General features: G+C 36.5%; 26 protein-coding genes and 4 non-coding genes across 37 annotated transcripts; 15 read left to right on the forward strand and 15 right to left on the reverse strand.

The window, feature by feature from the left end:
• Positions 1-5,638: 5,638 nt before the first annotated feature.
• On the forward strand, positions 5,639-12,286 carry LOC114463100 (C-reactive protein-like). The gene is made up of 5 exons (XM_028446362.1): positions 5,639-5,868; positions 8,219-8,389; positions 9,153-9,439; positions 9,853-9,977; positions 11,718-12,286. The coding sequence occupies exons 1-5, from the start codon at positions 5,742-5,744 to the stop codon at positions 11,911-11,913; spliced, it is 906 nt and encodes a 301-aa protein (XP_028302163.1). The 5' UTR covers positions 5,639-5,741; the 3' UTR covers positions 11,914-12,286.
• A 6,991-nt stretch (positions 12,287-19,277) lies between these two features.
• Positions 19,278-22,917, forward strand: LOC114463079 (zinc finger protein OZF-like). The gene is made up of 2 exons (XM_028446336.1): positions 19,278-19,647; positions 21,486-22,917. Exons 1-2 carry the CDS (start codon positions 19,521-19,523, stop codon positions 22,772-22,774), a joined length of 1,416 nt encoding a protein of 471 aa, XP_028302137.1. The 5' UTR covers positions 19,278-19,520; the 3' UTR covers positions 22,775-22,917.
• Positions 22,918-26,461: 3,544 nt separating this feature from the next.
• Positions 26,462-30,233, reverse strand: LOC114463074 (gastrula zinc finger protein XlCGF57.1-like). The gene is made up of 2 exons (XM_028446330.1): positions 30,073-30,233; positions 26,462-28,492 (listed from the first exon to the last, which is right to left on the reverse strand). Exons 1-2 carry the CDS (start codon positions 30,125-30,127, stop codon positions 27,096-27,098), a joined length of 1,452 nt encoding a protein of 483 aa, XP_028302131.1. The 5' UTR covers positions 30,128-30,233; the 3' UTR covers positions 26,462-27,095.
• Positions 30,234-31,129: 896 nt separating this feature from the next.
• On the reverse strand, positions 31,130-34,728 carry LOC114463080 (zinc finger and SCAN domain-containing protein 31-like). Its single transcript, XM_028446337.1, has 2 exons — positions 34,062-34,728; positions 31,130-33,369 (listed from the first exon to the last, which is right to left on the reverse strand). Exons 1-2 carry the CDS (start codon positions 34,486-34,488, stop codon positions 32,399-32,401), a joined length of 1,398 nt encoding a protein of 465 aa, XP_028302138.1. The 5' UTR covers positions 34,489-34,728; the 3' UTR covers positions 31,130-32,398.
• Positions 34,729-36,477: 1,749 nt separating this feature from the next.
• Positions 36,478-39,902, reverse strand: LOC114463069 (zinc finger protein OZF-like). Of its 2 annotated transcripts, none has more exons than XM_028446322.1 (2): positions 39,566-39,902; positions 36,478-38,185 (listed from the first exon to the last, which is right to left on the reverse strand). In XM_028446322.1, exons 1-2 carry the CDS (start codon positions 39,690-39,692, stop codon positions 36,693-36,695), a joined length of 1,620 nt encoding a protein of 539 aa, XP_028302123.1. In that variant the 5' UTR covers positions 39,693-39,902; the 3' UTR covers positions 36,478-36,692. The 2 variants fall into 2 exon arrangements, with proteins under 2 accessions (XP_028302123.1, XP_028302124.1); XM_028446323.1 differs by having other exon boundaries at positions 36,478-38,204; positions 39,566-39,697.
• Positions 39,903-41,441: 1,539 nt separating this feature from the next.
• Positions 41,442-45,555, reverse strand: LOC114463083 (zinc finger protein OZF-like). 2 transcript variants are annotated; one of them, XM_028446342.1, is made up of 3 exons: positions 45,446-45,555; positions 45,276-45,326; positions 41,442-43,425 (listed from the first exon to the last, which is right to left on the reverse strand). In XM_028446342.1, exons 2-3 carry the CDS (start codon positions 45,298-45,300, stop codon positions 42,089-42,091), a joined length of 1,362 nt encoding a protein of 453 aa, XP_028302143.1. In that variant the 5' UTR covers positions 45,301-45,326; positions 45,446-45,555; the 3' UTR covers positions 41,442-42,088. The 2 variants fall into 2 exon arrangements, with proteins under 2 accessions (XP_028302143.1, XP_028302142.1); XM_028446341.1 differs by having other exon boundaries at positions 45,414-45,543.
• A 1,979-nt stretch (positions 45,556-47,534) lies between these two features.
• LOC114463103 (uncharacterized) lies at positions 47,535-51,073 on the reverse strand. Its single transcript, XM_028446365.1, has 3 exons — positions 50,782-51,073; positions 49,050-49,148; positions 47,535-48,235 (listed from the first exon to the last, which is right to left on the reverse strand). The coding sequence occupies exons 1-3, from the start codon at positions 50,837-50,839 to the stop codon at positions 47,556-47,558; spliced, it is 837 nt and encodes a 278-aa protein (XP_028302166.1). The 5' UTR covers positions 50,840-51,073; the 3' UTR covers positions 47,535-47,555.
• A 696-nt stretch (positions 51,074-51,769) lies between these two features.
• Positions 51,770-55,478, reverse strand: LOC114463104 (uncharacterized). The gene is made up of 3 exons (XM_028446366.1): positions 55,187-55,478; positions 53,431-53,529; positions 51,770-52,650 (listed from the first exon to the last, which is right to left on the reverse strand). The coding sequence occupies exons 1-3, from the start codon at positions 55,242-55,244 to the stop codon at positions 51,989-51,991; spliced, it is 819 nt and encodes a 272-aa protein (XP_028302167.1). The 5' UTR covers positions 55,245-55,478; the 3' UTR covers positions 51,770-51,988.
• Positions 55,479-56,217: 739 nt separating this feature from the next.
• Positions 56,218-68,858, reverse strand: LOC114463086 (oocyte zinc finger protein XlCOF6.1-like). Of its 3 annotated transcripts, XM_028446345.1 has the most exons (5): positions 68,809-68,858; positions 64,697-67,265; positions 62,474-62,824; positions 57,893-57,991; positions 56,218-57,072 (listed from the first exon to the last, which is right to left on the reverse strand). In XM_028446345.1, exons 2-5 carry the CDS (start codon positions 64,866-64,868, stop codon positions 56,393-56,395), a joined length of 1,302 nt encoding a protein of 433 aa, XP_028302146.1. In that variant the 5' UTR covers positions 64,869-67,265; positions 68,809-68,858; the 3' UTR covers positions 56,218-56,392. The 3 variants fall into 3 exon arrangements, with proteins under 3 accessions (XP_028302146.1, XP_028302148.1, XP_028302147.1); XM_028446347.1 differs by lacking the exon at positions 62,474-62,824 and having other exon boundaries at positions 56,230-57,072; XM_028446346.1 differs by lacking the exons at positions 56,218-57,072; positions 57,893-57,991; positions 62,474-62,824; positions 68,809-68,858 and adding an exon at positions 68,512-68,763 and having other exon boundaries at positions 64,704-67,265.
• Positions 68,859-70,591: 1,733 nt separating this feature from the next.
• On the reverse strand, positions 70,592-78,398 carry LOC114463065 (gastrula zinc finger protein XlCGF57.1-like). The gene is made up of 3 exons (XM_028446317.1): positions 78,270-78,398; positions 73,710-73,900; positions 70,592-72,538 (listed from the first exon to the last, which is right to left on the reverse strand). Exons 2-3 carry the CDS (start codon positions 73,837-73,839, stop codon positions 70,953-70,955), a joined length of 1,716 nt encoding a protein of 571 aa, XP_028302118.1. The 5' UTR covers positions 73,840-73,900; positions 78,270-78,398; the 3' UTR covers positions 70,592-70,952.
• LOC114462910 (zinc finger protein 665-like) lies at positions 74,811-88,695 on the reverse strand. The gene is made up of 4 exons (XM_028446010.1): positions 88,499-88,695; positions 83,188-84,436; positions 78,270-78,499; positions 74,811-76,634 (listed from the first exon to the last, which is right to left on the reverse strand). Exons 1-4 carry the CDS (start codon positions 88,614-88,616, stop codon positions 75,208-75,210), a joined length of 3,024 nt encoding a protein of 1,007 aa, XP_028301811.1. The 5' UTR covers positions 88,617-88,695; the 3' UTR covers positions 74,811-75,207.
• A 3,042-nt stretch (positions 88,696-91,737) lies between these two features.
• On the reverse strand, positions 91,738-95,289 carry LOC114463082 (gastrula zinc finger protein XlCGF57.1-like). Its single transcript, XM_028446340.1, has 2 exons — positions 95,095-95,289; positions 91,738-93,156 (listed from the first exon to the last, which is right to left on the reverse strand). The coding sequence occupies exons 1-2, from the start codon at positions 95,210-95,212 to the stop codon at positions 91,895-91,897; spliced, it is 1,380 nt and encodes a 459-aa protein (XP_028302141.1). The 5' UTR covers positions 95,213-95,289; the 3' UTR covers positions 91,738-91,894.
• Positions 95,290-98,258: 2,969 nt separating this feature from the next.
• Positions 98,259-101,416, reverse strand: LOC114463084 (gastrula zinc finger protein XlCGF57.1-like). The gene is made up of 2 exons (XM_028446343.1): positions 101,199-101,416; positions 98,259-99,682 (listed from the first exon to the last, which is right to left on the reverse strand). Exons 1-2 carry the CDS (start codon positions 101,269-101,271, stop codon positions 98,436-98,438), a joined length of 1,320 nt encoding a protein of 439 aa, XP_028302144.1. The 5' UTR covers positions 101,272-101,416; the 3' UTR covers positions 98,259-98,435.
• Positions 101,417-102,780: 1,364 nt separating this feature from the next.
• Positions 102,781-119,729, reverse strand: LOC114462912 (uncharacterized). Its single transcript, XM_028446011.1, has 10 exons — positions 119,460-119,729; positions 116,520-117,935; positions 113,345-113,858; positions 112,798-113,128; positions 109,194-109,442; positions 108,031-108,247; positions 106,528-106,839; positions 106,311-106,396; positions 104,906-105,080; positions 102,781-103,830 (listed from the first exon to the last, which is right to left on the reverse strand). The coding sequence occupies exons 1-10, from the start codon at positions 119,596-119,598 to the stop codon at positions 102,824-102,826; spliced, it is 4,446 nt and encodes a 1,481-aa protein (XP_028301812.1). The 5' UTR covers positions 119,599-119,729; the 3' UTR covers positions 102,781-102,823.
• LOC114463101 (THAP domain-containing protein 3-like) lies at positions 106,081-109,591 on the reverse strand. The gene is made up of 3 exons (XM_028446363.1): positions 109,194-109,591; positions 108,031-108,247; positions 106,081-106,839 (listed from the first exon to the last, which is right to left on the reverse strand). The coding sequence occupies exons 1-3, from the start codon at positions 109,545-109,547 to the stop codon at positions 106,511-106,513; spliced, it is 900 nt and encodes a 299-aa protein (XP_028302164.1). The 5' UTR covers positions 109,548-109,591; the 3' UTR covers positions 106,081-106,510.
• Positions 110,966-114,162, forward strand: LOC114463072 (zinc finger protein 721-like). The gene is made up of 2 exons (XM_028446328.1): positions 110,966-111,216; positions 112,397-114,162. Exons 1-2 carry the CDS (start codon positions 111,138-111,140, stop codon positions 113,860-113,862), a joined length of 1,545 nt encoding a protein of 514 aa, XP_028302129.1. The 5' UTR covers positions 110,966-111,137; the 3' UTR covers positions 113,863-114,162.
• Positions 119,730-121,111: 1,382 nt separating the features above from the next.
• Positions 121,112-123,372, forward strand: LOC114462913 (zinc finger protein 664-like). Its single transcript, XM_028446012.1, has 2 exons — positions 121,112-121,343; positions 122,447-123,372. Exons 1-2 carry the CDS (start codon positions 121,187-121,189, stop codon positions 123,370-123,372), a joined length of 1,083 nt encoding a protein of 360 aa, XP_028301813.1. The 5' UTR covers positions 121,112-121,186.
• Positions 123,373-124,764: 1,392 nt separating this feature from the next.
• On the forward strand, positions 124,765-128,266 carry LOC114463064 (gastrula zinc finger protein XlCGF57.1-like). Its single transcript, XM_028446316.1, has 2 exons — positions 124,765-125,011; positions 125,882-128,266. Exons 1-2 carry the CDS (start codon positions 124,975-124,977, stop codon positions 127,567-127,569), a joined length of 1,725 nt encoding a protein of 574 aa, XP_028302117.1. The 5' UTR covers positions 124,765-124,974; the 3' UTR covers positions 127,570-128,266.
• A 1,058-nt stretch (positions 128,267-129,324) lies between these two features.
• On the forward strand, positions 129,325-132,972 carry LOC114463061 (gastrula zinc finger protein XlCGF57.1-like). The gene is made up of 2 exons (XM_028446312.1): positions 129,325-129,579; positions 130,901-132,972. Exons 1-2 carry the CDS (start codon positions 129,543-129,545, stop codon positions 132,733-132,735), a joined length of 1,872 nt encoding a protein of 623 aa, XP_028302113.1. The 5' UTR covers positions 129,325-129,542; the 3' UTR covers positions 132,736-132,972.
• Positions 132,973-134,946: 1,974 nt separating this feature from the next.
• On the forward strand, positions 134,947-138,526 carry LOC114463058 (gastrula zinc finger protein XlCGF57.1-like). Of its 2 annotated transcripts, none has more exons than XM_028446306.1 (2): positions 134,947-135,205; positions 136,155-138,526. In XM_028446306.1, exons 1-2 carry the CDS (start codon positions 135,169-135,171, stop codon positions 138,134-138,136), a joined length of 2,019 nt encoding a protein of 672 aa, XP_028302107.1. In that variant the 5' UTR covers positions 134,947-135,168; the 3' UTR covers positions 138,137-138,526. The 2 variants fall into 2 exon arrangements, with proteins under 2 accessions (XP_028302107.1, XP_028302108.1); XM_028446307.1 differs by having other exon boundaries at positions 136,167-138,526.
• A 1,323-nt stretch (positions 138,527-139,849) lies between these two features.
• pck1 (phosphoenolpyruvate carboxykinase 1 (soluble)) lies at positions 139,850-148,200 on the reverse strand. Of its 2 annotated transcripts, none has more exons than XM_028446309.1 (10): positions 148,048-148,200; positions 147,356-147,643; positions 145,315-145,499; positions 143,964-144,167; positions 143,683-143,870; positions 143,434-143,596; positions 143,128-143,352; positions 142,916-143,047; positions 142,746-142,841; positions 139,850-141,430 (listed from the first exon to the last, which is right to left on the reverse strand). In XM_028446309.1, the coding sequence occupies exons 2-10, from the start codon at positions 147,577-147,579 to the stop codon at positions 140,973-140,975; spliced, it is 1,875 nt and encodes a 624-aa protein (XP_028302110.1). In that variant the 5' UTR covers positions 147,580-147,643; positions 148,048-148,200; the 3' UTR covers positions 139,850-140,972. The 2 variants fall into 2 exon arrangements, with proteins under 2 accessions (XP_028302110.1, XP_028302112.1); XM_028446311.1 differs by having other exon boundaries at positions 147,356-147,592; positions 148,048-148,191.
• A 3,497-nt stretch (positions 148,201-151,697) lies between these two features.
• Positions 151,698-162,793, forward strand: LOC114463113 (uncharacterized protein C20orf85-like). 2 transcript variants are annotated; one of them, XM_028446384.1, is made up of 4 exons: positions 151,698-151,889; positions 160,801-160,882; positions 161,990-162,085; positions 162,551-162,793. In XM_028446384.1, exons 1-4 carry the CDS (start codon positions 151,879-151,881, stop codon positions 162,704-162,706), a joined length of 345 nt encoding a protein of 114 aa, XP_028302185.1. In that variant the 5' UTR covers positions 151,698-151,878; the 3' UTR covers positions 162,707-162,793. The 2 variants fall into 2 exon arrangements, with proteins under 2 accessions (XP_028302185.1, XP_028302184.1); XM_028446383.1 differs by lacking the exon at positions 151,698-151,889 and adding an exon at positions 159,706-159,828.
• A 1,021-nt stretch (positions 162,794-163,814) lies between these two features.
• Positions 163,815-172,355, forward strand: chmp4ba (charged multivesicular body protein 4Ba). Its single transcript, XM_028446375.1, has 5 exons — positions 163,815-164,201; positions 167,549-167,726; positions 170,289-170,403; positions 171,633-171,759; positions 171,844-172,355. Exons 1-5 carry the CDS (start codon positions 164,021-164,023, stop codon positions 171,906-171,908), a joined length of 666 nt encoding a protein of 221 aa, XP_028302176.1. The 5' UTR covers positions 163,815-164,020; the 3' UTR covers positions 171,909-172,355.
• Positions 172,356-174,909: 2,554 nt separating this feature from the next.
• Positions 174,910-187,770, forward strand: ahcy (adenosylhomocysteinase). Its single transcript, XM_028446344.1, has 11 exons — positions 174,910-175,063; positions 177,504-177,694; positions 179,950-180,025; positions 181,200-181,352; positions 182,273-182,385; positions 182,468-182,675; positions 183,257-183,344; positions 183,417-183,534; positions 184,195-184,317; positions 185,406-185,477; positions 186,985-187,770. Exons 1-11 carry the CDS (start codon positions 175,036-175,038, stop codon positions 187,114-187,116), a joined length of 1,302 nt encoding a protein of 433 aa, XP_028302145.1. The 5' UTR covers positions 174,910-175,035; the 3' UTR covers positions 187,117-187,770.
• LOC114464139 (small nucleolar RNA SNORA17) lies at positions 179,723-179,855 on the forward strand. The gene has a single exon (XR_003674164.1). It is a non-coding gene; the product is annotated as a small nucleolar RNA SNORA17 (small nucleolar RNA).
• On the forward strand, positions 181,456-181,588 carry LOC114464137 (small nucleolar RNA SNORA17). Its single transcript, XR_003674163.1, has one exon. It is a non-coding gene; the product is annotated as a small nucleolar RNA SNORA17 (small nucleolar RNA).
• LOC114464135 (small nucleolar RNA SNORA17) lies at positions 183,971-184,103 on the forward strand. Its single transcript, XR_003674161.1, has one exon. It is a non-coding gene; the product is annotated as a small nucleolar RNA SNORA17 (small nucleolar RNA).
• LOC114464136 (small nucleolar RNA SNORA17) lies at positions 184,797-184,929 on the forward strand. Its single transcript, XR_003674162.1, has one exon. It is a non-coding gene; the product is annotated as a small nucleolar RNA SNORA17 (small nucleolar RNA).
• Positions 187,771-205,454: 17,684 nt separating the features above from the next.
• On the forward strand, positions 205,455-213,902 carry asip1 (agouti signaling protein 1). Its single transcript, XM_028446385.1, has 4 exons — positions 205,455-205,609; positions 211,775-211,948; positions 212,191-212,240; positions 213,164-213,902. The coding sequence occupies exons 2-4, from the start codon at positions 211,786-211,788 to the stop codon at positions 213,326-213,328; spliced, it is 378 nt and encodes a 125-aa protein (XP_028302186.1). The 5' UTR covers positions 205,455-205,609; positions 211,775-211,785; the 3' UTR covers positions 213,329-213,902.
• Positions 213,903-223,275: 9,373 nt separating this feature from the next.
• raly (RALY heterogeneous nuclear ribonucleoprotein) lies at positions 223,276-239,574 on the reverse strand. The gene is made up of 8 exons (XM_028446364.1): positions 239,287-239,574; positions 236,627-236,699; positions 235,072-235,119; positions 231,364-231,527; positions 228,799-228,918; positions 227,743-227,915; positions 226,230-226,277; positions 223,276-223,886 (listed from the first exon to the last, which is right to left on the reverse strand). Exons 1-7 carry the CDS (start codon positions 239,531-239,533, stop codon positions 226,233-226,235), a joined length of 870 nt encoding a protein of 289 aa, XP_028302165.1. The 5' UTR covers positions 239,534-239,574; the 3' UTR covers positions 223,276-223,886; positions 226,230-226,232.
• Positions 239,575-269,498: the final 29,924 nt, after the last annotated feature.

The raw sequence follows: 269,498 nt of genomic DNA on the forward strand, positions 1-269,498 counted from the left end.
GACCACATTTGGGGTCGCCAGATGCCTATAAGAAACCATTGAATAATTCATTAACAATTTGAGCCCATTTTTTTATTTATTTATTTAATATATTAATTAACATTTATAGTATTTATTGTTTATGTTGAGTATCTCCAATAAAATATATAATGCAATTTCTTTGTGACAATCATGACTTCATTATGTTTAAGGTAATTTGAAGTATCATTAACATTAATTTTCTTTAATCATAAATTAATTCCCTGTAAAAGATTTTTGTGTGGTAAATCCTAAAGTATATAATGTTTAGTATAATTTTAATATAATCTTGTCACAACTGAATGGTTTCTTATAATAGTAAACTCTAATACTGTGAATCGTGTTCACGCGCTTTTTATCATAAAGCTCATATGAGTCTCAATATGTTTCTTACAGCTAAAACGTTTACTACATGAATCACAACTGAAGGATTTCTCTCCAGTGTGGATTCTCATGTGAGTGTTTAGATTTTTTTTCTGAGTAAAATTCTGACCACAAACGTCACAGCTCAATGGTTTCTCGTCTACGTGGACTTGCATATGTCTGTGCAGAATTGTCTCGCAACTACATTTTTTACTACAAACGCCACAAGCAAAAACATTTGTGCCTTCTTGGATGATCACGTGACTCTTTAGTGAAGTCTCGCAGCCAAAACTTTTACCACGGATGTCAGAGCAGCAGATTGGTTTCTCTCCTGCGTGGACTCTGACATGACACTTTAGATTGGACTTCTGAGCAAAACACTGTTTCTCCTCTGTGTGGATCCTCGTGTGGTCTTCCAAATGCATTTTGCAAGTAAAACATTTACTACAAACATCACAACCGAAAGGTTTTTTCCTCTGTGCTGTTTCTAGTTTTCGTCTTATTTCTTAAACACATATCAGATAAATAATTTATCTGATGGGAACTCGTTGAGCTGCACAGTTCTTCATCTTTAGAAACACTAATAGATACATTATCATCATCACATCCCTTATCGGGGTTTTTACTGGACCTCAAGGACATTTTCTGCTTCCAGTTATCTTCAATGTCTTTCATTTCAGCATCAAGGTCTTCAGGTTCCATCCAACTTTCATCCTCCTCCTCACCATCACTATCCTCATCTTCATCATCACTAACCTCAACCTTAATAAAGTATTTTTCCATCATTGACTGATAGTTCAACATTATGTGGCTCAGGTATTTTTTCACGGTAGTTTCCATAAACCTCAGCGTTAATCTGTTCTTCTGAAGCTTCTTCTTTGATGTTTTCCTCAGTCCATCTCCAGTTCAGCTGAGAAATCAAAGGTTTCTCCTCTTCATCTTCTACCTGCTGTCGGTCTCTCTCCTGGTTTTCCCATCGTTCCTTCTTTATCGGGAAATGCTTCGACTGCGAACTGGACGACCATTCTAACGACTGCTGGACATCAGCAGGCAACACTGGGAAAACAAAAACAACAATGTTATGGCAAAGATGAATATAATGATCACAAATATCATCACAGATGGTTAAATTAAGTTATGAGTTTTATTTCAGTGGTGTGGTCTATATAGCAGTGGTACTCAAACTTTTTTTTAACCCAAGTGCCCTATTTATCTTATTTTTAAGTCCAACTACAACATTTAGCTCAGAATACTATGAAAAAAAACAAATATAGAGCATCATGATGTAATGAATAAGTAAAGCATTTAAAACAATCTCATTTTGTAAATAAGTGGAATGAATCAGTGTTTAGTGCCTCCTAAATAAAATTATTTCTATAGTTTTTATCATTTCCAGTTATCTCCCGCCTGGTGTGGGATCAATACTGACCCTTGTATTTTCAGTTCATGTTCTAATCAAGATCATTTTCATCATTTTTATGATTATCAATTTTAACTAATAGTACACATTTTGAAATCTACATATTTTTCACACTTTTAAGCATCCCCTGTACTGTCATCACGTACCCCTAGAGGTACATGTACCCCCATTTGAGAAACACTGATCTATAGAATAAAAACTGTAGAAGTTGATTGTTGAATTTAGTTAATTTATTGTGAAAAGCCGTAGCCATAATCTCTTTAAAGCTCGGTGTTTATTGTCCTCTAGCAACAAAGACCAGCAGATGTGAAAGTAATGGATTACAAGTACTCACCTTACTGTAATTGAGTTGCTTTTATGGTTACTTGTACATTTTTGAGTACATTTCTAAATCAGTATTTCTACTTGTACTTAAGTATGTTTTAATAGGAAATATCTAAAGAGAATCCAAATCTAAAACTAAATATTAAATTGGTTGCCAAATGTAAAGCTAAACTATGCAAAGTGTTCATGGCCTGCACCTGTCAATCACAAGGCCCCGCCCACACCACTGACTGCAGCTCAGTGAGTGAGGAGAGGGGAGGAGCGAGACACAACTAGAAATACGAACTCGAAAGAGCGGTAACTATGTATGTATGTACATGGTGGGTGGGCGGGGCCTCGTGATCGACAGGCGCTGACCTGCCCACTTTGTATAATTTCAAAACATTTAGCTTTACACTTTGCGACCGATTTAACATTTAGATTTGGATTTAACTTTTACAATTAGATATAACATTAACATTTAGATTGATTTATTTATTTTTAATTTAATGTTGGCACTTTTTTAACAACGATATAGAAGACGCTGTTTTACATGAATTTGTTGAAATGTTGAAAATATGTTGTGTTTATCAGAGCCATGTGATGACTATAACGTTTACCGGAAACGAATGGAAAACAAACAAACAAACAGAGCTTCATACTACTCATACCTCATAATACTGCAGTATGTATTACACGTTATTTTATAAGCTATCAAACAATGTTCAACAATGCTTTAAACAGAACACAAAATGCAAACTACTTTTTACTTATAGGAACTGTAACAAGATGAAATGAAATACACAGAAATAATCAGTATCAATATAGAAATTTTTAAAGATGATACAAAAAAGTCAAGAACAAAATCAGCAAATCATTAATCGTAACGATCAGATTACATTTGATATTTGGACAGGGCGTTTGAAATAATCAACTATATTAGTAAATGTTTTAGCTTTCTTGCTTTTCGTGACTTTTACTGAATTTTAATTTCATAGAATATCTTTTTTATACCTTGTCTCTCTGTTTTCTTTTTGTTAAAGTTTTTTTTCACTTTTTTTTATAAAAGAAATATAAAGTCATTGTAATCACACAAAAATATAAATAAACCCTAAAACTGAACTTTCAGGCAATTTTGATATAACCAAGAACAAAGTAGGAAAATATAATGATTAAAACATAATTGATTAAGCAACCAAATCATGAATTATTCCTCTTCTCGCGGTAGTGTGTGTTTCCTGGGAGTATGAGGGTTCCGAGGGTGAAATACAATATAATTTACTTTTGTCCACTTGATGACGCAGTAGACCAAATGAGTCATTAAATAAAACAATATTAATAAACATTTACATGACTGTTATTATTCATCATCATTTAATATAATGTTCTTTTGCGCACATTTGTAATTTTCTTCCTCTGAATCACTATAATATGCCCCTTTTTGCTGGCATAAAGGGTTTAGCTGCTACAGTTCAGAACAGAAGTGGTTAAAAAAAAAAAAAAAAAACACTCCATCACACTTCCTTGTGTTGTCTGTACTAGTAATGAATAAATAAAAATAATATTAAAGTAAATATGAGGAGGAGCTTGGATAATAAACAGTCTCTGTTGGTTGTAATGATGTAAGTGACGAATGTGAACTTGGGCATTTGGAGGAGTGAGCCTAATTCTCACACTAAAAATTTATATTATTGCACAGCAAACGCATATGTAACGTAAAACACATTGGTTCTAAAACAGAGCCCTGTGGAACTCCATGCTTGAGTTTAGTTTGCACATGACCTTTATTCTCAAAATAAAATCTTTGAAAGTATTCAAAAAGAGCCAATGTACTCAACAAACTAGTATATACTGTAAATGTGACAATAAATGTAATGATTGTAATTAAACAAGGTGCACTATTTTCTAAATAAACAGTGGAGTTTGTAGAAGCCACTTTATTCACCAGTATACCCTCTCAACAGTTTGTGCTGAGTGTTGCATTCTGTGGCTCTTCACGTTTCCACATTTAAATCAGACGTTTAAATCATTGGCCACACATTACAACTGAATTTATGCACAAATTAAAATATTTTTTTATATAACTGAAAAGAACAAATGTACATTACAGTAGTTCTTGTAATTGAAAGTAAATATTTGATCAATTCATATTAAAACACAAGGTTACACATTTTCCAACGTAATGTAAGTTAAGTTGTTGTTTGGTTAATCAAATTATAATTTCTCCATCAACATTTGCTGCCAAATGTTTCTAAAATGTTTGTAAAAAAAGGTTATAGAGGACATTTAGAAATGATTGTTATAGTTTTGTTATTGTGTTCTTGGGTGTGTCGGTGAACTTTGAGCACTGACTGCTTGAATAGACCTTTTATGGTTTATGTCCAGAAACGAAACCTACGGACATGGTTTGTTGCCAGATTTGATACAGTCCCCCAAAAAGCCGTTCTCTCCCAGGTCTTTGTTTGAATCCTTCATTATTAGGGGGCCACGCCCGTGGGGCCAGGGAACCACGTATCTAAGCATACGCGGTTCCTAGGACCAGCGGTGCTAGGAACCCTATTGTAATCGTAAGGATTTTTATTATTATTATTTTTCCTTGGGTAAAAGTGGTGCTGCAGAATAAACCGTGCAAGGTAGGGCGGTGCCCTTTGGTGGTTGGGTCGAAAACCCCCAGGGGACCTTGGACGCAAAAATTCACATATGTCCGCCAGCAGGTGGCGCTATAACCAAGGTCAACGCATTTTGGCCAATATCTCCCACACCGTTTGTTGCAAATTTAAAACCTTCATATCCACAGATTCCTTGAATAGCACTGAATCACCTGGGCTAGGCCACGCCCATTTCCGCCTCAACTTTTCTCGGAGCAAAATTGCAAAAACTGAAAAACCTACTTTTTCAAAATCCTCCTTGTGGTTTTGTCCAATCAGCGTGAAACTTGGCACGTAGAGTCTTCATTTGAATGTGATATAAACTCATTGAGTTAACTAAATGAGTTAACTCATTTAGTTAACTCAATTTTCTGGGCTGTGAAATTTACATGTTAACTATAGAAGAGCACACAGATCACCCATACCAAAAAGTGCACCACTAGGAGGCGCTAAAATGGGTGTAAACGCATTTTAGCCTGTAACTTTTACACTTTAAATCACATCTTCCAAAACTTCATATCCACGTGTTCACAGCAAATGGCACGTTGGCCTGTGTCTTGACGCCCGCCACGAGCCCGTCATCCTTCGTGACGTACTTCCACGGGCTCTGCGAAACCTGGGGGCCGAGTCGCGCGGGAAGGCTTGGCCCCCTTTCATAAATGCTTGCAGTTCTAGTTATTTATTATTCCCACAATGAGAACAGTGGGACAGTGGGAAACCAGCGTGGGATTAAAGACAAAATAATGTGAAAAGGAAAAGTCGGATAGTATGAAAGAAAATATGATGGAAGAAGAAGAACAATGATCTATGAATATTACTTCCCCCCCACACTCACACATTCACAATTTGTAGGCGGGAAATCCCTGCGTGTATCTGGCAACCCCGCATTCAGAAGCCAGAAACGAAAGAGAAGTCGGTCACACACCCTCACACTGACACACACACCCACACACTGACACTGTTCGCTGCTTCAGCTGCTGAGAACCAACATGGACCTAAACATGGTTTTTCACATTTTAATGCTCATCGGGAGCGCGCTGCTCGGCCCCGGAGAAGCAACAACATCAAAAACAACAACAACGAGAAGAACTACAATAACGACCGTGACGTCACCAGGTAGGATTTTAGAGAACACGGATCCTTTGGATCCTTTCCAGCAGGAAGGAGGAGAACGAAAACCAAACCATACACAAAACTTCAAAATTCAAAAAACAACCACAAAATTATAGAAGAAAAAAAAAAAAAAAACACCCAGAAATTACACATAACATCCGCAAATGAACACCAAAGACATCACACAAAGCACCCGAAATATATATTAATCATCTTAAAATGTATACAGAATTACACAAAACCACAAAATTACAAATAACACCAACAAAATCACACAAAGCACCACAAAATGACATTACAGCCCTAAAGTTATAAAAAAAAAAACACCCACAAAAGTGCACGTGACGTAACATCCCCAAATTATACAAATCATAACCAAATTACATATAACCACAAAGTTACAAATAACACCCACAAATTATGCAAAAATACCCACAAAAACAACCCCTAAATTACATAACACATAAAAAAAAATTTTTAAAAAAAAATCACACAAAGCAGCACAAAATCCCATTAAACAATCTAAAAGTTATACACAAATCACAACCACTGTACACAAACAACCACAAAATTACAAAAAAAGACCACAAAATTACACAAACACCATGAAATTACACAAAATACACGGACACAACAGTACATAAAACATTACAAAATTTCATAGAGATGACATATTCTGTTGTCATCAAATTAAACAGAGACCAGTACAACAACAGTGATACTGGGTTGTAGTGGTTTGTTCCACTGTAAATCTGACAACCAATTATTTTATTCCAGTTTCATTACATTTGCATATAAGATGTTCCTATTTTACGAGCCACAAACAAACAACTTTTAACTAATCGTGAAACATGTCAAATTTAAAAAATTGTCATATTTTACAAAAATCTACCAAGTGTTTTTGAGAACATATATTATATACCACTGAGTGACCATACATCAAATCTCTGCAACAATTAAAAACATTTGTCCCAAAGTTTCAGTGAAAATAAACATTTAAAGATGGTTAATTTACTACAAAAACTTTATTATCAGTATTTAACTTTACTAAGTACATGTGTCATATTTATTTATCTTTGTGAGTTTGAATCCTGGAAAATAAATCACATTTTAGATGGAGCTCATTGGTGACGAGAGCTCCCGAGAGCCCCTCACATGATCCATGCGGGCTCCCCGAGGCCCGTGGACACCGTGTTGGTGACCCCAGATCTAATCTATCACTGTGCCCGCATTTGCTGAGTTTTAATGATTAGGATTTTAAAGCAATATTTCCTCTAAACACAAATCACAATCATCCAAAATCAATCAAACTTCTGTATTTTAAAGACACATCAGCGCTCTTACCAGCTGCGTGTTCCGTTTTTAGCACACATTTCTGCACTCGTCAGCTGATAGAATTAATCAGAACTGATCAGCTGCTCTGATTTTGCTCCGCGGCTCACCTGCAGAGTCCTGTGTTATTTGCTTGAAGCCAACCTCTGGTTTAGTTTGTGTTTTTATTCATCTAAAAGCCCAAATCATGATAAAAATAAATTTAAGTTCAAACTTTGATCCTACCAATTTTACTTAATTTGGTAATTTAACTTTTTAGGGTTTTTATTGTTTTTTTTGTTGTTATTTACCATTTGTATTATCATTATTAACACTGTCATTATCATTATTTGCTTTTTTAACTTTTTTTTTCCCTTGTCTGCACATACTGTCAAAGGTCAACACTACAAGAAGTGCAATCTTTTTAAGACAGCAATGCATGTTTTGTTATTGCAATTCAATAAATTAATTTATTATATTGCATAATTGTGACAATCACCAGCCCTCACTAAGGAAGGGGAAGAAAAACGTTATTACAGGGAGGATATATAAAAAAAGAGGGCAGTGTTACACCTAGGTGAGGGGGAAGGGAACAGGGAAGAGGGAGTCAGGGTGGGAAAATGGAAGGGGTGGGGAAGAGTTGACTGTTTTAAGTTGAGGGTGAAATGTGATGTTATAGTTGTGCGTATTGTGTTTATTGTGTTGTGTAAACCCAGCTTAAGTTTAATGATGGTGGGCGTGAACAGACGGGGAAAGGAGTGAGTGGTTATACCTAAAACTGGTATTTGGGATCAACATATATAAGGTTAAACCCAGTACGACCAATGTTTGTGCAAGAACAACTTCTGCGAACTCAGGCGCTTTTTTAACTTCACAAATTAAATCAAAACCGTTTCCAGAACTGATTTCATTTTTTTCTTTTTCTGCCAATGTAAAAATTCACATTCAAAGCTAAAGTTTGACTCGACAATGTGTATCATCGATTGATTATTAGGATTAATTCATGAGGAGTGATTAATTAATTTGTGTGTGTGTGTGTCAGCTCCCTCTGGGAAGGATCTCACAGGAAAGATGTTCACGTTGTCTCGGTCCAGTGGATCGGTTTCCTTCTATCCTCCAACGTACGCCTACTCATTGGACTCCGCCCCCATGTATTGGACTACTAGTAGGCCCACGTCTTCATGGACAACTGTGAAGCCTAGCCCCACCAGAGGTACACACACACACACACACACACATTGAATTGTAATTGAGTTCAGATACATGATTTAGTAATTGTGATTGTCTTGGAGATTCTATAAAAAACTTGAATTTAATTAAACACTAAACTGGGAACCATGTTACAGTTACATGGCATATCATGTTTTCCCACTACCTCTGTTCTCTTATACCATTTGAATGAAAAATAAAGAGAATAATTTAGGGGTATAATGACAGAAAAAAGGCTCAGACGCCCACATAAAAAAATATTAATACCAATATTTTCATTGATTATGAAGCCTAATAAGGTAACCAAGAGATTAAAAACAAATTAGAAGATGGATAATATTTTTAGTTAATTTTCAACTGATTTAAGACATGGGTTAAACTGACCCGTGATGCTAACAGGAAGCTAACTCAAGAGGAAGGTTACGTTTTATGGGCTTATTTATTTCAGACTCAGTAATTGTGATTAATTATAATTGAACTTTAGTAACTGTGAACGTACTTGTAATTGACTTTTAGGGGGAAAACCATTATTGTAATTGGAAAATAATGATGGTCAAAGTATTCATCATTGAACATGGATAATTAAAGACGTTATTGTAATTGACCCTCAACCCTGGTTTGTATTGTGTATTATTGTACTTTTTTTTAGTTTTCTGTAATTTATATATGTTATCTTTATGTCTTTTTGCAGTTGTTTTGTGTATTTCAGGAAGCACTTGTGCACATGTTGTCAGATCTTGTGGACACTGTGTGTCTGTGGTGTGCAGGTGTATCGGTGTGTGTGCGTTTTGTGGCCGACTTTAACTCTGGAGACGTGAACCTGTTCACCCTCAGTCCGTCCAGCACGCCGCTGAGCGTGGCCGTGTCCTCCACGTCTCGCTTCACGCTGACCTTCAACAACTACAACAACGCCTACTTCTCCGTAGACAAGCTCTTCGTCAGCCTCCCGCTCGACACCTGGAGCAGCGTGTGCCTCACCTTCAGCAGCGTCAGCAAAGTGGTCCAGGTCTTTAACGGTTCCCAAATGAGCATCAGGAGGGTCCTGTCAAACCAGGTAAGACACACACACAAAGGCAGGGGTGGACTGGGACAAAAATCTAGCCCTGGGATTTTGTGTCCATACCAGCCCACCTCATTATTAGCAGACATCATGAAACCTTTGTTAACTCATTAATGCTCAACATGTGGCTTTTTATGGCTACATTTTAATTATTTTTCTCTCAGAAAACTTTATTTTACAACTTCCTTTGTCCCATGTTTGCAATTTCTCAAAAGTTCTGACACTTTTTTCAGTCTTTAGCTACCTTTTGCCAATAAATACCCATTTTTCCCTATTTTTGGTCCATTTTTGCAAGTTCTTTTTGATACTTTAATCCAATTTTTGTAATTATTAACAATTTTGAATTTTTTTTGACACTTTTCATCCAAATAAGCTGTGTGTGTGTGTGTGTGTGTGTGTGTGCGTAGCAGTTTCAGTGGTCAGGTGAACCTGTTCTTAAATTCCCGGGCTTTGACGGACAGCTGTCGGATGTGCAGGTGTGGGATTATCCTCTCACTTTCTCAGAAGTTTACGATTACATGGCCTTCAGCAGGTGAGAACAAAAAACAAAGATTTAAATATGTAAAGAAACAAATGTATATTTTAAAAGGTAAACAAACACATGGTTAAATAAACAAACTATTTTAACAAAATTAAATATGCAAACAAACAAATAAATATATGGATATGTGAACAAATTAATAAATACTAAAATATGTAAACAAACCAAAGAATTAAGATGTAAACAAGCAAAATAATTAATAAAGTAAGCAAATAAATGATAAATAAACAAACAAATAAAAAATTACAATGCAAACAGACATACAAACACATGAGTAAATATTTAAACAAACACTAAGTAAATACTGTAATATGGAAACAAACAAACAAAATAATAAGTGTACACAAACAAATAAATATTTAAATAAGTAAACAAACAAATGATAAATAAACAAGCACATTCAAAATAAGACAAATGCAAACAAACAAATACATTAATATTTACATAATTAAACAAATAAATAAATAAACTAATTGAAAAATTAAATATGCAAACAAACATGGCATCTTCTGTTACTGAGCAGTGATTAAAAAAGAAGGACAAACATGTTTCAGATGTTTCTGTGGTTTCAACATTTAAAAGTAGTAAAAGTTTAAAGTTGGTGACCTGCCATCCAGTAAACGTGGGGCGATGTAAAAAAAAAAAAAACACGTATCCTTATATAGACATTACTGATGGTTTAAATACATGGAGACTGTGATCGTCTCACTGAAAAGTACGGGACCCAATACACACGTAAGAAGACGATGATTCTATTGTCATTTGTATGGATTTAGAATGATAATTAAGCATTTACCATGATATTCTGTTCAATTTCCTTTTAAAGTAGCGCATTAAAGCTGTAGATGGTGAGAAAATGTACAACAGAAGTCTGTTTGACTCCTTTTTCTATTTGGAGATCATTGTTTTTTAAGAACCACAAAATGACATCTTTAGTGAGCACGTCTGCAGTCTGCTGCTTAAACCTAGTCGGGAGCAGGTTTGACCACATACTGTGTTACTATGGCAACTAATGGCCGTTCCAGTTAGAACCTGGCTTAACTGAGCCGGATTATCAGGTTAAATAACCCTGTGCTGGCTTTGATGAAAAGCATCTTTCCCACCTTTTTCTACATAAATCTGATGGAATGCCGACCTTTCCGTGCTTTGTAAACAAACCAAGCGTTACTTCTGCTTTTGAGGCCATGTCTGTCACGAGACTTCTTTTGTCAAGAAATCCGTGGTTTATGATCATAACAATGTAACAGTAAAAATATATGTTTTGTACATTATTATTACATGATGCACTTTATGAAAAGTACAAGTTGTGTTGGTGGAAGCACGGGCACTTTATGAATATGTAAATAAGTAAATGATTAACTATGAATACTTATTATGTAAATAAACAAAGAAATATATACTTTATTCATCCCCAGAACGGGAAATTCAAGTGTCGAGTGCCCAGTAGCAGCATGTGCCATACCTTTCACACACATACTCGTACATAAATAAATAAACAAATGGTCAAAAAGTTACTAACAATACTAAATATGTAAATAGACAACAAATAAAACAAAACAAAAAATGAATGACAGACATGTACATCAACAAATGGATAAATATACAAACAAATATATGATTATGTAAATACACTTATGAATAAACATGTAAATAAACAAATGAATCAATGTATAAAAATGTAAATGAACAGAGCAATAAACATTTTGTGATTTAAACTGTGCGTGTGTGTAGATGGTCCCGGGGCTCCGTCCTGTCCTGGTCCTCCATCGCCTTCTACACCACTGGTAGCGCTCTGCTGGAGGACAGCTTTTACCCCAACCTGCAGAGGAAGCTGAATGCAGGTGCAGAGAGGAAGGACATGAAGAGGAAGAAGAACCGTCTGATCTTTAGGGTGGAGAAGTTCCTCCAGGACAACCAGGCTTTCTGAGGACAAGCCTGTGTGTGATTGTTTAAGTTTTATCTCCTCCTAGGGTAATTGTGCCTTAATTTGTTGTCATTTAGGATTATTCTGTGTGTTTAATGTCACTTTATGGAGGGTTTTTTCTTGTTATTTTGTTTGTTAGTTATTTCTTGTTGTATTTGTGTAGAGTCCAAGTTTATTCTTCAGTTTTTTTGTGGTTTTGTGTCATGTGTTATTTTGAGGATGTTTGTACCATTTATGTTCCTGATCAAATCAGTGTTTTTACTCACATTACTTTAATTTTTCTGCATTAATTAATCACTTATGTAATCAGTTACTAAATTTTAAAAGTAATTAAGATGATTATGAAGGTGAAATAAATAAAGCAAGCTGCAAATCAGAGGCTGGTGGCTTTTTATTCCTCTGTGACTGTTTTTACCTCAGCGAAGTGCAGAGCGGAAGGTTATGTTTTACCCTGCGTTTATCTGTTAGAAAGATAACTTGAAAAGTTATGAACGGATTTGGATGAAATTCACAGGAAATGCTGATAATGGGACAAAGAACAGGTGATTAAATGTTGGTCATGTTCTGGATAACCAAAAAGGAGAAAATACCAAAAAATCGGAAAATGGGAGCTGTACTTGAGCCTGTCCTTTAAGCACAGTGGCTTATGGGTAATGTAGTAGTGGTAGGGAAGTGGATTGTGTATATGTCCCATCCAGTACTTGTGCTGGACTTTGCGGAGGTCTGCTCTCTCCGAGTGCTCTAGTGTTTAATACTCTGTGTAGCATACCCCCCCCGAATGAAGGTTGAGACTTTACTGATGAAACAGGTTTATTGACAAGAAACCTCAAATTCACCGTAAGAGCTGAAATATATAAAAACAAAGTATAAGCTAAACGCTAAGCTCTTACATCTCTGCAAAAAAAATCCTACACGTGCATAAGTTCAAACAAACATCACAGAACCCAACAAAAGTACAACTCTGGACACACCGAACATTGATGCAACATTATCAAACATTTTAAACGTACCTTGTGCCTCTTCAAGGGGGTAACTAAACATAAAAACACTTTTAAAACCGCTCCGTGTGTTTCCATCACCATCAAGCTACCTCAAGCATAAAACGGCAAACAGGAAGTGATGATTTCAAAATAAAAGCATTACATTTTTAAACCGGAAGTTAACTAAAACTAACTGCAAAAAATGATGATAAGCACCAAAATAAAACACTTTAACCCTTGTTTATGAACAGAAATATACCTGTGGTTATTTACACTCTGCTTTTTAAATCTAAAGCTGACAGCTTTTAATATTAACGGCAATATTAAAGCAGGGGTTCTCAACCTTGGGGTCAGGACCCAATTTGCTCCATTACTCTTATTTCTGTTACTTCATTAAATTTAAATCCCTTTTCTGCACATTTTTTCCAGTCTCAAGACGTTTTCAGCACTTTTCTACCAATTTTACCACCTAATGTTTCATATGTTGTCTCATTATTGTCACTTTTAACCTCTTTTCACCATATTTCATGCATATTTTTGCCAATTTATACCACATTCACAATTTGTCATGCCCATTATTTGCCTGTTTAAACTAATTTTTTTTTAAATTTTTTTTTTATTTTGTTACACTTGTAAGTTATTTGTATGTTGTAAACTCCAAATCAAAATAAAGTTTTTTTTTTTTTTAAATAAACTAATTAGTCAACATTCAAAATGCTGACATGAATGCTGATAACGTGAACCCCAGCTCAGATTCATTCACATTTTGTGGCTCTATTGTGATAAAAGTTTCCCAGCCCTGGTTTATATCGTTTATATTGTTTCTTCTATTGATCCCAAACGATATTCTCCAGCTTTGTGCAGCGACTGGTTCATATTTCATATTATATACAAATGACAATAAAACTCAGTCCGAACCTGTGTAAGTGTTGTGATGATGTTTGTGGATGAAGGCATCATCATCATCATCTGCTGTTCTTCCATACTGATCAAACATGTCTTCATGCTGACTCAGAGTTTCCTCTGTGGACATTATGAAGCTGTTTTTTTCTGAAAAATCTTTTGATCTCTCACATTCTTCAGGAAAGGAAGACTCCGAAAAAAGCCAAGAATCAACCGGAAGGAAACAAACCCGGTGTAACGATTTATCTAGTGTCCTTGACAGCTGGTGATCAACTTCCTGCCTAGTATTTCAGACATTTGCTTCGAAGCTCATTTCCGCCAGTAAAAAACAAAACAAAACAAAACAAAAAAGTAAAATGATAATAAACAATTCTCAATTTATAATTATCACATACTATCTCATAATTATGAGATATAATTTGATAATTGACCTAGTATCTCATATTTATGAATGATGACATTATTTTACTTTTAATTTCAGTCATAAATATTAAATACTATTTCATAAATATGAGATACTAAGACATAATTATGAGATTTTACGAGTATTTTACTTTTCATTGTTTTGCTTTTAACTTCATTTAAAAAAAAAAAATGGACAATTAAAACAATAACAATAAAGACATTCTTAAGTCATAATTAATCAAAACTCATCAAATCTCATAATTATGACGGGATTTTTTTAATTATTTATTATTATTTTTGGTTTGTTTTGCAAATATGTATGTTTATCACAGACCAACCTGTTTTTTTTGTCATATTACTGGGATACTTTGTGACATTTTGATTCGTCATGATGATTCTATTGTGCTGAATTAAAAATAATAGATTATAATATGATATATTTACTAATTATTTTTTATGGTTAATCGGTCATTTGTGTACACACAGAGCTGGTTTATCATTAAAGGAGTTAGGGTTATAAAAATGTGATGAGGGTCACATGACCAACATTCATGTCAGCATTTACAATAATGACGAATCAGAGCATTAACACATTTTATTTAGTGTGTTTTTGAATCATTTTCGATGTGTTGAGCTGCCACAGGGGAAAACATACTTTGTATCACTATATTGTATGAACAATATAATTATATTGTACAACACGATATCATATTACACAAACAATATACTTATATTGTACAAACACGATAAAAATATATTTTCTGCACTATTTTAGTTATAAAATTTCAAAGTATTTCTATATTTATTTCCATCAAAATATTCATGCAAACCTTGCCTGATGATAATTTTATGAAATATCATGCAGTGAAAATCCTTATACGTCATTGATTCAATATAAAAACTAAAGTCTTGGTGAAAGTAAACTTTTACAAGTGCAACAAAATAGGCTGAAATACTGTTTGAAGTCAAATAAACACATTTATTAAATTAAAGAGAATTATTGCAGAAAATCAAACCAACTTTGTAAAAGCAACCATTTAACGCTGAGAAACCTTCACCACGAAAAAGCATCACAACCGAATGGTTTTCCTCTTGCGTGACCTTTCCTCTGAAACGATGCCTCTTGTCGTTGAAAACCCTCCAGAACCCAAACGTTCTCCGCCATCGTCCTCACCATCACTGCCGTCACTCTCAGAAGAGTCCGTTTCCATCTCATCTGTGCTGTTTGGTCTGTTTTCCGCTTCGGAATCTCCGCTGTTTTCACTTTCTCTTCTCGACGTGTCCTCAGAGCTGCCCGACGACGCTTCTTCTTTGTTGCTTTCGTCAGCTTCTCTTCGGTTTAGCCGAGAACAGCGACAGTCGTTGTCTTTCGTTTTATTGGCGACAGCGATGAGGTCTCCCTCCTGATTTTCCGAGTGTTCGTCCTTGATCCGAAATCGCTCCATGTCCTCCAGTTTAACACTGGATCCCCATTTATAAGAAATGCCATCGACTAGCAACGGTTTCATGTGATCTGCAGGCAACGCTGAGGAAAGTAAGAAAAACATTGTTTAAAAAGTGCTTCTTATACACCTAGAGCCAAAAGAACAGAAGAAAAAAAGTCTTATTCTCAGTACAAAATCAGGGTTTATCTTCTCGACCAGTGTTTCTCAAATGGGGGTTAGGCTTGGCGTGATATGACAAAAATGATACAAAAAAAAACTATACACCTTTTTGCGGTGACATCATCATCCGGGACATTTGCCTTAGCAATGCCCTCCGCCATTTTAAGAGGGATTTACATTTGCCTGACAACCGTTATTTACACTATTTACCACGGACAACACGAAGGTTTTACCCAATGTTATATGAATATTTCAGCACATTAGAGCCAAAGGCCAAGCACTGATATGAAGGGAAGTTACATCTGGTTGGTTTGGAATCATGTCCATACAAAACACCTCAAGGTTAATGGAAAAACGACCCGACAACATGGCCAGGTCTCCAATGGTCTGATATTTACGAGTAGCTCAATAACAGCCCTGGCGTCTGCACAATGGAGAAGATGAGGACTTACAAAAACTTGGATGCATATATTTTCTTTAAGGTATCCTTACGTATGTTTTTGTGTCTATATAGGCCTGGGTCATCATGATAATTGGCTCATTACGCGATGTGGCTATGCTAGGCTAATAATATAATAATAATAATAATAATAATAATAATAATACAGCCTTAATTAAAACATAATGGGTATATGAAGCACATTTGTTTATTTAATATACTTACAGTTCATGTACAAGTCAACACATTGCATATTTACTGTTAATTTCAAGTTGCTTGTCTTCAAGTTACACATACTAGCCATAAACATTTCAGTCATTACTGAATAAATTATAATTTAAATGTAGGCTAATTCATAATCAATGTCATAAAATCAGTCAGGAAGAAATTAGATCCCCAAAATACACAACCCACCATTAACGAAATGTCTACTGCAAACATACGACCATTTTAATTTTGGGTTCCATGTAGTTCCATCTAAGTTTGTTCACCTCAGTGCTTGGATCCATCATTTCCATTCTTTATTTTTGGTTATGACAGCCAAATACTACGCAGGATTTGGGCATTATACGATAAAAATCAACCAGACTGCAAAATCTCCACCATGATATCAGCAGTAAATAGTGGTTGTCAGGCAAATGTTTACCACTCTTAAAATGGTGGCGCGTGTTGCTAACTCAAGTGCTGATGTCACGCGAAAAGGTGTATAGAAATAAATATATTCAGGAGCTATTACATCAGGGTTTTTCAACATTGGGGTCGCCTGAATTTAAATGGGGTCGTCTAAAATTTCTAAAAAAAAAATTAAAATAGATTTGACATTCTTTAATTATTATTCTTTTTTTTTTTTTTTTTTAAATAATTAAGACACAATCTTACCCAACTGTATTTCTATACTTTCACTTTGTAAATCTAGTTCAACTAAAATACCTGAGCTCAAACATGATCAAAAACTTATTTTTATATCCCTTAAAATGGCAACAAAGAAATAAATAAATAAAACACGATAGAATAATTTACATTGACAGGAAAACTATAACCCCCTTACATCTGTTTTCTACAGTACAACCCCTTTAAAAAGCCCTTGTGTGTGTATTTTGCATTATATTTGTGTGTTTTGCATGTTTCTTGATTCTGTTCTTTTGTATAGAGTGAACTTGTGGTATTGCTTTTAATATGCTATCATTTATATTGTTCTATTGATCGTTGTATGACAATTAAGTGCCTTGTTATCTGTTTACACCGAGCACTTTAAAAAAAATCAATAAATATTAATAATTATTGACACGCAAACCGAAAGTATCCGATTGTGGAAAAGAAAAAAACCTAACAAAAAGTATCCGTTTGAGAAGCTGGATTATTTTTATATCTTTATTTAAAGGTAAACACCGCGCATTTGTTACGTGTGTAGATGTTTTGATCTCATTTAATCGAGATGCAAAACAGCTGTACGCATGCGCATTAACAGCAGCAACAGGAATATATTGTTAGAGTTAAGCGATCATATATCTGGGTATTCAAAGGATATAATTAATTGATTAATACAAACCTAATCTGTGCAAAACAACTTTTGGGTTGAGGGCAGCTTTAATGAGCTTCACGTAGTAACGATCCATCATCACACGATCCGCTGTGGCTCTAATTTGACGAAGAAAAGAGTCTTGATTCAAAGTGTTGCTTTTGAAGAGAAATAAACACACCGAGTTGGAGTTTCGGTCACTGTAAACGACGTTTAAGGGACTTCTTAGGTCAGAAGCTTAAGCTTGTTTTCCTTTTCTTTTTCTTCTTCTGCTGTCGCTTTTTCTTCTTCGTCTTCTTCGTGTGAAGCGTTTTGTCAGTAGCTACCGCCACCCACTGGACATGAGTGTGTACTGGCGTCAAAGAGGAGCCTCGTATTTCTACCTTGCTTCTAATAGTTTTTTTTTTATAACCTATGTGAGAAAAGTACGAAAGAGGATTAGGGCCTTGGAAAAAAAATCATAAATAAATAAAACACAAAACAAACTATGGAAGCCCGTTTACGCCACTAAAAAAAAAAAAAAAAATCACCAAGGAAAGTCATAATTATGGGAAACAAAGTCATAATTATGAGAAAGAAAGTCATAATTATGAGTTAGTAAAGTCATAATTATGAGATAGAAAGTCATAATTATGAGATAGAAAGTCATAATTATGAGAAAGAAAGTCATAATTATGAGTTAGTAAAGTCATAATTATGAGATAGAAAGTCATAATTATGAGAAAGAAAGTCATAATTATGAGTTAGTAAAGTCATAATTATGAGATAGAAAGTCATAATTATGGGAAAGAAAGTCATAATTATGAGTTAGTAAAGTCATAATTATGAGGATAAAAGTCATAATTATGAGACACTTAAACACATTTACAGCAGCTTGTTCATGTGGTGAGGAGCTGACACTGAGAGATGGCTGATAAGACTACCGTAGACTACTTTAGACGGGGCTTTACAAATGATGAAATACATTGTTTGCTTGCAAATTCACATAGAATTATGCTGAGTAAACGCACCCTTGAAAAGATACTAAGCAAAAAGAGGCTCTGGCGTCAAAAGGATAAAACTGATGTGGCTGAAGTAGCTCCGTTTTTTGAACAACACATGGAGATTTCTGGTCTGTGCCATGGGTGCAGATGGATGTACCAAAAATGTTTCTATCTCATAATTATGACTTTACTAACTCATAATTACGACTTCCTATCTCATAATTATGACTTTAAAAACTCACAATTATTACTTTCTCATAATTATGACTTTCTATCTCATAATTATGACTTTTTATCTCATAATTATCACTTTCTAACTCATAATTCTGACTTTCCTTGGTGATTTTTTATTTTTTTAGTGACGCAAACGGGCTTCCATAAACATATGATATGATATGATTATATTATATTATATTTAATTACACTTTATCTGCGACCAAGACGACACCTTCATACACTCCTGTACAATAGGTGGCGCTGGACTCTCCCTTGTTGCACGTATTTTGCCAATAATCAAAGAAGAAGAAAGATTCTGTTTCCGTTAATACATGCAGAGAAAGTCAAAGATACTAAATCAGTCGCTAATAGTTTATGTACATTTTTATCAGCTGTCGTTTGCGCAGCTCTTCGGTGTGATCGGTCTACAGGTAACACGGTCACCGGTTGAACCACAACACCAAGTCTGTTTCTATTCCGGAGCTTTCTTTTAGTGCATCTTTATTTTATTTTTTTTTAGCTGAGATCATCAGCTTTTAGTGATAAATAAATTACATCAACATGTCTACAGAGGAAACGCTGAGTCAGCATAAAGACATGTGTGGAAGAAAAACAGCAGATGATGATGATGAAGATGATGATGATGATATTTCTTTCAACCACAAACATCACATCAACACTTCAACAGGTTTGGACCTTTTTTTCCATCTCATTATTTCCTCTGATGAACTGCTGTTATTGACCTCAGTGCGAGGAATATGATTCTTCAACAAATCATTTCATAAAACAAACGTGTTAAATAATTTACCAATGAAGAAAATATGTGCACATTTAAAGTTTATTTCCTTGATTTTCTTCTTTATTTACGTCTTTGTAGTAGGGCTGGGCGATATGGCCCAAAACTCAAATCTCAATATATTTTCTCAAAATGGCGATACACAATATACTGTAAATCTTGTTAATTTTAATTTAAATAAAGTCAGACCAGAAAGACAATTATGGGTTAAATTTGCTTATGCAAAATACCACACAGGCACATTTATTACCAAACAGTTGCACAAAATGTGCCACTTGGGGCTTTTTCTCCTCAAAGGGACAGCATGTGTGAGTGAGTTCTGTAGTGTGGCTTGTCTAGGGGAAGGACACACAGAAATCCATCTAACTGTGCATTTTAATACTGTTCTGTGAAGTAGTGAAAGCAGCGACTCTTAAAACAAGTATTTTAAAAGAAAATAAGCTATATATATATATATATATATACAAACACAGTATCATTATAGGCGATATTGTAATTTTGTATATTGGCAAAATAGAAAACTCAATACATCTTGAATCTCAATATATCGCCCAGCCCTACTTTGTAGCAAAAGTGACAAGAAAGCAAATGATGTGTATTCTTTCTGTATTAAGCAAATGGTCAAAACAACATATTGTATAAAGAATAGATTTGTTTATGAAATATGTTACTTGCATTATCAAACATGTTACTTGTTCATTTTATACATGCATTGAATTTCCTTTTTGTTTTTCTTAAGCTTTTTAATAGGGATGTAACGATTAATCATAAGGCAGTTAAAAATCGATTCATAGGTATCACGGTTCATATCGATATCCTGAAAATTTAATCGCAGTAGTTTTTTTAAACAGCAGAGGGCGCTATCCAGAAGTGTTGGCGGCGGGCGGAATCTGCTACTACTTTCTTTCTGGCCGCCTTCTACTCTTTTACATGTTCATAAATGATTCCTTACCCCTTTAGCACCGAAAGAATATCTGTAATATTACGTGAATATCTGTAAAAGTCACGTTTTTCTATTAGCTCGGTCTTCTAGCGTAGCATCTCTTCTTCACTGCTCAATTAGCTGCATGCCAACTGACTACTGGGTTACCAGCACCCTCTGCTGGTCCAAACAAATATCTGACATACTGTAAATACAGTGAAATGACTGTTTTTTTTTTTAAAGTCCAATTGTTAAGGCACAAAATACATTTTCAGTTGCACTTTTAAAAAGAAAAAGAACTATTATGCAGTTTTGCATTGTTTAATATAGAACCAGAATTTAAATGAATAGGCTTCTTCTGTTTTTTTTCCCAAAAAAAATAAAGGAATATTTTTCAGTCATCATTTGTCTACAGTCTCATTTTGTAAAATAAACCATGAGAGAATTGTATCGTGAACCCAGTTTCATGAATTGAATCATATCAGGAGTTGAGTGAATCGTTACATCCCTACTTTTTAATCATAGATTGCAAACAGTGTTTTGTTCATTCCTATATTTTTGACGACTGCATCATGTTTTTTCATGCAGGTGATTAGTTTAATTTAGTTTTAGGTTTCTTGTAATCATTATGAAGTATGACTTGTTCCCTGTTTGTTCAAAATGAGTTATTTGTCAGAATTATTTGAGGTGCAATGGGCGTAGGTGGGGCTTGAAAATGAATCCTCGTTCAAAGTGGGGAACACTCAAAAGTTTGACAACCATTGATGTTAGTCATTCATTTCTAAGATTTGAATGTTTTCTCCTGCAGACAAACCAGGAGAGCAGGAACAAGACATGAAGCAGGAACAGGACGAACTGTGGGAAAGTCAGGAGTCGGAGTCGGATATCATCGTTGTGACTGTGATGAGTGAAAGTGAAGACGAGGAAACTTCAAAAGCTGAGCTGACGAGTGGAAACGGTGATGAAGACAAGAGAGAAGAAGCAGAAGCTGAAAAAAACTCTCATCTGAACATGACTGTATCTACAGATCCTGATGGAAAGATCTCAGACTCCTCTGAGTCTGAATTAAGTGATGAAGAGGAGGAGGATGATTGCAGCACACCTCGTACAAACTCTAAAGCTAGAACTGAAAATTTAGAGGAAAAAAGTGAAAGTGTTGATGTTAAATGTGAAGCTACTGAAAACTCCAGTCGTCTCACACCGTGTGTGAAACAGAGAAATCAACCTGCTGCACTAGCGAGAGCCCACAACGAAGAAAAGCACTTCACGTGTAACGTTTGCAGTAAAACTTTCACCCGCAAGTCGAGTCTGGAGCGACACGTGAAAGCACACACAGAAGAGAAACTCTTTGCTTGCAACGTTTGTGGTGAAAACTTCCCACAGAAATCCAGTCTTCGTGCCCACACAAAAACCCACGTGGAGAGGAAACATTTTGTTTGCGACGTGTGCGGAGGGAGTTTCACGCAGAAGTCGAGCCTCAACGAGCACATCCGGCTGCACACGGGAAAAAAACCTTTCGCTTGTGATATCTGCGGCCAGGACTTCACTCAGAAGTCCAGCCTGAAGGCGCACGTTACCGTCCACACAGGAGAGAAACCTTACGGCTGCGATGTTTGTGGGCAAAATTTCACACGGAAGTCGACGCAGACTAAACACATGAGGATCCACACGGGAGAGAAACCGTTTGGTTGTTACGTTTGTGGTCAGACTTTTACCCAGAAGTCCACGCTGAAGAAACACATCAAAGTGCACTCTGGAGAGAAACCCTTTGGTTGCAACGTGTGCGGCAAACAATACAAACACAAAGAACACCTGGCGGCGCACACGATCATCCACACGGGGGAGAAACCGTTCGGTTGTGATTTCTGTGGTCAGAAGTTCACACAGAGGTCGACTCTGAAGAAACATGTTAGCATCCACACACGAGAGAAACCAATCAGATGTGATATTTGCAGCAAACTGTTCAATTACAAAACAAATCTAAAGACGCACATGAGAGTCCACACAGGGGAGAAGCCATTTGGCTGTGGTGTGTGCGGTAAAATGTTCAGGTACTCAAACGATTTGAGGAAACACGAGAAAGGCCATGTCGATTAGAAACGAGAATCTTTAGGTAGATATGATTCAGTAAATGAGTTCCAAAGAAAAACTTGAAACACATTGAATAAAACTCTTCCTTCTTTGTGGAAATGTTGGATTGATTAATTTCAGATTATCACTCTTGCAAAATTACGACGGTGTATTAGGGCCACATTAAAATAAAATTAAAATATTGGCACTACAGGTTTAAAGTCGTAATATTTCAAGAATAAAGTTGTAATTTTATGAGAATAAAGTGGTATCTTCACATTTCAATTTTAGGAGATTAAAGTCATAATATTTCAAAATTAAAGTTGTATTATTTCAAGATTAAAGTTGTAATTTTTCAAGATTAGTCATAATATTTCAAGGTTAAAGTAATTTTATGAGAATAAAGTTGTATCTTAAAATCTTAATTTTAGGAGATTGGTCATAATATTTCAAAATCAAAGTCAAAATATTTCAAAAATAAAGTCATATTTCAAAATTAAAGTCATAATATTTCAAGATTAAAGTGATAATATTTCAAAATTAAAGTTGTAAGTTCATGACAATAAAGATAAAAATAATTTAAAATCTTTATTTTAGGAGGTTAAAGTCATAATATTTCAGGATTCAAGTTGTAATATTTCAAGATTAAAGTGATAATATTTTAAGGTTACAGATGTAATATTTCAAGATTAAAGTTGTAATTTTATGAGAATAAAGTTGTATCTTAAATTTAGGAGATTAAAGTAATTCGATATTTCATGATTAAAGTGATAATATTTCAAGATGAAAGTCGTAATATTTCGAGAATAAAGTTGTGATTTCATGAGTGAAATTTTAATACAAACAGGATGTTGTGTGCATTACGGTGAATGTAGAACATTTATTTAGTAAGATTATATTTATCTTTCGGTTTCACACATGGTGAAATACTGAGCGTTTTGGCCCATCATCACCACTGTTATCAGTTTAAGGATTTTAAAGACACTTTGTAGAAGTTTGGAGGAGGAACTGGAAGTGGTCGACTTCAGAGCTATTGGTGTTAATCTCGTTCACTTCAACAGCAAAGTCTGAGCGCTGCTTTATTCTTATAAATTTACGACTATTCTCAAAATATTACGACTTTAATTGTATTGAAATACCTGGACAAACGTTAAAAAAAAACTGTTGAAGAAATCCTTCTATGAATGAGAGATGATTCAGAAGCCGCTGATTCAATAAAAGGCTTGTTTGACATACTATGATGTTGTCATTACTCAGGAAGTACTTTCACACTGGGCTGATGAGGTTCATTAGATGGTTGCCATGGCAACATAGACTCATTTTCTGATAAGTGCAATATGGATTTCCTTTCACCATAATGTTCCTGGGCTTCTCAGTGTCAACAAAAATATACACAATTACTGCAAAAACACACAAGACGGCTATAAAAATGGCAATCACAAGCCACATCAGATCTGTACAAAAATTACTCCAAAAACACTCAGGCTCTTTGTTTCCTGTGTTAATGCTCTGATTGGTCGTTATTCTAAATGCTGACATAAATGTGACCCTCAGTTCAAATACAATAACATGTTTGTGTCCCAGCTGTGATAAAAGTTAACCATCTCTGTAATAAAATGTCAGATTTTAATGTTATTTCACCATAGACTCTCTATGGGAGTGGAAATGCAAAAAGTAATCCTGCCGTGACCACAACATGATGCAAGAATGCTGATTGGCTGAAATCTCCAAAAACCAATGTGATTGGGCACACTGCTTGTGCTGGTCGGGCCGAGTCCCCATAGCGATGGGCCTGACGCTCTTGCACACGCACACCAAAGCATACACCAACGCTCTCGTTGTCTTTTTTTTATATAAAAAAATTAAAAACCTGTGTCACAAGTGGATGGGCACAATGCTTGTGCTGGGCGGACTGAGTCCCCCATAGTACGCCAATATAGCGACGGGCCCGTTGAGGTGAAAGTTTGAAACTTGAGTGTCAAAGTGTCAATCCTGTGAAATTTCTAAAAGAGGAAGCGACACATCTCTGTTTATTTGCTCTCAATAAACACATTTTTCTTTCAATGACTTGACTTTTTGTTGAAAAGTAAAAAGCAAAAAGATTGCGGTAGAGGTAAAGTCAAGCTGAAGTCAAAATACAGATAATTTTGTAACAATTAAAGTTCTTTAACTTCAATTTTATCTTTGAACCCTGTATAGAAACAAAATATTTCGTGAAACTCAGAACGTCAAATATCAAGTCCAAACTTCACACAGATTTTGCCATTTTCTCATTTTAAATTTTACAACAGAAAAACAAGGCTTATCTGTTTCTTTTTATTTTATCTTTTTGTATTTCTCCTGTATTTTAGTTTTGGGAAAACCAAATATTCACAAAGTTTATTACGTTTTTTCAATTTGGTTTTAGAATGGGATTAACGGAAGAATGATTCTTACACAGAAGGATTGATCCATTATTGTATTTATTTAATTTTATATTTTAATCACACCTTGAAACAACAACAACAAACACAGCAGACAAACCTACAACAGTAAGTCTGAAAAATATTAAAGTTAAACAATTAGGAAAGTCTTCAATGCAGCATGGGGAAAAATATCAGAATCCAGGAGGGAAAAGCCACGGCTCCATCCACCTTCACCTATACATGTAAGTACACAAGATTATTTAGAGTAGTGTTTTTCAACCTTGGGATCATGGTCCCATGGGAGTCGCCTGAAATGTCTAGTAAATGGATCAAATTAATTACTGAATAAAAGTATATTTAATATTGAATTTAAAATAATTATTTTTCTTATTAAAACAACACACAATGTTAAACTGTATGCTGTACTTTCACTTTCAAGAAAAATAAATTAATAAACAAATAAAATACAGTATGAAAATATCTGAGCTGTATTTGTAACAGTATAAAAAACATGATAAAAAAACAAATTCTAAAAAAAAATTCCTTGGGGTCGCTAGAAATTTGTGATATAAAAATGGAGTTACGACCCCAAAAAAGGTTGTGAACCACTGATGTAAATATTCTGCTGCACAGATCTACTGTATGTCTGACAGCATCTTGCCAGTGTGGAACAAGTTCAGTATTATCTGATCTGAGTTAAAGACACAAATAAATTTCCTGTAAAATCGTTGACAAATTATTTAGAACTATTTCTTCACCTACTGTAATTCTTGTATTCCAGGTTCTTTTTGTCCTTTTTTTCTTTTTTTTAAATGTGTTATGGTTTCATTTATTCAGACAACTTATTTTCAGGAAATTTACATTGATTCCCTGACATGTTTTGGCTGCCAACTGTCCTGTCATGAGCCGTCGTGAGCAGCAGACGCCACTGAGGAAGACTGACAGTTGGCAGTCAAAACAAGTCAGGAGATTAAAGTAAAAAAAAAGCACTTTGTACGCATACAGTACATTAAATACTAAATATGTTAAACTACCCATATCCAAGCAATAAGTGAAAGATATCAGTCCCAACAGGATCTTCTCTTTAAATTCCCTGGATTTTGTGACCAATTTCTATTTCATTAAAGGTGATATTATACCATAATTTGAAGAAAATTGAAAGATTTTGTAAGAATTTTGAGTTTTTCAACAGTTTAACATTAAAAATGGCTATAATCATGCGATATAAGCACTAGGAAAACTGTGAGCCTCTGCAAATATTGTTGAGTTTCATTTACTCAATGATTCATGTTTTCTCTGTCATTTCTACTTCCTCCCGCGGGCCGAATTGGATGCTCCAAAGGGCCGGATTTGGCCCCCAGGCCATGAGTTTGACACATATGCATTAGACCATCCAAATCTGCCCACAGGAGTAAATAAAAAAGACAGATAAAACAATAATTATAGAGTAAATGACCAAATAATTCAGATGTAGATGTCCTGGGTCTTCTAAATACACAAATTTAATGAAAACTCCACAATATTTGGAGGATTGCAATTTTCCCAAGCATGACAACAGTCATTTTAAATATTTGTTCAAAGAACTCAATTTTCATGAAATTATTTCACATAATTACCTCCCAATTAAATAACACAAAATCAATAAAATTCATAAGAGAAAATCCTGCTGGGACTGAGGTTTGTCACTTTATCTGGATATTGTTGTTCCCTTACATACTCTATGTATCATTTGTACATTGAAGTACAAACTCGGGGACATTAATGCGTAAATTGCTCATTTTTCCACCAAAAATCTGCAGCTGATTTAGAATTAAACTACTCCATATTTGGCCCCTGAACTAAAATTAGTCTGACACCTCTGATTTGGAACTTCTTCTTCACCTGATTCCCGTGGAGTTTCACATTTCCCCTAATCTGCTGAGAATTTTGATATTTCCCTCTTCTTATCCATTATGCACTCTCATGTGCACTTTCAGGTATTCTTTACATTTGAAATTTTTACTACAAACTTCACAACTAAAGGGTTGGTCTCCCGTGTGGACCCTCATGTGTGTCTTCAGGTATTCTTTACGTTTGAAAGGTTTGGTACAGATGTCACAGGTGTATGGTGTCTCTCCTGTGTGTATGCTCATGTGAGCCCTCACCGCCGGCTTCTGTGTGAAAGTCTGACCGCACACGTCACAGGCAAACGGTTTCTCCCCCGTGTGGATCCTCATGTGCACCTTCAGCGCTGAGTTCTGAGTGAAGTTTTGACCGCATGTGTCACAGTTGAAGGGTTTCTCTCCAGTGTGGACTCGTACGTGCACCTTCAGAGCCGACTTTTGCGTGAAACTTTGTCCACAAATGTCACAACCGAAGCGTTTTTCTCCTGTGTGGATTCTGATGTGCGCCTTCAGATTAGCCTTACGGGTGAACGTTTTACCGCAAACGTCGCAACCAAAGTTTTTCTCGTTGGCGTGGGTTTCCATGTGGGACTTCAAAATGGAATTAAGGGTGAATTTTTGTCCACAAACTTCACAGCCAAAAGGTTTTTCCCCCGTGTGGACCCGAATGTGCGCTTTCAGAGCAGATTTGTGGGTAAAACTTCGCCGGCAAATGTCACACGTGTGAGGTTTTTCTCCAGTGTGGATGCTCATGTGGACTTTCAGGTTCATCTTACGATTGAAACTTTTACCGCAAATGTCACAGCTGAAGGGTTTCTCTCCTGTGTGCACCAGCATGTGGCTCTTCAGGACCGTCTTGCGACTAAAATGTTTCCCACAAACGTTGCAGTCGAACGGTTTTTCTCCCGTGTGGATCCTCACGTGTGCCTTTAAGTGTCCCGTCCGAGTGAAACTTTGACCACAGATGTCGCAGCTGAACACTTTTTCCACGGGTCGGACTCTCTTTGTTCCAGATTCCGAGGAATCACATCCATCGTGAGGATTTTCACTGGAAGTGGACGCCCTTCTCTTTTCTCCACATCCATTGTTTTCCTCAGAATCCGAGTCCGTCAGAGGTTCCCGCAAACGCACGTCACCGTCGTCGCTGAGGTCGGTCTCAGAGGAACTCGTTGACTTTAGATCTGTATCTGTTAAAGTGAAGCTCAACAGTTCCTCTGAGTCGTACCTTAAAGGTTCCTCTTTAAGGTTTTCCTCACTTTGGCTCAGGTGGGAAAACTCGGGCTCCTCCTCCTCGTCGTCTTCACTCTTCACAGTAACAGCAATAATGTCCGTCTCCTCCTGGCATTCCCACGGTTCCTCTGGTTCTTCCTTAATGTAGAAACGCTCCGAGTCCTGCGCTCTCACAGTAGATCCACATTCATGCAAATCACCTTCAGTCACAGACGACTGCTGGACATCTGCATTGAAATACACGATAAAAGTAAAATATAGTCACTTGAATCTGATGATACGATACAATTCACGGTTTGCATGTCACCATACAAAATATCCCAATACTAAACAATACGATATATCGCAATATCAAACACAAATTTCCTCTTTACGTACAAAATGGCATGAAATACAATTCATTTAATTTTTTTTTTAACTTGCGAGAACAAACACGATTTTTTTGGATCGATACAATAATTGTGCAATGAAATATCGCCGAATTGAGTCTTTCTTACACTCTTACTTGATATTGTAAAAATGATCAGTGACACATGATTATTTAGTAACACTTTACTTGAAGTTTTATACATAAACCCTACTGAACCATAATTGTAAATTTCACCTTTACAAGTACAAAATGTTATTAAATACAATTTATTTTATTTTTTAACTTGTATCACATATCACATATCAAAAACAAGTGGTATGTTTATCAAACCGTCAAATTACATTTTTCAAAAAATTTTAACTTTTGCTTCTACAACAGATTCTGTTAAGTTATTAAATTCATTTTTTTTTTTTTACATTGTGGTGTCCAGTATGTTTTATGAAAATTAAATGAACTCAACTTCCAGCTAAAATGCATTGAGGAGTGATGGAGTTTAACAAGGTTTGATGTGGTTCATTGACACCTACTGAACCAGGCGTTTACGTGCTATACATATGTTAACACAATTAAATGGTTTTATTTATTTATTTCTTTTTTTAATGATTTTTTTTTTTTCTTACACCCTCAGTTGATATTGTAAAAATTATCAGTTACACATGATTAGTTTAACTATTTGGGTCCGAGATGGGCAGCTTTTATTACAGTGGGGCCACCAAATTGTGACTGATCTGTGGGTCACATAATAATCATGTCAGCATTTAGAATGAAGACTAATCTAAACATTATTACAAGAAACACAGAGCTTGTGTTTTTTTTCTCCCCTTTCATTACTTTCTTTTTTTTTAAATTGACTTTTGTTATTTTGTATATTATTGGAATCGTTTTGTACATTGGTGTCACATTTCTTCTTCTTACTTTTTGTGTGTTTGTTGATGTTTTCTTTTTTCTTGTCATTTTGTGTTTTTGATTGTCATCTTTTATATTCATCATTTTTTTCTTGTGTAGATTTTTTCGTCATTTGGTGAACTTTTTGAAGTAATTTTGTCTGTTTAGGTTTACAAGTTTATTTTTCCCGGGAAATTATTACATTTCTTAATTAATTTTCAAATTAATGAAACAAAATCAAAAAATTTTAATATTAAAAATATTTTTCATATGGAGAAAAATCAAGTGCATGAAAGTCAAAAATATGAATGAAATCAAACCGATTTACATAGAAGAAGAAGAAAAGAATAGAAGCTAATCAATAAATCCGTATTGATCAGAGAAATATATAAACACAAAGGAGTAACACAAAAATAAATAAAATAAGAGGAAGAATCTCTACAAACTTGATTCTTTCAGAATAACTTTGGACTTTATATCCTTTTCTTCTTTATTTTATTTTTCTTTAATTTTTGTCTTTAGTTTTGGAATCGGATTATTCTTTCTTCTCACCTTCTGCTGCTGATCTTTGCTTAATTTTCTGTCTCGATGTTTCCACTGTTGACATGTTGACGCCAGCAGACGCTGATTGTCCACAAAAGCCTGTAAATAAACTCTTAATTCCTCCGTTTTCTGCAGAATTGTGTTAAATCTTCCATGGAGGCGTCGCACATATCGAGGCGCTTTTTGATGACGTAGGTGCTAAGCGTTAATGATCGCTTGACTTTTTTTTTTTTTTAAACCCATAAACGTGAATAAATGACCCGTTTCTGTGTTTCAATGTTTTTTGAAACATTTTCTGCTTCTTTTAGACAATATTCAAGAAATATATAGGAACGAAATGTTTGGTGTTGCAGTACAACTGGTACCTGTGTAATCTAGTGACAGGTAAGACGTTTGTGGAAACGAAATCAACAGCAAGTTACAGCATTATCCATAGCCTAAATATATCAACAACAACGAAATCACCAAATACAAAATATTGAGGAGTCAATATGTTTCGAATATATTATATTATAAATAATAAAATAAAAAAAATCAACAGATTAACAAAGTGGGAAATTTTTGAAATACGACACATAGCAGGCATGTGACAATAATAGAAACCTATTAGAAGATAAACAACACAAGAAGAAAACAGCATATACTCGATAGTATTATTATGAAAAGTAAGAAACAAAATTCACATTCCGCATATTGCACTAAAAAAAAAAAAAGTCTATAATTTGAAATTAGATGTTGTTATACTGTATGCTGTAGAAATCTGATATTCTGGGGTAATTGTTATCTTTTTTCCCTCTATATCTTTCTGTTTATGTATCGATTGTCTGTTTTTCCCCGTTAGATTTTCAAAATAAAAAAGTTATCAAATAAATCAAAAAATCTCAAATTTGGGGACAGAGAAGTTTTATTCACTTGGTGCACACAACTGCTGACCCCAAACCAAACACACACAGAATGACTCTCAAAATGCACAAAATGAGAAAAATACACAAAATGACTCAGAAAATACAAAAATAAAAACTGCTATTATCTGATTCAAGATATAAAGAAAGTTTTCCTTGGTAAATAAAAAAAAAAAAAAAAAAAAGAAACTTTTATGGATGAAGAATTTTCACCAGTTTAAAAACTAAATGTACAAATTAAAAGTTGCCTCTGATTAAAGGTTTTTTTTGAGAGCCTGCGCAGTAGCCATGTCATATTCCTTCCAAACACGTCAATCTTATAGAGCTTGTATCAAACTCAAGGCTCGGGGGCCAATTCCGGCCCTTTAGACCATCCAATTTCGCCCACTGAAGAAAGTTAAAAAAAAATATGAATGAATGAATTATCGTGTAAATTACCAAATAATTCAGTTGTAGATCCTCCAGCCCTTCTAAATATAAAAATACTGATATTTGTCCCTGATCTCATGGGCCCAGTTTTTCAAAAGGTTCAATCCGGAAAAAAAGTGATCCAGATTTGGTAATCCTTTTTTTGGATGAACACATAATCCATCTTACTTTTGAGCTGGTTTTTTAAAGTAACATCGGATTGGATCAATTTGATCCAGATACAAAAGAGCAAACAACAAAGGACACAATAGTCAAATACTATCTCTGATTTGGATTTAAAAAACAGTGATGTCATTGCCATTGCTTTATTATCCTGTTTTATCATTGCATGCATCACCAAAAATAATCCAAAAACAAAACAATAGTTTTTTTGATTGTGATGAAAATACATCAATTAGTGACATAATTAAATATATTATTTGTAGTCAGTATTGAGCTATTTAGGGGATTGTTTTATGAGGTCAAACTCTTTCTACTTTTGTGTAGGCCTATACTGTTATAGCCTACCTAACCACTGTAGTCTGACAAATGAACCAATCCAATTACAACCTTATGAATAAATTGGATATCTCGTAGGCTATACTGCATGATCCAAATATAGTAATATTTGGCACGCTTTTCAAGTTCAGTTTAATCCTACGAAAAAGTTCTGAAAAACCCAAACTAAAGGTTTAATCCAGATCAAAACCAAAATTGGATTTAAGTAATCTTGCAATACATTTATGGAATCCGTTTTTTTCTTTTGGAAAAAGCAATTTTCAAGATTTGATCCAATCCGTGATCCAGAATCCGAGTTTATAACTTTAGAAAAACCGAGCCCTGGATATCTTCGGCACCTTACATACTTTATATATCATTTATACGTGGAAGTGCAAACTTGGGGACCTTAATGTTGAAATTGCACGTTTTCCTGCCTATAATCTGCGGCCCACATAAAATCAAACCGCGTGGTATTTGATCCCTGAACTAAAATGAGTTTGACTTCCCTCTTATCAAGTCTTTTTTTAGGCATATGACGATGAAACGTGAATGTGTTTGCCTCCCTTTCTGAGCGAGGAACAATCCAAGGACAACTTCTCTCTTGCGTGGACTCTCCTGTGAACCGTCAGCGAGTGCCTGTGGGCAAAATTCTGTTCACAGATGTCACAGCTGAACGGTCTCTCCCCTGTGTGGACTCTTGTGTGCACCTTTAGGTATGTCATCTGTTTGAATCGTTTGCTGCAAATGTTGCAGGTGAACGGTTTCTCTCCCGTGTGGACGATGGTGTGGGTCTTCAGGTGCGTCTTGCGACTAAATCTCTTCTCGCAGATGTCACAACTGAAGGGTTTCTCTCCATTGTGGACAGTCATGTGTCTCTTCAGATCCGTATTGCGCCTGAAACACTTGGTGCAGAATTTACAATCGAAAGGTTTCTCGCCCGAGTGAATTTTGAAATGTGCTCTGAGGTTTGACTTTTGGATGAAATGTAGTCCACAAATGTTACAGGAGAACGGTTTCTCTCCCGTGTGAATGAACGTGTGTCTAATCAGATCACGTTTGGAGTTGAAACGTTTACTACAAACATCGCAACCATAACGTTTCTCGAAGGGAAGTTTCTCACTCTCAGCAGACGCTTTGAAGCAGAACTGTTCCACACTTTCGGAAAAACCAAAAGATTTTCTAACATTTGTGTTAAAATCGGATTGATTTTCAGACACCGGCGTCTCGTTACTCGTCCAATAATTCTCGGCATCGCTGTCTTCAGTCTCAGAGGAGTCTCTTTCTATTTTTATCACATCATCCTCTTCAGTTTGTAACTTGGAAAACTGAGGCTCCTCCTCATCTTCATCTTCACTTTTCACAATGACGGCAATGATGTCCGACTCCTGGTTCTCCCAGAGTTCCTCCTGTTCCTCTTTGATGTGGAAATGCTCTGAGCCCAAATCACAGGTAACACCATCAGGACTCGACGTCTCCTGAATGTCTGCAGGCAAAGCTGAGGACGTCAAGCACAGAAAGAAAAACACAAGTTTACAAAAATATTCCAATCTATTGTATGTAGGCCAGGGTTTAATCACCACAGCAAGTCATAATTATGAGAAAGAAAGTCATAATTATGAAATAGAAAGTCACAACTATGAGTTAGTTAGTTTTCCGGACCATTTTTCACTGTGTCAGGGGGCTGAGTGGTCTAAGGCGCCTGACTCAAGAAGTCTTCTTTCCGCTGCTGTGGGTTCGCATCCAGCTTTTATCATATATATTTTTTTCATTTTAACATATTTAACACAGAAAATTCTACCTTTAAAAATACATTTTAGGGTATTTCCTGGGTTAGGGTTAGAGCTAAAATAAAAGGGTTATCAGGGTAGCTAATAATAAATATAAGCTAAAATAAAACTGACGGAACTTGTGGCGCACCTATCACGTCACATCTACTGGCCAATGAGGGGCGCTGCGTATGAATAAAATGGCCGTGAAACGTATCAATAGCCACGGCCAAAAATAAATAGGCTACAATACAACAACATAGGGAATTAGGCACAGCGATATGAGGCAAGGAATGCTGCTCATGCCTTTAACTTAGCTGTGGCAAAAATATTGACAAACAGTTACAGTGATTGAAGAAGACAACGCACCACTCTACCATGAAGACATAACGTTAACGTTAAAGGAGATGGAACTTCTTACCCGCAGACGGCAGCGTCGCGTAATCATGGTCCAGGTTCACAGCTTTCTTTGCGCTTTCTTTTACCTCGACTCCTACCGATGTTAACGGCTGCTGTTTATGGCAGCGCTCATACACAGACAGACTCCTTCTTTTTCCTTTAGATGTGTAATCGTTCAAAAGAAAAAGGCTAGGGATAGAGTCTGGTTTCAAGCGGCGAACAGTGATCCCCAGGACGTAGTCTTCTGGTGTGAAGTGTCTGCTGCAGACATACGTACTCCCCGTTTTAATAGTAAACGTTGGTCCTTCCTCCCGCCGAATGGCCTGAACCCATTTTCGTCTAGTTTCACCGTTAACGGGGAAGGAGTGGAACGATAGATAAGGCTGCTTTTGGGCATTGCAAGAACAGCCCGGTACGCAACAAAAACTCTTGCTCTTCGCTTGCGCCATCTTTGTTGTTTACCCCTACAACAATTGCGTATTTCCGGTACAAAATACGGAAGTTGTGTGACAGGTCAAGTGTCACACAAAACTTCACCGATTCACCGAGAAAAGGCTGAAGGAACCTAACCGGGCGTTTGGGTTAAACTGGTGACTGTGTTACCTGAGACTTTGGCTCGTTGCCCATAGTAACGATAAGTGACAAGATTTAAAAAAGACTAAATTCAGCTCAGCTCTCCGTTATTTGCAATCTCTAAAGACGGAAGTACATTCTTCTTCTTTTAGTAATGAATGGGAATCTTGCGCCCTCTGTCGGATTAAAGCGGAAACTACAGAACAGATAGTTTTTTAGGAGATAACCTGAATGTTTCTATTTTAAATAATGAATGTAAAAATGAAGTAATTATTTCACCTCATTCTATTAAAATTGTAAAAAAAAAAAAAAAAAAAAATCAAATTAATTCATTATTAAATTAAAATTATAATTAAAAAATAACTGTTTACCACTAGCCCCAAAGGCCAAAGAAGTTAAGAAATCCCTTTTAAAGTGTTAAGTAACATCCACCCGTGTAATTTTTTTGTATCATACAATTCATTTTTATTTTTGATAAATCATTTTCTTTGGTATTCACTGTGAGTGAGACTGTGAGAATGTATTTATTTATTTTTTATATATATGTAAGCACACAACGACATTTGGGATTCAATTACAGTGCTGGATTTCTTAACAGGATTTTGGTTTTCCATCTCTTGACTGTTTGATTAAATTGTTTTTTGTTTTAATAATGAAGGATAAAAGTAAAGATTTTCTCCCAAATTACTGGAAATCTGTCTTTTGAGTGACCTCGGATTTATTTTATCTTTTTTGGAAACTTTCTGTCTAGTTTTTCATTGCCAACGTTACGTGTTGTTTTCATCAGTTTTTGTATATTTTGTTAATGTGGTTGTCATTTGTTAATTAATAGTTAACTTTTCTCTTTTTGTCAAAGAGGAAGTAGTGGTTATAAACCATCTAAAGCAGTGGTTCCCAACCAGGGGTACTTTAACACATTGTAGAGGGTACTTGGAAACATTGATGAATCTATTTCCAACATGCTGAGTCATTTTTAAGCCTATTTCAGACACTGTACATGTTCATCCAACAGCTTTTCCACCAGTTGACAATAAACTGCGTTAATAAAATAAACAATATTGTGGCCTTAATATCCTACTAAATTGTTACTAACATGTTCTGCACATTACTAAAAATTGAGGTAAATATTTTCCCTGCTATACAATAATTGTAATGCACAAAATTGATATTTAGTGTGCGTTAAACGTACAGGTGGACATTTTCAAGCGTTTGACAACATGTAAATAAAACAAGAAATGTTACTAAATTAGAGTGACAATGGGGTTCTCCTAATCAGAAGAGAGGCCATGGGGGTACATGAGACAAAAAAAGGTTGGGAAACACTGATCTAAAGGACAGACAATGTCTCACACCAATGTACTAAAACAAAATCTGGCAAATGTGCAGCAGAAAAATACAAGTTCAAATCAAAGAAAATGAACACAAATTATAAAAACAAGCTTGATACACACGTGGTCACGTGATCAACATTCATGTCAGCATTTAATAATGACCAATCTGAGTAATAATACAGGAAACAACAAAGACGTGTGTTTTGTATTTTGGTTCTTTTTTTTTTTTTGAGAATGTTTTATTTTGTGTTTCATGTTCCTCTAGTGACAGTGACAGTAAAAATATAAGTCACAGCTTTCTTGCTAAAATATTCTAAAATAAACAACTGCTTTGTGTCAAATTAACTTCTGGGAGGATTTATTTCTTTAGATTTTTTTTTATTCTTGTTTTTTTTTAAAAAAAAGAAAGTAAGCCACTTTTTTTTTTAAATCACTGAACATCTGCACAAACAAAAGCAGGTTCCACAACAAAAGAACAAAACATAACAAAAAGTATTTGTGCAGATCTATCCTGTGATTAAAACAACGAGAACAAACACCTATTTCATTGATGATCACTTCCTTCATAACAGAGAGTGGAATAGACAAAACATTGTTGGAACCAAACAGTTCACTAGATTCAGAGAAACTATAGTAGTTGTGTTTTTAACCAAATCATAACAGTATATTTTACTGAACATAATCCCTCTTTTTCTACATGCTAAAAAACTCTTTCCGGTTTGAGCTTTAGGGTCTAAAAAAGTCTCCCGTCAACCATCATCATTATCGAAAAGATTTCCCATGTGGACGCTGAGGTTTGTGTTTCGACTTGATGAACGTGTACATTTTTGAGAATCAGACGGTTTCTCTTCTGCATGTACACTTTTGTGTCTCTTCAGGCTCGTCTTCCTATTAAAGTGTTTGCCACACACGTCACAACCAAACGGTTTCTCACCTGTGTGTATCCTCATATGTTCCTTAAGATACGCCTTGTGAGCGAATCTTTGACCGCATACGTCACAACCGAAGGGTTTCTCTCCCGTGTGCACGCCCATGTGTCTCTTCAGACTGGATTTGATTCGAAAACATTTACCACAGACGTCACAACCGAACTGTCTCACTCCCGTGTGCACTTTCATGTGACTTTTAAGACTCGACTCGTGCCAAAACAAAGTGTTACAAAAGACACAGTTAAATATTTTCTCTCCGGAGTGGACGATGGCGTGTTTCTTCAGGAGCTCCTTACGGGTAAATTTTTGGGTACAAACATTACAACTGAACGGTTTCTCTCCTGTGTGGCCTTGTATGTGATTCTCCAGCGTTTTCTTGGCACCAAAACTTTTCCCGCAAATTTTACAAGTAAAGGGCTTCAGTCCCGTGTGTATTGTTAAGTGACGCAAAAGGTTGCTCTTCGTGCTAAAACATTTACTACAAACATCACAATGGAATGGTTTCTCCCTGGTGTGCACAACCAGGTGGTCCTTCAGGTGAGACTGGCGGTAAAACCTTTGACCGCAAACATCACAAGCGAAAGGTTTGTTGCTGGTGTGGATCGTCATGTGTTCCTTCAGATGCGCCTTATGGGAATATTTTTTACCGCAAGTGTCACAAAGAAAGGGTTTCTCTCCCGTGTGAACGCGCATGTGACGCTTCAGGAAGCTCAAGCGGTTAAAGCATTTACCGCAGACGTCACAGCTGAAAAGTCTCTCTCCTGTGTGGAATCTCGTGTAATCGTCAGCAGCTGAGGTGTCAGTCGAGACTTTTTCTGACCGACGTTTTCTGTTTTTTTTTAGGTTCCCGCGTGCGCTCAACCGTTTATCACATTTAGAGGAACTCTGTTTCCAATCGCCATCGCTGTATTTAGTCTGAGCTTCAGCAGCAGTCAGAGGTTCCTGCCAATCATCATCTTCTTCATCTTCATCACTGAGTTCTGTCTGAGTCTCTGTTGGTTCACAGCTGTTCCTTTCTTCTTCTTCTTCTTCGCTGTTTTCTTCTTCACTTTCTCTTTTAATCAGATCAGTTGAGCTGCAGCGTGAAGACTGTCCCCTGATGTCCTCCTGCGTTCGTCTCCGGTGCAGCAAAGGAAACAGAGGTTTATCCTCTTCCTCTTCACTCTTCACAGTAAAGGCGATGATGTCCGATGCCTGATTTTCCCAGAGTTCTTCCGACTCTTCCTTTATTTGGAGGCGTTCTTTGTTCTGGAACCTCGGAGTGGACGTCCACTCGCAGAAAACGCCATCAGACCCTGACAGCTGCTCAACATCTGCACACACACATACACACTGTAAAGTCACAAGAGATAATGTCATAGATGGGATTTAAATCCCAGATACAGATGTAGCAGTTCTTTTGACTGTTAGAAATGAGAAAGTTAAGTTAAGCCTGATTTAAACTCCTGTTTTGGTTTGTTTATCGGCTACAAATCTGAGGCTTAGCTGCTTTTATTCCCTACACTTACACTTTAAAGCCTAAGAAGAATGCTATGAAGACATAAAGCATGCTAATGCTCAGGGAAATCTAGGAAGATACTCTTAGAATATTTAGTCCAAAAAGCTCAAAACCAACCAAAGAGAACACTGATGAACTCCAGACAAGGCAATGTCAATTACAACATAATTCTTGTAATATTGTGACTGTATTTTGTAATATTGTGACTTTATTTTCAAATAGTGACTTTATTTTTTACTTTTTTTTCTAATATTATTACTTAATTGTGTAATATTATGACTTTTTGTAAATTGCAACTATTTTGCAATATTTCAACTTTATTTTGTAATATTACGACTTCATTTTGTAATACTACAATTTTATTTTGTATTATTACGACTTTATTCTCATAATATTAGAATACTTTTCCCCATAATGTTAGAATTTATTCTTGTACTATTACAACTTTATTCTCTACTATTGCTATTACATATTTAATCTCCAAGTCTAAAAAGCCCAAAATGTGGAACTAAGTTCGGACTCAAAGCCCAGTCATAAAGTTAGTCTTTGACTTAATCTGACAACAAGGCTGAACTATTATAACATCTTTCTTCTTCTTCGTTTAATCATCATCAGAGCCTATTAACATGCTTTTTTTTTTTTTTTTTTCCATATTATCATAATTATTATTATTTCATTGAAAATTTTCAAAATTACAAACACTCGATGAGGATAATATCTCAACTTGTTACAGCTTCAGAAGCAAGAACAGAATGAAAAACTTTAAAAGCAAAAGGGGGTACAATAAAGGAACGCAAAAGAGCATAAAACAAATAATCAGAGCACAGGCACAAATATAATTTGTTTGGGGGAAAAAAAGTGTAATAAGTTAAAAGTCCTAATAAAGAGATAAAAATGTGTTTTATTGGCTTCAGTGTGAAAGAAGCAGGTGATCAGAAATGCGCATAACATCATGGGAAACTGACCACACCCACTCTGCTGGTGTGAAACATATGGTGTAAAACTCTTCCATAATGAAGACGGACATCTATCTATCTATAGGTAAAAATATAAATATATCCAAAATAAGAACAAAACTAACAGAAAACAGAGATGAAAACGTTTTCTCTGCACTTCTCAATGCTTTTATTTAATAATCCGAGCAGCAGCTGTTTGATATTCTGTGGAAAAATTCTAAAAGGAAGAAAATTCAAACCTGGAGCGTTGAACGCAGCTTCAGATGGGTCCTCTTCATCATCATCATCATCATCATCATCTGCTGTTGTTATTCCATAAATGTCAAACATATCTTCGTCTGAAGAGTCTGTTTCCACTGTGGACATATTGCTGCTGATGGTTTCTGATAATCTTCAATGGGCTCGAATCAACCGGAAGTAAACAGTGTACCGGTTCAACTAGTGACCGAGCTATCAAGTGACAGACACTAGACGCGGGCTGTTGACGGTTGTTTGGACAGATTTTAAACTGTTAAAATTCTGTTTGATCCTTCAACATAAATTTCACTGAACATACGCCAGAATCCAGGTATAAGTGAAGCGTTTTTCCTTCTTCCTCTTCTTTGGAACTGTCAGTTCACTTTATGGTGAACTACCGCCATCTAAAGGAATGGATTGGGAAATAAATATTCATAGAATGCAACAGAAATTCTGCTCAGGAAAGATAATATAAAGAGTAAAAAAGATTTTTTTTTCATGTATATTATCATAGAGTTATATGATAAATACATATTAATGACACAAAGTTGTAAAAAAAATTCCGGTGTATACCCATTAAAAGTAAACAGAAATGACGAAAAAGCGTAAAAACATATATTTGTTTAATACATACGCTTTAAAGTAAAAAATAAAAAGTGTGAAATGGAGGCAAAAAACAAAAAACGCTAGAAGAAGAAGACGTGAAGTATGGTGTTCTGTTTCATCTGCTGACCGTGTTAGCTGGTGACTACTTCCGGTCTGGTTGCGCCCATCTGTAACAACCGATATACAGTCTAAGAACAAGCACCTGGTATTTGTACGTATATTATTTTGGTTGTTATACATGAAAAAAAATATTCTTCAGAACTGTTTTGTATAAATACGATAAAAACAAATCCTAATATATTAATATTAGAGTTTTAATTTTAAATCATCCTCTTTTTGTTCTTCCTGCTTCACGTTCTTAGGCACCAGTTGATGTGGATGAAAATTAATGTTGGATTTTTAAAATAAAATGTTTTTTTCATAAAAAAAACAAACAAACCACTTATTAATAAAACAAGTAATACTTGAAAGGGGATGCTGTAGACATCATGGAGAAAATGACAAATTACATTATTAAAACTGCTGAACCCAGTGAAATCAATATTTCTGTATTTGAGTTTTATACATATTTTCATTCTCTTATGTTAGTCTAATATTATTCAGCTGCTTTTCACATAAGTTAGGAGCTACTTACTTGTGTTTAACTGCCTGACACTGTTTGGAAATCCGGTAGTTTGGCTTTTTAAAAAAAATCTTGATACAGTATTGACTATTATCATTATTATTAGAAAGAGTGCAACACTAACAAACAGAAAAATGAATGAATTAAATTGAAACTTTGGAGAAAATCTGCCAAAAAATTAAATAATATATTTTCACTTAGGCCATATCAGAGGGTAAGACAAAATATTTCCTTCAGTAACTTCAACCAATGTATTTTATCACTAAGCTGCTGGGAACCCAGACAGCCTCAGCCTATCGTCCTAAAGGTGGCGCTACAGCACAACTCCAATATTCAAAATGTGTAAAAATCACAATATATCAACTAAATATGCTACAAATTAGCAACATTCACCAAAATGTGGCCCCAACACTTAAGACACTTTAGTACTTTAAAACATGTTGCAAATTATTAAGTCCATCACTTTGGGGTTTTTAAAAGAAAAGAAAAAACTATAAAACTTTTTTCAAAATTCAGCAAACCGTACAATTTTATTATGAAAATGTTTGAATGAAACTGCATAGTAAACAAATAAATACTAGCAAATTGTTGCGAAAGACATTTTTAATGTTCTAAAAGATTACAAAATTTTGGAGTCATAGTAGGTGCAGTTTTAAAAGTATCAGAATTTTCTCTTGAAAACAATATATATATATTTTTTTACAGCATTTACATTTAAATAAAGGCAATAATATCATTTTTAAACATCATGTTTTTTCTTTTCTTGTGCTAATTATCTCCGTAAAATAGAACAGGGGTTCTCATCTGGTCTCACCCTGGGACACACATTTTGCAACATCGTTTTAGAATTCAACCAACAAAATTTAGTTTTTCAAGTATAGCTGTTGAAAACACACATATAACCTTTAATAAAACATAAATCTATATTACTTACAGTGAAAACATGTGGGAAACATTAAGTATTCATTTATTTTTAACCAGCTGTCCATGACCCATCCAGTACAGGTCCGCGACCCACTATTGGGTCCTAACCCACCAGTTGAGAATCACTGATATAGAGGATCGTCTCTTGTGGCAAAAAACGTGAGTTCAAGTCTCAGCTGATGTAAAATCATCGCTGCGCAGCAGCTATAATTTTTTTGTAATGTGTCTTACGGTTATACTATGAAATAAAGTAAAGATAAACCTTCAAATATTCCAATGAAGAAATTTGAAAAGTTAAACATCAACGTTCGTCATTAGATCTCATCAATATAGAAACAAAAATAGATCTATATTTTATGAATCTGCAAAAGGTTTAATTTTTATGAATTTTTTTCTTGTGTCTCCTCAAATGAGTCGAATGTTTGAAACTTTTACTACAAACATCACAGTTAAATGGTTTCTCCCCTGTGTGAACCCTCATGTGACTCTTAAGAGTGGATTTGACCTTAAATCTCCGGCCACAAACATCACAACCGAAGGGTTTTTCTCCCGTGTGGATCCTCATGTGCATCTTCAGATTGGACTTCTGTATAAAACTCTGACCACAAACGTCACAAGTGAAAGGTTTGTCTCCAGTGTGAATGTTCATGTGAGCCTTTAGAGAAGACCTTTGGGTAAACTTTTGACAGCAGACGTCACAGCTGTACGGTTTCTCCCCTGTGTGTGTGGTCACATGGGTCTTTAGTGCTGACCGCTGAGCAAAATTTTGACCACAAATATCACAGCTGTACGGTTTCTCTCCTGTGTGCACTCTCATGTGCGACTGCAGAGCTGACGCCCGCATACAACTGTAACCACAAACGTCACAGACAAACGTTTTCCCTCCTGTGTGAATTTTCACGTGTCTCTGCAGACTGTTCTTGTCGTTATATTTATTCTGACAAACATCACAGCTAAAGAGTTTCCCTCCCGCGTGGATGTTCATGTGTGCCTTCAGACCCGACCTCTGGGTGAAACCTTTCCCACATATCCCACAGTCGTAGGGTTTCTCTCCGGTGTGTACCCTCTTGTGCCGGCTAACGTGCGAACTGCGGCTAAAGCATTTACCACAAACGTCACAGCTGAATGGTTTCTCACCCGTGTGGACCCTCATGTGAGCCTTCAGAGAACATGGGAAAGTGTAACTTCGACCACATTGGTCACAGCTGAACCGTTTTTCTTGAGAAACTGGATTTTCATGCAAACCAGAAGTGGAAAGTTCTTTGATTTTAGACTTTTTACAGGTTTCTGATGTTTTCCTCTTTTTACTAGTATTGTCTTGACTTTCAGCTTCAGAGTTTGACTGAGAACTCCCATCATCATCATCATCGTCATCGTCCTCCAACTCATCAGTGACTCCAGTTTCAGAGAAGTCTGTTTCCTTCCCATCAGTATCTACAAGTACAATAAAGTTTGGATCTTCACCGTTCTCTCCATCAGTTTCTCTTTTAATCAGATCAGCTGAGCTGCAATGTGACGGCTCTTCTTCTTTCTTCATGTTTTCCTCAGTTTGTCTCCAAAGTAGAAAAGCATGCTGAGGTTTCTCCTCTACAACTTCACTCTTCACACCGACGTTCGTCTCTCGGTCTGTTGAAAGCTGCTCTGCGTCCCGACTTACCCAGAGTTCCTCCTGTTCCTCCTTTATGTGGAGACGCTGTGGTTCCCGTCGTCCTACAGCGTAGCGACATTCACAAAATACACCGTCAGTGATTTGTGTAAAAACATGATAATTTTTTCTAAGGGTGTAAAAAAAAACGATTTGGCAATATATCACCATATTTCACCACACGATAATCGTATCGATCCAAAAAATGTCCAAATCAATTTTTGTAATCATGTTTTGTTCTAACAAAAAAATAAATTTAATTGTGCTAACATCAGCATAGCATGTAAACGCCTGGGGCCTCATGTACAAAAGATATGTACGCCCAAAAACGTGCGTACGTCAAAATCCAAGTCAAAATACTGATGTTCAGAAACTGCAATGAGCGTGGAAATGTGTGGTGTTTTAGACACATTAGACACACTACCAAAATAATACAATACATTCACACATGAACCTCTGAGCTGCTGTTGACATGTATCATTTACACATTTTTTGTGAGTTACAGTTTTTTTTGCTTCGTTTTTATCTGTCTAATCTGAGTCAGACACATATTGTTCACTAGCTGTCAGAACTCTGTGAGCTGGGATCTCCTACAGGTGGTCAGATGTCCTCGAAATAACAGACTCTTACGTCTGAGCACTTTAACACTTTCAGTTTAGCAATCATTAGGAGCCAAACGCACACACACCAACAGACACACAGATCACAGCGACTGATTGGTGTGTGTGTACAAAGAAAGCATGTCTTTGTTCATGAGGCCCCGGTCACTAGGTGTCAGTGAACCATATCAGACCTTGTTAAACTACCTCACTCCTCAGTGCATTTTAGCTGGAAGTTGATTGCACTTTATTTTCATAAAACATACTGGACTCATTTATAAATGTGGTTACTTTTTTTTCTTCTTTTTTTAAAAAAAAAAATATATGTAATTTAAGAACTTAACAGAATCAGAATCTATTGTAGAAGCAAAAGTTAAACTTTTTCGAAAAATGTAATTTGACAGTTTGATAAACATACCACTTGTTTTTCATATTAATACTTGAATTACAGTTAGTTACCATTTACTTGTAATCGCAAGTTTTTTTAAAAAAAAAATGTATTTCATACCATTTTGTAATTGTAAAGGTGAAATTTGCAATTATCGTTATCACATTATACTGCAATTTATATCAAATTGTTTAGAATCGTATCATGACATGAAAATCGTGAATCGATCGTCAGATTCATGGCAATGCACATCCCTAGTTTTTTCACAAAAAGAAAAACACATTTTGGCTTCACGCCACAAAGTTTCCACAATAAAAATCGAGGAAAAAAAACAGACAAAATCCCAGTGGACATAATCCCGACATTTATCATAACCCAGTTGCTCATCACAGGAATAGATGTAGACTTCAGTGATGAAGGCAAAAATATTGGGATAGAAAAAAAAAAAAAAAAAAAAAAAAAAAAAAAAAAAAAAAAAACTAGGACAACATTTAAATCTTTTAAATCCCAAAACTCAAAATTAAATAAGTAACATTTTCACTGTGTTTATGATTTGAAAATCATAAATATTTTTGTTTAAATTTGCACGGTGATAAATAAAGAAAAGTGTGAGTTTAAACAATTCAAACGGTTTGTAAGAAAATCTTAGCTAAGAATTACCTAAAAAAATTCTTACAATTTAAATAAAAGAACAACAATCTGCATTTTCGACAAAATATGTGCTCAAATTGAAAGGAGTTAAATGCATCATTGATTACAGTTTTTTGTTTAATAAGGATTCGAATCGAATGTATCCTTGCACCCCTATTGTTTATAATTATCCTTAGAAAAAGTAGAGGCGTTATTTTATCATCTTAGTTTAAAATTGATTAATAAAGTTTTTCTAAGCTACACTGGATGTTAATGAGTGTTATAAATGTTCACAAACCTGTCAAGGTTTCCGGTGTTGACATGTTGCTCTCAGACACCTTTAAAGCCGCTGCAGGGAGAAAAACAAACCGAAAAACTGATTAAACGAGACGCACCTGGTGTTACAGTTCAACTGGTGGCCGTGTAAATTGCAGACCTTAGCAGGGGTGTATAATGTGCTAAGCTAACCTCTCAAATGGTCGTTATAAAGCTTACAATAAACGATTTACTTTTCATAATAAACATTTAATTCCTGTAGATTATTGACGAGTCTCGTGTTGATGACGTAAATGGTGACGTAAAAACTACGCGCGAGGCAGCCTTTTGGCGCTTTAGCGCCACCGTTTGAGCGGGAGGTTTGAAAAACTTAATTTTATTGTTTTTGTTTTTGTTTCACTTTAACTTCCCATTCCTATTAACTATTCTAATAAATTTTTTGTTTGTATATAATAATCATACTAATGTCCACCTTTTCATATCTGTAAAGTACTGTAAAGTGTCTTGAGATACCATTGGTTATGATTTGGCGCTATACAAATAAAAGATTGATTGATATCATCACAATAATATAATGCAGTGTTTCTTTCATTACAAAATATATCTCTTTGAAAAGTACAGAAATGAGGAAGGATAATGTAAATCTCACAGATGTTGATGGCGCATGTAATTTTTCTTTCTTTCTGTTTGCTTGTTTTTGTTCTGTTTTTAATGTCCGTTTAAGTTATTTTAGTGAACGAGAAACCCACAAAGACAGAATTAAATCCATCAGTAAAATTCTTTGTGCTGTGACCACGACAATTAGTTTACTGATTCTAGAAAATATCAATTTTTAAAACATAAAAAAGCTAGAACAATGTAAAAAAAAAAAAAAAAGTAGTTAATACAGCAAAAATACATGTCAAAAACTAAATATATATATATAAAACAACGTGCACAAAAAATACTATAAAAGCAAATAAAACAAAAACAAAAAATAAATAAATTAAGAAAAAAAAAGGAGAAACATGCAATGACTTGAAAAAAAAAAATACAAAATATCAACAATTCCTATGTTAATGTTCAGATAGTGAAGACAAACCTAATCTGTTGTGATGTTTGTGGTTGAAGGCAACATCAGACGTTTTCTCTGTGGACATGTTAATAATCTCAGATTTTTCAGGTTTAGGGCAAAAAATCTTCACTCAGCTAATAAAGTCTAGCCCATTGTTGTGCATCAACCGGTGACCGTGTAACCTGGTGACTGGCTGCTTATCATGTAACTAGTTATCAGTGAAGAGGGAATAAACGTTTAAAACTCAAACAAACTGCCCTGTTCACCTATTATTGTCAGTTCATAGAATGAAGCTAAAAAACTTTGTTGCTTCTTTCTTCTTCTGTTGATTTTTTATTTTGTATTCTTCTTCTTCGTGGTTAGTTTATTGGAGGTTTTTACTCACTACTCGGTGCTTCAGTGCCCTCCACTGGAGAAGAAGAGTATAAACCGAAAGTCAGAGAGTACCTTAAGCTTTTATTTTTTGGTCCCCCAAAAGTACGTATAAGCACAAAATGAATATAAAAAAAATAAATACACAAAATACTTGAAAGACACACAACTACAGATAAATATACAAAATGACAACAAAAATATACAAAAGGTTAACAAAAATACACAATTTAACTGCAAAACTCTGTTAATGCTCAGATTGGCCATTATTCAAAAATCCTGGCAAAAAAATATAGATTAAAAAAAAAATATCAACAATATAGATTAAGATAAAATAGATACAATTTAATGAGGATTCACCAGACAAAAAAGATCAGTTGATTCTGAAATAGTGAATTTACAATAATTAGACCAACAGAGACCCAAACTAAACACAAAGAAGAAAAAAAAAGAGAGAAAATCACAAAACTGACCCATAGCAAACAAAATATTTAGAATTAAGAAACCTTTGGCAAAAAAAATAAATCCTTTTCTCACATCATGGGTGAAAATTTTCAAAAGTTCATACCTCGGTTCGTAATTCACTGATCTTTATGAAATTTGACTCGGTTATGTCGAGTTCGTTCCTCAATTATCTCGCCAAATTTAATCCATATTGAAACTGGTTTATACATTTTATCGTGATTTTTTGGGGAAAAACAACATTTGTATGGTTATTAATGTGTGAATTATCCACAACAACACGCCAAGCAGAGTTTTTTTCACAATTTAATTCAATATTTTAAAATAAAATATACAAAATATTTCCTTGTAATTATAAACAAAGAGGGAAACAACCTCAGGTACACTGTATAAAAAAGTGTGAACAATGATGACTCATAGTTTCTCTAGGAGTCGACCCATCAGGCTCTCGAACCCATGCTGGGCCGACTTCAGCTGAGTCAGCAGTTCTTCATGGCGCCGCTGTGCCTCCTCGTGGCGCCTCTGACTGGCCTCCTCGGACTCACGGAGGAACTGGAGGACGTCATCTTGTCCGCGCCGACGCTTGTGAGGCCGTGTCGGAGCCGTGTGGGTGCTGGAGGCGGGGCCAGCCTCTGTTAGGGACCCGCCAACAACCGAGGGCCAAAGAACCTCCGGTCTCACGTTTAGCCGCACTGATGAGCCAAACGCAGGAAAGACCACGTCGTGCTGCCCCGCTAGGAGCTCGTCCATCTCTGGAAAGAAACGGAAGCGGATGTTTCCTCTTCCCGTGTCTTTGTTGTTCTCCTTTATTTTTCTGTAGGCCTCGATCAGCGTGTTCCACTTCCTGGCCACTTTATCAGGACAGAAGGATTCGGAGAAGTGGCTGCTAAGCGTCTCTGCCGTCTCCTTCCACAGGCTCCTCAAGTTGGACCTGGCAGACTTCAGACGAGAGTTCAGCTCTTTCAGGGTCTTTGGGAGGCCGTCGGCTTCCGTCTCCAGGTGTTGCCGCATCAGGTCGATGAAGAACAGCGTTTGTTCTCGACTGAAGCCTTCGTTGGCAGGCAGGGCGTGGGACGCTGATGGGCTGAAGCTTTCTGCAATGAACACACCAGTGATGATAGGCAACTATTATCACAGCGGGGCAACAAAAATGTGTTTGTTTGATCGGAGGGCCACATGTTTAGCATTTATGTCAGCATTTAGAATCATAACCAATCAGAGGGTTAACGCAGGAAAGAAAAACACAACACAGACCGAGATCATACCTCCAACCTCTCAATCAAAGGACGACCCCTCTAGCACCTGAGCTAAGGTCAACCCATTTTCAATGTTTTTATCTCGTCTTTTACTGTATTTTCCTGCAATGTTGTAATTTTATGTTTTTTTTTTTAATGTATTCTTGCTTTTGTTTTGTATATTTTTCTATCGTTCTGTACGTTTACTTTGGGGACCACATAAAATCAGACAGAGGGCCACGATCCAGAGAGGTGATGAGGTCTAGACCAAATTAATGAAAATGTACCATAACTTCCTACATTCCAAGTTTCCCTTTCGTGGTTCCTTCGTTTTCAAGCCCCACTCTGACTCCACATCCCACAATGCAATGCACAAAACTTTTCCGTCAAACTGAGTCTGAACAGGGGCGATTAGAACAAGATTTAAATTGTAACATTTTTACATCTTTTTGTTGAGCAAAAGATCTTTGATTCATGAGTACACTACACTATGTCATTAATTATATTTTGTGGCTTTTTTATGTTTCATGTGTTATTGTTCATTGGACAAACATTTAATAGGCCGGGATGTTTTCTGTTTTTTCTCTGACCTGAGAGAATAAGTTAGAGCTATGACTGATTTTTCTCATTGTGTCCTAAACATCGCTTTAATGATTGATATTTGATCTCTAACCTGTTGTGGTGGGACTGTCCTCAGCCTTGATTCTTGCTTTGTGGATCAAAGACCCGTGTTGTGGATCCACATCCAGGACAGCGCTGTGGTCCATAAAGCCTGAAGAAAAGAAATAAATGTTTTACATCATAGACATTTCCCTCAGGAATTGTTTTTAACATGAAAACTATTTAATTGGAGCATAATATTTTTTTCATTAAATGATTAATGACTGTTAACTAATGAGTGAATAATATATATATTTAGAACATACACCGTTTCTTTCAAGGCTTTAATTGATGGTTGAAAGACACATTTTAGGATCAACAAATCCTCCAAATTATATTAAAAAAAAGGTTTTTGATGTTTTTCTGATTCAGGTTTGCACAGAAAATGTCACTAAAGCTGTTTTGATCCATTATCTTTATCATTTCTGTGAGTTTAGCAAAAGATTTACTTATTTCATTCTACACTTTTACTGTCCTTTATAAATGCATTTGGGTTGAAAGACAATTTTATGCTTAAGAAGCAGATTGAAACCAAACAAAGCAAGATATGAGATGTCAACAGGGACAACAACCTTATCAAACACCATAAAAACTGATACATTCGTGTGTTTTTTTCCAGCCAATTAAAATGAATTGATCACATAATGAGATTTTTACACGCGGTTTGATTTTAAAATGATCCAAGATATGTTTTTACCATGAAACAAGAGAAAATAAATCTGTCATCTGTAACCATGAATGCAATTCATGCTTCACTTTTTCAGTCGCCTTTATTCACTTATTACAAAGCTAGAGCAGCAAAAAGTCAATAAATGTTTCTGTAAAGCATGACAATGATGGACATTCCTCAATGCAGAGCTCGTAAATTAAACCTAAAACACAACATGACAAACACATCGTCAGTGTTTTGGGTTCCAGGTTAGTTTCAGCATCTTCTCTTATATTTTAGATCAGGGGTGTTAAACTCATTTTAATTAAAGGGCCAAATATGTACCAGTTTGATCTCAAGTGGGCCAAAATTTTTGGCTGGAAAACGAGCAATTTCATCATTATTGTGCCCTGACTTGCTCTCCAATGTAAAAAGACAATATCTAAGCAATAAATGACAAATGTCAGTACCTGTAGGAATTTCATGTTAAATTTCTGTGTTTTGTGACCATTTTTAAAATTAAATTTGGGGAAATTTAGTGAATTAATTTGAGGAAAGAGCATTTTTAAATGTACAATGTCAGATTAAAAATATAGGCAAACGAAATCAACGAGTTTCATTTGTTTTTAGAGGGACTGAAATATTCACAACTGAGTTATTTTGTTTAGTTATAATGATTCATGTTTTCTCCTCGACTTGGCCCTTTGGAGCCAAATCTGGCCCTTTAGAGCCAGATTTGGCTCGTGTGTTTTAGAAGGGGTGGATGTTCCACTACTCCAAAGCCCACTTCTCTGCGGCAAGTGTTCGTGTCCCGTTGTTACTAAACTGTACGTAATTAAAATATAAAGTTAAAGTGTTCCTGAAATGCTCATGCCGAAAAAAAAAAGTAGTTAATACAGCAAAAATACATGTCTAAAACTAAACAAAAACTAAATATATATAAAACAATTGTGCACAAAAAATACTATAAAAGCACATAAAACAAAAACAAAAAATAAATAAATTAAGAAAAAAAAGGAGAAACATGCATGACTTGAAAAAAAAAATACAAAATATCAACAATTCCTATGTTAATGTTCAGATAGTGAAGACAAACCTAATCTGTTGTGATGTTTGTGGTTGAAGGCAACATCAGACGTTTTCTCTGTGGACATGTTAATAATCTCAGATTCTTCAAGTTTAGGGCAAAAAATCCTCACTCAGCTAATAAAGTCTAACCCATTGTTGTGCATCAACCGGTGACCGTGTAACCTGGTGACTGGCTGCTTATAATGTAACTAGTTATCAGTGAAGAGGGAATAAACGTTTAAAACTCAAACAAACTGCCCTGTTCACCTATTATTGTCAGTTCATAGAATGAAGCTAAAAAACTTTGTTGCTTCTTTCTTCTTCTGTTGATTTTTTATTTTGTATTCTTCTTCTTCGTGGTTAGTTTATTGGAGGTTTTTACTCACTAATCGGTGCTTCAGTGCCCTCCACTGGAGAAGAAGAGTATAAACCGAAAGTCAGAGAGTACCTTAAGCTTTTATTTTTTGGTCCCCCAAAAGTACGTATAAGCACAAAATGAATATAAAAAAAATAAATACACAAAATACTTGAAAGACACACAACTACAGATAAATATACAAAATGACAACAAAAATATACAAAAGGTTAACAAAAATACACAATTTAACTGCAAAACTCTGTTAATGCTCAGATTGGTCATTATTTAAAATCCCTGCAAAAAAAAAAAATATCGACAATATAGATTAAGATAAAATAGATACAATTTAATGAGGATTCACCAGACAAAAAAGATCAGTTGATTCTGAAATAGTGAATTTACAATAATTAGACCAACAGAGACCCAAACTAAACACAAAGAAAAAGAAAAAAAAGAGAAAATCACAAAACTGACCCATAGCAAACAAAATATTTAGAATTAAGAAACCTTTGGCAAAAAAAATAAATCCTTTTCTCACATCATGGGTGAAAATTTTCAAAAGTTCATACCTTGGTTCGTAATTCACTGATCTTTATGAAATTTGACTCGGTTATGTCGAGTTCGTTCCTCAATTATCTCGCCAAATTTAATCCATATTGAAACTGGTTTATACATTTTATCGTGATTTTTTGGGGAAAAACAACATTTGTATGGTTATTAATGTGTGAATTATCCACAACAACACGCCAAGCAGAGTTTTTTTTACAATTTAATTCAATATTTTAAAATAAAATATACAAAATATTTCCTTGTAATTATAAACAAAGAGGAAAACAACCTCAGGTAAACTGTATAAAAAAGTGTGAACAATGATGACTCATAGTTTCTCTAGGAGTCGACCCATCAGGCTCTCGAACCCATGCTGGGCCGACTTCAGCTGAGTCAGCAGTTCTTCATGGCGCCGCTGTGCCTCCTCGTGGCGCCTTTGACTGGCCTCCTCGGACTCACGAACTTGTCCGCGCCGACGCTTGTGAGGCCGTGTCGGAGCCGTGTGGGTGCTGGAGGCGGGGCCAGCCTCTGTTAGGGACCCGCTGACAACCGAGGGCCAAAGAACCTCCGGTCTCACGTTTAACCGCACTGATGAGCCAAACACAGGGAAGACCACGTCGTGCTGCCCCGCTAGGAGCTCGTCCATCTCTGGAAAGAAACGGAAGCGGATGTTTCCTCTTCCCGTGTCTTTGTTGTTCTCCTTTATTTTTCTGTAGGCCTCGATCAGCGTGTTCCACTTCCTGGCCACTTTATCAGGACAGAAGGATTCGGAGAAGTGGCTGCTGAGCGTCTCTGCCGTCTCCTTCCACAGGCTCCTCAAGTTGGACCTGGCAGACTTCAGACGAGAGTTCAGCTCTTTCAGGGTCTTTGGGAGGCCGTCGGCTTCCGTCTCCAGGTGTTGCCGCATCAAGTCGATGAAGAACAGCGTTTGTTCTCGACTGAAGCCTTCGTTGGCAGGCAGGGCGTGGGACGCTGATGGGCTGAAGCTTTCTGCAATGAACACACCAGTGATGATAGGCAACTATTATCACAGCGGGGCAACAAAAATGTGTTTGTTTGATCGGAGGGCCACTTGTTTAGCATTTATGTTACGCAGGAAAGAAAAACACAACACAGACCGAGATCATACCTCCAACCTCTCAATCAAAGGACGACCCCTCTAGCACCTGAGCTAAGGTCACCCCATTTTCAATGTTTTTATCTCATCTTTTACTGTATTTTCCTGCAATGTTGTAATTTTATGTTTTTTTTTTTTATTGTATTCTTGCTTTTGTTTTGTGTATTTTTCTATCGTTCTGTACGTTTACTTTGGGGACCACATAAAATCAGACAGAGGGCCGCGATCCAGAGAGGTGATGAGGTCTAGACCAAATTAATGAAAATGTACCATAACTTCCTACATTCCAAGTTTCCCTTTCGTGGCTCCTTCGTTTTCAAGCCCCACTCTGACTCCACATCCCACAATGCAATGCACAAAACTTTTCCGTCAAACTGAGTCTGAACAGGGGCGATTAGAACAAGATTTAAATTGTAACATTTTTACATCTTTTTGTTGAGCAAAAGCTCTTTGATTCATGAGTACACTACACTATGTCATTATTTAATTATATTTTGTGGCTTTTTTATGTGTTATTGTTCATTGGACAAACATTTAATAGGCCGGGATGTTTTCTGTTTTTTCTCTGACCTGAGAGAATAAGTTAGAGCTATGACTGATTTTTCTCATTGTGTCCTAAACATCGCTTTAATGATTGATATTTGATCTCTAACCTGTTGTGGTGGGACTGTCCTCAGCCTTGATTCTTGCTTTGTGGATCAAAGACCCGTGTTGTGGATCCACATCCAGGACAGCGCTGTGGTCCATAAAGCCTGAAGAAAAGAAATAAATGTTTTACATCATAGACATTTCCCTCAGGAATTGTTTTTAACATGAAAACTATTTAATTGGACCATAATATTTTTTTCATTAAATGATTAATGACTTAACTAATGAGTGAATAATATATATATTTAGAACATACACCGTTTCTTTCAAGGCTTTAATTGATGGTTGAAAGACACATTTTAGGATCAACAAATCCTCCAAATTATATTAAAAAAAAGGTTTTTGATGTTTTTCTGATTCAGTTTTGCACAGAAAATGTCACTAAAGCTGTTTTGATCCATTATCTTTATCATTTCTGTGAGTTTAGCAAAAGATTTACTTATTTCATTCTACACTTTTACTGTCCTTTATAAATGCATTTGGGTTGAATGAAATATCAATAAAAATTATATTAAAGACAATTTTATGCTTAAGAAGCAGATTGAAACCAAACAAAGCAAGATATGAGATGTCAACAGGGACAACAACCTTATCAAACACCATAAAAACTGATACATTCGTGTGTTTTTTTCCAGCCAATTAAAATGAATTGATCACATAATGAGATTTTTACACGCGGTTTGATTTTAAAATGATCCAAGATATGTTTTTACCATGAAACAAGAGAAAATAAATCTGTCATCTGTAACCATGAATGCAATTCATGCTTCACTTTTTCAGTCGCCTTTATTCACTTATTACAAAGCTAGAGCAGCAAAAAGTCAATAAATGTTTCTGTAAAGCATGACAATGATGGACATTCCTCAATGCAGAGCTCGTAAATTAAACCTAAAACACAACATGACAAACACATCGTCAGTGTTTTGGGTTCCAGGTTAGTTTCAGCATCTTCTCTTATATTTTAGATCAGGGGTGTTAAACTCATTTTAATTAAAGGGCCAAATATGGACCAGTTTGATCTCAAGTGGGCCAAAATTTTTGGCTGGAAAACGAGCAATTTCATCATTATTGTGCCCTGACTTGCTCTCCAATGTAAAAAGACAATATCTAAGCAATAAATGACAAATGTCAGTACCTGTAGGAATTTCATGTTAAATTTCTGTGTTTTGTGACCATTTTTAAAATTAAATTTGGGGAAATTTAGTGAATTAATTTGAGGAAAGAGCATTTTTAAATGTACAATGTCAGATTAAAAATATAGGCAAACGAAATCAACGAGTTTCATTTGTTTTTAGAGGGACTGAAATATTCACAACTGAGTTATTTTGTTTAGTTATAATGATTCATGTTTTCTCCTCGACTTGGCCCTTTGGAGCCAAATCTGGCCCTTTAGAGCCAGATTTGGCTCGTGTGTTTTAGAAGGGGTGGATGTTCCACTACTCCAAAGCCCACTTCTCTGCGGCAAGTGTTCGTGTCCCGTTGTTACTAAACTGTACGTAATTAAAATATAAAGTTAAAGTGTTCCTGAAATGCTCATGCCGAAAAAAAAAAGTAGTTAATACAGCAAAAATACATGTCTAAAACTAAACAAAAACTAAATATATATAAAACAATTGTGCACAAAAAATACTATAAAAGCACATAAAACAAAAACAAAAAATAAATAAATTAAGAAAAAAAAGGAGAAACATGCATGACTTGAAAAAAAAAATACAAAATATCAACAATTCCTATGTTAATGTTCAGATAGTGAAGACAAACCTAATCTGTTGTGATGTTTGTGGTTGAAGGCAACATCAGACGTTTTCTCTGTGGACATGTTAATAATCTCAGATTCTTCAAGTTTAGGGCAAAAAATCCTCACTCAGCTAATAAAGTCTAACCCATTGTTGTGCATCAACCGGTGACCGTGTAACCTGGTGACTGGCTGCTTATAATGTAACTAGTTATCAGTGAAGAGGGAATAAACGTTTAAAACTCAAACAAACTGCCCTGTTCACCTATTATTGTCAGTTCATAGAATGAAGCTAAAAAACTTTGTTGCTTCTTTCTTCTTCTGTTGATTTTTTATTTTGTATTCTTCTTCTTCGTGGTTAGTTTATTGGCGGTTTGTACTCACTAATCGGTGCTTCAGTGCCCTCCACTGGAGAAGAAGAGTATAAACCGAAAGTCAGAGAGTACCTTAAGCTTTTATTTTTTGGTCCCCCAAAAGTACGTATAAGCACAAAATGAATATAAAAAAAATAAATACACAAAATACTTGAAAGACACACAACTACAGATAAATATACAAAATGACAACAAAAATATACAAAAGGTTAACAAAAATACACAATTTAACTGCAAAACTCTGTTAATGCTCAGATTGGTCATTATTTAAAATCCTTGCAAAAAAAAAAATATCGACAATATAGATTAAGATAAAATAGATACAATTTAATGAGGATTCACCAGACAAAAAAGATCAGTTGATTCTGAAATAGTGAATTTACAATAATTAGACCAACAGAGACCCAAACTAAACACAAAGAAAAAGAAAAAAAAGAGAAAATCACAAAACTGACCCATAGCAAACAAAATATTTAGAATTAAGAAACCTTTGGCAAAAAAAATAAATCCTTTTCTCACATCATGGGTGAAAATTTTCAAAAGTTCATACCTTGGTTCGTAATTCACTGATCTTTATGAAATTTGACTCGGTTATGTCGAGTTCGTTCCTCAATTATCTCGCCAAATTTAATCCATATTGAAACTGGTTTATACATTTTATCGTGATTTTTTGGGGAAAAACAACATTTGTATGGTTATTAATGTGTGAATTATCCACAACAACACGCCAAGCAGAGTTTTTTTTACAATTTAATTCAATATTTTAAAATAAAATATACAAAATATTTCCTTGTAATTATAAACAAAGAGGAAAACAACCTCAGGTAAACTGTATAAAAAAGTGTGAACAATGATGACTCATAGTTTCTCTAGGAGTCGACCCATCAGGCTCTCGAACCCATGCTGGGCCGACTTCAGCTGAGTCAGCAGTTCTTCATGGCGCCGCTGTGCCTCCTCGTGGCGCCTCTGACTGGCCTCCTCGGACTCACGGAGGAACTGGAGGACGTCATCTTGTCCGCGCCGACGCTTGTGAGGCCGTGTCGGAGCCGTGTGGGTGCTGGAGGCGGGGCCAGCCTCTGTTAGGGACCCGCCGACAACCGAGGGCCAAAGAACCTCCGGTCTCACGTTTAACCGCACTGATGAGCCAAACACAGGGAAGACCACGTCGTGCTGCCCCGCTAGGAGCTCGTCCATCTCTGGAAAGAAACGGAAGCGGATGTTTCCTCTTCCCGTGTCTTTGTTGTTCTCCTTTATTTTTCTGTAGGCCTCGATCAGCGTGTTCCACTTCCTAGCCACTTTATCAGGACAGAAGGATTCGGAGAAGTGGCTGCTGAGCGTCTCTGCCGTCTCCTTCCACAGGCTCCTCAAGTTGGACCTGGCAGACTTCAGACGAGAGTTCAGCTCTTTCAGGGTCTTTGGGAGGCCGTCGGCTTCCGTCTCCAGGTGTTGCCGCATCAAGTCGATGAAGAACAGCGTTTGTTCTCGACTGAAGCCTTCGTTGGCAGGCAGGGCGTGGGACGCTGATGGGCTGAAGCTTTCTGCAATGAACACACCAGTGATGATAGGCAACTATTATCACAGCGGGGCAACAAAAATGTGCTTGTTTGATCGGAGGGCCACTTGTTTAGCATTTATGTTAGCATTTAGAATCATAACCAATCAGAGGTTGAACGCAGGAAAGAAAAACACAACACAGACCGAGATCGTACCTCCAACCTCTCAATCAAAGGACGACCCCTCTAGCACCTGAGCTAAGGTCACCCCATTTTCAATGTTTTTATCTCGTCTTTTACTGTATTTTCCTGCAATGTTGTAATTTTATGTTTTTTTTTTTTTATTGTATTCTTGCTTTTGTTTTGTGTATTTTTCTATCGTTCTGTACGTTTACTTTGGGGACCACATAAAATCAGACAGAGGGCCGCGATCCAGAGAGGTGATGAGGTCTAGACCAAATTAATGAAAATGTACCATAACTTCCTACATTCCAAGTTTCCCTTTCGTGGCTCCTTCGTTTTCAAGCCCCACTCTGACTCCACATCCCACAATGCAATGCACAAAACTTTTCCGTCAAACTGAGTCTGAACAGGGGCGATTAGAACAAGATTTAAATTGTAACATTTTTACATCTTTTTGTTGAGCAAAAGATCTTTGATTCATGAGTACACTACACTATGTCATTATTTAATTATATTTTGTGGCTTTTTTATGTTTCATGTGTTATTGTTCATTGGACAAACATTTAATAGGCCGTGATGTTTTCTGTTTTTTCTCTGACCTGAGAGAATAAGTTAGAGCTATGAATGATTTTTCTCATTGTGTCCTAAACATCGCTTTAATGATTGATATTTGATCTCTAACCTGTTGTGGTGGGACTGTCCTCAGCCTTGATTCTTGCTTTGTGGATCAAAGACCCGTGTTGTGGATCCACATCCAGGACAGCGCTGTGGTCCATAAAGCCTGAAGAAAAGAAATAAATGTTTTACATCATAGACATTTCCCTCAGGAATTGTTTTTAACATGAAAACTATTTAATTGGACCATAATATTTTTTTCATTAAATGATTAATGACTGTTAACTAATGAGTGAATAATATATATATTTAGAACATACACCGTTTCTTTCAAGGCTTTAATTGATGGTTGAAAGACACATTTTAGGATCAACAAATCCTCCAAATTATATTAAAAAAAAGGTTTTTGATGTTTTTCTGATTCAGTTTTGCACAGAAAATGTCACTAAAGCTGTTTTGATCCATTATCTTTATCATTTCTGTGAGTTTAGCAAAAGATTTACTTATTTCATTCTACACTTTTACTGTCCTTTATAAATGCATTTGGGTTGAAAGACAATTTTATGCTTAAGAAGCAGATTGAAACCAAACAAAGCAAGATATGAGATGTCAACAGGGACAACAACCTTATCAAACACCATAAAAACTGATACATTTGTATGTTTTTTTCCAGCCAATTAAAATGAATTGATCACATAATGAGATTTTTACACGCGGTTTGATTTTAAAATGATCCAAGATATGTTTTTACCATGAAACAAGAGAAAATAAATCTGTCATCTGTAACCATGAATGCAATTCATGCTTCACTTTTTCAGTCGCCTTTATTCACTTATTACAAAGCTAGAGCAGCAAAAAGTCAATAAATGTTTCCGTAAAGCATGACAATGATGGACATTCCTCAATGCAGAGCTCGTAAATTAAACCTAAAACACAACATGACAAACACATCGTCAGTGTTTTGGGTTCCAGGTTAGTTTCAGCATCTTCTCTTATATTTTAGATCAGGGGTGTTAAACTCATTTTAATTAAAGGGCCAAATATGTACCAGTTTGATCTCAAGTGGGCCAAAATTTTTGGCTGGAAAACGAGCAATTTCATCATTATTGTGCCCTGACTTGCTCTCCAATGTAAAAAGACAATATCTAAGCAATAAATGACAAATATCAGTACCTGTAGGAATTTCATGTTAAATTTCTGTGTTTTGTGACCATTTTTAAAATTAAATTTGGGGAAATTTAGTGAATTAATTTGAGGAAAGAGCATTTTTAAATGTACAATGTCAGATTAAAAATATAGGCAAACAAAATCTGTATTGTGGAGTTTCATTTGTTTTTAGAGGGACTGAAATATTCACAACTGAGTTATTTTGTTTAGTTATAATGATTCATGTTTTCTCCTCGACTTGGCCCTTTGGAGCCAAATCTGGCCCTTTAGAGCCAGATTTGGCTCGTGTGTTTTAGAAGGGGTGGATGTTCCACTACTCCAAAGCCCACTTCTCTGCGGCAAGTGTTCGTGTCCCGTTGTTACTAAACTGTACGTAATTAAAATATAAAGTTAAAGTGTTCCTGAAATGCTCATGCCGTCTTTATCAAGTCCAGTAGTTATTTCTAAGGAAATTCATATGGTGATAAAATATTTTAGTCAGGTGCCATTTTTTGTTCATCTCTCCTGCAGCTGTTTGTGTATCAAAGAGACAATGCCTTCAAAAGGGAAGCCTCAAATGCCCCAGAAATGGGTGGACCAAAAACCAAGTTTCCAGTTTTATTTTATTTTTTCTAAGAAGTTTTTGTCCTTACATTGCAATTTTTTTGTAATTTTGGTAAATATTTTTAAAATCCACCCATGGTAGTTTTTTTTTCTTTTTTTTTCATTTTGATAGGCATGGCATAGTTTAAAATAAAACAACTCTAATTTGTCACGTATTACCATTTTTTGATTATAATTACTTCTTTATTGGGTCAGAGCAGCAGTATAAGTGATGGTGCCACGCTAAGAGCAGCAGTCCAGTCCTGGTTGCCTGCATCTACGTGCAACCGAAGCTCTTCTTCTTTTCTTCGTGCTGCCTACGAAACTGCAAAGTTGGAACTGTTGCCCCTGCAGTCGCAGATTATTTTGGCTCACAGATTTTGTTTATCAAATTTCCGTAAACAAAAGAGGTTTACACCGACTTTTTAAACTTTTACTGATTTTTAGAGCAACCCAAAGCAGCACAAGTTGTCAATTTGACTGAAAAAGCTGCTAAATGATCCTGAATACTTCACCTTCTATAGAACTCAATGGGCTGAAAGGGCGATTGGCGTCATCATCAATGACGTAATTTCAACATGGCGCCGCACAGGGTAAAGTAGTCCCATATTAAAAAGTTAATAAAACACATAAATAATGTGTTTCGCTAGGCATAGATGATCTTCTAATAAGGACATTTCAAAGGTTTTAGGCCACATTTGTAAAAACAGTGGAGGATCCCTTAAGGCACATTAAGAGGCAGTCGTTTCATTGGAAAGATGAAAAACGTTTCCTCCACGTCTTTCACGGATCTTTCCATGTGAGGGAGATTGAAGGAAACTTCCCAAAGATAAATACTTGCATTCCAAGCAGACGGTAACCATGTTGACTTTCTTCGTACTAGTGTCACATTTATGTTAGCTTAGCACAAAGTGGTGCTGGCTGAGCAGGGTCAAAGGGCAAAAGGGGCAAGGTTTTGTATCAGGTCCACTTATCTGGTTAAAATGTCACATTACATCAATAGATAATCGATAAAAAATATTGATTATTGGAAGTTATCCAAATGTGTGATGTTCCCTATGTCCGATACTTCGGGTTCGTCGGGTGCGTCACATGATGAAAACTCATCACAGGGGTTTGTCCTCAGCGCGTAGTCTTATATGTCTCCTTAGAGTTGAACTTTGCTTAAACTGTTGACCACCGATATCACAAAGGCCAGGTTTCTCTGCTGTGTGTATGAGACGGTGGACCTTCAGGTGCGCCTCATTAGCAAAACTCTTTCTTGTAGCAAGAAGTCAAATCACTGTCCATGGGGCACAGAGAAAGTAGACTTTACGCTGTATCAAACAGATCAATGTCCAAACAACAATCTCTACATTTTCTTTGGTATTATTCCTTTACAAATTGCTGACAACTTGGCGTTTCCTTTTTTCATTCAAGGTTCCAGGTAAAAAAAAAAAACATTTAGCTTCCCGGTGCTTGACCCTCCAACGTACCTGCCCCGTTGCACAAATCGCAGAGGAAGGATTTGTCCCCGGTGTGGATCCTCTTATGACTGTTCAAATTTGTTTTTTGTTTAAATTATTGACCACAAACATCACAACTAAATGGTTTCTTGTCTGTGTGGACTCTCATGATTTTCCAGATTGGACTTGCTGTGAAAACATTTATTACAATTGTTACAGCGGTACGGTTTGTTTTTGCTGTGGAACCATTTGAGAGTCTCCAGATCTAATTTGCTGCTAAAGCGTTTTTCACATACGTCACAGCCAAACAGTTTCTCGTCTGTGTGGACTCTTGTGTGATTCTTTGTGAAAACAAAAAGTGTTTGTCACAAATGTCACAACCGAAGGGTTTCTCTTGGGTACTCGGGTTGTGTGCTTCATGATTCGAAATACCTGTAAAAGTCACGACACAAGGTAATCCTTTTCCGTGTGGACTCTCATGTGTCTCTTCAGAGACGGCTTGAGTCGAAAACGTTTCCGACACACATCACAGCTGAAAGGTTTCTCTCCCGTGTGGATGCCCATGTGTACGGTTAGATACTGCTTGCGAATAAATCTTAGAGCACAAACCTCGCAGCTGAAACATTCGTCTCTGACGTGAACCTTCATGTGATTCTTTAGACCCGTGCTGAGCCTAAAACTCTTGGAGCAGATTTCACAGCTGAATGGTTTCTCTCCTGTGTGGATGCTCATGTGAGCCCTGTGACATCTCTTCTGTGCAAATCTGAGACCGCAAACACCACAACTGTACGGCCTCTCCCCCGAGTGTCTCCTCCTGTGTTTCTTCATGTTTGCGCTGGTGCTGAAACTTTTCCTGCAGATGTCGCACTCGAAGGGTTTCTCCATGCTGTGAACCGTCATGTGACGCTTCAGGTAATCTTTTTGCTGGAACCTTTTGCCACAAATATCGCAAGCGAAGAGTTTCTCTCCGGTGTGGAGCTTCATGTGGCCCCTGAGATTCGTCTTGGTGCTGAAACATTTGCTGCACACGTTGCACTCAAACGGTTTTTCTTCAACGTGAACCATCGCGTGATCCTGAAGATGTGATTTGCGACGGAAAGCTTTCCCGCAAAGCTCACAAACAAAGCGTTTATCTCCAGTGTGGGTTTTCATTGGTGAGGCTGAGCTTTCATCCAAAGAGGTCGTGGGATTCTTTGAGCTTCTGTTTTTCTGTCGAGGAGTTTTTGGGATGAAATCTTCATCAGTTTTAGGACGATTTAAAGATTTGTCAGCACCTCTACAACCTGTTACAGTGTTCCTAGCAGACCTCAGAGTCTTCTTATCCTTAAAACTATCACTGACTTCAGATTGAACTTTAGAATCTGACAGAGGTTCATGCCAGCTATCATCATCATCATCATCATCATCATCACTGAGTTCAGTCTCAGAAGATTCTGATTCATTTCCATCAATACCTGGAAGTTCAATCCTGTTCAGATCTGGTTTCTCTACTTCTTCTTCTTCTTGATCTTCATGTTTCACTGATTCACTTTTTATCAGTTCATCTGAGCTGCAGCTTGACGCTTCTTCTTTAACATTTGCAATTTTTTCCCACGGCGGCTGAGAAGAAGAAGAAGAATCTTCTTCATCCTCCTCAGTTTTAACGGTAACAGCAAAAATGTTCATCTCGCTCTCCTGATTTTCCCACATTTCTTCATCTTCTTCTTCCTTGACATGGATGCGTTCCGAGTCCTGCTGTCCATTCTCTGATCTCCATTCAAAGGAGACATCTGTTCCTGAGGGCTGCTGCACATCTGTGGGAACCGCTGAAAGAAAACATTGAGATCATGGAAAAACAAACTCGTATTTCTTATTCACATACATTTCATTTTTAAAACTAACTAAACAATAACTAATTTCACAGTTTTTGTAAATCCAAAAGGAGAAAAAGCTTTAAAACAACCATTAAAAAGTACTGTAAACCAAAGATCAAATACAATAGATCAAATAGACATAACACTTTATCATTCCCACAATGGAGAAATTGAAGTGTCACAGCACTGCAAAAATAAACATAAAAATGCTCTTTAATGAAAAAAAAGTTTAAAAATTGAGATTAAAAGAATAATTCTTTAAATCAATCAGGATAAAATAACAGATTATATCCATAGATTAGGATTAAAAGATGAAAGAGCTACTTCAGACCTTTCTCAGTCATAAAGGCCTCAGTCTAATTTTGACTGGCCCTTAAAACAAAGACCCAGGATGACTAGAAAAACACACATTTAGAGAGAAATATACACAAATTCACTCTATAAACACACAACATAACAAAAATGGACGAAACATAACAAAAACACACATTCCGAAAGAAATTCACACAATGTTACTCTAAAAATACATAGAACAACAAATAAATCAACTACAACACTCAAAATGACTGAAAAAACCACCACAAAACAAAACACAGAAAAAAATGACTCAAAAAAAAAAACATTCAGACAGAAATATTACACAACTCCAAAAATACATAGAACAAATAAAACAACTAAACGACTCAAAAAACACAGAACAAGAACGCACAAAACAGCAAAAATACATAAAACGACTCTCAAAAACACAAAAGCTCTTTGTTGTTTCCTGTGTTCTGATTGGTCAATATTCTGATGCTGAGATAAATGTTGATCATGTGACCTTTAAATCAGATATAAACATATGTTTGTGTCTGCTGTGATAAAAGTTGTTCATCTCTGGAATAAAGCAAATGAACTAAGAACAAATTAAAAAAATAAAAAGATACAATACATAATGTAAAAAAACTCAATAGATTTAATGTTATATTTAATTTGAGAATAAAGGATGAAATTATTATTATTACATATAGGAAGTAAGATAAAACAGGAGATGATTAATCCAATGTAACTGAGTATCTTAATATAAAGCAGCTAACACAGACTGGATCAGGATAAACTGATAAATCAACAGACAAAAAGCAAGATTGGATGAAAATGAAACTGTTGAGTTTAACACAGAGGTCCGTGAAATAATTTAAAATATATTATTTTTGTTATATCATTACAAAAGTGTATAAGTACATACAGTATGTGAGCCAATGCAGCAAGAAACCACACATACTTTACATGTACAGAATATGATAGTAAACATGGTCACTGTGACGTGTTTCTGTCATCGGAAAGAAAGTTGTGCTAAAAAGTACTTAAAATGCTAATATTCCAATAAATGTGAACATACTGAGTTTATTGGCAACACATTAAACATATTTTATGTTCTACATAAGACTAGGACAGGTAATCTTTTCATTTCTACTACAAAGACCTTAAATATTGTATTTGAAAAGTTCACCTGATGCTGGAAAAATAATAAAATACAGAGAATGTTGACGTTCGGACAATTTTATTGCTAAAATCATTCTTTTTAACAAAAAAAAACTGTGCCGTTTTAGTGACAATGTTGATGGATAGTATGATTCTCCATCGATTTGATTGAATTATTGCTTAAACAATCAGTATATGAATCGCTACACCCCTGTATAAACCATACCGATATTATATCGGGTCAATATCACTATCGCAACAGGACGCCCCGAATTTCAGACTCGATTAGTCGACCACTGCTTGTTGCAAATCTTAACTTCATACAAAACTATGGAATAATCATAACACAGTAACAGTCCAAACCTGTCGAAGTGTTGTGGTGATGTTTGTACTTGAAGGCATCATCAGAGGGTTCCTCCTCATCATCATCATCATCTTCATCATTATCAGCTACTGTTGTTCTTCCATAGAATTCAAACATGTCTTCATGCTGACTCAGCGTTTCCTCTGTGGACATGTTGGTGATGTTTGTCATTAAAAGCTTCTGCAAAACACTTCCGAGTCCGAGCAGAAGCTAAAAGCTAACAGCTAGCCTTCTGTTGTGCATCAACTGGTGACTGGCTGCGTATCACGTGGCTCGTTTTCAGCGAGAACAATAACGTTTAAACCTCAAAGAAACTGCTTCGTTTTCCTAATAACGTCAATTAACTGAGTGAAGCTACAAAGAAAAACAAGCTAAAACCCAACGGGGCTTCAATCTTCTTCTTCTTTTGTTTAGATTGTCCACGGACACATTTTGAACTCATTAGCGCCACCTGTCAGACTGGATTTCTCAGGATGCTGCTTAACACTAGAACAAAATAATTTAAAGAAAAAACGAAAAAAAAAATCAAATTACTAAATTAATTTTAATATACGTTTTTATTTTTTAACTGAGTCAGCTTTGCACAGAAAACACTAGTAAAGATTTGCCTAATCTATACGAGTACTTACGTGAGTTCTTTACTGTGGGTTTGTTAACAGATTTATTCATGTTTTTGTTTTTTACAGTTTTACCTTTTTAATATGTGATGGAAAAACATTGATATCTGTGAGAAAATAATTCAGAGGTCACTCAAAAAACAAAATCCCCAGTTTTTCCCCAACAATTTGGGAAATTGTAACTGCAGGTTTAGATTGGACACATTTTAAATATTTCCAACTTTCATCATTTACATTGTTTTCAATAGTAAAACATGATTTGTTTTTAAATATCTACATTTGAAGATGATTTTTTTTTACCTCCATTGAAATTCAGTTTTACAAAAAAAAAAATAATGTACATTTAGCTTTATTTTTCAAATTAAAATGGAAAACCAGAATATTGAGCAAAAATCCAATCCAGTAATGAAATCCCATTAAAAGCTCAACGGTTTCACTATGAATATCACATAAAGAACAGTTACTCAAATAAATATTAAACATATACAATTTGCTTGTATTTAAAAGGTGCAATCCGCAACCCTCAGATCCAAAGGGTAAAAGGGGCGGGGCTATTTTATTAGGTCTATGACTATCTTTAAATTGTCGAGCTCAAACGAATCAAAGAAATGATCTATTCTCTGATAACTTATTGGATGGATGATAATTATAGTGCCGACCTACAAATGACAATAGTTGTGTTTAGTAAAAATAAACTAACACAAAATGAATTCTGCATCTGACAATGTGACATAAATTGATTTGTCTATAGTGTGTTGCTTCATGTGTTTCTTCAAATCGACCTTGCGTCGGAAACACCTTCGACAGACGTCACAAACAAACGGTTTCTCTCCTGTGTGAATTATCATGTGGGCTTTAAGGCTTCCGGTGCGTAGAAAACATTTACCACAAAGGTCACAGGGGAACGGTTTATCTCCTCTGTGGACTACAGCGTGATTCCTCAAGTACGATTGCCAACGAAAACGTTTACCACAGATGTCACAATCAAAGGGTTTTTCCCCGGTGTGGATACCCATATGTTTCTTCAAATAGGACTCTTCTTTAAATTTTTTACCACAAAAATCACAAACAAAAGGTTTGTCTCCGGTGTGAACTCCCATGTGATCCTCTTGGTTAGTATTGCAATGAAAGGATTTTTCACTGACGTCACAGCCAAAGGGTTTCTCTCCATCGTGGACGCTCATGTGCACAGATAAGTAGTCCTTGCGGCGAAAATACAGACCGCAAAAGTCGCAACTGAAACGTTTGTATCCGATGTGAACTTTCATGTGTTTCTTCAGATGTGTCTTAAACCGAAAACTCTCACCGCAGGTATCACAGCCGAACAGTTTCTCTTCCAAGTGGATGCGCATGTGCAATTTCAGATGTCCCTTTTGAGCAAAGCTTTGAGCACACTCATTACAATCAAACGGTTTCTCTCCCGTGTGGATGATCAGGTGTCTCTTCAGATTTCTTTTTTGCTGATAAACTTTCCCACAGATCTCACAACCAAAGCCCTTTTCTCCCGTGTTGATTATCTTTGGATTTTTATTCTTGCTGCAACGACTGTTACTAACTCTAGAGTCTGACAAACGATCTTCCCAACTATCATCATCTTCATCACTGAGTTCAGTATCAGAAGACTCCGCCTCCTTTCCATCATCACCTGGAAGTTCAATCCTGTTTACATTTGGTTTACTTTCTTCTTCTTCATCTTCCTGTTTCACCGTTTCAGTTTTTATCGGTTCTTCTGAGCTGAAGCTTGAAGATTCTTCTTCCTTGATGTTGGTTTTTGTTTTGCCACCGTGTAACTGAGGCTCCTCCTCTTCATCTTGTTCTTCAGGCTTAACGTTCAGAGAGATAATATGTGTCCCCTCGTGTAAACACATCTCCTCTTTTTCTTCCTTTATGTGCAGATTCTCCGACTTCCATTGAAGGAAAAAAGCCTCCATTCCCACCGGCTGCTGGATATCTGTAAGAACATGGAACATTAAGATGAAAATACCTGAACTTCCTTATTTGAAACACATCAACGAGCCCTAAAAACAGACATTTCAAAATGAAGAAAATCTTCAATTTCCCAAAATTATCATTATATATAACTATTTTTATTTAACAATTTTATCTATTACACGTGTGTCAAACTCAAGGCCCGGGGGCCATATTCAGCCCTTTAGAGCATCTAATTCAGCCCGCAAGAGATAGTAACACTGACAAAAACATAAATAATTGTGAACTACAAAATAATTCAGCTGTAGATATCTCAGTCCCTCCAAATACACATCAAATACACATGGATACAAATGTATAAATTCCCTATGCTTATATCACATAATAGCAGTCATTTTTTAAATCTCAAATTGATGAAAAACTAATTTTTTATATTGATTTACTAAATTAAATAACGATTGTTCATATATATCTTTTAATCAATAAAAAAGTATTTTTCCCTTTTGATTTGAGGAGAATAACCAGATACTGCCCTCTACTGTTAAAGGTAGGAAAGGACAGCATTCTAGGAGAAATACTACACAAAAACCAATCAATCCCGTAAATTAAGATTTTTTATATCTGAAACACTTTAATAAGATTTGTTTTCAATGATAACTCACATGTGGCTTTATTTTTGTATTTGTGTTATTATTACTGTTGGTCAGACATCTGCAACTGGCGGCACGGGGGCGACATGTGGCCCTTGAGCTAATTTTGTGCGGCTCCCAAACTAAACACACGTAAACCCCAAAAACATAATTAAAAAAAAAAAAGTATACAAAATGGAAAACCAAAATACACATAATGACTCCAAAAACACACAAACTTTCCTGTGTTAATTTTTAGATTGGTCATTTTTCTAATGTTGATAAAGTCAGAGCCAATCGCATGTTTGTGGCCCTGTTTTGATAAAGGTTGGTCATCTCTGATCCAGGTCTGTTTGTCATGTTTGGGGGGTTATTGCATCTCAATAAATAGCAACAAAGTTTTAAAGTAAAATAAAAATAAGCTTAAGATGGTTTCATTACAGCTGTAGCACTAAACAAGGTTTGGTTAATACAAACTGCTACTAAAAATAATACAATTATAATTCCTGAGGTCAAATGAAATAAATCCCTTCAAACTTTGAGAAAATCAAGTTGATGAAGCACAAAATTAAAGCCAACAACAACACAGGGTGAGAATCATCGAAATGAAAGTAAAGTTAATAGTTGAAAAGGTCAAACCTGTAGAAGTGTTGTGTTGATATGTGGACATGTTGATGCTGTTCATCACTCAGATTTATTCCTTTTAAAAAAAAACTTCTAAAAAAACTCAAAGAAAGCAAAACACACACGGAGTCCGAGCAGATGCTAGCTGCGATGCTGGGCTAAAGGCAGGCCGGAAGTTGTATACCTACTACTTCCGTTAGCAACAAAGTACAATTTAAAGCTCGAAAAAGAAAACAAATCTCTCTCTCTATCTCTAAGAATTGTCAATTAACTGACATAGATAGGTTTATAAAGTTGAGTTCGTTTACTTACATCGGTTGACGGACCGACCTGCTCAGTCCAGCTGAAACACCGGAAGTAAATGACGCTATGGTGTTAGGGTGTAACTGGTGACCGTGTAACATTGTGATCAACTTCCGAGGCCATAATCGATCATCTTAATCCCGTCACTTTGTCATTCGGTGTCTTTTGAGTGTGTGTGTGTGTGTGTGTGTGCGTGTGTGTGTGTGTGTTAAAACCCAAGCGCACATTTTTTGTCAATCTTATTTACATTAAGCAGCGATACAAACGCTGCGAAGACAGACTTGGTGTTTCGTTTTAACTGGTGACCGTGTTACCTGGTGACTAACTAACGTAGAGCTTGTTAAAATTATTACATTAAACCAGGGACAAAACTGATTTAATTCCCTCTGTTGTTTTAGTTTATTAGCTGAATAGAAAATGCTAAGGATTAACCTTTAATATGCTTTCCTTCGTTTAGTTTCTTCCTTGTTGGTGACGCCTAATTTAATGTTATTTTAGGAGCATTACTGCCACCTACTGGAGGATGGAGAGGAACAATTTGGGACAGACGGATAAAAACGACATAGTTTTAGCCAAACTTGTGTCTTTATGGAAGTTCAAAACGGCATCATGTCTAATCTTTACTTTTTTCCATGAATGATTGACGACTTAAAGGATATGTGTTATTACTAACTTAGCTTCTCAAAGCTCCCTTTATTTCTTATCAATTTTACACTTCAGAAACACGTTTTAAATGTAGCAAAATTAACAACTTTAAAGTTTGATTAATTTCCATTTCCAGTTCCCTGTTGGCTTCTACTGTTTAGTCAGTTTATTAATATATAGGTCAGCAATAAGAAACTGGTGGCCTGGGGGCCACATGCAGCCTCTAGAGTAAACATAAATAAATTACAGAAAAAAAACCCCCAAAAGAATCCTGAGCAAAAATACACAAAATATGTGAAAACAAAAAAAAAAAAATCCGCAAAATTATGACAAAAATAGAGAAAAAAAAAAAGAAGGCACAAACTTGAATATAAAGTATGTACTCTTTGTTTTCACAAGATCTTTATATTTGAAAACCTTGTGGAAACCTATTTACACATATCCTGAGTGTCTTTTATGTTTCTTTCTTGGTTACTGGCATGTTGCAACTAACTTGAATAGGTGCATATTGCCACATACTGTGCTGGAGTGTGTAAACTCAACGTCAGCTATCCTGAATGAGATACTTAAATATGTTACTGTGCTCCCACTGATGTGCTAACCTGGAGAAGAATATCAAACATAGAATAAGGAACATATTGTGCAACCCAGTCCTGATTAGCAGCAGGTACAGCATAAAATCAGAAACAGTTCTGCCGCACACTGTCCATTGTTGCGCGAGAACACTTCCGGTGGATTTTTCTTCACTGGTGTTCAGGCGGTGGACTGGGTTTCAAAAATAGAAATCAAAATTTTAAAAATGTAAACAATTCCGGAAGAAACTGAAAGTTAGTCCCAGGACCAATCAATGCTTGATACACGATGCCCAACCCAAGCCCTGTTCAATACACTCCCTCCTGTGGGTGGTGAGCCTGTTAATGTGGAGTTACAGTTACTTCATGGAAAATGTAACATGAGATTTTTAGTCTCCTTCAACAGAGAATCAAAGTCTTGATATTTTCATAAAGCCCGAGAATGTTTAAATCATATTGGACCTACTCAGGTATTGTTAATATTCAACAAGCACATGACGCCTAGATCGCGCAGTTAAAAAAAGCAACATTTATTAAAGTATGCAGTCGTTCAAAAAATATTTGTAAAACAATCGGCTTCACTCACTTCAATCTGATTTCACTTCTTTGCAGTATTAGAAAGGATTCTCTGCATTTTACCAACAGTCACACTATAGTCCATAACAAATCACAGAAACAAAAATACAATGTGTAGTTTCATCAACCACTGACAGCATTAAAACAAGACAAAAAAAGACAGGTTTCCAAAACCTGCAGTCCAATGATAGGAGTTTGGGTTTCATGAGTTAAACTATTTTAGAAATTATTTAAAAAAAAAAAAAAAAAACTTTACTAATACAGTAAAAACAAAACAAAAAAGACACTGATTTAGCTTAATTCCGCACAATGCCTCAGTAGATAAAAATCAAATACAAAAAATTTCCGTTTCTTCCATTTCTAGACTTTGTGGACTCTTGTATGTCTGTTTAGATTATCAGCATATTTGTACTCTTTACCACACACGCGACATTTAAAGGGTCTCTCACCTGTGTGGACTCTCATATGAGCTGTCACACGGTCCTTTTTAGTAAATCTTTGGCCACAAACCTCACAACCAAACGGTTTCTCTCCACTGTGAACAATCATGTGCTGCTTCAAATGTGCTTTGCGGCTAAAAATCTTACTGCAAACTTCACAACAGAATGGTTTCCCATCAGCGTGGACAACCTTGTGCTCGCTCAGATGTGACGCCTGAGCAAAACGCAGACCGCAAACCGCACATGCAAAGGGTTTCTCCCCAGTATGGACTCTCATGTGTATCTTCAGACTTATTTTAACACTGAATCGTTTACCACAAATATCACAGCCAAAGGGTTTCTCTCCTGTGTGGACCATCAGGTGTGTTTTCAGATCCTCGTTGCGGTGAAATTTCTTATCACAAGCTTTACAACTAAAGGGTTTCTCTCCCGTGTGGACCATCATGTGTCTCTTCAGATGTGCTTTAATACTAAATTGTTTATCACAGGACTCACAACCATAGGGTTTCACTCCTGTGTGAATGATCATGTGCCGCTTCAAATGTGTTTTGCGGCTAAAACTCTTACTGCAAACATCACAACAGAATGGTTTCCCATCAGCATGGACGTGCAGATGATCCTTCAGATGGTTAGTCTGAGAAAAACGTTGACCACAAATCTCACATCCAAAGGGTTTCTCCCCTGTATGCACTCTCATGTGTATCTTCAGACACACTCTTACAGTGAATCGTTTACCACAAACGTCACAGCCAAAGGGTTTCTCTCCTGTGTGGACCATCATGTGAGTTTTCAGGTCCTCATTTCGTCGAAACCTCTTTTCACAAACATCACAACTAAATGGTTTCTCTCCAGTGTGGACCATCACGTGTCTCTTCAGATGTTCTCCAATCCTAAACTGTTTACCACAAGAACCACAACCGTAGGGTTTCTCTCCTGTGTGGAGCATCATGTGCCTTTTCAGACCTGCACTACGGTTAAATCTTTTATCACAAACATCACAACCAAAGGGTTTCTCTCCTGTGTGTGTGTCACTATTTTTCTTCTCACCGTCCAAACAGGTTGATGGTGTTTCTGTGTTTTTCTTTTTGTTAATGTTGATGTCAGTGTTTTTAATGGACACGGATGTTTTTAACTTTTTACAGTTAATGTCACTGTCTTTGCGCTCAGATTCAGACTCTGACACAGGTTCTCGCCAATCATCATCATCCTCCTCACTCTCTTCAGTGTCAGATGATTGTGTTTCCTCTCCATCAGTGTTTGCTGCTTCTGGTCCTTCACTGATGTCTCCGTCAGGTTCTACTTTCATGAGTTTAGCTGAGCTGCAGGTTGCTGGTTCTCCTTCGATGTTCTCCTCACTTAGTCTCCAGTGTAGCAGAGAACATTGAGCTTCCTCCTCTTCTTCATCTTCACTCTTTACAGTAACAGCCGTGATATCCGTCTCCTGCTTTTCTTCCAGTTCTTCCACTTCCTTCTTTATGTGGAGCTGCAGTCCATGAGCTGATTCTCCTTCACAGGAAACACCACGAGGAACATTAACATTAATAATGTAATACATGTAATATTAATTGTAAACTCATTTTCAGATTATATTTCTTATTCTGCCTTTCAGATCTTAGGGCCGTATTCTCCGGTATGGACTTATGTGCTTTTTAACCCGCCTGCAAATACGTGCCTATCTCCTGTGCATATTCTCCCATCCAGGTTCCTGGAGGCGGACTAGGCCATGGCTTCATTTTTTTGGGCTGTCTAAAAATCACGAAACATGAACTTTTCCTAATGCTTGCATATCAATGAAATCTGTGAAGACAATAAATCACACTCTTAATTTGGTACAGTAATGTACCTGTTACATTAATGTAACAGGTTTATTTGATAAGATTATCTTTATGAAATTTAACATAGGTCGAGGTGTTTCTTCAATTATCCCACAGAATTTCATCTGCGTAGGATCCTGAATGTGTATTCCATCGTGATTTTTTATTTTTTTCAAATGTGTGTCCACACATTGTGATGTACTGTATGGATATTAATGTGGGATAAATGTCTTCCAAGCCTTTAAAGTGTGAATGATCCTGGTAACTTGATCAGGATTGTTAATCCAGATAACTGACCATATCTGGAAAAGCAGAGATTTGGAACTTGGAGGAGGTTTAACTCTCTGAGTGATCTTGGTTTTTCATGTATTTTTGTCGTCATAAAGTGCGTTTGTGCCCATGTGGCCCCCGATCCGCCTGTTGCTTAGCTTGTTCTGTACGGTAAAAGGTAAATTAACTATAGTTATTCTATCTGCATACGAGTGTAGATGTTATAGTTGCTGCTTGAGTGTACAGATGGTTTTAAACGGGTAATAAACACACAAACATTCATAGAAACTAAGATTTGCCGTTTATAAAACTTTCCCATTTCCGTTTCAATGTTCACCATCTCTGCGTCAGATTCTATCTTTCCATTTAATTTCTGTTTCATTATCTTTGTCGTTAAAGGCTACTAAACTCCCTGAACTCGTGCTAAAGATGCTAACTGTGGTTAATGGAGTTACTATTGATTTTTTCTGTCTCACAGACTTGTTTAGACAGTTTTTAACAGCGACTGTTTCATATTCATGCTTTAAGATAGGGAAAAAAACAGCTTAATCTAGTAGTTAATAGTGGAATAATAGAGTAAAACCAGTGCAAACCTATAGAGGTGTTGTGGTGATGTTCGTGATTGAAGGCATCATCAGACTGTTCTTCTTCTTCTTCTTCATCATCATCTGCTGCTGCTGTTGTTGTTCCACACAGATCAAACATGTCTACATTTGTGGACATGTTGATGACGTTTGTCACTAAAAGCTTCTGATCTCTGGTGTTCTTCTACAGTAACAACGATCTGATGAAGATAATTACACAGGAAACACCGGAAGTAAATAAAGGCATGGTGTTGGTTCAAGTGGTGACCGTGTAACCTTGTGATCAACTTCCGTGTTTTAAACCGAGCCTCCTAATTCCGTTTCTGTGTCATTCGGCATCGTTTAAGAATTCTCTGTGTTTCAAAATATAAACACACACTTTGTGTTAATGTTTTTATATATTTTATATTAATTAGCGATACAAATCATGCGGAGACGGACTTGGTGTTTCGAATTAATGACACGAAGGCTTCATGCTTTTTTTACTAACTCAGCTTCTCAAAGGTTCATTTATTTCTCATCATTTTTAAACTCCAGAAACACGTTTTAATTGTAGCAATGTAAACCACTCTATTTTGTTTTGTTTTTTTTAAAAATTTGATTAACTTCCATTTCAGGTTTCCTGTTGGCTTCTACTGTTATCAGTCACAGTTTAATAATATTGAGGTCAAAAATAAGCAACTGGGGCCACTAAATTAAACGCAAAAAATACAGAAAAAAAAGACAAAAAGGATACACAAAATGAGGGGGGGGAATAATACCGATCACAAACATACAGAAAAAAGAATGAAAAACACAAAATGACTAAATGCTGACATGAATGTTGATCAGAGGACCTTCAAATCAGATACAACCACGTCTGTGGCCCCGTTGTGATAAAAGTTGTGGTGTAGGTGTCAAGTTGGCCTGCTATGGGCGGGTCTTGTGTGTGTTCAGATGTGGTTGGGGTGAGTTTTTATTAAAGAGAGAGATATAGAAACCAGCTTAGCTCAAATAACTGTCAGAATGGAATCATGCATACGACAGAAACAAACAGGTAATCATCTTCCGATAATTTTAATATCCTTTTTCACCATGGTTATCTTTCTGGGTGATCAGTTTTATGTGGTCACAGTTACTTACATTTTTACACACAATGCATCATAACAAAACAAAAAAGACAGGTTAACAAAACCTGCAGTCAAATGGAGTTTGGTTTTCTTGAGTTGGAGTATTTTTAAAAATATCAAAACATCCAAAATTTTAAATTCTTTACAATTTATGCAAAAAATAAAATAAAAAATAGCTTCATTTTCTTAACAAAGCCTCAGTAGATAAATCAAATACACATATTTTACAAAGAAATTTCAGTTTCTTCCATTTCTACACTTACATGACTTTTAAGGCTCTTAGTACATTTAAACTCTTTATTGCACACATGACATCTAAAGGGTCTCTCACCTGTGTGGAGTCTCATATGAGCTGTTATGTTTCTCTTCTCACAAACATCCCCTACAACTGGTTTCTCTCACGAGTGCTTGATCATGTGCCTTTTCAGATGTTCATTGCGACGATATATTTTGCCACAAACGTCACAACCAAAGGGTTTCTGTTCTGTGTGAACCATCATGTGACGCTTCAAATGTGTTTTGCCCCTAAAGCACTTATTGCAAACATCACAACAGAATGGTTTCATGTCAGCGTGGATGTTCTGATGCACCTTCAGATTTGACGCCTGAGAAAAATGCTTACCGCAAACCTCACACCCAAAGGGTTTCTCCCCTGTATGGACTGTCATATGCGTCTTCAGATTAACTCCAATACTGAACCGTTTACCACAAATATCACAGCCAAAGGGTTTCTCTCCTGTGTGGACCATCATGTGAGTCGTCAGACCTAATTTAACAGTATATCGTTTACCACAAACCTCACACCCAAAGGGTTTCTCCCCTGTATGCGCTCTCATGTGCATCTTTAGACTTAATCTAAGACTGAATCGTTCACCACAAATGTCACAGCAAAACGGTTTCTCTCCTGTATGGACTCGCATGTGTATCTTCAGACTTAATCTAGTCGTATATCGTTTATCACAAATCTCGCAACCAAATGGTTTCTCTCCTGTGTGGATTGTCATGTGAATTTTTAGATCCTCGTCTCGGCGAAATCTTTTCTCACAAACATCACATACAATGGGTTTCTCTCCTGAGTGGATGATCATGTGCTTTTTCAGATGTTCATTGCGGCGAAATCTCTTCTCACATACATCACATGCAACAGGTTTCACTCCCGAGTGGACCATCATGTGCCTTTTCAGGTCCTCATTCCGACGAAAATTTTTCTCACAAACATCACATACAACAGGTTTCTCTCCTGAGTGGATGATCATGTGCTTTTTCAAATGTGTCACTCGGCGAAAAGTTTTAGCACAAACGTCACAACCGTAGGGTTTCTCTCCTGTGTGGATGGTCAAGTGACTTTTTAAAGACTGGTTGCGGCTAAATCTCTTTCCACAAACATCACAACCAAATGGTTTCTCTCCTGTGTGAAAGTCACTATTTTTCTTCTCATCGTCCAAACAGATTGATGGTGTTTCTGTGTTTTCCTTTTTGTTAACATCCATGTTTTCACTCTGAGCTTCAGACAAAGGTTCCCTCCAATCATCACTGTCTTCAGTGTCAGATGATTGTGTTTCCTCTCCATCAGTGTTTGCTGCTTCTGGTCCTTCACTGATGTCTCCATCAGGTTCTACTTTCATGAGTTTAGCTGAGCTGCAGGTTGCAGGTTCTCCTTTGATGTTCTCCTCACTTATTCTCCAGTGTAGCAGAGAACACTGAGCTCCCTCCTCTTCTTCATCTTCACTCTTCACAGTAACAGCCGTGATATCCGTCTCCTGCTTTTCCCACAGTTCTTCCTCTTCCTTCTTTATGTGGAGCTGCAGTCCATGAGCTGATTCTCCTTCACAGGAAACACCATGAGGAATCATTATAATTATAATCATTATAAATTATATTTCCAATCCTGCTTTTAAGATCATCAAAAACATCTTCAGTTTCTAAAAATTTAAAACAAATTTGAACAAATTCTGTGACAAATGTCTCCTTAGGAGTGATAAAAACAATGCAGGACTTCATCAGTTGTTCATAGAAGCTTTAGAAACACTTCTGCTCTTCAACTTTGTTTATTTTTGTGTTGATTTTCAGGGCTGCAAAAAACAAGAGTGAGGACCACATGTGGCCCCTGGCCTGTCAGTTGCCTATGTCTGGTTTAGCTTGTTCTGTAAAGGTAAATAAACTATATTTAATCTTGCTGCATAAGACCGTAGATGTCAAAGTTGCCGACTGAATCAGACTGATGCAGATTTAAACGGGTAATAAACACACAGACATTCAAAGAAACTAAAACTTTCCATTTATAAAACTTAACCATTTCCGTTTCCGTGTTGACCATCTACGCGTCAGTGTACATGTTTCGGTTTCATTGTCTTTCCTTAATGTCGTTACCGGCTATTAAACTTCCTGAAATTGTGCTAAACATGCCAAATTCGGAAAGTTGGGCATCTGGGTAAGTAGTAATGTTTCTGTCTAGCAATGAACAGTTATTTATTTTTGTGCCGTTCATGTGAATGTTTACTGTAAGACCTGTGCACATGCCTCTGTGGAACCAAACAGTAGTTAAGTCCACTGTGCTTGTCTTCTTTCGATCTCCAAGAAATCTTCTTCTCATTCTTTTTCATTTCCGGTATTGGGCCGCCTCTCCAAACAGTCGAGAACGCGCACCAGCGTCATTTGACTTCACGTCCGCAGAACTGCGCGAGAACTTCACGCCCAGAACATCAGTCCAATATGTATCACAATCTTTTCAAGGCAATACGTAGAAATGTGTGTGGGCTCATTCTCTTTGGTTTAGAACACTTCATCACCCATTAGCATTGAAAGAATGGAATGTTTATTTTTTCTCAGACCCTGCCCTATGCTCCTTTAAGATCTGAATTGACAATTGAGGATTTTAGGGGCATCTCAGTGGCTTTAGTTTTCGTTCTAGATGGGAATATGTTGTATTTATATTCGTTGTAGCTCTGTTGTAAAGTACACCGTGATTAATGGCGTGTAAAGATTTTACCGCATGATATTTCATAAAATGGGCTTTATCATATTTTGATGGCTGAGACTCTGTGGCCACTATATGATATCATAATTCTATAATTTGATGCTTAGAAAAAAATACCCCTTGTGTAATATTCTTATTTTATTTCATCTCTTATATTTCACTTTTGTGTGCATTTTCTCATGTTGTTTTAGTTGTTGAATTGTATTTGGTGGTGTATTTAGTTCATGTTTGTAAATGCTGTGCACTTATGTATAACTGAGGAAGTTGTTGCATGTTTTCTTGTTTGATAATAACACTTAAAATCGTCATCTGTGACGTAATCCCGACTTCCCGAATAAGGTTATTGAAGTTAACTATTGTTTAGTTTGTCTCACAGACTTGTTTTAACAGTCTGTGCAGCGACAGTTTCATATTCATGCTATTAAAATAAATAAACAAAAAAACACGACAACTTAAGTCAGTAGTGGAAAAATAAAGTCAAACCTGTGGAGGTGTTGTGGTGATGTTCGTGATTGAAGGCATCATCAGCCTGTTCCCCATCATCATCATCTGCTGTTGTTGTTCCACACTGATCAAACATGTCTACATCTGTGGACATGTTGATGCTGTTTGTCACTAAAAGCTGCTGATCTCTAATGTTCTTCTGCAGTGACGACGAGCTGATGAAGAGATGAAGAAAACACCGGAACTGGTTCAACTGGTGACCGTGTAACCTTGTGATCAACTTCCGTGTTTTAAACCGAGCCTCCTTATTCCATTTCTGTGTCATTCGGCACCTTTCATGTGTTATGTGTGTGTTTTAAAATATTAATGCACATTTCGTGTCAATTTTGTTTTGTTTTTTACATTAATTAGCGATACAAACGCTGCGGAGACGAACATATTGTTTCGTTTATACTGGTGATCGTGTTACCTTGTGACTATGTAACGTAGAGCTTTAAAATGATGACATTTAAACTGGGATAAAACTGCTTTAATTCGCTCTGATTTTTTATTGTAGCTGAAGATAAAATGCTATGGATTAACTTTTAATATTTTTTCAATTTTTCAGTTTCTTTGTTGGTTGTGCTTAATTTGAGGTTACTTTAGGAGCATTACTGCCACCTACTGGAGACATTTAGGACAAATGGATAAAAACTACACAGTTTGAGTTGAACTTGTGTCTTTATAGAACTTTACTTTTTTATTCATTTATTTTTATTTATTTTTCTCTTTTGTCTGCACATGGTGCCAAAGGTCAACACTACAAGAAGAGCAATCTTTTTTAGACAGCATGGCATGTTTTGTTATTGCAGTTAAATAAAGAAATTTATTTTATTGCATAATTGTGACCATCGCCAGCCCTCCCTAAGGAAGGGTAAGAAACACTTTATTAAGGGGGGGGGGGGGGGGGGGGGGGGGTAGAAAAATGGCAAGGTGGGGAAGAGTTGATGATTGTAAAGTGAGAGTGAGATATGAAGTTGTAGGCGTGAGGCTTGGGTATAATGGTGGTGGCTGTGGACAGGGGGAAGGAGTGAGTGGTAATACCTAAAACAGGTGTTTGGGATCAACGTGTCTGAAGTTAAGCCAACTACGAGTTTCATCCCACAGTCCAAGGCATGCTAGTGCATCGTAGACCGATGTATGTGCAAGAAACCGCCACTGCAAACCCAAGCGCTGCCCCGGACCCGAAGATGCAGCCAGGCTAGCAGAAAGAGCGGGGGCTAGGGAGCCCAGGCAACCCCCCCACGGCCGAGCAGCCCTCCAGATGCCCCCAAGACACCAAGCTGAGAGGCAGCCACTGCCCCCCACATACACAACCGAGAAAGCACCAAGGACCCGAGGACCCAGCGCACCCCGCCACCGACGCCCCCACCAGCTTTTTTTCAGATTGATTAACTTCCATTTCATGTTCCCTGTTGGCTTCTACTGTTTACAGTGACAGTTTATTCATATTTAGGTCAAAAATAGGCAACTTGAGGCCTTGCATGGAGCCACATGCAGCCCCTCAAGTAAACAGACAAAACTCCAGAAAACACCCAAAAAAAGGGAGATACTAAAACTTGGAAAAATTCGAAAACATTTTGGAGACATAGGCTACCGGAGACAGAGTAAATCCTGCCCCGTACTGCATGTACAGACTGTATATCACCAAGTTTATCATTTTACCAGGAAAACACGTCTTACATCTGGAATCATTCTATGTCATCCGAGGCCTCAGGATGTCAAGTAACAAGCTGAATAAACATTCTCGTTCCCTAAAGGATGTACACATCCCGTTAGCGTCAACTTGGGTACCTCCAGAGCCTTAAGATTTATTACTCAAAGACAGACTTTGTGGATACAAAGTCTGAAGGCATGTTGTTCCAACCTTATCATAATACACCCAAATTCTTATGAAAATTCTCATGGTGTTATTGCTTAAATCAGGGCCTTTTGTTTAACCTATAGTATCACTTCTTCAATTCTTTATTCAAAAAGGACTATAAACCTTTAATATCACATGTTAAATGCTATAATACACTTCATAGTTCCTACTGCATATTTACAAGTTTATGAATACTATTTTGTTATTGTGCATTTTCTGTTATGAACATATAAATAGTCTACATCTCTATGAGGTAACCTTTAAGAAAATAATAATTAGAAAATAAATGAATAATAGAAATACAACTGGTTTCCATGTATTTTCGAGCAGTAGGAATTAGTCGCCGGTAAATAAAGGCCAATGAAACTCTGATGATAGAACAATGATGAGAAAAATACAGAAAAAGAGAGAAAAAAACACAAAATGACCAAATGCTGACATGAATTTTGATCACGGGACCCTCAGATCAGAAACAATCACACGTTTATGGCTACGCTGTGATAAAAGGTGTCCTTCTCTGGTCTAAAGCAGTGGTTCTCTTGCTGTATCGGCTTAATATCGAACAGTGACCCAAACAAGAGTCAACCATCTATCCTCTGTTGGTTGTCGTATTCGGGTCACGGGGACAGCATCCTAAGCAGGGAGACCCAGACTTCTCTCTCTACTGGGCCATTTCGTTCAGCTCTTCTCGGGGATCCCAGACATAGTCTCTCCAGCGTGTCCTGGGTCTTCGTCTGGGTCTCCTCCCTGCTGATAGGCCCTGAACACTTCATTAGAGAGGCAATGCGAAAGCATCCTAACCAGGTGCCCGTGCCACAAAAAAAGAGAAAAGTATAGTAACATTAATCATGATAATTTAAAAAGTAATAAATATAAATATGTACGAGGTAGAAAAGATAGAAAGGTCAGAAATAAAGTGTGCGTAGTGAAATATATCCAGTTCTTTGTGGCCATACCATCCCGTTAGATCTCGGAAGCTAAGCAGGTCTGGGCCTGGTTAGTAGGTGGATTGGAGACCACTGAGAATTCCAGGTGCCACAGTGGGGTGGCAGTCACCCCACTGGTATCTGTCATTATGTCCTTGGGCAAGGCACTTTACCCACATTGCCTTCACTCCACCCTCACAGAGGGTGGTCATGTTATATATTATTTAGGCTTGTTTAAATTCTTTCCTGTGTCTCATCCAACATTAACCTTGAATTTAAGCTTTTTTATTCATTTACTTCTGATTTTTTGTGCATTTTAGATTTTGAACTTCACCTTTTGGTGTATTTTAAAGAGTTGTGCCACAAATTATGATTGATGGATAAAAAAAAGTCCATGCACATGTAAAAAAAAATCTATAATGTTGAAAAATAAACTGAAATGTTTGTGTGTACCTCCTGAAGGGTGTTCAGCTATACCTAGGGAAGATGTCTGCAAACATTATTCTTAAAGGGGCCATTTCTCCTCCTCTCACCTGGATTAAAATCCTTCCGGAGCCGAAAAAATACCTTCTCAATGAAGACAATATAGTGTAGAAAATTGTAGTTACAATTATATCAAATACTATTAATAATAATTTTAAAAAAAATTGTTGAGGTATTTGTAGTGCTGTAACATGGCTCCCCAGGTTTGAGTTTGACTAAATTGTAATTCACAATTAGAATTACAAAGTCAATTACAACTCAATTATGGTTACAAGAGCAATAGTTTTATTTTAAATTATAATTACATCATAAATGTAATTAATTATCATTTACACAATTCTAATTATAATTTACCACAACTCTGGTTAATCTTCCACCAAGCACATCACATGTAGATTTATAGATTTTATTAAAGTGTAAGGTTTTTCTCTACCTTCAACCCCAATCTTTTAATTGAACAGCTAAGAATGACAGACGACAACAGCAGTATAATTTCAATGGTGTTTATTCTACAATCACAATGTGTACAGTACACGCACAGGTGGCTATAGAAAAAGCCGATTTTTCTGTTTAAAAGTAACAGTTATCTTCAGGGTTGGGGCCCCCCACCTTCGTATAGACTGAAGTCTGGTACAAACGTGATCCAGCCATTAATCACAGGGCAGTCTAGCTCCTCCTCCGTGACCTTGAGGTCATGTGAAAGTAGTGCACAACTTGTGTGAGTGTTTTAATTAAAGCAACAGAGTTTCAGGGTCTAAAAAAGAGACATTTAAAAATACAGAAATAAAAGAAATGTCTCTCAGTAGTATGTATTCATTCAAAAATATTTGTGAAACAATCCACTTTACTCACTTTAATCTGATTTCACTTCTTTGCAATATTAGAAAAGACGATCTGCACTTTACCAAGTGTCACACTAGAACTGGGCGATATATCGATATTCAAGAGATATTGATTTTTCCATTTTGGCGATAGAGAAAATACCAAGATCTCCTATATCAACATATATATTTTTTTATATCTTATTTTGTATTGAAACACTTGTTTTAGGAGTCGCTGCTTTCACTACTTCTCAGAGCAGCATGAAAAGCTCAGCCAAATGGATTTCTGAGTGCGTTCTAACTCAGACCTTCCCCAAAACAAGCCACACTACAGAACTCACTCACTCAAAGATTTTCAAGATTTGTATCGAATATATTGCCATTTTGAAAAAAAAAATATTGTGATGTGAGTTTTGATCTATAGTCACACTGAAAGCATTAAAACAAGACAGAAAAGACAGGTTAACAAAACCTGCAGTCAATGAGAGGACGTTGGTTTTCATGAGTTGAACTATTTTAGAAATATCAAAAAAACAAGATTTTAAATTCTTTACAATTGATGCAAAAAAAAAAATAAAAAAAATAAAAATAGCTTTATTTTCCTAACAAAGCCTCAGTAGATAAATCAAATAAACCTATTTTACAAAGAAATTACAATTTCTTCCATTTCTACACTTACATGACTTTTAAGGCTCTTAGTACATTTAAACTCTTTATTGCACACATGACATCTAAAGGGTCTCTCACCTGTGTGGAGTCTCATATGAGCTGTTATGTTTCTCTTCTCACAAACATCCCCTACAACAGGTTTCTCTCATGTGTGCTTGATCATGTGCCTTTTCAGATGTTCATTGCGGCGATATGTTTCGCCACAAACGTCACAACCAAAGGGTTTCTGTTCTGTGTGAACCATCATGTGACGCTTCAAAACTGTTTTGCCCCTAAAGCACTTATTGCAAACATCACAACAGAATGGTTTCATATCAGCGTGGATGTTCTGATGCACCTTCAGATTTGAGGCCTGAGAAAAACGTTTACCGCAAACCTCACACCCAAAGGGTTTCTCCCCTGTATGGACTGTCATATGCGTCTTCAGATTTATTCCAATACTGAACCGTTTACCACAAATATCACAGCCAAATGGTTTCTCTCCTGTGTGGACCATCATGTGAGTCGTCAGACTTAATCTAGTCGTATATCGTTTACCACAAATCTCGCAACCAAATAATTTCTCTCCTGTGTGGATTGTCATGTGAATTTTTAGATCCTCATCTCGGCGAAATCTTTTCTCACAAACATCACATACAATGGGTTTCTCTCCTGAGTGGATGATCATGTGCCTTTTCAGATGTTCATTGCGGCGAAATCTCTTCTCACATACATCACATGCAACGGGTTTCTCTCCCGAGTGGACCATCATGTGCCTTTTCAGGTCCTCATTTCGGCGAAATTTTTTCTCACAAACATCACATACAACGGGTTTCTCTCCTGAGTGGATGATCATGTGCTTTTTCAAATGTGTAACGCGACGAAAAGTTTTAGCACAAACGTCACAACCGTAAGGTTTCTCTCCTGTGTGGATGGTCAAGTGACTTTTTAAAGACTGGTTGCGGCTAAACCTCTTTCCACAAACATCACAACCAAATGGTTTCTCTCCTGTGTGAGAGTCACTATTTTTCTTCTCATCGTCCAAACAGGTTGATGGTGTTTCTGTGTTTTCCTTTTTGTTAACGTCCATGTTTTCACTCTGAGCTTCAGACAAAGGTTCCCTCCAATCATCACTGTCTTCAGTGTCAGATGATTGTGTTTCCTCTCCATCAGTGTTTGCTGCTTCTGGTCCTTCACTGATGTCTCCATCAGGTTCTACTTTCATGAGTTTAGCTGAGCTGCAGGTTGCAGGTTCTCCTTTGATGTTCTCCTCACTTATTCTCCAGTGTAGCAGAGAACACTGAGCTTCCTCCTCTTCTTCATCTTCACTCTTCACAGTAACAGCCGTGATATCCGTCTCCTGCTTTTCCCACAGTTCTTCCTCTTCCTTCTTTATGTGGATCAGCAGTCCATGAGCTGATTCTCCTTCACAACAAACACCACGAGGAACATTAACATGATTAATTCCATTCAGGTAATAATCATTATAAATTATATTTCCAATCCTGCCTTTAAGATTATCAAAATATCTTGATGAAAATTTCAAATCCGTTTCCAAAAAATTAAAACAAACTTGAACAAATTCTTCCTTGGCAATACGAATCAAAGGGTGTGTGAAATAGATTATTAATACACTGGTTTTGATGTATATTGATGAAGTGATCAATAATAACTTCTATGGCTTCTAATGTCATACGGTCATAGTGCAATAGTTACAATAGCATATTGTCATTGTAAAACATATAAAATGAAATTAAGATGCTCTCCAAAAATGTGGAATGACATGACACCAATAAATAAAATTTTGGAAAAATAAATATAAATAAATAATACTACTCAGCAGACTATATAATTACCATTACCCACAAAATAAAAATATAAAGTGACCTGTTGGTCAGATAAATAAATATGGCACAGATAGTGGTTTGCACTTGATGTGAATTAATACACATAGATAGGATTTGTGATTGCACATGAAGTTTGAGTCATGGGAGGAAGATAGTTATTTTTTGTTCAGGGTTCTCATGGTCCAGGGGTAAAAACTGTTTAATGACAAGTGTCTCCTTAGGAATGATAAAAACACTGCATTATACCGCATGTGGCCCCTGGGCTGTCAGCAGTGATGTGCCGTGACCACTAGGTTTGGGTAGGCACGTTGTAAATTGAGACCACCAATGACAATTTCATATGTTTATGCTGGAAAGTGTTAATCAAAGAAAATCAACATCGTAAACACCATTAAAGAAACATAAACAATTATTTAATATTTCCTCCATACTCTCCCAACAAGATATATCTCATGACGCGGCAGCGCATCCGTTGTTTGTGTTGGAAACACAGAATCACGGAGAAAATGACAACAACAACTCAGAACAGCCTCAGTGAGGCACATCCACAAAGCCAATCCTTCCTTTTGTACCATTCACAGTAGAAAATATGAACCACCTTTGCTGAAGGTCTGGTAGCTCAGGTGTTGGTTCATCTTTTAAAAACTGTTGTTTTTCCTCAAAAGAAAGTTTCTTTATCGTCTCTAGCACTGTCATCCTTCCTGTAGTGTTATCCCGCCCACTAGCTAGAGACAGTAGCTGCGGCCACGTTGAATCAATTTACTAATGCACTGTGAACTTACGTATAGCATTTAGCATAGCACGGTTAAGTCCAAAGGCAGCGTCGAGAGATGTCTTTTTGCGTAAATGGTTTTCATCTTGGGGAAGTGACAGCGCAAACACAAAAACACGCTATGGGGCCAGAGGCAGAGCTGCAATATGCATTTGGGAGAGGTTATGGCCTCCTCCTGCCTTACAGCAGAGTGAGACTGTACAGCTTCTCTGCCAAACCAGGAAATAGCGATGTTTAGTCATTTGGTCTATGAAACGCACAAAACGCTGACACTTTCAAACTTATGCTGCGTTCACACCGGATGCGTCACGAAATGTTCGTACGTCCAGAATACATACAAAGCCATTAGATAGATGCGTCCCAGATGCAAAATCTTTCCAGTGCGGCAGTGCGGTTAGATCCACACGTCAGCGAGGAGGTGGTAGTAGCAGGTAAAAGTTCTCTCTGTAGTTTTCATCTTTGAAAGTCGGCACTGAGCTAGGATAGCATTAGCCGCTAATCACACCGGCTTTTTTCACTGGTGGTTTATGTTTATGAAAGCAGAAAAAGGAGTGCAGCTCCTCGCTTCAGCAGGCAGTGAAACTCATCGAGTTGGATGTGCTGCTGGTGGGTGACGCTTCGCTTCAGACGTGCGTATGAAGCGAATGGGGACATTTTTTGATCGTATGGCAGATGCGTCCGGTGCCGCAGAAGACGCATTCGGTGTGAACGCAGTATTATAGGTACTGTAGGCAATTAAAAATTGAAAAATAAATTATCTTTGACTATATCATAATTAAAACAAATAATAAAAATATTAATTCACCCTTGGGTAGGCACTGCCTACCCTGACTGCACGTCACTGGCTGTCAGTTGCTTATGTCTGGTTTAGCTTGTTCTGTAAATGTAAATACACTATATTTAATCTCACTGCATAAGAGTGTAGATGTTGTTGTAGTTGCTGACTGAGTCAGACTGATGCAGTTTTAAACGGGTAATAAACACAGACATTCATAAAAACTAAAAAATTTTGTTGACCATCTACGCGTCAGTGTACATGTTTCCGTTTCATTAGCTTTCCTTAATGCTATTAAACTTCCTGAAATCATGCTAAACATGCCAAATTCGGGAAGTTGAGCATCCGGGTAAGGAGTGACATTTCTGTCGAGCAACGCCGGTCACCAGATTTGTTTCAGGAACAACATTGACGTGTTGGCTCCTGTTGTGAGAGAAGAGGTTTTACAATGCCAAAGAGCTGCTGTGTGTTTGGCTTTTCGTCCTATGGCAAAAATAATTTGGAAATAAAGTTTTTTATAATTCCAAAAGAGAAAAATTGCAGAAAACGCTGGCTTTCCATCATAGGGAAGTTGAAAATGCTGAAGTCTGGTAGGGAGGACAAAGGTAAAAACTGGTCCCCAAAAATGCCTCATGCCTACATGTGCTCTCTACATATCATAACGGGTACAATTAAAGGAGCATAGTGCAGGATCTAGAAATCAGACTTCATGGTGACACCACAGTGGTTAGTGTAACTGCAGCCATCATGGGAACGCGCACCAACTGTTTGGTTATCAGCGGAGCACAGGTGATTAGATACTGCGGCTAGAGAATGGACGCCCGACCAAACCCTGACGGGACGTGACTGCAGCCACAGCTGCTGTAGAACTGAAAATGCAACTTTATCTACAACAGTGAGAGCTAAGAATAGAGCAGAGGACATATAAAGGAATACACAGTTGAAACATTCCTTTTTCTGCACAATAACATGGATTATCCTTCTCTTTGATACATAGATTATGTAAATAGATCTGATGGTATCTTGCGTGCACTGCGCCCCTGTTTGTGTTTCACTTTCACTTGTTACCCGTGCACTGATCTGATTTTGTCATTAACGGTTGTTTGTTAATAAAATAGGTGATTACCACTAAAACAAATGTAAATGTGTCATTTCTTTAATAAAAAAATTAGGTTTTCACTGTTGGGTCGGACTCGGACATGTCTGTGACACGATTATTTACGTGCCGTTCATGTGACTGTTTACTGTAAGACCTGTGCACATGCCTCTGTGGAACCAAACAGTAGTTTAGTCCACTGTGCTTACCTTCTTTCAATCTCCAAGCAATCCTCTTCTCATTCTTTTTCATTTCCGGCAGTGGGCCGCCTCTCCAAACCGTCGAGAATGCGCACCAGCGTTCATTGAACTTCACGTGCGCAGGAAGTTCACACCCAGAACATCAGTACAATATGTATCACAATCTTTTCAAGGCAATACGTAGAAATGTGTGTGGGCTCATTCTCTTTGGTTTAGAACACTTCATCACCCATTAGCATTGAAAGAATGGAATGTTTATTTTTTCTCAGACCCTGCCCTATGCTCCTTTAAGATCTGACTTGACAATTGAGGATTTTAGGGGCATCTCAGTGGCTTTGGTTTTCATTCTAGATGGGAATATGTTGTATTTATATTCGTTGTAGCTCTGTTGTAAAGTATACCGTGATTAATGGCATGTAAAGATTTTACTGCATATTTCATTAATTGGGCTTTATCAGGCAAAGTTAGTACAAATATTTTGATGGCTGAGACTTTGTGGGCACTATATTATATCATATTTTATAATTATATAATTTGATGCTTAGAATATATTTATTAAAAAAAAAAAAATCTTTTTGTTGTTGCATGTTTTTTTGTTTGATAATAACACTTAAAATCGTCATCTGTGACGTAATCCCGACTTCCCGAATAAGGTTATTGAAGTTAACTATTGTTTAGTTTGTCTCACAGACTTGTTTTAACAGTCTGTGCAGCGACTGTTTCATATTCATGCTATTAAAATAAATAAACAAAAAAACACGACAACTTAAGTCAGTGGTGGAATAATAAAGTCAAACCTGTGGAGGTGTTGTGGTGATGTTCGTGATTGAAGGCATCATCAGCCTGTTCCTCATCATCATCATCATCTGCTGTTGTTGTTCCACACTGATCAAACATGTCTACATCTGTGGACATGTTGATGCTGTTTGTCACTAAAAGCTGCTGATCTCTAATGTTCTTCTGCAGTGACGACGAGCTGATGAAGAGATGAAGAAAACACCGGAACTGGTTCAACTGGTGACCGTGTAACCTTGTGATCAACTTCCGTGTTTTAAACCGAGCCTCCTAATTCCATTTCTGTGTCATTCAGCATCTTTCATGTGTTATGCGTGTGTTTTAAAATATTAATGCACATTTCGTGTGAATTTTGTTTTGTTTTTTTACATTAATTAGCGATACAAACGCTGCGGAGACGAACTTAGTGTTTCGTTTATACTGGTGATCGTGTTACCTTGTGACTATGTAACGTAGAGCTTTAAAATGATGACATTTAAACTGGGATAAAACTGCTTTAATTCGCTCTGATTTTTTATTGTAGCTGAAGAAAAAATGCTATGGATTAACTTTTAATATTTTTTCAATTTTTCAGTTTCTTCTTTGTTGGTTGTGCTTAATTTGATGTTACTTTAGGAGCATTACTGCCACCTACTGGAGACATTTAGGACAGACGTATAAAAACTACATAGTTTGAGTTGAACTTGAGTCTTTAAGAACTTTACGATATCGCTGCTTTTTTTCATATTGATTAACTTCCATTTCATGTTCCCTGTTGGCTTCTACTGTTTACTATGACAGTTTATTCATATTTAGGTCAAAAACAGGCAACTTGCGGCCTTGCATGGGGCCACATGCAGCCCCTAAAGTAAACCAAAAAACTACAGAAAACACACAAAAAATGGAGATACTAAAACCTGGAAACATTCTGAAACATTTTGTAGACAAATCCTGCCCCGTACTGCATGTACAGACTGTATATCACCAAGTTTATCATTTTACCAGTTGTTAGAGCTACTATTTTTTTTACCAGGGAGCAAATAGTTTAATAGTTATTCCTGGTTATTGTTTTATGTTTCTGTTATGAACATATAAATAGGCTACATCTCTATGAGGTAACCTTTTAAAAAATAATAATTCGAAAATAAATGAATAATAAAAATACAACTGGTTTTCGAGCAGTAGAAACTAGTCGCCAGTAAATAAAGCCCAATGAAACTCTGATGATAGAACAATGATGACAAAAATACAAAACAACCAAATGCTGACATGAATGTTGATCACAGGACCCTCAGATCAGAAACAATCACACGTTTGTGGCTACGCTGTGATAAAAGTTGTTCGTCTCTGGTCTAATGCAGTCGTTCTCTTGCTGTATTGGCTTAATATCGAACAGTGACCCAACCATCTATCCTCTGTTGGTTGTGGTATTCGGGTCGGGGACAGCATCCTAAGCAGGGAGACCCAGACTTTGCTGTCTCCCAGGCCATTTTGTCCAGCTCTTCCCTGGGAATACTGAGGCAAATTAAATGAGGCCACCTCATCTAATTTCCATACATTCATGAAAGTGTCTATTTGTACAGTTGCCGTACCGACTACCCCCGGTGCTAATGATACGTTTACCAAATTACACGTACGTAGCGTCTTAGGGTTAGGTTATAACACTATATCGCAACAATTTTTAGGGTTAGGTTTACTCTTAGTCATGTGACCTAAACTGGCCAATGACTGACCAATCACGTGACCTAAACTGTACAATGAGGGGCGCTGCGTATGGATAGAATGTCGGTATATTGATACGGCAACTGTACGGATAGCCACTGCCTAAATTTATTGGTATAATTAATATTAAATATTATTTTAATATATTATTGAATATTAAATATTATTAATAAATATTGCCACGGTTCCCTTACATACAGTAAACGTTTCATGTATAAACTTAAAAAGGAAAAGAACAAACCTTGCACAACTGGAACTTTATTTTCTACAAAGGCATCTGTAGTTAAAAAAGGTCTGGCATATGTACAATTCTTTTTTTTTATTATTATTATCAAATAACACCAATTAATTAAATATATATTTTTTTTTTTTATCAGGCTCTAAGTATAGATACATTTGTGAACTACAAAACTGAGAAAATAACCTCCATTCAATGCTGTTTTGGTGCCGTACATTACGTTTAATCTGATTGGTCGGCTATGATGTGAAGCATTTGATTGTTGTCTGGTCATTTAATTTTTTGTAGTTTTAAAATGTCTACTGATCATTGTAAAACAAAAAAATAATAGTGTACTCAGTAACGATTGGGTGTAGAAATGTAACAAGTGTATGTTGTACACACGAGTCAAATTCCTCGTGTGTACAACATACACTTGGCGAATAAAGATGATTCTGATTCTGATTGTGAAAATACTTCTTTTAAAACGTACTTAAGTACAAGTAAAATAACTGATTTAGAAATATACTCAAAAAGGCAGTGCACAACATGTGTGTGTTCAAATTAAAGCAAGAGAGTCTCAGGGTCTACAAGACCGACATTAAAAAATACAGAATCAAAGAAATATCTCTCAATAGTATGCATTCATTCAAAAAGAATTGTGAAACATTCCACTTTACTCATGATGTGTATTAAAGCATTTTACATGTGATATTAAAGGTTTATAGTCCTTTTTGAATAAAGAATTGACTCCAGTCAAGATGCATATGAGTAAACTATAGGTTAAACAAGAGGCTCTGAGTTAAGCAATAACCCCCTGACTATTCTCACAAGAATTTGGGGATATTATGGTAAGAAAGGAAATACATGCAGCTAGACTTTGTGTCTGCAAAGTTCCTCTTGAGTAATAAATCCTAAGGCTCTGGAGGTTCCATTTTGGCGATAAAGAAAATTACAATATATGCTATATTATTATATATATTTTTACATCTTATTTTGTATTAAAACACTTGTTTTAGGAGTCGCTGCTTTCACTACTTCTCAGAGCAGCATGAAAAGTTCAAGTGGATGGATTTGTGAGTGTGTTCGAACTCAGACCTTCCCCAAAACAAGCCACACTACAGAACTCACTCACACATGCTGTCCCTTTATCAGAGAAAAAAAAAACTAAAGTGGCACATAGTGTGCAGCTGTTTGTTAAGAAATGTGTCTGTGTGGCATTTTGCATCAGTAAAGACTTCATTGAAGAAAAATTATCAAGATTTGTATCGTATATCGCCATTTTGAAAAAAAAAAAAATATTACGATATGAGTTTTGGTCCATATTGCCCAGCCCTAAGTCACACTATAATCCATTAAAAAAAAACCTTAAAAACAGAAATACAATGTGTAGCTTCATCAATCACTGAAAGCATTAAACAAAACAGAAAATACAGGTTAAGCCTCAGTAGATAAAACGAATAAAAAATAATTCGCATTTCTACACTTTGTGGACTCTTCCATGACTTTTAAGGTTACGGGCTTGTTTATACTCTTTACCGCACACATGACATCTAAATGGTCTCTCATCTGTGTGGACTCTCATATGAGACTTTAGACCGTTTGTTTGAGAAAATCTTTTGCCACAAATGTCACAAACAAAGGGTTTCTCTCCTGTGTGAACAACCATGTGACGCTTCAAATATGTTTTGCGGTTAAAACTTTTACCGCAAACATCACAACAGAATGGTTTCCCATCAGCGTGGACGTTCTGGTGCTCCTTTAGAGTTGACGGCTGATTAAAACGTTGACCGCAGATGTCACAAACAAAGGGCTTCTCCCCTGTATGCGCTCTCATGTGCATCTTATGACTTAATCTAAGACCGAATCGCTTACCACAAATATCACAGCAAAACGGTTTCTCTCCTGTATGGACTCGCATATGTATCTTGAGACTTAATCTAACAGTATATCGTTTATCACAAATCTCGCAACCAAATGGTTTCTCTCCTGTGTGGACTGTCATGTGAGTTTTCAAATCCTCATTTCGGTGAAATCTTTTCTCACAAACATCACATACAATGGGTTTCTCTCCTGAGTGGATCATCATGTGCCTTTTCAGGTGTGTAGTGCGTCGAAATCTTTTAGCACAAACGTCACAATCGTAGGGTTTTTCTCCTGAGTGGATGATCATGTGCTTTTTCAAATGTATAACGCAGCGAAAAGTTTTAGCACAAACGTCACAACCGTAGGGTTTCTCTCCTGTGTGGATGGTCAAGTGATTTTTTAAAGACTGGTTGCGGTTAAATCTCTTTCCACAAACATCACAACCAAATGGTTTCTCTCCTGTGCGAGAGTCACTATTTTTCTTCTCATCGTCCAAACAGGTTGATGGTGTTTCTGTGTTTTCCTTTTTGTTAACATCCATGTTTTCACTCTGAGCTTCAGACAAAGGTTCCCTCCAATCATCACTGTCTTCAGTGTCAGATGATTGTGTTTCCTCTCCATCAGTGTTTGCTGCTTCTGGTCCTTCACTGATGTCTCCATCAGGTTCTACTTTCATGAGTTTAGCTGAGCTGCAGGTTTCAGGTTCTCCTTTGATGTTCTCCTCACTTATTCTCCAGTGTAGCAGAGAACACCGAGCTCCCTCCTCTTCTTCATCTTCACTCTTCACAGTAACAGCCGTGATATCCGTCTCCTGCTTTTCCCACAGTTCTTCCTCTTCCTTCTTTATGTGGATCAGCAGTCCATGAGCTGATTCTCCTTCACAGGAAACACCACGAGGAACATTAACATTACAATAATTATCACATGAATTAGATTAAAAAATTAACTTGTATTTTAATTATATTTCTTAATCGGCCTTTCAGATCTTTCCACCACAGGGTGAAATTTAGTCAGGTGATCATTTTTACCCAATCAAAAAATAGGGTGGCTCAGAAAAACACTTTCTAGGAAAACATCCTAATGATGAAAAGATGTTCCTTTTGGTGTAAAAAAGCATGCACATTTTTCAAATACTTTAAAAAAATTATCTCGGCTCCCTTAGGTCTAAGGTCCCTCAAATATGATGACTTTTATTATTTTCCATTTTTTGGACCGAGCTTACATTACTTTTCTCTGTCAGACCACTCTATCGAAAAATGCAATTCTTTTTTGTTCCACTCTACTGCATCTGTTTGCGTATTTATTAATTTTTTTCAGTTCATACATTCCTAATTTTTCAGTAATTTTGATTATTTTTTTAGAGTCCACCCATGGTAGTTTTTTTTCTTCATTTTTTTAAGCCTGCCATAGTTTAAGACAAAAGAACACAACTCTAACTTGTCATGTATTGTCATATTTTGATATATTTTGATGATAATTACTTTTTATTGGGTATAATATATTGGGTAAAAATCATCGGCTTTTAGTGATAGTGTTACTAAGTTTAGTGATATGCTCTATAGTTAAAACAAGAGTTTAAGTCCCGACAAATAAGAGGAAATAAAACTGTAAATAAACCTTAAACTGCTTCAGTGCTAAATGTATTATTGAAACCAGAATGTTTAAATTGTGTTGTATTATGATCAGTGGGTTGGACAGAGTTTCATTAGTCTACGCAGTACATTAGTGCAGTGGTTGTCAACCTTTTCATCCTACGATCTCCAAAATAAAGGTTCCAGAGACCAGGGACCCCCACTGTACCTGAAAGTGGTTGAACATAGACATCAACATAGAAGAACAGTCATGTGGAGACAGGACCATCTATAAGGGGGAATAAATGGGAGAGATTTATGGGGTCCATCCATAAAGTCACCAAAATGATGATCCATTGTTCCATGAATCTGTGATAACCACATTTATGTATTTATTCATCTGAATAATATCCACTGTTATCCAGGAACTTTATTATTATTTGGGCCATAGTATATAGTCATTTTAAAGATTTAAATCCTTTTTTTTTTTTTTTTCCAGGAATAAAATGGGTTAAAAGTGACCAAAAATTGTGGAAAAGATGGTGAAATATAGTTTTAAAAACCACAGGAATTAAAGTGGCCAAAAATTTACAGAAAAAGTGGTGAAATGGTTCAAAGTGTCAATATTAAGTTAAATGTGGCTGGAATGGGGGACGGGGGTTAGAGTAATGTAATTTAAAAAGTTGGAACAATTAGTTTGAACTATCAAATAATGGGCATGACAAATCATGAATAAATTCAATTCAATTGGTAACAATAAGCATTAAAATATGGTGAAGAGGTTAAAAGTGACAATAATGGGTCAACATATGCAACATTAGGAGGGAAAAGTGATGGAAAGGGTTTATAAGTGCCTAAAATGTCTTGAATATGGAAGAAAAGTTCAGAAAATGCATTGGAATTAGATGAAAAAGTGTCAGAAATGGGAGTAATGAAGCAAAAATGTATTAAAAGGAGCAAAAGTGTGGCAAGAAAAGTGATGAAAATAGGTTAAAATATGGCAACTTTGGTGTTGTTGCAGAAAAAGGGTAAAACACATTTTTACTAAAAATGACCTCAAATTGATCAAAAAATATTCTTCGTTTCTTGAAGGTATGTGGCGACCCCCTCCCAAATGAAGTTAATAACTATTGTTTTTCTTGTCTCACAAACTTGTTTTAACAGTCTGTGTTTTATACTCATGCTATTAAGAATTAAAAACCAACTTAATTCATTAGTCAGTGGTGGAATAATAAAGTCAAACCTGTGGAGGTGTTGTGGTGATGTTCGTGATTGAAGGCATCATCAGCCTGTTCCTCATCATCATCATCATCTGCTGTTGTTGTTCCACACTGATCAAACATGTCTACATCTGTGGACATGTTGATGCTGTTTGTCACTAAAAGCTGCTGATCTCTAATGTTCTTCTGCAGTGAAGACGAGCTGATGAAGAGATGAAGAAAACACCGGAACTGGTTCAACTGGTGACCGTGTAACCTTGTGATCAACTTCCGTGTTTTAAACCGAGCCTCCTAATTCTATTTCTGTGTCATTCAGCATATTTCAAGTGTTATGTGTGTGTTTTAAAATATTAATGACGATTTCGTGTCAATTTTGTTTTGTTTATTACATTAATTAGCGATACAAACGCTGCGGAGACGAACTTAGTGTTTCGTTTATACTGGTGATCGTGTTACCTTGTGACGATGTAACGTAGAGCTTTTAAACATTGACATTTAAACTTGGATAAAACTGCTTTAATTCGCTCAGATATTTTGTTTCATTGGCTGAAAATAAAATGTACGATGGAGGATTAACTTTTAATATTATTTCAATCTTTCAGTTTCTTCTTTGTTGGTTGCCCTTAATTTGATGTTACTTTAGGAACATTACTGCCACCTACTGGATACATTTAGGACATATGGATAAAAACACACACTAAACATGTCTTCATTTGTGTTGATGCTGTTTGTCACTAAAAGCTGCTGATCTCTGATGTTTTTCTGACGGAAAGCTGATAAAACACCGGAAGTGGTTCAACTGGTGATCGTGTAACTTCAAGATCAACTTCCGTGTTTCAAACCGAGCCTCCTAATTCCGTTTCTGTGTCGTTCGGTATCTTTTTTTTTTTTTTTTAAAGTATTCTAAGTATGTTTTAAAAACATAAACACATACTTTGTGTAAAACCTTTATTTTTATTCTCTTTACATTTATTACCGATACGACCGCTGCAGAGACGGACTTGGTGTTTCGTTTATAGTGGTGACCGAGTTACCTTGTGACTATTTAATTTCGAGCTTGTTATAATAATATTAAACCTGGGAGAAACTGCTTTGATTCCCTCTGATATTTTATTTTATCAGCTGAAAACACATAAAATGCTAAGGATTGATTTTTAATATTTTGTCCTTGGGTCAGTTTCTTCTTTGTTGGTGTTTAATGTGTTATTTTATTTACTTTTTCTTAAAGGGATACAGACACGAAGGCTACATATGTTTACGATTTGATTTAAGGTATTTAAGTTTATTTAGCTAAGTAAGTTCAGTTTTCTTCAGTGTTTAAGCTCCATTTATTTTCTATATATATATTTTTAGCATCATGTTTAAACTCTAGTTGAATAAACAAGTTTATTTTTCTCCAGCTTTTTTCTTTTTGATTTACTTTCATGTTATGTTCTTTGTTGGCCTCTACTGTTTACAGTCACACTTTAATAATATATAGGTCAGTCATGGGAGCCAAATGTGGCCCTCGGTCCAATTTTGTGAACACAACAAATTCAGACCATTACAAAAACACACAAAAAAAAATCACTCCAAAAAAAGCTTCATTACACACAAAAAAAGCAAAGAAACATGCATAAAAGGACCCCAAAATGTGTAATTAATTACAGAAAAAATACACAAAAAGCAAAGCACATACACAATTACCAAAAAGAATCCAAAAACAAAATGACTCATAACACGTAAAAACAACAAAATGCACAAAATGGCAACAAAAAACATGCAAAAATTACAGAAAAATACACAAAAGGACAAGAAACATAACAAAATACACAAAAATACTTGAAAAAAGGTACAAAATTACTCCAAAACATGTAATTAATTACAGAAAAATACACAAAAGTACAAGAAACATTAGAAATACACAAAGCACTTAAAAATTGGTACAAAATTATCAAAAAACAAAACAAAAACGACAACAAAATATTGAACACAATGACTCATAACACACCACAACCCTGAAAACAGGAACAAGCGGGTCAGAAAATGGATGGATGGATAAAATCCCACAGTGTATGCCTGCCTTTAACTCATAACACACACACAAAACATCTTTTTGGGGTTTTATTGCCGGAGGTGATGCATACCGCCATCAATTGTACAGGAGTTGTAATGACATGCTACATACACACAGTGAGGTCGAACAGCGCTAAAATCTATTACTGGCAGGTCGTCACAAATAAATGAATGTGTGGGAAATAGGGCTGGGCAATATGGACCAAAACTCATATCGATATGTTTTCGCAAAATGGCGATATACTGTACAACATAATTCATAATAACGTTAATTTAAATAAAGTCTGACCAGAAATACATTTCTGGGTTAAATTTGCTGATGCAAAATGCCACACATGCACATTCATTAACACACAGCTGCCAACATGTGCCACTTTTGGCTTTTTCTCCTCTAAGGGACAGCACGTGTGAGTGAGTTCCGTAGTATGTCTTGTTTAGGGGAAGGTCTGGGTTAGAACACAATCAACAATACATCTAACTGAGCTTTTCATGCTGTTCTGAGAAGTAGTGAAAGCTGCCACTCTTTAAACAAACATTTTAAAACAAAATAAGCTAAAATAAATATATATATATATACAGTATATCGATATCAGCTATATTATTCTATATCACCAAAATAGAAAACTCGATATAGCTTGAATCTCGATCTGCTGCTGGTGTATAAACGTGTGAATGGGTTTGGTCCAGAAAACATCAGTGAGATGTTAGTCAGGTCTGAACCCAGCAGGTCTCTCAGATGTATGGACACAGGTCAGATAGTGGAGCCCAGAGCTAGGACAGATAGTGGACCCCAGAGCTCTCAGATCTATGGACACAGGTCAGATAATGGAGCCCAGAGGTCACAGATCTATGGACACAGGTCAGATAGTGGAGCCCAGAGCTCTCAGATCTATGGACACAGGTCAGATAGTGGAGACCAGAGCTCACAGTAAACATGGTGATGCTGTGTTTAGTTGTTATGCTGCAAAAAAGTGGAACAAACTGCAGCAGAGCTGAAGTCAGCATCACATGTGAACATTTTTAAATCAAAGTTAATGGCACTTTTTTTCTCTACTGTGTATGATTGAGAGAGAGATTTTTAGTCACGTTGTTGATGTCATGTTTGTTGATTATTTTAAATGTTTTTGCTGCTGATTTTAAATGTTCGTATTGATTTTTAAGCTGTTGAATGTTTTCTGTTGCACTTTGATCATGTAAAGCACATTAAGATATTTTGTGTATGAAATGCGCTATACAAATAAATATACCTTGCCTCGATTTATTGCCCAGCCCAAGTGGGAAACACTGGATGACAAGCACATGGTTTCCTTTAAATGTGTACGTTCATGTGTCTCGTCATGTTCGTCTTGCTTCTAAAGCGTTTGCTGCAAACATTGCAACCAAAGGGTTTCTCCACCGTGTGGATCATCATGTGCCTCATCAGATTTGTCTTGCGGGGGAAAATCATTTTACAAACGTCACAACTAAACGGTTTCTCTCCCATGTGATCTTTCATGTGGTTTTTGAAAGCCTCTTTGCACCTAAAATGTTTGCCACAACGATCACAACCGAACGGTTTCTCCCCTGTGTGAAGGCTCATGTGATCCTTCAGATGGAGCTTGCGGCTAAAACCTTTCCCACAAACACTACAGCTGAAGGCTTTCTCTCCTGTGTGGACGCTCATGTGCCTTTTCAAACTGGACGCCTGGGTAAAGGTTTGGCCGCAGGAATCACAACCGTGGGGTTTCTCTCCACTGTGTATCTTCGCGTGTCGCTTCATGCTAGCTTTAGAAGTAAAACCTTTACTACAGATGAAACAAGTGAAGGGTTTTTCTCCTCTGTGAGAAGCCATGTGAATAGCGAGACAAAACCTTCGCCGAAAGGCTTTACCGCACTCCATACAATGGAACGGTTTCTCTTCTATGCGTATGCCCACATACTCCATCATATTTGCTTCATGGACGCTCATGTGTTCATTAAGATGTGCCTTCTGAGTAAAACTTTGACCACACACATGACAACAGTGAGGTTTCACTTCTGCGTGAAGAACCAGTTGGTGGTTTTTCAGAGTCATCTCTTCACAAAAGCTTTTAGAACAAACGTCACAATGGAACGGTTTCTCTCCGGTGTGGATTCCATTGAGTCCAGTAGGGTTACTCTCACCAGTCTCTGTGCTTTTCCTTGTCCATGTGCCCTCACTGCCTTTAGTTTCAGCTTCACTATCAGACAAAGGTTCCTGCCAACTGTCATCTTCCTCTTCCTCCTCCTCATCATCAGCAGTCCTGTTTGGATCTCCTGCTCCTTCGATGTGTTCTCCATCCTCTTCTCTTTTTATCAGATGAGCCGTAGTTTCCACTTTTATGTTAACCTTAGTTTGGAATAACAAAGGATCCTCCTTTTCTTCTTCTTCTTCGTTCTTCACGGTAACAGCGATGATGTTGGTCCCCTGACATTCCCACGGCTCCACCGCTTCCTCCTTAATGTGAAGATGCTTCTGGTTTTGTACAGCGATGTCGGACCTCCGTTCACAAATCACGCCATTGGTCACAAACAGCTGCTGGACGACTTCAGGCAACACTGAAATCAAATGCAATTTTTTTTATACGTGAGAAAATGAGTAGAAATAACACCAAAACAGAGTTTTACAGAAAACCATTAGTTAAGCTTCTTCTTCTTTTTGCAAAGCCTGCATGTTTTAGTTTAGAGATGCGCAACTGTTTTCACAGTGGGACACAAATGTGATTGTATCTGATCTGAGGGTCACATGATCAACATTCGTGTCAGCATTAGAATATTGACCAATCAAAGCATTAACACAGGAAACAACAAATGCTTTGTGTTTGTTTTTTGTGGTCATGTAGTTGTGTTTTTGTGTATTTTGCTGTTCGTTTTATGAGTGTTTCTTTTTTTATATATTTTTGTGGGGGTTTTTTTTGTCATTGTGTGTTTCTGTTGTCCTTTTGTGTATTTTTTCTATTTTTCGTGTGTTGTTGTCGTCATTTTGTGTATTTTTGTGCGCGTTTAGTGTGCTATTCTGTTTTTTTTTTTGTCATTGTGTATTTCTGTTTTCTTTTTGTGAATTTTTCTGTTATTTAGTGTGTTTTTGGTCATTTTGAGTGTTGTTGGAGTCATTTTGTGTATTTCTGGGGTTGATTTGTGTGTTTTTTTTGTTATATTTTTGTGGGTTTTTTGTAGTCGTGTATTTCTGTATTTCTCTGTTATTTTGAATGTTTTGGTCATTTTGCGAGTGTTGTTCCCCTGTCCAGGGTGTACCCCCACCTAACGCCCAATGAGAGCTGGATATAGGCACCAGCATACCCCCACCATCCTGAAAAAAGCAGCAAAAAGGTTAAAAAATGGATGGATGTTGGAGTAATTTTTTTTCCTACTTTTTTTTTTTTTTTTGTCATTTTGCATATTGTCTTATATTAGTGCGCATTTCAATTTGTATGTTTTTTTTAAAAAAATAAATCATTTTGCGTGTGATTTTCTCACTTTATATATTTATCTATGTGCCTTATGTTCACTGAGTAATAATGTATATTTTACATGTTATATTGTATGCATTTGGCAGTCATTTTTTGTATTTCTTTTCTTGTTTTTAGCGTTTTTCTGTTACTTTTGTCGTCGTGTAATTCTACTGTCCTTGTGTGAAAGCAAAACATATAATTAAAATAAGGACACACGGTAATCGACACATAAATCACTAAACTGGCCTTATCTCAAAAAAACATTAATCCGATGAAACTAGAAATGTACAGCGTGTCTATTGAATTATATGGAACAATTGGTAAATATTTCCTTTCTTTCCTTCACCTTTCCTGTGCTGAATGACTGATTTTTATACGAATCTAATGAACAAAAGCAATAAACTGAAACTTCTTTCCCTCACGTCTTCCTTTGTCATTCAAATAAGTGTTTATTTGGATTTAGTCACAGATTTGGTTATTATTCAATCATTAAAATACTGTAATTACAAAAGTTTTACAATGAATGTTGACAGCTATTGTTTATTTCCTGATGAGAACACTACAGCTGCTGTTATAAGCTAAAAACAGGGGAAAAGTGCGAATATTAAAGAGGACAAACAAACCTAATCTGTGCAGCAGGACTTTGGGATTGAAGGCAGAACCATCTGACGTTGATCCTCCACAAAGATCAAACATGTCTTAAGAATGTTTGACAAAGCCTGAGAAATCCCATCAAACAACAACAAAATACTTCCGCTGCTGTCCGTTTAAAGACTTACAACAATCACATCAAAATAATAATAAAAGGAATTTATGGCGCAGGAAACGTCTTTTCACAAAATAAAACTCAACCGGACACGGATTTTTCCCTTTTTAAATGTTAGCATTGGCGCCTCCTGCAGGACTGGAAGATAAACTACAACAACTAAAATTACTATTTTTTTTTATTTTATTGTTATGCACGAACAAACAAGGTCAAAAAGTATTCAGGACCAACTCTGCCATAATTAAAAATAGATGATAAGTAAATAAATAAATATAATTATATGCCATTGATAAAAAAGGAATAAATAATCACCAAATATCTGAATATATATATGTAATAATCACTTAATACTTAATAAAACATATGCTATAAATGCTATTTATTTATTATTAATAAGGGCAGAGTTGGTTCTTCCTACAAATATTTTGCAAAAGAACAGTAGAGTGAAGTAAAGACACCCAACATATAGTAATTACATAAACGTTTTAATGATGCGCGCACCACGAGTTTAATTAATTAGGTTATTTTATTGATTTGCTTTTGAATCTAAATTTTTATTTCGATTTTTTATACCTTTTTTTTTTGCAAAAGTTCCAGTGTAGCAGAATTTCACACTATGGAAAAATTATTTACATTAACCCTCAATTTTCTCAATTCATTTTTACAAATGTGAAATCTGAGCATCATCAGAGAATAAATGCACAGAACAATTCAGTAAGTCATCTTTTTCTAATATTCATATTTAAACCTCGGTTTGATTACTTTCAACTAACTTATAATTATCTATTCAACTAAGCTTGTATAAAACACGGTTGTCTGGTGAAAAAAAATTGTACTGTGAGCAAATTAAATTTTTTGGGATTTGAGGAAAGGAAACCGTTTGCCGCCCTCTGGTGTTGAAAGAGCTTCATTGACGACATGCAATCAGAGCAGGTTTGTATTTTTTTTACATAATACAGTAGAACAGAGATGAGCAACTGTTTTCACAGTGGGAGGAGCCACAGTCATGTGATTGTATCTGGTTTTAGGGACATATGAACAACATTTATATCAACTTTAGATTAATGACCAATCAGAGGATTAACACATTAAAATAGACAAAAACTCACATTTTCTTTTATTTGTTCTTCAAAATATTCAACAGTTTCCTTGATTTTGTTTTCTTTAAAAACAGTAGTTTAGTAAAAATAAACACTTTAAAAGACAGATTTATACAATTATCAACATCTGAAGCAATAAAGTGGATGTAATGGTTTCATAAACCAACAGCATTGTTAAAAGATCAGATCTAAATAAATATTTACACAATCAAAATTATTTACTAAAATATCCTGTACACACATATATATATATATAATTTAAAAAAAAAAAAAAAAAAATGAAGATAAAGATAAAAGTAGAACAGGAAAGATTGACATTTTCTTTTCATGTCTCTTCCAGTTAAATGTTTTCATATGCACACGTAGTAATAAACCACGTACGCTAAGCTTCTACTTCTTCTTCTGTGTGTAGTGTAATGTGTTTCTTCAGAGTACGCTCATGGGAGAACCTTTTCCCACACGTCACACAACCAAATGGTTTCTCTCCTGTGTGGCGTCCCATGTGACTTTCTAAATCTGACTTCCGTAAGAAATCCTTCTCGCATATAGCGCAGGCGAAGGGTTTCTCTCCCGTGTGACTCAGTTTGTGCTTGTTCACGTCGGACTTTTGACTGAAACTTTTACCACAGACGTCACAACTGAACGGTTTCTCCCTCGTGTGGCATCTCATGTGACTATCCAGGTTGGATTTCCAAAAGAAATCCTTCCCGCAGACGTCGCAGCCGAAGGGTTTCTCTCCCGTGTGGATTAATTTGTGTTTGTTCACGTCCGATTTTCGACTGAACAGTTTCCCGCACACGTCGCAGCTGAATGATTTCTCTCCTGTGTGCAACGCTTGGTGCGCTTTCACGTAATGCTTCTGACTGAAGTGTTTACCGCACACGTCGCATTTAAAAGGTTTCTCTCCTGTGTGGATTAGTTTGTGTGTCTTTACACTTGACTTTTGACTGAAGTGTTTCCCGCACACATCACAAGCGAAAGGTTTCTCTCCAGTGTGTATTAATTTGTGTGTCTTTATGTAGGCTTTCTGACTAAAGGTTTTACCACAAATGTCACATCCATATGGTCCCTTTGGATCTTTGTCTGTTTCTTCTTCTTCTTCTTCTTCTTCTTTGCTGCAGTCTTCCTCAGTTTCAGTGTTTTTCACATCAGTCGAGCTGCAGGTTGAAGGTTCTTCCTTGATGCTGATTGGACGCTTCTCGTTCACGTCGTCCTCAGTTGGTAGCTCAGATATCTGAGGCTTATCATCATCATCATCTTCACTCTTAATAATCACAGCGATGATATCCGACTCCCGCTGCTCACAAAGTTGCTCTCCCTCCGGATTTTCCCAGTGTTCCTCCTGTTTTATCTGCGTCCCAAGCGGAGACTTCCACTCAAAAGATACACCTTCAGGAAAAACCAAGGGAAAATGTAGTCATAGCAAATATTATTAAAACGACACATATCGCAACATATTTTCCATGGTATAGGTCAATACTTTTTTCATTAAGAAATGATGAAGATACTTATACAACGGAGCAACTTATTCGTGGATTCTTACTCTTTTCATGAAGAATTGATTACATGACTTGTACAACGGAGCGATTCATCTTAGAATTTTTACTTTTTTCATTAACAATTGATGATGCGACTTATAAAATGGAGCGACTTATCTATGAATTAATACTTTTTTAATTAAGAATTGATACAACAATACAACAAAGCAACTTATCTGTGGATTCTTACTTTTTTAATTAAGTATTGATGACGTAGCTTACCTTTGGATCTTTACTTTTTTCATTAAGAATTAATGAATGGACTTATACAACATAGCGTCTTATCTGTAGATTCCTACTTTTCGAATTGATAATTAATTATTCGACTTATACAACAGAGCGACTTATCTGTGGATTCCTACATTGTCATTAAGATTTGATGATGTGAGTTATACAACGGAGCGACATCTGTAGATTTTTACTTTTTCATTAAGAAAAAAATCGAAAAAATGCACAAAATGAAAAAACACACAACAAAGACACAGAAAATAAATAAAAAAAAATACTAGAAAAATACTAAAAAATAAATAAATTAAAAAAAACCTTTTTGTTCTTTCTTGCATTAATGCTCATATTTTCCCATGTTGTGCAGATGTGCTCATGGGTCAACACGACATGTGGTGTAAATAAATGTCAGAGCGACTGATGTGATGTTCCTTGTTTTTTTTTCTTTCGTTTTTTTAACCATGATTCATGTATTGTTTCTAGAAGTGCAGCTTTTTGTTTTTGGAGAAGGAAAAAATGAAAATTAAAACACAACAATCATTAATAATTAATCACAATATGTATCGATCCGTGATAAAAGCACGTCGCCCAGCTCTAATCGTTAAACATATGGAGTAGAAAATATAAATGTGGTTACCCAACAAAACCTATTTCCTAAAGATTACAAATGAAAGTGAAAGTTTTCAGTGAACAGTGCAGACCTGTAGAGGTGTTGTGGATGAAGGCATCATCAGACGGTTCCTCCTCCTCCTCATCATCATCATCATCTGTTATTCTTCCACACAGATCAAACATGTCTTCATGCTGACTCGGCGTTTCCTCTGTGGACATGTTGACGTTATTCGTCACTAAAATCTGCGGATCTCTCAAATTCTTCTACAAAAACGTTAAAAACACACTACAGAGATCCAGCGTCCGCTTGTTCACACAGAAACAGACTGAGAAAGCCACTATGCACGTCCCGGTTCAACTGGTGTCCGTGTTACCTGGTGACAGAGATTCGAAAGTGTTGCTAATAGCTGTTAGCATGTTAAACACCGACTGAAAGCTGCTTCGCTGTTCTCTTAAATAGATAAATATGGTGAAAGAAGGAATGTAACATTTCCAAAGTCCGAGTTGCTCTGTCGGTGTTTTTCTCAGTTTTCAGTTCGTAACGATTTCATTAAATGGTGACAAAGAGGTTCATTCGTGACAAATCTGACCCGGAAGTGTTTTTTTTTTTTTCGTTTCGTTGCTTATAATGATGACGTCACGTCACAAACCTATTCTTTTTTTCCCCTTCCCAACTTTATTTAGTCAAATCAAAAACTGGCATTACAATTAACGATTTGCATAGATGAATATAATTTTTCTAGACTAAATAATGTATAACCAGTACATATATATATATATAAATAATCAGTGGAAAAAAAAAACTAAAAAGAAAATCAGATGTCTAGTAATCAATACAGATATTTCACAAACCTATTCAGATATTATAATCTAACCACAATGGAAGGACACAGAACTTTAAATATAATGATGCTAAATATGTTTTTCTATATGTCAATGGATGAAAAAGGGAAATCAAACACCTTACTCTATTAATAATTATTCTGGGCAAGGTTCACATCTACAATGTTAAATAGGTGGAACGAAATCCCAATTTAAATTTTTTGCAATTATTGTGATCGGCTGTAATGTCTTAATTTGCCATTAAATAGTTTTATCGTCTCATTAACACCGAAGACCCACAAGCCCGAATTCAGTACCCATCCCTAATCTCCTGTGTTTCACTCTGGAATGACTCAACTCCCAAACAGGAAGTGGAATCTCCCTCTGTCATGACCCGGTTTGAAAGGTCACAACAACAATAACGAGAGACAAGACATTGGCAAACATTCAATAAACCTTTATTGTTTAATTAAGCAAAATCAAATATTCAAATCAATCAATAAATAAAATAAACCAAATTAGGTGTTAATCTGAACACGATCTAGCAGAGACTCGCACAATCCCACAAAATAGTCGCACGAGAAAAAATCGTCTCAAAATGGGCCAAAAATCGCACAGTGTATGCCTGCCTTTAGAAACCTCAGCACACTAGGCCTAAGTGTGTGACATTACCCAATCAGCACACTGGAACACTGAGCAATCAGCACCTGATGCCATGGGCATCACACCCTTAGATTTATACGTCGTATTCTTCTGCTCTGATACAGAGAAACTGGAGGATGTTGTTTTCCCATTAATAATCCCATGTCCTCTTCTTCTTCCTGTCAGATACTGAATTTACTTTCAGATTCCGAGTCTTTCAGAGGTTCTTCCTAATCATCATCATCACTGTGATCACCACCATTTCCAGAGTCCATTTCCTCTCCATCAGAGTGTGTTTGTTCTCCACTAATGTCCTGTGGTGGTTCTGCTTTGATCAGATCAGCTGAGCCAAAGGTTGAAGGTTCCTCTTTCATGTTCTCCTCACTTAGTCTCCACTGGAGCTCAGAACACTGAGGCTTCTCCTCCTCGTCATCTTCACTCTTCACACAAACAGCAATGAAGTCTCCCTCCTGGTACGCACAAAGCTTCTCTTCTTCCTCTTTTACCCAGAATTCCTCCTGCTCCTTCTTTATGTGTTTCACTTCTCCCACACTGGAACCTGGTTCACAGAAAACAGCATCAGTCATTGACGACTAAGCCTGGACAATATATCCAGTTTTCTATTTTGGCGATATAGAAAATTACAATATCACCTATATTAGGGGTGAGCAATATGGAAAAAATGTAATATCACAATTTATTCTTTGTAAAATCACAATCACAATTTTTTCCATTCAGATCATTTAGACTATTTTCAAGTTATTTACTAGTACACAAACCAATTCACCTACTTAAAATCATCGCCCTAAATGGAAAAAAGGGATAAAAGATAATTTAGGGGTCAGGGTACTTTCCAAACATTTTAAAAAGGGCGACCATGGCTCAGGTGGTAGAGGGTCGTCTTCTGATCGAGAGGTTGGGGGGTTCGATCCCAGTACCTGACCATGTGTCGAAGTGTCCTTGGGCAAGACACTGAACCCTAAGTTGCTCCCAGTGGTTGACTAGCGCCTTGCATGGCAGTCCTGTCCCATTGGTGTGTGAATGTGAGAGTGATTGGGTGAATGAGCTGATATGTAAAGCGCTTTGAGACTGCTTCTGTGTGGGGATAAAGCGCTATATAAATCAAGTCCATTTACCATTTTACCATGTGCATTCGTGAAAAACCCTGCAAGAGTTCATTCATTATGATACTGTTCTGATTCCATAATTGGTCTTCACACCAGCCCCACAGCTGATAGTCAGTCACCAGATTCTTTGGATTCTTTGAACGGTAACACTGTTCAGTAAAGTTGGCAGATATTCACAAATTCAGACTTTCAGCATCAATAACTCTTTAACCAAATGTCATTAACACAAATTACACCTCTTTGCCATTGGTGTGAGGTGGAAAACATGATACAAGAACATTTTATCAAATGCAGCAGAGTAAAAGTCTGCCCCCGTCTGTGGGTCCCCTCTGTTTGGTGAGATTAAAACATGAAGCTCTCGTCCATAGTTTCCCGTAAATATCCAAATATCACAAAAAACAAAAGATTTAATTTTAAAACAGAAAAACGCTGCTCATGTGGTTTTTTATTTTTTTTTGTACTTCTGTTTTGGTTTTAAGTCGGTAAAACACAATAACCACACTGTTATTTTGATTTGGTTTTGAAACGGAATAACCAAAGAACAAAGGGTACATGGATTGTGATAAATGCCGACTGTCTCTGAGTTACATTATTAAAACACTGAGGTAGTGTGTGATGCTCACCTGAGAAGGGGGGCGGTGGGTATGTTGGTTTGGGAGGTGACGATGAAGAAAAGTATGCATGCTCCCTTAGGACTCTCCTTGCATACAACGGCGTCAGGTGTGGAGGAAGCCATGTCTCCACCAACGTGTAGGAGATCATGGTCGGAGCAGCAAGAGGAGGAGGGGGGCGGGGCCACAGTTTCCTCAACCTGTCTGTTCCCATGCTCTCACACTGTGCCTGCATGAGGAAACAAACACTATAATAGACATACACTGTATGAACACACGAGGCCAACAACAACAACATGCTGTGTACACAATGTTGAGTGTGAGCAGCTTTGAATCACTGTTCAGACACAGGCCACATGCAGTGTAATATATTTATATATATACAAAGAGATGGTAAATGGACTTGATTTGTATAGCGCTTTATCACCACACTGAAGCAGTCTCAAAGCGCTTTACATATCAGCTCATTCACCCAGTCACTCTCACATTCACACACCAATGGGACAGGACTGCCATGCAAGGCGCTAGTCAACCACTGGGAGCAACTTAGGGTTCAGTGTCTTGCCCAAGGACACTTCGACACATAGTCAGGTACTAGGATCGAACCTCCAACCTCTCGATCAGAAGACGACCCTCTACCACCTGAGCCACAGTCACCCTAGATGACAAAATGACTTAAGAAAAATACATAAGATGGCTACAAATATATGGAAAATATACAACATGACCCCAAAAAACATACAAAACAAACAAAAACCAAAACACACAATGAGACAAAAATATAACAAAAAAAATGCACAAATCGACTCCAAATAACACACAATAGGACAACAGACGTAAATTTACACCAAAATTACACAAACTGAATCTCGCAAAATGACTACAAAAAAACAAATAACTTTTATTTCCACGTCAAAGTTGGGTGAAATATCCTTAAATGTGTGATCTGTACATGATTTTGACAGAGGATTACTCAAAAAGTACACAGTAAAAGTACTCAATATTATTCATGCAAGTAGTCTCGGAAGTACTAAATTCATCACAAAAATATAAATTATGGACTACTTATGGAAAAAAAATGTTTTTTGTTCCATAGTAGTGCGGCTGATTTGACCAGGCAAACGCGAAACACACCTGTTATTTCAGATTGGAGCTTTATCACACTTTCCTCTCACCTTGTCTTCCCGCTCACTCGGCTCCATCCTGGGCTCCTGGCTCTGCTTGATCAGGGGTCTGTGGGAGAACCGAGTAGGAACCGCATCGGGCTTCAGCTTCTTGGCTCTGACCCGGTTCGAGGCGATCAGAGCTTGGGGAAGGTACTTAGCGTACATGTCCACCTGGAAGCAGGACTCTTCAAAGTGTGCTGAACAAAGCCTGGATGTCTTGGAGGGAATGAAGTCCTCTCTTCCCACATTTTTCACCCACTGTTTACACAGAGCTGGGTTGTTCAGAGGAAAGGCATGGGTGGATCTCCGGTCCATAAACCGTTTGGGTTGGTAGGGACAACCAGAGGCTGAACACACCGGCATTTCTTCATAAACTCTAACAACAATCTTCTTTTCTCGTTTCAGCGGAAGTCGTTCCAATCTGGCGGAAGGAGCACTTCCGGTTGAACACCTTTTTTTTTCCTTTCTGTTTTTTAATTGAACATTTAAAAAAATGTATAAAAACTCTCTACGAGGATACGTAACTCAACTTGTAACATCTTTAGAAGCAAAGAACAAAGAAAAAAAAAAAGCAAACCAAAACATGGCGGAAATGTATCGATAGAAATCTGGTCTATTCATACGTACCACATGACTTAAAGTTCCGTCAGTTTTATTTTAGCTCATATTTATTTTTAGCTACCCCGCTAACCCTTTTATTTTAGCTCTAACCCAGGAAATACCCTAAAGTGTTTCTTTGTTTCGTACATGTATTTTTAAAGATAGAATTTGTCATGTTAAATATGTTAAAATGAAAAAAAAAAATATATGAGAAAAGCAGAATTCAAACCCACGGCAGCGAAAGGAAGAATTCTTCAGTCAGGCGCTTAGACCACTCAGCCATCCTAACACGGTGAAAACAACGGCACATTGCGCTTGTGTAGAAAGGCAGGTTTCCATAGTTTTTAGAGTATTTTGCTTTGAGTATATAAAACTGTCAAAGTACAAAAACTTTATTGGTAAGGAAGTCATAGTGTGAATTATTAATTATTCAAAATGAATTTAGTTGAGGGACTTTAGAGGAAAGCCAGTCAATAAAATGTACATTGGAAGAGAAGAGGTGTTCAGTGGTTTCTTCTTCAAAATAACTTTTTTGTCAAATAAATGATGTGTTTTTCTTTTTATACACAAAGCAAAATAGTGAAAACCTAACTTCCTTGTCAAAAAAAAAAAAAAATATATGTATATATATATATATATATATATAGCTCCTTTTAAATCTGTTTTCAATTGTACCACTTAATTATCCGCTTTAAAAGCCCTCATTTATGTATTATTTATTTTATCTTGTATTTTTTGTGTTGTTGTTTTTTTCTCCATATTATGTTCCTCTGTGTAGAGATTGAACTTGTGGTTTTGACTTTAATATGCTACCCTATCTATTGTTCTATTGATTATTGTATATGACATATTATAAAATATGAACACTTTTTGGTGGTAATAATAATAATAATAATTTAATAATGAAAATGATCGTAATGATTAAAATAAAAATCCTTGCTGAGATTTTAATCATAATCATGTTTATTCTTTATTGTATGATCTCTGCATTTGTTAACATGATGCATAATAACAGTGTATACGTATATATGCATGAATTGTCATTTTTACATGTTGTGTTATATGTGTCTATGTTATTATTATGTGTCTAAATAAATCTCTATGTCGGTGATTGTTACTCCGGTTCTATAGGTGGCGGTAGTGAGGCTGAGCTCTGGTTATCAACTGTAGAGGAAAGAAGATGAAGAAGCAGTGGAAGTCTTGTTTATTTCTGCTGTCGTTGAATCAGAAAATGTTCGAATCCCTTTAGTGTTGATGTTGTTCAGCTGTGCGGGGATCGGAGCTCTATAAGCGGGAGGAGGAGGATAAACTGGGACTGTGTGTGTGTTTGAAACATCTTCGTCTGATGAAGACATGTTTGATGTGTGTGGGAGAACAACAGCAGATGATGTTGATGATGATGATGATGATGATGCCTTCAACACTTCCACAGGTTTGGATCTTTAATCTGACTTCATTCACCGCTGTCCTGCTCACACACGGAGGGAAACGTTAGATTTCATTCATATATTTTATTTTTTATCAACACACTAACAGGAAAAAGTGCATTTGAAGTCATGCATATTATTGCGCATGCGCAGCGTGCTTGAAACGTCTCTATCTTAGTTTACTGGAGGGGCAATTGGCGGCCCGGGGGCCGCATGCAGCCCACGACCTTATTTTGAACGGCCCGTATTTTTAAATATTATGTATTTAATGCAGTTGTTCTCAAACTTTTCCTGCTGTGCCTCCTTTGAAGAAAGACAAACTCTCAGGGTTAGGGTTATTTGGACTACTTTATTTCAAACATCATTAAAACAAACTGCAATAATATTTTATGAACAGTAATAAAGCTTTTTATTAATAAAGTGCACTTTTTATTTATTTATTGTTCTGTTTTTCATGCTCAAGGTTCAGCAAGGCCATTCTATTGTGTAATGTCATGCTTTTACACATTAACAGTTTCAGCAAAGACGGAACTAAGGAAAAGGATTAGGTCCACTGAAAAAAAAAAAAAAAAAAAAACAGAGCCAGTTGTGGAAAAAAAAAAAAAATCAAAATTGTAATCTTATTTATTTATATATGTTGGTATTATTTTTTATTTTATTTTTTCATTCCTTTTCTTTTTCCAATGGCCCTAATCCTCTTCTGTAGCTTCCTATTTGTGCTCTTTTCTTTCTGCTTTTTCTGCAGCAACAGTGTTGTTTTTGGTCTGATTTATGGATTTTAATTCTTCATATTTTTAAAGTATTATTCCTCATTTGTGACGTGAGTTGCTCTATACAGTTTGTCCACGATTGTGAATGGTCTGATGGTGTAAACTCCCCCTCTGTCACTGGAGCACTTACGTAGGCAGCCTCAAAATCCCTTTGCTTAAGTGGACATATTTATATCCTGCTTGGTAGTACAGCTGCTCTCTGACAGAATGTTTAGTTAAGTGAAGCTAACAGAGAAATATCAAGGATATACTTATCCAGCTTCGTACTACAGGCCCAAGATCACGAGTCTGAGTTTTTTTAATCTGTCTTTTAATATTTGAAATCCTAATTTAAGGGTTTAATCTGTTTTTAAAAGAAAGCGATTGATTTGGATGTTATTATTGATGATTATTAATCTCCATTATTTTCCCTCAGTGTTGCCTGAAGGTGTTCGGTTGGGGTTTGGAGCTGATGGAGCTTTCTCCAGACTGTCGTCTCCACTGGTGCAGCAGGAGAAAACACAGGAAAATCAGGAGGCGGAGCAGCAGGAGACGGACATCATTGCTGTGATTGTTATACCTAAAGAAGAAGAAGAGAAGCCTCCGATCTCTGAGCTGCACTGGAAACAAACTGAGGACAACTCAAAGCAGGATCGTCCAATCAGCATCAAGGAGGAGCCGTCAACCTGCAGTTTAACTGAAGAGTTTGGTTGTAATAAAGACTTACGAGTCCTCACGAGAATCAAGTCTTATAGTTGTGATGCGTGTGGGAAACGTTTTAGTGGAAAGTATGACTTAAAGACACACAAAGCCACGCACACGGGAGAGAAACCCTACAGCTGTGGTGTTTTCGGTAAATACTCGGGTCGAAGGTCGGACGTAAAGAATAAATCGTTGGTTGTGAACACGCCGATTATCAGGAGGCGGAGCTACACCGCCGCGTTCAAGCTCGAGGTCATCGAGTACGCGGAGGAAAACGGCAACAGAGCCGCGGAGAGGAAGTTCAGCATCAGCGAGAAGTTGGCCCGAGACTGGCGCAAGCAGAAGGATTTCCTTCACGCCATGAAAAAGACCAAGAAGGCCAACCGTGGGAAGAAGCCTCCGATGCCTCAGCTCCAGCACCGACAACGTGGGGACAACAAGACGATAGAGCGTCCGACCAATGTCGCTAAAGAAGCATCACCCAACGACGTAAAGACGGAGACGGATGTAGACAACAGCGAGGAAGCAGAAGAGTCTGAGAGAGACTTTAAAACACACACTAAAGAGAAACGTTATAGTTGTGACGTCTGTGGTGAACGTTTTAATCAACGGTATTGTTTAAAGACGCACAAAGGAACGCACGCGGGAGAGAAACCCTCAGTCTGCGACGACTCTGGTAAACACTTCTATCGAAAGTCGGAGCGAAACAATGAGCCGGCAGTCGTAAACTCGCGTCTTATCAAGAGACGCAGCTACACCGCCGCCTTCAAGCTGGAAGTCATCAAGTTCGCCGAAGAAGAAAGCAAAGCCGCCGCGCAGAAGAAGTTCGGTATCCACGAGAAGCTGGTGAGAGACTGGCGCAAGCAGAAAGACTTCCTCCAGTCGGTGAAGAAGACGAAGAAGGCCAACCGCGGTATGAAGCCCAGATGGACCGACCTGGAGGACAAACTGGAGAGGTGGTTTCTGCAGCAGAGGGCCACAGGCCTCAGGGTGAACACCATTCAGCTCCGCCTCAAAGCGCAGGAGATGGCCAAGGAGCTCGGCATCGCAGAATTCAAAGGCGGTCCGTCCTGGTGCTTCCGCTTCATGAAGAGAAAACATCTGTCGATCCAACCGCGGAGAGGAGGGGTCTCCCAGGGGTTTGAAACACACGGGACAGACGAGGACGAGGGGACGAGCACGTCTGACGAGGACCTCTGAGAAAACATCCAACAATCACACAACGCCCCAGTGAACAGTTGGCTGATTGTGAGAAATGCCGTATTTTTTAAAATAATAATAGTAAATACATTTTTAAAAATGCAACCGTGGCTCTGTGGTAGAGTGGGACGTCCAATAACTGAAGGGTTGGTGGTTCAAATCCTGCTCTAGCCAAATCGTTGTTGTCTTTGGGCAAGGCACATTGCCCCATTGCCTTGTATGAATTGTGCATGAATGTTGGTGGTGGTCAGAGGGGCCGTAGGAGCAAAATGGCAGCAACGCTTCTGTCAGTTTGACCCAGGGCAGCTGTGGCCACATTGTAGCTTACCACCACCGGTATGACTGATGTGAGTGACTGGTGTGAATAAATAATGGTTTTGAGTTATTATTATTATTATTAGAGCAATAAAGTCATGTGTGTAATTGTCCTGTGTGAGTTTTATCATGTAGATATCATTATAGGTGGGAAAATCAGCAATTTTAAAAATGTTCTGCACTTGTTTGCAAGTCCACATGTAAATGATATATAAATTGTGTCATTGTGGCCAATTTTTTTTTTTATTTAATTGGGGGAAATGTGTGGAATAATTGGAAGATTGCAGACTGCAAAATTTGAAAAGAAAAAGACTGGTTTTTCAACAATTTGATATTCAAAATTACATACACACAACAAATATATGTATATAAAATATTCGGTAAATAAAAACCCAGTGCAAACCTGTAGAAGTGTTCCTCTTCATCATCATCTGCTGTTCTTAAAATTAAACATGTCTTAATGTTTCCTCTGTGGACATGTTGATGGTTTGTCACTAAAAGCTGCTGATTTCTCCCATTATCCACACATATAAACCACAGGAAGGAGAAAACCCTGGTGTAAAGTTGAACTGGTAACCGTGTAACCTAGTGGCCTACCTTTGAAGCTTGACTCAGTCCTTGCAGTGCAGTTTTCAGTCTGAGATTTAAGTGTAAAACCTCTCACTTCTGTTTTCTTTCAGTCCATCAACACGTGATCGATTATACGCGCACGCTGTCAATCATTTTTTCACCTCGAGGGAAAAATACCTGGTGCTGTGGTTCAACTGGTGACCGAGTTATCTGGTGACAGACAGCAGGAACGTCTCGTGCAGACGATGATTTAAAAAAAGCGTTGAAAAGTCAAAAGACTGCACTTTGTTTATTTTAGTCACGGCGCATGCGCTGTTTATAATTGCAAACTAGTGTGTTTTAAGGTTTTAAAATGTTTGAGTTCTCAGCCCCGCTTCTATTAACTTCTTTTCTCTCCATTTATAGCCCTTAATATCTGCTCGTTTTGTTGATTTTAGGATTAGATTTTTTTTTTAATTTTGTTTACAAATTGCAATAGTTTACAAACCAATAAAACAACAAAGGGGACGAAGAACAAAGTCAAGAAAAACATCAGGAGTAAAAAATAAAGCAAGGCATCCCACTATGTCAGGAAACAATTGCTTACAACTATTTTTTCATAAATTAAACCCGATTAAGAAAAACAGAATTTGGCTGGGATTTTCAACATTTTGATCTATGAATATGGCATATTTACATTAATATGACCTGACTAATGATGAAAAATGTTGATTTATTTGTTTTCAAAGATAACATTGGCATTATTACTATTTTAGCCTTAGATTTAAGATATATAGGCTATGGGTCAATGATGTCACATCTAAATATTCTGTCCAAATCCATTTATTTTAGTTAAAAAAAGGTTAAAATGCACAAAAACAAAAAGATACCAAATATGTAGTAACAGTATATATGCGCTCACTTTGATTTTTTTTTTTTCTTCTTTCAAAAGTTATTAAATTACTTCTGTAATTTATTCTGTTATTCAAAGTGTCAAAATATCATGTGGTGCATTGAAAAACATCTTTAAAATTACTATAAATTAATTCAAAATTATTTAATGCCTTAATTTAAGACTTTAAAGTATTTCTATATTTATTTCCATCATAATATTCATGCAAACCTTGCTTGATGATGCCAATTTTATGAAATATCATGCGGTGAAATCCTTATATTTCACTGAATACACACACATACTGTATATATATATAAAGGAGTTCTGCAATAAATTACTACGTCAATCAACAAACACTGTTCGTGCTAAAGTAACACATTTAATGTGTTACTTTAGCGTGTTCATTTTATTGTTAATATTTTGTGTACAAATGTGTTTAAGACTGCACTGAGTAAATATCTAGAGAATAAGGATAATCGATAGCTGCGGCTCTCGGTGTGGATTTGATCGGGATCGTCAAAACGCACAACAAAACTTTCCACAACTTGTCTTTATCAAAACCGGATAATGGCACATTTCAACACAAGAACAAACTTTCTCTATTTACACAAACTTTTCTTCACATTTCTACAGTCTTGGTAGATTTCTTAGCGCACGTCACAACCAAACAGCTAAAGAACATCTAAAAATGGTCTCACCAGTGTGAACAAATGGGCCAACCGATCGGTTTCTCTCCTGAACTCTCTTTTACAAGCTCAAAGCTGTCTGGAGTAAATCCTTGATTGCAAACATCACAACTGAAAGCTTTCTCACGAGTGTTGACTCTTATGTGCAACTTTAGATTCTGCTTATGTTTTTCTTTAATACATACGTCACATCTATGAGGTCTCTCTCCTGCTGGGGAGCTCATGTACAACCAAAGGGTCCAAGGTTGACTTTTCTTCTTCGTGGACTGTTGCATGTTTCCTTAGACTCTTCAACTGAGTAAACCTTTTACCACAAACGTCACAAGCAAACGGTTTCTCGCCTGTGTGAACTCTCATGTGTGACATCAAAACATTTTTATAGGTGAAACTTTTACCACATGCGACACAGCTATAAGGTTTCTCACCGGTGTGGATTTTTGTGTGCATATTCAGTCCCGACTTCTGACTGAATTTCTGTCCACAGACCTGACAGCCAAAGGGTTTCTCCCCCGTGTGAACCCTCATATGAGACTTGAGATTTGAATTCAGATTGAATCTTTTACCACATATGTCACAGCCGAAGGGTTTCTCTCCCGTGTGGATCCTCATGTGGATCTTTAAGGCGCCTTTTTGGGTAAAACCTTGACCGCAGAGTTCACAACTGAACGGTCTCTCACCGGTGTGGACTCTCATGTGCAACTTCAGATGCGTTTTGTGGATGAATTTCTGATCGCAGCAGTGACATTGAAATGGTTTCTCTCCCGCGTGGAGACTCATGTGAACGTTCAGCGCACACTTCTGCGTAAAATGGTGTCCGCACACGTCGCAGCCGTAGGGTTTCTCACCGGTGTGGATTCTCATGTGCGACGTCAGGGAGCATTTCTGTGTGAAAGTCTGACTACAGACGTCGCAGAGGTACGGTTTCTCACCCGTGTGGATTCTCATGTGTCGGTTCAGTGAATAATTGGAGGGAAACCCCTGCTGACAATGATCACAGTTGAACGGTTTCTTCCCGGTGTGGCTCATCATGTGTGCGGTCAGCGATTGCTTGTGGCTGAAACGCTTTCCGCAGTCGTCACAGCCGAATGGTCGCTCTCCCGTGTGGACTCTGGTGTGCCTCTGCAGATGTGCCCTCCGTTCAAAATTTTTACCGCAAACGTCACAGTTGAAGCGTTTTTCTTCGGTGCGGATTCTTCTTTCGGAGTTATTTGACTTCTTGGTCTGAGAAGATTTCTTGTTGCTAAACAGTTTAGCAGAAAAACTAAACCTCCTCCATCCTTTAACAGGGTGGTGAAGCCTTCTCAGGAATTGTGTTTGAGAGTCAACACCCCCACCGATCATTGATGTGTTTTTAACCCAGTCTCCTCTCTTTGGTTCAGAGTTTCCTCCAGTTTCTTTTTCTTCACGTCTTTGTCGATTGTCGTGTTGAGCCGAGCTACAGTTCGGTCGCTCCTTGTCAACGCGTTTCTCCTCTCCGTCTTCACTCCTCCGTGAAACCGCAGCCGTGCCATCTTTCTCCGGTTTCCAGAGTTGCTCCTCCTTTATGTAGAGACGCTTTGAGTTCTGCAGCAGTTTATAAAATCTCCATTCACGGAATATAACGTCTGATTGGGACAGCTGCTGAACATCTGCAGACAAACAACAATGTGGAAAAAAAGAAAAACTGCTTAGAAAATTTTGTAAAAGCATTTAATGAGGATTAGGGTCAATTATAATTGTAACCGTGTAATTGATAATTAATAATCATAATAGCTTCGAGATGGCTTAAATATTAAGAATTTGCAAAGCATAAATCCAACAATACAAATAAATTCAGACTCATAAGATATTATATATATGTATACACATATTTATGACAGCTTTGATTGTTGTATACTGTATATCTGTACTATTATTATTTATCTTTTTTCTACTGTAATGTGTGCACTTGTATTTAATAAACAGTCTTATTCTAATTATCTATGTTTTTTTTTATTTATTTATTTATTTAGTGTTTATTCTTGTTGTTTGCAATATTTCTTGAGCCTCTCTAACAACTTATCTCCCCCTGAGATAAATAAAATATTTCTGATTCTGATATCTTTTTTTTTTTCCTTAATTCTATTATTTTTATTTATTTAATTGTATTTATTTGTCTGTGTTAATGGAATGTATTGATGCCCCCACAATGACCCTTGCACATAACCCTGCTTTTATGTTAAGTTTAAGTGTTTGATTGGTGTTTATATAAATTAATTTTATTTTATTTTTCAATAAATTATAAAAAACTGATTATGATATGCGATTTCATTACAATGATAATTTTAATTGTAACTGAAAACATCAGATGATGTTGTAATCGTAATTGAATTGTAATCAAGTTCAGATTATTGATTTTGTAATTGTAATGGAAATTTTATGTGGAACCATGTTACAGTTCTATGTCTGTCTTACATTATGTACAGTAGTTCACAATTATTAAAATATGTTTCATATCAACTTTTATCACTACCTGTCAGTTCTCTTCAGGATCATTTTACCACTAAAAAATAAAACCAAAATAAAATCCAACTGACAGAAAAAAGGCTCTGATGCCCACACCAAAAATATGAATACCAATATTATCATGGATAAGGAAGCCGAGCAAGGTAACCAAGAGATGAAAAACAAATTGCATGATAGATAATATTTTTGTGTGTTTTTTACACATCATGAGAGATGCTAACAGAAAGCTAACACAAGAGAATGGCTAAAATTTAGTTTGTTTAATTTCAGGTTTAGCATTGTTTGTTGTATCATACGATCTCAAAAATACAAGATACCAAGTCATAATTATGAGATAAGTCATAATTATCAGATAGTTATATGACAGATGGCACCAAAATCACACAACACAACAACAAAAATGCACAAAACGATTCCAAAATGACAAAACAACAACAAAAACACACAAAGCCTTTGCTGTTTCCTGTGTTAATGCTCACATTGGTCATTCATCTAATGCTGACATGAATGTTGATCATGTGACCCTCAGATCAGATTAAAGATGCCCATCCCCCAGAGTCAGTGGGGGAGGTCCGAGTATGATTCAGCGCCCCGCAGGTTGAGAACAATCAACTGAATTTCACCTCATTCATCAGGTTTCTTACAAGTTGGGAAGTAACGGTGCAAACCTGTGGAAGTGTTGGGCTTCAATGCTTCATTAGACGGTTCCTCATCCTCATCATCACCTGCTGTTGTTCTTCCACACAGATCAGTCAGGTTTGCATCTGGCGAGGCTTTTGGCTGACTCAGCGTTTCTACGGTGGACATGTTGTTGTTTTTGTTGTTCTTTTCTCTCAGATATTCTTCATAAACGACGATCACTTTCACTGAAAAGATGCAGAAATAAACACGCGAGGAAGAAACCGCCTCTCCACGCACGCTCTGCTTCTTCTTCTTCGTTTTCTTCTTTGGTTTTTTTTTTTTTCTTCTTCTTCGCTGTAGATTTTGGAAAACAAACTTTTCTGGCATTACCGCCACCAGCTGGAGAGGAGTGAAGGCCGAAGAATAAATATCATCATTATCTTTTCTTGTTTGCTTAATTTGGGGTCTAAATATTTATTAATTAACACCATATTGTTAATCTTTAGTCAGAAGACTATTTACTACAGTTTTATTAAAGTCTTTACACCGGCTTTCAGTCAGCATCGCCTTCATTTTGAGGACGTGTTGTCTTTACTATTCGTGTAATATAGCGTGATAATATACGTTTTTTTTAACAGTTCGGTTATCTAAGATTGGGTATTAGGGCCACATTAAAATAAAATAAAAATCTGGACACTACGAGATTAAAGTCGTATTATGTCGAGAATAAGTTGCAATTTTAGAATAAAGTCGTATTTTAATAAAATCGTAATTTTATGAGATCAATGTCATAATATTTCATGATTGAAGTCGTAATATTTCAAGAATAAAGTCAATGAGAATAAAGTTGAAATACAAAAAGGATTTTGTCAATGGCATATTAAAAGAAAAAGAAATCTAAGCACTAGGAGATTAAAAGTCATAATATTTGGAGAATAAAGTTGTAATTTTATTGGACTAAAGTCGTAATATTTTGATAATACAATCGTAATTTTATTAAGTTAAAATCATAATATTTGAAGATTAAGTCGTAACATTTCGAGAATAAAGTCATATTTTTATGAGATTTAAGTCATAATAATTGCTCAGATTTCTTATTATTTTAAGAAAGTGTCTATTTGTAGGGTTGTCATACGGACACCCCCGGTACTATTAGTACGGTTACCGAAATACAGGGACGTAGCGGGTTAGGATTAGGTTATAACCCGATATTGAAACATTTTTTCGGGTTAAGTTTAGGTTTAGGGGTTTAGTCTTAGTCACGCGACCTAAACTGACCAAATAGGGGCGCTGCGTACGAATAGAATGTCTGTATATTGATACGGCAACTGTACGGATAGCCACAGTCTTATTTTAATGTGGCCCTAAATGGCCGTCGTAAAAAAAAAAACAATATTCAAAATACAAAAAAACGAAAAAACATTATTCTATACCGCAGATAGTCACCAGCTAGCACGGGCACCAGTTAAACTAGTACATAAAGTCTAACTAATCAAAAATTCGACTTAAAGGGATTATGAAGTCATCACTCTTTACCTATAGATAAGTCTAAAAATATCACAAAATAAAAGCAAGTTCCCTCTGATTGTCAACAGTTAGTTACTGCGGTAGTTCACCAGGCAACACGCAAACCAATGAAACCGGAAGCTTAATCTATTTCCTGTCGGCACATACAGGGAAATACATCCGGGGCCAAACTTTTAACCTCTTCTGTCGTTTTCAAACACGGACGGAGAAACTTTAAACTTTGTGAAGAATATTTAACAACATCTACATGTTCACAGGAGAAACGCTGAGTCAGCATACAGATATGCTCCATCTCTGTGGAAGAAAAACGGCGGATGATGATGATGATGATGATGATAAAGAGGAACGAAGAAGAGATTTAATCCGTGCATGTTTCAGCCCCAAAGTCCGCCTCCGCCGTCTGGGTTCGTACATTATTTCACTTGTTTCTCCACACCATTTTGGTCTCGAGGAGGGCCTTTTATAGTGCTCGTGCACGCGTGCAACTCAAAGTAAACATCCTCAGAATTGATCGAACTAAAGCAGATACTCAAAGTAAGTCAACTCAGAGTTTGTTGAACCTAAACTAAAGTTATCCTCCCATAGGGGAAACTCAAGGGGGAGCGATGGGTGATGCTGTTGTGTGAAACTACACTGTCTAACTTATAGAATATTAGGGATGAACTCTTCAAACTTGGGCTTTTCTTCTTCAGAGATCGTACTTCCATGTAACCATGGTTTCAGATTCATTAAACCTTTATTTTATTTATGAAAATCCATTAAATGCAGAAATTATGAAGTGTATTATTATTATTATTATTTGCATATAGTCATCTTAAAAATGTAAATCCTTGTTTTAATCAGAAATAAAATGGGTTAAAAATGACCAAAAATAATGGAAAAGGTGGTGAAATGGGATTTTAAAAACCACAGAAATTGGTTTAAAGTCTTTTTTGAGGCTGAAATGGACATTAAAAAATAAATAAATAAATAAAATTGTCATTATTAGAAAAATTCGTTTAACTGGCAAATAAAGAGCATGACAAATTGTGACTGTGGTTAAATTGGCAAAAATAAGCATGACATTTGGTGAAAAGAGGTTAAAAGTGACAATAATGGGTCAAAATATGCAACATTAGGTGGAAAAGTGGTGGAAAGGGTTTATAAGTGGTGAAAATGTCGTGAACGTGGGGAAAAAAATTTGCATTAAAAAAGTGGCAGAAATGGGAGTAATGTAGCAAAAACGCATCAAAAGGAGCAAGAAAAAGTAACAAAAATAGGTTAAAATATGGCACGTTTGGTGTAGTTGCAAAAAAATGGTAAAAATAAGCAAAATGGGATCAAATTATTAAAAAAATATTCTCAGTCACTTGAAGGTCTCTGGCGACCCTTGATTTCCCCCTATCGGTGAATCCGAGGCTAACCTCAGATTCATGTGTGAACCTTCTTCCTCGTTCAAGTCATCATTTGTTTTGGTTTTATTCATGAGAAATTATAGAAACGTGTCTCCCTGTGATCTTTTCTTCAGTTTTATTAACAACTGACGGTGATTACCGTGAGAGGAAACCCAGTTTGGAGCGTCTCAACATAAAGGAGGAAGTGTGGGAAAGTCTGGAAACTGAAGCTGCTCGTCCAATTGAAAACGAGACGCAGAAACCTCAGATAAAGTGGAGACAAACGGAGAAAAACGTCAAGGAAGAACCTTCGAGCTGCAGCTTAGTTGATCTAATAAAGAAGGAAAGTGACGGAGATACTGAGGAGACGGACGTCAATGACGACTGGCAGGAACCTCAGTTTGAAAACGGCAGCAGGAATCACAAAAAGAAGACGTGTACAAGCAGGAAAAAAATTAATACGGGGAAAGAATCCATCAGTGAAAAATTTCACGCAGAGAAAAAACAGAAAGAAAAACCTTCACGCAAGAAAACTAATTCACGTAAGAGTTGTGACGTTTGTGGGAAACATTTCAGCGACATAACACATCAGAGGAGACATATGCGATTTCACACGGGAGAGAAACCCTTCGGTTGTGACCTGTGCGGGCAGACTTTCACTCAGAAGTCGACTCTAACCGGACACATGAGGGTCCACACAGGAGAGAAACCGTTCAGCTGTAGCATGTGCGGCAAAAGCTTCTCCACCAACTCCAACTTGAGAGCGCACACCATCGTCCACACTGGGGAGAAACCGCTCGAGTGCGATGTGTGCGCCAAACGATTCAGCAGCAACAAACTGCTGACGAGTCACATGAGTTCCCACACAGGCCAGAAACCATTCAGCTGTGATGTGTGCGCTCAGGCTTTTTCTCAAAACGCACACCTGACATCACACATGAGCATCCACACGGGTGTGAAACCCTTTGTCTGCTCTGTGTGTAGTAGGAGCTTCAGGAGAAATACACACCTGAGGAGTCACATGAGAGTCCACTCCAAAAAAAAAAACTGTTTGATGTGAAGAAGACACAAAAGAAACTGTTTGGCTGTGATGATTATGGGAAAAAGTTTCAATAAATATATATTTTTTAAATCCACTCGTCATGTGGTGTTTTTCTTATTGTGTGAATTGATTAGCTCGAATTCACTAAATATTGTGACATCATTCTTTCCCTTGGTAAGATCTTTCTTTACTTTTGTTGACATTTCCTGCATTTTTCTGTCGCTTGGTGTATTTTTTTCTTGAAAAAATTTAGTTTAGTTATTGTTTGTGTCATTTTCTATAATTTTGGAATTTGAGTATTTTTGTTGGTGCTTTGTGTACTTTTGTTTACATTTCGTGCATTTCTCTGTCATTTTGTGTGTTTTGGGAACTTTGTGTTTCACTTTGGGTATTTGTGTTTGTATTTTGTGTGTCTTTGGAGTCATTTTGCATATGTGTTGTTTTGTGTGCTTTTGTTTTTAATTTTGTGTTATTCTGGAGCCCTTTGTGTATTTTTCTGTCATTTGTGTAACTTTTTTGGGGAGAAATGTGTTTCACTTTGTTTTGTGTAATTTTGGAGTAATTTTGTATAATTGTATTTTTTGGAACTGTATATTTGTTGTTACTGTCTGTACTTTTGTTGATATTGTTTTGTGTAATTTTATGTATTATAGTTTTTACTTTGTGTATTTTTGTTGACATTTCCTGCGATTTTCTGTCTTGTAGTTTAGTAAATTTTTTTGTATTTATGGAATCTTTGTGTATTTTTGTTGTTACAAAGTAACACTGCTGAGGAATCAGGTTAACAAAGGTATGAAAACGCAGAAAAACATTCCGGAAGTGTCTTTCCAACGTGACTTTAAAAGCTTTTTTCCTTCTTTTTTTTTCAACTTTATTTAGTGAAATCAAAATCTGTTCTTTCCATTTAAAAATATTAAATAATCTTTCCTATTGTATTTTTTTTCCCTTACATACGACATTTAACTTGAACGTGAGTAAGTTTCCCTTTTATGATTGTGATTGTAGATTTTCTTACTTTATACTTGTACAACGTTGTATACAGATATCCAAATATTTGTTTCATAAAAAAATAAATGAACGTTAAGATGTTTTGTCAATAACTAATAATTAATAATGTCAATTTTATCATATCCAAACCCAACTATTGATATGTTGTTTATTGAATTAATTGTTTATCTTAGTCTATTTAGTGTTATTCACCAATAATATTAAATGTTTTTTTAATCAGGTTTTGTATATTTGTTGATGCTGTTGTCACATTATTTTGTGGCTGTGGATTTTTTAAAATAATATTAACAAAATTAAAAATTAAAAAGTTACTCCGACGTTAAACCTGCTGCTCGTCCGCTAAGTGTCAGTAAAGCGCGCTTTGTGTTACTGCCAACCACCATTAAAAACCACCGAAGAAGATGAAGAAATGAACAGTTTTCCGTGTGTCGGTAACGATCAATTTATTAAATAATACAGATAAACTGAGTTTATATCTGTGCTGTACAACAGAGGGTTTAATGAAGGAGTCTTCATTGGAAGGAAAAGAAAGTAAACGAAGATCGTTCACAAGCTAACACGGTTACCAGATGGACCGTGACACCGGGGAGTCTTTAGCTTAGCTTTCGCAACATGATGACAGACTCTTCATCTGAAGAACACTTTGCAGGTTTGGACTTAACGCTTTTATCATTATATTAGATCAGATAATATTCTGTTAGTCCCACAATGAGAAATAAGAAAAAATAATAAGAGCAAAATAAATGAAGGGATGCATTGAAAAGAACCAAAGCCAAAACACAGGTAGAAAATATTATGCAAATTATTATTCCGATATGTATGGTTCTAAATTAAAACATCGCAATTGTATGCATTCATATTAATTATTCAAAGATAAATTCAATTAAAAATAAGAAAATATTTTTTTTTACCACTGACCTTCCAACAATTCACTATATAAATAAAATAAAAAAGTTTACTTGACCCTACTCATACATTAAATAATAATTATAAATAATAATATGCCTATTACTGACTGGGCTTCTGAAAGAGATTCAAATTAAATCTGTTCTCATTAAAAAAAAAACACAGTGCATTTAAGTTCTTTGGTGAAAATCAGCTTCTTAGATTTATTAGTTTTTGTATTTATTATTCAAGTATAGAATATAGTTGTTTGAGATTGTGTGATGTTTTCATTTGAAAACAATAATTATTATTTTAGCTCTTTGAGCTTTTTGCCTCTTCCTGCATCTATTTCTGTGATACACATAGTTCAAAAAGAATAAATGAATACAATTTTAAACGTTTTTTTTAAATTTATATTTAGAAAAATGTAATTTAATATATCGTCATTTAAAAATTTCATTTTAATTCGTTTTTATTTTATTTTATTATTCTTAGACATTTCAGGCAACCCCACATGGGGTCACAACCCCAAGGTTGAAAAACCCTGCATTAGACTGATATGTAAAGTAGAGCTGAGTCTAATGATGTGAATCACAATTGTAGAGATGTCTCTGATGGTCCTGGTTGTGTTCAGGGTTTCCTGCAGATGTTCCTGATGGTGTTTCCTGTAAACATGGACTGAAACTCCAGGATCAGATCCACATAAAGAAGGAAGAGGAAGAACTGGAGGAAAAGCAGGAGATGGATATCACGGCTGTTACTGTGAAGAGTGAAGATGAAGAAGAGGAGGAAGCTCAATGTTCTCTGCTACACTGGAGACAAAGTGAGGAGAACATCAAAGGAGAACCTGCAACCTGCAGCTCAGCTAAACTCATGAAAGTAGAACCTGACGGAGAGGAAACAGAATCATCTGATACTGACAACAGTGATGATTGGAAGGAACCTTTGTCTGAAGCTCAGAGTGAACACAGGGACAATAACGAAAAGGAAAACACAGAAACACCATCAACATGTTTGGATGGTGAGAAGAAAAATACTGACACTCACACAGGAGAGAAACCCTTTGGTTGTGATGTTTGTGGAAAAAGGTTTAGCTGCCAGGGTTATTTGAAAAGGCACATGATCGTCCACTCGGGAGAGAAACCCTACGGTTGTGATGTTTGTGGTAAACGATGCAGCCGCAACGAGGATCTCAAAAGCCACAAGATGGTTCACGCGGAGGAGAAGCCGTTTGGTTGTGATGTTTGTGGTAAACAATTTGGTAACAGAACAAGTCTGAAGAGACACATCATTGTCCACACGGCAGAGAAACCGTTTGGTTGTGAGTCGTGTGTTAAACGATTTCGTTACAGGACCGATCTGAAGAAACACGTTCGCGTTCACACCGGAGAGAAACCATTTGGCTGTGATGTTTGTTGTCGGCGTTTTAGCCGCAAGACACATCTGGAGCGTCACATGGCCGTTCATAACGAAGAGAAACCCTTTGGTTGTGATTCTTGTGGTAAACAATGTAGTCTTCAACAATGTCTGCAGAGACACATGATAGTCCACACGGAAGAGAAACCCTTCGGTTGTGATTTTTGCGGTAAACGATTTCATTATAGAACACATCTGAAGAGACACATGGATATCCACACAGGAGAGAAACCCTTTAGTTGTGATTTTTGTGGTAAACAATTTAGTTTTAGCACATGTTTGAAGAGACACATGATAGTCCACACAGGAGAGAAACCCTATGGTTGTGACGTGTGTGGTAAACGATTTAGTTTTAGAACACGTCTGAAGAGACACATGGAAATCCACACAGGAGAGAAACCTTTCTGCTGTGACGTGTGTGGTCAAAGATTTTCTCGGAGGGCTAATGTAATAGATCACATGGGGGTTCACACGGGGGAGAAACCTTTTGGATGTGATGTTTGCAGTCAACGTTTTACTACCAAGTGGCATCTAAATGAGCACCGGAACATTCACTCTGGAGAGAAACCATTCTGCTGTGAGGTTTGCAGTCGGCGTTTCAGCCGCAAGACCAATCTGAAGTGTCACATGGCTGTTCACACAAGAAAGAAACCCTTTGACTGTGACATTTGTAATCAGAGCTTTACTCGAAAGACGAGTCTAAAAGTGCACATGAGACTCCACACGGGAGAGAAACCTTTTGGTTGTGACGTGTGTGGTCAAAGTTTTACTCAAAAGACAGCTCTCACTGTACACATGAGGGGACACACGGGTGACAAACCCTTTGGTTGTGATGTTTGTAGTAAGAGATTTACCTGCAGTGCATATCTGAAGAGCCACATACTGGTTCACGCCGGAGAGAAATGAGCCTAAAACACTACACTACGCGATGGCACTACAAGGGGTACTTACGAGAGGGAGAGAGGAAAATTAAGAAAGGATAGCATGGAGAAAAAAAATTGATATTTATAATGTATATTTTCAGGTAAAAATGATAACTATAATGATGATAGAAATTATCTTGGAATATAAACTGAAAATGGGTTGGTCCCACATCAAGCGGGAGATGACCTGGAAAAGATAAAAACAATAGAAAAAAATCTATTTGGGGGCACTAAATATTGTTTAATTCCACTTATTTACAAAATGATAATATTTAATATGTGTGTTAACACTCATTCAGACCATCATTAGGCTATGTTGTTTTTTCACTGTATACTGAGCGAAATATAGTTGAACAAAAGAGGGTACTGGAATTCAGAAATAAAAGAAAGGGGGTACTTGAGCCGAAAAAAGGTTGAGAACCACTGGCTTAAAACACCTGAAGAAGACATCAATCAAACTTTACATTTTTGGTTCCTTTTAAAGATTCTTCAAGCTCATGAAAATAAATCTCATCTGGGAAACCCTGGCCCATTGTGGACAGATTCATGCAACTGAAGGACAAATTTGCTGAACAAAGTTGTTCTAGATAGAACAAATAACTTAGAGGGCACAGGTAGCTTCATAAATGAAGACTTCTCAGGCAAAGAAGAAAAAAAATCTACTTCCAGAAATAAATATGTTTAGATTTCATTTATTCAGACAACTTTTTTCAGGAAATGTACCTTGACCTCCTGACACGTTTCGACTGTCAACTGCCAGTCTTCTTCAGAGGCGTCTGCTGATCTCTTTGATGTGTCCTTGACTTCCACGTAGAAACATAAGCTCCTCGGGTTTTTGCCTCTTCCTGCACTGTAATTGTAAAGTTGTTTTTGTTATTTGTATATTCTTAACCATTCAAATAAAATTAAATTAAATGTCACTCGACTGTCAGTTTCATTTCTGGAACAGGTTTTGTTAAACTGTCTTTTTTTTTCTTTTGCTGAGTCGGTTCTTTCTGTCAGAAATGGTTTTTAATCATCACTTTGTGCTTCTGATTCTAAGGGTTAATATGGATTATGTTGTAACTGTTGGTGAAGTGTGGATCATGTTTTCTAACAATTTAGTGAAATCACAGATTAAGCTGCAGCGTATTTTTGCTCTTTAGATGCAGCTAAAGTTTGCTGATTAATTTTGCTCCAGTTTATTAAAACTTGTAATTTTACAAACTTTGTAAATGTCTGCAAAGGCAAAATGTGTTGATGGCGTTGTCACATTATTTTGTTTTGAAAACGTAGAGCTGCCTCAGGGGAAAATATATTTTAGATCACATATCACATATTTACAATATAATTATATTATTTGTACAATATGAGGATATTGTTATTGTTGTTGAAATGAGAAGTACAGGAACCAATAAGAGAAATAAAATAATATCTAGACTATGATTTGGACACACTGGATTAAATAGTACATTGTTTAAAACAGGAAAACATAATACGGGCAGATGAGACACCCTACACTATCAAAAATATTATTTAAAAAGTAAACAGATGGTGTAAAAATTGAAAGAAATGAAAGTACAATTGAATGTAATAGATATCTTACAAAATAACAGAAAATGAAGGATACAGGATTTTATTTGATTTTCTTAGACAAACTAAGCTGATTGAGAGGACACGTTTAATGTGTTGTTTGTCTGCTCGTCCGCTAAGTGTCAGTAATGCGCTTTGTGTTACTGCCAACCACCATTAAAAACCACCGAAGAAGAAGCAGAAACCAACAGTTCTCCGTGTGTTTGTAATGATCAGTTTATTAAATAGTTCAGATAAACTGAGCTTATATCTGTGCTGTACAATAGAGGGTTTAATGAAGGATTCTTCATTGGAAGGAAAAGACGTAAACGGAGGTCGTTCACAAGCTAACACGGTTACCAGATGGACCACGACACCGTGGAACTTTAGCTTAGCGTTAGCAACATGATGACAGACTCTTCGTCTGAAGAACACTCTGCAGGTTTGTACGATGGGAATACAACAACAGTGTTCACGACATGTTTACTGTCTCCTAAAAACAGGAACCTGAGATTATTAAAGTCAGAATATGTTGGAGTTAAAAAATACATTTCTTAACCTAACTGACACCTAGAAACCATCTGGAGAACATGCAAATGCTTCTCACACCACTGATGAGCAGTGTTAATGTTTACAGAAAATTTAGATTTAGTTTAAGTCATAGTCTTTTGAATAAAATGCAACTTGTTTTTAGTGAAAACTTTAATACGGTTGTTCTTAAAAGAAAATTTAAAGCTGAAAATCAACGCAGAGAAATAAGTGATTATGGTAATTATTAGTAGTATTGTATTTCTGCTCTGACTGTGAAATAACTTCGCTAAAATCAAGGCAAAGCAATTGAATAAATTCACATTAATGTTGCAAACAATAAATCAATTAAAAGTGTATGGAACTATTTATTTAGCACTGATATTCCAACACTGCACAATATTAAATAAACTACAAAATAAAACATGTGACGTGACCCACCCATGAGTACATAAATAATACTTAGTGTCTATAGTTCCGGACCCGGACTAAGGCGCTATATATATATGTTTTTTCTTCTTTATTTTAACATATTTAACACGGCAAAATCCACTTTTAAAAATATATACGGAAAATTTCCTGGGTTAGGGCTAAGATAAAACTGACTGAACTATAGCTAGAAGGTCACGCGTCCGGCAGTGACGGAACTACCGACTTTCGGCTTAATGCGCATGCATGAGCACATGTAGTGCTATAGTCAGGTTCGTCTGAGGTTCGGGTCTGGACCTTTAGCAACAGCCTAAATAATAATGTACCAGTGTCATGTACTGAGTGCCCATCGTACTGAGATTGTATATGCGCTACCGGAAAATTAATTATTGCTAAAAAAAATTTTTTATTATTTGTTGTTTATGTGTTTTCAAAGTGAACGGACACGTTTTATTTGTTTATTGGATTAGGTTAGGGTTAGAGCTATAATCTCAGTACGGAGGTAAACTCAGCACGTGACACCGGTCTGTAACTGTCAACCTGAGCTGAAAAGAAAAAGGAAAATGTTTAGAATGTGGGACCTGAGACGACGTGAAATTAGGTTATCGTATTGTCAGCGCAAATGAATGAGATTAATGTTAATGTACCATGCTAATATAACGTTAGCGCTCTGGAGGGCCACGTTTCTGTTAATTTTGACTGCAAAGACTCCTCATTCCTTTTGGAAATATTTTTTGTTATTTTGAGTTAAAATGTCTCAAAATAATGATTGTAGAGACGTCTCTGATGGTCCTGGTTGTGTTCAGGGTTTCCTGCAGATGTTCCTGATGGTGTTTCCTGTAAACATGGACTGAAACTCCAGGATCAGCTCCACATAAAGAAGGAAGAGGAAGAACTGGAGGAAAAGCAGGAGACGGATATCACGGCTGTTACTGTGAAGAGTGAAGATGAAGAAGAGGAGGAAGCTCAATGTTCTCTGCTACACTGGAGACAAAGTGAGGAGAACATCAAAGAAGAACCTGCATCCTGCAGCTCAACTAAACTCATGAAAGTAGAACCTGATGGAGAGGAAACAGAATCATCTGAGACTGACGACAGTGACGATGATGATGGTTGGCGAGAACCTTTGTCAGAGTCTGACACTGAAAGCAGAGGCAGTGACATTAACTGTAAAAAGTTAAAAACATCCGTGTCCATTAAAAACACTGACATCAACGTTAACAAAATGGAAAACTCAGAAACACCATCAACCTGTTTGGACGGTGAGAAGGAAAATACTGACACTCACACAGGAGAGAAACCATTTGGTTGTGATGTTTGTGGAAAGACTTTTGGCCGCAGCGAGTCTTTAAAAAGGCACACGATCATCCACTCGGGAGAAAAACCCTACGCTTGTGATGTTTGTGGTAAACGATGCAGCCGCAACGAGGATCTCAAAAGCCACATGATGGTTCATACGGAGGAGAAACCATTTGGTTGTGATGTTTGTAGTAAACGATTTGGTAACAGATCAAATTTGAAGAGACACATCAGTGTCCACACGGGAAAGAAACCTTTTGCTTGTGATGTTTGTGGTAAGACATTTTGCCGAAATGCAAGTCTGCAAAGTCACAGGATAATCCACACAGGAGAGAAACCCTTTGGTTGTGAGTCTTGTGGGAAAAGATTTAGGATTGGAGCACATCTGAAAAGACACATGATGGTCCACACAGGAGAGAAACCCTTTAGTTGTGATGTTTGTGATAAGAGATTTCACCGCAATGAGGATCTGAAAACTCACCAGATGGTCCACACAGGAGAGAAACCCTTTGGTTGTGATATTTGTGGCAAACGATACAGTCTTAAAGTAAGTCTGAAGTTACACATTAGAATCCATACAGGGGAGAAACCCTTTGGATGTGAGGTTTGCGGTCAACGTTTTTCACAAGGGTCACATTTGAAGGAGCATCTGCACGTCCACGCTGATGGGAAACCATTCTGTTGTGATGTTTGCAGTAAGAGTTTTAGCCGCAAAACACATTTGAAGCAGCACATGATTGTTCACACAGGAGAGAAACCCTTTGGTTGCGATTCTTGTGACAAACAATTTAGTATTAAAGAACATCTGAAGAGACACATGATGGTCCACACAGGAGAGAAACCCTTTGGTTGTGATGTTTGTGGAAAGACGTTTGGCCGCAACGGGTCTTTAAAAAGGCACATGATCGTCCACTCGGGAGAGAAACCATTTGGATGTGATATTTGTGGTAAACATTTCCGTCTTAAAGTAAGTCTGAAGTTACACATGAGAGTCCATTCAAGGGAGAAACCCTTTGCATGTGATGTTTGCGGTCAACGTTTTTCACAGGGGTCACATCTGAAGGAGCATCTGCACGTTCACGCTGATGGGAAACCATTCTGTTGTGATGTTTGCACTAAGAGTTTTAGCCGCAAAACACATTTGAAACGTCACATGATTGTTCACACAGGAGAGAAACCCTTTGGTTGTGACGTTTGTAGCCAAAGATTTTCTATAAAAGACCGTTTAGCTGCTCATATAAGAGTCCACACATGTGATAAACCCTTTAAATGTCATGTGTGCGGTAAAGAGTATAAATATGCTGAAAACCTTAACAGACATACAAGAGTCCACAAAGTGTAGAAATTGGGCCGCTTTTGCTTTTGTTTTTTTCTTTTTTTAAAGAAAATAATATCAGCCCATTTTTGTAAAAAAAAAATTAAAAAAAAAGTAAAACACAATCTTAAACAAGTGTATTTCTATACTTTCACTTATCTAAATCTTTCTGAAATTAAAACCTAGTTTAATTAAAATGCAGTTATAAGAAATTTGAGCTCAAACATGATCAAAAACTAATTCTAGAAGAAAAAATTGTCTTTGGGGTCGCCAGAAATTCCTGATATTTCAATAGTAAAAAAGTTGTGAACCACTTCACTAAATACTGTTTTATTACACTTATTTACAAAATGAGATTCTATGACATCAGCATCCAATGTAAACATTTCAAATCAAAGTTAAAGGCACTTTTTTTCTCTCCTGCGTATGATTGAGAGGGAGATTTGTGGTCATGTTGTTGTTGATGGAAAATGTTTGTCGATAATTTTAAATGTTTTTGCTGCTGATTTTTATTCTTATTGATTTTTAAGCTGTTTTCTTTTTGCACTTTTTGATCATGTGTAGCACATTGAGTTCCCTTGTGTATGAAATGCGCAATACAAATATACTTGCCTTGTCTGTATATCTGAAAAAAATCTAATTCTTTCATTGATCTTTATGTCATTTCATTGACTAAAACTATACCATGACTGACATAGTCCTGATGACTACATTTTGACTAAAACCAAGTTGTATATCAATCAAAAGACAATAACTAAAACTAAATCAAAAATTACAGTGAATGAATATAACCTTTTGTTTGCTGGTAATACATTAAAGACACTTGATGATGTAAGAACCACTAATTCACACCTTTAATGTTTGCTTATGACCTGAAACAAGCTTTAATTTCCAGTCTTTTTCACAACAACTGTTAATGACTTATTGACGTTTAAAATGCAGAAGCATTACCGGTTGAAATGCCTTTAGAAATGAGAAGGACTCATCTATCAGTGACTTACTGGGTTAGTTTACAGGGCCGTAGTCAAGATCATCCAACACAGGAAACTTTAAAATGTTGCTGGGAGAAGGTGAAGAAGGAAACAAATAGCTTTGGATTGAAAGTGACACAGAAAGCAGCAGAACTTAAAGTGAATAATAGTCCAATAGTACCCTTACCGGTAATACAACCCTGGATACTGCCTGAAGCCACAGTAGATATCACATTATTAGGACAGGACAATGATGTTTTAACTCACACATCATACAGAGTAATATTGATGGGTACCATAGTTATGACCAGATCTGTACAGATGCATTAAAAATACATAGTGAGCAAAGTGTGGGTTTCATTTATTGTGCCAGAGTTTCAAATCAAAGTGGGGAAAAGAATCAGTGAGAGGTTATTATCAGGTTACATGGGGGAAATGAAAGCAATATTATTAGCAGCACAGTGGATAGAGGACATAAGATCAATAAGATCAGTTATTTGTTCAGATTCAAGTTCATCAATCATTAGTTTACAGTACAGTCATTCAGACATTTTAATAGAAATCAAGCAACACTACTAACTCAGATGATGGGCCTTACATTAATGTTTTTATGGGTACCTGCATATATAGGAAGCGAGGAAATGAATTGGCAGACAAGGTGGCAAAGAATGCCACAACAAATACTCAAGTAGATTTAGTAGTTAACATCAGTAGAACAGAGGTGAAGAGCATTATTAAACAGACTGAAGGAAAGGACGATGGTTTTATAGAATCCAAAGGAAGGTTGTTGAAATGAGAAGTGCAGGAACCAGTAGGAGGCACGAAAGAATAATATTTAAGCTATGATTTAGACACACTGGATTAACTAGTACATTGTTTAAAATAGAAAAACATAATACGGTTAGATGTGACTGTGGACAAGAAGAGACAGTGGAGCATGTCAAAAATATGATTTGAAAAGTAGACAGATGGTGGAAAAAATGAAGTACAATTGAATGGATATCTTACAAAATAACTCAGAAAATTAAGAATACAGGATTTTATTTGATTTTCTAAGACAAACTAAGTTGATTAAGAGGATATGGATTATTATTATTATTATTATTATTATTATTATTATTATTATTTACGGAGAGTAGAGCACGTTAGATATTCTGATCCGCACTCCATACCAGTAGGTGGCGCAAATGCACCAATGTGTTGTTTGTCTGCTCGCCCGCTAAGTGTCCGTAATGCGCTTTGTGTTACTGCCAGCCACCATTAAAAAACCACCGAAGAAGAAGCAGAAACCAACAGTTCTCCGTGTGTTTGTAATGATCAGTTTATTAAATAGTTCAGATAAACTGAGCTTATATCTGTGCTGTACAATAGAGGGTTTAATGAAGGATTCTTCATTGGAAGGAAAAGACGTAAACGGAGGTCGTTCACGAGCTATCACGGTTACCAGATGGACCACGACACCGTGGAACTTTAGCTTAGCGTTAGCAACATGATGACAGAGTCTTCATCTGAAGAACACTCTGCAGGTTTGTACGATGGGAATACAACAACAGTGTTCACGACATGTTTACTATCTCCTAAAAACAGGAACCTGAGATTATTAAAGTCAGAATATGTTGGAGTTAAAAAATACATTTCTTAACCTAACTGACACCTAGAAACCATCTGGAGAACATGCAAATGCTTCTCACACCACTGATGAGCAGTGTTAATGTTTACAGAAAATTTGGATTTAGTTTAAGTCATAGTCTTTTGAATAAAATGCAACTTATTTTTAGTCAAAACTTTAATACGGTTGTTCCTAAAAGAAAATTTAAAGCTGAAAATCAACGCAGAGAAATAAGTGATTGTAATTATTAGTAGTATTCTATTTCTGCTCCGACTGTGAACTAACTTCACTAAAATCAAGGCAAAGCAATTGAATAAATTCACATTAATGCTGCAAACAATAAATCAATTAAAAGTATATGAAACTATTTATTTAGCACTGATATTCCAACACTGCACAATATTAAATAAACTACAAAATAAAACGTTTGATGTAACCCACTCATGAGTACATAAATAATAATTTACCGGCCTCTAACTGTCAACCTGAACTGACAAAATATAGAAAATAAAGGCACCAAGAAAAGAGGGAAAATGTTGAGAGTGGGACCTGAGACGAGTGTTTTTTTAATGTTAAGAATTGATTCAGTTGGTTGAAGACCACCTTCTCAATGATCTTGGCTTTGAATGGAAGGTTGCTGATTGGTCTATAGTTAGCCAGTATAGAGGCATCCATTGTTCTATTTTTTAAAAGAGGTTTAACAGCAGCTACTTTCGGGGTTTTTGCTACTGTGCGTAGCATCTCATTGGCCAGTTTAGGTCACGTGCACCTATTACATTCATTAGACTGATATGTAAAGTAGAGCTGAGTCTAATGATGTGAATAACGATTGTAGAGACGTCTCTGATGGTCCTGGTTGTGTTCAGGGTTTCCTGCAGATGTTCCTGATGGTGTTTCCTGTAAACATGGACTGAAACTCCAGGATCAGCTCCACATAAAGAAGGAAGAGGAAGAACTGGAGGAAAAGCAGGAGATGGATATCACGGCTGTTACTGTGAAGAGTGAAGATGAAGAAGAGGAGGAAGAAGCTCTGTGTTCTCTGCTACACTGGAGACAAAGTGAGGAGAACATCAAAAGAGAACCTGCAACCTGCAGCTCAGCTAAACTCATGAAAGTAGAACCTGATGGAGAGGAAACAGAATCATCTGAGACTGAAGACAGTGACGATGATGATGATGATGATTGGCGAGAACCTTTGTCAGAGTCTGAATCTGAAAGCAGAGACAATGACATTAACTGTAAAATATTAAAAACGTCCATGTCCATTAAAAACACCGACATCAACGTTAACAAAAAGAAAAAAAAAGAAACACCATCAATCTGTTTGGAAGGAGAGAAACCCTTTGGTTGTGATGTTTGTGGTAAACGATTTGGTAACAGATCAAATTTGAAGAGACACGTCATTATCCACATGGGAAAGAAACCTTTTGGTTGTGATGTTTGTGGTAAACAATTAGGTAACAGATCAAATTTGAAGAGACACGTCATTATCCACATGGAAAAGAAACCTTTTGCTTGTGATGTTTGTGGTAAGACGTTTTGCCGCAATGAAGGTCTGCGAAGTCACATGATCATCCACACAGGAGTGAAACCCTTTGGTTGTGAGTCTTGTGAGAAAAGATTTAGGATTGGAGCACATCTGAAGCAGCACATGATTGTTCACACAGGAGAGAAACCCTTTAGTTGTGATTCTTGTGATGAACAATTTATGATTAAAGAAAATCTGAAGAGACACATGATGGTCCACACGGGAGAGAAATCTTTTATTTGTGATGTTTGTGGTAAGACATTTTGCCGCAATGCAGGTCTGCAAAGTCACATGAGCATCCACACAGGAGAGAAACCCTTTGGTTGTGATGTTTGTGGAAAGACGTTTGGCCGCAGCGAGTCTTTAAAAAGGCACATGATCGTCCACTCAGAAGAAAAACCCTACGGTTGTGACGTTTGTGGTAAACGATGCAGCAGCAACGGGAATCTCAAAAGCCACATGATGGTTCACGCAGAGGAGAAACCATTTGGTTGTGGTTTTTGTAGTAAACAATTTGGTAACAGAACAAGTTTGAAGAGACACATCAGTGTCCACACGGGAAAGAAACCTTTTGCTTGTGATGTTTGTGGTAAGACATTTTACCGCAATGCAGGTCTGCAAAGTCACATGATAATCCACACAGGAGAGAAACCCTTTGGTTGTGAGTCTTGTGGGAAAAGATTTAGGATTGGAGCACAACTGAAAAGACACATGATGGTCCACACAGGAGAGAAACCCTTTAGTTGTGATGTTTGTAATAAGAGATTTCACCGCAATGAGGATCTGAAAACTCACCAGATGGTCCACACAGGAGAGAAACCCTTTGGTTGTGATATTTGTGGCAAACGATACAGTCTTAAAGTAAGTCTGAAGTTACACATTAGAATCCATACAGGGGAGAAACCCTTTGGATGTGAGGTTTGCGGTCAACGTTTTTCGCAGGGGTCACATTTGAAGGAGCATCTGTACGTCCACGCTGATGGGAAACCATTCTGTTGTGATGTTTGCAGTAAGAGTTTTAGCCGCAAATCAAATTTGAAGCTGCACATGATTGTTCACACAGGAGAGAAACCCTTTGGTTGTGACGTTTGTAGCCAAAGATTTCCTAAAAAAGACCGTTTAACAGCTCATATGAGAGTCCACACAGGTGATAAACCCTTTAAATGTCATGTGTGCGGTAAAGAGTATAAATATGCTGAAAACCTTAACAGACATACAAGGGTCCACACAGGTGAGAGACCCTTTAGATGTGATGTTTGTGGTAAAGACTATAAATATGCTGATAACCTTAACAGACATATAAGAGTCCACAAAGTGTAGAAATTGAAAAAAAGAATCTATTTTGAATGTATATGCTAATGGCTGAGAGTTAAATAAGGAATGTTTCTTTTTTTAATATGCTGAGGAGATTTCTTTGAAAAAAAAAAAAAAGAAGAAGCTTAACCAAGGTACGTTTTTTCCTTTCTTGCTTCAATATTCAATATTTTTACATCTTGGTTCTTTTAATGTTTCTAAAACTAGCTGTGGTGTCTAGAGTGACTGGAAGTTGTGTTGCCAATTCAAAATATTGGTTACAAGCGTTGCTTTGTTGATTCTTGGATACATTGCATGCACAGTTTTTCTCAAATGCTGGTACGTGTACCAATAGGGGTACACGATTGCGCTTCATGGGGTTCTTGAGAGATAGTGGAAAATTAACAAATAAAGGTTCAGTCTTGGTCCCACCCCAGGTGTGAGATGACTGGAAAGGTAAAAATTATAAAAACAAATCTATTCACCTTGGGGTCGGGACCCTTCGTAGGGTTGCCTAAAAATTCAGAAAAATTTAAATAAATTTTAGAAATGTTACAATTATTTTTTTTAAAAATAAATAAATAGAACACAATCTTAAACAACTGTATTTCTATATTTTCACTTTTTCTTTGTGAAATATAAGTATAGTTTCACTAAAATGCAGTAAAAACAAATGCTTTTGATTCACTCATGTTCACTGTGACAAACACCTCAGACCAGAACAAACACCAAGTTTGTCAGAAGTATTTTTTTGCCGTTATTTGGCAAAAAAAAAAAAAAAAAAATGCTAACTTTTGAGCGTATTGTTCCAAAATTAAACAAAATTTTCTGAGAGGACACTTATCAGGCACCAATTGTAAAGTTGCATATGCTAGAATAAACAGCAACTTCTTGCAAAATTTAGCAACAAACCACATTTAAAAAAACGTGAGTTCTGTAATGTGACTTTTCACCAGAGTTACAGCAACATTTGCAAAATTTGTGATTTTTTTTAAAATTTTTTTAAATATGTTAAATTTAAATGTTCATCTAAATCTATCTGTTACATTTAAATATAAATGTTAAATTTAAATGTCACCGATGAAACTAAATATTTAGCTAATATGCAAATCGTTTCATCAATGAGCTTTTATTTTGATACTTCCGATGAATTTGCATGTTACCTAAATATTTACATTTAGATTTAACATTGACATATTTTTAATGGAAAAGTAAATATCACAAATTTCACAAATATTGCTGTAAATTTGTTCAAAAGTAACACAAAAAACTCACATACGTTTTATAAATGTGGTTTGTTACTAAATATTGCAAAAAGTTGCTGTTTATTTTAACATTCACAACTTTACAATCAGCGTCCCATATCTGAGAGGATACTGGACCTCTGCTCCTTCTCTTGGCTCTGTATTTGATCTTTAGAAATCCAGGAGTGTGACGTTCCTTTTCAGCCAATCAGAGATCTTTTCATAGAGTGCTCCATGAGCTGCTTTTGGGCAATACTATTGGCTGCCCGATGACTGAAAACAAGTTATCACGTCCTTTGTAGTAGAAGTGCAATGTATTAATTTATTTTCTTTGGTGAATCCGGCTGGTTTTTTGGGCAACATCATCAAATAGGCATCTTTATCAGACAAAGCATACAAAATACAAAGTATTGTATTACTTCTGGTAAATTTCTGGATAATGTTAATTTCTATCTCTAAGTCTTTGTGGAACACAATAAAGAAGAAGAAAAGCCCATTGAGATTTAAAAAAAAACCTTTTATTGTTGTCACCCTTCATTTGGAGTTTTAGGATTACAACACAATAGAACCAGAGATATTGACTGTATAAAAATAAATTAAGACAAAATACATATATTGTCTATCCTTAATGGGACAGTCACAAAACACGGAGAGAGAACTATCTTTATAGTCCGAGACAGTAGGATGTGCGTTCACAATTAGGGATGAGTACCAAATCCAAATTCTGTATTTTTTTAGGTACTGACCGAATTCCTTTGGTACTACAGGGTACCAAATGACGTTAAGTCAAACGGTACCATGTTTTTGGTACCTATAAAAGCATCCTTGTGACTGAGGGATGGAACAGTAGGAGATTTCATGTAAAGGCTACTCGGCACACAAGGTTATTAGGATAAACAGGATTACAATCAACTAAACTCTGGCACTAGCAATAGCACCGAACGAAAACTTGGTTCTTTTACCTATGTGTACAAATGCAAGTGAAATACTTGCAGTATAGAGCCCTGTCACATAGAGCTGCTTTTTAATTTATAGATGAAGTTCATGATGAAGAAATTTATGAAACAATTGTTGCTAAAATACAAACATTTGAATGTTACTTTGATATATTTGTTCAAGTTGTATGTTTGAAAAATATCTTATGACAAATAAATATACACAAAAGTACCAAAAATTGGTACCGTTGAGCACTGATACCAATTCACAGGTACCAAGTATTGGTTCAAATGTGAATGGTAGCCATCCCTATTCACAATAAGTTACATTAAATAACTGTCAGACACAGTATGACAAGGCGTTAGGAAGGCAGCTTTAAAAAGAGTTCCTATAAAGGTTTTAAGTAGGAAGCAACTCTTCCTGTCAAAATCAGCATTCTTGTGAGTTTGCAGATTTAGTTTAGTGCTAAAGAATTGTGGAAAGCGAGGTTAATGCTCCACAGAAAAGTTCTTCAGACTTAATTGAGCAAACTCCATATCTAATTCAAGCTCAATTTAACAGATCACTTAAGATTCACTGACATTCTGCTCTGGCATTTTTAATCAGCTGCATATTACCAATATGGTCATTTAGGTTTGCTAACATGTGGCCTTTCTTGTAGTTTGCACTAGTTTGCTTTATTATCACATCTGGTTGACCCTCTGCTGCAGGAGCTCCAGCTGTCTCGCCACCTCATTGGGCAGGTCGACGTTCACCTCGGTACTCAAGTACTTCCTCACATCCTCCACCTCTTTCTGCCAGAATGCATGATCCAGGGAGAAGAGCTCCTCTAGGTTGACATTGTCATGCATTCCCTGGAGGTTGAGGGAGTTGCGGCATGGCAGGTAGCCGATGGCTGAAGGCATGGCGCCGGCTTCGCCGTTCACCCGCCTGAACATCCAGTCAAGGACACGGATATTATCGCCGAATCCGGGCCAGAGGAAACCACTGGTGGGGCTTTTGCGGAACCAGTTGACATGGAAGATCTTGGGTAGTTTGGCTGCTGGTCGATCAGCCATGCTCAGCCAGTGAGAGAGATAGTGGCCAAAGTTGTAGCCAAAGAAGGGCCGCATGGCGAAGGGGTCATGCATTATTACTTTTCCTGAAAAAAAGAATCAAATCAACAAAACTATTATTGTATATGTTTGAATAACATGGTATACTGTATAGAAAGAAGACAATCTTTTAGTCTAAAACGTTCTTGGTTGGTTTGTTCTTTTCAAAAAGGTTAGATTTTTTTTGCTTGGATAAAACACATTAGAAATGTAATTTATAAATACAATCATCGTTAACAAAAAAAAGGCTAAAGCTGCACGTTTCATCCAATGAGACATTGAGTCTGTAAAAAATGTCTTCTACTGTTTTAAAAGAACCTTCTTTAAAGCTAAATTGGACAAATTTAAACCTGTGGTTCTTGCAGTTGAATTCATAGCTGTTCTGTGGGGAAATTTATTGATCCTCAATCAAAGAACAGATTGCTTTGATATAGAGAGTCGTTGGCCATTAAGGCTTACTTGATTGTGTCATATTCACTGACTGTGGTTTTGGGTTTCTTGACTGGATTTGAGATTACTCAGTGTGGATAATATCCTGCTAGAAAAAAGACACTTTTAGCGTTTGGGTAAAATCTAAAGAATCAATGTTTAAATTTGAAGTTTAAAAGAGGTTAAGGTTTGAAGAGAGTGAGGCTTAAATTTTGAGGCAGTTTTTGAAGCAAGACATTAAACTGCAGCTTCATCCCATTTGTGAAGGAGCTATTTTTGATACAAGCATGTAGATTTGTACCTAAAGAGTAACTAAACCCTGAGGTTTTGGCTGAAATAAGAAAAATGCCTTGATTGGGCAGGGCTTCAGGAGCAGTTAAGACATGCCCAGTCTATACTATAACATTTCTAAAGAACAATCTATGCTATGCTAACAATCTATTCAAGACTCACTTTAGCTCTTTATTTACAATTCTATCAAATCAACCTACTTGCCACAAATTGCAGAGTCCACATGTGATAGTTATTATAGGAGGGGCGGAGCCAACAGTGATGTAAAAAGCCACCAAAATGTCCCAAACCTTTGTCAACAGTAACAAAATTTGATTGTAATAGCCTGGTTTCAACCCAAAGAGGGCAGTCACTGAAAGATTTTTACAACACAAATTGAAATAATTTGACTAAAATGTCAAGAGTTGGACGATAATCAACAACACGACTGCATGCCAAATACATTTGTTTTCAGCAAAAACAATAAAAAATAAAAAGTGGTTTTGGGGTTTAGTTACTCTACAAATAAGCAAAGGTGATAGAATGTGCCAATATCTTCTGAGTTGAACCTTATGCTTTCATGAAATGTGTGAAATATCCTCAACTCTCACTTCATCTTCAATACAAACAGCAGGAATATCATTACAAATGTCCGACACTAACCTTTGTGTTCAGCGGCTGCCGTGGCCTCTGATCTCATGGCCGCTCCAACAAACACTCCGTGTTGCCAACTGAAGGCCTCGTACACCAAGGGGACACCTGGAACAAGTAGCGTGATTACATTAGTAATAATGCCTGCTATAAGCTCGTCTTCCCCGAGTTTGTCATCTCACCTTCTGGCCTGCGTCCTCCGAAAATGATTGCCTCGATGGGGACTCCCTCTGGAGACTCCCACAGTGGATCAATGATGGGGCATTGTCCAGCAGGTGTGCAGAAACGAGAGTTGGGATGGGCGCTGGGCTCCCCTGAGAGGAAAAACAAACATTACAAATCTACAAAGCTGTCCAATGATTAACGTTGTGTATTCAAACTCTGTAAATCTTACCATCCTCTGGGCTCCAAAGCTTGTTCTTCCAGGAGGTGATGGTGACTCCCTCAGGCAGGGACTGGTCCATCCCCTCCCAGTAAATGCCACCGTCACTGGTTTCTGCGACATTGGTGAAGAGAGTGTTCTTGATGATGGTTGCCATGGCGTTAGGGTTTGTTGTAGCTGAGGTACCAGGTGCAACACCGAAGAAGCCGTTCTCAGGGTTGATTGCGCGCAGATTGCCTTGAAAAGAGGAAAACATGTTGAATGACAAACGACCTCATGTAACACAGGGTTGGTTTTTTGATGATTCTCTTTTCTTACCATGGTGATCAAACTTCATCCAAGCAATATCATCTCCGACACACTCAACCTTCCAGCCAGGCAGCGTTGGGCAAAGCATGGCCAGGTTTGTTTTCCCACAGGCACTGGGAAAGGCAGCTGCCATGTACTTCTTTTCTCCAGCAGGGTTGGTGACTCCGAGGATCTAGACATAGCACAATTTGGATTTGAATGAAAAGTTATTAAGTATTCAGATTTCTTTCACAAACTAGTATTTGGTATATTTTTTACCAGCATGTGTTCGGCCAGCCAGCCCTCTTCTTTGGCGATACGTGAAGCGATGCGCAAGGCGAAACACTTCTTCCCCAGCAGGGAGTTTCCACCATAACCACTGCCAAAGGAGACTATGTGCCTACGATCTGGGATGTGTGCAACCAAGGTCAGCTCAGGGTTGCAGGGCCAGTTATTCACCAGAGGTTCTGAAAGAACAATTGGATTGTTTACAATTCACAATCAAAGACAGCTCTGGTTATGTTTGTTGCAGTTGTGTGTAACTTGAAGGTTTTACACACTTTTCAGCGGCAGTGGACAGCCAACAGAGTGCAGACAGCGAACAAACTCGCCGTTTTCCAGGGCGGACAGCACAGCCTTCCCCATGCGGGTCATCACCCTCATACTGGCCACCACATAGGGAGAGTCGGTCAGCTCTACACCGATCTTAGACAGGGGAGATCCCACCGGACCCATGCTGAAGGGAATCACGTACATAGTGCGACCTAAGGACCACAAAAAACACACCAATGTACACCATCACACAATGAAGTTATGGACCAACTACTTTGTCAGTCGTTGAAAACACATTCAGTCTCATTGCAATGATGCTACCACAGGATGAAATCCATCAACTGGTGATCTTTACCAGAGTTGGAGTCAGTTATGATTATAATCACATAATTAATAATGAATTACAATTATGGCATAATTATATTGTAATTGTAACTTTAAAAATCTGTGGCTGTCGTAATTTTAATGAAATTGTAATTGAGTTCAGATAATTGACTTTGTAATTGTAATTGCCATGACAACTCTATAAAAAATGTCAATTATAATTTAACGCAAAACTCGGGAACCATGTTACAGTTCTATGTACAGTTCTACACATATGTAGTTAATTATTAAATATGTTTTATATTAAGCTTTCTTATTTTTTACCATTTAAAAAAACTGCCACACCAAAAATATTAACACCTCTATTTTCATGAATTAGGAAGCCTAACAAGGAAACCAATAGATGGTTTATAGTGTATTTTACAGCTGATTTAGGATCCTTAATCACAAGAGATGCTAACAGAAAGCTAACACAAGAGGAAGGTTAACTTTCAATAGTTTTTTTTTTAATTTTAGGCTCAAAATTGTAATTCATTGTAGTTAAAATTTTGTAAATGAGAACGTAATTGCAATTAACTCTGAGGATAAAAAAAATATTTTAGTTTAATTCTGATTACAAAAAATGCTGGTCACTGTAATTGTAAATGAATTGTAATTGAACAGGGGTAAAATGAAAATGTAAATGTAACTGAAAAGTGTAACTGGCCTCAACCTTAATCTATGTAGATATTTGCAACATAGGTTTTAAGGAAGGTTTTCGACATGAGGAAGTCAAACATATTTGAATGTAATCTAGCTTTTGATGATCTACGTTATGTAACATTAGAAGCCAAATGGTCCCAAGTCTGGAAAAATAGAAAGGAACTAATCAGGAAAGACATCCACCCCAAAAGCTGGTATCAATTCAAATATTTGGATTTCAATCTAAATTTAATTATTTAATTATTCTAGTAAGAAAAAAAAAAGTTGTAGAAGTGGTATGGTAAAAGAATATCATACAGAAACGTTTGGTTTCTTTACGATCTGATGTACTACCTTTCATGCAGCCGGGGAACCGCTGAGTCATGGCTTTGTCAAACTCTCCTGGTGACATCCAACGTCCGAGCTGGCTGACTCCACCTCCCAGTGGCGAGGGAATCGTATCCTTCTGGTCCTTGGTGACGATCACCGTCTTGCTCTCCACGCGAGCCACATCCATAGGGTCTGTTCTGGCCAACCAGCTGCAGAGGAAAAGGTGGATTAGGGAAGAAAAAGAAACAAAGTGCGAAATATTGGCTTTGAATCATCCTTCAAAAGAAGAAAATTTCACAAAAAAAAAGTGATTTGCAAATGATGATGTTTTTACAACCCATGATGCTAAAATATTTCTATTTCTAGAAGTGTGACGATATTTTGATACGGCGATATATCACGATATTTTTTCTCACAATCGATTATCGATATGCTCGCGCTATCGATTTTTTTTTTTTTTTTTTTTTTAAACCTTTTCTGCTTTTTCACTAAAATGTGCAGGTAGGTCTTCACAGAAATGTTGTCACTGTTTGTTGAAGGAACCAATATATTGTTTACTGGAATATTGCACTATAATGGTGTCACTGGTAAAAAAAAAAAAAGACCCTATTTTTTGTTCACAGAAAGCACTATTGGAGATACTTATTCATTTACATTGGTATGTTGACAGTTATTCACAATGATGTTGCACTAAATAGTGTCACTGTTCATAGGACACTTTTTCAATTTATTATCTTTCAGAGATATAAAATTAAAATTGTATTTTTTCACTTAATCTTTTTTTCTTCTTATGTCGTAGATTATCATGTATTGTCATATTGTGAGATAATCGTTATCGTGAGCTTTGTATTGCATATCGTATTGTATCGTGAGGTACCCAGAGGTTCCCACCCCTATTAGTCAGAACTTACAACATCTCTGAGACGGGGATGTTGTGACTTCAAACAACTGCTGTACATTGTCCTCAACTGCATAACAGTGCAACGTGCCAGGCCCTTTACATAACACTATATTGTTTAAAAAAAATAATCTCCTGTTTTCCAGATATTGTCATTATGGTCTCATGATCATTCAAACTTCAAAGGCTTGAAATAAGTGTACTGTATACCCATACAGTTGGTCACAATGTATGGACACACTCCGTAATGATGAAATGTGAAATCTGTTATTGATCTGGATGAAACTTGGTGGGATGATTGATGAATCGGAACCAACTCGACATAGGCCACCTTTAATAAAAATTGATTGATTACAAGGAAGAAAAAATGAATTTGTCAATGAAGAGAGAGAAAGGGATTTTTTAAGTTTTCAAACTGACTAAAAAAAAAATCAGTATATTCATCTGGATCCCCTCCAAAATTTAATGGAATTTTCCATAGTGTGAGGCAGGGTTGGGGTCAATTATAATTGTAATTGTGTAATTGATAATTAATTACATTTATGGTAGAATTATTACAATTAATGTAATTGTAATTGGAAAAATATGTATGTGTTGTACTGATAATTGAATTGTTATATAATTACAATTAATCACAATTACTGAGGTTGAAATAAATAACCTAATAAAAGTTTACCTTCCTCTTGTGTTAGCTTTCTGTTAGCATCTGTTGTCAGCTGTAAAATACACTAAAAACAAATATCTATCATCTATTTTCTTTCCTATCTATTGGTTACATTGTTAGGATTCCTCATCAATGAAAATATAGGTTTTAATATTTTTGGTGTGGGCATCAGTATACCTCTCAATTTCAATATTTTAAATGGTCAAATGTGGGAAAGCTTGATATGAAACATATTTTAATCATTTACATGCATAGTTCCCCAGTTTTCCGTTGACAATTTTTGTAGAATTTTCATGACAATTACAATTACAAAGTCAAGTATCTAAATAAACTAAAATAAATTAAATAGCAATTATAATTACGCAATAATTGTAATTAATTATCAGTTACGCAATTACAATTACAATTGACCCCAATCCTGCTTTTAATGTGATCTAAATAAATAAACCACTGATTTCTACGCCTCTCTTTAAAAATCTCAGATAAATTCAATCCAAACCTACCAGTTTTCATATTTGCTGAGCTTCTTGATCATCCCCTGCTCCTCCAGCTGGGTCAGGATGACACGGTTCTCCTCGTCCGAGCCATCACAGATGTGGAGCTCCTCTGGCTGGCACAGAGTCACGTTGGTCTCCACAAACTCCCTCACGGCAGGGGGGAGAGCACTGAGGTCGCCCTGGATGACTTTAAGGCCTTTCTGGCTTTGGGACTGGAGCTGAGGAGGCATGATGGTGGGAAGTCTGAAGAGAAGAAAGTTAAAGATGGAGAGAAAGAAGCTGAGAATAAGAAGTCTGGAGGGAGTGGAAATAAACAGGTGAGAGCAGGAATGAAGGTTACATAATAAGGATGTGGGTGCACAGAGAGGGAGTGTGGGGAAGGACAGGTGGAGGATTAGGAAAGAGAATAATGAATAACAGAAAGAGACAAAAGAAAACAGGTAATAGTTAAATAATTGATTAAATCAAACCTCTTTATTCAACATGATAAATGGCAGAGGTGTAAAGTGTACTGGTCCAACTCAAGTAGATGTTCTGTTACTTGATTGAAATTGTACTCAAATACAAGTACAAGTAAGTCATAAAATACTCAAGTACAAGTAAAAAGTAAAAGAGAAAGTTACTTGAAGTTATGAGTACTGATTGGTCAAGCATCCGCCAGCATCCCATCATCAAAAGAAAGTAGAATATCTGCTTACCTTCAGTTGGATCACTTGTTCCAGGTAGTTGTTAACGTGGCTTCATCAGCTGAGGTGATTCTGTTGCTTCTTCTTCTGAGGATCTCTCCTTCTTCTTCTTCTCCTTCCTGTGCAGAGAGGACTCCCTCTTTTATGTAGAATGCAATGTCCTCAAGTTCAGGGAGGAGGAGTGTGTGTGTGCGTGTGCATGTGCTGATGACGGGCTTGTCCTCAGAGTTATTTGCATTAACATGTTCTTCCACGCAGACGTGAACAACACACTGTAATTATTAACCAATGGGACAAAGTGTTTAACCTGATCAATGCCTGCAGCCGCTCACATCTCACACCATTCATTCATCATCGACGTCTGTCGTTTGTCTGTAGCTCTGACAACACAACATCTCAATAATTGATTTTATCTTCTGTCAACTTCAGATGTGAAAGTAATGGATTACAAGTTTTATGGGTTTTGCTTGTACTTAAAAGAACGAACTTGTTACATTTCTGCACCCAATCATTACTGAGTAAACAATTATTTTGTGTTTTAAAATGATCAACAGACATTGTGAAACTACAAAAAATGAAATGACCAGACAATCAAATGCATCACATCATATTCGACCAATCAGATTAAACATAATGCACTGTGTCGAAACAGCGTTGAATAGAGGGTTTTTTCTCAGTTTTAAAGTTCATAAATGTAGCTGTACTTAGAACCTGAAATATGTTTTATTTTGAATTGAATTAATTGGTGTAATTATATTTAAGAAATAATAATTGTACATTTTGACAAACCTTTTGTTTTATAGAGATTCCTTTGTGGAAAATAAACTAAGTTCAAATTGTGCAAGATTTATTCTCTTCCTTTTGAACTTTTAACATGAGATGTTTACTGTATGTAAGGGAACCGTGGCAAGATTTATTACCAAAAATAAACGTAGGGGGTGAAAGTAACTAGTAACTTTCACTTTGAGTACTATTTAATGTAGCTACTTTTTGCTTGTACTTCAGTATTTTATGTATAACTTACCTGTACTTGAGTTTAAGTTAAGTTTCTATTGTGTAGGATACATCAGTACTCTTTAGGAAGACTACTATTTATCTCTCATACTCACACACACAAACTTTAGTTACACTATGAGAACAGAACCATTTCTGTGTTTTTCTGTGTCTGAAGACGTTAATTAATGGATAAAGTCCATTTAAACCTCCGATTGACATTTTACCCTTGGGGTCAATTTGACCCCAGGGATTTTTGTCTCAGTTTTTGTGTCAGGAACTTCGTTTATTTGTTGAATACATAAATAACCCCTTGATAATTAAACTTTTTAAAAATAAAATGTTTGTACTTGAAGTCGAATTTCTGTATTTTTTATTTTTTTATTTTGTAATTAACTGACAACGTAAAACATTGGTTATTGTACAGGTGTATTTATTTATTTATTCATTTTATTATTTATTGATATTTCAATTGAATTAGCTTTAACATAATTTTAAGGATTATTTACCAAACTTTTTTGTAAAAATGAATAAATAATTAAACTGGCTGAAGGAAAAACATCATGCAGTGTGTAAATGTTTCAGCTTCAGAAATATCTAAAGTATCTGATGACTATATTAATTCTGAGTGACTGACAGGTAAACGTCACATCTTTCATTCCTGTCATTTTTTTTTTAACTTTACAGCCTCGAGCCACTACCTACGCAATCTCTTTGATTTTATCTAACAGCAGTCACTGTTGCACTTTGACCCATAAAGCAACATGATGTAAGTTCAGAAGTCTACGACCAAGGACTGACTATGACGTACGTGTTGATTTGGTCACACTATTCGTAATTGGCTGGTTGACAGAGGCTCGCTCTCAGGTCGAAGGTCAGCGTGTGTGCTGTGCATGCATGTGTGTCTTCATAGTAACCTTTAGATCACTAGTTTTACTCCCCTACTGGTGTAATAAAGAATAATCATTGTGTGTCTGATTTAACTCCTCTGCATGCAAGTTATCATTTGAATGCTAAATGTTGGTATAATGTAACATTTTTAATCTGGAACTGGTCATACACGCATTTATATCATCTCGCATTGACTATTGTAATTACGTTTTCACTTGTTTTAATAAGTTGTCTCTAAACAGACTCCAGATCGTTCAGAACACAGCTGCCCGACTTTTAACTGGTGCTCCCAGAACATCCCACATCACCCCCATTCTTTCTACTCTGCACTGGCTTCCAGTTAAGTTTTGCATCGAGTATAAAATCTTTGTTCTGACTTTCCGAGCGTCACATGGTCAGGCCCCTCAAAGTATCTCAGACTTGTTGTGCCCCTACACTTCATTGCGCACCCTTCAGTCTTCAGGTCAGGGTCTCCTAAAGGAGGAGACCTGGCGTTCCAGGCTGTAGCCCCCAGACTCTGGAATAACCTGCACCAGTCTCTCAGGGAGCTCAATTGCGTGGTCACTTTCAATAAACTGTTGAAGACTTTGCTTTTCACAAAAGCTCTAGTTAACAGGATTTTATGTTTTTATTATCCTTTTATGATGCTGCTCCTATGATGTAAATGCACCCATGTTTTATTATTCTTTCATGATGTTGTAACTAATTTCTCCACTGCTCTGTACAGCACTTTGTGATTTTATCTGCAAAAAGCGCTTTATAAATAAATTACTTACTGACGATATTTGTGAATATTATTATTATTTCTTCTCGTACAAATATAATGTTGATGTTAAAGCTAAATGTTAAATATTAAATATAAATCAAACCGTTAAATTTAAGTTTAAATCTAAATGTTAAATGTATCGGCAAAGATTTGGAAATAAATATTGTGGTTTTTTGGTACAACAATCTGAGGACGTTGTACCAAATAAACCCAAATGTTTCTTTGCAAATTTGTCTGTGATCATATCTGATCTAAAGGCTCAATTTTCAACATTAACCTCTGCATTCTTTTGGAATAATGATCAATACAGAATACTTTTTTCTTGCCGTTTAGTGTATTTTTGTGTATTGATTAATGGGCTTTTACTTTGAAGGGCAAAAAGTAGAAAGTGGCATTAATTTTCTGTAACATTTGACTTTGTATGACAATACAAAAACAAAATGTTTAATTTTCCAATGTTTTTTTTTTTTTTTCAAGGGTGAAATTATTTTATTACATAATCAGGCAATAAAATAAAAGTCCTAGGTTTTGTGTTTTTATTTATTTTTACAAACAAATTGCCAACTATTGATTGATGTACTTACAGTTTTTTTGTGTACTTTTGAAATCATTTATTGTGTCTTTGAACTCATTTTGTTTGTTTTTAGTATTAATTGCTGTATTTCGTGTAATTTTCTGTATTTTTGGAGTAATTTTAGGTGGAGTTTTTTTTAAGTCATCTTGTTTTTTTATGTTGTTATGTTGTTGTCATTGTTGAATTACAATATGTTGGGGGCCACAGAATGACATTTTCTCAAAACATCAGAGTGGTTTTAGGAAAGGAAGCGGGACCATGGATCCAGTTGTGTGTTCAGAAAATAAAATTAAGAAGGCACATAAAAATAGAGAGGTCATATTGGCTGTATTTATTGATGAGGAAAAGTCCTACAATATGATGTGGAGGGAGGGGCTTTTAATTAAGTTGGACAAATGGGTGTTGGTGGTGAAATGTTTAGATGGATTGGAAGCTTTATGGTTGGGAGAATGTTTCTAGTAAAAGTGGATCACACAGTTTCTGGCTGTTTTTAGGTGGAGAATGGTTCTCCGTGAGGTAGCGTGATCAGTCCGTTGGTGTTCTCCTTGATGATCATGGATGTTTTTTTCAATGTTTACCCTAATATTGGAAGATCCCTCTTTGTGGATGATGGGGTATTATGGAAGAGAGGTAAGAGTCTGGGGTATATTAAAAAGCATAAAGCTATTACTGAAGTGGAGCGTTGGGGCTATGAGTGGGGGTTTAAGTTTTCTATTGAAAAGACAATACGATGGTGTTCATGAAGAAAAGGAGGGCTTCTGATGCTACCATGCAGTTGTATGGGAGAGATTTGGATCAGTGGCAGAAAAAGTGGTTTTAAAGCCTTTTTAATCTCATGGATATAGTACAAAAAACAGCTCAAAAGTTAGGGAAAACTAGAAGAGAACAATAGAATTCTGTTTGGTCATACTAAATTGAACAATACATTACACTTAATAGATAAGCATGAAACAGGAATATGTGACCAGTGCTTGGCGGAAGAGTCTGTTTCACATGTAGTTACACTAGGTATAATGAGGAAATAACTCAGATGAAGGAGGAACTAAAGAGAGAAGGAATTCATCAGTTCAGTATTAGTAATGTTGTACGTAACCAGAATGAACGTATTACATTCCTCATGCAAACGAGGTTAATGAATAGGATTTAGGATCTAATAATGGGCGGTGGTTTTCCTTGCCTTGTTTGCCAACTGCTGTAAAACTACACGGAAGAAGAAGAACTCTCAGAACTACAGAACATTTCTACAGATAAATAGAGAATTGAAAGAGAACGAGAATGTTCAACCTGAACAGTGTGGTAATGCTCCTTGCCTTGGTTGCCAACTGCCGTAAAACTACACAGAAGAAGAAGAAGAAGAAGAAGAAGAAGAAGAAGAAGAAGAAGAAGAAGAAGCAGACAGCAGTTCCACACGAGGTCACAAGTTACATAACAGAATCTGTGCAAGTGTTTAATGGACATTATTCACAATTGTGCAATAACCTGTCAGCAGTTATAAAACAGAGAAATCTTTAACCCATTAGATAACGACACTGATGTGTCTGCTGCCATCCGTACCCTCAGAATGTGATGGACAGTAATGTGATATAAGGGATGTGTTTTGTGTTAGAGTATAAAAACTTAATGCTGTGTGTGTAATTGATCACAGGAGAGCATATTATGATGATGGTCGATTGAATATAGGATCCCAAATGAAGAGTGCCTTTACACTCAGTGATTTGCCTGCTTTGCTTGATTTACAACGATTGGCAACGCAGCCGATCACACACACAGAGGAAATGTTGAAAATATTAAAATAAAATAAGAAAAGACTTTCTTTAATTACAGAAAATGTTGTAAACTGGAAATATTCAACATCTATATTTTGAATTTGTAGTTTACATTTTATATGTCTGAATTAAATAGATAAGGAGGTCTTGGGGAAATATGTCATATTTTCATTACATTTGGCAGGCAGACCTGCAAATACCGTATCATGTTTTTCTGCAGTCAGTGCCTTCTCCTCGTCTATTCTCGCTCTCTTCTGTTTCAGGTGTCTTGATAGTGGAGCAGTTCCTGATCTGTTGTTCATGGCTCAACTAGTCTGGGACTCGCTGATGTTTTATCTCTCTATCTTGTTCTGTTCTGTTCTGTTCTGTTCTATTCTATTCTATTCTATTCTATTCTATTCTATTCTATTCTATTCTATTCTATTCTATTCTATTCTATTCTGTTCTGTTTTATTCTGTTCTGTTCTACTCTTTCTGTCCACTAACCCCAACCAGTCAAAGCAGATGTTCTCCACCTCTGAGCCTGGTTCTGCTGGAGATTTTTTCCTGTTAAAAGGAAATTCTTTTCCCCACTGTAGCTGATGCATGTTCATGTGGATTTGTTGGGTTTTTTTTCTTGATAATTTTTATATTTTGATAGCGCTTTGGGATGTCTATTGGTTTCATTTGCACTAAATAAATAAAGTTGAATTGAATTGGTTTGTTTGTTGGTTGCTTGGTTGGTGGGTCAGTTGATTGGTAACATGATTGTTTGGTTGGTTGGTCACTCACTTAGTTGTCTGGTTGGTCACTGGATTAATTGAATGGTTGGTTAGTTGGTTGGATGGTTGGTTGGGTTAGTTGGTTGGGTTGGTTGGTCACTTGAGTAATTGATTGGGTTGTTGTTCAGAAGGTTGTTTCATTGGTCGGTTCTTATTTTGTCTTTATTTGAACCTTTCTGACACTTCTTCAGACTGTTAATTTCCAAATCTGCAGTAATGTTGTACATTAGGATCAAAGTAGGAAGAAAGGAAGCAGGTCTCCTGTTGGTCGTTTGTTTTTTTTTTTAAATCCTCAGGGTTTAAACAGTTAGTGATGTAATTACATAACAGTGACCATGAACTCTTTCAGTCAGATTAGGACATTTAAGGAAATAAATTAAGGACATTTATCACTTTTACAAAATATAACAGGAAACTCCCAGAAATTGAACAGCAGAAATAACTTATAGTTATTTATAACTGATAGTCTAATAAAAAAAAAAACAGAATAAGTTCCAAAATCTCAGAATTTTTTCCCACTTGGCTTTAAAAAAGAGAACAAACCTTTCTAAAGGTTTCTGTTTTGTCATTATGTTTGTAGATGACTAAAGTCAAGGTTTTAGTGGAAACAATCAACTCTGAAAAAAAGGAAAAAAAACGAGTCTTTTATCTTTATCCACCTTATCCAACATTTATTATTTCTTAATTTGCATTTTATATGTTAGATTGAAGCAATAGTGTGATCTTTTTGTAAGATGCATGTTATGGATTCCAATGTTCAGGCCCAAAATAGATGTTTGTTTGCATTTATAAATACTACAATATAATACAGGCTATAGTTTATTCAGGCTCTTACCGCTCATAGACCTTCACGGTGCGTTTTCAGCTCATTGATGATGACCTGGTTGTTCTCGTCCTCCTACAGCGACCATGATGCTTTCACCAGATTATAACGCCTAACTTCTTCATGGAAAATGTATTTTGCCATTTCACTTTCTTAGTTACTGTACTTGATCATTACTGTCAAGAGCTTTTTTATTTGTAGTGAACTAGACTGAAGCAAAAAGAACAAAATCAAGGATGTATTTTGACCCAAATCAGCAGCCGTCAGCGTGTTTATGGGAACTACAGTAACGGCTGAACAAAGTGTTTCTTAGTTATTGTGACATCCTGTGTTATGGGTTATACGTAATGTATATGTGTAACAGGAGCGTGCTGCGTGTGTCGAGAACACACACTCCAAGATGTTGTCAAACATCAACCAAGATCTGTAAAACTGAGACATGTTTATGTCTAATCTTTGCTCTTTTGTTCCTGTCAGCTTGTTGTTTGGTTGTTGTTTTGCAGTTCGTTGCATGTCAATCACTTTGGAACATGTGACCCCCCCCCCCCCACCACCACCACCACCATAAAGACAATTTTACCTGCACTACTTGTACAGATGTTCACATTTTTTATTATTATTATTATTATTATTATTATTATTATTATTATTATTATTATTATTATTATTATTATTATTATTATTAGTTTTTTTTTATTTTATTTTTTTTTATTAGTTCATCCATTTTATGACCTGCTTGTTCCTTTTTTCTATAATTTTTATTTCAGAATTTAGATTTCACATATCTGAATTAGATAGATTAGGAGGTCTCAGGGGAAATATGTCATATTTTTATTACATTCTAAGTCTGAAAAAAAGTATTGTTGTTAGAGTGGTTGGTTGGTTGGTTGGTTGATTGGTCGGTTGGTCACTGGATTAATTGAATATTTGGTTGGTCAGTAGAATGGTTGTACGCTTGTTCCTTATTTTCAGGGTCACGGGGATTATGATTATTATTATTATAGTTTCTTTCTGGTTGTTTTTTGTTTTTTCGCACTATCCACCAAGTCCTTGGTGGATTTTATTGGATTGTATTGTTTTAATCTTCTACTAATAAAACTATTCTGATTCTAATTCTGATTTTTAATCCAGCTCATCTCAACCCTTTCAAAAGAACGACAACCAATGAGATCTTTGCAAACCAGGAAATTAAACTCGAGATTGATGGAAGCCAAATGCTCAGATTATGAGTCAATCGTGTATTTTTGACAATCATCAGTGAATCTTTATATAATATGTGCTAAATAGAAAAGAAAAAAAACATTTAACATTGAAACTTTTTTCTCGGCCGAGCAGAAACCAGATTAAATATATTTCTTTTTACTAAAAACGTTAATTGAAGGATTTTCTTTATCCTGTATTATAAACAGAGGTACGGTATATAAATTATGAACTACGGGTCTTGACATGATTGTGAAGTGCTTTTCTGAGACATTATACTTGATGACGTCAATGAGTATAGCACCAATCTATGGATAATCTATAGATGACCTTGTATCTCTGCTTTACGATCAGAGGAAAACACACAGAAATGTCTTTGAAGAGAGAAGCAGCAGATAACAGAGGGATAGTGAACAGATAAATAAATCAATTTCAATTCAAAAATTGAATAAACAACTCCTTCCGTCTATGCTTGATGATCTTTAACCACAATGAATCCAACATTTAGGCCCTGAAGCACCAAAGATTACACAATGAAGAAATCCAAGCAATAAGAAGCAACTACTATTTTAGCTTTTATTGTGCAATGATTTATTATTACAGTAGATAGACATTATTGTGTAGGAATCACATCTATTTTACAAAACATTCAGTCATAAAAAGATTTAAATAAACTGTAGTTTTGTAGTTTCATTCCTTACACCTTCTGCACAGCGGGGCCACAAAAATGTTATTATCTGATTTGAGGGTCATATTATCAACATTCATGTCAGAATTCAGAATTATGACCAATATGAGCATTAGTACAGGAAAGAAAAACGTTTCTGATGGAGTCATGAGTGTTTTTTTTTTGTTTTTGTTTTTTGCATATTTTTCTGTCATCTCGCATATTTTTGTTATTATTTTGTCTACTATTAGTCATTAGTGGTTTTATTGTTGTTGTACTGTGTATTTTTGTTGTGGTTTTGTACATGTTTCTGTCATTTTTGTCAGCCTTTTTGTGCATTTTGATTTTCTTTGTGTATTTTTCTGTCATTTTGTAGTTTGTTTTTTAAGAGTAATTATATGTGTTTACTTTGGGGCTCGTATAAAATTAGACTGAGGGCCACACGTGGATCTCGGACTGCCAGGAGCCACATGTCAGGCCTGTTTTGATACTTCACTTTCACGAAGTTTACTTGTGAACTCTCAGTTTTGAGTCTTAGCGTTCAGCATTTAGATTACGCATTAAAATTTGGCCAATAGAAATGTTTACTTTCACTAAAAAGTGCAGAGATATCCTGGTTTTCCATTTTTTCAGTTTTGTTGGATTAAGTTGGGTTTGAAAATAAAGAATTTTTGTACAACTCAATTTTAATTTTAGCAAAAAAAAAAAATGTTCACAAATGTAGATATTTCAAAGCCAAGCTATGTTTTTCACATTTTCTAAATAACTTAAAAATGTTTTAAAACAATTTTAGGTTTGTCCAATATAATCATGCTGTTAAAATTTCCAAAATTATTGGATTTTTTTCTTTTCTATTTAGTTCTTGATTGTCAAAGTTCCATTCCATGTCTGTCCTAAAGTGTCACCTGAACTGAAAAGCAGGAGACCAGATCAAAGTAACAAAGGTCACTGACGTGAAGCTGAGGTCACAAAGCTGATAACATGAGGTCAGCAGGAGGAGCTCAGAGTAGATCAGAATGTTTTTTTTCCATTCAAAAACTAAAAAGTCTTAAAAAAATCAAATCAATCTTTTATGTCACTCATTAAACCAGTTGAAACCGACAAAATCTTTGCTCTTTTTCATTCTAACAAATAATAATATAATATTATTATTATATATAATATAATATAATATAATATAATATAATATAATATAATATAATATAATATAATATAATGAAACGTTTTTGTGCACTTCATTTCTATTAGCATGTGGACACTACTTACAGTTTTTTTTCTGTGCGTGTTTCTCTGAATTCTTATAATTTTCTTGTTCTAATTTGAATAATATTTTTTTTTAAAATGTATTAAAACATTGTTTCATTTGTGTTTTAAGATAATGTGCCACATACGTATCGATGTCTTTGGATAGAGCGCCACCTTGTGTCGCTAAATAAATGGATGAGCCCAAAACATTACCTCATTCTCCAAAACTCAAGCTTTCACTTTGGCCTGAGATGCAACAAGAAGCTGTGTCTGATGTTGTTTTATTGCATCATGATGAAACTTTGAGATGGCTTATAATACTGTTTTAAATCATTGCATTGTTGTGTGTGTGTGTGTGTGTAGAGTTTGCATGTTCTCATTCCAAAGTCTAAAAAACATATGTTGCATATGTTACAATTCTGTCTGTGTGTCATTCTATGAGCCTAAATCCTCAGTAATAAACAGTGATGGATAAATCAAGTAAATTCATCCAAAAATATAAAAAATTATTGTTTTGATTGCTTGTTTTTTTTTTTTTAAAAAAAAAAAGATTTGAAAGTTTAAAAAAAAGTATTTAAATGTAATTGTATTGATTAGTGAGAGTCATACGGTGTTAATGTTCTCCATGATGAAGACAGATGAGCATACGATAATGGAAACTAATTGCACAAATTACATTGTTATTTATACACAACTTTATACTTGAGTATTTTGCATGCAGGTTTTTTTTTTTAAATCAATTATTAGTTTACTTTATTTTTTGTATTTCTATATTGTGTGTATTTCAGTAAATGTTATGTATTATGTATGCTTTGGATGATTGGCGTCAAACTCATTTTAGTTAAGGGGTCAAATATGGAGCAGTTTATTTTTAGTGGGCCACAGATTTTATGCGGGAAAATTAGTAATTTGATCATTATTGCACTCTCGTTGCACTTCCATGTATAAATAAAAAAAAAGTATATATATATATATATATATATATATATATATATATATATATATATATATATATATATATATATTTATTTTTTAAATGTACAACACTGATAATATCAAAGCAATTAGTGACAGATGTCAGTCTCTGATGGATCTTTACTTTCAATTTCTTTTTTTATTTTGTGGCCAATTATTCTGTCATTTTTCATTTGGGGAAATTTTTTGGAATAATTTCAAGAAAGATGGAGGATTTTGGAAAAACTGAGAGCTTTTTCTTTTTTTTTCTTTTTCTTTTTTTTTTTTACAATTTGATATTTAAAATGACTGCCATGTAATATAAGCGTTGGGAAAATGTGAGCCCTATGAATATTGTGGTGTTTCAATAAATGTGTGCACTATTTGGAGATATTTACAACTTAATTAGTTTAATTAGCAGAAAAAATCATGGTTTCTCTGACTTTTTTGCTTTCTGCTGTGGGCCAAATTGGATGCTCTAAAGAGCGGGATTTGGCCCACGGGCCTTGAGTTTGACACGTGTTTTGGACTGTTCTAGTGTTCTTACTCATTTAGAATAAATACAGGGAGAAACTATGGATGACCTATACTTACCTTTATATGGTTAAAGTTTCTGATATCTGTGAAAGTTACACAATCTTGAGCAATAAATGGTGTGCCACTCTTTATTGACGTTATATTGGCTACATTTTTGGTACAGATGTTCACGATATAAAGAACAGGCAAAATGCGATCTGGCAAAATTTATATTGTGAACCAGCCTAATGTAGACCCCAGAAAGAAGAGTTTCTGTGTTTAATGGGGATCTAAATAAAAACAACACAACACAAATATATTTAAAATGCAAAAGTCTCTACTGAGGACATATTGTTTGGCAACAATAAGGAAACTCACACACATGCATCATAAGTTTGGATTGTCAGGGTTACGCTTGGTTGGTGATTGGATTCTGTCGCCATGACAACAGAAAACAGCTCCTTTAAGTGTGGTTTACACACAGGTGAAACATTATCCACAGAGAGACAAAGAAACACACACGCACACACACACACACACACACACACACACACACACACAAACAGAGGTCAGGACCGATGGAGAACACACAGCGAACGTCTGAATCTATGAACTTTGTGCATCAGGATGAAATCTGGTAAATAATGAGTTTCTTTCCTCATTAAATACAGAGTTATGTCATGTTTTATCTGCGTAACCTTCCTGTCGACTTTGTCAATTGGTTATTTTCTGTGTTGGACGTTCAAAGGTTTGATCTTAAAAGGAAAGGAATGTTTTTTTTTATAGATATATATTTCCGTATATCACCAAAGTTTAAGAGTCTTTATTAGTAGAAATACACAGTGCTACAAATACTGTACATGTTGGCCACCCAGAAAGTTCTAGTAATGGGAGCTCACTGAAACTTTCTAAATGCCACAGACTAATAGCATTATTATTAATGTCAGGGGTGAATGAGGGTCACATGACCAAACTGAGCATTAACACAGGAAAAAGCCAAGGATTTCTGTGTGTTGTTGATTTAAGATGATTTTGTCCAGTTTTATTGTATTTTTGTCTATTTTTCTTTCTATTTTGTGTTATTGGTGTTTTCTGTTTTTCATTTTGTGCATTTCTGTCATCCTATTGTATATTCTTCTGTCATTTTGTGAGTCATTTTGGGCATTTTTGTTGCGTGTGTTTTGAGTCATTTTCTATCATTTATAATATCATTTTGTGTATTTTTTGTTGTGATTTTTTCTTATTTTCTGTCTGTTTTGTGCATTATTGTTGTTTTTCTGTTTTTCTTCATCACAAATTTGGTTTTTCTCTGATTTTGTAGTCATTTTGTGTATTTCTGTGGTATTGTATATTGTTCTGTCATTTTGGGCATTTTTGTCATAGTATTGTGTTTTCATTTTTGTATATTTCTAATGCCAGTTTGTGCATTTCTTTTGTTGTTTTGTGTATTTTCTCTCTAATTGCATGTGTTTATGGCCCCACAAAATCAGACTTAGGACCCCACGTGGCCCACGGGTTGCTGGTTTCCCACGTCTGCAATATAACATTTGCTTTTCCAAACGTGATGAACTTGTTCAGCAGTTTTAGTGATGTGTGATGTTTTGTGTAGGAAAGCCCATGTAAAAGTGGAGAAGGCTTCAGCCAAGTGTTGGCCCAATAAATGGGGTTTCCTGACAGACTGCTACAAACAGGTTAGTACAACAACAATCCCATGATGCAACACACATTGATGAGTAGAGTTGTGTAGCATACAACCTGTTAATTAATAGAAGACAAATACGCAAAATAACAGCAAAAAATACTCAAAATGACAACAGAATTTCACAGAATTACACATTACAACCACGTAATTAAACAAAATGACTCCAAAAACACGTCACAATGAAAATGCATGAAGTTACTTGCAAAACATACAAGATGTAAACTATACAATATGACAACAATAAAAATCCCAAAATGGCTATGAAAAAAGAAAACATTAACAAACACAGAAAATTAGAGAAAAATCAACAAAATGACTGTAAAAGTACACATAATGATAGATAAATATCCAAAATGACAACAGTAAAACAATACAATACACAAAATGATTGATAAATAAACAAAATGACAACAAAAATGCACAAAATATCCAAAATGACAACAAATATGCACAAAATATCCAAAACAACATTAAGATTACACAAAATGATAGATAAATATACAAAATGACAGCAAAAACAAACTCTTTGTTGTTTCCTGTGCTAATGCTCAGATTGGTCATTATTCTAAATGCTGACATGAAAAATGTTGATAATGTGGCCCTCAGATCAGATCCAATCACATTTTTGTAGCCTCGCTATTATTAAAGTTACACATTATTTTAATACAATTTTAAAATAAAGAAAGGATTGCTGTTGTCACTGTCTGTGGGGGATTCTGCTGCAAAGGCACTGATTTCCTGTTCCACCAGCGTTAGAAGCCACAGCAGGAAGCTGGAGAGCTGCGTGTGGCTTGTGAACCCATGGTTTCTGATAAAAACAGTACTATGGGGGACAAAAAAATGTAATAATTACAAATACATAAATAAATGCTGAGTACATTTGTAAATAATAAAATATACACTTGAATGAATAAATAATTGAAAAAAAAACAAACCGTAAATTAATAAATAAATACTGGTCTTTGTTACCATATTTTGAAATGTATTTATTTATTTCCTCAATGATCCTTGCTTTTTTACATGTATTTATTTGTTTTTTTGTAATTATGTCATTGTTTGTCCCCCATGAAGCTAACAGACTGTTGTGCTTTCACAGTATGAGATGGAGAGCATGAAGATGAAGAGCATCAAAGAGAATTCAAACCCTGACCTGAATGTTCGACCTTCAACACCACTGGAAAAAAACATTAAAGTAGTTCTGTGTGTCTGTGTGTCTGTCTGTGTATTTTTGTGCGGCCCTCAAAGGGAACCCACTAAACGACTCCAAAAACACACAAAACAGCAAAAACAAACATAATTGTTCAAAAAAGCAACAACAAAATTACAGAGGGACAACAAAACTACACAAACAGCAGAGAATTACTCCAGTAAGACACAAAACAAACAAAAACACACAGAACACCAACAAAATTAGACTAAACCCTTTACTTTTTTACTTATTCGCTTTCAGAAGGGTTCCAGTTTGAGAATATATATACAGGAAACGATGGGAAAATATGAGTTGGTGAAAAAGTGGTTTAAAAACAAGAAGAATGCAGGAAACGAAGCAGCAGGAAAGAGAAGGAGAATGCAAACCAATCCAATCATCCTGTCTGTCTGTCTGTCTGTCTGTCTGTCTGTAAGTCCATCTGTCTCATAGTTTCCTTTCCATCTCCAGGTATCTCCTTCTCCACCTGTTCCTCAGACGAGTCAGGCCGTGATTGGATGGCGTTCAGCTCACCCACATCTTCAGTTGGAGAACTTTGGCACGGTGCATCATGGGAGACGTAGTTTTCTAAAGGAGTTAGACTGGCCTCTTCATGCTTGTATCTGAGAGGAAATTCTCATTCTTTCCCTTTTCTTTAAGTGATGTCTTCACCATACATGTGTGGCTATGTTTTTAGCTGCTGTCTTTTCTTCTTCTGGGATAATAAAGTTTTGACATGGTTGGTGAAACTGATATATGTTGAATTTTTTTGTTGTTGTTATTTACAAGGTTGTGCTGCCATCATTGTTTTGCAGAAAAAGAGTAAAAGTGCTGCTGACATTAATATTTTCACATTAATCGATCATCTGTGAGATAACTACGGAGCAACTAGGGCAGTGTTTTTCAACCTTGGGGTCAGGACCCCATGTGGGGTCAGATGGAGTTTCAATAGGGTCGCTTGAAACATTAAGTAATTGATTTTTTTTTTAACCGATAAGAAATACATTACATAATTATTTTCAAATTAAAACACACAATTTTATTGTATTCTATCCTTTCACTTTGTAAAATATAAATCGAATTATTAATAATTATAATAATCATCATCATAATGATGCAGGTAAAAAATATCTGAACTGGCACAACTTTAATCCTGGCTTTAAGCCATGATATCTAACAAAATAGGCATCGTTTGCATTAATATGATGGGAATCATGATGGAAATAAAGTAAAATATTGCATGAAATAAATGTGAATAGATTTTGAATCATTTTAAATATTTTTTCAAAACAGCAGTCATGGCCAGAGATTTGCACCGCATGATATTTTGACACTTTGACTAACAGAATAAATTCAATGGCCACTCAAAAGACCGTTTTCTGATAATTTGGGAAATTTTAACGGCAGGTTTAGATTGGAAAAATTGTTATGTTTTTAAATATTTCTATTCGTGAAAAAAAGAAGAAAAAAATGCTCAAATTAAAATTGAGTTACATTATTATAATAATAATAATAATAATAATAATAATAATAATAATAATAATAATAATAATAATAATAATAATTTACAACTTAAAAAATAGGTTTAAAAAAGTATCGTTTAATGCCTGTCTAATAAATGTATAGTTACATTTTTTAATCTAAAAAATAAACATTGTTTAAATAAGCCAAAACGCAACTCTACAGTTTAGCGAGAAATTCCGCCCAGTCCCGCATGAGTCACGTCGAACTATTACGTAATGACATCACGAGGCCTGGGGGGGGAAAGGCGGAAGTCAAGACACAACAAACAACAACTTTAACTTTGCGTCTTCCACTCGACGACTAGAGTTAATAAGGAGGTTTAAAGGACGATTTAACAACAGCAAATTATACACAACGAAGCTCTGCTGGGCTTTGTAGTGCCACAGACCTCCATAGGTGTTCACAACTCGCAGTAAAATGTCTTTTCTAGGGCGGATTTTCGGTGGTGGAAAAAGTCAAAAAGCGGCGACACCTGAAGATGCGATTCAACGGCTGCGAGCGACTGAGGAAATGTTGTATAAAAAACAGGAGTTTCTTGAAAAGAAGATTGAGCAGGAGTTATTGACAGCCAAGAAAAATGGCACCAAAAACAAACGAGGTGAGACAAAATTCTATATTTTGCTGGTTCGATTGTTGACCAAGAGGAAGGGTAGGGTTGTCCTGGCGACTGCCTGTTTAAAATGTGTTCGTTAAAACTTTTTTTTATGAAAGCTTATAAATGTTTAAAACGTAATCAAACTCCTTCAACGCCCAAAATTGGGCAACACGGAATGGGCCACAGACACGTGACTGCATCTGATTCAAGGGTCGCATTATCAACATTGATGCCAGCATTTAAAATAAGAGGTGTAGAGAGTACTAATAATTCCTACTTAAGTAGAAGTATTGTTACTATTTTATAGTCGTAATGTATGTTTTTGGAGTCAAATTGTCTATTTTAATGTCATTTTGTGCATTTTTGTTGTTGTGTATTTTTCTGTCAATTTCTTTTTATTTGGAATGATTTATTTCTGTGTTCCTTACCAATGTTTGTTTTACAATTTTATGAAATCAATAATGTACAATACTTAACAGTGACACGTTAAAATGCTGATTTTTGTTATTTTTATTTGACGAAATCAAAGCAACACATCGAGAAAATAAAAATAAATGAATGATATCATAAAATGATACTATGGTAATTGACTATTAAAGCTATTTAATTCTATAAAGTGATCAATAAATGCATCCAAGTACTGGGGGTTGATAGTGGATGTGGTACATCATTGTATATTGATGATTTGCTCATGTTTGTCTGGGTTTTAAAGTTCTTCTTAAATTTAGTTTAGTTTGTTCACATGTTGCTGAATGTGAAACCTGATTTTCATTATTGCTGCCATCCTGCTACACTTGCACCATCAGCATTTGATTACACTCACTAGTTTAACTCTGTGGGTTTATTAGACCCTGATTTATTAGCTTAATTCCCAGTAGTTGGGACCATATTATCCACAATATCTACATGTTTATATTGTTTTGCTGTCGTGTGGTTGGATGATCAGTCCTCTGTGTGTGTGTTAGTGAACAAACAGTTCTAAAACCTTGCAGTTCAAGTAAATCTGACTCTAAAGCTGCTAAAACTCGTCTCACATTTTAGAAATTGTACGTGTTGTGTGTCATCCAAAAGTTGTTCTTATGAATCCTCTGTGAGATTCACTTATAAACAAAACGTCAGAGGTAGAAGTTGTGGCTCAAAGTTTTGTTTCCAACTCCAACAATAACAAATTGTTTGTTGACAAATGCTCCTACTTTTAAAGCTTATACTACGAAGCTAGATAATTATATCCTGGATTTATCTCAGTTAGCGGGCTTCACCTAACCAAACATTGTCTGTCAGACAGAAGCTGTACTACAAATCTAGATTACAACATGCTAAGTTAAGCGTGTTGATTTCAGCCTGTCTACGTGCGCACTCTTGCGACAGAGGTGGAGATTACAGCGTCAGACCAATCACAATCACAAAGAAACTGTAGAGCAACTTACGTCACAAGTGAAGATTAATTATTTAGAAATATGAAGAATTAAAATCAATAATGCACACCAAAAACAACACTGTTGCTGCGGTAAAAGCAGCAAGGGATGAATGCAGTAATTGATGAGTGTTAATGCTTAAATTAGTGAGATTTTCTCACTTTCACTTTTACCTTGTCAGTGGCTCTGATGCTGCGTTTATAGAGATCAGCCTACATCATAAGGTGGAATATATTTATATTTTATATTATCTTACAGGACTGAGGCTCTCAGCATCACCACAGAATACATTAATTGATTAATTAATTAATTGATCTGTATGAAAACGCCCGATGCACACAGGCTTTATCAGCTGACTTATTTTACTTTTGTTCAAGAGAACTGATTGGTCAGGAGGCGGGACTTTAACACTCGCTATGATCTTATCCAAAACAAAACCTGCCCCGACCAGGTTAGTTTAGTTGTTCAGCCTCAGTTACCATGGTGATTTAGCTCCGTAAGACGTTAGCCAGCTTTGTAGTCCAGCACACACTGATTAAATCCCGGAAGTTAGAGTGATAAGAGGTAATCTAACTTTGTAGTACAGGCCCTTTGAGTAGAGAAACTTTATTGATCCTGCCGTAGGGAAATTTATTGTCAGTACAGCTCAGATTAGATAAAGTGCAATAAAAAAAAATTCAACAGAAGGCAACTCACAGAAAACCCAAAAGACACATGAAAAGTAATACAATAATCGAGGCTATTATAGAAATAGAAATAGAAAAAATAATATAAAAAGTATCAAGAATACAGATATATACATATTAACAGGTGGGGGCAAGGAGAAGTGTCTCAGACTGTTTTATTGTACAGTCTGACAGCGGTGGGGATAAATGACCTGCGGTAGCGCTCAGCCCTACACTGTGGGTGTGGCCATTTTCGGCCAAAAAGGAAACTGTTTTCTCACCAAAACAGCCAAAGTAGAGCCGAGCTCACGGAGTCACTGTAATAAAGGCAGTTTATCAATATCTTTAATACACTTTGTGTTTTATTGAGAGAACATATTTAATGTGACTCTCTTCCAGCAACTCAGTCAGTTATAGGCATGTGTACATTATTATTTAATGTATGAGTGGGGTCCGATCAAGTTAAACATTTTACTTTATTTTATATATTTTTTATATTATGCATTGCTGGAATGTTTTTAATTGATTTATTATTTGAAGCATTGATATTAATTTATACAATTGCAATGTTTTAATTTTAGTGAGACACTTATTACACATTCATGGCCTAAATGCAATGGGACTAATCATTTGCATAATCATTTGTTTTGGTTTATTCCGTGTTTTTACATCAGTTCTTGTGTTTCTTCTTCTCCAGCCACGAAGGACAGTGATTTTCTAACTTGATGTCATTTTTCTTCTGCTTTGTTTATCATGTTTCCTCTCACATGCTGTAGCCACTCCCACTTGGCTGTTATCCAGTGTTTCCACTATTGTTTTGTCAACAATTTTCAATTTGCCATGTTTAGTTTCACTCATTCCTATTCAGTGCTATAAAAGATTTGTATTATTTATCTTCAAAAAAATGCACTGCAATGAGGCTTTCAAAATAAAAGAATTAAAGTAAAAACCACAATTTTTTTCAGATTTCCTTCCAGCTGAGAACCACTGATGGCTGCAGTTTGAAGCTTCTTAAGTTATTATTTTATGACCAAAAAATAATGGAGATCAGAAAATTAATTTCACCCTCGTGTCGTGAGGTTCCACATAATCCCATTCCTGTTTAGAAATGATGTTTTCAGACCAGGAATAGATTTAATTCCTGCCATAATTTGATCGAAGTAGACTAATCACCTGCTTTTTAGGGAAGTTACCTGGGAGCATTTATATGATTACAATCAACCATGTAAACTTTTCTGTGTCCTATTCTATTTTTGTTTTCCGAGCGTAGCTGCCCTGATGGCTCTGAAGAGGAAAAAGCGTTATGAAAAGCAGCTGGGGCAAATCGACGGCACGCTGTCGACCATTGAGTTCCAGAGGGAGGCTTTGGAGAACGCCAACACCAACACAGAAGTGCTGAAGAACATGGGCTTTGCAGCCGACGCCATGAAAACCGCTCATGGAAACTTGTAAGTCCATCATCCTCAGTGGAAAACCACACAATTTCCTTCAGACGCTGCTTTAAAACTGCTTAAGACGATCAAAAAATTGTAAAAGTTTGACGAGGAAAGTAAAAGCACTTCCATGCATCCGTCTATGGCAGTGGTTCTTAACCTTTTCAGCCCGTGACCCTAAAAATAAATGTGCCAGAGACTGGGGAACCCCACCGTACCTGAGGGTGGTTGAACACAGACATGAACATTGAAGAAGTAATTAAAAAAGTAGGAACAATTGGTTTAAACTGGCAAATAATAGGCATGGCAAATTGTGAATGTGGTTGATTTGGCAAAAATAAACATGAAATACAGTGAAAAGGGGTTAAAAGTGACAATAATGGGTCAATGTTTGTGACATTAGGTGGAAAAGTGGTGTAAAGGGTTTATGTGACGAAAATGTTTTGAAAGTAGAAAAATGTGCAGAAAAGGCATTGAAATTTCATGGAGAAGTGACAGAAATGAGTGTAATGTAGCAAAAATGCATTTAAAGGAGCAAAAATATGGCAAGAAAAAGTGATGAAAATAGGTAAAAATATGGCAAGTTTGGTGTAGCTGCAGAAAAATGGTAAAAATAAGCAAAATGGACTCAAATTGTTTAAAAAATATTCTTAGTTTCTTGAAGGCATCTGGGGACCCCCCTCCCAGTGTCTCGCGACCCTAAATGGGGTCCTGACCTTGAGGTTGAGAACTCCTGGTCAACTCCTGTACATCAAACAATGTACCAAACTTTTCAAACAATGTCAAGGGCTGTGTTGGAAATGTCTAACTAACGTACTATACGCGACAAATTCAGTGAGTATATACAGTCTACTATATACTGTAAGTATGATTAGGATGATGAGCGTTCCCACTAAAGTATACTTCCAAGTTTCCCATGATGCATTTGGAACCTACAAGGACAAAAACCAGAATCACATTGAGGCTAAATATCTCTGATGATTCTCCATCTTTGAAAGCTCTGAAAACATTGTAAATGAGAAAGTGATCAAGTAGAATATCAACATGTCATCATTTGATTCATAAAACTCACAGAAACACATTTTATTTTCACATTTTGGAGATTTTTGGAGACCCTCCATTTTGCTACTGACAAAACTTTTTATTAACTTCAAAACAAAAGTGAAAACCAAGCGCTACTTGATACTATCTAATGTGAGCACTACATACTCATTTTGATATCAGACATGTTATTTACGTTAGTTTGACATTTACAACACGGCCAATAAGACAGTGTTTACAGTGGAGATCAAAACAAATTTTTGTGCAGCTTTTTCTTTTTTTTTCGAGCAAATGACCTTCAGTTTATTGATGGATGAGGTCGACACTAAGGATAATTATCATCTCAGCAGCTTCAACTCTTTTCTCTTTTTAAACCATTTCTTCCTCCCACAGCCGTTCCTCCTGCATTGCTGAACTAAACACCAGAACGCACACGTTTCAAACTCATGGCTGGGGGGCCAAATCAGATCCAATTAGGTCTGCAGGAGAAAGTTAAAATAACAGAGAAAACATGAATCATAGTATGAGTATGAAACATGAAACTCAACAATATTTGCAGGGTCTCACAGTTTTCTCTTCGCTCATATCGCATGATTGATGTAATTTTTCTTACAAATTTTTTACAAAGTCCATTTTCCTCAAGTTATTCCGTAATATTTCCCTTAATTAAGTAGAAATTGGTCAGAAAAATAAGTTAAGATATCTTATTGTATCCTGTCTCAGGTTCATTAACTTTATCTTAAAGGTAGGGTAGGGAATTTTTGAAAGCTAGCACGATTTTGAATTGTAGCTTTCCGGATGGCTCCGCCTTCATCTTCCTCCCCCCTCCCCTTTGTGCTCCGTCCTTCAGTCACGTGCACGAGCAGAGCTGCTGCTGCACATCTAAGCTCATCATTTGTATTGCGTAGGAACTTTGTCGTCTCGTGTCTCATTCAGCAGTAAATAAACACTAAACTTTATCATTATATATGTTAGAAAATATGAATAAAAACTTTGTTTTAAGTCCGTCACCGGTGACGCGCTTTGAGTGTGAGCTCGTGCACGTGAGGTGTTGAGAACGAGCAGGTAGACATGATTCGTTAAAAAAACGGTTAGTTTTAGTTATTACAGGTTATTACAGGTTTACAGCTGCTACAGTTGACAGATTTTCTTTTCAGAGCACATAAGATCCTTATTCCTATCAGGGCATTTAGAAAATTTCAACCAAAAATGTAAAAAGTGTATCTGGAGAAAATCCCCTACCTTTAACTAAAGTGATTCAATCTGAGATGATCTAATCTAGGCTCAGATTAGTTTTCCTTAGCTTTGCTGTTGTAGGTTGAGGGTTAAAGCAGCTGATATATTAGTATATGTGCTGCTGACTCTGGCTGTGAATAGATGGAATGTCGACTGGGAAGTAAACACTTGATTGGATAATGGGTGAGATCAGCTCAGCTGGGAGAAATGGGATGAGCACAAGAAAATCATCTGAGAGACTGGAGCGGGCGTTAAATTGTCTTTATTTCTTGGAAACATGGTTCTCCTCTTGCCTCACAGTGACATCAACAAAGTGGACGATCTGATGGATGAAATCAATGAACAGCAGGAAATAGCCCAGGAAATCTCAGACGTCATTTCCAGACCAGTCGGCTTTGGAGAGGACTACGACGAGGTGAGATCAGCTCATCAGCATTTCTTTCTACACACGAGAAACAACACAGATGTTGTATTGAAGTTTAGTTTTTCATCAGCTTTAAACATTTTATGTTTGGATTCCATGTGAAATGTTTACGGGCTGTTTTATTTATTCTGCACATCATTAAATTGAGTTTAAAAAAATAAAGCTAGTGTCACATCCTAGTACACATTAAGTAAACATAGAAAAGAAGCCCACTAGAGAACAACTTAGGAAGACTTTAAACCACACATGGGCACCTGGAGGCCACGGGGACCACATATTATCCACACTCTAATTTTGTGAAAGTAAATGCACAATATAAAAAAAAAATGCACAAAACTACAGCAACAGCTCCCAAAATGATTATCTTTAACTTACAGAAAAATGCATAAACGGACGACAAAAATGTGCAAAAGGATGAAAGAAAATATAAGAAAAATGCACCAAAGGAGGACAAAAATACACAAAACATCAGCAAAAACACACAAAATGACTATGAAAACACACAGAATTGCAGAAAAAATGCACAATGGGCAACAAAAATGCCAAAATAATAGCTAAAACACACAAAATAACTACAAAAACATACAAAATTACAGAAAAATACACCAAAGGATGACTACAATGCAAAAGCGCAGATAATGACTATGGAAACATACAAAATTACAGACAAATGCACAAAAGGACAACAGCAATGCACACAAGAGCAACAAAAATGCACAAAACAACAGCAAAAAACACAAAATCACTCGGAAAACATACAGAATTGCAGAAAAATACACAAAAGAAGAATAAAAATGGACAAAAGAAATACACAAAAGGATGACAATGATACACAGGAGGACAACAAATACACAAAACAGCAAAAATACACAAAATGACTGAAAAAAGTAAAGAAAATTACAGAAAACAGCAACCAAAAAACACAACAATGAGAGGAAACCCTACAACATGTGGCCCTTGCATCATCAGACAATCACACATTTGTGGCCCCTGCTGTGATAAAAGTTGTTTGTCTTCTCAGAGGAGGAGCTGGAGTTCTACTCTGAGCTCCTCGTTAATTGCTCACTACACTTATATTTTTCAAAATAAAAGAGCAAAGAAAATGTATTGTTTAATACAAAGGCTACAGTGGACTCATACTAAGATCTAAGTAAAGTGTTCACTGGTTGTGTGTGAAACTGATTCTGGCTGTTTTGTTTTTCTTCTTCTGTGTTTTTTAGGATGAGCTCATGGCGGAGCTGGAGGATCTAGAACAGGAAGAGTTGGATGCAAACCTCCTGGAAATCAGAGGAACGGAGGATGTAACTCTGCCCAGCATACCATCAACTTCCCTCCCATCAGCACCAGGTACCGACCCCCGGTCCCAGGTCTCCTCCACATGAGGAAAGTCTGAGTCACATCTGTGTTTTCTGTCCTTCTCTGCTCCTGTAGCCAAAAAGAAGGTGGAGGAAGACGAGGACGACATGGCAGACCTCGAGGCCTGGGCAACGAACTAAGACTTTATGCCAATAAATAAGAAGTCTCTGCTAGGAACGAAAACGACAATGAATGTTTGTTCACAGCATGTGTTCTTAGACCTAAAAACGTATGCGTACTTGTCAGGGCTGGAGTGTGGAGACTCAGGACGATGCTTGTTTCTGACAGGGGTTAAAGGTGTGTGTGTGTGTGGGGAGACAACAAAATTACAAAATCATTACTACAAACCAACAGAACCTTTAGCAATCCTGCAGGTAAAACCTTTTATTTTAAAATTTGGGATTCTTGTCGAGCTGGAAACGATGTTCAGGTGTTTTTTTACAGTCAAAGCCCTTTGACTTTCCTTAAAATGAGGCTTTATCTTTATCTATGGACAACAAAAATACAACAAAATGTGCCAAAGGATGACAAATATGCGCAAAACAACAGCAAAAACACAAAAAATAACTGAAAACAAACACAATTACCAAAAAATATCCAAAAGAACAACAAAAATGGAAAAAAGAGCCACAAAAATGCACAAAAAAAATGGAAAGAACACACAAAATTACTGTAAAAAAATACACATTTACAGAAAAATATGCAAAAGGACAACAAAATGGCAACAAAAATACACAAAATGACTATTAAAACATACACAATTACAGCTCAGGTGGTTTTTCACAGTCAAAGGCCTTTGATTGTCCTTAAAACAAGGCTTTATCTTCACCGCTTTATACATTCGTAATGTGCCTGAATAATAATCGTGAATAGTATGTGTTATTAAATTTAACAGGGCCTTTGAAAAAGAAACATAAACAGTGACGGTAGAATCCAAAAACAACCAAACAAGTTCTTCTTCTTTAAACTTCCTGTTAGAAACTATGATCTGTGTGCGTGCGTGAGAGAATGTTGACTTTCAGCCTTTTGAGCCACAGTGACTTCTCTTTATATAAAATGTATTTTTCCTTCAGCGTCACATTGGTCTTCCACACTCCACGGTTTCACACATGCTAATCACAGCAGACTAAAGTCTTCTTCATTTAAAAGTGGCCTTTATCTTTTTCTTCCCATTTTTTTGTTTACACCAAAAAAAACATTTAAGTTTATAGTTTTAAAAATTATGCAGGTTGGAAAGTTTATCCACACAACTGTTGGGATGGTGAACAGTGGATCTCAATAAAGTTATATTGAAGTTGATGTGTTTTGGAGATGTTTTCAGTGTTTCTTTTATAAAGCTTTACCATAATATGTGATTTTAGCTCCAACTGCAACGTTAACTATTGTGTAATTACAGCTTGTGGCGTCAAATATTTTTGTTATAAAATGTGCGTAATGTTAAAAAAAAGTTTGTCTTCTCCTCCTCGAGCTGATTTTATGAGGAAAAGCTCTAGTGATTATTTTGCAAAAAAAATTACAACTAATTTTTTTGTCAAAATAAAACTAATTCCAACCAGAAATAATTTTTTTCACCTCACTAAAATAAGCTGATCGGAAATTAAGGTTTATCATCACGTACAGTTATTTTTAAAATTAACTTTAATTTAATTAAAAAAAGAAAAAATACATTTGCAAAGAAAAATATTTAGTTTATAATAAAAAGAAAATGCTGGGTATGTCAAAATTTTTTTGAAGTATGTCACATTGTTGACCTATACACTATTATGTTATACATACATTTTATAAGTAAAAGACATAAAGATTTCACCGCATGATATTTCAGAAGATTATCATCATCAAGCCTAATTTGAATGAATATTATGATGGTAATAAAAATAGAAATACTTTGAAATCTTATACAGGACTATAGAATATTTAAAATAGAGCAGAAAACATTTTTTTAATAGATTTAGAGTAATTTTAAAGATTTTTTTTCAAAACAGCAGTGATGACCAAGTAACAGAATAAATTATAGAAGTAATTTAGTAAGTAACTTTTAAAAAGGAAACAAAGTGAGCGCATTTACACTAAGTTACTACATATTTGGTTACTTTTTAAACTAAAAGAAATGCAGTTGGACAAAATATTTAGGTGTCACATTATTGACCCATGAATGTGGACACAATTAATTAAAACCCCCAGATGTTTGATGTTCTTAGTCATTTTTAATGCTGGTTGTTTATTAATAATAAGCAGCTGTTGCCTAATGTTGAATGGTGATTAAATATTGTCATAAGAATGTGAAGAATTCCCACACTAAACATGTTGGAGCGTGCTCCAAAATTAGCTCCAGTCTAGTGTTTCTATGTTTAGGTATATCACTAATGCAAAAAAAAAAACCACACACGTACACACACAACCCTATTTTGTACTTATCTGTCTTTATTTCTTTTCTTTTTCTTTTTAATCGAACACTTCAACAGTAATATTTAAAATATACAAAAGAGAAACAACTAAAAAAAAAACAGAAAACAACGTTAACCCCAACTGACAAAAACAATGTAACTTTGTCATTTAAAGATCGATATGATGAGGTAGAATTGTGTCTTTATTATTCAATTAAAAACAAAAACTTTTTCAATCAAAAAAAAGTTTACTTTTCATCAAAAGTAAATATTTTCTATCAAAGAAAAAAGTGTTCAAATGCAAAAAATTAAAAAAATTGAGAACCAAATATTTGCATTTGAACACTTTTTCTTTGATTGAAAAGGTGTTTTTTTTAAATGATTTTATTTTATTATTGATTTATTTATTTTTTTAATAATAAAGACACAAACGCACTACCTATATGACCCAAAAATACACAAAATAAAAATAAATACGAATACAAACCCTTCGGTTTTTACTGTGTTAACGCTCAGATTGGTCATTATTCTAAGCAGCACATCTGTGTGTTTTCGTCTGTTCTAAACTGACTCAGTCCAGACAAATCTTGCCCCAAAAGGTGGCGACACCACCACTCGGCCTGTGATTGGCTACCGTCTCAGAACGTAAGCTATACACCAATCAGGGGCTCTGCCTTGGGGGCGGGTGCTCTGGCGTCCAATCGGAATCCAGTACAGGTTCGGGTTGGATCGGCCCCTGTCGTGTAAACTCGTCAGAAACGTGCCTGTGAGATAAAAAGCAAGGCGTCATGTTGGTGTCCCTCCCTCTCTGCCTCTGTCCGTCGGCCAGGCTGCTGCTCCGCTCACCCCCTCAGCTACACAGCACCACCAAACAAAAACAGCCATGTCTGAGAAACTTCCTTACAAAGTCGGTGAGTTGTGACGGCTATGTAGTTTCGTCTTGTGCACGTATAAAATTTGAGGACGTTTTTTTTTTTTTTCTCGTCCGCGTAACATCTAGCGTGCCCTGCACAAAGTATGAATGTTCCTTCCAATGATTTAGTAATTAAATATGCTAAATTATTAAGCATATATTCACTTCTTCACATTATGAGTTTTTTAACGCGCCAAGTCGTGTGCTAACATCAACGTTAAAGAATGAATCGCTTTATCTAAGCGCCTTGCGAGGGCGGGATTAGTCAGAATTGACGCCATGTTGTTTTGGGTATTGTAGTTCTTTGTTTAAAGCTACGCCTGCCTAAACGACGTTGTCGCACTTCATTTCCCATAGTGCTTTGCGTAGCAAACTGACTGATAGGAACAGGCAGTGCAGCCGGTACTCCACGTGGTGTTATGAGATTGAAATCTACATTTTGTGTATTAAATTAAAATTTTATGTACTTGATTAAAATATATTACTACATCTAATGTAGTAATTGATTCTTTTCAAGCTTTACTTTGGAGATTTTAAATTATTAGAAGAAAAATAGAATTAAATGCTTTAAATGTCGTTACACACAAGGTTCAACGGAATTAAGAGACAACTCGTGTGGTGTAAGATACAGAGAAAATAAAAAGAAAGTTCTGTATTTACTAGAGGAGCCACTAAGATGATAAACATATGTAAGAAAAATACAACTAAAACCACTTAAATTGTTTTTTATTGTATGTTTTACAATATTATTGTATAAGTGTGTGCGATGTTTGTTCATCTTAATCAACCCAAACCTACTTTTTCTTTTATTTTCATGATTCATCTCTAATTGGTTTTTTTAAATGAACTTCTCCAATACTTATTTGAATCCATATGAAGAGTTAAACTCACACTTTATTTACATACGTTACTTTTGTTTACCACCTGCTGTTTCCCAGCTCAGTGAGCAGCAGATGTTGTTGCACAATGTCCCATGTTAAGATAGGCCCCGGGGCAAAGTTCTCACATTTTTTTGGACTTTCTACAATCAGGGTTCACGAGTGTGTAACTTTCCCTCAGTCGACCGGTTTGGACTTGTTGGCAAGTCACTCATTTACTACCAAAAGCCATTCAGTGCGTCAACTGCCCGCTCCTTGAAATGCACTTAAAATTAAACAAGTTTGGTAATACCTATTTTTGCAGCATAAATTTATCTTTTTTATTTTTCTAAATAGGTGTTTAAATGACACTCGTAAGTCAGTGGACAAGATGTGAAGGCACAAACTAAGGAATCATATAAAATATATTATAGTTCTTAGACATACCATGTATAAGAGTTTAAAGGATGAATTACGCAAGAACATTGTTCATAAATATCTAATAATTAAAAGTGGATTGACCATTTTAATTTAGTGCTTCCTTCTTGAAAAGAAACTGACCCTTTGAAGTCTGAACCTTGGAAACCACCCACTTTGATCCACCGTATAGTTTATGTATTAAGACATAGTTCTTTTACAAGCATTCAGCCATTGTTTGTTTTCTGTTAGTGAGCAATCCTGCCAATAACTTTAACAAATAAAAGATGATTTCAACAACTGTATTCACGTTTTCTTTATATCTTCAATTTAGAGTTTATTACCAATTATTTTGTAATTGGCATGAAATTGAACATCTCTCTAATAAATCAAGGAAGTTCTGTGTGTGTGCGAAATGAATATGTCCCTACAGTGTGTCTGATGGAGCTGAAACTTTAACAGCTTCCACATGAGCCTGTGTGTGCATGCATTATTTTGGACTTATTTGGTATTGCAACACATTTATTTTAATTTTATTTTGAACGCGGGGTAGACCGGACATAAGATGGGGAGGGGCGTCCGGATAATCTCTGGCTCTGTACTATGAACACAGCCCCGCAAAGTCCGTGTAAACGTGCACGTTTATAACCTAATGCACACCTTGGATCTACATGCTGCATGGGCACACAGCCATATAGAGTGAGTTGCGATAGGACCTGCAATCCGTTTCTGCTGGTGCCAGTGTTACCTGGTGACAAACTACCTGCCACGTGCTTGATCTTCGCTGTAGAAAATCGTTCAGAAATAACACGTCGTTTCATTAACACACAGGGAAGGGATAAACATGCAAAGTGGAAATACTTCGTCCTCTTTAGTTTTTAAATTGTACCTCATTACAGCCACCTAACAAAAACACTTAAAGATGTGCAACCCCCCCTCCCCCAAAAGTAAAAAAAAGATTTTAAATGACAAAAACACACAAACATGCAGAAAAAAAAGACACAAACAACTTATTGGTGACTAGAGCTCCTGAGGGCCCCTCACATGGTACTTTGGGTCCGCTGTCACCGTATTGGTGACCCCTGATCTAATCCTTTGATCATGTGTAACGATTATAAACTTGTAATCAAACTAATCGATCTGTTGTGATTGGTTGTCCTCTAGCTGACATCAGCCTGGCTGACTGGGGCCGTAAAGCCATCGACATCGCTGAGAACGAGATGCCAGGGCTGATGAAGATGAGGGAGCTGTACGCTCAGTCCAAGCCTCTGAAGGGAGCTCGTATTAGCGGCTGCCTCCACATGACCCTGCAGACCGCCGTGCTCATCGAGACGCTCACCGCCCTCGGCGCAGAGGTGACCGTCAACTTATTTATCTGTGCAGAGCCACACAGGCTTCCATTCAAGGGCCCAAAGACAAAGTTAATTCATTAAAGCAGTGGTTCTCAAACTTTTTTGGGGGGTATTAACCACTTTGAACAAAGGTGAACTTTCAAGCCCCCAAAATAATCTTAAATGGACAAATGACACATTTTCAAATTCTTATTGAAGTAACATGTTTTTTGTAATACATCAAAAAGTAAACTACACTAATCACTTAAAAAAAAAAAAAAACAAATGTAAAAGTGCAGTAGTCAAAAATACAGGTAATAACAAAACATTGTTTGCAATCTGTGACAAAAACGGAAATGCATTTTTAAGTTGGCTGTTGAAAGTCTGTTTATTGTTCCGCTCCATGTGAAGTAGATACCGACGTAAATCATTATTTTTTTTTTTTTAACCGTTATTCGACTTGACATTTTATTCCCGGCCTCATATCTAAAGCAGTCTAATGATTTCATGCTCTTTTAATTTCTGCTACATTTTTAGGCTTCTTATTATTACTTGCTTTGTTAAATTAATGTTATTGATCTTTATTGTCAATGAAGATTGCCATATTAAAAGTTTCCTCCTGTTTAGCACACCTGTCATGTTTCTATCCCCCATCAGGGACACTTTGATAACCACTGCATTACATTAACCCCTAAACAATTGTTTATTTGGGTTTTTATTACTGTTCTAAAATGATTTCACATTTTGTTGTTTTTATGAGATTTGAAAGAATATACTTTTTTTTTTAACTATTCACTCTTCAAAGGCATTAATACATTTTACTCTGGTAAAACCATCTTTCCTGCTCATTTTCCTGCCGAGGTTGCTTTATTTTAGCAGACCTATATTGTTTTGTGCCTTTGTTCAACAAGTCCTGAGTAAAAAGCACATTTGGTCCTCAAGGCTGTTTCTGTCCCTTTATCTAATTAGATTTATCAGCTGGACCAAGGCTGCTGTGCATTAACCTTCACTCAGCGCACACAGGCTTCCTCAGTGATGCAAGTTTACCTGATATGAATCTCTAAAATATAGATCTCTGAACATTTAAAACTCTTGATTCTGAAATTTTCAGTTAGAATAGTGTAGCTTTTCTCCTAAAGGCCCAAAAATATGTGAAAAAATTAAAGATGTTCAATATTGGCCTTTTGCCAATATTGTCCAGCACTAAATTTTCGATTTCCAATTTTTATTGCTACATAGAGAGATTCCCTTCTTTTTTTTTTTTTTTTTTTGGCTCTAGTGGCCTTTATATGACAGTTGCTTGACAGGAAGGGGGTGAGAGAGAGCAGGGAATGACACGCAGGAAAGGGTCCCAGGCCGGGAATCGAACCTGGACCCGCTGCAGGTGAAGAACTACAGCCTCCGTACATGGGGCGGGTGCTCAACCCACTGAGCTACACACCGCCCCAGAGATTCCCTTCTTACCAACATATTAGCTCAGATTAAATCTCTCAATGGAAATAATGGGTTAATCTCACTTTTAATGTGATGCCCACTGGATGTATTCCTCAAATGTGTGTAATGTATGTGACGCATTCTATTCCAAATAAGCATCATTGCAAAATAAAACTTATTCAGCTTCAGTAAAGGGTGCCACGTTGTTTTCATTTTCTTCAAGTGTCAAACTACATCACATCTGGCTTTTTCGATATATAAAAAACAATACTGATGTCGACCGATATCACATTTTATGATATATATCAGTGAGCCAATAATATCAGGCATTTCTAATAGAACACAATACAAACCTTTAAAAACTGATTTTTGGAAAGAAAATGTTATTTTCTTGCCATTTAAACTGTAGAATAAAATGACTTGCGTTATTCTTATTATTACTCTAAATACTAATAAAACTTTATTTTAATTCCTGAGGAATGAAAGGAGAACAATATTAATTTTATTTTTACTTCAAGCCAACATCTTTCTAAAATACATCATATTTTTTGTATTAAAAACAACCAGATTTAATACAACAAATTAATGCATTTGATATGTCAAAATTGTTTTTTTTTTAATGCCCCTCGAGGCGTTGCAGCCCAACTCTGTGTTGTCGCTGTGTCATGAGGTGCAGAGAGAAACTGCTGGTGGTCTGCACTGAGACTCTATGCCATGTGGAGGACTCAGAGTGATTATCACCATCTACATTCACACACTGAAAGCTGCGGTTGTTCTGATGTCCAGAACTCTGTGTTCATCTGACCCATCGACTGACTGTAGCTTCATCCTCTTTTCTCTCCCAGGTCCAGTGGTCCAGCTGTAACATTTTCTCCACTCAGGATCACGCAGCATCTGCCATCGCCAAGTCTGGCATTCCAGGTAACGGTCATTCCAGTCTCTCACCTTCGCTCTGAGATGTGGGTTGAACTTTGGGATCTTTCACAATGTCAGATATGGCAGACAGTCTCAGTCCCATAAGCACGAATTATCAACAGTCCATACAGTGGTGAAGAGGATCAGGAAAAGAGAATAGGTGTTAAAAGACATTAAATTACATGTTTTGTGATTTTTTTTTTTTTTTTTTTTTTTTTTTTTTTTTTTAAGGTGCTCGAGGCAAACATTTTTCCATTGAAATTTGTGGCGAACGATGGAGTTGGGTGATATCACAGGGAATACTGGGAACCAACTGGAACAAAATCCAGTCAAGCAAATCATATAACGTAAAAACAGTTCCATTCAATTTTAAAGAGTAACTAAACTCCAACCCCACTTTTTTCTGCCTAATACAGATGTATTTGGGTATAAAATGTTTATTAATCTTTGTCCCACTCTTCACATTTTAGTAAAAGTATGTACTACTGTCTAAGGGTTGAACGGCAGGTATTACAATTTAATTTTGCTATTGGCTGAAACAGATTCTTTAAGATTCCCATGCATCGTCATCTTTCACTGTTGGCCCCGCCCCTCCTATAAAAGCTGAGAGGAGGGAGAGCCCTCAGTGAGCATTGATTGACAGCCAATGAGGAAGTCAACTGTGTTTCGTGTGCTTTGATGTTTTTGACTCTTTGCTTCTATACAGAGCAGATTCTGGTCTAATCAGAGGGTTCATCAAGCTATGTGTGTATTTACCGACACATCTATGCTATGTGTTTGTATTCCCGTCTGTCGTGCGAGTGTAGAGTGGGCGTGTCTTACTGCTATAGCAGTAACACCCATAATCGAGGCGTTTTTTTGAATTTCTGTCCTAGTGGCAGCTCAGCAGAAAACAGGGGTTTAGTTACTCTACATCTTTATTTTGAGCAAATGATCTTTAATTTATTGATCTACGGTCTTTGTCTTCATTTGATAAAACATAATAATTTCCAGCAGTTTTCAGTAAAATGTTATTGAACACGTTTGTTTTGATTTGTTCTGCACTTGCATTCATAAAGGTCTAAATGTGGCCTCAGGAATAGAAAAAGTTTAAAAGCTCATTTATCTTTTACGCCTAAAAACAGTTGCAGTTTAGGTGTTGAGCGTGCAGTAGATGACGTTTACGTCTCTGCTCCTGCAGTGTACGCCTGGAAGGGTGAGACGGACGAAGAGTACATTTGGTGCATCGAGCAGACGATTTACTTCAAAGACGGTCAACCTCTCAACATGATCCTGGACGACGGAGGAGATCTCACCAACCTGGTCCACCAGAAGTACCCCAAGCTGCTGGCAGGTGGGTGGGCACAGGAAGGAGGGTCGCACACTCCCTGCAGCTCGAGACATTTCACCTAAATATAAGATAAATCCCTGTAGCTAAAGCTATTGGCTGCTGATTTCCTGCCCCTCGAGGCGTTGCAGCCCAACTCTGTGTTGTCGCTGTGTCATGAGGTGCAGAGAGAGACTGATGGTGGTCTGCACTGAGACTCTAGACCACATGGAGGACTCAGAGTGATTATCACCATCAACAGATTCACGATAAGAAAATACATTTATTGTATGTTATTCATTGTCAATGGAGTGTTTACAGTAGAGATCAAAACAAACTTATGACCCTTCTATGTGGCTTAAAGCTTTAAATCCAATGTTTGTTGGTGTTGGGATATTTCAAAAGTTGTGAATTAGGACTGGGCAATATATCGAGAGTCGAGATTTCTGTTTTGGAGATACGGAAAATTACAATTTTGCCTATAATGATATATCAATATTTTATAGCCATTTTTTTTTATCAAAATGTTTGTTTTAGGAGTCACCGTTTTTGTTACTTATCAGAACAGCATGAAAAACGCAGTAGGATGATACTCAGTGTCATAACCCAGACCTTCCCCTAAACAAGCCACATTACAGAACTCACTCACACGTGCTGTCCCTTTGAGGAGAAAAAGACTAAAGTGGAACATACGGCGTAGCTGTGCATTTGTGGCATTTTGAACCAGCAATTTTTTCCAGAATTGTTTTTCTAATCAGACTTTGAGTTAAAAATAGAGATTTATATTGTATATTGTCTTCTGGAGAAGAAATATTGTGATATGATTTATGGTCTATATTGACCAGCCCTATTGTGATATGATTTATGGTCTATATTGACCAGCCCTATTGTGAATTAGTTTAAAATCTTGGATGAGGCTTAATGATTCCATGAACTCCTTGTGTCAGGTATCCGTGGTGTCTCTGAGGAAACCACCACAGGCGTCCACAACCTGTACAAGATGTTGAAAAAAGGTGAGCTGAAGATACCCGCCATCAACGTCAACGACTCTGTCACCAAGGTAACCAAAGGATCAACTGTTCCAACCTTTTTGTTAACGTGCTGTGATGATGTAAAGCTAATTCTCTTTCTCTCTCACACAGAGCAAGTTTGACAACCTGTACGGCTGCAGGGAAAGTCTGATTGACGGCATCAAGCGAGCCACAGACGTGATGATTGCGGGTAAAGTGGCCGTGGTCGCTGGATACGGAGACGTCGGTAAAGGCTGCGTTCAGGCGCTGCGAGGGTTTGGAGCTCGCGTCATCGTCACTGAAATCGACCCCATCAACGCTCTGCAGGCTGCAATGGAGGGTAGGAGCGCTGACCATCACAAACATGATACAGTCTGAGTAAAGCTTTTGTCCCTTTAAAGCACATGTGCCAAAATCATGGCCTGGGGGCCAAATCCGGCCTTTTGGAGCATCCAGTTTGGCCCCACAGAAAACATGTATCATTGTGTGAATGAAAGTCAACATTATTTGTGGGGACTCGCAGTTTTCCCAGTGCTTTCATCACATGGCAGTCATTTTAATGTTAACTGTGGGGGAAAAACTCAATTTTTACAAAATCCATACAATTTCCTCAAGAAATTACATATTTTCCTTAATAAAAAAGCAATTAGTCACATTTAAAAAAAAAAAAAAAAAAAAAAAATTTAAATTGAAGACTTTAAGACTGATATCAGATACTCTTCGCTTGGGTATTGTTGGCTTCTTACATATTTTGTATTTTATGTTTGTGTGTAAACTCGGGCACAGTGTTGAAATTACTTATTTTCTTGCATGAAATCTGTGTCCCATTGGAAATCAAGCTGCTCCGTATTTGGCCCCTGAACTAAAATTAGTTTGACACCCCTGATTTAAAGCCCTTAATTCCCTCATGTGTCGCTGCAGGTTATGAGGTCACCACCATGGACGAGGCCTGTAAGGAGGGAAACATCTTCGTCACCACCACCGGCTGTGAGGACATCATCATGGGACAGTAAGTCTGAGACAATCCAACGGCTAACTGCAACATCAGCAGCATGCTAACGTGTGTGTGTGTTTTGTGCAGTCACTTTGAGAACATGAAGGACGACGCCATCGTTTGTAACATCGGTCACTTCGATTGTGAGATCGACGTGAGCTGGCTCGCCAAAAACGCCGCAGAGAAGATTGTTGTGAAGGCACAGGTGGGAGGAGTCGCTTATAGAGCAGAGACGTGTATATGTTTATATATTGTATATGATCAACAAAGGGTTTCGGTTTTTGTCATTTAGCATATATTCTTATTTTGTTTTTATGTGTAGGCGTTTTTGGAGTCTTTTGTCTAAATTTGCTTTTGTTTTGTATTTTTAGTCATTTTGGTTTTTTTTTTTTTTTCCTTGTGTGTATGTTCAGCACTGAGAACAATGATCAATCTGAGCATACACAATTTTGTGTTTTTTTGTCATTTTCTTTTATTTGATGTTGTGTATTTTGTCACCGTTTTGCATGGTTTTGTTGTTTTGTGTGATTTTGGAGTCATTGTTTTGCATGTACTTTATGATTGTTTTTTTTTTTTAAAGATGTAAAACTCCAGCTGAGGAAAGATAGATATATATGTATAATTGTGTGGTGATGTGATTTCCTGCCCCTCGAGGCGTTGCAGTCCAACTCTGTGTTGTCGCTGTGTCATGAGGGGCAGAGAGAGACTGATGGTGGTCTGCACTGAGACTCTAGACCACATGGAGGACTCAGAGTGATTATCACCATCTACACTTGGATAATAACAACGGCAGAAACTGTTAATCCTCACAACTACAGACCTGTTAGTTTGAAAGTATCCTCCGCTTCTTCTCCTCCTCCGTTAGGTTGACCGTTATCGCTTGAAGAACGGGCGCCATGTCATCATCCTGGCTGAGGGTCGATTGGTCAACCTGGGCTGTGCTATGGGACACCCGTCATTCGTCATGAGCAACTCTTTCACTAATCAGGTACGCTGCTTTTACAGCCGACATGTTCCTTATAAACACAAGAATGTCATTTACAATTGTGGAAAATCAAGTCCCTACGATGTAAAGAATGTAGATTTCACGCAATATTACGCAGAAATCCCTCTCGTGCATGTTTTGGGGCAATGTTAAGCATGTACACAATATTATTCCCTGGAAAACAGGAGACGTATGTAATCAGTGCTTCGCAGGATTTTGTGGAAAATGAGATGGACCAAACCCTCACTCAAATGTTTTGGGAGCAAAACTCACATTTCTATTGTATTTTTACTAGGGCTGTATACATTTTTTTAATCTTTTATGACTGGTATATTTGTCGTTTTGCATGTTTGTTATTTCGTGTATTTTTGGAGTCATTGTTTTGCATTTACTTTCGAATCGGGTCTTTTTTAAGATGTAAAACTCCAGCTGAGGTAAGATGATGATAGATATATATGTATAATTGTGTGGTGATGTGATTTCTTGCCCCTCGAGGCGTTGCAGCCCAACTCTGTGTTGTCGCTGTGTCATGAGGGGCAGAGAGAGACTGATGGTGGTCTGCACTGAGACTCTAGACCACATGGAGGTCTCAGAGTGATTATCACCATCTACACTTGGATAATAACAACGGCAGAAACTGTTAATCCTCACAACTACAGCCTTGTTGGTTTGAAAGTATCCTCCGCTTCTTCTCCTCCTTCGTTAAATCGACCGTTATCGCTTGATGAACGGGCGCCATGTCATCATCCTATTAGTAGATTATCACCATCTACACTTGGATAATTAGATTATTTGTTTTTAATGTAGTCCCCACACTAATTTTTTGGTTAAACAGGTGTCGTGGTTGATTTTTATTCTGATATGTCCTATATAAATCCCGTCAGGGTTCAGTTTGATGAGCTCAAAGGACATAAATGTGGAGGGAAATAAATAAACTTGTATTTCTGACGTTCAGATCTGTAGATTTGTTTTTTGTTGAACTGGATTTAATCTTTTGTTTCTATTCAAATCATTACCTGAATATGAGCTAATATTTCCAAATAAATGAGCATTAATGTGATTAACTCCATTCTTACTGTCATTGTCTGTAGGTTTTGGCACAGATTGAACTATGGAAGAACACAGACAAATACCCACTGGGGGTCTACTTCCTGCCAAAGAAGGTGAGACGTTTAAACATTTCACATAAAGCTCCTGTAGGTTGCTTTTAGCACTGATGCTAATAATAATAGCTTTAAAATCATTCATGAGCTGACCCTGTATAATGTTATATATATATATATATATATATATATATATATATATATATATATATATATATATATATATATATATGGTTTACTGTACAGTGACGTCGAGCAGAGACAGTTTAAGTTTTAAGACTGTTTAACTTTGTTTGAAAAGCACAATCTACTTTACAAAATACCAGATGTGACCACAAACTGTTTAAAAGCCTGAGCACAAATGCGTCAAGTGTCACTGCAGCTCTGTGACTTATGAAAGTACACGAGTACGATGCTGCTGTGGGTAAAAGATAAAATCTTCATCTTCAGGATCTTTGTTTATTCTGAAGGTTTTAGTCTGTCAGTAAAACAAATGAAAACAAAAAGGAAACAGATTTAATCAGAAATGCTAAAAGCATTAAATATCTTAACTAGACAACGAATGTATTGCCACAACAATGTCGGTGGAATGTAAAAATAACCTGCCAACTTGTTTAGCTGCATGTGTTTATTGTCAATGAACACAAGTTAGTATGCATTACTAAAAGATTAGAAATGCTGTTCATTCCCTGTAAGTACGGCTACAAATAACTTTAAGTCACTGAGCATTAAACAATTGTTTAGAGTCAAATTTAAATACATTGTTCAAGGCAATATCAAACCCAGGATCTATTGATTATTGATCCAAGGAAGGTAAAAGCAGACTGATCACACTGAGCTAAAGCTGCCTGTACATGTTCTAGGGTAAAAATCCCACTTGCTGTAACTGCAGGATTAAAGCTTTAACAGCAGTTTTTCCTCAAAGTTCATTAGCAGTAGCTGTTACACTCTTAGACCTGCAGCATGACAGGGTCACTTCAAAAATGTATATAATTGTATTATGTCAAAATGCAACCTGTAAATAGATTTGTAGAGTAGAAAGTGGTTAAGAAGTGGCAGAGTTAAAATATGGTTGGCAGAATACAAAAAATAAAAATTGAAATTAATTTGGGAATTAAAAGTGGTGCTTTACATTCCCACAACTATTAAAAGCTCTGCATTGATTGGATGGAGAAATCTGTTTTGCGATGAAGTCATCTTTACCAGCAGGTGTCAGTATTTCACCCTAAAAGGGTTGATCACAAAACTCAGAACTTTTTAAAAACTTAAAAATATATATTTTTTTTAAGTGTTTGTTTTTAAAAATGAACTCCTGCATAAATGACCTATGTTGGTAACTTTTTGGGGCTGTATAAATACCTGCAGGAATAGGGGTGTGAATGAGGAGGAGGGAATGTTGTCACAATGGCATGAGCTCATGTAGGATTTGAGTTATTGAAACTAAATTCTTAAAAGTGAGCAGTTATATTAATTTGGCGGCGGTTGATTAAACTAAATGAGTCAAATCTGCTTCATAAAAGTAAAGCAGTGAGTGAATTAACTGTTTTATGTGTGTGTGTGTGTGTAGCTGGACGAGCAGGTCGCTGCTGCTCACCTCGACAAACTGGGAGTGAAACTCACCAAGCTGTCGGACAAACAGGCCAAGTACCTGGGGCTCCCAGCTGAGGGGCCCTTCAAACCAGATCACTATCGCTACTGAGCCTCCCGCCGCATGGGAAGGAGAAGAAGAGTGGTGGGGGCGTGGCCAGAGCAGGGCGTCACTGCAGCACTTGATGTGTCTTTAAGCTGCCTGTTAGTGTTTGTACGTAGACGAATCACATGAAATCATCTACTGGTGATAAATGCCTTTAACTGCAGCTTTAAATCCTCTGAGGAAACAAAGTTAAAACTCAAGCTTGGTTAATTTAATCCTGATTTGGTTTTTGTTTAATCGCAGCTTCAGAAACACTTTGTTCACCAGTCGTTAAATCTACAAACCTTCAAGTTTTTTCATTAAAGTTAATTTAGTGTGGAGGTGATTACCAACGACATGTCAGCACTTACTGAGCCCTGCACTTGCATTGAGGAAGTAGGAAAATACTGACTGTTTTCACTGCTTATCCAACAAAACATGTTCAGCCTCCCAAAAAAAAATAACACCAAAGCACATTTTGTTCTGCTTAAAGTCTTACTTTTTTTGTGCAATTTAATTTCAATGAAACGACTCGAACCTGAGCAACAAACCTTTTTTCTGGTTCTCTGTTGGCGTCTGACGTTGGTTTAACTTTCAGAGTTTATCTCATCTCAGCTTTAAACGGTTACAAACACGTACAGAGTTTACCGAACCAACAAAATAAAATATAAAACATGGTGATTTTGTGTTTTCATTATTTTCTGTGTTATCTGATGACCAACGTCTCATAACGAGACTTTATTCATTCTCATGCAAACTTATCTAATGTTGCTTTAAATAAGGTTCTGTGCTCCTCACCGTCGAGTTTCTGCTTTATGACCGTGGAAAGGTTCCTTACAGAACAATGACTCTATGCAAAGCTATATGAGCACATTGATGCCAAAATACAGCTAATCATTAATGTCTCCTATTGTTAGAAGTGTGGTAAAATGGCCTCTATAGCGTAAAATAATCCTGTTTAAATACAGCAGTCTGCAACCAATATTCTCAAAGAAGCCATTTTGCCTCCCCTCACCTGGATTCAATTCCTTCCGGAGCCGGAAAAATACCTTCTCAATGAAGACTGTATAAAGATTATATCAAATATTATATAAGCTTTTTTTTTTTAGTTGTATTTGTGGGGCTACAAAAAGAAAATAACTTGAGTTTGACAACAATCATGTCAGTTAATACTAACTACTGATTTCTTGCAACATATCAAGCATGCATATTGGCAGTTAAATATTTCCCCACACAACTTTTTTTTTTTTTTTTTTTTTTTTTTAATCTTAACAGGGTTTTAAAACTTAAGGTTAGCCACAGGTGCAATAAAAGTTTATGGTTACTAGTTATTGCACAATGTGATTTTTTTTTATGTTAAATTGTTTTTTCATTTGTCTGTCATTTATCATTAATACCCTCTGTAAGAAATAACTTTTTTTTAGCTTTTGGGAGTCATTAAAAGAGTCGGAACCACATGAGGCTCCAGAGTCGCAGCTTGCTGACCCCTGGTATAGGGTTTGTCTCGTGACATGAAAAATTTGGAAGACTGACAGGACTTTGTGTAACTGAGAGGGAGAAAACAGCAGATTTGATTTGTGTTTTTACAAAGTGAAAAAGGATCATAGCTTAATAACTCGATAAAACTTAATCAGGCCAAATTTAAGGTTCCCAATGTTTGCCCTGAAGAAAGTAATGCGAGTTGAATCCTTTTGTGTTCATAGTTTAGTCAAACATCTTCCAGAGCTTTAAAATTGCAACTTTTTTCATTCATAGCCAGACCATAATGATGATAAATGAGCATGTCATGCCTTTCCTTACATCAAAGTACATGTTTTGAACGTATGGGCCCAGTTTTAAATCCATCCAAGCAGATCAGCATCGGGAAGCCTTTATTTTTTTCCTAAATGCTAAAGATAAGCAGCACTCATGCATTAGTGTTTACATTATGGTTACCATCCCACCTCATGAGAGCTTTAATTCCATCAGCGAAGCAGCTCTGACAGTGATTTAAAGCAGTGTACGTCTGTCAGACATGCTGCTCCCTGCACATCAGGTTCCTGTTGCCTCCTCTAATTTAATATATCTAAACAAACGCCTCCTCTGCTATGGGGGCGGGAACCTGGAGCTCAGGATCTTATCAGATTAATCAGTGTAGGGTCTGATGTGGAGACTAAGGCTGCATCGTGTACGACACTAAACTCTCAACTGTCTTCACATTAGAGGCGTTTCAACAGCTTCCCATGTTCAGTATGTTTTCTAATCCTGCTCAGGATCATCACAGAGAAAGCACTTTCTGCTCAAAATTAGAGCAAAAAAAAAAAGATCTGCTCAAAATAAACCTTTTACACTTTTTTTTTCATGAACATGTTCAGAAAGAAAACAAAGTCCTCCAAATTCAAGCATAATTCCATCCATCCATCTTCTACCACTTATCCGTGGTTGGGTGGTGGGGGCAGCATTCTGAGCAGGGAGGCCCAGACTTCCCTCTCCCCAGCCACTTTGTCCAGCTTTTTTGGGGAATCTTGAGGTGTTCCAATGCCAACCGAGAGACATAATCTCTCCAGCATGTTCGGGGTCACCTACCAGTGGGGCATGCCCTGAACACCTCACCAGGGATGATATCCTAACCAGGTCCCCGAGCCACCTCATCTGGCTCTTCTCAATGTGGAGGAGCAGCGGCTCTACTCCGAGCCCCTCCCAGATGACTAAGCTTCTCACCCTATCTCTAAGGAAAAACCCACCCACTCTACGGAAGAAACTCATTTCAGCCGCTAGCACCTGGAATCTTGTTCTTTGGGTCATGACCCAAAGCTCATAACCATAGGTAAGAGTCGAAAACCAAGATCAACCGGTAAATTGAGAGCTGTGCCTTTAGACTCAGCTCCCTCTTCACCACGACTGATCAGTGCAGACCAATCCGCTTGGCATCTCCAGCTGCATCCTTCCCTCACTTGTAAACAAGACCTCAGGATCTCATCCCTAACCCGGAGATGGCACTCCACCTTTTTCCCAAACCGGACCCCCTCAACGCCCTGGCTGCACCTAGAAATTCTGTCCATATAAATTGTTAACAGAATCAGTGACAAAGAGCAGCCCTGGTGTAGTCCAACCCTCACTAGCAACGACTCCGACTTACTGCTGGCAATGTGGTCCAAGCTCTATGACCTGTCCTAAAGGGATGGATGACCCTTATTGGGGGGTCTGGTACCCAGAGAACCCCCCACAGGAATCCCAGAGGGACACGGTCAAATAACTTCTCCCAAGTCAACAAAGCACATGTGGACTGGTTATGCAAACTCCCATGAACCCTCAAGGACTTGCTGAGAGTGTAGAGCTGGTCCACAGTTGCGCGACCAGGACAAAAATCTCATTGCTCTTCCTGAATCTGAGGTATGACTATCAGGCGGACTTTCCTCTCCAATACCCCTGAATAGACCTTACCAATCGCCCCTCCAGTTCTTACTGGCCCCGAACCAGAGGGCAATAAGAATTACCACCCCTGCCAGACATCTCTCACGTGTGGCAACTCCTCCTTGAACTTCCACCTTATTGTGGTGGAGGGGTTTGAGTACCCTAATGACCCCAAGAGACAGCTATGTTGTCTGGTAGGGTCTCCCATAGCAAATTGGTCCTGGGGGAAGGGTCAAATAGAGAGTGGTTCAGAAACATGAAGAGGAACATCAGTGTAAAGTGTACCCTGCCCGAAGCCAGGCCTGGGGATGGGGCTCATATGCGAGTGCCTGGTGACCAGGCTTTTACTCGTGGAGCCCGGTTGGGCCAAGCACGAAGCAGAGACATTGGGCCCTCCACCACTGGGTTCACTACCTGCAGGAGGGAGACATAGGGTTGGGTGCAGTGTGGATGAGGCGGCAAACAAAGGCGGGGGCCTTGGCAATCTGAGCCTTGGCTGCAGACTCTGGCTCTAGGGACATGGGACGTCACCTATCTGGCGGAGAAGGAGCCTCAGTTGCCACGCAAGGTAGAGAAGTTGTGTTTAGATGTAGTTGGCCTCACCTTGACACATAGCAAGGGCTCTGGATCCAGTTACCTCAAGAGGGCTTGGAATCTCTTCCACCAAGGCCTCTTTCTGAAGAGGCTCCGCTATGTTTTGACTACCGCTATCAACAGCATACATAACACTAAGAGTTCTGAGCAGCTGACAGCTGCACTGAGGCACACACGCTGAAGGATTGTTGACCTCTGAGATCCCAGACCCGTCTGTTCCCCAAAACCCTTTGACCTACAGTAATAGACCTTGTCCACATCTGACTGACAATTCTAAAGTTTGACTCAAAATCACCACAACATCCTGCTTCTAAAATCTTTGATGCAAACATTTCATTCCAGACTCCACTGCACCTTTATCCATGTTTTCTTTTTTTGGATTTATCGATGGGGGTGTCCCAATACAACTTTTTCCACTTCAGATATGACATGTTATTGAGTATTGGCCGATACCGATATTAATGAACAGACTTGATATCAGCACTTACATGCTTCTACTTATTTTCTATTGTATAATGTTAGAAAACACTTAATCAAGTGATGCTTATTTGTAACCAATGGGTTAAAGAAAGATTCACTATTCTGTAATTGAATAAGACTCAATAAATCCAATAGAAAGACAAACCGTCTTCTAATTCTGCACTTATTCATTCATTTCTTTCCAATCTGATGCTGTAGTTTATTAAAGTGTGGAACAAAGTAAAGAATTATCATCACTTTTCTTTTCTTTTACTTGTTTAACCAACAGGTGGTGCTGTTCACCACCTTTTTTTTTTTTTTTTACTGTTCACATCTTCCTCTTGTTTAGCGTGACGTCATCATACTGGATCTTCACAATACTATGGAGGATGTTTATTGAGTTTCATGGTTTAAGATGAGAACTTCACATTATTTAAGCTCTGCTTTTGAAATTTGCTCAAGTTTACTCTTTGCTTTTGTTTTATTTTTCAAAACAACTTTACCTCTGCTCACTTTGTTTGCTTTATGTTTGGATTTATTTATTTTTTACTGTGTATTTTTACAGTTTACTGATTCTCTGTTTTTTCTTCCACTTCTGTTTTTAATTATTATTTCTATTTCTTTATTTTCTCTTTTGTTATTCTTTTCATTAGTTTCTTAAATAGTGTTCTTCTTTTTTCCCTTTGACATTTTACATGTTTATTCAAATAGATATCTCGCTAGTAGTACTAGTAGATTGTTTTTAGTTTTACTCATGGTAAAGTAAAACCAAAAGATTTCATTTCATTCTAGTAGACTTAATGCAAATGAAGTAGATGGGATTTGAACCAAATAGCTTCCTGATTGGTTGCAATGCTTTTGAATTAGCTTGCCCCGCTCCCTTATTAGCATATAATGCTAACTAGTGACACTTTTTGTTTCACATTTATGCTGAAATATCTTTTCTTATCTTTTATGTGCAGCTACGTGTAATAATAATAATGAAGACTCTTGGATTTTCCCACGGTTAGTTCATACGGATGGTTCCTTATATGGCAGACATTAAATATCATGTCTGCGCAGCGGCATGTTTGTAACGTCCCTGTAGTAGGATATTGGTGCTGGGTTTGATTCCTACACCTTCGCTGTGTGGGATTTGCATGTTCTCCCTGTGCATTCATAGGTCCGTTAGTCGCTAAACTGCAACTATACTAAAGGAATAATAATAATAATAATGATGTAATGTAACCTTTATTCATCACCGTAGTAGGGATGTCACGATTAATCATAAGGCAGTTAAAAACCGATTCATAGGTTTCACGGTTCATATCAATATTCTGAAAATTGAATCGCAGTACTTTTGTCCAAATGCTGAGGCAGTGGGCGGAATCTGCTACTTTCTTTCTGACTGCCTACTACTCTTAAACATGTTCATAAATGATTCCTTACCCCTTTAGCACCGAAAGAATATCTGTAATATTACGTGAATATTTGTAAGTCAGGTTTTTCTATTAGCTCTGTCTGCTAGCATAGCATCTCTTCTTCACTGCTGGAATAACTGCATGCCACCTGACCACTGGGTTACCAGCGCCCTCTGCTGGTCCAAACAAATATCCGCTGTAAATACAGGGCAATGACTGTTTTTTTTTTTAAAGTCCAATTGTTAAGGCACAAAATACATTTTCAGTTGCACTTTTAAAAAGAAAAAGAACAATTATACAGTTTTGCCTTGTTTACTATAGAACCAGAATTTAAATGAATAGGCTTCTTCATTTGTATTATTCCTTTATTTTTTTTCATTCAAGATTTATTTCTAGTTAAATTGCATTGTTTTGAATAGTTTATCAAGGGATTCTTTTGACAATGAAAAATAAAAGGAAAATAGTACAGTATTTTCTAGTTTTTTCCCCCCAAAAAATAAAGGAATATTTTTCAGTCATCATTTGTTTACATTCCCATTTTGTAAAATAAATCGTGAGAGAATCGTATCGTGAACCCAGCATCGTGAATCGAATCGTATCGGGAGTTGTTTGAATCGTTACATCCCTACACCATAGTGAAATTCTTCTCTGCATTTTTACCATTTTCCCCGAGGGGTAGCAGTGGGCTGTCAATTGCAGGCCCCCGGGGAGCAGATGGATTCAGGTTAAGGGACTTGCTCAACATCCCACAGTGTTGGCCCAAGTTAGATACAAACCGATGACCCTCCGATTACAAGCCCGCTTCCTTAACCACTAGGCCACCATTCCCCAAGGAAAGTTCAAAAGCTACAAAAAGGCAACAAAAATGAAGAAAAATTACAATAAAAATAGATTAAAAGCACACGTGAACTACAATAAACAAAAAAATAGCAGAAAAATATACAAAACAACAACAATTATACCAAAAAATGAGTCATCACTCTCAAAATGACAGCAAAAATACACATTATGACTTCAAAACACAAAAAAAAACCCAGAAAATATATACATTGTGACAACAAAAATACACAGAAACACTCACAAAACGCAAAAAAAAAACACAAAAAGACAGAACCTTATAAAGAATATAAAAATGACAGGGAAATATACACAATATCAAACCCTTTGTTGTTTCTTGTGGTAATGCTCTGATTGGTCATTATTCTAATCTAAATGTTGATCATGTGACCCTCAGATCAGAAACAATCTTGTTTGTGGCCCTGCTGTGATAAAACAAGAGTTAGGAATGGAAGTTCCTTGCGGTTATGGAACCAATAGTCATCCATCATGTGCACGCAGCATGAGCGTGAACATATTCAGAAAAGCAGCAGCAGAGACCACCTGATGATGACGATGATGATGATGTTTAAAGACAGTAAGTGGAGTGTTTTACAGTATATTTAGCTATATTTACTGAGTGAAACTACTCAGATTTGGGCCACGGAGGTAATTTTTCTCTGAAATCTGACAGAAAAGCTTGTTTCCTGCCAAAAGCTTCAGGCTTTAACCTTGAACACGTGTGTGTGGCATTAAATGACTTTGACAGTGAGTGGAAGAGTTGGAAATTCTGCAGAAGGATGGAGAATCGGTTATTTTATTACTGAAAACGCTCAATGTTTCTAAAGCTGAAGCCGAAGAAAGAATATTGTCCTTCCTGTCGATGTGAATCTTTTTCAATTCAATGCATCAGGAATAAAATTCATTGTATTTGTCTCTGTTTTGTCCCATTATGAACCTTTTTTTTTATGTGAAGCTGCAGTTTTATATTGTGTTTTCTACGTCCTCGTCTGTTTTGCCAGAGGTTGGCGCGTCGCCTTCACCCTTTTGTCCCAGACGCTGAATGCTATTGAGGAATTCAGGGGCCAAACACGGCCCTCTGTCTAATGTAGCATGGTCCCCAAAAGTATATGACAGGAAAATATACCAAACAAGAACAGAAATACCCAAAATGACTCCCAAAAATAACAAACTGAGAGCAAAAATGCACACAAATAACAGAAAAATATACAAAACACACACAATAATAACATAGTTATAGAAAAATTATGGAAAATATACATATGACCTAAATAGTAATAAATATACAAAAATGACGGGAAAATATACAGGACAAGAACAAAAACACATGAAATTACAACATAATACTCAGAAATAACGGAAAAAATGTACACACAAAACAAAACGTAAATATACAAAAATGACCGATAAATGTACCAAACGAGAACAAAAATATATAAAAAGACTCCCGAAATACACAAAATGACAATAAATACACACAAAATGACAATAAATACACACAAATGACAGAAGAATTTACAACATTTACAAAAATGATGGAAGAATATACAATATAAACAAAAAGACAAAATGACTGCAAAAATCCTACAAAATGATATTAGAATGCAAACAAATAACAAAATAAATTGCAAAATAACCTCCAGAACGCACAAAACAAAACGTAAATACACAAAAATGACATGTAAAAATACTAAACAGAAATACACAAATTGACTCCCAAAATGCACTAAATGAGAACAAAAATGACAACACAACACACACAAATAACAGAAAAATACACAAAATGACAACAAATTATGCACAAGTGACAGAAGAATATACAAAAATCACACAAATTGAAAAAAGAATACACACAAATAACAGAAAAATATACAAAATGACATCAAACAAAACATAAATATACAAAATGGCATGAAAATATACCAAACGAGAACAAAAATACACAAATTGACTCCCAAAATGCACACAAAACAGAAAAATGTACAACGTGATGACAAAATACACAATATTACTCATAGCATACACAAAGTGACAACATAATGCTCACAATTATATACATTATAACAACAAACCTATAACAACGTAGATATACAGAAAAGATAAATACACAAAATAACTTCCAAAAACATACAAAACGTTGATGTTTTCTTTGCTTCATCCATCTGTCAGTAAGAGAGACTCACGTCTGTTATTCATTTGTCAGTATAAGAACAGACTCACGTGTGTTCAAAGAAACTAAAACGAGATTTAAAGGCAGCCATATCTGACACTTCCTGATAAAGTGCTTTCACACACACAAAGACAGATTTCTCCCCTAAAACATTCTTTTCCAGTGAATCACTTTATCTAGAGAAGAAGTGGAACCACAGTTTGATTACAGGGTTCTTTAAAGCGTCCTGAACCACTGGATCTTTGTGGCGAGCAGCTTCAGGGTGTTGAAAGGTTCCAGTGTCGTTAGACGGGATGGTTGTTGTTATGTGGTGTGTTCTTCATGGCCACTTCCAGTTGCTTAACCACTACCACATGGACCTGAAGAAGAAGAAGAAGAAGAAGAAGAAGAAGAAGAAGAAGAAGAAGAAGAAGAAGAAGAAGAAGAAGAAGAAGAAGAAGAAGAAGAAGAAGAAGAAGAAGAAGAAGAAGAAGAAGTTACACATGGTTACACACATTTCACAGTAACTTACATTTCTACTTTACCTATCTATTTCCTTTGTACTCTTTGACTTTGACTTTTTTTTTGGTGCTTTTGATACTTAAAGTGTTTTAGTCATGACGACAACACCAGCATTCAAAATTATCTTTTAATAGAGCTTGAAAATTAAGATAACTTCTCTTTAAGTCTTAAATGATAAAATGTTAACACTTAAATTTAATATTCAGAAGCCAGTAGTTGTATTTTAACCTTAAACTCAGAATTCTGGCTCGGATCTCAGAATTCTGACATTTTTCTCAAAATTCTGACCTTTTTCTCAAAATTCTGACCTTTTTCTCAAAATTCTGACTTTAATCACAGAATTCTGATTTCATTCCCAAAATTCTTACTTTGATGTCAGAATTCTAACTTTAAATTGAGAACATTGATAATTATAAGAAGATATTGGACCTTACTTTTTTTGGGCCGTGGTTATGGATACGTTAAAAGTATCAATAGACTGCCACTCTATTCATACGCAGCGCTCCTCATTGGCCAGTTTAGGTGACGTGATAGGTGTACCACGTGACTTAAAGTTCCGTCAGTTTTATTTTAGCTCATATTTATTTTTAGCTACCCCGCTAACCCTTTTATTTCAGTCCTAACCCTAACACTATCAATAACCCTAACCCAGGAAATACCCTAAAATGTTACCTTTATTTGTATACGTATGTGTTTTTAAAGGTGGAAGTTGCCGTGTTAAATATGTTAAAAGGAAAATATATATATATATGTCAAAAGTGGGACTCAAACCCACGACAACGAAAGGAAGAATTCTATCCTAATGCAGTGATTGTCTTTGTGTTAATGTTTCTCACCGGATCATGTGATCTCACACATCTTCCTTTACTACCTTTTTTTTTTTTTAATTCACGATTAAAGACTTTAAACGTGTCTCAGTCGTCTTATCCAAACAACCTTTAATTTACTGTGGGGGTCGGGGTCACATGATTAAAAACCAGACCTTATCTGTTCAAGTGTTTTATTACAAAATACTATATTTCCTTCAGCGAGCTGATAATGTGGGTCTAATATATAAATCTTTCACAGCAGGGTCCACAAAAATTCTCTACACAGGCGATGATGCATCGACACATCTATATATAAGATGTCTATGAGTTGATCAAAGTAAATCCTTCTATTTTATCAGTTTATCATATCAGCCCATCAATGCTTGATTTTAAAACCAATATCAGCCAATACCGATACCGTCCCGATAATATAGTGCATCATTATTTATGAATCTGGAATCTTAAAGGTGCTTCCACATCCAGATATACAATTTAGCATTCTTTTATTTGTGTGAAAATAAACTTATAAAGAAGAATTCAAGCATTTTTAAAAAGCTACTTATAGATGGCAAGTTAACAGTGTTCTGTAACTGTAACTGTAAGCGAGTAAAGGTTTCTCTGGTTGTTAATATGACACGTTTGTTCTGTATTGAACCCGATGTGGAAACGTCAATCACATCCCGATCTAGGCTGTGACTCAAGTTAGGAAAAAGCAAAATACGCCAAAAATTATAAAATGCTAAAATACTCTAGAGCGAACTTGCTAGTCCATTATGGGTTTACAGAAACGTATGGCCTTCAGAATAAAAGGACGGAATATTTATTTATATTTTATTCATTTTATTGCTTTCTTATCCTATTTCTCGTTGGTGGTGTTTGGTCATAAATCATTTGTCCTAAAACTCAGAGTAGCATCAGAAAAGAAGGAAAAGCTCAGACTTTTCTATATAAACCATCGTAGCAACCAATCATTTGTCAAAATGACATTTTGTTTATAGTTCACCTAAAAGTTAGAACAGGATCTGATTTGCTTTCTTTAAATCTGTTCAGCACAAAAAGTTAAATATGTTGCCGCATTAGCAATGCGTAACTGGATTAGAAACAGTTTCCACTCAATAAGCATTCAAATCAATGTTTGCAGAGCTGTCTGAAGCCTGTAATCGTGTTATTGTTGCAGTAGTCGTGCTTTTATTCTGCATTCTGTTAGTGCCATCATGTATTAGGTGAACAATGTTTGGCTTTTCAGTCATTGCAACATACACTTAAACATCTGACATCCAAGAGAAATGCACAATGTGATGGTGAAACTGTCTGTAATGTTCCAGCCAATGGTTCAGTCACATGTGAACATTTCCATCATTCGACAACTCAAGGTTTTCTAAGAGCAAAATTTAAAAAAAAAAAAAGAAAAGAAAAACCTGATGTGAACTTTTACCTAAACTTCAAGTAATCGAGCAGGTTTAAATGTAATTTTGCTACAGTGTTAGTCATAGGTGGAGTTTGAGATTCTTGCTGGGGGGGCAAAAGAAAACATAGAATTCAATATATAGACCTGTGGGTCCCAAACAGGGGTACGTGTACCCCTAGGAGAATAGGAGCACATTTCAGGGGTACTTGGAAAGATTTCACAATTAATTTGGAAAATAATCAGAAAAATCTTCCTAGTTCCTTTTTAGGCTATTTCTTGAACAAACTAACTTATATATTTTCTTGTAATTTATTGAAACAGGATTATTTGATGCTGTATAAGCCATTTAATCACACTTCTGACAATAGGCGACAATAATAAGCTACATTTTACAAAGTAGACTGTATTTACTTACTACTGAAGTAATCACGTAAAGGTTGTAGTTTACTAAATTACATTTATTGTTTCGAATTTCTAGATTAAAGCAGAACTAAGTCATTTAAGCTTAGCGCTCCCTCTAAAGGTCCCTTTTGGTAATGTCACTGTCGTAAACACTCCGCACCCCCGAGGCAGCAGCTCCTCCCTCCCGCTTCAGTGAGACGGGCAGCGGGAGGTTTCCAAAAGTAACCGAGTGCGACGCGCTGGAGGTTTGAGGAAATAATCCCACAGAGAGTCTTGCTTTAATCCAGAGGAGACGGAGATGTTTGCAGTGAAACAGAACCAGTTGTTTCCTACATAATACACAGTTTTAAATATAAATAGTTTAAAGTCTTATGGAGCTGATGTGAACGAGTCCAAACTGAAACTCAGCCTCATTTAAATATGTGTGGGAACAGTTTCTGGTTTCCATCCTCATGCGTATTTCATTAACCTCTGCATATGACAGCTTGTTTCACTTATTATTTACTCTGTAGTGGATCAAACTGTTGCTTTACGTTGAACAAAATATGAAAATAGTTGGACATCTGTGACCAACGTGGACAGAAGTCTGACGTTTGTCCACGTTGGACGTCTCAGTATAGCCAGGAAATGAAGGCCGTAGCGGTTAGGGTTAGGATCAGTGTTAGGGTCATACCTGTCAAGTATCTCGGGAAACTCATAGCGGGCGCCAGAAAATTTCCCTTATTTTTAAATCCAAAACAATATGATTTTAATATCAAATAAAATATTTAAACTTTTTTTTTTTTTTTTTTGAACACTTTATTTAAAGATTTTTCAGTTTTATACAAAACAAACATTTAAAGAATCAGGGCTTGTTCAAACTTATTTTACAGAGATTTACACCACAATGCCAACCAGCAGCACATGAGCCCTCAACTTGCGAAAAGATATCCATAAAAATAAATTAAACACACACACAAAAAAAAAAACAAAAGGAAAAAACAAAAACAAAAAAAAAAAAACAAAAAAAAAACATACAAGTCAATACAATACGCTGCACAACCCAACTCCTCAGTGATTGAATTTTGCTTTACACATCCCACTCAAGTAAAAGGCAAACCTTCAACATAAGGGCGACCATGTCCTATGATATTTATTTATTGACCCACGTAAGCTGTACCTTAGATATTCCATTTGCAGACACATCATCAACTCTCGTACCCACTGAATAAAGGAAGTAGGTTGTACGTCCTTCCACTTTGTTAAAATGAGTCTGCGGGCCAAAAGTGATGAAAAGGCAATGGCACTGGTCTGGTACGTAGTCAATCCATGTCCACTTGGGACAACACCAAACACTGCGGTAATCGGATTGGGATCAATCTTTCTGCCACACACGTGAGAAAGCATCAAATATAGAACCCCAAAACCCACCCAATGCCACACAGGACCAAAACATATGGCTCATGGTGGCGGGCGACTGTTTGCATCTTGGGCACGCATCATCAGAGGTACCGTATATTCTAGCAAGCCTGGCCTTAGTGAAATAAGAACGGTGAAGAACCTTAAACTGTATCAAACAGTGTCGTATGCAGATGGACGTTGGATATATAAGCCCGTTACTTAAATCCCAGGTATCATCAGATATTTTCATGTTTAGGTCCTGTTCCCAAGAAATCTTCACCTCAGCCAAAGAAGTAGGGTCTATGTGATGCAACGCATTGTATATTTTGGAAATCTGTCCTCTGGAAATAGATTGTAGTTGCAAGCAGTCTTCAAGGGGGCAAGCATGTGATTTGTTTGGATACGTGGAGAAATGCTTTGATGCAAAGCTACGGGCCTGTAAATATCTGAAAAAGTGAGATCTGGGAATATCAAATTTTTTTGCTAAGTCTTCAAATGACATAAATGAGCCATTAATAAACAGGTCCCTGAAAAACACAATCCCTTTTGTTTGCCAAATTTTGAAACCTGACTCATTTAAGGCTGGTAAAAAAGAAGGGTTAGAAGTAATAGGAGCATAAATAAGGATCTGTTTGAAGGAAAAAGTGGCGACGACATTGAAACCAGATACTGAGAGAGCTTTTAACCAATGGATTTGTGAATTTTATTTTCCCCTCTAATGGCAATGAGGAACACATTAGAGATATGGGTGTGGTTGGAGGACTAGAACCCAGTTCCATAACAGACCAAAGTGGGCCGCCGCCCTCTTTAAATGTGCGGAGCCAGGTGGAAAGTTTTACAATATTATCTGACCAGTAGTAATACATGAAATTTGGTAGGGCAAGGCCACCTTCAGCTCTAGAGCACTGTAATCTGGATTTCCGAATCCTTGGGCATTTCTGATTCCATATAAATGAAGTCACAATACCATCAATTTTTTTAAAGAACGTTTTGGGAAGAAATAAAGGCAGCATCTGAAAAATATTTAAACTTTTAACTTTTTATTTTAACTTTTAAATTAAATTATTTTTATGTACTTGATCTCAATGAAATTATTTTTAAATTAATCAATCTCGATTAAATATTTCAATTTTAACAATTAGGACTTTCTTTCTTAGACATACTGTATATACAATGAAAAACATGAATGGACTCAGACAAAAGAAAAAGATCCATCATTTTTATTGTGGATATGTGCCAAACATCTGCTCTGTCTACACACACACACGCACGCACGCACGCACGCACGCACGCACTCGCACACACGCACGCACTCGCACACACACACACACACACACACACACACACACACACACACACACACACACACACACACACACACACACACACACACACACACACACACACACACTATGAATCTTTGTAAACCTTCACTCTCTCTCCATCTCTAACCCCTTCCTCTCACACAGATTATAACACAGCACTTGTTCAGTTACATATTTTACATAAGAAGTGCACGTAGACCAAGTGCACCCTTTGTGGAAGTCCGTAGGGCGTAGTGTGGGTATTGGGACACAGCCTGTGTGGGAGTGGCTTAGTATCTGATTGCCTACATCTGGGGCCTGGACTAATTGGAGCTTCTACCTGCAGACTGAGCAGTCACACCACTTGTGTTTTGCTTTTTCTTTGTTTATTGGTTGTTTTTGAACTTTTTTGTTAATGAAGTGAGTTTAGAGTTAAGTTATGTATAATTCTGTTCATCCCCTTTTCAGACGGTAAGCAAGTTCTGTTTTCTGTTAACCGTGCGTTAGGTTTAATTTACGATGTTTGTGGTTTGAAGTTCTTTCACCAGCCGTCTTGTTAGTTTAGTTGATAACATGTTTTGTTTGAAGCAGATCTTGATTTATTATTTGCCTCATCAATATAAGTTCACATCTCTGACCTTAAGGCAATAAACTTTAATGGGCATTCAAACTATTTTGTATTTGACATTGGGGGCTGGTTGGCATGACATCACTACCAGGTCATACAAACATTCAGAATATTGATACATTATATGTTGGTAATTTATGATCACGATAGGTCAACAGTAAAGTCCTGTAGCTTTGAAGAACTCGCTGAGTTTTAAACGAGCTGCACCATGAACTGTGCGGAAAAACTCACTACCGATTTACATCCCGACCAAAACATTAATAATCTGTGACAAGTTTCACTCTTAAGCCTTGTATATCGTTCAGTGTCAGAACGGAGGTTGGCCCACTGTACTTCTGCGTAGAGGGAACGTCTCGCTATGCGAATGGCCGCCCTGCCGCTTGGGGTGTGTGGCTGTGTGTTGTTGTTACAAATGAGCATTTAAAAGCCCTTGTTTATCTTCCGGTCACAGAAAACAATGTTTTATATTCTTTAAGCATCGGATTATTACTTACCTACTGTACCTAACCATGTGTGTTTTGTTGGACACAAACATTAAAACAACAGTTTCAAAACGTGCACTCGTAAAGAAAGTATAAAAGTGTATCGAGCGGACCGTCGACTGCTCCGGTCAACAGTCTCGCTGGTGGCGAGGGGACCCTGAACTCACCGTAGAGTGGAGAGGGAGCAGCGAGGTAACCTGGACCACCGCCCGAGGAAACGATGAGTTGGGAGCGGGACATCGCTGTAAAGATCACTTTAAACATAACTTCATGTCTGCTCCTCTGGCAGCCTCCACAGCTTGTCAGTCATTGTTTACTATATGAAACACACACACACACACACTGTAGGTACAGAGACGAGGCAGTAGTAGTGATAATAACAGACAACACACACTTTTTGTCTGTGAGTTTCACGTGCTTCAGCCATTAAAGGAAATAATAAAACTCTGGTACTTTCTGTGTGTCTAGGTTCTCTCTTTGACTAAATCCACTGTAGAAACAACTCTCGTATCGCTACGCTAAAAGTTGAAACATGGCGGTGTGACTGGAAAAGGCACACCGCCTTTGGAGCTGACCAATCACAGCGCTTATGTTCCACGTCACCTTGACACAAAGTCAAGATTTTTGGGTGGAGCATGTCAGTTTACAGGGAGGGGGTCAACGCCTACGTAGAGCGCTACATGCGTCAACGGCGGCGATTTTACGCAGAACCATATATTAGGCTTTAATTGTAACATAACTATTACTAGTACACTCAAATGATCTCACCAGTAGTACTAGTAGAATGTTTTTTGTCTACTAGTAGTACTAGTAAAGCCAAACAATTCACTAGTAGTACTAGTAGAGCTTATGCAAATGAAGTAGGAGGGATTAGAACCAAATCCAGCTTTCTGATTGGCTGGAACATTTTCGAAAGCCAATGGAAAGACTGAATTGGCTTTCCCCGCCCTTTTATTAGCATATAATGCTTACTATTAACACTTTGTGACAGTTTTAACTTAACCAGTAAAATCTCCTCGTACAGTACCAAAACCAAAGATGAGTACATGTACTCCAAAATTCAGGACTGGTAAAGCTTAATGATGGTTAAAATCACTGATATCATAATAGTAGTACTAACCAGGCCACAACGACTGATTAAAGTGTTTTTTTTTTTTTTTTTGTTTTGATGAGGCTTTCTTGTCTTTTATTCTGGAAATATTGCCCCGTTCCCATGTGCTCACACCTCCCACTGTGACTTAGTGTGTAAAAGAAGAGAAGAGGACAAACTCTAACCAGCCATAACTTAATGGAGTAATAACAAAATAATAACGATGGATGGACCAGGCGCAAAGTCACTGACAAAGCCTTCAAAATAAAGTGTTTGATACACAGGCTGCACATGCAGGATTCTGGGAAAGATGATTGGTTTTAAGAAACGTGTCCATAAATCATTCCCAGCTCACGAACTGCAAATCTTCCTTCTAAGAATCAGGGAAGAGAAAACCATGGGAGCCATGTTTTCCTGGATACTTTTTGTTTTTTATGCTTTTTAGAAAAAACACAGTTTGAACTTCATTTCAACCAAATTAATGTGTTGAAAGATATTTTATGGTATGTGTCTTTTTGTAGAGTAGACTTCTGTTCTTTCCTTGTTTTGCACTTTCTACTTATACTGTCTTGGCTGATCTGTTGTATGTAAAAATAAAAAAATTAATCTGACTCTAGAACATGCACAATAATTCCTGTTCTTTTTAACTTGTACACGTGGCAATAAACTCTGTTCTCTGATGCTTGTAATAGAGCCAAAGTTACATCTGAGCTAAGTTTTTATAGCAAATTATTTGCTAGAACTGAAAAAATATAGATATTTTATTTCAAAATACTCATAATAATGCCATATAGAATTCCTAAAGACATCAGGAAAATTGGAATATTGAAGAAGTTTGACTTAATATCAAATCCACAACCAACAAAAATAAATAATAATCTCACATTTATTTAAAAAAAAAAAAAAAAAAAAAATGTAAACTCATTCACTTTTCCGTTATTGTTGGAAATATTCTTAATCTTTTGGTGAAAATTATTGATGATGAAAATGAAAATGATTTATTTGCAACAATAAATAATAATTATAATTCTTTTATATCCCAAAATAATTCCGTAGAATTCCTGCAAAAAGATATCAGGAAAGTTGCTGTATTGTGCAAAATTGAAGTAATATCTTCCACAACCAACAAGCATAAATAATAGATAATTAGATAAATAATGAATCAATGATTTATTTAAAAAAAAGTTAAACACATCCACTCTTCCATTATTGTTGGGAACATTAAATGTTTTGTATAAAATTAGAAGAGTTTGTTACATAATAAAAGGAGAAAAAGTCTTATTTTAGACATTGGTTTAAATTTAAAAAAACATCTCTTATGTTATTATTTTTTCGATCTCTGAGGTTTTTAATAATAAGTGGATAATAGTAACAGTTCCATGTTTGTATTTGTGAGATGTGGCTCCCATTAATACGTCAATTATGTGCTTTATTCTAAGCATTTCAAACCCTCCCATAACCAGTCCAGGGTCGTCCCTCCTCCTCGTCCTCTGGAGACGGACATCGAGCACAAAAAAGTTTCAACACAAGTAATGGTGTGAAATTACTGAAAAGAAGAGACTGAGATCTGTGATTTATTGTCCAAAGGAAAAGAGAAATAAAGACGTAAGAAGAGGAAGAAACGGAAGAAAACGTTGACTTTTGACTGGTTTGGGATCAAAAGGTAAGAAATGGAAAAAACTACATTTTGGTTTAATCTTAAATTCTCACAGTAGAAAAAAATGCTTCTTTTCTCTGTTACTGTATAAGATTATTTCCCCTGTAAAAGCTGATTATTTCTAATTATTCACTGAGGCTTTACTTTGTGAAGCTCCTTCAGGGTTTTTTTTAATGTTTAGATACCACTTGATTTTCTATTTCAATGTCACCTGATAATGATCACATCATAGGTTTAAAACAAAATCAACTAAAATGCTATAAAAAACAACAATCATGTCAAACACATGAAGTGGTAATATTTGTTGTTTAGTTACTCCTTCTAAAAGGAGGATTAAGGATTCAAGGATTTTCATTTGTCAGGATAATAATAGCATAAAAGAATAAAAAAAACAGTAATGTAAATACCTGTATAATATATACTAAATAATACAAATATACAAAAACAATTGAAGCCCAAATACCAGCAACATTAAAAAACATTTTAAACACCTGAAACTTTTACGCATATTGTATAAAACAGTGTATAATATATAATAGATTTTGTTTATTTTATAAAAATACTAAATATTACAATAAACTTACATTATGTAATCAACACAAGGTTTATTTTGTATTTATTTTTTTTAACGTTTATAGGATACAAAGGGTAAAACAACTTTAAAAAGTTGGGAGTGTGTTTATTAATGTGTGTAATATTAATTTATTTCCATGAAAAAGAGCAAACTAAGTTTAAAAAAACGGCACCACCAAATTTTCACAGGAGGATATTTTGCTAATGACAAACACAAAGTGATAATAAATGTTTTTTTTAATTGACTAAGCAGTAAATGTTAATAAATGCTTTAGTAGCAGAATAAAATCATCTGTTTTATCCAAACATGCAGCAAATATTTTAACAATAAATAAATAAATGAATAAAAACAAAAGTTGTGACGATGCAGGTTGAGTTTTCTGGAAAAAATAAACACTTAATGCTCAGTTATTACAAAATCAAACTGGGACACTGGGAATATCCTTTTTTTTATTTTATTTATTTTACTATTTTCATTGACCGTAATAACTGCTAGTGGAAACGTAAACCATCGTGAAAAATGCCAAGGATTAAAAGTCCTGATGGATTCCCTAAATATTTCCTAATAATTCATAGAAACAACAAAACACGTCTTTATTCTGTCGTTCAGCATCAGCTGCTCTAATGAACTTTTTAAAACACTAACATTTTTCGTCATGGAACTTCTTTTTTTGTTGGAAAAATAAAACCTAAATAAAAATCCACGCGTGTTTAAGAGCCACTCTGAAGGAAACATGAGGCTGTGGAGGTTAGAGAAGTTACACACACACACACACACACACACACACACACACACACTCAGAAGTATGCAGCTTTAAGGAGAATGCTGATTTAATGTTATCTAATCAGTGGTTGGTGGTTGATGAAAGTCTCAGAAATGTGGGTTTAATAATCTCTGCACAGCTTTACAGTCACTGCTGTATTATCTAAACACACTAATAATTATTATTATTTTTCACTTCTGATACAATAAACCGTATAGTCCATGAGCCACACCAGATTTCAGCACCTGTGGTGGCAACATTTCACTGTTTACCTGAAGGGCATATACCCATAGACAGGGTTGTAATGATTAGTTATGACATTATTCAAATTGTAATAATAAATAAATTCAACTTTATTTATATAGCGCAAATTACAACAATATTCATCTCGAAACGCTAATTGTAAAACGTAACCTGTTGTAATCATAATGCATAAAAATTCTATAAAAACTCATTTCCATTAATTTTCAATATTCCTTCATTCATACAATTAAATCAAACAGTTCTGTTTTACAAAATATCAAGTTTTCCCATGAGGATCATTTTATTATTTAAAAATATATAAATCACGGGGTAAATACAGACAAAAAGGCCCAAACGCCCACACCAAAAATATTAACATAGTGATATTTTCATGGATAAAGAATTCAGCCTAACAAGGTAAACAACACATGAAAAACAAATTTTTATTTTTTTTGTGTATTTTACAGCTGATTTAAGACATGGGTGAAAACTGACCCGTTATCATAATAAATGCTAACAGAAAGCTAACCCAAAAGGAAGGTTACGTTTTATTAGAATTATTTATTAAAAGCTCATTAATCGTGATTAAATGTAATTGAAAATTAGTACCAGTAATTGAGAATGTAATTATAATTGGCTTTCAGGGGAAAATAATTGTAATTGTAGATGGAAAAATGCTGGTCACATAATCATAATTGAGTTATAATTGTACGTGGAGAAATAAATGTATTAAAAAAACATTGAAGCCAAACTTGGATCAGTAGCATTGGATTCAGAATGAGAGAAATCAAAGTGTGATATCTCTAGAACAAATGTATCAATGTTTGGAATTGTATGTTCTACAGATATATTTTGACATGTGACTAATATGTTAATTCAGTGGGTCACCATGAGGACAAAAGGTCAGAAAAACTGACTCTTATGGTTCTTAAAATCTGAGCAATCTTTAAAAAACCCACCATATCCACCTGACCAATTGGAATTGGTCAAAGAGCTCAAGTAATAGATAAGTTTCAAAGTCAATTTTATGCCTAAAAAGGGAAAATTGTCATTTTGTGTATTTTTCGGTTGTTGTTCTGGGTATTTTTCAGTCATTTGTGTATTTTTGTTGTCCTTTTTTATTTTATTTCTGTTATTTTTGTAGCGGTTGTGTGTGTTATTGTGAATTTTTGTATATGTTTTGTTGTCCTTTCTTATCTATTACTCTATCTATTTTGAATCGGTCAGATATCACACTTTGAATTTCCCCCACCCCCAATTTATGATCTCAAATCCGACCCAGTGTTTTTGTTGTTTATTATGAAATGTGTGAAATGTCAGAAAAGTCTTGATCAAGTGATTTTAGTCATAAAGGGAAACATAATCAGCAACAGTAGGGATGAGAAAACCTGACACTTTTATTATTAACAAATGGCTTCAAGACATTTGAACCTTAAACATGAAAATATTCTACAATGTAATAAATAACAAAATAAATTAGGCCTTGAATAATAAATACTATAAAAACAATATTTATATTCAGGGTTTTATAGTCAGGCTCTGATTGTATTAAGCAGATTAGGTAATTACATTAGAATGTACCAACTCTTCTGTCATTGGTTAATTCTAAGTGTTTGTCCAAAGCAGGAAAAAAACTAGCAAACAGTGACTAAACAGTTCAACTATATTCCTGTTCCTAGAGAGCAACTCACTCGCTTGTTTCATGTTATTTTAAACACACCTGGATCTGGTAAATGTCATGTACTAGTGCTGCACAAAGCCTGGTAATGAGCTCCACACAAGCGCTGCAGTGAATCGTCACAACCTCAAACCACAAATCTGTTACAGTGCAAAGGCAAAATTACAACAAAATATGCAAAATGACAATCAAAACACATACATAAATTGCAGAAAATATACAAATCGAAAACAGAAATACATGAAATAACTTGAAAAACAGTAAATGACTATAGTTACACACAAACCAGTAGCAACAATAAACAGAATCACTCAAATAACACACAAAATGTCATAGAAATCACACAAAAGTAACAAAATGACACAGAAAAATATAGAACAACAAAAATCAACAAAATGGCTGTGAAATCATACAAAATATATTTAATTTTGATATCAAGAATTTCTGGTGACCCCAAAGACATGTTTTTTTTTTTTGGAATTAGTTTCATGATTATGTTTGAGCTCAGATTTATTTTTTTTATTTATTTTATTGCATTTTAGTTGAACTAGATTTATATTTCACAAAGTGAAAGTATAGAAATACAGTTGTTCAAGATTGTTTCATTCTTTTAATAATAATTAAAAAAATTTAAAAAATCTTAATTTTTTTCAGGACATTAGGACTTAAGAACATTAGAAAACTATAAAACCAAAATTCCCCATTATTAGTTTGTAAAATTAACTTCCTTGTTGCCAGAGGTGTGAAGAGAAGTCAAAATTAAGCAAAAGATTCAAGGTTTTATTGCTTTTTCCCTCTTAAAGGGATCCTCCACTGTTTATATAAACACAACCTAAAACCTTTGAAATGTACTTATTAGATTTGATATCTGTGCCTAACAAAACACAATGTTTTGCACCATTTTTGTTTTTTATTAACTTTTAGAAATTAGACTATTTTACAGTTTTAGAGCCTGTGTTCCTCCATCTTGGAATCACGAGATTGATGATGTCACACGGCCCCACTGCCTGTAAACATCCCATTGTTTTCTATTGGAGTGAAGCCTAATTTTTGGGTAATTTAGCAGTTTTTTTAGATCATTTAGCAGATTTTTCAGTCACATCATTTCAGACAACTTGTGCTGCTTTTGGTTGCTCTAAAAAAAACTGGAAAAGTTAAACATGTTGATGTAAACCTCTTTTGTTAATGACCCACAGTGGGCGACAAATCCAACTCTGTGGTTTGGTACAATGAAGCAGAGAATAAGAGCTCTCCTAAGGGACCTTTACTCTCCCTTTAACAGTGCGCTGACACGCTCTGGTGGCTGAAGTTAGTGAGTAGCAACTTTGGACCCCTCCCTGCAAGTTGAGAACCTCTTTTATTGCTCTGACAATGGTGTCTATTGCTTTAGAAACATGCCTGGGTCAACACTCCCACACGCTGTTTTTAAATTACCCTTAACGCCACAGGACAGGGCTGCGCTACCTTGTGATTAAGTCGGCCAATCACGTTTGTGCCAGCTTCACCCCTTGTTTGGAGGCAAATCTCAGCCCAGAAGATATACTGTATGTATTCCCCTTTCAGATTCCACACTCTTGTCACATGTCCTCGAGCTGTTCAATAAAAGTTCTGAGAAGAACTAAGAGAAAAAACCTTCCCTGCGACCCTCTGAGATTAGATCCACGAATCAACTTTGGGCCCCTCCCTGCAAGTTGAGAACTTCCAATGACGGAGAAATAAACAATAAAGTAGAAAAGTTTTCTGAGAGTTTTGGCCAAAATCCGCTGATATTTGCTCTCATTTGTTCACCCCGCCATGTGGTGTTCCTCTAACACTGTCGCCAAAATCACATCATATTGAATGAAAAGCGCAACATCTCAGCATCTAGAAACTGTTCGATTATTCCTGTGTGGGTTGTTATTGATGGAGAAACAGTCATTCTGTCAGCGCTCCCCCTAAAGGTCTCTTTGGTTATGTCACTGTTGTAAACACGCCGCAGCCCCGAGGCAGCAGCTCCTCCCTCTACAGTGAGCCGGGCAGCGGGAGGCTTCCTAAACGTACCGGTGACATGTACTGGGTTTGTGGACACATCGTACTGAGATTGTATATGCGCATGGGCACCACCGCAAAATTCATTTTTCTTTTTTTTTTTGTTTTCAAAGTGAACAGACACGTGTTTTATTTGTTTATTGGATTATGTTAGGGTTATAATCTCAGTACAGACTTAAACTGAAACCGGGGCAAAATGAAAGTGGTTCATCGTGAATAAGTGTTTACATTCTGAGTGAACTAGTAACTCAGTAAGTTGATCATTTATACCGTAAAAACTGCGCTGTTTATGACAAGGGAAGTGATCAGTCAGTTGTCTCCCCTGTCACTCTGCTGTGCAGACACACACACGGTGTCACGTGAAGTGACCAAAAAGCGCCACTGTGTTAAAGCAACTCATCACGGGCGATTGAAGCGACTACAGTCGCTACAGTCGCGTTTGGTGTGAACGCACTGTTAGTGTGTATTGGGCTGTTGTAAAGCAGTAGGTGTTGTCGCTGTGAGACTGCCACTGGCCAGAGACTACGAGAAGGATTTATTAACGTGAAATAAGTTACTTAATTCTGCTTTAAAGTGACACAAACATTTTCATGGCTGTATAATCAGTTCCTAAGGGACGCTTGGTTTCAAATGTATTTAAATCTGCTTTGATTCTATTGTTTTAAGGGGTGATTCTATCTAATCTAGTCCATTTCGGTTCATACATGTATGTGGAATTGTAATGAGAACAAGAAAGTTGATATATTATTGTTTAATACTTTTTTTATTTTCAGTTTAAAAATGTAATAACACAAAATGACTTCATGAAGTCCTAAAATGATTTGTTTCATGTGGATCCCAAAGTTGTAAGTGACATAAACACACGTACTGATGTCATTTCTGTAGCTGAGGGAAAGATGTACGCCTTCCTGCTGCTGAGCTGCTTCATCTTCGCTGCGTCTGAGTTCTTCTTCTGTGGTTCCACTCACATGATTGTAGACGACAGGCTGTCCAATCAAAACGCCATCGCATCGTATTCCAAAAACCTGGAGATGAGTTCGCCGCCTGTGGCCATTGTAGGTAAGAATGCGCTCACTTTTACAACCGCAGTATCCATCCAAAGTCCTGTTTATTCATCATGTTAATATTATTACTGTAATAAGTACGTCCTCCTTTTGTTCTGTTTTCTCATGACGTCTTTCTCTTTCTGTTCATTCCTGCTGATCTTTGTGGGCCATCGTTCCCATTATATTCAGTTATTATGAATAAATGATAAATAATAATAATATTACTGATATGAACTTCTGATCTTTGTCTTTCAGAGTTGCCAAAGGCATCAGTGAAGAAGAAGAAAACAAAGAAACACAAAAAGGTTTGACACAAACTTTGACCAAATACCAGAAACTTCCAGTAACAAAACAAAAACATATCACCAAAATGATCAAAAGTTATTTGGAATGAAACAAAATAAAAACAAAACTGGTGATATGGTGGTGTTACGTTGTTAGAGACTTTTATTGCCGTAATCTACGTTGTTGGATTTTTAAAACTTTTAATCCTCATGTATCTTTTTATTCTATCATACCTTTGTCTACTACATACTTAAGTCTATCACTGAATGTTAACGTCTATTTCCCATATTAAAGCACATGTATCCAGTGTTGTTAATATATATATATATAAAAAATTTATGTTTAATGTTACAGAAATGAGAAATTATAATAAATAAAAACCGATATTGGTAAATGTGTTTTTATTCTTTATTTCTGAAAAAAAAAACTCCAACGCACTGTCTCACACTTTCTGCAGTCAAATGTGTAACAAAATAGATTTGTTACACATTTGTTACTCTTCAATGGGAGCTTTTTTTGTGTTGTGAGCCCTATTGTGTATTTCATATCGTATCGTGAGTTAACTATTTCGTTACACCCCTAAAAGTGACCAAAAACCCATTACAACCAGTTTAAAATATGAAATAATGCTAACTATTAAACATGCACTTTGTCCTTTCTTCTAATAATAGATAAATGTCTTCTTGCATTGTTAGTGTATTAAATATCTTTACAAGAGACCAATCATATTACAGGGAACAGTAAAGAGTTTAATGTATTTCTGTCTTGTGCATTTTTCTGTTTGTTTTGTGTGTTATTGGAGTCAATTTGTGCATTCATTTGGGGTTGGGTTTTTTCAGTTTTTGGTTAGTGTTAGTTCTGTAAGTGTTGTGGTTTAAAGAAAGAAAAAACACCATGTTAAATGTCACATTTTATGTAACGTGGTTCTTTTTTTCTGTGCCAGAACAAATACGGAGGAAACAAGCGTCCCTTTCGTCCTGCTAACTGCGTCTCGTTGTGGGGAAGCTGTAAAGCTCCAGGAAAAACCTGTTGTGATCCTTGTGCTTTCTGCAAGTGTCGACTCTTCAAGACTGTTTGTTTCTGTCGACTGGGAAACCCTCAGTGTTAAACCCTCAGCGCTAAACCCTCAGCGTTAAACCCTCAGCGCTAAACCCTCAGCGTTAAACCCTCAGCGCTAAACCCTCAGCGTTAAACCCTCAGCGCTAAACCCTCAGCGCTAAACCCTCAGCGCTAAACCCTCAGCGCTAAACCCTCAGCGTTAAACCCTCAGCGCTAAACCCTCAGCGCTAAACCCTCAGCGCTAAACCCTCAGCGCTAAACCCTCAGCGTTAAACCCTCAGCGCTAAACCCTCAGCGCTAAACCCTCAGCGCTAAACCCTCAGCGTTAAACCCTCAGCGTTAAACCCTCAGCGTTAAACCCTCAGCGCTAAACGCTCAGTGCTAATGCTCAGTGCTAAATCCTATTTCAGCGCTAAACCCTCAGCGCTAAACCCTCAGCGCTAAACCCTCAGCGCTAAACCCTCAGCGCTAAACCCTCAGCGCTAAACCCTCAGCGCTAAACGCTCAGCGCTAATGCTCAGTGCTAATGCTCAGTGCTAAATCCTATTTCAGCGCTAAACCCTCAGTGCTAAACCCTCAGCGCTAATGCTCAGCGCTAATGCTCAGCGCTAAACCCTAATTCAGCGCTAAACCCTAATTCAGCGCTAAACCCTAATTCAGCGCTAAACCCTAATTCAGCGCTAAACCCTCAGCGCTAAACCCTCAGCGCTAAACCCTCAGCGCTAAACCCTCAGCGCTAAACGCTCAGTGCTAATGCTCAGTGCTAAATCCTATTTCAGCGCTAAACCCTCAGCGCTAAACCCTCAGCGCTAATGCTCAGTGCTAATGCTCAGTGCTAATGCTCAGTGCTAATGCTCAGTGCTAAATCCTAATTTCTAAACCCTTACAGTCACTTCCAAACTCACTGAGCAGCTGGGAAAGGCTTCCATGTCTACCTTTGGTTTGTAATCCTACCCAATATCCTCCCATATTTCACTAACATATAATGCTAAATATGCAAAGGCAAATTTAGTGCAATAGCATTAGTGAAATACTGATTATATTGAATGCTCAACTAATGAGACACACAAACCAAAGTGAGAAACCAAAAATTCAACTTTAGAATCAATAAATGAAAATATGGAGTTTATAGCTGAGATAATACAGAGCATCACAGATATTTATGACCCTAAAAACAAACAATAAACTAAAGAAAAAGGTGGTTTTTTGCAATTAAAAAAAAAGATAGTCAAACGTAACCATTATTATTAGTTTGTAAAACTAAACATCTTCTGTCACAATAAGAGCAAAAGGGATCTGGGTTTTTATTACTTCTCTGAAAATGGATCCATGACCTATTTTTGGGGCCCTCCCTGCAAGTTGAGAATCTGTTATGTTGAAGAAATATCCAATAATGAACGTAATTAAGAAGGATGGTTTGAAATCTCAGAATTTTTACTAAAAGTAAAGATTTGATCAAATCCTCTGTTATCTGCTCTCTTTTTTTCTCAAACGCTGTCATTAAATAAAACAGCTGCTTCAAAAGCTTTCCTCAGACGTTTGAGTGAAATTACAACAACAAAAACCATGTGATGTCTAAAAAAACACAGAATAACTACAAAAACATATACACAGTGATTGCAACACAAGAACATATATGCACAAAATGACTATAGTCACAAAATGATAATAAAACCTCATGTCATTTAAAAAAAGAAAAACATGAAAAATAGGCAAAGCCCTATGTCCTTGTTTTATTCTTCTACGTAATTGTTCATTATTTATTTAAATCACATTTTTGTGGCCCACGCTTTTTTAAAAGTTACCCATGTCTCACATAGAGGTCTCATAGAAGCTACATGCTAACGTGTAGCATATATGTACACATATATGCTACAAAATCAGTTACACAATTTATTGTATATATTTCCTATAGAGATCGTCTGTTTCCATGTGTTCAAACTGCTCTCTTTAATGTTCTCTGCTTACAAATTAAGTATGTTTTGTCTGATTTATGAAAACTAAGACCGTTTTTTTTTTTGCAACAAGCTTTTTGTCGTCGGTTCATTAATAAAGACATTGTGAAACACTATCAATTTCCTCTGGAACTTTCCTCTCGTCTGCTTTCCTGTTCAAATAAAGTAATAAAATCTTCAACGGAGGACAATCCGAAGCATTTTGAGGTCTTTTTTGTGGTCATTTGTTAAACTTGAATTATATAAGGTTGATACATCATATTATAATGACACTAATGTTTTTTTTTTTTTTTTTTTTAATTTAGCATTAGCATTAGCATGATAATTGCTAGTTCTAGCTCAGTGATGGATCTTGGCTGTAATTCGTGTTCTGCAGATGCTAAAGTCCAAAAATAGTACAATTATAACAACTTAGATGATTTACCTGTTTCTAGCTGTTCACCTTTGTTTTGACATTTCCAGTGACAACTGCTACCAATCTTCCTACTCTGCTTAAGTAATCTATTTTGTGATAAATATGATATTTTAATAAACATATGGGGAGACAAAGTACAGTATTTCCAAACAACAGCTATTTTTTTCACTTTTGATTGACGTCTGTTTTTCTTTATCAAATGTTGTTCATTCATTGCTAAGATTGAAATGTGATTGGTCATCAAGAGTATCGCTGAGTTTTGACCAAACATGGCTGATACAAGTAGCCAAGTCAATGTCCTTGGGCAAGGCACTTTTACCCACATTGCCTAATACAGTGGTCTGCACCCTTTATTCTCAAATTAGCCATTTGGCCTCATCTCACCTGGATTAAAGTCCTTCCAGAGCCAAAAAAAAAGATGGCTTCTCAAAGTTTTTTTAGTTGATGTTTTTGTAGTGCTACATCAAATATCTTTAATTTGATAACACATGACCATGTCTGTCAGCACACACTAATTGCTCATGTCTTCCAACATATCAAGCATGCATGTTAAGCCGACACATTGGCAGTTAATTCAATATTTCCACACAATTGAAATCTGTATTTTCTTCCAGAATAGTGTTTTGTTGGTTAGTGATATTACCAGGGATTTAAAACTTAAGGTTAGTCACAGGTGTTTGGAAAGTTGATGGTCTGTAGATGTTGGGAGGTGGCACAGTTATGCAGTCTTCAGATCTTGGAGAGGATCTGGACAAACCATGATCAGATGTACTGTACATACCGTGCTGCATGGTGTATTTAGATTATTCATACATTCAGGCTTTCCAAACTCAAGTTTTTGTTTGTTTGATGATTTTTTTAATGGAATGTAACCATAGGTAGACCATGGGCTACGATAGCTATCCATGCACCCCCCCCCCCCCCCCCCCCCCCCAAAAAAAAAATAAATAAAAATAAAAATAAAAAACGATATTTGGTGCACAAATTGGGATGAAATTGTTTTAAATAAAGTTTAGGGCTACCCAAATGGATAGGTTTCCATTTTCATGTTAAACATTTTGGTCATATCTGTGCACCAATAAAGCACACAATATTAAAACTGGGCTTCTGCTGGTTTCAATGAAAATAATTTAAGTTGGATTCTCAAATATCGAGTTTTCTTCAACAACAGGAAGATATTCTTTGACTTCAAAGGGAATAATGAGCTGCTTAGAGCAACATTATTCATAATTCATAAATTATTCATTTTTATTATTATAATGATCCGCTCTGGTTCTGTTGCACAAACATGATTAATAACATTTTCTACAACACTTTCACCTGACATATTTTTCAATAAATCAAAGGATTTGTTTTCTTTGAAGTAACCATAAACCTGTTGTGAATCTCTGGCTTCGCTAAATGCTAACACGTGCATGTGCAGGGGCCGCATTCAACAAGCATTGGGGGACGTGTTGTTTTTAATACAAAGCCAGTGACTTCAGATCGAGTTGACAAACGGTATCTATTAATAAACACTTGCTAATTGACTTAATATAGAAACTAAATGTACATCAACGTGCCCCATGTCTTTGTGCTGATTCTCGCTGGTTCTTCTGTGAATCTGTTTTCTTAAAGTGACAACACATACATTCCTGTAGTGTGAGAACATGGAGGTGAACCATAGGGACACACGCAGGTTGATCCAGTGTGAATGACCAGAAGAAGGGATCATGTGACTCATCAGGCCTGGAAACATGTGATTATTTCTGTAAAGTGTTGCTTGGATTTCTTTGGTCTCCACTGGAAACACTCTCTTATTGAAACGTTTCCTGCATTGCATTGTGGGATGCGGAATCCAGTTGACAGATGCACAAATGTGAGTTTCTTCTCTCGCCAAGTAGGACAGAGATTGGCTTGACTCCATTATTGTTTTAGTTTGACACACTTAGTGATATGATCTCACTCCATCAGACATTCAATTTCCGCTGGATTCAGATTTTTCTGTGTAAACCCACCAAAAACAAAACTTTGGCAGAGTTTTTAGGGGCAAACACAAGACATTCCAGTAAGAATGAGTTCTTTTTGTGTATTTGTGTTGTTATCTTGTGTTTTGGGAGTAACTTCTGTTTTTTGTTTTGGCGATTTTTTTTGTCTTTTTGAGTATTTTAATTGTTGACTTGAGTGTTTTGTGAGTAATTTTGTGCATTTTTGTCATATTGTGTTTTTGAATTCATTTTGGACTTTTTTTTTGTGTTTTTGGAGACCTTTTTTTGTATTTGTTGTTGTTATGATGTAGCTTGGAGAAAAAAAATTCTATTTTCTGTTGTCATATTGTGTTTTTAACGTCCTTTTGTGTATTTTCAATTGCCAAATACATTTAGAGTTCTTATTATTTTTCTTCTTATGTAGCTTTCTTTGTCCTAAAACTCCTCCTAGGCTATAAATGCAGCACTAATGACACATACTGTATGTCATCTCATAGGAGCAATGTCAAGGATGTTCAGTCGACCTTTTTTGGAGCCAAAAAGTCAAGGTCAAGTGTCAAAAAACAAAATTTTCCATATCTTTATGAATATGCTGCATTATTACTTTCAATTTAATTAGTAAAAACAACAAACTTGTCAACAAATCCAGATACAGGTTGTTATTTTTGCCATTTTTTTCAAATGACCAAATACGTATTTGCCTTGCGAGTACAGGTCTTGAATAGTTTCTGCTGTTTTTCTATATTTTTGTATATTTTAATTGTCGACTTGAGTGTTTTTTGAGTCATTTAAAGCATTTTTGTTGTCATTTTGTGTATTTTTGTTGGTGTTTTGTGCATTCATTTATTCTTTTTTGTATTTCTAAGTCATTTTGTGTACGTGTTATTATTTTGTGTGAATTTTCCTTGTGGGCCGGCAGTTGCCCACGTCTGCATTACATTACCAGCTCTTCCTGTGTTGTCCTGTCCTCCCCAACCCCTTTACCAATGTTCACCTTATATTTATGTTATGCAGCGCTATAATGTACGTGTTATTATTAGTTGTAAATGACTATAGCAGAGTTTTCAGACGGTCTCGGTGTGTTTGAGGTAAGAGTTTAGTTTTAAGAGAAACCTTTCCAATCCCTTGGTCTCATGATGTCTGATTCCCTTTTACATGCCAACTTTCCCTCATTTAAAACACATATTTTCTTGTAGAGTTGACGGAGAAGGTGAAGCTGCCAGGACCAATAAAGATTTGGACTGGAAACGCTGTATTGTATGAGACGGGCGTGATCCCTATGGATGAACTACATGGTTCTAATCAGCACAGAGTACATTTTCAGAGTATCTTGTAACTTTGAAGGTGTACAGGCCATGCTTTGGATTAACATGTGGATTTTAAGGCCTTCTGAATAAATATTGTAAAGTTGAAAGATAAAGCAGAACAATACATGAGAAAGCAGAGAAAAATATGTCCACATGAAATAATCTCACACACGTTAGATTGCAAAATTTGGGGTGTATTTTTACCTGCGATGTGAGGCAGAGATTATTACAAACGGATCGGGAATTGGAAAAAATGTTCAAACCCAAAGCAGCTTTAATGTTCTATAACATGATTAAGTTATTAAACCAACATTTTGCAGCTTAAAGGAGATATCATGCAGATAAAAGCGAGAGCAACAGGTCAGCGAAGCTTAAAGTAAGAGGATTAGAGGTGATGCCTGGGATTTGCCTTCAGTTTGAACTCTGCACTGAAAATGCAATTATTATAAACCCCACAGAGGGTTTGGGAGCCCTCGGCCTCACACGGTGTGTTATGAAGCTTCACTTTCAGACACTTTAAAAATGATGACGCTTTTTTATAACAGAAGAGGCAAAAATACAATTAGCAACTGTTCATATGAACAAAATTTAATCTTTTTTTCCCCGATGGTCCGTGTAAAATATTAACAATAATGGATGTCAGACAAAATCGACTCACTGATGTAACACAATATTTCACCACGTGATTATCGTATCGATCCAAAAAATGTCACAAGGTGTTTCTTTTAATCAGGTTTTTTTTAAAGAAAAAAAATCATTTATTTGTGCAAACATAACGTAAACGCCCGGTCACTAGATGTCAGTGAACCATATCAGACCTTGTTAAACTACCTCACTCCTCAATGCATTTTAACTGGAAGTTGATTTTACTTTATTTTCACAAAACAAACTTTTATAGATGTTTGTGGTTACTTTAAATTAAAAATAAATATAAGAACTAATCAGAATCTGTTGTAGAAGCAAAAGTTAAACTTTTTTGATAAATGTAATTTGTGACTTGATTTTTATATTTGTTCTTGAATTACAGTTAGTTATTTAGTCATTTACTTGTTCTCGTAAGTTGAAAAAAAATGAAATAAATTGTATTTCATACCATTTTGTACTTGTGAAGGTGGAATCTGTAATTATTGATATCATGATATATTGTGATGTATATCGTATTGTGTAGTAGTGGAATATATCGTATCGTGACTGCTGTCATTATGTGGAGCAAAAATGGGAACTTTTTTCCTTGTTTTTTAAAATACTGTATAAATGTGTGATATTGTCCCAAAACATGGATGTGAAGCATTTCCAAGTCACGTTGTTGGGGTTTGATTTTAAATCAATTTTTTTTTTAAAAAAAAGGTTTGATTGCTTTTTTCCATTTCAGCATGTGAATCCTGCATTGTCTACAATCATGGTCATTCCATCAACTCCAGACATCAGTCACCTGTCGCTATTCCAACCAATGAAAATGTGTATTTTCCTAAAAAATAATCAGTCATTAACTAAAAAAGAAAATTGTAGAAAATACATCGTAACATGTCAATAAAATAAACAAAATGCTAGAAAGCCACTCAGTGAAACTCTTGACCAATAAAACACTTGCATTTCCACCTCAGCATTTCACCGACCAATGAATGACCAACATTGTCGATACGGAAACACATAAATTGCCCTGAAACTGTCCGACGCGTTGTTGTTTTACCAACACGTCATCACACATGTTTTTCTTTCATGTTTTTATTATTTACATTTTCACGAAAGTCATCATTTCAGTGCACACACAGGAAACTAATTGCATGACATGTCAACATATACAGAATGTGCACAGGTCATTACAAATCACTGCAAGCAAGATCAGCAATGGGAGATAGAGTGAAGTAGGGCCTCCGGTTTTCTGTTTCAAAATGTCCCAAATTCCATTTCATGGTTTACTCGTGTCCGTGTCAAGTTACACTTTTCCATTTCCAAATTCCCTGACTATTCAACTTCCTGTAATCAAACCAAACACGCTAAATAGGGTCAATAAAGTAAACTCCTGCTATTAATTTGATATTTGTTTGTTGTAGAGAATACATGTAAACAGAAAGTTACGCTGGTAAAATCAGGAGAAATTATGTTACGACGTTAGCCACACTGCTAACACTCAGCCTCCAAATTACAGGAAAGAAACGTGTGATTTAGTCCAAAAACAACATTTGTGAAACCTTTAATTACCGCTGTTGCGTCTTCAGTTGCTCCACCACAGGGTTCGCTGTGGTTCAATGATGCTGTGTTGACCGTATTGTTATTATTGAGAAGAAGAAGAAGAAGAAGAAGAAGAAGAAGAAGAAGAAGAAGAAGAAGAAGAAGAAGAAGAAGAAGAAGAAGAAGAAGAAGAAGAAGAAGAAGAAGAAGAAGAAGAAGAAGAAGAAAAAGAAGAAGAAAGTAAAGTTCACAGAGTTTCATGTATGAGTCTGCTGTCTTTTTTAAAAAAAATATAGTCCTAACTACGAACTAAACAACCGCCAAGTTTTACACGTAAACTTGTGCCGCCGTGTGATTGTACAGGCTTATGCCATGACTCGTCACCAGGTAAAACTCAAATACACCAACAGCTAAACCAGTCTTTGTCGTAGAGCCTTTTCACATATTAATGCAGTCATAATAATCTGAACGATTAAAAATGGAATGTAAATGTGTGATATTGTTCAAAAACATGCATGTTAAACATTTCCGTGTCATGTTGGGGCAGAGAAATGAAAAATGGGTCAGATTGTTTTCTCCGTTTCAGAATCTGAATTTTTGTTTTTGGCGATCACCAAAAATTGGAGGCCCTCGTGACGGTCGGAAAGAATGAAAGGAACAGAGCTTCAAAGGAAAAGTGATTTAAAAAGCAATGAATAGAAAGTGATTTACAAAGCTTTTAAAAGCTCATACAGCAGCAGATCGAGCCGTTAGCATCACAAACTGGTAAAATGACTTTTAGTTTGATCGTAAAAAAAAGTCCCAGTTGGTCCCACATGGTGCAGGAGGAGAATATTCACACATTTCTTCGTCCTTTACCATAAAACAGTGTGATTAAAGAAACCCAAGACAAAGAGCAGGAAACAGACAAACATTTAAAAACACAGACGACCACGAGAGATGAAGGACACTCATTAAAAAGCAACGCAGAAACACGAACATTCCCTTTTTAAAGCATTTGGAGATTTTCTTTTTTTTTTAACAACACATTAAAATACACATCAGTTATTGAAACATAACAGGACCCAGACAGATTTATGATATTATATTCAGACACTAGCACATCTTTGCAATTCCTTATTATTATTTTAGGTTCTGACCACAGTCCTTCACAGTGATACACTGATTTAATCCTCATTCAACCTGATGACCACGCTGTGTTGTTGTGATTTTATTCCCACGCTGAGCAGCCATAGAAAGATGACCACTGCTGGGTGTAAGAAAGGACATTAAGGCAGTTTGTTAGGCCACATGTGGTCCTTGTATTTCAGACGCAGGAAGTGAAAAACATGGAGTGAAGAAGATTTCATCTGTCAAATGAAGCTTTTTTTTCTGTGTTCAAATCCAACAAGCAATAGAAATGGAAATTAAATCTACTTCAATCATTTTTTTATATCAGATAAAGACAGTGTATAAAATAAATAAAGATGTGAAAGGTTAAAATTGCTGCTCTAAATTTTTGTTTTCTACTGTAAACATTCTCTCGTTTGGTGCATTGTGGTATATGGAGTCCTGTAGACGGATGCACAGAAGTGTTTTTATATCATTTATACTGTGATTTATTGTGTTTGACCACCAAAAAAACTCTGCCAAAGTGACTTCCCAACACATTTCTGGTGTTTTCATCTAAAGTTGTGTCAAAACAATAGTGGACGTTTATTATGGGGTTTGTACGTAAAGATCTGAATCTGGCTGAAATGAAATGACTGCTGGAGTGAGGTGTTGTCACAATCACCGTCCTAAATGTTTGAGGAAGAAACACAATAAATAACAGTAAGAATGAAGTAAAAACTGGGCCTGGACAATATTTCAAAAGTTGAGAGATTTTTATTTTACCTATATAGAAAATTGTAATATCATATTTCAGGAGTCGCTGCTTTCGCTACTTCTCAAAACACCATGAAAAGCTCAGTTAGATGGATTTCTGAGTGAATCCTAACCCTAAACAAGCCCCACTATAGTACTCACTCACACGTGCTGTCCCTTAGAGGAGAAAAAGTTAAATGCAAATTTCACCCAGAATTGTCTTTCTGGTAAGACTTCGTTGAGTTAAAATTATTGAGATTTATATCGTATATCGCCAACGCCCTACCTACCCAACCCTAGTGATTACAGTATATACGCATTGAGTGTGTAGTGTATCGTATGTTAGTGTGACATTTTGAACACAGCCTATGTCTTTATCTGATAAAAAAGTTCATCTTCCACAGCTTTAACATTTACTTCATGTGATTTTTTTCTTACACGTATAAACTGAGAAGCACTGGAATCAGGAAAAACTTGATAACTTCAGTTTTGTACGGAAAAAAACTGCATCCAAACAATTTAGTGAATGATGTAAACGCTCTGCTTTGTATTGTGTTACAAAGAACGTAGATTAAAAGCAGTGATGTGAAGGACTTCCATCTTATAGACACTGTGGAGGCTTTTCTGTGTTTGTGTGCGACTGAACTGAAGGTTAAAAAGGAGTAAAACCAGTGAGTAGCTGCTGTGTCCACCATCAGCTCTGACATGCTCTTCTATCTCTTTGACCGTTTCCTGGACACGTGTGATTTATCAGGTGGTGATCGTGTGCTCACAGAAACCTGTGGTTTGTACAAAGTGTCTGTCCTGTCTGCTCGCTGTGTGTTCTGGTTTAGTCTCTGTGGCGTTCTGCTGTGTGATGGCTGAACACTTCATGCTCCTCTCTCAATCCACAGTCGTCCTACGTTTAGATTCTCATGTCTCTGTTTAACAGCCACACTGTTGAGCTCTGGAAACACAGAAGACGTCACAGTTGTCAGTGAAAAGAAGTCGTTTGTGCATCATTCTAAACCTGCTATTAGAAATTCATGTTTTCAGTGAATTCCAATTTATTTTGGCTTTCATAGTCAATGTTGTGTATTGTGTTTTCATCAGTTTTGGTGTTTTTTGTTAATGTGAATTAATTATTTTTTATTTCACTATACTTAAGTTACATCAAATGAATAATTTCATAATTCTATTAGGCTGTAGATACAGTATATAAGTGTCTGGTTGGATAAATGAAAATGTAATAAAAATGGACTCATTGGGTGAATCATTTCAGTTTTTATTATTATGTATATGTGTTATTATTTTTTTATCAGTATATTATTATTACTTTGGTATCTAAGCATTTAATTGAAATATTATTTTGTTGCTGTTGGTACACAGACGAATCCATCTTGACGAATCATTTGGTATTTTTAAATTACAGAGGACAGAGATCAAATGTTTCTTATTTTATTGTTTTTTTATATTTATACTGCACAAAACACGTTTTCTAATTTATATCAGAATTTAAATACTATACAACTTCATGAAGTGCTCAGAAAATATCAAAGCTTTAAAGACTAGAGTGGGTAGTTACACAAATCAGTACATGAAGTGTTTTTGGAGCTGTTAAATTAACAATTAAAACCCAACAAAAACAGTTTCATATTGCCATGTGTAATATTAAAATATTTATGGTCGGTTTACATTCAGAGTTCACATCCCAGAAGCTCTGTCGTAAAGATTGCGAGTGGAGGAAGTGACGTATTCTACTACGTACATGCGTTGAAAAGATCAGGCGGGTGAAAGGATTGGGCACTGACATCAGCAAAAACACATCAGTGAGATATTATTAACAAATACAATCAAAGAAATCAACTGAGAATCTTCCTGGGAAAGAAAAACAACAGCTTTTTAAATGGGCTTCATGAAAATCTAAAGTGAGCAGTGTGTAAAACCCTGTAAATAAAATCCACCTCAATCAACTGCCCTCAGGAGTCGCCTAATTCTTAAATATACTGCAGCTGTGTGTAATCTAAGCTGCTCTGTGAACAAACTCCATGATGGAGAGCAGACTGGTCAGGGATGAAGAAGCTGCGGAGACGTTTAAAACACGGATTCAATTCTAAAAACAAACTTTGAACATCACACGGAGCAGAGTGCAATCCATCATCTGATGAATGGAAAGAATACGGCAGCTTGTACTCCATCTGCAAGTTACCCCAAAGTAAACGTTACGTTTTGTGCTTTCATTCAGAAGTTTATTTTGAAAGGACCTGTATGGATGTAACGAACGGAAAATGACGGTAAAAACATGAACACAACAATGTAGAAAGAAAACGGGAAAACAGAGGAAAAGGTGCTGAGATATTCACTGGGAGAGCAATATATTTGGAACAAGGTATGTGTATTACATGTATAAGACCATACAAATGTGTTTTGGTTACTTTTGCGCATGTACAGATGCTAATTTTGGTTGTAATGAGATGGCTAAGCTAACGTTTATGGTATAGTTTCCTCCCGCTCTTACGTTGGTTTAGTTGGTTAATGTTACCAAGGAAAAACCAAATAAAGAAATAACTACATCATCAGTTTTTCTTAGTATTACTTATTTCGACGAGACGCAACTCAATCCAACAGCCAATAAAAAACACGCTGAGACAAATATGACGTCATCTGTCACTGAGCAGTGAGCGGGAAGAGGGAAAAAACCCCACCAAAAATACATCGAAGAAAACACTTGTGGTTTTAATCATTTTTATGTTGTAAAAGGTTTAAAGAATTTATGATCAGACGCAGAACCAAGCATGACTTTTAACCTGGTGTTTCCATGGCAACTGAGGTGTTTTCTCTTTGATGAAACGACTGCTCCACTTACATCCTAGCTTAACTGAGCCGGACTATCGGGTTGAACTTGAAAAAAATAAAAACCTGAGCTTGGTTTGAGGAAAGAACCTCCAGTGACCCTTGGTTTAATTTTGTGTGGCCCCCAAAAGTCATGGAACAAAAACACATCAAATGACAGAAAAATACCTGAAAGTATACAAAGTAACAAGAAATTGCACAAAAGGAAAAGAGATTTTCACCAAACCACACAAGGCGACTATAAATAACAGAATAATAACCTAAATGACTGAAAAATATACTGCACTACGAAAAACTTGCACTCTGAAGTATTGTTGCACTTTTCAGCTTTTTTGGAGAATATAGTTTTTATACTTTAATTAAAACTCATCCCCTAAACTATTTTCCTTTCTGTCTGTGGTTCTCTGTGTGTTTTACATCTATTGAAGTGATTTTACGGTTAAACGAAGTGACTCACCTTTCATGGGCGATACGAGTCACTCTCTGGTGATCGGTGGACGTTGTCCTGCCACAAAACAGAAACCAGTCAAAACACACACACACACACACACACACACACACACACACACACACACACACACACACACACACACACACACACACACACACACCAGACTCTGTTGGAAGTTTCACCTCACAGCTACGATGAGATGGATTCAAGCTTCTACTATTATTTTATCTTAGATTGACTGTGGAAGTGTTCGTCCTCATCCAGAAACAACTAAAAGTACTCAGCAGGTAAACCAAAGAAAAGGAGAGGAAAGGTATGGTGTAATATTTGAGAGTAATTCTGATTCTAGGGTTCTCACCAGGAAATTTTTCACAGCGCGGGGGAATTGCTTGTTGTCGCAGGCGTGAGTCTTGTAGGGACTCGTAGGGACCCCCGCTGAATATTATTTTAATTCATAACCATCTGAAACACTAGCTCCTACATTTTGAGGGCCATATTTTGTAAAGTAAAGCTAAAATTTCCTTAATTTTTATATTTTTTAGTGGATTTTTTTGTTTGGATTATGAAGCACACTGTTATATTGGATGGTGATTATGGGTTAAGGCTCAAACATTCTCAGGCGGAACGTATACGCACATGTTTACAGTAAAATCCAACATTTCAATAGATAGATAGATTCCTTTATTGCCATTCAACATAACATCAGAGACGCACTGTGGAATGAAATTACGTGGCATTTAGCCACAACAAAAACAGTTTGATAAGCGGCGAGAATACAAGAATAAAAAGGATAAAAACCAGGTCAGAGAAGGATGCAGTATAAATATATACATTTCCCACAATCCTTAGCACTTCTCTGTAGTCCTTGTACTCTTTCTGGTACGTGTGTTAAAGGTGTCTGTACTTTTGTAGCTTATCTGCCAGTCTCTCCTCTAAGCTCATCCTCATCTCATAAAATACCTGCCGAGCAGTATTTTGTGTAGCACAGCGGACCCCGCGCGGTCATCAAACCTGAGCTTTGCACTTGATTGGCCTGGAGGAGTCTGCCCGAGTATGTTTGAGCCTCTACAAAGCGGAGGATGCACACAGGCAACATCGGGGCAGCTCGGTAGCTGCACGGGTCCTTAGGTGAAGGCAGGAGCATCCGAGTAATTTGCCTTTAGTAAATAGACGTTGTGGCTAATGTATGTGTTTCTGGGTTATGCAGATTGAAAAGAGAGTTAAAACAACTGGAAGTCCCTTTTGTGTCCAACAATTATTACGACGGTACCGATTAAAGAAAGACACAGCGTAGGGGAACAAAATGATGGCGTCAGAGGCCCCTACGCTCAACAGCGCTGGTGCTGCTTTCACTCTACTCAGTGTTTGTTACACATCTTTAATATTAACCAGTCAGAACGGGAACTAAATAATGAAATAAAAATCTTAATCATACCCTCACTCCAGAGTCCAAAGAGTCTAAGTTACATCTTTGTTGATCAGATAGTTCCACAGTCCATGGTTGTCTCTAAATACACACCCTGTGGTTGTGGGGGTCGTTCTGCACATGTTCTCCTTCCCCACTCGTCTCCTCCAGGCCGTTCTCTGCGTCGCTGTTCTGTCTTTGTTCTTCATGGTCTTCAAGCTCTGAGCTCCACGACCCTCCTTCCTGCCACGAGTCGTCATTCCTACAGTCCTCAGCTTCTGTCAAATCTGCATTAAAATAAAAGAAACTGTTAAAGAACGTAAACGAGAGTCAAACAGTGACAAAGAAATAGATGGCAAATGTTTCAACTTCAATAACTGGAATATTATAGGCTTTAGACCAGACATGGAGGCCCTCAGCGTAATTTTGTGAGCTCCCAAAAACGAATCCCCAAGAAATGTAACGCAATTAGTCGGAATGAATAAAAAACTTAACATAATACACAAACTAACGACAAAAACACACAAAAAGACTCCAAAAATCCACAAAATGGCTCATGAAAAACACAAAACGATGACAAAAACAACACTCAAACAAGTAAAATTACCTCAAAAACACACAAAGCAACAAAACATTAACAAATGACTCAAATTACCAACACAATATCAACATAAAACATTATACAAAATGACAAATGGATAATAAATATTTAGAAAATGACACAAACACACAAAATAATAACAAATTACTCCAAAAGAAAAGATGACTAATACACAAAACAACAATAAAAACTCATAAAATGTGTGAAAAATATTGAGAAAAAAGTAAAATCTGCAGTTTTCTCCTGGGGACCGCACAACTTTAGGACAAGGGCCATTTGTGGCCCCTGGGCCACCAGTTGCCTATGTCTGGTTTAAGCCGTAGTGAGGTCATTTTTCAGGTTTTGTTTTATTTCTGATCATAAAAATATTGTATGTGTACAAAACTCTTAGATCTAAGTTTTATTTTATGTGGTATAGTGAAAAAAATACTTTAAAATTCATTATTCAGGGCATTAACATCTGGAATTCACTTCAAATATGTAGATGCAAGTTCAAAACGAATGGATGATCTAACATAGTATGTATTTAATCAAACATAGATGTGTGTGTGTGTGTGTGTGTGTGTTACCTGTGGTGGAAATGTGTGTGTCTTGTGTGATCTGCTCCAGTCGACCCAGTAAAGACTCGATGTTGGCTTTAATGTGAGTCAGCTCTGACTTGATGGCCTGGAGTTCACTCACTGCTGCTGCTGCTCAGAAACCAAAGGAATGCGTCGGCAACATGTGGCGATGACACACACACGGCACACACTCTGGTCGACATCATCATCATCATCATCATCATCATCGTTCTGATATTAATTAGATTCTTTGTGCTGACGACATCTCTCATGAAACACCTGGAGCTCAGAGTTCAGTTAGAAACAAACAGTATATACTCCATAGTGTTGGTACTTTAAAGTAAAGCGCTAACCGTCGTGTTACATGCTTGGGCTGTGTTTGAAATGGCATACTTCATACTGCAACACTTTGCTAAGAAAACTATTTAAAAAGAACTGTAGAGCATAATGATGAAGGGCTCTATTCTCCCATGCGTCTAAGTTAGAAAAGCAGTGCAGCAGAGCGGTTTTTGGCTGCACGCTATTCCCCCCTGTACTGAAGTCAGTCACTGCACGCCTTCATCCCAGTTACGCACTCCGGGTGGAGCAGCCCTGAAATGTGGGCGTTTCCATTCAAATCTGGCCTTGCGCTTATTCACCCGTCTGCTTAAGTTATTTTCCTCTTACGCGTTTCTGAACCTGGAATAAGTGCCGCGCCCTGATTAGGTGAAACATTATATTGCACTAGAAACATGGACTTAGTTACATTTTAAGTCACACAGACTCATAACATTGCAAAAGAGACTCCCAGAAAGAATCGATACAAACTCACACTGACACGCTTTCACGGGATTCAATATGTTCACATTAAACAATTCTAGACGGGACAAAATATGTTACATTTTGTTATATTTTATCTGTGTCGTCCACTCTTTCTTTCTGCAGAGACAGTAGGTGCTTCTGCTCGTCGATTAATGAAACTCTGACAGACGTCAGACTTCTGTCCACGTTGGTCACAGTGATGTCCAACTATTTTCATATTATGTTCAACGTAAAGCCACAGTTTGATCCACTATAAAGTGAAACAAGCTGTCATATGCAGAGGTTGGTGAAATGCGCATGAGAGGATGGAAACCAGAAACTGTTCTCACACATATTTAAATTAGTCTCAGTTTCAGTTTGGACTCGCTCACATCAGCTCCATAAGACTTTAAACAATTTATATTTAAAACTATGTATAATGTAGGAAACCACTGGTTCTGTTTCACTGCAAACATCTGTTTCCTCTGGATTAAAGCAAGACGCTCTATGTATCACACTCAGTCACGCTTTAGAGCAGGTACCTGATGATGATGATGATGATGATGATGATGATGATGATGCATAGATTATTTCTGAATGCAGGAATGACAGAGATGAATAAAATCAGACTTTCCACACAAACACACATTAATCTATCGTTAGTATGAGGGGGAAAAAAGAGAGATTCTAACTGTGGTTCCTCAGTCACACTGCAATAATCTGATCATTAATCTGATCAAATCAACCTGTTACATTGTTTATCAACAGAGACCTTTCAAATTAAAAGTGCACTTTATTGTTTTCACGGATTTCAATGACATGTACAAGCGTTGAGAAAACTCCAGGTTACGTGATTTCTAGACGGCCCCAAAGATAATGACATCATGGCCCAGTCCGTCTCCTTTATTCACAGACGACGCGCTTTTGGTTGATTTACGCGCGTCAGGAACCTGGACCGGAGAAGAGAGGCGCGTAACTGCTGGCGCGCAAAAAAGCGCTTAAAGCAGAAACTGTCATTAAGTGTTGTTCGCTACATTATGACACCTTTGGAGCTATGTTGGCATTTTTTGGGATAGATGGGGGGGATCTAGTGGGGTTAGGTAGGGTTAGGGTAAGGAAGGTTTGGGGTTAGGGTAACAAACAACGCTTAATGACAGCCTTCATGACACCTTATTCATGCTAATGACAGGTGTCATGTTATAATAATGTCAGCTTTTTGTATAAAACTTCAAGTAAAGTGTTAAAAGTTTTTACGCTTCCACTTCGCTCTGAGACATTTCTCAGCATTATATTAAAATGATTACTGCCATATTAGAAACAAACAACAAAGGAGTGTTATAAGGAGAATTGGAGCGTGCATCTTCCTGAAGATTTACCAAGAGTTACGAGACTCCTGCGCAAAACAACCTTAAATGGAATCACGTTGAAAGTGTACTTTGTTGAAATTTATATAAACTGTAATATAAACATAGCTAAAGTACGCACATACAGTATGAACCACTGTTGCCAGGTCTCTCCATAGAAACAAGAGTTTCTCTAAAAGCAACTTTAGAGAAACAAACCATGTAAGTGGATAACCACATCGTACAAAGGAAAGGCCTCGTGAAAATATAATAAATCAAGAAGTTCATTTCTGTTTATGCTCATTTGAGTGAAAGCATGAAAATTGTTGCTGAAAGTTGTCCTTTCATGAAGTTCTGGACTCATCACAACATGTCAGCAGATACAGTAACTCATCGTCTCTTAGGAAGAAAAACACATTTTTCCTTTAAGTAGAAACAAATGAGAACTCACTTCTTTGTTTGTTGCCGTTGCTAGTGGGAGGGGCCGAGGTGTTGCACGCCAGCAATTTCCCTGGCAACGATTTGACTCGACGCACCAGTGGCCCAGTCACCCTGGGGCGTTTTACCGGAACCACCCGAGGAACCGGAGACACACTCCCATGGTACTCAAATAACCTGGAACACAGAGCGACAACTGTCCACACAAATATATATACAATATATAATAATCAACAACAATAATATACTTTATTTAGAATATTGACCAATCTGAGCTTTGATACAGAAAACAACTAAGATTTTTTCCATTTAATTTTTGTTTGTCATTTTTTTGTATTTGTGGTTTTGTTTACTTTTCTGTTACTTTTATCGTATTTGGACTAATTTTGTGTATTTCTGTTTTTCTGTTGTTTTTGTCTACTTGTAGTACAGTCGTCTGTTTTTGTTTTTTGTTTAATTTTGTGTTATTGTGTTTTATTTTTTGTGTATTTCTTGTCATCTTTTATGTAATCTTCTGTCATTGTTTGTTTGACTATTTTGTGTTGTTTTTGTGTACTTGTAGTACAGTCTTCTGTTTTTTGTTTAATTTTGTGTTATTGTGGTTTTTTGTGTGTTTCTAGTAGTCTTGTGCAACTTTTCATACATTTTTACATACATCATACATACACACGTTTTTTTTACTAATTTTGTGTATCATTTTGTGAATTTTTTGCTGTTTTTGTCTAGTATAGTATCTTGTCAGGTTTTTTTGTGTTTGTTATTTTAAGTTTTTCTGTGTTTTTAATCGTTTTGCAACCTTTCATACATTGAGTTTATCTCCTCATTTGGTATTGAGCTATGTTGGGTTTTTTTTTGTTTTTTGTTTTTAAGATTTTACTGTTTTTGCGCATTACGATTGGTATCTTTAAATTAATTTGTGTTTTTCTTGTTTTTTGTGTGTTTTTAGTCGTCTTTTGCAACTTTTTATAATTTTTTTCTGTTTGTCTTCTTGTCATTTGATATTGTGCTATATTGTTTTTACTCATTTTGTGTATTCTTATTTTGTAATATACTTTGTTGTTTTTTTGTGTGTATTTTTAGTCATACATTGACTTTTTCTTCTTGTCATTTGATTTTGTGCTATATTGGTTTCTTTCAGTAATTTTGCATGTTTTAACTTATTTAGTGAATTCCTCTTTGTATTTTGTAGATTTAATCTTGTCTGTTTTTTTTTGTGTTAATTTTGTGTTATTGTGTTTTTAGTCGTATTGAGCAACTTTTCATAATTTTTTGAGTTTCTCTTGTCAGATATTAGATAGATAGATACCTTTATTTCAAACTCAGGGTTCATGTTAACCATACAAATAAAAACAGAAATAAAAAGCTCTAACATATTGTGCTATGTTGAGGTTTTTTCCAGTAATTTTGTAAGTTTTATTCTTCTTGTTATTTTGTACATTTTCTTAGTTTATTTCTGCATATTTTAAGTCATCTTGTCTTTTAAAGTTAATTTTGTGTTTCTGTTTTTAATGTTTTTTATGGTGGTTCACGTGGAAGCTTTAATTCTGACCATGTAAACACTCAATTCCTAATGCAAGTTTGATTCTGAATCACACTCACATGATTTTTTATTATAATTACTCACCTTAGTTACAAACTTAGCTCACTGAGGATACCTATATTTACAGGGTGTTTTTATAGGCTATTAGAGCCACTTTAGTTATTTTTAAAAGCCCTTTGTGCAGTCACTCCTGTAGATATTTTATTTAACTTTCTACTTATCCTGAGTTACCATGACTACCTGTCAACATTGAGCTGTTCTGTAAAGCTGCATTTAGGACAATTTTATGAAATCATTTATGAACTGTATCATCTCAGTCCAAACAAATTCGACGTTGCACACCAAGCAGCAGCCATGTTGAAAGTCTCAGCTCAGTCTGAGCCTGATTCCCAGAGATATTTGAGGAACAGACACACACACAGACAGAGATTCCTATAGATAAGATGATTCTGAAAGTTTTTTCTTTCTGTATTTTTTTATTTGTTGTTGAGTCATTTTATTTGTTTATTTTGGAAGCAGAGGGCCTCGTGTGGCTCCTGGGCCGTCACCTGATATCATTATAAAGTTAAATATCCTATATACACTAGGGAAGGTTAGTCTGTGAACGTTAGCTCTTCTGTTCTGAGTTACGAGGATACATTATGTAGTAAATGAGGACCTCAGCTCACCCTCCTGTGCTACATTAGCCTACTTTTATTTATCAAAACACAGCCTGATGGGCTTTGATGGGACTCAAACAAGGCTTTGGATGAGATCTTTCTCTTTCACAATGAATCCATCTTTAGTAAAACACAAAGCCTCACTTGTGGAACTCTACAAAGCCTCCACGTAATGACCCTGGACGGCACGTCTTCTTTTTCTCAGGGTATCAGGCTTCATCAGCCCTGGTTGTTGTGAAGCTGCCTGTGCCATGCGTGCACAAAGACAAAAACATTTGTGCCATGTCTGCGTCTCCTGTACGAACATGAGGCTAATATAAAGATTATTTTACAAAGCCATCAACTGTCTGTGGAAATCAGTTCAACCTAAAGATCAACAAAGTGACTGGAAGCAGCTCAGATGGACATTTACATGACTGGGTTCCTTTGATGGGAAACTCTGTACTCCCAGCTTCCATACTGGGATTCATTTTTATTTACATATATTTATTAGAGCACAGTAATTTAATGAGACTTTACATGTATCTTTAAAAGACATGTTTTTAATGAATTAAACCCAACGATGAGATGATAGGAGAGGTTTGAGCTCATCCAGATGTTCCTCACATCTAACTTCATGGATAAAGAAACCAAAATCCACATTTCAATCATAGATAAACCTGATTGGAACATTTTGTTGGTCATTTTATTATCATATCACTTTCAATTGTGGTTTTCTGTGCAATAAACTAATTAAAAAATTATGGAGATGTGCAATAAACTAATTTTAATCTTTATAGATAAATTTGCAATTGGGTATTTTTAAAACCGTTTTAAAAAGGAAATTTGCAATAGATAAACTAATTTAAATCTTTTTAACTAAATGTGCAATAAAGAAATTTAAATATTTTTAACTGTAGAGAAATGTGTAATTAATTAGTTCAAAACAAATTTAATAATAAGGAAATATGCAATAAACTAATTTAAATCTTTTTAACTATTGAAAAATCCATGATAAACTCATTTAAATTGTTTAAACTAGAGAGAAATGTGCTATTAAGTATTTTAAAAACTATTTTAATAATAAGGAAATGTGCAATTATCTACTTAAAATATGTTTAACTCTAGAGAAATGTGCAATAAACTAATTTAAGTCTTTTTCTGTGTAGATGAATGTGCAGTAAACTAACAACGCATAAATGTGCGATTAAGTATTTTAAAACAGTTTTAATAATAAGAAAATATACAATAAACTCATTCAAACATTTTTAACTATAAATGTGTAATAAAATCTTTGGGTCATTGTGTAAATCAATTGTTGCCATTGTAACTTTAATTTAACCAATTTAATTTCTGGTCATTATTTGATGATCTATTAAATATTTTCTGTTTATTGAGTGTTTTAATGTTTTCTATTGTTTTGTGTGGCAGTGTTGGATCGAAATGAGATAAACAAATGTTTCCATTATTTATGTTCATTAATGTGTTTTGTCGTTTTTTTATTATAAATCAAATAAAATAGATGTAGAAGCTGAAATTGTACCTGTCGTAGAATTCATCTCTGTAGAGGTCGTAGTCGATCTCATGTCCACTATGAAGAAAAAAAAACACAAACATGACTTTGTTTTTATTTAAACAATCCCTAAAATCTGACTTTCATTATTTCATTAGTGAAAATAATCAGAGCGAAAACTAATACATTCTGTTTGTTCGACTGTTTTAGTCATTAATCAAATCTGGCCTTGCAGAAGTTTCTCATTATGTTTTTAGATCATTTTCCCAACAGAACCGTCCTATACTGCCCCCTAGTGGCCTTTCATACTTCAGCTGAAAACAATAAAACATTTTAGTCAAATACATTTTTAAATTTGAATAAAATAAGTTGGATATTTTCTCACTTTGCTGCTTTGCAATTATGCATATTGGTTTTCCAGCACTTAAGAACAATGAAGACATATTAAATATAAGTAAATATAAGTTATGGAAATTAGAAATATTTTGTCCATAAATAATTATTTTATAAAAAAAATAAAATAATTAAATGAACGAATTAATGATCATACACCATAATTATGTTTATTGTTAATAAATATCGACCGTTTTACATCATACTAATAATAATAATAATAATAATAGTAATACAGTAATATGCATATTTTCAAATGAGAATTCATCTGGATTTTAAATAGTTATTTAAAACTACAGTATATTATGCAAAAAAAAAAAACATTTATCCTTACAGTGTATATTGTGCTCTTTGTGAGAAATATAATGAACTAATAATTATTACAGAGCGGTACGGCTGTTAGCAAGATAACTGGAAAAGTTATGAATGGTTTTGAATGGAGTTTTCAGGAAAATTGATAAATGGGACAAAGAACAGGTGATTACATTTTGGTGATGTAATAGTGAGTTTATCATGTTATAGGAGCGTGTTAGCTGTGTTAGCTTAGCGAGCTGCTTGGCGGAGGTCTGCGCTCTCCCAGTGCTTTTCTAGTTATTTTACGTTTTTGTAAAAAATGTTTTATTCTTTTATTGGTTTGTATGGAATAAAATACATTTTTTTTTACTATTAACTATTTATGCCATGTTGCTTTTTTGTAATATTATGTTGCTGCAAAAGATAATTTCCCCTCTGGGAATCAGTGAAGGAATATTCTATTTTATTCTATTTTAAAACATTGACATGTTTTCTATTCTAACCACTATATTGTGAACTGTTATTGTGATGAAAAGGTTTTTATTATAACAACAACAGCTTTAAACCTTTCACAAATATATTGTATCTTCCTACGTCGTAGAGAAGCAGGAGAATTACACAAATAATCCTCGAAAAACCCGAAAATATATTAAATTCCTGCAAACTTGGCAGAAATGGTGAAGTGATATTATAGGTGAAGCCTTTAAAGTGGATCTCAACTGTTGGACTAAAGGCCTTCATCCTTCAGGCTCAATTATCCCTGTGTGTGTGTGTGTGTGTGTGTGTGTGTGTGTGTGTGTGTGTGTGTGTGTGTGTGTGTGTGTCTGCTTTTCATTTCTCTAAAACAAATAACCAGGACATGAGTGATGGATGCTCTTCAATCAGTGGGAGGTGGTACCCGTAAAGAGACGCTGCTGATCGCTTCAGGCCCTTGGCTTTGTTTGGCTTTGGTTCTCCTGCCATGTTGATATCTGAGGTGGAAGAAAAGACAATTACAATCTTTAAAATGTCATTTAAATTACGCAAAGAAAACTGTTTTTAGCTAAAAAAAAAAAAAAAAAATGAAAAATATGAGAACAAGCCCAAGATGTGTGAAGAAAAACAAGAATCCGTGTTTCCCACTAGAGGGAGCTGTTGAGCTGTTTGTAAAAGTGGACACTTTGCAGACACTTTTCTTATCATGTGGCTGTAATTAGCTCAGGAATTGGGGTCAGTTGTAATTGTAATCACGTAATTGATACTTGATTACAATTATGACTGTAAACTATTGCTGTTGTAATCATTATGTGTCTTTATATCATAATATAAAGACACAAATCTTAAAAACACTTGGTGTGTTACATAAAACAAAAGACTTAATTAATTACAATTCCTTGTTTATTATTTATTTTTTCTTTGATAATCCCATATATGAACTCTGAGGCACCACTTTTAAAATTATATTGTTTTATTACAGAAAATAATAAAATCCATCCATTATTTGTTAGATCAAAACCTAGGAAATGTAAAGATATTGTTGATTATAAAATAACTCATAATTCATGTTCATCTTCCAGAAGGTGTTAAAAATACTTCTCTCTACAAACCAGCAAATACAGCCTAAGAGATACATTTATGTTTATTGTACCAAAGTAGAGGAGTTTGCATGTTCTTCTCGACTATGTGAGGGTTTCATCTCTTGACTGTGTTTTCCACATGCATTAAGTACGGTAACATCATTTAATTAAACATGTATGCAAAAACAGCATTAACAAAACCAAAGAAATATAAAAAACAAACCTAAAAAAATACAGGATTATATTGACCTTGATTACAAAAATAATGGGAAACATTGATTTTTTTTCACAGACACAAATTGAATTTAAGGAGTCACGTCACAGAAACAGATTCAATGGATGCATAAATATTCTGTACCAAAGTTGTAACGAGTAAATTTTCTTTTTAAGACTCGTGGTAAAACTTGTGCCTGGTTGTTTCACTTGGTCTGAAACTCAGCAGAGCGTGAAGAAGAACTCCCAACGCCTGGCTCTGTTCCATCTATTCACCTGCATGTTTTCCCAGCATGCACCAGGCTATCATCACAGAACAACCAACACTATTTGACCTGCTCTGAAGGATCAACACTGAACTCATTCACATTCACCCAGAGAAGAAATCCACCAACATCTGGGAGAAGATTTACAAAAAAACATCTTTCTATTCCTGATCTTTGAGTGAACGTCAGTGAGGTGTATAGAAAGAAACATTGTTGTGTTTCTGCTGAAAACATAATCACTACTAAACTTAAAACAACAATTTCCATTTATTTACATATTGACACGTGCTGCTCCCCACAGGTAAAAACAAAACATTTATACATGTATTTTTTCAAATTTCAAATTTTTGTATATTTCAATGCAGGGCATGTAAAATGTCATTTCTGCGCTTATAATAAACATGGAATTGTCATTAAAGAGAAATATATAGACGAGTATTAAACAAAATAGAATTAAAACGAGAAGAGAATAAAGACAAAGAATCGTAGAATAACACAGAAAACTGTTTTTTTCCTGAGGGGAGGAGGGTGTATCGTCTCTGACAGAGGAAGTCAGTGTGCTATGTAGGCCAGGGGTTCTCAACCTTGGTGTCAGGACCCCATTTGGGGTCGCGAGACACTAGGAGGGGGTCGCCAGATGCCTTCAAGAAGCAAAGAATATTTTTAAGCCCATTTAGCTTATTTTTACCCTTTTTCTGCAACTACACCAAACTTGCCATATTTCAACCTATTGTGGCAGGAAGCCAGCTGCAAGGAACTATTTTCATCACTTGTTCTTGCCATATTTTTGCTACATTACTCCCATTTTCAAATTTCAATGCCTTTTCAGCAATTTTTTTCCACTTTGAAGACATTTTTGGAACTTCCACCTAATGTCACACATATGTTGACCCATTATTGTCACTTTTAAAACTCTTTTCACCATCACAATTTTTCATGCACATTATTTGTGAGTTTAAACTAATTGTTCTAATGTTGACACTTTGAACCCTTTTCACCACTTTTTCTCTCCATTTTTGCCCAACTTTTAACCTATTTTTGTGGCTTTTTTAAAATCCAATTTCACCACATTTACCACCCATTTTTGTCACTTTTAACCCATTTCATTTCTGATTAAAACAAGGATTTACATCTTTAAAATGACTATATACTATGGCACAAATAACACACCTCCCGGATAACAGGAAGTGTTTGGATATTATTCAGATAAATAAATAAATGTGGTTATCACAGATTCATGAAACAATGGACCATCATTTTGCTGACTTTATGAATGGACCCCAAAAAGCCATCTTGTAAACACTGCAGCAACTACTACAGGAAGCAAGAGGGTCAAATGTCATTGAAACTTTTTTTACTTCATTTTATTTCGTACACCTTTGAGTTTTATATAGTTTTTCTTATTTCATTACATTCCTCGCTGATGGGATATTTCTATCTCACATTTACTCTATCACACACTTTTATTTTCTTTCTTTGTTAGATCCAAACTGACTCCCGTCTCCCAACCACTAACGACTCACCCAGGGTTTGTCCGGCCAGCAGGCGGCCGTTCTCGCCCACCACCGCCCCCCTGGCGTGCCTCTCGCTGGCATACTGGATGAAGGCGTAGCCTTTGTGGACGGAGCAGCCCAACACTCGGCCGTACTTGGAGAAGATGCTCTCCACGTCCGACTTCTTCACCGCCGCCGTGTTCAGGTTGCCGATGAACACCCTGGAGTTGATGGACTTGGGGTCGTTCTTGTTGGTCACGTTACTGGTCAGCGACATGATGGAGGGATTGGATCAGACGAAGAAGATTGATTTCTGAAAAACAAAGGAGGATATTTAAAGTCAGTAACAGAAGTATTTAATGAGCTGCAAAAACTCCCAACAGTGGAATAAATAATGAACCACTGCGTGGACATGCAGTCGTACGATTAGAAACGTCTCTGTTTCTTTAGTGAGTAACAAAGTAAAAGCTTCTTTCTTTGATTCAAAGAACACGAGTTTCTCCTCTTTCTGCAGAGCCTCGCCGGAATCTGTTCCATCGATCGACTTCACTAATGAGGAGAGAGCATCAGAAGGAGCTCAAAGAAGCACATGGAAGGGAAAAAATGAACAAACAAGCTCGGAGGACGAAGGAAACCATGAGTTTGTTGGTTATTATAGAGTCTTGTAAAGAAGGCTCCAGCTTTAGAAACTAGAACCAGAGGAAAAGGTGGGTGAGAAAACACAGTGAAAGGAATTCAAATAGTGATAGGAGAGAAAGAGAAATGAAAAGATGTGTGAACACATACGTGTTGCCTCAGCTGCTTTAAAAAGTCACTTATCAAATATTTCAAAGGGTTTTTGATTCTGTCACTGAATGTTACAGCTGTGGAAATGATAGTTTTTATCAGATAAAGACCTTATAGATCAATATATGCAGCCAATATGCAAAGAAAAATAATGGAAATGGAAATTAAACAAGACAAAAGACTGACATTCATTCAAACAGAAGGACAGTACATGGCCAGAACAAATCTTACAAGATAAAATAATTAAACTAAAAGAAAAGAAGTTCACAAATGACCACGTGTTTGCAAAGACAAGACACGATGAGACAAGACAAGAAGAAACACTACGCGATACAAGACAGTACAAGATGAGACATGACAAGACACGACATGACACAAGACATGATCCACAATACGAGACACGACAAGACAAGACACAACAACATGAGACAAGAGACAACGAAACACGACGAGACAAGAGAAGCAGAGACACGACAAAATACCACAAGACAGATCGAGACACGACTAGACAGGATGAGACAAGACACAACAAAACAAGACAAGACAGCAAAACACAAGACACAATGAGACAGGATAAGACATGACACGACAAGACAGATCGAGACACGACAAGACGAGACATGACAAGATACGACGAGAGACGACAAGAGAAAACAAGAGGCCAAAGTCAAAAAGAAATGACAAGAAACAAAATTCCAAACAAAGCCAGAACAGACTTTATAATGTAAAAAAAATTCAAAACAAAGAAGAAATTGGCAAGACAAAATAAGATGATTAGTCCATGTAAAATTCAAGTATATAACAACTGTGTTTGCTGTGGTTTATTTATTGTTTCAATGTGAACTTCAGACGCCCCAGAGGTTGAAAACACTGCAAAACAAAAGTGTTCAAAGAAGTCGAGATGCAGCGTTTCAGGCTCACAGTGTGTGTGTGCGTCTCAGCTGGGTTTCCTTCCTCTTCCTCATTAGAAACATCCAGCTGTGAGCTGTGTGCGTGTGCGCGTGCGTGTGTGTGTTCCACTGCAGTAGGTTTGACGTTGTTTTCAATTGTTTATTTTTTTTAAAGTTACAATGTCATACAGTTGTTTAAGTGTGTGCGTTTTTAAGTGTTTGTGAGATGATCATTTCTAATATAATCCACTGAGGGATTTGAAAGTATTTTTGTCTGTCATTTTAACCACTACCAGTAATTGAACTGCGTTGGATAAAACGTCTCCTACACAAGTTCCAGGGCTTTTTCTGACAGTCTGTGCTGCGTCTGTTTCATATTTCTTCCAAAGGAAATAGAAATGACAAAAGGAATAAAACAAACTGATGATGCCAATCTAAAAACTTCTCTCATGGAAAATTTAATACCTTTAGTCTTTCATTACTCACTTCTGTATATCAAAGGATCAAGACCACCTTTCATGTGTGAGTTTGCTTTTTGTTCAACAGGAAACACAGCCTTTCATCAGCAAATGACTTAATAAAGGCCTTTGAACATCACACAGTGACGTACACTGAGAGATTTATGAAGAAGCCCCTCACCATGATTTGGGTAAATATTACTGCTGTAATATAAAGTAAAACTCTCAATCCAATATCATGTAAAACTTACCAAACATGTGAAGATATTGAGTAAGTTTTACTCATAAAATGTAGTTTTATTTATTAAACAAAGTAAATGAAGTACTAAGTACAATATAATTACCTAAATGTTGCGTATCCATGGATAATAATTATAGTCGTAAATTTTTAAAGCTATAGTTTTATTTTTAGTATTGTACATTATCCGATTTGATTGTGTCAATTTTGCCAATTTGGTAAATATTACCAAATATGAGTAATAATAATGACATCATTTTTATTCCTTAATTAATGTGTTTGTCTGTTGTTTGCTGTTTGCGTTTGTTCTTTGCTTCCACAAATCAATGAATCGATATTGATCCAAGTGTGTTGGACAGTTCCCAGTTCACAGCTGGATTCCTCCCAGTAAACACCGAGGGAAACATTAGTTGCTGCCGTTGCCTCCACAGGTTGCCGATAAATCATTGGCCTGTGAGTCGACCTGTGCTGATACATAATAGTTGCTCATATTGTGTTTGTCAATGAGCTGTTGCCGATGGACGGATTAATGTTTGTTATCTGCACAAAATCGACTTGGAAGAGCAATTAAAAAAGAAATGGTCAGCAGGGAAATAAAAGTTAAAATATCTTTAACTTATTGATTGAAAATCATTGGTGCTTTACATCATTTACATATTATTAATATCATGTGTGGCCCTTTTGACCTCAAACGTGTCTTTATTTGGTCCCTGAACTACACAAGTTTGACATCTCTGCCTTAGGTTTATGTACTGTAATAAACTGAGGGTAATTAATAATAGCTTTATTTGATAAGTTGACTATATGTCTTTGGAGCCTGGTTTAGAAGAAGAAATAAATTGCTGTTGGTATATGAAACATATTAAAAATTACATCCCGTAAGTATTTTTCAACTCTGTAATTTTTATGACAACCTATTTCAGAATAATTGGATAGTACACACTGTAATATTTATATAGGTTAGGCTTGTTATATGAGGTTTACTTTCTACATTTAAAAAATATGTAATAAATTATTCATATAACGAAGAAGATGAAATATTTTCCCAAACATATTTACTAGAAACAGTACAAATGTGAGCCGTGGAACAAAAGCAATAAAAGGACCAGCACTGCTGCGTTCAGGGAACTCGGGCCTTTTCAACACGCCCAGTCTATATTTCATAATCAATGCTATGCTAACTAGCTACTCAATACTCACATTGCTTTTCTATTCTATTCTATTTACAATTTTCTCAATCCAACCTACTCACCACAGATTGCAGATTGTTTTTATAGAAGGGGCGGGGCCAACAGTGATGTAAGAAGCTACCAAAACGTCACAAACCTCCATTCTCACCCAATGGCAAAATTCAATTTTAATTGCCAAGTTTCAACCCATAGAGGGCAGTCACTCTTACATTTTTGCAACAAAATACACTAAATTTAAATTGTTTGACTAAAATGTCAACATTGGACAAAAATCAATAAAAACAACATTATTTCAGCAGAAAAAGTGATTTTGGGGTTTAGTTACTCTTTAAACACCACAAAAGGATGGGCAACACCAACAGTTTCCTTTGGATTCAATAGTTCGGTTTGATGGAATCTTATTTTTAACAAAGTAACAGAGTTAAGAACGTGCTTTAGAAAAAATGTGATGAACTTTACATCACACATTGCTGATGTTGGTCTTAGGTTCTAGTCTCTGTGTTTTTCTCCTGACCTGTTTGTGAATGGATGATTACTCTGATGTGTTTTAAGTGTTCTCAGTTATTTATTCCCTCTCCTTTTTTGGGGAATGTCATCGGTTTAAAAAAAAAAAAAACAAAGAGAATGAGGAGAAATAATTCATTTGTGTGAGTGGTTGTTGATACATGTCGGCTCCCTTTTGTTCTGCATTGACGCTGTGTGCACAGCAGTGTTTCAGTTGTTTGTAGTTCAGTTCATTTGTTTCAGTGTTCAGCCTTGTTATTGCATCAAACCATCAGTGTCACTCAACACTTCAAAAACTCTGCAAAAAAACAGATTCACCTCAAAATCAATGGTGCTCACATGGTTTGCAGTAATTAACAATAATAAATGAATATTATTCAATTATTAGTGAGAAGGATTACTATTGCAACAACACATCATCAGTAGGGTAAAACTAACCTGTCTCACGACGGTCTAAACCCAGCTCACGTTCCCTGTTAGTGGGTGAACAATCAAACGCTTGGTGAATTCTGCTGTACTTCAGGTTTATTTAGTTAAGGTCGCATTTATTCAAGCAACTTTTTTACGGGAATTTTACTTTGATCACCTGACATGTTTTGCTTTGATGTGTCCAATGCTTAGACACAGTTTTGTCCATGACATCACTTCTCATCCTCTTGGATCTTACATCCGCTTTCGATGTAGTCGACCACGACATCCTCCTCTACCGCCTGCAATACACTACTGGACTCACAGGAAATACACATAACTGGTTCACCTCATACCTCGCCGGCAGAACGGAGCACGTCGCCCTGGGCAAAGCAAAATCACACACCCACCATGTCACCTGTGGTGTCCCCCAGGGCTCGGTATTGGGCCCCACCCTTTTCTCCATCTACATGCCCCCCCATGCAGTGTCATCAGCAGGTATAGGTTATCCTACCACTGCTATGCTAATGACACACAGCTGTACATAAAAAGCACCCCCACGTCTTCTTCCCCCTGCCAACATCCACCTGCCTGGAGGAGATAGAGTCTGGGATGAAGCTCAACTTTCTCCAATTAAACAGCTCCAAAACCGAAGCCATCTTCATCGGTGCACCACATCTGCTCTGCTCCTCCCTCATCACCGTCCCCCTCTCCACTTCTGTCACCAACCTGGGTGTTAAAATTAACCAGTAGCTCAACTATGACACCCACATCAATCACCTCCATAAGACCACATTCTACCAAAAACCTACCTATCAAAAACATTGCCAAACTCCGCCCTTCACTCACCCTGGTAGATGCAGAGGAGCACATTCACGCCTTTGTCTTCTCCAGGTTGGACTACTGCATGCATTCTCTCTGGCAAGAGCATCCAGAAGCTCTAGCATATTCAAAACAACGCTGCCAGGATCTTGATGAGGGTGCGCAAACACGAACACATCACCCCCATCCTCAAATCCCTTCACTGGCTCCCTGTCAAACTCAGAATTCAGTGTAAGGTTTCCCTCCTCACCCATCAGTACATCCACGGATCTGCCCCCCCACCCCCACCCTCTGTTCAATATCCACACACACCCTCAGACCACCTACGACTCAGCTACGCACAATGGGCGATAGGGCCTTCTCTGCTGCTGTGGAACACCCTCCCTGACCACCTGAAGGCCCCACAGACTACAGCTGCTTTTAAACAAAGCCTGACTTTATTATTTTAAACTGTGTAGCACTTGGTGATTTTTGAATGTAAAGTGCTCTACAAATTAAATTCATTATTATTATTATTATGACTTCCAGGTAAGTAGTGATAAGCGGACAATTCTGAGGAAGACTGGCAGTTGACAGTCGAAACATATCTTGAGATCAAAGTAAATTCCCTGAAAAAAAAAGAATAAATGAAACCTTAACACACTATTCAAAAAGAAGACAAAATTAACTGGCTGGCATGTTGTAGGGGGGTCCTGGGGGGCATCCCCAATCGTGAAATTCTAAACCCTCTGAAACACTATTTCCTGCATTTCGAGGGCCAAAGTAAAGGTAATGTTTTGTTTTTTAAAAATCTTTGTCAAAGCCTTATTTTATAGCTAAAAGTAATTTGTTGAATTGATGACAGTGATGATGAATGTAGGTAGAGAGTGACTCATGCTTAGATTCTCACACACACTGTATAGACAAGAAATAACAATTTATTCAAAAGACTGATTCCAAGACACGCATTTCAAATTTAACTGAGGTATTATATGGGTAGCTGCAGTGGTCAGGTAAAGACGAGGGCGTCCGAGCAAATTGCCTGTATTAAATAGATGATGTGGCTGAGGTATGTTTTTCTCGGTTATTCAGATTAAAAATAGGTAAAACAACCTGTGCATGCTTGGACACCATTTGTGTCCAAGCATGCAACAAATATTCTGACAGTACAGATTAAAAAAGGAAAAAACAACAGAAAAGCCTACGCAAAATCACAGCGTAGCTAAGGGACCCCTATACACTCAACAGCACTGGTGAGAACCCACACTTCCCTCTTCATCATCTTCATCACAATCCTTCCTCACACTGTGACATAACTCATATTTCAATTAGATTTCTTACTTGCTGCTGATCTGTATATTCCAAATCTGTGTTTTCTTACAGATCATTTACAGTGTGTCGTCCAGAGGTGAGAGAGTTTAAACATCAGATTATCACCAGCACAATTTTAGGGTAAAATCTGAAAGACGAACTGTTTAAACTCAGGACGTTTGTTGTCCACAATCAGGAGGTTTTTACTTCATAATGTTTCAGCCTCAACTCCTCCCTCACATCGTTTCCTCTCCTCCTTTGTTCTCCAGATGATGAACGATTGGTGTTTGCACTCATCCATCTACTGGGCACCCTCATCTATTTATCTATCTATCCACCTCCTGCACACACACACACACACACACACACACACACACACATACCCGTTTTTATCACACCGTGAGGACCAATGACAGAATGGTGTCTTATGGGATCCACCCTTTCTGAAGGTCATACAGATCTGATTTTAAAATCATGAAAAATTTAAGGGAACACACAAATCACTTGAAACATCTAACACTCACTGAAAAAGTTCAAACCTGAATCGGTCCCCACGGCGTGAGTGATATTTCAGGAGGTGGACCCCACCAGGGTAGAAAAACCAACACACACACACACACACACACACACACACACACACACACACACACACACACACACACACCAATATTTTCCACAAATAGACCGTCTCATCACCTTTTACATGCCTCGTTCATCGAACTAACTTCTATGCAGAGGATGAAAACGTGTGCTTCACTTTAAAAGCATTAAGCTCCGCCTTCTCTCATACGGCAACAATCATTTTGTTTGTGACGATGGGAAAAAGAAAGAATCCACTGGGAGGTCTGCAGATATCCTGGACCAACAGATCAGTTTTAGGCTTTAAAGTTACGCGGGAAAACCATTCTTAACTTATTATAGTGTTTTGTGGCCTAATAACAATTATCAAAACCTAAATAATGAGGCGCAAATCACATTATCTGAATTATATCAAAGTAGATTAAAGGTAAAACAGGAGTTGGTCTGCAAGAGAAACAAAGACAAACTAAATAACTGTAGATGAAACTGAAAAACCAAAAGGTAAAGAAGAATCAGATTAGATTAGATTAGATTAGATTAGATTAGATAAATTAGAGTAGATTAGATTAGATTAGATAAATCAGATTAGATTAGATTAGATAAATTAGATTAGAATAGATTAGATTAGATTAGATTAGATTAGATTAGATTAGATTAATCAGATTAGATTAGATTAGATTAGATAAATTAGATTAGATTAGATTAGATTAGAATAGATAGATTAGATTAGATTAGATTAGATTAGATAAGAATAGATATATTAGATTAAAATAGATTAGATTAGATTAGATTAGATAAATTAGATTAGATTAGATTAGATTAGATAAGAATAGATATATTAGATTAAAATAGATTAGATTAGATTAGATTAGAATAGATAGATTAGATTAGATTAGATTAGATTAGATTAGATTAATCAGATCAGATTAGATTAGATTAGATTAGATAAATTAGATTAGATTAGATTAGATTAGATTAGATTAGATTAGAATAGATAGATTAGATTAGATTAGATTAGATTAGATTAGAATAGATAGATTAGATTAGAATAGATAGATTAGATTAGATTAGATTAATCAGATTAGATTAGATTAGATTAGATTAGATTAGATTAGATTAGATTAGATTAATCCAACAATGGAGAAATTCAGTTGTTTAAATCCGTGAAAGATAAAAAGTAAACATAAAAATATACACTATACCAGTGTTTTGGGGTCGTAGCCACATGTAAAGTCACCTGGAATGTCTAATAATTGATCACAATCCTAAACAACTGTATTCAATACTTTTACTGGTCAAATCTAAATCTAGTTAAAATAAAATAAAATGCAGTCTAAAAATATCTGAGCTGGCACAACTTTTCACTTTCTTGAAGAAAAACAAAAATGTTTTTGGATTGGCCAGAAATTTGTGATTTCCACCTGGGGTCATGATCCAAAAAAGGTTGGGAACCACTGCACTAAACCAGAGCTTTACCAAAAACTAAATTAATCTTGAAATAAAAACAATTGTAATGATAAGAAATCAATGTAATCTAAACTCCTGCACACATGTGGATCAGTGTGGATTAAATCAGCGTGCTAAATGAAATTTCATTTTTCAAAATTAAATGAGTTAGTTATTGATCTGTTAATATTTGATTGTCCTCTTTCACATGTGAACAGTTTCAGAGAAATGAGCATCACACACAAACATAACGTGTGGATTTTATGGTGTTGGAACTCTATGTTTGTAGCGTTTGGGCCCGTGTTGGCCTTTTATTTATAGAATATATATTTATACACACAAACGGTTTTTATTTGTTGGAAAAGTGTTGAAAGTTTACAGACTGAGGAGTATGAACTAAATTGTGGTTTTTGTTTGTTTGTTTTTTGTGTTTTTGGATGCATTAATAAGAAAAACGCGAGTATATATCCTTCATGTACATAAAAACAACAGACATGATGATAAACTATGATGTGCAGAAACGTGCACATTACAAACTGCTTCAGTTCTATTCCTGAAACACTTGAATAATAATAAGACGTGTTTAATGAGAAAAACAAACCACACCTGTATCATTCAATTTCAACATGTAATGTATGTTCATTTACTGCCTTTTACACACGCTGCTCTGATTCTAATTGAATCTCCATCTCCAGCCGTGCTGCGTCCTGCTGAGTGGATGACTCAGCGTGGCTATAAATGAATTGTCATCCTTTCAGGTCCCTCTTAACACATTCATTGCTAGTCCACTCCAATCAGAGACGGGAACGCTGTGCTGCACTCATCAGCTGCTTCTTATTCACATCAGATCACATCTCATTCAAATTAATTTCTCATTTCACTGTGTTTTTGCTTTTGTCTGGAACGCTTCAGCCTGCGGAAAAACTGGCGCCCGACCTGCCTGTGATCAACCATGAAGGTAGAAACCTCTTAAAAAACATAAAGGAGGTACAAAAAACTATAACAAAAAGCTTTTTTTTTTTACAAGTTTGGCCTAAAAAATAGGTATGGGATTCAGGCAAGTTGGGTTCCCTACATTTACAGCTGTAGGTAACTTGGTGTGTATACACATTATGTAAGGGGTTGGTGCCACCCGCTGTACTTTTACTAAAACTCAGCCTTTTTTAAGTTCTTTTTGTTTCTGCTGAGATCAGAGAGGTTGATGCGCTGGGGTTTTGTTTTGTTAATTACATTGATTTGGCACAAACTATGGGTCCCTCCCTCCCTCACATTTTCATTTAAAAGTGCTCTGCCAATAAATAAAGTTGTTGTGGTCCTTCAGTCGTGTTGTTAGTTTGTTCAGTGACGGTCTACCTTTTTGTGGCCGTAACAATGTAGAATTCACGTTTTGAAATGGATGTGAACAGATCAAAATCAGGAAGTTTTTTAGTAGTATGGTATCAAAATGTGATGGTATCATATTTTATTTAAAACCAATGCCTAACATGATCTTATTCTATTTCTATCTCATTTTTTCAACGTAAGAATACCTCGAAAATTGCTTTATTCCCCAGAGAATTTCACTTTAATAGTGTCATATTTGTCAAATACATACATTTAAAGCTACTGTTAAAGCAGCAATAAAACTACGTACAACTGTAGGACGCGTCTCCCCTGTGTGAAGCTGGAATGGAAGAAAAAACTGAGCTTTATTGCCACCATCCAACATCCTGTCACTACAGAGCCACTAACAGATGACTTTGGATTTGTCAAACTCGCCATGAGACGAAACAATCGGAAAAAAACTCTGCAACACAAACATTTAATGTGTCCAAAAAATCAGACGCTGTGAACTGATACGACCCCTGAGTTTATAAACCTGTGGTAAACCTTTAGAGAACATCTATGTTTGTGTTTAACAACAACACACAACTATTCATGAATCAAACCAAATTGTTTTTCTTTTTTAACCACATATTATTAAGGAGTAAGTGAAAAAGTAATTTAAGAAGATACAGGATGATGGTCTACCTGCTGGGCATTGCTGCCTTAAGCACCTCCACCGGTGCTTCCCTTGCATGTGTGTTAATCTGACACCACCCTGGGCGTAAATGGGTCATCAGCTGGGGACCACCGGTCATAGATGTTTCGCTCCTTTAACCCCAGTACATCTCCTGGTGGTGGAGCGATGGTAGGGATCTCTCCCTGCCACCCCCTGCTGATACCCTAGGTGTTATCTGCCCCCCATCTCTTATGCTTCCTCCTCAGCCATAGCCAAAAGCTGCCCCTTTCCGCCTCTTCCGCCAGTTCTTTAATGGCTTTTCGACACTCTGCTCCTGTGCATCCCATGTTGAGCAGCAGGCGAACCATTGAGGACCTGACGAAGCCCCTGCATCCCACTTTGACGGGGCACATGATGGCTTTCCAGCCAGCCTCCCTGCAGTCTTTGACCAGGTCTGCGTACTTAGACCGCTTCCGCTCATTGGCAGCCTCCATACCCTCCTCCCAAGGAACAGTTAGCTCCACCAACATAATGGTCTTACGTGGCTCTGACCACATGACCAAGTCTGGCCTGAGCGATGTTTCTGCTACCTCCCTGGGGAACTGGAGCTGCCTCCCCAGGTCGACCCTCATGGACCACTCGCTGCCAGGTGTGATGACTCTTGACATACTTCTCTGGCGAGGAGGATTGACATTATCTCCGGCCCTTGCAAACAGGATGGGTTGTCTCGCTGGAGCCGAAGGACTGCTGTTAGCCTCCTGTCTGTATAACTCTGCCACCTCTGCCAACTTCCTCAACACCAGATCATGTCGCCACCTGTAGCGGCCTTGGGACAACGCTATCTTGCAGCCCGACAGGATATGCTGGAGGCTTGCATTGCTGGTACTACAAAGGGGACAGGTCTCTTCAGCACCGAACCACTGGTGGAGGTTTCTGGGACAAGGTAGGGTGTCATAGATGGATCTGATTAGGAAGCTGAGCCTGGCTTGGGGGATCTTCCACAGGTCAGACCATGACAAGGACCTGTCTGTGACACCTTCCCATGACATCCAGCCTCCCTGCCGGCTTTGCGACACCGCTTTGATATTAAGGCGCTCCTGCTCGGTCCTCGTCACTTCTGCCACCACCGTGGTTCTCCGCTCTTCTTTGGAGGCCTTTGACCAGAAGCGGGGGATCTCACTCCTCCCAAGGGCTGCTCGTCCCTCCTGGACTCTGCCAACTACCTCGCGATGTTTCAGCCTGCTGATTGCCATGGCAACCTCTTCCTGGGGTTTCCACTTCCTCCCTGTTCGTATCTGGGAGCCAGCTGCTCTCAACAGTGGGTCATTGGATTCCCTCAGTTCCAGCACCAGCCGAGCCTTCTCTTGCCTGTAACCCAATGGATCGCAGTGGTAGTTGTAACGTATTCCTGCCGAAGAGGCCTACGTCTGACTGGCATCAGACTTCTTTTTTATTTATTTTTATTTATTCTAGTTGATTGTTATTATTTAATGTTTACACTATCAGAGAGAGCACAGTTCACCAAGACAAATTCCTCGTGTGTATTCAATACATTACTTGGTCATTAAAGTTGATTCTGATTCTGATTCTGATTCTGAAATAGTAATTCCAGAACTGAGGTTTACATCGAAAATCGGTTTATTTGACTTTAGGTCTGGGGGTTGGGAAGGGTTCTGATTGGACAGGGGGCCAACGTGACGTGTCACGTCTATCAGCAAAAAAACACGAACCATTTATTGTTGGCTGTACCACAGAAGACCACACATGAGAACTTCACCTTTATTTTGATTGTAGTTTTGAAGCAGCAGCTCAACAATAACACATTTTGGTCAATGGAGCGGATGAGAGATATGAACTAATCACCAGGAAATAAATCCCAGTAAAATTCCGGAAAACAATAACCAGGAATAAATATTTGCTCCCTGGTAAAGATAGTAGCTCTAACAACTGTTACAATGATAAACTTGGTGATATTACAGCCTGTGCAACAGTATGGAGACACATTTACTCTTTCTCTGGGTCTTAGTATCACCCTGTTCTGTTTGCTGATCTCCGTGTGTGTTTAACAAGTCCATGTGTCCGTGTTAATGTCTGCATGTTTATGCTTCCGTCCATCCACTCTTTTCAATAGATCTATGTGTTTTAAGGCTCTTATTATTATTATTATTATTATTATTATTATTATTATTATTATTATTATTATTATTATTATTATTATTATGTCAGCTCTATTCCGGGCAACCATGTTGGATTTTGTCGTCAACAAACGCAGCAAGTCGCACATGCTCAAAACGTCCGGAATGAACTTTAAGCGGCTTTTAGTGTTGTTAACTGTTTACAAGAAAAAGGAATTATTTAATTCAGAATTTAAAAACTCGGAATTAACTTTTATTCGAAATTAAATTAGCGTGAGGAATTATGTGATTACAAGGTCAGGTTAAAGAGGAATTCACTTTTATTTCGCTTTAAAGAGGAATTAAAACTCCCATGTAAACGTGGCCATTGGTCTGGATTTGGGCTGTGGGATAAAACCTACTATAGGTATTACCACTCACTCCTTCCCTCTGTCCACAGCCACCATCATTATAGCTAAGCCTCACACTTACACAACAATAAGCACAATATACACAACTACAACTTCACATTTCTCTCACTTTAAAATAATCAACTCTTCTCCACCATTTTTCATTTCCTACTTTGAGTCTCTCCTTCCTGTTCCCTTCACCCTCTCCATAATGTCAATGTGATTAATATTGACATTATGTTTTACGAGAAAATAACTATCACAAATTTCACAAATATTGTTGTAAATATGGTCAAAAGTAACATAAAAAATGACACATTTTGTAAACATGGTTTGTTGCTAAATGTTGTTAAAAAGTTGCTGTTTATTTTAGCATGTGCAACTTAATAATCAGTGCCACATAGATTTTGATGTATTTCCCTTTACCATGAGAATGACATTTATTGAGTGGATTTAAGGCTGATGTATGTGCAGGTAGAATAGTTCAACATTATGTTAACAGTTAGTCTTTCACCAGTATTGCCTTCCTCTGCACCTTTATGTTCCCTTCCTCCTCCTCCTCCTCCTCCTCCTCCTCCCTGCAGGAGGAACACGAGGCTGGCAGGATGAAATCATTGATTTGAGCCGTTGGTGCAGACTGGCATTTCAATTCATTGGCACTGCAGGCGCTTCACGCTGCAGCAGATACAGGAAGCTAATGGGAAGCTCAGCCCTGGGAGACATTGTGTGTGTGTGTGTGTGTGTGTGTGTGTGTGTGTGTGTGTGTGTGTGTGTGTGTGTGTGTGTGTGTGTGTGTGTGTGTGTGTGTGTGTGTGTGTGTGTGTGTGTGTGTGTGTGTGTGTGTGTGTATGTTACTTCGACAAAATTCGGTGTGAATTATTTTCCACATCGTATTTCTCTATATGAGTTTTATTCATACTTTTCTTCTCTTAAGTGTGATTGTCTGATCTGAGGGCCAAATTATCATTACATTCATGTCAGCATTTAGAATAAGAGTGTAAGGAAAAATAGATTAGGCAATATTTCACCGGGGGATTATCATATTGATCCAAAAACGTTGAAAATTGATTGTTTATATATATATATATATATATATATATATATATATATATATATATATATATATATATTTAAACCTATTTAATTGCGCTAACATAATCGTAGTACTTAAACGCTTGGTCACTAGGTGTCAGTGAACCACATCAGACCTTGTTAATAACATCACTCCTCAATGCATTTTAGCTGGAATTTATTTTCATAAAACAAAATGGACACTTTTATAGATGTATGGGGTTAACTTTTTTATTATTAAGAATTTAAGAACTTAACAGAATCAAAATCTGTTTTAAAAGCAAAAGTTTCACTTTTTTGAAAAATATAATTAGACAGTTTAATAAACAAACCACTTGTTTTTGATATTGTTGCTTGAATTAAGTTTAAAAAAATGAAATATTGTATTTTTATGCCATTTTGTGGTCGTAAATGTGAAATTTGTAATTATTAATATTGCAATATATTGTGATGTATATCGTATTGTTTAGTATCGAGTTATATTGGGATATATTGTATTGTGACATGCAATTTGTGAATCTATATCTATAAAAGCAAAGAATCTCTGTGTGTCTGTGGCTCAAATATCTCTGGTATTCGCTACATATCTGCAGCTTAATTCAAAATTGTGCGACGTTGCATTTGTTTGTACTGTAATGCTACAGTTCATTAATTATTTTATAAACTTGTCCATTGCGAGCAAAGCACAGCCACTAGAGTCACGTGTGCACCCAGAGCCAATCACTGCACAGCTCCACTCCGGTGCGTACCAGAGCCAATCACAGTGGCAAGCTAGAGTCTCATGTGCAGCCAGAGCCAATCACTGCACACGAAAAACGGAAAACGAACACCTTTATTCGTTTTCTCCATTACCGATTTGCCAAAGTACGTGACCCAAAAGTGAAGCGTTACACATTCCGAGATATCTTTAGCTCTGCAACACTTAGGAGTCTCTAAATCCTCCGAAATGTCCGTGAGGAGGTTCTGAATCCATGTATCATTTGTTCATTTATTTTTCATTATGTAACAAAAACATGAAAAACGAAAAAAAAACACTCATTATTTGATAATTGTTTCCAAAACCAAAGTGAAAACTAGAACTGCAAGCAGTTATGAAAGGGGGCCAAGCCTTCCCGCACGACTTGGCCCCCAGGTTTCGCGGAGCCCGTGGAAGTACGTCACAAAGGATGACGGGCTCGTGGTGAGCGTCAGGACACAGTGCCATTTGCTGTGAACAGGTGGATATTAAGTTTCGGAAGCTGTGATTTAAAATGTGAAAGTTACAGGCCAAAATGCGTTTGCAACCATTATAGCGCCACCTAGTGGTGCACTTTTTGGTATGGGTGGTCTGTGTGGTCTTCTATATCTACCCTGTAAATTTTACAGCCCTCAACATAATAATTCAGCTGAAATAAATGTTTGTTTATTTATATGTTATGATGTAATAAGACACGCCCACTTAGACCAATCGCAAATAAATTTGAGATATGGCCTCAGCAGGGACCCAAGATCATACGCACCAAATTTGGTAAAATTTGATCTTGTCAGTTATGAAATATAAATATTCCATATTTGCAGCGCCTCCTAGTGACCTACATTATTTAAATTTGTCGCGTACCACCACAGTCACATGCCAACCAAGGATCTCAGATTTGGTGTTGTAAGAATTTATTTTGACCGAGATATGCACCAGTTCGCGTTTCTATAACTAGCAAGAAAACTTAACTGGTCCAACTGAAGACTCTACGTGCCAAGTTTCACGCTGATTGGACAAAACCCCACGGAGGAATTCGAAAAAGTAGGTTTTCCAGATTTTGCGATTTTACTCGGAGAAAAGTTTAGGTGGAAATGGGCATGGCCTAGCCCAGGTGATTCAGTGCTATTCAAGGAATCAGTGGATATAAAGTTTTTGAATGTGCAACAAACGGTGTGGGAGTTATAGGCCAAAACGCATTGACCTTGGTTATAGCGCCACCTGTTGGCGGACACATGTGAGTTTTTGCGTCCAAGGTACGCAGGGGGGTCTGGACCCACCCCCCAAAGCGCATCGCCCTACCTTGCACGGAAAACGCCTTGTTTTTCAAATTCAAGCTCTTTTGCTTTGGTACAGAAAACAAAAAACGGAAAACGAACACATTTATTTGTTTTCTCTATTACCGATTTACCAAAGTACGTGACCCGGAAGTGAAGCGTTACACATTCCGAGATATTTTTAGCTCTGCAACACTAAGGAGTCTCTAAATCCTCTGAAATGTCCGTGAGGAGGTTCTGTGCCCAACACCAGCAAAAGCGAAAAGGACACGTTTCGGATGCACAGTTGGAAGCAGCGATCTTGTCATGCCGAACTGCCGTTAGCATAGCCGTTAGCATCGGATGAGAGTACACTTCCGGGTCACGTACTTTGGCAAATCGGTATTGGAGAAAACAAATAAAGGTGTTCGTAATTGCAAATTAAAAACCCTTAAAACTGCCTCCATATCAAAGCAACTTCAAATTCAATCTAATCAAGATGGACATGAATGGTGTAAAATGTAAAGAAGAAACAGCAGAGCAGACTAGTGGAGGAGAAGAAAAGACCATCTTGATTGAAAGATGCCCAACGACATTGAATCAGTTTTTTTAGTAGCAGCCAGGTAACCATAGCAACAATTGTTAGTAGGAAGGTCACATCATCCTTCTTAGAGACGCTTGAAAGTACAGATGACTGTTGTCATAACAATTACAGGAATATCACAGGAGCAAAGGACGGAAACACAACAATAAATAAAAAGCAAAAGTTCAAAATGCTGATGTAACCATCTTTTCTTTACCAACCATCCATGATTTACTAGCTAACTTCAGCCACCAGAGTGTTTTCTTCACCGCTTCATTGTCTACTAGGAAACTTCGGTAAACAAGAGGTTCACATCGGTATCTTTAACTTTTCCTGATTATTTAGAGCAACCAAAAGCTGACTGAAAAGGCTGCTAAATTATGTAAAAAGCTGCTAAATTATGTAAAAAGCTGCTAAATGATATAAAAAGCTGCTAAATGTTTCACTCCAATAGAAAACAATGGGATGTTTACAGGCAATTAGGCTGGAGCAATCACCATCCTAATCATACTTATAGTGTATAGTAGACAATATATACCCATTGAGTATGTTGTAGTAGTGTATAGTACGTTAGTATGACATATCGAACACAGCCTATATATGTCCCACTTATAGCAAAGCGTAAAATGACGATAAAACCTCACGAGGCCTCACTGTAGAGTAAAAGTTGTTGTTTTATCACACCAATAAGTCTTAAGACATTTTATAGCCTCCATTCTTCATTCTATAAACTATTAAGCACACTCGCACGTAAAAAACAAACAAAAACACACACACACACACACACACACACACACACACACACACACACACACACACACACACACACACACACACACACAGAGCAAAGGTGCAGATGTTTCCTACAAAGCCTCCCCTGGTGAAAGCTGTTAACACAATACACTTCTGCTGCTGTAAATTTAAACTCCAACACATTAACCTGAGCATGGCGCCTTTAATTGAAACCAAGCATTAAACGCTCACAAACAAGATGACAATAACACACACACTATGGGGCGCTGATTGTAAAGTGGCACATGCTAAAATAAACAGCAACATTCAGCAACAAATCACATTTAAAAAAGAATGTATGTGAATTTTTTTACGTTACTTTTGACCAGATATACAGCAATACTTTTTTTATTTTCTTGTAAAAAATAAATCAAATGTTAAATATTGAATCTAAATATAAATGTTAAATCTAAATGTTAAGATAATATTTAGCTAATATGCAAATTCACCGGAACAAGCTTTTATTTTGGTACTTCCAGTGAATTTGCATATTAGCAAAATATTTAGTTTCACCCGTGACATTTAGACTTAGATTTAATGTTTACATTTAGATGTAACACTTATATTTTGATTTAGATTTAAAGTTAAGATTTGGATTTAACATTTTGATTTAGATTTAACATTGACATTATATTTTACGAGAAAATGTCGCAAATTTCACAAATATTACTGTAAATCTGGTCAAAAGTAGCATAAAAATGCACACATTTTTCAAACGTGGTTTGTTGCTAAATGTTGCAAAAAGTTGCTGTTTATTTTAGCAGCGCAACTTTACAATCGCGGCCCTTTACACACACACACACACACACACACACACACACACACACACCACACACACACACACACACACACACACACACACACACACACACAGAGCAGCTTTAATTTATTTTCCCACTCAGTGGAAATTATCGTGACACCCACCAAAGGGGGTCTCACTCACCAAACACGCATTGCTTTGCTTTATTGCTGATGTTTTTATAGCCTTTAAATCTCACATAGATTAGAAACCACAGCACAGATGAATGTGTCGCTGTCAGAATCCCCTCCTCCAACACTGCGCAGTGAAAACAAGGCTTGATTCTCGTTTCATGGCCCCTGGGTGTCTCTCTTTGCATTTTTACCGCTGTAATGTTTTTGTCAAACAAGGCTAAAATGTTCCTCACGATGCGACAGGCAACTGAAACTTTAACGTCAATGGTTTTCTCAAAACTTTTCGTAAGCTGTAAATCATGTTTTGATTTATAGAATTTCTGATGTTGTTAGAAAAGTGATGAAAACCAAATCAGGACCTGCAAAGGGAAGAACTGAAAAGAGATGATTAATTCTAACTGTAAATTAACTTGTATTTATACAATTAAATGGTAGAACTAATGTAGGGATGTGGAGATTTATGAATGTATTCTTTCCATTTTAAAAACTTCTCCTTGCCTTTTAGCTCATGTTTGCTGAGATGATTGTTCTCCACAACCACAGTAAGTCGTCTCCTCCTAAACAGCAGCTATTATCCAGTGTCAAACACATTTTGGAAATAAACATGTTTTTATAGACTCATTTCTCTGATGAAGTCGATGCTGGAGAGTAGAGAGAATAATTTTGTCCTATTAACGTCAGCTGATGATCCTGATGTTGGTTGTGGCTCTGATCTGAGTAATGGTGGTGGAGTGAAAGAAAAGAAAAGTGTCTAACAGATTTCAGCGATTGAAAAGGTGAGAAAAAGGAGAAATAAAGTGAAAGTTGTGATGATCTCCTTTTGGGTGCAAACATTTTCAGAATCAGGTACAGTTTAAAAACAGTGCAAGGAATTTAACTCGGTAGTTGGAGCGAAAGACACACATCAACACACCAGGAGGGCGCCTTATGGATGAAAAGGTGATGTGGAAAACCCTATTAGAGTAGACAGTGTTAAACTTGGAAAAAAAAACACCTTGGCAACATGTACTTAACAGTGGCGGCTGGTACATGTTTCTCCGGGGGGAGAAACCCGTACCCTGTTCTATGTATTTTTTAATGTATTTTTAATTGCTTTTGTTTTGTGTATTTTTCTGTCATTTTATACGTTTACTTTGGAGGCCGCCAGTTGCCTATGTCTCGTGTAGGTACCGTGTAATACACGTGTAACATGTGTTTCATCTCAGGTTGTGTGCTGTCATTGTTTATGAGCCCAGTGTCTTTGAATGCTGAAGCAGCTTCTGTGGTTGTTACTGGGGATCTCGTGGCTGGTTGTGACAGACGCTCCTTTGTTTACAGAGAGAGATGAAAGCTGTGTGTGACCGTCCTGTATTACAGACCACGCTCCTTCAAAAGAAACCATTCTCACTTCCTGCCAAAGTGCATCATCCTGCAGACCTTTTCCAAGCTCAGTTAATGCACCACATGCTTCTGTCAGTTTATTGGTAACACAAGCTTGATTCATAAAAGTGTGAAATAGTGCTTCGAGGTGACTATATTGTTGTATTTTACGCTATATAATTACAGTTGAATAAAATTTGATTAAATGTTTTTTTTTATTTCATTTTGGTTGAAGTGGTTGAGTTACCAATAGTTTAATGCAAACTAAAGAAAAAAAGCATTGAAAATGTAATAGATAATTTTTATTGACTTTTTAGTCGTAGTCTTTTGATTAAAACACAACTTAACTTTAGTCAACATTTTGTCATCAGGTCTATTTCAGCTGTATAGCAAATCAACTGTTAAAAGCCAGTTTAAACCTATTCAGGGTTTGAGACTGAAATAAATCTAGACAATTGCCAGTAAAACAGTATTAAAACAATGTTACTGATTGTATTATTCAAAATAATAAATAAAACAAATCAATAATGTACTAAATTTATTGAATAAAACTACCCTCAAATCAATTTTGTGCTTGCATGAATATGAATCAAACAGCATTCAGTCAGAAACACATTAGAGAGAGTCCACATGCTAACGCTAATGCCGATTTGCAGCCAACCTCTTAAGCACCAACCACTTTTGTCTGAAGATCCATACCCATAACAAAGCATGTTTTTCTAAGCTTCTCCATGACCTACATGGCTAATTTTTGTTCAGATTGAAGTAGGACCTTTAGTGGTTACAGATGATGTGAAATTTTGAAAATATATGATACTGAGTGACAATAAATCATGTTTTAAAAGCAGAAATCTGTTGTCCGATCAAAAAAACCTAGATTTACATCAAATATGAAACCAATTCTCATTATGAAAGGCTAATAAAGCTGAACTGATGTATGGACATAAACTGCAGCAAGTTTGGTGATAATAAGGCCAAAGATACACATGTTTTTGTTCAAAAAAGTTCAAGCAGAAGCCCACTGTGCCACAACTGTGCCAAAGTTAACTGTAATATGTCAGTCATAATGATTCCAATCATTGTTAGTCTTATGTTTGACCACTAGATGTTGCAATCTAGCTTGAAACAAACACATCCATTTTTATTCAGGTTTCTGCGGTGCCATGCGTAATGGTATTTTCCGTTCCGCTTTTTGATGCTGTTACGCATGGGTATTATTGAGCAATGCTTTGACCAATCAAAGAAATTGGTGATGTCAAATACTATGAGGGTGGACTTTAACTCTGGCCAATCAGAGCTGGATAAAGGAGCTACCGACCATTTTACACAGCGCGGTGTGCACTCATTGGACAGATTTCGCAACTGAGAAGTGCTCAGATGTGTGTAATGGCTGTATCTGCCTGACCACACGATTTGGATTTTATCAAAATATGGAGTTTTATGCACATCAGAGCAATTTTTGATAAGAAACAACAAAGATAAGACACAATTTGTCATAATTGCTGACTTTGTCTGCTGTGTGTTTTCTGATTTTAATAGCGTTGTTTTTGGTACGTAACATACCCGACCTGTATATCAGAGGATTCAGCTCAGCCTGTAGTTTCACGTAGGCTCTTGTTATAGAGCCTCTGTGTTTATTTTGTGACTCACAGCGGTGGAAAAAGGCATAGCTGTTGACTTTTGCCTCTTTGACATAATGGCCCGATGTGTGTGCTGTGGTCTTCTGTTCTGAATATGGGTTGGCTACAGTTTCAGCATAATTTCTTAGGATTACGGAGAGGTATATAATGTGTGATTTCATTCATTCTTTACAACATTTAGATCCGTGAGAGTCACGGAAGCTGGAGCTGCCCCCGCCGGCGGGTCCGGTGGGGCTAAAGAGGTTTTAAATAAAGCAGTATCACCACATGCTTCCACAAAGGTCAAAGCTGTTCCATCTCAATGACGAGCCTCTCAGTGTCCAAACATTATCAGTGGATTATATTCAACAACACACATGCTTCTGTGATCTATAATAATGACACCACACCACATTACGACAACCCCCACAAGCACCAGTCATTATTATTCACAGCTCGACGGCAGGTTTAGGCTTTTAATGTCAATTGTGTCATCGAGACGGTCCGAGTTAAAAACGAGACTCTTAAAGAACGACGTCCCTTTATTTATTAGACAAAGGCTTCCAGGCTCATGAACTTATTTACAGCACATGCTGCTTTCCACTCACATTAAATTACCCACAATGAGTTTAGTTATCTCATTAATAGATAAAGGTAATTAACACAAACATATATATGTGTTTAAATATATATATATACACTGGTATATTAGGTATATATGTATGTTTTTACAAAAAGACCAATGAAGACGATTACCTGGTATGTGTTTTGTATAACACACATATTTGATAACATTAAAGTTGTAAATTGTTAGAAATGAAAAAAAAAAAAAATATATATATTATATGTTTTTTATATTTAAAAAGATTTTTGATTTTAGGTCGAAGACAAGAAATCGAGGGAGTTTGTTACCTACAAAAAAAAAGCAAACTCATATATCCATCCATCCATCCATCCATCCATCTTCCATCCATCCATCCATCCATCTCATACCCGCTTATTCCCGTTTTAACAGGGTCGCGGGGGTCTGCCGGTGCCAATCTCCGGCTTCTCATAGGGCGCTGGGCGGGGGGTACACCCTGGACAGGGCACCAGTCCATCACAAAATCATATATATTTTTAAAAACTTCTTGACTCCGTTAAAATAATAAATAAAAATAGATAAAAGGGATGTAAAGATTCGTTTTAGCAATGATTCGATTGAAGGATGATATTAGTTAATTTAGTTAAGATTCGATCTGAAACGATTCAATGACTTGAAATCGGTTCAGTACCTTTTTAACTAAATAATAATTCAACCAGTGTGTGAATGAAAATAAACCCCTGGATACTGACCAGTTGAGGTTAGATTCCTGTGTTTCTTGAAAAGGAATCGTCTATAAAATTAATTATGGACATAAACAAACAAGTAAACAACGTTTAATGGCAGATGTATTTACATTTTATTTGAATAAAGTCCAACCAACACTTCATTTAAACAAACAGGATGTTAACTTTCTGCTCTCATTTCATACTCAACATGTTTTCAATAAAAAAAAAGGTTTACCTGACCTCTCTGCTTGTTTTTTTAACATAAATAAGAATACAACATTAACATAAAAAATGATGAGCAACAAGATCTTTTCAGGATAGATGAGCAGTGGTTGAACCTGATACTGTTCGTCCATTACAATCAACTGATTACTTTTACAAAGATTTTAGATTGTATATTGTCATCAGAAGGCCAACTTGCCGAGCACAGATCGATGTAGTTGGATCATAGGAATTTAAATGGATCATCGATAGAATGTGGCTAAAGTGGGCTTCTGCCTGAACATTTTTGTACTATTGTTTATTATTATCATCGAACTTGCTGCAGTTGATGTACATACATTAGTTCAATTATTTCTGCTTTTGCAGCCTTCCCTATGGAGAATTGGCTTTATATTTGATGTAAATCTCTTGAGTTTTTTTTTTTTTTAACAGACAAGATTTATTGTTACTCAGTAGCATATATTTACAAAATTTCACATCATCTGTAACCATTAAGGGTCTTACATCAATCTAAACAAAAAAATAGCCATGTAGGTCATGTTGAAGCTTAGAAAATCATTTGTTATGGGTTTGTGATTTTTGGAGAAAAGTGGCTAGGGCTTAAGAGGTTAATAAATAAATAAATAAGTAAATGATAACAATTTAAATACCCTAGAGTGATAAAATCCTTTAAAAAAAATAAATCTGTCTATTCTTTACATTTTTTTCCTGTTCGCTGACCCGGACACTGTGATTATTTCCCGGCTCATAAAGGTCAAGGATCACACGAGATCCTGAAGAGAATGAACTTTGATGCTAAACCTTTCATCCAGTGTTTCTACTATTCACAACAATGCATAATAAATGATGCTAGAAGTGTTTGAACATTACATCTCCACCCATAAAATAATCACTCAAAGGTGAGTCAAAGCGTCACCAACACTAAACCGTATCAACCCAACGTCTTCTTTCAAAGCTCTTTGTCTCTGAAGAGACGCTCATGGTATTTATGCAGTTTTAAAGGAGAGCTCAGCTGTTTGCATGTTCTCTTTTGTTCCTATATCTTGACAGCATCGTCTTCAGTTATCTTCCCAGAATGCCACAGTTTGAATCAAACAGCATTGAATAGAATCTCCTTTTGTGATTGATGGCAGAGACACAATGGCATTAACAAAAAATGTCACAACAATGATTAGCACAAAGTACAAAAAACTGCCAGAAAAATGCTTTGAGCTAAATCCTGTTTACTTTGTTCAGATGAAGAGTTTTTTTTTTTGGATCTTTTCTTTTTCAGTTTGGGGGCAGCTGTCATAGACAGAGCTGAATAACATGTGTCTTATTTTTAAGATGCAAAAGGGAAATACAGCAGTAGAGGCTGAATTTCATTTTAGGAATTTCCCCAATGCTGTTGAGAGTTCACCATCTCCTCGTCAGTAAGATGGAAAAAATATATCCTAAATCAGCTAAAATTGATGCAAATAAGAGGGATTAAATCAATACAGCACAGTATGTGCTTCAATACTCTGCTTAAACAATAGGGGGTGCTGAGACAGTTTTAGTGATGATTGTTTAGACGTTATGGTCTCAGGTTCAGCCGCACACTCGACTGAACCAAGAGCAGCGACGGGAGAAAAGCTTTAATCCGGCCAATCAAAAAAGACCCAACCAAGCCAGACAGAACACGACCCAAAACAGTCCGACCCAAATGAAGCCGATGTCTCTTTAAGCCCAAACCCATTCAACCAGACACTATTCATGTCCACACGCGCATGAATGATCCGAGGTGATTCAGCATCCATTTCTGCATCTCTCGCACTAATTGAAACACATTGTAAACATGGGTTGGACTAAATTGAAAAGTAATGCAATGGTTTAAGTCCTACTTGAATGAGCGACATTATTTTGTAAGCATTGGAAAGATTACCAATGTCCTGTGGGGTTCCTCAGGGCTCTGTTCTTGGACTCCTTCTGTTTAGCCTTTTAATGCTTCCTTTAGGACACTTTTTACAGAACTGTAAGGTTGATTATCAGAGCTACGCAGATGACACACAACTATATCTATCACTGAACCCAGATGACTATGGTCCCATTGAGGTGTTGTGTGACTGCTTAGAAAAAGTAAACTGCTGGATGAGTGAAAATTTCCTTCAACTAAACCTTGACAAGATGGCGGTGATTGTCTTTGGTAACAAGGAAAAGAGGACTGCTGTGAGTATCTGAGTCTGGATCTTTAAAAGCTAAAGACCAAGTCAAAAACCTTGGTGTTCTGATTGACTCAGATCTTACATTCAGCAGTCAGATCAAATCTACCACAAAAAACATCTTCTACCACCTAAAGAACATCTCCAGAGTGAAAGGTTTAATGACTCCATGCTTTTATCTCCAGCAGACTGGACTATTGTAATGGTCTTCTGACAGGAATCCCCCAAAAGAGTATCAAACATCTACAGCTGGTTCAGAACGCTGCAGCTCAGGTCTGAACCAGAACAAAGAGGTCAGAACACATTACTCCAGTTTTAAAGTCTTTACACTGGCTCCCAGTCAGCCTCAGAATAGACTTTAAAGTTCTACTGCTGGTTATAAATCTGTGAATGGGTTTGGTCCAGAATACATCAGTGAGATGTTAGTCAGGTATGAACCCAGCAGGTCTCTCAGATCTATGGACACAGGTCAGATAGTGGAGCCCAGAGCTCACAGTAACCATGGTGATGCTGCTTTTAGTTGTTATGCTGCAAAGAAGTGGAACAAACTGCAGCAGAGCTGAAGTCAGCATCACATGTGAACATTTTTAAATCTCTACTGCGTATGATTGAGAGAGAGATTTTTGGTCATGTTGTTGTTGATGTAATGTGTTTGTTGGTGATTTTAATTATTTGTACTGATGATTTTAATGTTCTTATTGATTTTAGGCTGTTGAATGTTTTCTGTTGCACTTTTTGATCATGTAAAGCACATTGATTGCCTTGTGTATGAAATATAGAAACTCATTTGCCTTTCCTTTCCTTACAATAAACAATTTTTTTTCCCTCTTCTTGTTGTGGTTTAAACGATATATCCAGCTTTCTGTAGTGGGGGGACATGTTTGTTTAGACACTGCTTGGTGTTCTTTCTGTATGGCTCTGATTGGCTCCATTTTTTTCGAGCCGAGGAAGTGAGCGGAAACGGCTGCATTACCACACCCACTTTCTTACAAAAAGTAAGGAAGTGGGTGTGGCTTATCACTAGGCTAGTGACAATGTCCCAAAACATGTTGGTAAAGGTTTAGTTTTTGTCATAAAGCTTTTTCCATTTCAGGAAGTTAACGCCATCATATCGCCTCATATTTTGAGCAAAAATTTACATTTTTCATCACTCTGACCAACTGTTTACAGTAAATAACGTGTAATATTTACCCAAAACATCTTGCAATTTTTGCAAGACATTGTTAAATAATAAATAAAACAAATTTGCCATTTTTGTTTTCATGAATTCTGTTTTTTTCATCTGTATTGTCCAGTATTACAAAAAATCGGAGGCTCTAAATATGACGAAGTCAGAATAGGCAATCACTCAAGACATCCAGGCAATGCACGGCATGAATTTATTTTTCAATGTCCAATAGCCTACAGTACCTATACGTTTGTTAGTTTAACACTTGCCAGCCGAAGCATTAAATTGTCATTGCGTCGACATTGGTGGTCTCGATTTGCAACGCCCTGCCTACCCAACCCTAGTGCTCACGGCACGTCACTGGATCTCGGCCCCTAAACTGAACTGACTGGGTGTAAGAATTTCATTTTTCCTGTTTTTTTTCTTCCATTGTTCCATAATACCATAATGCATAAATCATCAACACCAGGGCCCTATGTAGAGCATTCAGTCATAAATTAGCATTAGCATTAGCACACACATGCACGCAATGAAGCAGCTAAAGGAAGATGATTGTAATCAAATCAGAGGACGACACAGCATCGCTCACGTCTTCACTCAGACTCTTTCCCTTGATTTATCTTTCCTCTTGTATTGTGATAATGGTTGTTCCACTAATAACACTAATAACAGTTGATGGGCATAAGCTGCCTGAGTGAAAACCTAGCAATAGCAACTCACACAAACTGGTGATGTTCATTTTTTTGTTATTATGCCCGTTTTAAATCATAAGCTGAAACAAGTCCTAAAAGAGGAAATAAAGATATTATTTCATTGATTTTTTATCAGCTGGCTCAGTTTTGAGTTTCTCCTTTTTCTAACAAGCTTTCAGTGTGTGTGCCTCAGTGAATCTGCTGCTGTTCAGTGTTATATATGCTGCTGATAGCGGTAGTCATAACATAGCAGGCAGAGACCTTGGTGAATGCTATCAGTATACGATGGTATCTGGCCTGGTTAGAGCTTACCAGGAGATAGTTCTTTATTTACAAGTAAAACCATCTGAACAAGGAAAAATGATGAAACAAAAGCTAAACATAAATAGGTAAATAACGTGTAAATGGGTAAATTGAGGAACTTTTAAAAGTTGGTAGGATTGAGATTCTCGGGGGACAAACTTCACAACACTTGCATTAGAATTAAAATGAAAAGCCTACTTTGTCTCAATTACTAATGTGAGTAATCTCTATTGTATCGGTTACATTTTTAATCAGTTCATTGTAATTATATGCAGTTGTGTTTACAGTTTTTAGACCCGAGGCGTGATTTTCCAGCCGTCAGTGCTAAACTTAATGAAAAGAGGAGGGGGCGGATTCTTAGAGAGACCAAAGACCAAAGCACCACTGAGATGGCTTTGATTTGTTTTTTATCTCATAAATAAATTAATGCAACCTCATCCTCATTAAGAGCCACAAATTAAAGGAAAATATAACCAATGCATGCATAAATATAAAGAAATTCTTCCGGGTTTTAAAAGGTGAACGTGGAGGTTAAACAATCTCTATTGGTTTAATTAGTGGCTCTCCACACGCAGCCATCCATCAACAAACAAGCCCTCCAGCATTCATAGTTGACATTGAAACAAATAGCATTGTAATGAACGGATGAATGTCAAATATAAATAAAAAGTATAAGCTCAATGTATTAAAATAATCGCGTAAGGTAAAGCAAATTACAAATAAGTACAATAAACTTAAAATATTCATTCAACAGTATGCCTGGGCAATAAAACAATATATATATATACATATATAGAACGTGTGTTATTAACTCGCTGATTAGTGACTCTAGTAAATTATAAGCTAAAGTTTGCGAAATCATTTTTAAACTGGATTTTCTAACAAATAAACACCCAATACAGACGTAAGAACCATTTAAATCACAGACTGTTAACTAACAAACACATTAGCATTAACGTGATTAAAAAACAGAAACATCAGCGGAAGTGATCTCACTCTGTGGTCCGTGTACAAATCGGGGCTCCGCTGTGGTCATGTTTTTGGGGCTCCCTCCCTCCCTCCCTCCCTCCCTCCGTGTGTCTGTCATGTTTTAATGATAGAGTCGAACTTCAGAGTTTACACTTAAAAAAGCGTTTTGCTGCTTTGTTTTTGGTGAAAACTTAAGGTTGCGTTAAGCTTCACACTGCCCCTAGCAGCCAATATAAGGTACTGCAGCAGAAAGAAAAAAGGAAGCGCCCGCTGGTAGAACATTATCATGAATTTACAAGATTAAAACAAACCGTCGACGCCATAAAATCTGGTTCGACAATTTTTTGTAGTCGACATAATCATTTATGTGACATAATGACATAATGACAATCATTTATGTCGAATCATCGTTGCAGCCTTAATTTCAATTGCGGTATTTTGCGATATATTTCAACATCAAAACATTTGAAAAACCTCCTAATGAAAGCGCACAAACTTTTTAGCAATATTTGAGTGTTTCCACTACTTTTTTTTAATTTAGATTTTGCGCATTTCCAAGGATTGACGTAGCCTGAATTGACTAAAAATGCTGCGAGAGTATAACGAGGAAAGGGAGACCCGAGACGAGAGCACAGCAGCTTCCCTGGTTCACCCTGCAGAGGTAGACAGTGGACTGTCGCTTCAATTACTGCAGCCATGAAAACTAGTGTAAAACACACACGCTGAGCCCATGGATTCTGTTCCTGTTCAAGTGTGACACCAGCTTTGAGAAATGAAGTAGGTGTACCTTATTAAATCTGTGTAAATCAACCAACTCCTTCATATTTGTGCTGTGTGTGTGAAGAACATGATTTGTGGTGTGTGTGTGTGTGTGTGTGTGTGTGTGTGTGTGTGTGGTGTGTTGTGTGTGTGTGTGTGGTGGTGTGTGTGTGTGGTGTGTGTTTTTTTCCAGCTGTGCAGATAAATCCTCCCACATCCCTCATCCCCCTGCATGGAGCGACTCACACAGATCTGGTTTTTATTTGGTGGCCCAGCTTCAGATTTAGAATCAATCCAGCACGTCAGCAGGGGGCCATGGCCCCCAGCACTGAATCCAAGCCCAAAAACAGTAATTGATCCTTATTTGGGTTCCCTGTAAACACTGAGTTTGTTTCACCTTTGGCAGTTCTCCACTAACTCAAACACTGTTTGTTTCCAAAACCATAGGAAAAAACCACAAAGTGTATCAAAAAAGTGCATCAAAAACATCAGGATCTCATTTCAGTTCAGGGACCACATTCCACTCAATTGGATGTAAAGTGGGTAAAACCAGTGAAATCATCACAGAACCTGAAAATAACACTTTGGGTTTGTTTGTTTTTTTAATGGCAAATAACTAAAAGTAAATTCTTATAATGTAAATACAACTTCAAGTTAGTTCATTTAACAGCATCTTAGAAGGAGAATACAATTTCGTGGTGAATTATAGAAATAAAAGTTCATGAATTGCTTTTAAAAGACTTAACAAGTCACTTTTGGGCTCCTTTTCAGCATATTTATATCAGGCATGGGCAACTGGAGGCCTGTAACTTTCTGTGCCCCCTAGAGTTAATGCACAAAAACGACAGAAAAATACAAACAAAAAAAAAAAACAGCAGAAAAAATACAAAGATAAATGAAAATTAAAAATAAATTTACTACAAAAACACACAAGTGACCAAAAATGTGACAAATAGCAATAAAAAGAATTGATTTCAAAAACACAATGAAAGCACCAAAACGAAAAAAATAATGCAATGGAAATTTGGAAAACGCACAAAACGAAACAAAAAATACTAAATGACAACAAACATTTTTTTAAAAGGCTCCAAAACCACACAAAACAGCAGAAATAAACGAATGTGCTACAAAAGCACGCAAGTGACTAAAAATGACAGAAGAAATATATAAAAACAA

This window comes from Gouania willdenowi, chromosome 5, assembly GCF_900634775.1.
Source record: "Gouania willdenowi chromosome 5, fGouWil2.1, whole genome shotgun sequence".
NCBI lineage: Eukaryota > Metazoa > Chordata > Actinopteri > Blenniiformes > Gobiesocidae > Gouania > Gouania willdenowi.

Coding starts and splice junctions, on each gene's coding strand:
- LOC114463100 (XM_028446362.1), top strand. CDS start 5,742: ATGGACCTAAACATGGTTTTTCACATTTTAATGCTCATCGGGAGCGCG. Junction 5,869..8,218: donor AACGACCGTGACGTCACCAG/GTAGGATTTTAG, acceptor TGTGTGTGTCAG/CTCCCTCTGGGAAGGATCTC. Junction 9,440..9,852: donor GGAGGGTCCTGTCAAACCAG/GTAAGACACACA, acceptor GTGTGTGCGTAG/CAGTTTCAGTGGTCAGGTGA.
- LOC114463079 (XM_028446336.1), top strand. CDS start 19,521: ATGTCTACAGAGGAAACGCTGAGTCAGCATAAAGACATGTGTGGAAGA. Junction 19,648..21,485: donor TCACATCAACACTTCAACAG/GTTTGGACCTTT, acceptor TTTCTCCTGCAG/ACAAACCAGGAGAGCAGGAA.
- LOC114463074 (XM_028446330.1), bottom strand. CDS start 30,127: ATGTCAACAGTGGAAACATCGAGACAGAAAATTAAGCAAAGATCAGCA. Junction 28,493..30,072: donor GCAAAGATCAGCAGCAGAAG/GTGAGAAGAAAG, acceptor ATTTCAATGCAG/ATGTCCAGCAGTCGTCTGTG.
- LOC114463080 (XM_028446337.1), bottom strand. CDS start 34,488: ATGGCGCAAGCGAAGAGCAAGAGTTTTTGTTGCGTACCGGGCTGTTCT. Junction 33,370..34,061: donor CGCGACGCTGCCGTCTGCGG/GTAAGAAGTTCC, acceptor TGACGTCCTCAG/CTTTGCCTGCAGACATTCAG.
- LOC114463069 (XM_028446322.1), bottom strand. CDS start 39,692: ATGTCCACAGTGGAAACAGACTCTTCAGACGAAGATATGTTTGACATT. Junction 38,186..39,565: donor AGCTGCGTTCAACGCTCCAG/GTTTGAATTTTC, acceptor GTGTGTGTGCAG/ATGTTGAGCAGCTGTCAGGG.
- LOC114463083 (XM_028446342.1), bottom strand. CDS start 45,300: ATGTCAACACCGGAAACCTTGACAG. Junction 43,426..45,275: donor AACACCGGAAACCTTGACAG/GTTTGTGAACAT, acceptor GCTACGCTGTAG/GACGACGGGAACCACAGCGT.
- LOC114463103 (XM_028446365.1), bottom strand. CDS start 50,839: ATGTCCACAGAGAAAACGTCTGATGTTGCCTTCAACCACAAACATCAC. Junction 49,149..50,781: donor CAAACATCACAACAGATTAG/GTTTGTCTTCAC, acceptor TCTTTTCTTCAG/GCTTTATGGACCACAGCGCT. Junction 48,236..49,049: donor GGACAGTCCCACCACAACAG/GTTAGAGATCAA, acceptor TGTTCATTGCAG/AAAGCTTCAGCCCATCAGCG.
- LOC114463104 (XM_028446366.1), bottom strand. CDS start 55,244: ATGTCCACAGAGAAAACGTCTGATGTTGCCTTCAACCACAAACATCAC. Junction 53,530..55,186: donor CAAACATCACAACAGATTAG/GTTTGTCTTCAC, acceptor TCTTTTCTTCAG/GCTTTATGGACCACAGCGCT. Junction 52,651..53,430: donor GGACAGTCCCACCACAACAG/GTTAGAGATCAA, acceptor TGTTCATTGCAG/AAAGCTTCAGCCCATCAGCG.
- LOC114463086 (XM_028446345.1), bottom strand. CDS start 64,868: ATGACAAACATCACCAACATGTCCACAGAGGAAACGCTGAGTCAGCAT. Junction 62,825..64,696: donor TCACCACAACACTTCGACAG/GTTTGGACTGTT, acceptor GTTTTCTTTCAG/CGGTTCCCACAGATGTGCAG. Junction 57,992..62,473: donor GAACAGGATTGAACTTCCAG/GTATTGATGGAA, acceptor TCTTTTCTTCAG/GCTTTATGGACCACAGCGCT.
- LOC114463065 (XM_028446317.1), bottom strand. CDS start 73,839: ATGTCCACAAATGTAGACATGTTTGATCTGTGTGGAACAACAACAGCA. Junction 72,539..73,709: donor TCACCACAACACCTCTATAG/GTTTGCACTGGT, acceptor TTTCCTGTGAAG/GAGAATCAGCTCATGGACTG.
- LOC114462910 (XM_028446010.1), bottom strand. CDS start 88,616: ATGTCCACAGATGTAGACATGTTTGATCAGTGTGGAACAACAACAGCA. Junction 84,437..88,498: donor TCACCACAACACCTCCACAG/GTTTGACTTTAT, acceptor TTTGTTGTGAAG/GAGAATCAGCTCATGGACTG. Junction 76,635..78,269: donor TCACCACAACACCTCCACAG/GTTTGACTTTAT, acceptor TTTCCTGTGAAG/GAGAATCAGCTCATGGACTG.
- LOC114463082 (XM_028446340.1), bottom strand. CDS start 95,212: ATGTCCACAGATGTAGACATGTTTGATCAGTGTGGAACAACAACAGCA. Junction 93,157..95,094: donor TCACCACAACACCTCCACAG/GTTTGACTTTAT, acceptor TTTCCTGTGAAG/GAGAATCAGCTCATGGACTG.
- LOC114463084 (XM_028446343.1), bottom strand. CDS start 101,271: ATGTTTGATCTTTGTGGAGGATCAACGTCAGATGGTTCTGCCTTCAAT. Junction 99,683..101,198: donor AGTCCTGCTGCACAGATTAG/GTTTGTTTGTCC, acceptor ATTTGATTTCAG/TGTTGCCTGAAGTCGTCCAG.
- LOC114463101 (XM_028446363.1), bottom strand. CDS start 109,547: ATGCCGGTGTGTTCAGCCTCTGGTTGTCCCTACCAACCCAAACGGTTT. Junction 108,248..109,193: donor CGAGTGAGCGGGAAGACAAG/GTGAGAGGAAAG, acceptor TTCCTCATGCAG/GCACAGTGTGAGAGCATGGG. Junction 106,840..108,030: donor CCCACCGCCCCCCTTCTCAG/GTGAGCATCACA, acceptor TCTGTGAACCAG/GTTCCAGTGTGGGAGAAGTG.
- LOC114463072 (XM_028446328.1), top strand. CDS start 111,138: ATGTTTGATGTGTGTGGGAGAACAACAGCAGATGATGTTGATGATGAT. Junction 111,217..112,396: donor TGCCTTCAACACTTCCACAG/GTTTGGATCTTT, acceptor ATTTTCCCTCAG/TGTTGCCTGAAGGTGTTCGG.
- LOC114462912 (XM_028446011.1), bottom strand. CDS start 119,598: ATGTCCACCGTAGAAACGCTGAGTCAGCCAAAAGCCTCGCCAGATGCA. Junction 109,443..112,797: donor TTACCGAAAACACCACAGCT/GTAGGGTTTCTC, acceptor CTGTGTAAACAG/TGGGTGAAAAATGTGGGAAG. Junction 105,081..106,310: donor TGTTCCAGTGTGCTGATTGG/GTAATGTCACAC, acceptor ACGTTTTTGTAG/AAGAATTTGAGAGATCCGCA.
- LOC114462913 (XM_028446012.1), top strand. CDS start 121,187: ATGTTCACAGGAGAAACGCTGAGTCAGCATACAGATATGCTCCATCTC. Junction 121,344..122,446: donor AGTCCGCCTCCGCCGTCTGG/GTTCGTACATTA, acceptor TCTTTTCTTCAG/TTTTATTAACAACTGACGGT.
- LOC114463064 (XM_028446316.1), top strand. CDS start 124,975: ATGATGACAGACTCTTCATCTGAAGAACACTTTGCAG. Junction 125,012..125,881: donor ATCTGAAGAACACTTTGCAG/GTTTGGACTTAA, acceptor GGTTGTGTTCAG/GGTTTCCTGCAGATGTTCCT.
- LOC114463061 (XM_028446312.1), top strand. CDS start 129,543: ATGATGACAGACTCTTCGTCTGAAGAACACTCTGCAG. Junction 129,580..130,900: donor GTCTGAAGAACACTCTGCAG/GTTTGTACGATG, acceptor GGTTGTGTTCAG/GGTTTCCTGCAGATGTTCCT.
- LOC114463058 (XM_028446306.1), top strand. CDS start 135,169: ATGATGACAGAGTCTTCATCTGAAGAACACTCTGCAG. Junction 135,206..136,154: donor ATCTGAAGAACACTCTGCAG/GTTTGTACGATG, acceptor GGTTGTGTTCAG/GGTTTCCTGCAGATGTTCCT.
- pck1 (XM_028446309.1), bottom strand. CDS start 147,579: ATGCCTCCTCAGCTCCAGTCCCAAAGCCAGAAAGGCCTTAAAGTCATC. Junction 143,353..143,433: donor GATGAAGTTTGATCACCATG/GTAAGAAAAGAG, acceptor CCTCTTTTCAAG/GCAATCTGCGCGCAATCAAC. Junction 141,431..142,745: donor GGCAGCCGCTGAACACAAAG/GTTAGTGTCGGA, acceptor TCTTTTTTTCAG/GAAAAGTAATAATGCATGAC.
- LOC114463113 (XM_028446383.1), top strand. CDS start 159,770: ATGGAGAACACACAGCGAACGTCTGAATCTATGAACTTTGTGCATCAG. Junction 160,883..161,989: donor TGACAGACTGCTACAAACAG/GTTAGTACAACA, acceptor GTGCTTTCACAG/TATGAGATGGAGAGCATGAA. Junction 162,086..162,550: donor CACTGGAAAAAAACATTAAA/GTAGTTCTGTGT, acceptor TTCCATCTCCAG/GTATCTCCTTCTCCACCTGT.
- chmp4ba (XM_028446375.1), top strand. CDS start 164,021: ATGTCTTTTCTAGGGCGGATTTTCGGTGGTGGAAAAAGTCAAAAAGCG. Junction 167,727..170,288: donor AAAACCGCTCATGGAAACTT/GTAAGTCCATCA, acceptor CTTGCCTCACAG/TGACATCAACAAAGTGGACG. Junction 171,760..171,843: donor TTCCCTCCCATCAGCACCAG/GTACCGACCCCC, acceptor CTGCTCCTGTAG/CCAAAAAGAAGGTGGAGGAA.
- ahcy (XM_028446344.1), top strand. CDS start 175,036: ATGTCTGAGAAACTTCCTTACAAAGTCG. Junction 177,695..179,949: donor TCACCGCCCTCGGCGCAGAG/GTGACCGTCAAC, acceptor TTTCTCTCCCAG/GTCCAGTGGTCCAGCTGTAA. Junction 182,386..182,467: donor TCAACGACTCTGTCACCAAG/GTAACCAAAGGA, acceptor TCTCTCACACAG/AGCAAGTTTGACAACCTGTA.
- asip1 (XM_028446385.1), top strand. CDS start 211,786: ATGTACGCCTTCCTGCTGCTGAGCTGCTTCATCTTCGCTGCGTCTGAG. Junction 211,949..212,190: donor GCCGCCTGTGGCCATTGTAG/GTAAGAATGCGC, acceptor TTTGTCTTTCAG/AGTTGCCAAAGGCATCAGTG. Junction 212,241..213,163: donor AAACAAAGAAACACAAAAAG/GTTTGACACAAA, acceptor TTTCTGTGCCAG/AACAAATACGGAGGAAACAA.
- raly (XM_028446364.1), bottom strand. CDS start 239,533: ATGTCGCTGACCAGTAACGTGACCAACAAGAACGACCCCAAGTCCATC. Junction 235,120..236,626: donor TCAGCAGCGTCTCTTTACGG/GTACCACCTCCC, acceptor TTTTCTTCATAG/TGGACATGAGATCGACTACG. Junction 231,528..235,071: donor AGAGATGAATTCTACGACAG/GTACAATTTCAG, acceptor TCTGTGTTCCAG/GTTATTTGAGTACCATGGGA.